Genomic DNA, 277930 nt, shown 5'->3' on the forward strand with positions numbered 1-277930 from the left:
AAAAAAAAAATTTTTTTTTAAGTTCGGTAAATGTTTGTTACTGAAGTATGTCCTGTCCCTGACATTGTCTGAAAACAGGAGACCTTACTGGGGACCCTTTTCTTCACTTCTTTTCTTGTCTAAACCTCCTTGCAGTGTTCCTGCAACAGAACCCAGCACTGGACCTGCCTCCTCGTTCAGAGGGCTGATGCTGACCTTGTCTTCCATCTGAGGCGTTAGCGATGGGGGGCGGGAACAGAAGCTGGGTCAGGTGTCTGGGACGCACAGCCGCCTCAGCTGGGCCTGGAAGATGTTGCTCAATCTGTCTGCTTTAGGCAGCTCTGGACACATCCTGTCACCGGCTCACTCCTGTCCGCCTACTCTGGGACTCTCACCCTGGGTGGCCTGAGTGGTCCTCCTTACAGCCTCACCGGCTCAGACTCCAGCCTGGGGGAGCCCATTCACTCGGCCTTCTTCCAGCACCCAAATGGAGGGTTTGTCTCACCTTTTGTGAGGGGGTCAAGGATCGGCCAGGACCCCTTGGGAGTGGGGCATGAGCTTGAAGAGACAGTCTTGGGAGTCAGGGGTCAGTGCGTCTCCCTCACCCCTCACCTACCCCGAGTCAGCACATACAGTCCCCACAGGGAGGAAAGAGGAGGTTCCGTGGGCAGAAGTCATCTGGAAAGTTCTCATCAGGGGACAGGTCAGAGCATGCTGGGGGGAGGGTAGGGTGGGCTTAGTGGGAATGGAGGCAAAAAGCGAATTCAAGCGGAAGTCAAGGGTCTGCTGGGGTCAACTTGATAAGTCAAAATCTCCTTCCAGAAACTTCTATGATGTCGTCTCACTCAGGTTCTGACTCAGAGCAAGGACACTGGAGGCATCTTTTCCTCTAGCTCAAGAAAGCCTGTGCCGGCTTGCAAAGCCGGATTGCTTTCCGTGAATGTTCTCGTTGTCTCTAGCTGCCTGGCTCCTGGGGACAGGTCTGTTCCCCTCCCATCCTTGCTGGTCACACTGCAGTGCACCGTCTGGTCCACAGTCCCAGCCTACTGACCCGTTGATACCCCAACAGCCAACTGAGCCCAGACACCCCCCGCTTGGAAAAGCCCCACCTGGTCCTGGCACCTCACCATCCGTGTCTTCCATTCAAGGCCCTTGCCCACAGAGAGTAACGGGAAATCCAAACATCTTGGGGGTGGTGCTCAGTGCCTGGTCCCCAGCTCCGTCCTTGGTACCCCATCACTGTGGGGGCCACAAGTCAGAAATGACACTAAGTCCCCAGCAATGGAACCCCTTCCTTGGGAACAGACTCTGTCTTGGTCTTGGAGTATAAATAGTGACCACTCTCTGTTATCATATCCCTGGTGGCATAGTGGTTAAAGTGCTCAGCAGCTAACCAAAACTTCGGCGGTTCAAACCTACCAGCCGCTCCTTGGGAGAAAGACCTGGCAATCAGCCTCCATAAAGATTACAGCCTTGGAAACCGTAAGGTGCAGTTCTACTCTGTCCTATAAGGTCACTATGAGTTGGAATTGACTCAACGGCAGTGGGTTTAGTTTTGGTTTTAATCTATTATCAGCCACCATCCCTGTGATGGGATCAGGAGGGACAGGGAGCCCTCGTCCCTGAAGTCAGCGACTGGACCATGTTTTCCTCTATTTGTGGCTCAAGTTCACCCAGAGGTGCCTCGGAAGAAAGGCCTGCCAATCTACTTCCAAAAAATGAGCCATCGAAAGCCCCGTGGTTCAGCGTCGTGCTCCGACACGCACGGGGTCGCCACGCGTTGGACGCGGCTCCCTGGGAACTGGTTTTGGAGGGCAGAGGTGGGATTCGGGGGGAGACCAGGGTTTGATTCCTGGCCAGTGCACTGATGCTGAACGGGTTTCTGGGGAGCTTCCAGACTCAGACAGACCAGGAAGAAAGGCCTGGTGGTCCAGTTCCAAAAAATCAGCCCCCGAAAACCCTGTGGATCTGCAGCCACTCTCGGGCACGGTACAGGACCGTGGCGCCCTTCCTTCTGTCGTGCGTGGGTTGCCAGAGTCGGGGGTGACCCAGTGGTCTCTAACGATGGCAACAACAACCCTCTATTCAGCAGATTTAGTGTCTGTGCAGAGGATGAGGGCTGGGATAGACGGATGTGGCTTTGACCCAGAAATCCCACATCTAACAATTTCTCCGGCAGACAGACCGTCCCACATGCTGGCGGAAACATGTCTGAAAATGTTTGCTACGGCATTGTCAGTAACCGTGAAAAAATGGAAAGAGCCCAGACGCCCATCAATGCGGGGCAGTTCAGTCAACTGTGGCGCAAGGAAAAACCTCCAAACATGTTGCTAAATGTAAAAAGCAAGGTATAAGCAGCACTTAGAGGGTGATTTTGTTTATGAAACATAAAACCAAACATACACACAGATTTGGACAGGCATGTCCTTGTCTGAAACACAGGCCATCACCTGGAAGGACAGCTACCGAGTGTGAACAGAGGTTGCCCCCAGGGAGGAGAAGGGAGGCAGGCGCTGTATGTTGGCTGTCTTTCCACGCACGTTTTCACAAGGAGAACGCGTGTGTACATCCCTTGTGCAATGGACAGATATGTCAAAACAGGAGAGAGGGGACCCCATGTGCAGCAAGAAGGCCCCCAACCCAGCTGTCAGTCACCTAGTGCTGCTGTAACAGGAATACCACGAGCAGGTGGCTTTAAGGGACAAGTTGACAGCTGTTGAATTGTTGGTGTATTATTATTTAAACCTCCGTAGATGTGTGTGGAAAGCGTGGTGCTGTAGTGGTTAAGTGCTACTACTGCTAACCTAAAGGTTGGCAGTTCAAATCCGCCAGGCGCTCCTTGGAAACTCCATGGGGCAGTTCTACTCTGTCCTATAGTGTCGCTATGAGTCGGAATCGACTCGATGGCAACGGGTTTGGTTTTTGGTTTTTGGATGTGTATGTCTTTATACTTACATTGTAGAGTAACTCCGAAAGGTGGTTCCTTTACCAGCACCTCAGTCATCTAGGGCTGCTGTAACAGAAATAATACAAGTGGATGGGTTTAACAAACAGAAATTTATTCTCTCTCGGTGTGCAAGTCTGAATTCAGGGCAGCAGCTCTAGGGGAAGTTTCTCTGTGTCAGCTCTCGGGGAAGGTCCTTGTCTCTTTGCAGCTTCCGTTTCTCGGTTTCCGGACGGTCTTCATGTGGCATGTGTCTTCCCCTCGTCGCTGCTTACTTCTCTGTGCCTACCAAAAACCCAGTGCCGTAGAGTCGATTCCACCGTATAGAGACCCTATAGGGTCTGAGCCTAGTAAGCTCTTTTACAGCTCAGAGGTGATTGGCTGACAACACACCCTACACTGATTCAGCTCATTAACATAACGGAGAAATTCCTGTTCCCAAATGGGATAACATCCACAGGTATAGGGATTAGCATTTACTACACGTATTTTCTGGCCGACAGTTCCATCCATGACACCGAGCCTGCAGAACCCAACCAAAGCCGTGCCGTCTCTCCAGCGCGGACACCGTCACGAAAGCGGTAGCACCCTTGCGGCTTTTCTTTTCTTTCGAAGCTCTTACAATTTTGCGTCTGCAGCACCAGGGCTATGTGTTTGTGGAGCAGCAAGCTTGGCAGGTCAGACAGAGCACAGGAAGAGCCCTCAGGAGGGGCAAGCAGAGAGACTTCCCTTTGTGACAACCCACAGGGACCTGAAAGCAGACATCGGGGCTTTGCAAACACCTGCTCCCCGGCCAGGCACCGCCAGGAGCAAAACACAACCACAGGGCCCCCAGCCCACACCCTGCAGGAGGTAAGAAGGAAGTAAGGACCCACCTATTCTGAAGTCTCCTCCCAAATCCACTCAGGCCCCTTCTCGGAGGTCACAAGAATTGCCCTTGAGCCCTTGGGAGAGAAGAGTCCGAATCACTATGGCAACCCTGACCTCGGGGCTATGGGCGGAGCACAGTGGGAGGCTGGGGTGTGGGCACCAGGACAAGTTGAGGCCAGGACTCAGCCCCACGGCCTCGTAGGTTTGTGGATGTGAGCGAGTTGAGGAGACTCTGTGAGCCTCGTTTCCTCGTCAGCAAGGGTGGTGGTGGCTGCTCTGCGGGTTTTCCTGGATGTCAGTGGGGGGTAGGGGGGAGCTCCCCATCAAAGATGAAGACAATCAACTAGGGCTTGGCTGTCCCCTTATTGTAGTTGTTAGGTGCCATCACATTGGCTCCAACTCGTGGTGACCCCACGCACAACAGAACCAAATGTCGCCTGGTCCTGAGCCACTTTCATGGTCGCGGCTTCGTCGCAGCTGCTGTGTATCCTGAGTGCCTTCCAACCTGGGGGCTTGTCTTCCCGCACTACATCAGACAGTGTTCTGTTGTGATCCACAGGGTTTTCATTGGCAGTAGATCGCCAGGCCTTTCTTCCTGGTCTGTCTTAGTCTGGAAGCACCACTGAGGCCTGTCCACCATGGGTGACCCTGCTGGTATTTGAAATACTGGTGACATAGCTTCCAGGGCCACAGCAGCAGGAAACCCCCACAGTACAATGCACTGACAAACAGGGTGTGATCTTCTTCTGGAGACCCAGTTAAGAAGGTGGTAAACAGGGTTCTCAAACAAAGCAAGCATATACCCACGAGGAGAAGGGTGGAAGGACCCAAATCTGGGGGATGCCGAATGCTGGTGGGGAGACAGCTGTGGGTGAAGTCACATAAGGAGCCCCAGCCCAGCTGCTGCACAGGAAGGAGGCCATCCACTCAGCCAACCTGGGGCACCCTGACCCCGAAATGTGGCCGAGCCCTGCAGAGGCAGTGTGATGTGGCCCCGGAAGCATGGGGATGGACCAGCGGCCTTCTTCCACCCTTCCCAAAGACCCACATTTGCAGTGCAGGGGGAAGACGACCTTGCACCTGAAATCCTGTACCAAGCCAGGCTGCCACCCTGGTGCGAGGACGCCCAGCCACGGCGGCCGCCTACTTGGGAGCCTGCTGCGGGAGGTCCTCGAACACTGCCTTCATCTCTCGAAGCAGCTACATCTTATTGCTCTTAAAACATCTCTCAGCAGCAGATCAGTCCCTCTCTGGTTCCATTAGCCAGTCATCCGGGCATGCCTCCCTCCAGCCTGGCCCAAACCCAGCGATCACAGAGCAGCTGAGAGGCTGCAGCCCACCTGCCACCCTCTCTACATCCTGGCAGCGTCCTGACCCCTGACAATTTGTCATGAGGCCGAAGGAGCAGCCAAGCAGTCTGCTGGGGGGCACAGGTTTCGAGTATGGGATGGCCAACCGTGGCTTCCACGATGGGCACGTGGACACTGAGCTCTGCCTTCGTCATTTGTTTGGCTCCCTGCAGCCTGCTGCTCCCCCTCGGCCAGCCATCCCATACTCAAAACCTGGGGACAGAATCCACATGGCTGTGGACTGTTCTCTGTGCCCAGGCACCCAGGGTCGCAGACACAAGGGAGCGGACTCATCACCCCCATGTACACCCCTAGCTGCCCCCCATTTCCTTCCCACCGTGGGCCCTGCAGAGCCCGTGGGTGCTGGCCCCCTGCGTTCAGTGCCTCCCTCACTGCCTGGGGCACAGCATCCTCAGCCAAGTACGGCCTCTGAGAGCTAAGGAGACATCTCCCAGGTCGGCCTGGGGACAAATGTGTCCTGAGGATGGTGTCTGTGAATATGAGTGATGACCACCCTGGGGGCCGGTGTCTCGTGACCAGGTTCTCCCCCGACCCGGCTGCCTGGCCCCCTTGTTCTCTGGCAGTGTGCTCAGCGGCCCTGCCCCCCTCGCTCAAAAAAACGACACCAATCCTGGCAGCTACAACTGAGCACCAGGCACTTTCCAAACACAGGGCAGCATCCGCACTAACGGGTAGGTATCTCAGAAGAAAGCCTGGCAACCAATTCCAATAAGGTCAGTCATTGGAAACTCTGTGGAGCACAGTTCTACCCTGATACACATGGGTCACCATAAGTCGGAATCTACTTGACCGAAGCTGAATTTTTGGTAGTAAATGTAGATGTAACAAAACATTTGCCATTTGAAATTCTTCACGTGTACAATTCAGCGACATTGTGTTCATATTATGCAACCACTGGCCTTATCCATTCCCATATTTTTCCATCACCTCCTTTCTTAGTCACCTAGTGCTGCTATAACAGAAATAACACAAGTGGATGGCTTTAACAAAGAGAAGTTTATTGTCTCACAATTTAGGAGGCTAGAAGTCAGAATTCAGGGTGCCAGCTCCAGGGGAAGGCTTTCTCTCTCTGTCAGCTCTGGAGGAAGGTCCTTCTCATCAATCTTCCCCTGGACTAGGTGCTTCTCCTTGCAGAAACCCTGGGTCCAAAGAACACTCTCCGCTCCCAGTGCCTCTTTCTTGGTGGTAATAGTTCCCCTGTCTCTCTGCTCACTTCTTTGTATCTCAGAAGAGATTGACTCAAGACACAATCCAATCTTGTAGATTGAGTCCTGCCTTATTCCCATAACTGCCACCTATCCCACCTCATTAACATCATAGAGGTAGGATTTACAACACATGGGAAAATCACATCAGATGACAAAATGGTGGACAATCGCACAGTACTAGGAATTGTGGCCTAGTCAAATTGATACACGTACTTTGGGGGGATGCAATTCAGTCCATGACATCCCATGCAATTAGTTCCCCTTTCCTCCCTCCTGCCCACCCCTGGCAACCACTCATAACCTAAGGTCTGTATCCACTTGCCTATTCTGATACTTCGTGTAAGCGGAGACATGACTTCACAAACAAACAAGTGTCAGCGAGGACGTGGAGAAACTGAAACCCTTGTGTGTTGCTGGTGGGAGTGTAACAAGGGGCAGCCTCTGTGGAAATCAGCCTGGTGGCTCCTCAAAAAGTTCAACATACAATTATCATCCAATTCAGCAATTCCACTCCTAGGTATCTACCCAAAGGAAGTAAAACAGGGACTCAAATGGACACGTGAACACCAGTGTTCACTGCAGCACTATCCTCAATAAACAAAAAGGGGAAACGTCCCAAGTGTCCATCAACAAATAAATGGATAAACATATGTGGTCTAGCCATACAGTGGAGTATTACTCAACCATAAGGGACAAGAAGTCCTGACGCAGGCTGCCACGCTGTGGATGGACCTTGGAAACACGATGCTGAGTGAAATGTCAGTCACAAAAGGACACATATTATATGGCCCCACATCTATGTCACGATTTTCAAGCCAATTGCTGAGGGCTTCCGTGACGGCTGACAAGTGTCTCCCTGTGATCACCTTTGCTCAAGTCTAGAGCGTGTAATCGAATGCTGGCGTGGAAGGCAGGCCCCAGAGCGCCTCTCAGTCGGCCGGACCCTGCCACCGCTTCTCATGGGGTCCCAGGTGGTCTGCAGCAAGGCTTTCTGTGGTTGGGTTTTCAGGAGACAAGGCTCCTCAAATGACGCCGGCAGAATGCAGCAGCGGATGGGCCCCACATGTCAGAGCAGAGCTGGGTTCTGTAGGGTTTTTGATGGCTGGCTTTTCAGAAGTAGATCACCGAGCTGTCATGGATTGAATAGTGTCCCCAAAAACCATGTGCTGGAATCCTAACATGTGCCTATAATCCTGGTTGGGAATAGGGTTTTCTTTGTTATGTTAATGAGACAGTATCAGTGCAGGGTTGTTTTAAGCCAGTCCTTTTCCAGATGTAAGAAAAGCCAATTAGGCTCAGGGAAGCAAAGGCAAACTGGGAAGACAGAGGCCACTCGTGGTAGACACCACATGGAGATCTCCAGGGACTGCCAAAGAAGCTGAGACAAGGACTTTCCCCCATGGCCAGCAGGGACAGCCTTCCCCTAAAGCCAAAACCAAAACCAAACCCAGTGCCATCGAGTTGATTCAGACTCATAGCGACACCATAGGACAGAGTAGAACTGCCCCATAGAGTTTCCAAGGAGTGCCTGGAGGATTCGAACTGCCGAGCCTTTGGTTAGCAGCCGTAGCGCTTAACCACTACCCAACCAGGGATTTCCCCCCAGAGCCAGAGCCCTGAATTCAGACTTCTATCCTCCTAAACTGTGAGAAAATAAATGTCTGTTCCTTAAAGCCACTCGCCTGTGATATTTCCGCTATAGCACCACTAGATAACTAAGATGCAGGCCTTTCTTCAGAGGCACCTCGGGGTGAGTTCAAACCTCCAACCTTTCGGTTGGCAGCCGAGCACTTAACCGTTTGCACCACGAGGGACTCCTTCAGCTGCATTGGAGCAGGGACACCAGCAGGAGAGCATCCCTGATGAGGGACCTGGACTTTGGGAGCTGCCAGGCTGGAGTCCTTATTGTGCGATGTCTCTTTTAAGACACTCTGCTTTGGGTTCATAAGGTAAAAGCAAAGATCTGGGTGTAAATTAAACATGTTTAAAGCCAGCAGAGTGACTGGGTATAGGGAGGGGGTAGAGAGAAGGCTGTTATTAGCAATACGATTAGCCAGGATCCTGGTGGAAGAAAAGTAAATCACTGATTGGCTTCCTCAGAGCTTCTACTGCTCAGTCCTCCTGCTCCGGGAGTTCCCGCCAGTATGAGGGCACAAACGCAGGGGCAACCGAGCTGGCAGGCATTTTCTATTTTTTCACTTAAAAGTAATGGCTATTGCCATTTTCTCTCTTGAAAGACCATTTTCTTTACAAAAAAATTAGAAAATAGAGATAACACAAAAGAACATTATTTGTGCTCTAGGGGGACCACGTGTCCAGAGAACCCTTGTCGACATCTCAACCGGATCTCGGAAAGAAAAGGCAGCCAAGTGCTCCACTCGACTCGAGGGGCCTCCCCGACCATGCTTGGCTGTCACTGGGGAAGGAGCTAGAAAGTCTTCTGAAGTGGAGCCCTTTCTGTGTGAATTATGAAATAACCACTGTTTGCAAAGTTCTCTGCAGAGCTGACATTAAAATAAGCAATTCTAAAGTAATTTAAGGAGCTCTGGTGGCACAATGTTTGGGTGCTGGCTACTAACCGAAAGACTCGTGGTTGGAACCCACCCAGCAGCTCTGAGGAAGAAAGGCCTGGCAATCTGCTCCCATAAAGATTATAACCTAGGAAACCCTGTGGGGCAGCTCTACTCTGTCACATGGGGTCGCTATGAATTGAAGTCGACTCTGGCTCCCAACAAGAAGTACATTTATTACTTTCCTCATTCTGACAGTTTCTTGCTATTTGCAGACAGCATCTTCCCCGTTCTGTCTTTAGGAGAGTGTTGATGTGTTTCTCAGGGTGTCTGCAGAGGAGGGTGCAGGCAGCCAGAGCCTCCTCCCAGGCTCGGGAGCATCCAGTCCCAGGTCACAGGCACCCCCAGTCAGCTCAGTGAGGTCCAGGTCCCCCGCCGTCACTCGACAGCATCCAGTCCCAGGTCACAGGCACCCCCAGTCAGCTCAGTGAGGTCCAGGTCCCCCGCCGTCACTCGACAGCATCCAGTCCCAGGTCACAGGCACCCCCAGTCAGCTCAGTGAGGTCCAGGTCCCCCGCCGTCACTCGACATTGCTTGTCCTGGGTGACCTGTGCCCCCTCCCAGGACGTGCCGTGAGCTTGCTGATTCTCTACCTGATGATGTAGTAAGGACCCTCAGATAAAACGCAGGCTGCGGGTGTGGTAGCAAAGGTGGGAACCGGACAGAAGGCAGGCCGGTGGCTTTTTCCTCTAGCTAGTCGCGTTTGCCGGATCGCTGTTTTGGGAGAACTGGTACGGCGATGTTAGCTTAGTAGTGCAGGAGAAGACTGTGGCTCCCTTCTCCCTCCTCGGGGATCCCTCAGCATCTGGGACAACTAAGCCAAGTGCTTCCAGCCATCAAAAAATCTTGCAATACCAAAGTACAGTGTTTCCGAATTCCCTTTTTCTCTTAATACCCTTACACGCAAAACAGAAGAGGAGAAAATTCACTGTCTTCCTAAAATCCCAGCTGTCACTATCTCCAACACTTTGTCTTGGGAGACTTGAGAAGTGGTGGATAAACCAGTAGAGAAGCAGACCTCCTGGGCCCATGGCTGCACTGGCTAACCCCAGTCAGGGCCTCCAGGAGCCCACGCCCAGCCAGAGGGGTAGTGGCCCAGCACTAGCGGTGGGGGTGCCGCCCAGAGCATGGCAGGATGAACAGGGCTTTGTGTGCACAGGGTGGGGACCAGGACTGCCCGCGGCTGCGGAAAGGCCGGCACTCACGGACCCACCCCTCTCCTCATCTCAAAGGTGAAGGCAGCCGTTCAGAGCAGCCAGAACTGGGATAGAGGAGCCCTCCCTCCCCCTACAGGGCTAGCGTGGGGCCACAGTGGGCTGCATCTGCCCCTTCCTTGAGTGGGTCCTCCCAGCAACAGTGAGAGGAGGCAGAGCAAGGCAGGGGCCTGAGTCAGGGAGCCCATATCCACCCCACTGCTCTTGCCTAAGGCTGGTCAGGTCATCCAGAGGGGAGAGAACAGGTCTCAGGGAGAGGGGCCCTCTGCCATCAGAGCAGGGAGCCTGTACTCATTCCTAAAAGCAAAATGCCACAAAATGGGGCCTTCAAACAAAAGAAATAGTTTGTCCTGCAGTCCAGGAGGCCAGGAGTCTGAAATCAAGGTGTCAGCAGGGCCGTGTTCCCTCCAACAGCTCTAGGGGATAGAGGTATAGCAAAGAGGGGCAGAGGGGGGCCTTTCCCCTCAGGCAGAAGCCCAAGAGGGCACCAGATGAGGCAGGGAGTGGCACTCTGAGGTGCCACAAATATGAAAGTCCCCTGACTGAGGCAGCCGGACAAGAAGTGGGGAAGGTGTTTCTATGAACATCTATTCATCTTGAAATTGGAAGGGAGGGTGCAACTTAGAGATTGCCCCTGGGGGCAAAGACTCGGGGAGGGTCCTTCCTTACTATTCCAGCTTTTGGTGCTCACAGGCAACCCTTGGCATCCCTTGGCTCGTGGCTTCTTCCCTCCAATCCCCACCTCCACCTTCACATAGGGTATCCCCTTAGTCTCTGTGTCTGTTCTCCCCTTTTCTAGGACACCACTAAGGTAGGATCAGCACCCACCCTGCTCCAGGATGACCTCATGTTAACTGATAACGTCGCCAAAACCCTATTTCTAAACAAGGCCCGTTCACATGTGCCACAGTCAGGACTTCAACGTATCTTTTTGGGGAACACAATTCAATCCACAGCAATGGCCAAACCCAAAGGGCCAGGTCCGCACCCTGTGCCTCCACCCAGCCTTCCACAAGCAAGGGCTCAGCAGGGCAGGGCACTTCAGGGACCACAGAGCGAGGGTTCTCCTCTGCTATCAGACAGAAAGTGGCCCTGGAGGGGCTGCGGCACCAGACAAAACAAGCACGGGACCGTTCCCACAGCACGCTGGGATGAGATGACATGCCTTCTGGTGAACAGAGTCGCACATATGTGTGCTGGATGGCAGGGACCCTCCGTGTCATCCCCAACTGGATGTCCGACGTTGCCTGTGCCCCTGGGCTGACAGCAGCTCTGAATCATTCCTGCAAGAACCCTGGGGTCTGCAGCTGCCTCGGAGCAGCTGGTGACAGCTCGTCTTAGTTCCTGCAGCCACTTTGGCCAAATGCATCAGCGTAGCACTGGGTGGCTCGAAGTGTGGCTTGCAGGGGCGTCCGCACACGCCTGGCTTGTCATCGCCAACCACCGTTTCCAAGACATTCCTGCGGAGCTCACCTCGTTGCCTCCCAGGTGCAGACGGTTCGCATCTTGTTAGAATGCTCTCCTGGCTTCCATTTCTGTCTGCTGGAGGCTGAGATGAAGACAGGCGGCGTCTGTTCTCTGTCAGCTGCTGTCTCTTTGCCAAAATATGTGCCTCCCTGTGAACACACCTCCCCTCCAGATGGGCATCGCAGCTCCTCCTTTGGGGGCTGGACACAGCAGACCGACCACTGTGTGTGCCGGGGAGGGAGGCACAGGAGCCAGCTGCCCACGGGACAGAGCCACTCTCGCCAGGGGGCTGCCAGGATCAAAGGTGCAGGTGCCCTCCCTGAGGTCTGAGGGGTGAGTCCCAGCTCGGGAAGCCCCCAAGGAGAGGAGGTGTGTGCCTCTGAAGCGCTGAGATGAGAAGGCACCGAGAGGATCCGCACCAGGACACGATCTAAGGCGGCTCCCTGTCTCCAGGCAACGTGGGCTCCGTGACGGCAAACTAGGGGAGATCTGTGTCACTGATGGAAGTCTGGGTTAGCAGGGCTTTGGGGGGTTAGCGGGGCTTTGGGGGGTTAGCAAGGAGGCACTCCCAGCTCTTGAGCACAGTCTGCTTTACTTCCTGGTCCCCCTCCTTTGAAAGTCTTTGTAGGTCCCTGGGTGGCACAGATAGTTTGAGCTGGACCACCAAGCTAAAGTTGGCAGTTCAAACCCACCCAACAGCTCCACGAAAGAATGGCCTGGTGATCTGCTACCGTAAAGATTACGGCCAGGAAAACCCTGTGGGGCAGATCTACTGTGACACACACAGTGTCTTCACGGGGCAGAATCAGCTCAACAGCAATGTTTTTTTTGTCTGTTTGTTTTATGTAAGTTTGTAAGAAGGGTGTGCAGACTCCGCTGGTGTCCAGCTATCTCCGGAGGACCCCACAGCACCACTGAGAAGTGATTGGGGTGGGGGACTCTTTTGGGTCCACACACAGAGCAGCCACCAGTAGTGGGATTCATTGTTTTGTAAAGTAGTGAGTCAGCTGACAATGGAGGCATGCAAGCCCAGGCTGGATGGTCACATGGATCACATAGCAGGAGCAGTCAGGCCAGAGCTCCACAGCCCATCAGCTTTGAATGATGCACCGGCCCTGCCTCTGGCTTTTAGCTGCTGGCTGTATTCCCCTTTCTAAGGGAACAGCGCCGTGGCTAAGGCAGCGTCTGTCTGCATCTTCCTTCAGGGTCCATGCCATCATCCTGCTTAATATTGCCCCACCAGGCCACAGCCACCCAGACGTCCTAATTCAGTGTGATTTCAGTTAAGAATCTCCATTTCTTATCTGACTTTCGGAAATAACCTCGAGAGCTATATGTGTGTCCTTCCAAACAAATGCACACCCTGGCTTTATGACAACTTGGTCAACTTGTGGCCATTTTCTTCTGTTCTCTCCACACCAGATAGGACTTTTGAAAACTCTGATCAAGCAGAAAGGATGGAGCATTCAAGCCCTCACCTTCATAACTGTGCACCACAGGGGCTGAGAGCACAGCTCATGGGACTCTGCACCCCAGGCGCCCACCTGGGAGAGGAAGAGGAGGCTGAGGTCTGGGAGGACCCAGTGGTTTGACCTGCCCCGTGTGAAGCTTCACTAGGACCAGCCTCCAGCTCTTAGCCCAGCATGCGCTGAACTCAAGGTGTTTGCCCTGGGGACCCAGCAGAGTGCTGATCAGGTGGACAGTGCTGACTGGATGGACAGACAGGGATGAGTTTGAGGGTCCAAATGGGCACTCTCACAGGAGGGAGAACCAAGCCACCACTCCTGGGAGACACTCACACCCTGGGCCCCTGCAGGCCTGATAAACCTGTGTTCAGGCCACCCAGAGCTAAGGCAGGACAGTGGTGGCTCCACAGACCTGGCTTCATGACCCCATCAGCCAAGAGGCCTGGAGAAGCACTGAATGGCTCCCAACCTCAGTTTCCCCAGCTGAACAGTGAGTTCCCCTTAGGATGTTATGAGCCAACATGTGAAGGACTAGGAGCCAGGCCTAGGGCATGGAGGGCGGGTAGGACAAGTGGCCACTGGCCAGGAACTGTGAATGTGGAAGCCCCAGCCTCTCCCTCACCAGTGGGTGCTGATCTTCACCTGTACCTCTCTCCTGGGTTAGACCCCTTCTCCTGGAGGGTCCTAGTCCTGGAGCCAGCCCGGCCTCGGCCTGCTCAATGGCACCTCAGCCTTAACTTGGCCCATCCCGGAACACAGGCAGACCCCCAAGGTGAAAAGGGAAGGGAGTCCTCTCTGAATAACTCATTACTCAGGGACAAGCAGCATTATCCCTGGGGCCCTGTCCACAGAGAGGTAGCCTCATTGTCCCCACCCCCTTGCAGCTCCTGCTCACAAAGTTTCCAGAGCTGACTGTGGTCATTTCTATCCCAGAGGAAAATGCTGCACTTCCACTGAGGCTCGACTGAGCCAAGCTCCCTCCAGCTCCCAGCCACCAACCCTGGCTCTGCCATGGCCGGGGGTCTGCCTCAGCTGTGCTCTGGATGGGCCAGTACAGATGCTTGCATTCCCTAGAAAACAGGGGCTCCCAGGGCAGGCCTTGAGCACCCCATCTCCCCTAGGGGCCTGGCAGGGCCTTGGCAGGTGCCCGTGGTCCCTGGGGTCTTCTTGTGGCTACCATGGACACCCTTGGGTCATCTCGCCCTGCAGCCAATCAGAAACCGCCTCTGGAGGCTTTCAGGAATGGATGGGGGGCGGTCAGCATGGCTCCTTTGAGACACTGGGACAGAGGTGTGAGAGGGGCTGTAACTCAGCACCCCCACACCCCAGGCTGCACCAGCTGAGTACAACACTGCCATTGTCCATGCCACCACGCTGGATCCAAAACAGGTGTTTGAACTGGGAGTCTGGAACTTTCCACGCTGACTCAGAGGTCAAAGGTGAGAAGATCTAGAAGGACTAAGAAGAATTCATCAGTTGGTTTGGGGTTAAGGTAGAGGAGAGACTCAAAAAAAAGTCCATGAACCTACTTTTGAGTCCAACAAAACGTAACAGAAACTTCCAGATGTTTCCCGTGCCACAGTTGCAGACTTACTTGGGAGTGGACAGATAGAGAGCTCTGGTGGGCCATTTCTGGCCCCAGGGGGCCAGCCCATGGAGGCAGCCTCTGCCCAGGTCACCACACCCACCTGCCTGCCCAGCGCAAGGCTCCAGGATCTCTTCTCTGTGGAAAGGGAGCAGCTACCCCAAGAAAGGGAGGCCTTGCCCAGCACAGAGGACGCACAGCTTGTCCTTCAGGTTCCAGGAGTGGCTTCGACCTGCTGGCACTGCACAGTGACCCTCAACCTCCCAGGACCACATCGAACCTGAAACAGGAGAGGCAAAATGGCATCTAAGCAGCCCTGGGTCCCAATCTTCCTTTCAACAAACCTAAACAGCAAAGGTGTGACTTTGATGACCGAGGTGCGCCTGACCCGAGGTATGGTCTTTTCAATCACCTCATATTAATGCGAAAACTGGACAGCGAAAAAGGAAGACCGAAGAAGAATTGATGCATTTGAATCGTGGTATTGGCAAAGAATATTAAATATGCCATGGACTGCCAAAAAATAAGAAATCAGTCTTAAAAGAAATACAACCAGAACACTCCTTAGAAGGGAGGATGACAAGACTTCAGCTTGCTTACTTTGGACATGTCATCAGGAAAGACCAATCACTGGAGAAGGACATCATTCATGTTTAGTAAAGTGGAGGGTCAGTGGAAATGAGAGACACCCTCAATGAGAAGGACTAACACCATGGTCACAGCAATGGGCTCAAACATACCAATGATCATGAACAAAACATTGTCCAGTCCTAAAGATGGTGCAGGACTGGACACTGTTTGGTTCTGTTGTACAGAAGGTCACCATGAGTCAGAGCTGACTCGATGGTAACTACCATCAACAATTGTGTTCCCATCTAATACGCCGAGAGTTCCCGGGTGCTAACCCCTGGCATCACACCGGGTCACCCTTGTCAGAGGGGAACCCTAGGTGAAACCAAGGGGCCCCAATGGGTGCAGCCTCGTGTGGCTATCTGTTCACCCTGCCTTAATGCTGGGTTGCCATAAAGGCAAGAAGGAAGTCGATGGAGCTGAGAAAACCAGCATAAACCTAAGAAGGTGGCATGTACAGGGCAGAGGTGACCACACCCGAGGGTGAGTGGGAGCAGCGGGCTGGAGGCCACCCACCCAGAGAGAGGAGAGCTGACTACACCTGAGGGAGAAGCGCTTGAGAAAGAGCCGTCCCAAAGGCATAGTGACAGCCAAGGCCCTGGGGACAGGGCTGCCGAAGTGCCAGGTGGGGGTTGGGCAGACGTCCCAGCCAGGGGCCCCCACAACTGCCCCCTGGCGTGTTTCCCTTATACACATCTTATGTGCTAGGCACAGCCCTGCCCTTGAGGGCCCACTGCCAGCCATGTTTGCTGATGCACACCCCCGAGGGAATACAAATCCACAGAGGAAAACTGACATGGAAAGCCTGACAACAAACTGACAGGCTACACTAAAAAGCCCAGAACTGGTGGGCACGGCAGGGCAGGAATTTTAAAGGTGGTGAAACAAATATCGTCACAGAGGCGAGGAAAGACTTCAGAAACTTGAAGCTAGAACAAGAACCAACTAGAAATGCTGGCTCAGAAAAACACAGTCACTGAAACGAGAAACGTGCTGAACAGGTTTATTAACCGGTAGGCACCCCCGGCAGAGTGGGCGAGCGGGTCAGGAAACCCGCACAGGCGTCCAGAAGGGTGGGGACAAGGCGGAAAATATAAGGGAAGTTTAAACAAACAATCAAGAAAAAAAGTTGCCTTCAACATATAGCGACCTTGTGTATGTCAGAGTAGACTGTGCTCCATAGGGTTTTCAGTGGCTAATTTTTCAGAAGTAGATAGCCAGGCCTTTCTTCCAAAGTGCTTCTCTGGTGGACTCGAACTTCCAGCCTTTTGATTAGCAGCTGAGCACTTAACCATTTGCACAGCCCTAGGACTGAAAAATAGAAATGGGGGGTCCACACGAGGGCAGAGGGCAACTAACAGCAACGTGTATAAAACTTAAATCCTAGAGGTAGAGAGAAACAAAAGAATTAAATATTTAAAGGACTAGTTAATGAGAACTTCTTCACCTTAAAGGAAGATAAAAGATCTGAGGTTAAAAAGAAATACAGAGAACCAAACATGCACGCAGGCACGCACACATGCGATAGGGAAATTCAAGAACATAAAAAAAAAGATAAAATGCTCACTGTTCTCAGAAAGAGTTGTTAACCTATAATAGTGCAAGGATCAGATTTTCATATTGCCTGACAAAATTCTGAGTGCCAGAAGAATACAGAGTAATCTTTTCAGAGGACTGAAGGAAATGAAGTTTAAACCTAGAATTTCAAATCCAGCTCAACTAGTATCTAACTAAATGTGGGAGTGAATTTACCATGCCTCACGCTGACCCCATTAACACCTTCTTTGGAAAGGGTGCCAGGAACAAAAGGGAAAATAGATGTGGGTGGGATGGTGGACTCCGTGAGAAAGACATTCCCGTGAGTGAATGCTCAGCAGAGCGCCCTGCTGTCTACACCCCATGACAACAAGGACAGCACACACAAGCTACCTCAGCACGGTGGGGGGGCAGAGAAGAGAGGGTGTGTGAGCTGCCACGAGGCTCATTCCAAGAACGGCTAGAAACCCCTAAGTACAAGGTCAAGACTCCTGCTGGACCTGGGCAGGGCAATAGCAAGCCATACGTTTCTGGAAGGGATGTCTAACCTCTCCAGCCTATTTAAAAATTGAATTAAAGCAACACAAAGCATCTTTTGTTCCCTAACCCAGGCAAAAAGTACGCGGATGGTGGCCACTGTCCTTGAGCTGGTGCTTTTAAAGGGAACTCACTAATTGGTTTGCTTCTATTGGAGAACAGTTTGGCAATGAATTTTAAGTCTCTAAAGTGCACGTACCCTTTTGCCCCATGTCTTACATTTTTATTCACCCTTTAACTTTTTTGAATAGTCTTTATTTTTTAGAGTAGTTTTAGGTTTACAGAAAAAATGTGCAGAAAGTTCGGAGTTCTGGGACACCTCTCTCTCCCTGCAGTTTCTCCCATTGTTAACGTCTTGCATGGGTTTGTTACATTCCTTACAAGCCATCAATGTATTTTGATACGTTGTTATTAACTGAAGTCTGTAATTTACATTGAAGGATCACTCTTAGCCTTGCACAGCCCTGTGAGTTTTGAGGACTGCCTCATGCCACGTGTTCCCCTTTACAGCATCATACGGCATAGTGTCACTGCCCTAAAAATGCCCTGGGCTCCCCTTGTTCATCCATCCCCGACCCCGAGCCCCCGGCAATCCCTGATCTTTTCACTGGTCTCTGTAATTTTTCCTTTCACAGATTCCATTTTCAGAAATTTACTGTAAGTGAATAACCCACAAAGGGGAAGCAGATGCAGTCCAAGTGCACCCCTTAGCCCCTTGTTCACAAGGGTGCACTCTTGGAGGTGGCTTAGCATGGCCTCAGGCACTGGTACTAAGTGAGGATTCGAAGGGGTGGCAACATTGGGATGGGCGAAGCACAGCAGGAAGGACTGGCAGGAGAGACACCGCAATATAACGTCAAGCGAAAAATTCAGACCACAAGACAGCGTGTGCAGCCCGGTTCTATTTTTGTGTGAGCGTATCTGGATGCAGCGAGTAGGGACAGAGCTGGAGGGCACCAAGCCAGAAGCTACAGCAGTGAGGAGATGGATGCCAGAGACAGGGTAATGCTTAGTGTCTGCTTCCTAGAGTCTGTATTTTCTGGATTGCTTAAAATGAGCGAGTATTACTTTTGTAATAGGAAAAAAAAAATAATGCCCACCCTGTGGAAAAAAAGGAAATGAAATAAAAATCGCCTGCATGCTATCCTTGGTGATTTTGCAAAGACGCTAAGGTGATGCACATCCCCCATCCCGCAGGGTGGGTGCTTGAGTGTGCCACAGAGCAGCCCCACGGAGGGCTCCGGCAAGGCTAGCCTGGGCTTTCATCACTTGCGTTGCCAAGTGGGGACACAGAGGCAGAGAACCAGGAGAAGGTGTCCCAACACCACCTAAAGCTAAGGATGAATCTGAATCTCAGCCACAAATGTGCTGACTCCCCAGGTAGGGAACAAAGTCACCCCTCCAGCACCACTGGGTACCTTCAAGGAAGGTCCACCAGCACAAATCCCCTCAGACACCCACGGGGCTTCTGCTGCACCCAGCCATGTCTGGGGACATCCTGGGCAGGGGGGCACAGAAGTAAGGAGGCTAGGTAACCCGAGGAGTCCCTGGATGCTGCAAACACCTAATGCTGCCCCTGCTAACTGAAAGGTTGGAGGTTTGAGTCTACCCAGGGATGCCCAGGAAGAAAGGCCTGGCAATCTACTTCCAAAAAGTCAGCCACTGGAAACACCGTGGACCACCGTTCTACTCTGACACATGTAGGGTCCCTGCGAAGTGGAGTCCACTCAACAGCAACAGGTTAGGCAAGGTGAGGAAAGCCCTGCACCCAGGTCTCACCCTCCGCAGCCTGTCCTCCAACACCCATCCTGACCGCCCTCCTTCATCCAGCCCTCTGCCCACCAGGAGCCGAGACAGCCTCAAGACGCCCAGGGGCAAGGCCACCCTCTGCCCTGAGCTGGGCTGGGTCAGGGCAGAACCTCAGCCCGGAGCCAGGTTCCTCTGGTCTGACCACTGGGAGTGGCATCGTAGACTGTCCCCCAGACCCCACAACACAGAGGAGGGTAGGGGCCCAGAGAGACCAGCAGCAGCAGCTGGCTGGACTTGGTGGACCTGGACCGCCTTCGGGCTCTGCTCCCACCAGCATGAGAGAGCTGCCCTTGAGTAGTGACCTCCACTCTGGGCTTTGGGCACCTGTTCCAGGGCCCTCGGGAGCCGCCTGCGTGCGCTGCCCACGAGTACATGGCACCACCGTGCTGGCATTCGGATTGGGACCGCAGCAGGCAGCAGGACAGTACACATGTGCTGCCCAGCAGCTGAATGGCCGTGCGTAGGGGGAGGCTGTGGGCAGTGAGAAAGAGCGGTATGAATCAGCCGTGTCGGAGAGCGACCTCTCCCAAGATCTAAGGGCCCACACACCCACCCCTCAAGCTCCCAGCCACCCCGACACACAGCTGTGCCACAGCCTCAGCTCACATCAGAAAACAAAAACCGCATCTTAGGGCCAGGCTTGGCTGCTTCTCGTCTGCCTCGTGACCCTGGGGGAAGTGAGGCCAGTCCACCATGGAAGGCAGAGCTGACCACCCTCGGGCAAGACTGGCCACTCCCCCCCAGTAGGGCTGAACCCCCTCAATACCCTCCTTCCCCCTCCCAGCCAACCCCCCAGTCAGTTTCTCCAAGGCCAAGGCCAAGGCGGGAAGGCAGTGGGTGATGGGGCTGAGGTCCCAGAACCAGGAGAACGTCTCACCTGCCACCTGTTCTTCCCCCTCCCTGCCTGCCTATGGAGGGGGCCAGGATGGGACATGGAGCCCCTAGGCGAGGTTCCCAGAATGACAGAGGGCCATACTCTCAACTGGAGGGTCCCATAGTAAGGCAGCTGCCCCAGTAACCTGGGGCCTCCCTCAGGTCCCGGCACCTCCCAGGGTCTCCAAGGAGAGCCATGGGTCTGTCACCTGGGCCTCCGATTGCAACTCCAGGAGAAGGCCTTGGCGGGGTCCCTGTGCCCCCCAGCACCTGGGCTGTGGTCCAGGGGAGCCACGAGGGCCCCATTTCCCTGGGTTTCCAGCTCAGAGAGGAGCTGTGAGATACGGTGACTGACACACTGTTTTTAAATGCAGATTAGGAAACACTGAGCAAGCTGGCAGTGGGGGGCTGCGGGGGTGGGCTGCTACATCACCCAGGCCCCAGTGCAGTCCCACGGGTGGGCACAGGCCCCGTGGGACTGCCAGCAGCTTGCTTCCTGAGCCCTGCTCAGTGTGTGCGTGGGGTGGGGTCCCCCTGCCACTCAGAGGCTGGGAGCCCAGGCCCCACAGAAGCTCACAGAAAAAGCCCTTGCCTCCCTCCTCAGGGACTGTCCCCTTGGGTTCCGGGAGCCCCTCTGTCTCACACCAACCCACCAAGGCCCCAGTTGGGATGGGTGGTGGGCCTGGGCAGGGCAGGGCAGCTTCTGGAGCATGACCACCCCCTCCCACAGGGGCATCGCAGAAAACAGGGTGCTTTCCCCACGTGTGTTTGTGGGGCGAGGAGGCCTGGCCTGGGCTCCTTCACTCATTCGTTCCTGAGCTCCCTCTCTGTCTGGCTCTTACACAGGAGTGGAGATCTTGCAAGGCTGATAGGCCGGGCCCAGCCCCGCCTTTGGGGCAGTCAGTCAGACTGGAAGACAGACAACAGACAGTCCGACAGACACCTAATGACAAGCTGAGGAATGTGCTTTTATAGCAGAGTGTGTGGTCTGTGGAGTACCCTGTAGTATGACCTACTGCCTTCAAGCCAATTCCAACTCACAGTGACCCTACAGGGCAGAGTAGAACTGCCCCACAGGGTTTCCAAGTGTAGTCTTTACAGAAGCCGACTGCCACATCTTTCTCCCGGGGAGCAGCTGGTGGGTTCGAACCACCAACCTTTTGGTTAGCAGCTGAGTGCTTAACCACTGAGCCACCAGGGCTCCTTCCTCTGTAGTTTATAGGGTGTGTGGCTATAGTATAAACAATAGGAGGCTACACACTGCCAGAGAGCTGGGGAGTAGGAGCTGCAAAAGAGGGTGACCAAGGAGGTGGGAGGAGTTGGGGGAGGACTGGGGGCAGCAAAGGACACGGAGAAGGCCAGCTTGGCCAGAGCAGGTGGGTGCTGGTGGTGAGACGCTTGCTGGGTGGGGCCACTCTCAGCCGGAGCAAAGCCTGGAGGGGACTCCACAAGGGGGCTCAGTCAGAGGGCACGCTGGGGAGGGGGTGAGGTAGGGCCCTTCGTCCAGGCAAAGATGGCGGCAGCCTGGGCCAGGCAGGGTGCTGGGGGGAGAGAAGGGTCAGCTTGGAGAGGCGGACGTGTGCAGTGGCAGCAGACCGCACGCTGGGACCAGCTTCACCCCGATACCTGGAAGGTCCGTTGTGCAGTAGGGGTGCAGGGTGTGGGAATGGGGGGAGGGCAGTACCACCCTCAGCTAAGGCAGCGTGAGGCCAGGGGGCTGGGGAGATGGGTGTCTTTGCTCTGTCTCCCTGTTTCTCTGTGTCTCTTCTCTTTTTCAAGGACATCCCTCAGACTGGATCAGGACAAACCCTACACCGGTGTAACCTCATGGCAGCTGATCACTTCTGCAAAGACCCTGTTTCCAAACAAGGTCGTGCTCACAGGTACAGCAGACAGGACTTCAGCGTACCTTTTAGCGGGGGACACAATTTCTTCCACAATAGGCTCTTACCCTCCACCACCACGGAGGTTTTCTGGACCCTAAGCAGGCCTGAAACAGCAGGTCTCTTCCCAGAAGCCAGTCAGTTAGAGCAGGGACTTGGGTCATGAGCTCAGATTTCCACTGGGACTCACGGAGCTATCAGGCTTGCTGGAGATCAAGGTCTGCTGAGTCAGGGGCTTGAGGAGAGCCAAGGCAGAGCCCCCTGCAACCCCCACCCCTTCCCTGACCTCAGATCCAGGCCCGGTGACCATCATGCCACATTCAGTGAAGCACTGGACTCACAGAGTTGGGGGATAGTGGGGGTAGTAGGCCTTGGCGGTCAGTGGCTCGTCCAGCCCCTCTCTGAGGCCAGCTGGAGTGGGGACCTGGCCAAGGTCACCCCTCAAGGCGCCAAGCCTCAGAGGACACATTCTCAGCATGGGCACACCAGCAGTGTGACGCTGCTCTCGGGCTGTGCTTTCTGTGTAACCTTGAGTCTTAAAAGTAATTGAAAATTGATTTTCTTTTACTTTGTGGTCTTAGATTTAAAAGGGTCTGACTGACTTTCTGGTTATAGCTAGGGATCTCCCCACCGCCAATCTCCGCAGGGCGGGGCTGCGCCTTGAACCACCCCTAAGCCCTGGCGCGCAGCTGGACACAGGCGGGTCCTCGTTCTCTTATTCCATTGAATCCCCAAACCTCGTGAGATGCCCGTGACCTCTGGTCATGGGAAATCTCCCCACTGGCTCCCTCCACCTTCTGAAAGGAACCCATCGTTGTTAGCTGGGAACTTGAGGTCCAGATGAGACCAGATTAAATAATCCAGGCAATGTGCCCATCACTCACCGGGCAGAGAGCACGTTCTCAGCACCCGTCTGCTGCCAGCTTCCTTGCTGTTGTAAGTGGTGTGAGGGGCTGGCTCCCAAGTCCTAACCCACCTGTGAGCAAGACCTTGTTTGGGAACAGGGTCTTTGCAGATGTAATCAGTTCACGTGAGGTCATGCTGGAGTAAAACAAAAAACAAGCAACCCAAACCCATTGCCTTCAAGTCGATTCCAACACACAGCAACCCTATAGGAGAAAGCAGAACTGCCCCATAGAGTTTCCAAGGAGCAGCTGGCAGATTTGAAATGCCAACCTTTTGGTTAGCAGCCTAGCTTTTAACCACTTCACCACCAGGGTTCCAGTTATGCCCAGTTTTTCTGAAGACTCTCCTGGTGCCTCAAGGCAGGACACTCATGGTCCCCTTTCCAGGCTTGGCTGATCAGGCCCTCTCCCCCAGACCACCCCCTCTCTGTCATCCACGGCCTGGCTGGGACACAGTCAAGTGCAGGAGGGGATCACGGTACGTGCTGCTGGCAGAGGAATCCTCAAGGTCCCCTCTGAGGGGGATTCACCCCGTTTGCAAAGGAGACCAGGTATGTGCAGCTGGTAGGTGGGGTGGGAGCCTGTCCTGCCGCCTGCTTGCAGAGGCCTGGCTCAGAACCTCAGCTGGACCCTAGCCTCTGCCCATAGCTGTCCAGGCTGCTCCAGCCCTGACCATCCACGGCACCCAGGACCTCTGTGGGTGGGTGCCCTCCCTGGCGTACCTGTGCTCACTGGGGCAGGGCAGGGCCAGGGTGCTGCTGGTCCATGGAGACAGGGACCCTGGACCAGCCCGTGCCAGCCCCTTGGCGCACAGAGCCCAGCGAGAGCCTGCCAGAGCTGGCTGTACTCAGAAACAGCAGCAGGCGCTCCGGGCGGCTCCCAGCCATCAGGCTGGCCACAGGGAACTGGAAAGGACATGCTCTCTCGAGGCTCTTGCCAGACCACAAGACCACGAGGGTAACGCTGGAGCTGAGCCCCACCCACAGGGAGCCAGGAAGGGGGAAGAGGGGTCCTCACTCCGCACACCACCTGCACCCCTCATTTCAGGTGGTGGGGGAACATCCTTCACCTCAAAAGGCTGCCAGAAGCCACTGGCCCTGCCTGGCCCTCGTCCACATCCTCCCAGGAGCTGGATAGGGCCTGTTTGGGAGGACAGAGAGCCAGAGGGGGGCCCTCCAGCACAGTCTTTGCCCCATGGCCTTCGTCCCCACCCGAACCTGAGCTGGGTGCCCCTGCCCCCCTGTGGGGGCTACACGCCTCTCCCCACCCCAACCAGGGGTCAGGAGTCCCCCAGACTCTAGAGGGAAGCCTCAAGTGGCTGCCCCTCTTCCGTGTGGCACACACCATCCCCCCACAGCAGCACACACAGATGTCTGGGTGGGGCCCAGAGGCCTCGGGACAGAGCAGCCTGCCACAGAGCCCCTTCAGGAGAGGCGGCGTCATTGGGCTGTGCTGTGGAATCTGGAGTGCGACCACAGCCCCCCGAAGGTTGCAGGGCTGCGGGCGGCCTGGCCTGAGCAGAGGAGTTTCTTGGCCACCCTCTGTCTCCCGGCTGCCCTCATCTCCACCCTGTGGCTTGGAAAGGCTAGGTGACGGCTCCACTTCAGGGCGGCCCTGGGAAGGCTACCCCCCAATGCTGAGTCTGGGAGGTTGCTGGGGTGGGGAGGGGGCCCTTCCGGAGCACTACCCAGACCTGGGAGGTCTGTGGCCCCACCCCCACTCTGGCCTGCACTACTTCTTGGCCAGCGATTGGGGAGCAGGGCTGAGCTATGCAGAAGCAGACCCACTTTTGGCCTCCAAAGGCTGGTTCAAGCCTAAGGACCCTCCCTCCTATCACCAGGACACCGTCCTCTGCAGGACCACACTGGAGGATGCCTCCTGCCACACAACCAGGTGGCCCACACCCACCCTGAAAGAGGGGCCCCACCTGCAGACGGCTGCCCCCCACCAGGGGTCTGAGCTCACTCCCCCAGGGGCCTGGAGCTCACTCCACCTGGGGCCTGGAGCTCACCCCCACCCTGAGCTGACCACCCTGGCTGAACCCTGGACCTCCCTCCCCCACCACCCCTAGGGAGGTGCCAAGCAGAGGCCTTGGCAGGCAGATCCCCCAGCACCCCCCACCCGAACGCAGGTGGGTGCACACCACCCACTGGAACACGTGCTGGCAGGCAGAGCTGCTGAGCAGAATACAGGCCCCAGAAACCCCACGCTGCAAAGAAGGCCGACCAGGCCTGCCGACCAGGCCTGCCGTCCCCACTCACCCTCAGCCTGGCTTACAAAGAAGACCCAGGCCCCTGTGAAACCCCAGGCTCCTTCACCTTCACCCCAGGAAAGGAAGGGGAGGGGCACCATGGGGCCGGGGAAGCTTGGCTTCAGACGGTGAGTGAGGCCTCCCTGCCAGGGTTGAAGGATGCCAGAGAGGACCCAGTCCCAAGGGGCCGTTCACCTGGAAAGATGGGCCCCCGGGGGGTTAGGGTACCCAATGGTCAGGACAATGCTGTGGCAGACATAGAGGCCACCCCAGGCTCCTCCCGACTCCGGCCCCCTTGGCACCAGGCCGCTTATCCTGGCTGGGCCAGCTGTTTTGGTGGGGCGGGGGAGAGGCCTGGTGGAGGAGGTCCAGGGGGAGTAGATTTAGGACAAGAAGGGCCTTGTCCACACTCCTGACCAGACCTCCAAGGGAGGGAGTGCAGGGCAGGCTCCGAGCTCCAGGCTCCCAAAATAGCCCTGGTCACAGGCAGGCGGCAGGACCGGCAGCTGACTTCAGGCCACAGGCATCCCAGGGCCCAGCTGTCTGCGGGCACCTGCTCCTCCCTCCTTCTCCCCTCCCCTCGTCCTCTCCCCTTCTCCCCTCCCCTCCTCCTCTCCCCCTCCTTCCCTTTCCTCTCCTTCCCTTTCCTCTCCTCCCCTTCCTCCTTTCCCTCTATCCCCTTTCCCTTCCCCCCTCCTCCCCCCTCCTCCACCCTTCCTCTCTCTATTCCCTCTCCTTCCTTCTCTTCAGAAAAGAGGAAGACCCTCAAGAAGGTGGACTTACACGGTAGCTGCAAAAATGAGCTCAAGCGTAACAAGGATTGTGAGGATGGCGCAGGACCAGGCAGTGTTTCGTTCTGTTGTGCAGAGGGTCACTATGAGTCGGAACCGACTTGAAGGCACCTAACAACACCTCCTTCCCTTCCTCCCTCTCCCCTCCTTCCCCTCCTCCTCCCGTTCCTTGCCCCCTCCTCTCCCTCCCCTTCCCCCCTTCCCTTCCTCCTACTCCTCCTCCCTCCTCCTTTCACCTCCCTCACCTCCTTTCTCTCCTCCCCCTCCCCCCTCCTGAGCTGACCACCCCTCTCCGTCCTCCTCCTTCTCCTCTGAGCCAGATCCAGGCCTTCTGTGGAACAGCCCAGAACCCAGTACCCCCTGAGGTCCAGGAAGGGCCCAAGGGGTTCCCCCCTGCCAGCCCTAGGCCTCTTGTCTGAAGGGAAACCCAGGCCAGCACTGGTGGAGGGGACAGGTGAGGGGGTCACCTCCTTGAGGAACAGGAGGTGGGCCCGCTGAGACCTGCTCCAGGAGAACCAGGTGAGACTGCGGTGGTGTGACCCCCACGGCCGGAGCCTTGGAGAACCACCTCATTACTGAACCTCGAGCCGCTGGATGACAGCGTACCCAGGAGGGTCCTGACCACTGGAGAAGAGCAATGAGCATCCAGCCTTCACGGCACCCCAGCCAGGGGTGGATTATCCAATAGGCAAGGTAGGCAGGTGCTTACCAGATCCTCTGTAGTGAGCAATTCCACATTTTTTCACCACATCAAAGATTCTGCTTCTAGGTATGGCTGGCATCTGTCTCCCTCCCAACCCCACAGCACCTTCCTACAGAATCAAAGCCTCTTTTCAAATGTACAGTCCCTGACAGGGATGGGTGACCCTGCCAGCAAGGTAAGCACAGGCTGCCTTGTGCTTACTTCCTAATCAGTAATGCACCATTTCATGTTTTTCCCCGCATCACAGATGTGAAATGGTTCACTACAGATTACAAAGTAAACACAAGTCAGCCTGTGCTTACCCTGTTTATTGGGTCTTCCACCCCTGCCCCCAACTACAGGGGAGGTTTCCCCAAAAAAGGCCTCAGAGCCCTGGCTGCCTGCCCACCTCGCGCCCAGGGGAGCTGGAAGGCAGGAGTGCCGGGTACACCCTGCACGTCCCAAGCACTGTCTTCCCCTTTTGGGCTCTCTGGACACACCCCAGAGGAGCAGGTGAGGGAGTTCTGAAGGAGCAGATGAGGGGCTCTGGGGCTTGCAGCTTCCTCCGGGGTGTACTTTAGCAGTGCTCTTACTGGAAGGCTTGGAGTGGGTACTGACAATCCGTATCACCCAGGGGTCAGCCTGCAGCCCCAGGCCAGGCTTCCCAAGGATGAAGGCCAGGGTATAGGACCAGGTTCAGGGATACAGCCACAAACAGTAGAGATGCCACACTGCCCCCAGGGGTCTGCAGCCAGTCAGGCAGACAAACAACAACCTCTACAGGTTGGCTAATGTGAGTGGGGGTGTGGTGGCAAGAAGGCTAGTGCAGACCAGGGGTGCCTCCCCTGGGGGACGTATGAGCAGAGACCAGGGAGGTGACGGAGCCGCCACAGGGCCAGAGGAGGTGATCCAGAGGATGGGGGAGCTGGGCAAAGGCCCGGGCACAGCAGCTTGCTGGGATGCTCAGGGACAGCAAGGAGGCGGGCGTGGCTGCAGCTGAGGGGCCAGGCCTGTGCTGGCTGCAAGGTGGGGGACCAGCGGGGAGCCGACGCCCTATCTGTAGAGGTGGCAGGGGAAGCAAGCCAGTCTGCTGTAAGGGACTTCACTGGTGGTGAGGGCCTGGGGATGGCGGGCAGAGAGACCAGTGAGGGCCAACTTGCAGCAGTCTGGTGACCATGATGGGACCTGACATGGTGGGTGGGGAGGTGCAGGAGGTGGAGGCCATGTTCAAGAAATGTGTTGATAATAAAACTGGAGGACGCACTGAAGGGCCGAAAGTGGGGGGCAGGGCAGGGCTGAAAGTGCTGTTTCTGAGAGGCAAGGAGGGGAAGGGCCAGGCATCTGACATGGCATTGCATCCCCACAATGACCACTGGGACAGCTCAACACCATCGTGGGGAGCGAGCTGAAGGGCACCCCACTGGCCTGTCTGCACTCGGTTTTTGGGCAAGCCTACCCACCACCTCTCTCTGTCTTCAGCATGTGGTCTCTGCAGAAGCATCCGGAGCCCAGCGCAGCAGCTGCCATCACCGGGAGGAAGGGGTCCCTCTTTTCTGCCTTCCACCTGCACTTGGACACTGGCCCAGGGCAAGCATGAGGCCAGGGTGCAGCAGAGGGATTCCTGGTCAGTCCAGGCACAGGACTTCGAGAGGCCCAGGGGACAGTCCCAGGAGACAGGCCCAGGGTCCCAGCACCTGGCGAACCCCAGGGTGTCCTCCTGACTGCTGCATAGGGGCTGGGGAGGGTCTGGGACCAGCAGGGACACAAAGCTGCTCTGTGCTCTGAGGCCTGGGGGAAGGGGACAGTGGGATAGAGGCCTTTGAAGTCCTGGGCCAGGCCACCCAGAGGCTTGAGAGAGACAGATATGGGGGTTAGGGGGAGCCTCACGAAGCTTCTGGGAGGGGCAGTGGGGAAATGAGGGGTGGGAAGCAGGGCAGTTAGGGTAGGGGAAGTGGTGGAGAAGGGACTGAGGATCTGTGAAGCCTCTGGATTTACTCTCATCCGGAGCCTGGCCCCACCTCTGAGGCCCCAGGGCCTTCCTCCAGGAAGCCCCCAGGACTGCCTGGCCAGGCCACGTCTCTGGTACCTGGTGTCTACCCTCTCGGGAGTGGACAGGTCCCACTCAGGGCTCCGGCCTGGGTTCGCGCGGGATCAGGACCAAGGCCAGGCCTCCAAGCTTCAAACACAGTGACAATTGTATATGCCGGAGTCTGCCCCTGGTCAAGTATGCGACTCTGAACCCCAAAGCTCTTCAGCTTCGGGTGATGACAGCAAGGCCATTGCTCACACGCCTCATAGGTGATGGTGTGGTCTCATGAGGGAGCGGCCCCCAAGCCCAGGAACCCCACCCTGGCTGCCTGTGCAAGGACAGCAACCAAGGCCTGCAAGACCCTCACGTAGAAGCCCCTTCCCTGCTCAAGGGGGAGGGGAAGAGAAGGAGATGGGGCCAGAGGTCCAGGGCTGGCCCAGGGAGACTCAGATTCCTGAGAAGTGACACTTTGCTGTGGTTTCTCCATCTCAGACTGTCATTTGGGGAAGACGGCACAGTCGGGGAGGCTTCTCAGCCAAGACAAAACTGTTCACCAGGCACATCTACCCTCGGGCATGCATGCAACCCTGGGCCAGCACGCGCAGGGTCACAGCAGAGGAAACGCTCAGGCTCTGGACACCCAGTACCAAGGAGGCCACACCAGGCCCCAGACAGGCGTCCAGGCTCATGCAGGGCTCAGTGGACTGAGGGGCTGAGGCCTTGCCCCCAGTACCGTGGGGTCTGAACTCCTCACTGAGTCCCAGCAACCCCCACAGTATGCCCAAGAGCCACCAACCAACTTCCTAGACCTGATCCCACCTCCATCCCACCAAGCAAAGCTCTAGACAGCTTCCGTGGATCTCCAGGGTCAACTAAGGTCAGTATATGACAGTATTTAAGAGTATAAAAATATAAAACCAGGTGTTGCAAGTTAAATACAAACAACCACCCGCAGCTAATGGAGCTCACATTAACAATGTCAGCCCACAGGGCCAGTGACACTGTCCTGCTAAAGCTCGTTCTCACTGGTCATCAGGCCTGGGTCTCCCAGGTCCCACATGCCTATGCACTTGGCTGCTGCATGATAACTCAGTTTTCCCAAAGCTCGTCTTGACTCAAGCTGCTGTACAGCCCTCCTCTAGGAAAGGAAGCTGTCTGCACCCACCTGAAAATCTGAGGCGAGATGTCTGAGAATGAAGAACACCAAGGTCACACGATAACTATGAGCCCAAGAGACAGAAAGGGAATGTCTGCCCCTGCGAGCAGTCAACCAGCTATGCCAAAAAAAAAAAAAAAAAAAACCCTGTTACGAATTGAATTGTGTCCTCCAAAATGTGTGTCAACTTGGCCATGATTCCTAGTATTGTGTGATTTCCACCGTTTTATCATCTGATGTGATTTTCCTACATGTTGTAAATCCTGCCCTCTATGATGCTAATGAGGCAGGACTCAATCTACAGGATTAGGTTGTATCTTTTTTTCTTTTTTTAATAATTTTTATTGCGCTTTAAGTGAAAGTTTACAAGTCAAGTCCGTCTGTCACATATAAGCTTATATACACCTTACTCCATACTCCCACTTACTCTCCCCCTAATCAGTCAGCCCGCTCCCTCCTTCCGGTCTCTCCTTTCCTGATGATTTTGCCAGTTTCTAACCCTCTCTACCCTCCCATCTCCTCTCCAGACAGGAGATGCCCACACAGTCTCAAGTGTCCACCTGATACAGGTAGCTCACTCTTCATCAACATCTCTCTCCAACCCATTGTCCAGTCCCTTCCATGTCTGATGAGTTGTCTTCAGGAATGGTTCCTGTCCTGGGCCAACAGAAGATTTGGGGACCATGACCCACCAGGATTCCTCTAGTCTCAGTCAGACCATTAAGTCTGGTCTTTTTATGAGAATTTGGGGTCTGCATCCCACTGATCTCCTGCTCCCTCAGGGGTTCTCTGTTGTGCTCCCTGTCAGGGCAGTCATCGGTTGTGGCCGGGCACCATCTAGTTCTTCTGGTCTCTGGATGATGTAAGTCTCTGGTTCCTGTGGCCCTTTCTGTCTCTTGGGCTCATAGTTATCGTGTGACCTTGGTGTTCTTCATTCTCTTTTGGTGCAGGTGGGTTGAGACAAATTGATGCATTTTAGATGGCCGCTTGTTAGCATTTAAGACCCCAGACGCCACATTTCAAAGTGGGATGCAGAATGTTTTCACAATAGAATTATTTTGCCAATTGACTTAGAAGTCCCCTTAAGCCATAGTCCCCAAACCCCGGCCCTTGCTCTGCTGACCTTTGAAGCATTCAGTTTATCCCAGAAACTTCTTTGCTTTTGGTCCAGTCCAGTTGAGCTGACCTTCCATGTATTGAGTATTGTCCTTCTCTTCACCTAAAGTAGTTCTAATCTACTAACTAATCAGTAAATAACCCTCTCCCACCCTCCTTCACTTCCCCCCTTATAACCACAAAAGTATGTGTTCTTCTCAGTTTATACTATTTCTCAAGATCTTATAATAGTGGTCTTATACAATATTTGTCCTTTTGCATCTGACTAATTTTGCTCAGCATAATGTCTTCCAGGTTCCTCCATGTTATGAAATGTTTCACAGATTCGTCACTGTTCTTTATCGATGCGTAGTATTCCATTGTGTGACTATACCACAATTTATTTACCCATTCATCCGTAGATGGACACCTTGGTTGCTTCCAGCTTTTTGCTATTGTAAACAGAGCTGCAATAAACATGGGTATGCATGTATCTGTTTGTGTGAAGGCTCTTGTTTCTCTAGGGTATATTCCGAGGAGTGGGATTTCTGGGCTGTATGGTAGTTCTATTTCTAACTTATTAAGAAAACGCCAGATAGATTTCCAAAGTGGTTGTACCATTTTACATTTCCACCAGCAGTGTATAAGAGTTCCAATCTCTCCACAGCCTCTCCAACATTTACTATTTTGTGTTTTTTGGATTAATGCCAGCCTTGTTGGAGTGAGATGGAATCTCATCGTACTTTTAATTTGCATTTCTCTAATGGCTAATGATCAAGAGCATTTTCTCATGTATCTGTTAGCTGCCTGAATATCTTCTTTAGTGAAGCGCGTGTTCAGATCCTTTGCCCACTTCTTGATTCGGTTGTTTGTCTTTTTGTGGTTGAGTTTTAACAGAATCATATGGATTTTAGAGATCAGGCGCTGGTCGGAGATGTCATAGCTGAAAATTCTTTCCCAGTCTGTAGGTGGTCTTTTTACTCTTTTGGTGAAGTCTTTAGATGAGCATAGGTGTTTGATTTTTAGGAGCTCCTAGTTATCTGGTTTCTCTTTGTCATTTTTGGTAATGTTTTGTATTCTATTTATGCCTGTATTAGGGCTCCTAATGTTGTCCCTATTTTTTCTTCCATGGTCTTTATCGTTTTAGCCTTTATGTTTAGGTCTTTGATCTACTTGGAGTTAGTTTTTGTCCATGGTATGAGGTATGGGTCCTGTTTCATTTTTTTTGCAAATGGATATCCAGTTATGCCAGCACCATTTGTTAAAAAGACTGTCTTTTCCCCAATTAACTGACACTGGGCCTTTGTCAAATATCAGCTGCTCATATATGGATGGATTTATATCTGGGTTCTCAATTCTGTTCCATTGGTCTATGTGCCTGTTGTTGTACCAGTACCAGGCTATTTTGGCTACTGTGGCTGTATAATATATTCTAAAATCAGGTAGAGTGAGGCCTCCCACTTTCTTCTTTTTAAGTAATGCTTTACTTATCCAGGGCTTCTTTCCCTTCCATATGAAGTTGATGATTTGTTTCTCCATCACATTAAAAAATGCCATTGGAATTTGGATCAGAAGTGCATTGTATGTATGGGTGGCTTTTGGTAGAATAGACATTTTTACTATGTTAAGTCTTCCTATCCATGAGCAAGGTATGTTTTTCCACTTATGTAGGTCCTTTTTAGTTTCTTGCACTAGTACTTTTCTTTGTATAGGTCTTTTACATCTTTGGTAAGATTTATTCCTAAGTATTTTATCTTCTTGGGGGCTACTGTGAATGGTATTGATTTGGTGATTTCCTCTTTGAAGTTCTTTTTGTTGGTGTAGAGGAATCCAAGTGATTTTTGTATGTCTATCTTATAACCTGAAACTCTGCCAAACTCTTCTATTAGTTTCAGTAGTTTTCTGGAGGATTCCTTAGGGTTTTCTGTGTATAAGATCATGTCATCTGCAAATAGAGATAATTTTACTTCTTCCTTGCCAATCCGGATGCCCTTTATTTCTTTGTCTAGCCTAATTGCTCTGGCTAGGACCTCTAGCACAATGTTGAATAAGAGCGGTGATAAAGGGCATCCTTGTCTGGTTCCCGTTCTCAAGGGAAATGCTTTCAGGCTCTCTCCATTAAGAGTGATGTTGGCTGTTGGTTTTGTATAGAAGCCCTTTATTATGTTGAGGAATTTTCCTTCAATTCCTATTTTGCTGAGAGTTTTTATCATGAATGGGTGTTGGACTTTGTCAAATGCCTTTTCTGCATCAATTGATAAGATCATGTGGTTTTTGTCTTTCGTTTTATTTATATGGTGGATTACATTAATGGTTTTTCTAATATTAAACCAGCCTTGCATACCTGGTATAAATCCCACTTGGTCATGGTGGATTATTTTTTTGATATGTTGTTGAATTCTATTGGCTAGAATTGTGTTGAGGATTTTTGCATCTATGTTCATGAGGGATATAGGTCTGTAATTTTCTTTTTTTTGTGGTGTCTTTACCTGGTTTTGGTATCAGGTATAAGGTGGCTTCATAGAATGAGTTAGGTAGTATTCCGTCATTTCTATGCTTTGAAATACCTTTAGTAGTAGTGGTGTTAACTCTTCTCTGAAAGTTTGGTAGAACTCTGCAGTGAAGCCGTCCGGGCCAGGGCTTTTTTTTTGTTGGGAGTTTTTTGATTACCGTTTCAATCTCTTTTTTTGTTATGGGTCTATTTAGTTGTTCTACTTCTGATTGTGTTAGTTTAGGTAGGTAGTGTTTTTCTAGGAATTCATCCATTTCTTCCAGATTTTCAAATTTGTTAGAGTACAATTTTTTGTAATAATCTGATATGACTCTTTTAATTTCATTTGGGTCTGTTGTGATATGGCCCATCTTGTTTCTTATTTGGGTTATTTGTTTCCTTTCCTGTATTTCTTTAGTCAGTCTGGCCAACGGTTTATCAATTTTGTTAATTTTTTCAAAGAACCAGCTTTTGGCTTTGTTAATTCTTTCAATTGTTTTTCTGTTCTCTAATTCATTTAGTTCAGCTCTAATTTTTATTATTTGTTTTCTTCTGGTGCCTGATGGATTCTTTTGCTGCTCGCTTTCTATTTGTTCAAGTTGTAGGGAGAGTTCTCTGATTTTGAGTCTTTCTTCTTTATGTATGTGTGCATTTATCGATATAAATTGACCTCTGAGCACTGCTTTTGCTGTGTCCCAGAGGTTTTGATAGGAAGTGTTTTCATTCTCGTTGCATTCTATGAATTTCTTTATTCCCTCCTTAATGTCTTCTATAACCCAGTCTTTTTTGAGTAGGGTATTGTTCATTTTCCAAGTATTTGATTTCTTTTCCCTGATTTTTCTGTTATTGATTTCCACTTTTATGGCCTTGTGGTCTGAGAAGATGCTTTGTAATATTTCAATGTTTTGGATTCTGCAAAGGTTTGTTCTATGACCTAGTATGTGGTCTATTCTGGAGAATGTTCCATGTGCGCTAGAAAAAAAAGTGTACTTTGCAGCTGTTGGGTGGAGGGTTCTGTATAAGTCTATGAGGGCAAGTTGGTTGATTGTAGCAATTAGGTCTTCCATGTCTCTATTGAGCTTCTTACTGGAAGTCCTATCCTTCTCCGAAAGTGGTGTGTTGAAGTCTCCTACTATAATTGCGGAGGTGTCTATCTCACTTTTCAGTTCTGTTAAAGTTTGTTTTATGTATCTTGCAGCCCTGTCATTGGGTGCATAAATATTTAATATGGTTGTATCTTCCCGGTCTATTGTCCCTTTAATCATTATGTAGTGTCCTTCTTTATCTTTTGTGGTGGATTTAACTTTAAAGTCTATTTTGTCAGAAACTGATATTGCTACTCCTGCTCTTTTTTGCTTATTTTTTGCTTGATATATTTTTTTCCATCCTTTGAGTTTTAGTTTATTTGTGTCTCTAAGTCTAAGGTGTGTCTCTTGTAGGCAGCATATAGATGGATCGTGTTTCTTTACCCAGTCTGAGACTCTCTGTCTCTTTATTGGTACATTTAGTCCATTTACATTCAGCGTAATTATAGATAAGTATTTTTTTCATGTGTTTAGTGCTGTCATTTTGATGCCTTTTTGTGTGTGTTGTTGACAATTTCATTTTTCCACTTACTTTTTTGTGCTGAGACATTTTTCTTTGTAAATTATGTGTTCTCCATTTTCATAGTAGTTGACTTTATGTTTGCTGAGTCTTTATGTTTTTCTTGGTTTTTATTTTGAGTAGGTTGTGTCTTGAGTGAATCTCTTCTGAAATATAAAAGAGAGAAGTGAGCAGAGAGAGGAGAGGGACCTCCTACGACCAGGAAAGAAGCACTGGGAGCAGAGCATGTCCCTTGGTCCTGGAGTCCCTGTGCTGAGAAACTCCTAAACCAGGAGAAGATTGATGGCAAGGACCTTCCCCCAGAGCCAACAGAGAGAGAAAGACTTCCCCTGGATCTGGTGCCCTGAATTTGGACTTCTAGCCTCCTAAACTATAAGACAATAAACTTCTCTTTGTTAAAGCCATCCACTTGTGGTATTTCTGTTATAGCCACACTAGATAACTAAGACACTCCCCCTTTGCCATCGAGTTGATTCCAACTCATGGCCACCCCATGCGTTATAGAATAGGACCACCCCATAGGTTTTCTTGGCTGTAATCTTAACAGAAGCAGATCGCCAGGCCTTCCTTCTGCAGTCTGGGTGAATTCAAACACCAACCCTTAGGTTAGTATTCAAGCACTGTAAAAATGGCAGTTTGGGCATCCAATGTCCTCTAACTTCACAAGGGGAAGGAAGTAGAAACGAGATCAGCATTGGCCCAAAGCTGATTCCTATGATGTGGAGTTCAGACATACCTCCTGTCTCCAACCTTCCTACCAATTCTGACACCTGCCATCCCTCCCACGGCACTTCTCTGCAACAGCCACACAGAGCCCACAGATCATACTCACAGTTATGGGGTTTATTAGGGAAGCAACAGGGTACAACTTGGGATCAGAATCAGAAAGTGTGTATGCAAATACCCCTTCTTTAGTGCAGGTCAGCTCTCTCAGCTCCTCTCGGTCATGCAGGCTTCCACTCCACCCTCTCAGGACAGGCTCCTTTCAGTCCACCCTCGGCCCCACTCAGGCCTGGCCTCTGCGGTGCTTGGACAAGTGTTACAAAGCTCTACCTGTAAGTGCCTGGAGGTACCCAACTCTGTCAGCAAGCCTCCTGCTTGAAGGCACTCAGCTCTTTCGCTCCATGGGTCAGTAAGCCAACTCTAACTGCCTCACTTCATGGGCTGAGAAGCCCACTGTGCCATCTCACACCAGTCTCCCGGTTCTGCTGCTGCCATTCTTCTGCTTTGCTAGCTGCCTCTTCTCACCATCTTGGACTTCCTCTGATGTTACAGCTCTGTCTTCCCAGGTCTAGGAGGTTCTCTGCCCGGGGACCCAAGATCCAAAGGATGTACTCTGCTCCTGGCTTTTCTTTCTTGATGGTAGTGAGGTCCCCTCTTCCCACCTCTGGGATGGCTCATTTTAAGCTTAGCTGGATGGCAAAACTGACCAGTCCCCTCGTTAGAGTTTCATACACCTTATGTGCATGGTCCTATCCTCACAAAGTTTCCATTTGCATTGTTAGCAAGCTGTCCAAGCCCCTTAGTGGGCCACAAGCATCTTGTTTACACCATCTCACTCAATCATTGCAAGAGAGTTACAAGATCAGGCATGATTAGAAAGGCCATGTTAAGTAATTCACAGCACCACAAGCGCAAACAGTTTGCGCCATCCAGGGACTTTTACACGCCCCCAGAACGGCTAACATGAAAAGGGCTGACAGCATTGAGGAGTCTCTTGGGTGAACAGCAGTGGAAACTCTCGTATGCCTGTGGTGAGAGGGTCTCCATGAGTTGGAATCGACAAGAGCAACAGCTTTGAAAACCGCTGGCACGTATAAGTGTCGGATACAAACTGATTTAAAAAACTAGTGTCTTCTACCAAGTATCTTGTGGAAGATGGCACGACACTTTCTCCCGAAGCTGAACCTGCACACATCCGGGGACCCAGCAATTCCTTTCCAAGAAGCGTTTACAAATGTTCATCCGAGACTCGTGCGCGAACACAGGGCGGCATTGTTCGTAACAGCCCCAAACTCTAGAAACCACTGTCCATCAACAGTGGTATCGAATGGCAATACTTCCAGACCATTATACATCTACACAGTCGACTACAGGAATGAACAGAGAGTGGAATACTACCCATAATAACCCAGATGAATTGCACAAATAGAATCAAATAAAAGAAACCAGACACAAAAGAGTACGCACTGCACGATTTCATTTATACAGGGTTCACAGCCAGACTAAACCCATCAGTGGTAACGCAAGTCAGAACAGTATCCTTTGAAGGGGCCGTGGCCGGGAGGGAGGCTCACGGGTGATGGTGACATTCTGTAGTGTCTTCCATCTGGATGGTGGTTTTGTGGGTGTGTTCACTTTGTAAAATGCATCAAGCTGTCCATCTACAACTTCTGAGCTGCCTACATGTGTTTTAGATCAGATTTCAGTGAAAAGTTACTAAAAAAAGGCATCCCATGCAGTCAGGTGTTGATCCGTGTGCCGCAGTCTCCACTGTGGACGTCGACAGGTGAGCGCTGAAATGATCTGTGGTCCATGCCTACCGCACGGAGCCCGCGTGTCTGTGAGCTGCTTGTATCTGATTCCAGTATTTACCCACGACCCTCCCCAGTTCCTTAGAGAATTCGAGTGCCTGGCAGATTTTTAGCATGCTGTTCCTGGCTTTTAAAATGCACAGTTTACTTCCACGCTAAAGCTAGATCTCAACAGTAAACATGCTCCTCGCTGCTCCACAAGTGGGTGCACAGGAAGACGGACCACCTCACATTATCAATGGGTTTTGTACAACCAGCTTTCTCCAGCACCAGCCCTGAGGTGTGAGCCCATAACGCAGCTCACGCTTCAGCTCAGGAAAGGACGAGCTGGGAAGACCTGACCAGAGGGAGAGGTGGCGCCCAGCGGAGCAGCCTTCTGTCCTGAAGGGGGCCAGGTGCTCCCAGGCAGCCAGATTGCTCCTGGCCTAATCTCTGGTCTTCGTCTCCTCAGGCACCATAACAGCACCACAGGCTGGGGGGCTTTCAAGAACAGAAAGGTATTGTCGCACAGGTCTGGAGGCCAGAAGTCCAATTTTAGGGCATCGGCCACATTGATTCTTTCTGAGACTCTAAGAATCTGTTTCAGGCCTCTCTCCCAGCTGATGAATTTGTTGCTGTTGTTGCTAGGTGCCTGTCAAGTCGGTTCTGACTCATAGCAACCCTTGTACAACAGAGCAAAATACTGCCCAGTTCTGCGCCATCCTCACAAGCATTGTTACGCTTGAGCCCATTGTTCCAGCCACTGTGTCAATCCATCTGGTTGAGGGTCTTCCTCTTTTTCACTGACTCTCCACTTTACCAAGCATGATGTCCTTCTCCAGGAACTGGTCCCTCCCGATAGCACGTTCAGAGTATGTGAGACGAAGTCTCGCCATCCTCGCCTCTAAGAAGCATTCTGGTTGTACTTCTTCTAAGACAGATTTGTTCATTCTTTTGGCAGTCCATGGTATTCTCAATGTCTTTCACCAACACCACAATTCAAAGGCATCAATTCTTCGGTCTTCCTTATTCATCATCGAGCTTTCTCATGCGTACAAGGCAACTGAAAACATGATGGCTTGGGTCAGGCGCACCTTAGTCTTCAAGGTGACATCTTTGCTTTTTAACACTTTAAAGAGGTCTTTTGCAGCAGATTTGCCCCATGCATTGTGTCATTTGATTTCTTGGCTGCTGCTTCCATGGTCATTGATTGTGGATCCAAGTAAAATGAAATTCCTGACAACTTCAATCTTTCCTCTGTTTATCATGATGTTATATACAGCTTGCCAATTTCCACGGTGTAGATACACCCTGCCCGATTTCAAGCCACTCATGTAAGGTCACCAAGTATGGTGTTGGGGATCGGTGCTCTCAAGCAAACCTGGCTCTACCCCCCCAAAAACCCCACTGCCATCAAGTCGACTCTGACTCATGTTGACCCTATTGGACAGAGTAGAACCGACCCGCAGGGTTTCCAAAGAGAGCCTGGTAGATTCAAACTGCCCTACTTTTGGTTAGCAGCCATGGCTCTTAACCACTACGCCACCAGGGTTTCCAAGCTGGCTCCAGCGCCCCTGAAATCGTGTGCAGATTTTGAGGTGTGTCCCATGCTGGTCTGGACCACCTGGCTGCCCACGTCAGGAGTCCGGTGTCCCATGCACAGCAGTAGCTGCTGGGTCACCTGAGCCACATCTCCATACTTGGGTCTGAAGGCATCTCTGTGTCAAATCTCTCAGCTGCACAGCCCTGTCATCCTCCTCGCACTGCCTCTCACCCCCATGCGTGCTTCCCCGAACATGGGCTTCTCCGTTTGTATAAAATGTCCTGTTTTAGGAGGAGGTTGAGGCTGACCTGGGCTGGGCTGGGGCTGGGGCTGGGGCTGGGGCTGGGGCTGGGGCCGGGTGGGCTGAGCTGGGCTGGGCTGGGCTGGGGCTGGGGCTGGGGCTGGGGCTGGGGCTGGGGCTGGGGCTGGTGCTGGGCTGGGCTGGGGCTGGGGCTGGGGCTGGGGCTAGGGCTGGGGTGGGCTGAGCTGGGCTGGGCTGGGGCTGGGGCTGGGGCTGGGGCTGGGGCTGGGGCTGGGGCTGGGGCTGGGGCTGGGGCTGGGCTGGGCTGGGCTGGGGCTGGGGCTGGGGCTGGGCTGGGCTGGGGCTGGGGCTGGGGCTGGGGTGGGCTGAGCTGGGCGGGGCTGGGGCTGGGGTGGGCTGAGCTGGGCTGGGCTGGGGCTGGGGCTGGGGCTGGGGCTGGGGTGGGCTGAGCTGGGCTGGGCTGGGGCTGGGGCTGGGGCTGGGGGTGGGCTGGGGCTGGGGCTGGGGCTGGGGCTGGGGCTGGGCTGGGGCTGGGGCTGGGGTGGGCTGAGCTGGGCTGGGCTGGGGCTGGAGCTGGGGCTGGGGCTGGGGCTGGGGCTGGGCCTGGGGCTGGGCCTGGGCTGGGCTGGGGCTGGGGCTGAGCTGGGCTGGGGCTGGGCTGGGGCTGGCCTGTGGCTGGGGCTGGGGCTGAGCTGGGGCTGGGGCTGGGGCTGGGGCTGGGGCTGGGCTGGGCTGGGCTGGGCTGGGCTGGGGCTGGACTGGGCTGGGGCTGGGGCTGGAGCTAGGCTCAGCTGGCCATTTTCCTAATAGCTTCAGCCTCCTCTGATAATTGCATTGGTTACATAGTGTCTTGGGCCGGGTTCTCTAGATAAGCAAAACCAGTAAAGCATATAAATATGTATATATAGAGAGAGATTGATATCAAGCAAATGCTTACTCAGTTATAGCAGCTGGAATGTCCCAAGTCCCTGAGTCAGGACAGTGGCTTCTCCTGATTCACCTAGCCTCAGAGGCTGGGGAACCCAAGATTGGCAGGTCACGGAGCAGGGCTCTTGCTCACAGGCTGGAAGATCAATGAATCCCAAGATTGGCAGGCAAAACCACAGGTAAGCTGCTAGCTCAAGTCCCACCAAACGGACGTGAGACAAACAGGAGCCAGTACAAACAAAAAGCCCCCGAGCCTTGCCAGAATGTCCGCCTATATTTGATGCAGGCCACACACCCAAGGAAATACCCTTTCAACTGACTGGCTACTCACAGCAGATCCCATCACAGGGGTGATCACATATCAGATCTCAATAGGGAAGTGATCACAACATTATACAATTGCCAAAACACTGATGAGAATCATGGCCCAGCCAAGCTGACACGCAATCTTAACCATCACACATAGCAACATTTCTCTGGCTCTGTGGATTGGCTCAACAGCTCTGCTGGCCTCTCCTGGGCTCACCATGCAGTGCTCAGCCAGCAGTCAGCCAGGCTGGGCCTCTCTCCACGTGGTCTTTCACCCGGGATTCTGCACAGAGGGCTGAGAGCAGCATTTCCTCCAGGCCAGTTCTGGGACTGGTGCAGCGTCAGCTCCCCACATGCTATTGGTCAAAGCAAGTATGAGGCCAGCCCAGGGGGAGGAGAAATAGTTCCCACCCTCTGGGAGAATTGCTGGGGCACCTTTGAAAATGCTCAACTGCTTTATTTCATCATACTCCATGAAAGAAGCCAGACCCAAAGGCCACGTGCCCTACGGTCGCATTTGTATAAAACGTCCTGAACAGAACATGTCTACAGAGTCAGAAAGTAGACTAGTGGTTGCTTAGGGATTGGGTGGGGAGGCAGGAGGGCGAGAGCCACGGGGTACAGGGTTTCCTCTTGGGGTGATGAAAATGTCCTAAAATTGATTGTGGTGGTGGTTGCACTGCTCTGCATGTACTAAGACACTGAGTTTATGTTTTAAATGGATGAATTCTATGGTATGTGAATTGTATCTCAATAAAGCTGTTATTCAAAAAAAAAAAAAAGTCCCCTGACACAGCAGGCACCGTCCCTGCCGGACCTAGAATCCATCATTCTCCAAAGAACCCTGGCTGCTCTGGGTGGGGAGCGGGGCTGTGCAGAGTCCACGGCATGGGTGCCGGTGCCCCACAGCGGCTTGCTGTTCTATCAGGGCTCTCCAAAGCAACAGGACCAGCGGGAGATGGATATTAGATGATACAGATATAGATAGACGTAAAAAGCAAAAGAGACGGATAGATTTACGGGGCTGGCAAGTCCAAAGAATCCCTGGTGTTGCAGCGGTTAAAGCACTCAGCTGCTAACTGAAATGTTGGCGGTTTGAACCCACCAGCTGCTCTGCAGGAGAAAGATGGTACAGTCTGCTTCTGTAAAGATTTGCAGCCTTTGTCTTGGGTATCTACAAAAAAAAATCTAGTGCTACTATAACAGAAATACCACAAGTGGATGGCTTTAACAAAGAGAAATTTATTCTCTCACAGTCCAGTAGGCTACAAGTCCAAACTCAGGATGCTGGCTCCAGGGGAAGACTTTTTCTCTCTGTCGGCTCTGGAGGAAGGTCTTTCTCGTCAATCTTCCCCTGGACTAGGAGCATCTCTGCACAGGAACCCCAGGTCTAAGCACTCTGCTCCCGGTGCTTCTTTCTTGGTGGTATGAGGTCCCCAACTCTCTGCTGGCTTCCCTTTTCTTTTACCTCTTGAGAGATAAAAAGGTGATGCAGGCCACGCCCCAGGGAAACTCCCTTTACATTGGATCAGGAAAGTGACCTGGGTAAGGGTGTTTTAATCCTACCCTAATCCCCTTTAACATGAAATTACAATCACAAAAGGGAGGACAACCACACAGTACTGAGGATCATGGCCCAGCCAAACTGATACACACTTTTCTGGGGGGATGTGATTCAATCCTTGACAGCCTTGCAAGCCCTATGGGGCAGTTCTGCCTCTCCTATAGGACCATTGCGAATTGGAATTGACTTGACGGCAATGGATTTGGTTTGGTTTTTGGCAAATCCAAAATCCATAAGTCAGGCAACAGGTTGGAAATGCCAGCAGTCTGTACCCAAAATCTGGAGGCCCACTGGAGACTCCAGCAGGATATCTATGTTACAACCTTCAGGGAGAATCCTTCTCCCTTCCAGAAACCTCAGTTTTTGCTCTTAATTGCTTCCACTGATTGGATCAGGACCACCCACGTTATCAAGGATAATCTGTTTTACTTCAAGTCAACTGCTTACCAATGTCAATCACGGCTACCAAACAGCTTCACAGCTGCATCTGGACCAGTGCTGGACCACACGCCGGACCCTGTAGCCCAGCCCTGCTGACACATCAGATTCGACCTCACAGTTGCCAGGGCTCCTGGGCCTTTCCAGAGGACTGAGCCAGGAAGTGCATGGGTTTGAAAAAGAAAATAAATGAGTCTATCCTGATATCCGCAACTCAAAGTTGGTATTACAGAATTCCTACGTTACTTCTTCTAGACTTGAATCTCTTGTCTTTCACGCTAATAATCCTATTCGACAACATAAATACAAACGGGTACACACCTATGGGAGTTTAGATAATAATATACCACCCACAACACTTGGACGGCTGTAAGGCTGCTTACCCTCAGAAAATCCGATAATTTTGAACCACAGACAAATGTAACCTTAGCATTCCAACCAGAATATTCAAACTCCAGCATGTCTGAAAATCATGGGATAATGAAGCCTCAGTATTCTCAACTCCTGCATTTTGAGATATTGATGAGTCATGGGACTTTAAAAGAGCTGAGTCATGTGATCTCAGCCGGCTAAATCATAAATCTGACTATTCTTGCGTCATCCCAGCTTCACCTGCTGAGCCATGAGGACTCCAATCCCAGAATCCCGGAAATGGAGTCTTCTGACAGAGGAGACTCTTCCAGGGCCCTCAGAGCCTGACGCAACCCTCTCACTCTGGCTGGTTTGGCAGTGTCACTGCCCACCAGCACCCAGCCAGGCTGCTCTCCAGCCATGGGCCCAGGGCGCCATGTCCACTCTGAACACAGGGAAGCCTTTCTGGGGCGCAGTGCCCGGGGGGATGAGGCCATTCCATCCAGGGGAGAATGCAGAGGGTGAGTTCTGGAAGGCCAGGGGCAGTACCCTCCCTAGCACGCCTTCTACCTCTCTCTGGGGGGTCCTGGCCGCTCTTGGAGGACCTCACCTGCCAGCCCCCTCACCAGCACACAGGTGGGGTCCTCCAAAGGAGAGAAGCCACGTCCAAGGCACTCAGACCCGCAACCGAGTCTCAGAGTCAGAGCAGGCCCTGGTGCACAGGGCAGTGTCATGGATTGAGTTGTGTTTCCTAGAATATGTGTCAGCTTGGCTAGGCCATAGTTCCCATTACGGTGTGGTTGTTTGTCCTCCATTTTGTGATCTGATGTAATTATCCTATGTGTTGTAAATCCTACCTCTATGATGTTAATGGAGCCCTGGTGACCCAGTGGTTAAGAGCTCAGCTGCTGAACAAAAGTTCAGTAGTTCTAATCCACCAGCTACTCCTTAGAAACCCTATGGGGCAGTTCTACTCTGTCCTATAGGGTCGCTATGAGACGGAATCGACTCGATTTTTATGTTAATGAGTCAGGATTGGAGGCAGTTATGTTCATGAGCCAGGACACAGTCTACAGGGTTAGGTTGTATTTTGAGCCTATCCCTTTTGAGATATAAGAGAGAGAAGTGAGCAGAGAGGAGAGGGACCTCATACCACCAAGAAAAAAGAGCCAGGAGCAGAGAGTGTCTTTTGGACCTGGGGTGCCTACTCTGAGAAGCTCCTCAAGCAGGGAAGACTGATGACAAGGACCTTCCCCCAGAAATGACAGAGACAGAAAGCCTTCCCCTGGAGCTGGCGGCCTGAATTCTGACTTCTAGCCTGCTAGACTGTGAGAGAAGAAATCTATTTGTTAAAACCACCCACTTGTGATATTTCTGTTATAACAGCACTAGATAACTAAGAGAGATGGCGTTTAACAAAACGCGGGGCCTGGCCTCCCCAACATATGCACAGGGAAACTGAGGCTCACGGAAGCGGAGGTGGGACTCACCCAGATCACCTGGCAGAGGTGGTCGGGTTACAATTTGGAAGCAAGTATCCTGCCGCCCCACCTGAGTGAGGTGGCCGGTAGGGCAGCCTTAAGTGCTCACCAGGTGGCGGCAGCAAAAGGGTGTGGGTAGAAGATAGGAGACTCAAAAGCCAGACCCCTGGGGGGCTGGCATGGGCCAAGAAAGGCTTGGATTGGGGACAACATGAAGACAGGTTGTGCCCACCCAGGTTACCAAGGGTCGGGCAGCTCTGGACTCTGGAGGGTGACCCAGGTGCAGGACATGCCAGATGGGCATTTTGGGGGGCCTCCCTGACTGCAGAGTCCCTGGGTGGTACAACAAGTTAACACCTTCAGCTGCTAACTGAAAGTTTGGAGGTTCGAGTCCACCAGAAACATCTCAGAAGAAAGGCCTGGCAATCTACTTCTTAAAAATCAGTCACTGAAAACCCAACGGAGCACAGCTCTGCTATAACACACGCTGGGTCCCCAGGAGTCAGAGTCGGCTCCACGGGAACTGGTTCTCTCTGGCTGCAGCATGGGGAGGACTGGAGGCAGGGCCCATCAGGAGGCTGAGCGCTGATCAGACTGAGAGGGGCGAGGGGTAAACTGAGGCAGGAATTGGGCTGGACATGAGGAAAGCCGCAAAAGCAGGACCTGGCTGTCTTGGTGGCTGGTGGAGCTTGAGGGCTGTTAAGGGGCTCCTATGTTCCTCTTCTGGTGGCTGGCCTGAGCAGCAGGGGTGGGGGCCACAGGAGGAAGATGTCATCTGGGTTCCTGAGATGTTGGCTTCAGGCCCCGAGGGGCGTCCAGGAGAAATCCTGGAGATGTGTGGGCAGGAGGGGTGGTGTGGGGTCCTTGGCACTTGGCTGTCCTGAGGGATGTGGGGGGGGGGGGGTGCTGCCCAGGAGAGGGAGCCCTGAGGGACCAGGAGCCACCAGGCCCAGGCCTGCCTTGTGCCTGCGGTGGGCAGAGGGGCTGCAGGGACCTTGGCAGGGTGGACAGGGACTAGGTTCTAGAGGAGAGAGCCGGGAGGCTGGAGAAACGTCATTCACCAGGAAGGTAAAACGAGTCTGTCTCTGAAGGCCCAGGACAAGCTGAGCCCGAGCTAGTGGGGGACCTTCCGGAGGTTTCTGTCTGACTGCCGCCGTCCACCAGAGCTCCCAGGGCGTGTTCAGTTCTTTGCTCATGGCCTTCATCTGATCCGAAGCCACATGGCTGGGTCGGACACAGATGAATACCCCCCAGGCAATGTCTACAAAATTAGAAACAGCCACATAAAAAGCCAAAAACCTAAGATGTTTGGTCACACTGACTCTATTCTTAAAGACTGGAGCCTGATGTCTCGTAGACAGAACGTATTTTATCCTGATGTTTGGTCTTGAAGAGCTTAACAGATTTCCTCCTAAAATCACAGTGCCTAATACACCCCAATACCAGAGAGTCAGCCATGGTGGACAGGCTCCAGCACAGCTTCCAGTCTCACACAGGAGGAAGTAAGGCCTGGCAATCCACTGGCCAATGAAAACCCTACGGGTCACAGAATATTTTCCAAGACAATATTCTGACTTTGGGCGCGTCATCAGGAGGACAGATTGCTGGAGAAGGGCATCGTGTTTGGTAAAGAGGAGGGCCAGCGCAGGCAAGAGAGACCCTTGGTGAGATGGATTGACCCAGTGGCCACAACAATGGACCCATGCTTACCAACTTACCAATCATCGTGAAGACGGGGCAGGAGGGCAGCTCTGCAAGGGGTTCAAGGTGTAGGGAGGGCTGCGAGGGAGGGACGCTGGGCGGTGGCATTTCCTGCTCACTTCAAAGGGCGGAAAACAAAGGCTGGGCTGTCAGGGGCGGAGTGAGGACCCACTCCTGGATCCCAGGCTGAGCTGCTCAACAGACAGGCAGGACTAGGCCCGTCCCAGGCCCTAGACAGCGGCCTCGTGGGGACTGGTAGTGGTCCCCAGCAAGGCGCAGAGCAGCTTGTGGGTTGGGGAGCGAAAGGGAGGAGCCAGGTATCTGTCCCAGTGACTAGTGAAGCCTGGGACCCTACCTGGGACCCTACCCACTGTCCACACCCTTCTCCCCTCCTCCAGCCTCAGTTTCCCAGTCTGAGCATCAAGGGCAGCGGGACAGGGGTCCTTGAGACTAGAGAAGTGTCTGGATCGGGGAGAAGAAGCCTGAAGCGCTGGGACAGTGTCCAGGCCCGTCCCTGCAGCTGCTGCACCTGCCCCCACCCACCCACAGGGCCCACGGCCCACAGGCAGGGCGTCGGAGCCTGCCCAGACAGGGCCCGGCCCACAGGACAGGGACTAGACATCAAAGAGGCCACTGCCGCCCGGGGGCCCTGCCCTCGCTCCATGAGGCAGGCTGCAGCTGGTCCCCAACCACACACAGCCCAGTCCACTTGGCCCAGAGGCGACAGGCCCCAGCAAGGGGCTCTGTCCTAGGGGGACGCTGCCAGCTTCAGGGAGGGGGCACATGTGCCAGCATGAGTTGCACAAGGATCACAGTCACACGCCTGCAGGGGTGCCAGGGAGGGGCAGTGTGTCACACGTGCACCGGCTGTGGGAGACGGACGTGGCCCCCGGCCCTGACCGAGAGCCAGCACACACCCAAGCTCACGTGGAACAAACATAGGCCTGCAGACTGCACTCAGCCCACTGGTGTTCCGGGGGTCTCTGAGACTCCTGTGGGGGAGCCCTGTTCCTTGTGGAAAGGGCCTGAGGCTGGCTGGGGTCACCGCAGTCAGACAAGGGTGAGCCTCTGGCCTTCTTACTCCCCACAACAAGGCAGTTACCCAACCCGTCCGTGGTGGGCAGGCCTGACACAACACCTGCCTTCTGGCCAGGGGCTCCCCTAGGGGAGGAAAGTGGAGGGGATGAGGGCAGGGACACTGGAGGGGGAGGGCGATGCTGGGCAGTAGTACTGCCTCAGCACCTTGGTTGCCAGACCCAGAACCCCACGGGGACGTAGTGGGCACTTGATGACAAGGAGGCTGAGACCAGGACTCTGAACAGTGTTACAGGTCTTTGACTCTGCAATTCCACCCCAGGGGACCCCCAGGACGTCAGCACAGTGTCCCCTACAACACAGGGCAAGGGTGCCCTCAGCAGACCTATTTGTAATGCCCTGTGTTTGGCAGAAGAGTGGCCCCCAAAGAGGTCCACGTCGTCCTCCCTGGAAACTGTGAGCAATAGCTTACGTGGCAAAGGGTCTCCTCAGATGTGGTTACGTGAGGATGTTGATTCGGGAGATTGTCCTGGATTACCTGTAGACCCAGCGCCATCACAGGGCCCTTGTAAGGGAGGCAGGGGGTCAGAGAGAAGACACCTTGCCTGCAGAGGCAGAGGTCTGAGAGCCGAAAGCACTCGCCACAGGCCCAGGAGTGTGGGGTCACCAGAAGCTGGACGAGGCAGGAAGGCCTTCTCCCCTGACCCCCAGGAAAAGCCAGTCCACTGGCACTGTGATGGTGAGCCTGACCCAGGCCAGATTTGTGGCCCCCAGGATTGTGAGAGAGTACATGTGTGCTGTTTGAAGCCAGTAATTTGGTGATACGGTCTTATAGCGGCCACGGGGACTTATACGGCAGCCTCCATGGGAAGGAGGAGGAAGGCAGAGGGGCTGCCATCCTCTGAGGAGCCGCTCAGCATCCACTGAACGGGGGGTCTCAGGCATGGTGCCCAGCCGCCTGCTTCTGCTGAAATAAAGCAGTAATCAATTCCTGCGCCTCCCTGCCGGGTCAGGGGCAGGAGAGACTCCTTCTTTTTGGCCTCTGACCTGGGCCAAGTTTGAGAAGCTACAAAATGCAGGCATCACAGCACTGAAAGCCTACCCCTGCACCAGCGTTGACTCAAGGTGACCTTCTGTGCAACAGAACAAAACGGCACCCAGTCCTGCACCATCTTCGTGATCGCCGGCGTGTTCAAGTCCATGGTTTCTGCCGCTGCGTCAATCTGTCTCACTGGGGATTTCCCTCGTTTTCGCCGACCCTCTGCTTTGCCAACCGTGACGTCCTTTTTTAACAACTGGTCTTTCCTGATGACGTCCCTACACCATTAACCTGTTGCTGTTGAGTCAATTCCAACTCACAGCAACCCTATAGGGCGTAGTAGGAATACCTCATGGGGTTTCCTAGGCTATAATCTTTACGGGAGCAGGTCACCAGGTCTTTCTCCCTAGGAGCGGCTGCTGGGTTCCAAACACCGACCTTTTGGCCAGCAGCCAAGCACTTAACCATTTCGCCACCGTTAACGGGGTTTAAATTTGGGGGACAAGGACGGGTGGGGGAGAATTACGAGACTTACTTTCTCCATATTGTTTGACTTTTCAACAAATTATTAGAGAAAGCAATATAAGATTTGTTTGAAAAAATACTTTGAGTCCATTTCCCTTAAAGTTGCGATTTGAGTACCACTTGATTCATTTTAAACAAAAGTGAGCATGCGTCGTGCACGTTAAAATGATGACCAACAGGTGCTGAGGGTGTGTTTACCCTTTTTCTTTTTTTGCCATTTGTAATGGCTTGATTGATACATAATTTACGTACCATAAAGAGAACCCATTTAAAGTGTACAATTCAATGGTTTTTAGCATGTTTACAGAGTTGTGCAACTGTCCTCATAATCTAATTTTAGCACATTTTCATCACCCCGTAAAGAAACTCCATGCAAATGACCAGTCACTCCCGTCATTCCCCAGCCCACCCCAGCCCTAGGCAACCACTAACTTACTTTCTGTCTCTAGATTTGCCCGTTCTGGGCATTTCATATAAAGGGAATCGCACAAGATGTGGCCTTTGGTGTCTTCCTTCTTCGACTAAGCGTTGTGTTTTCAAGGTCCATCCATGACACGGCCTGTGCCAGACCTTCGTTCCTCTTTACGGTCAAGTAACACCCCAATGTACCAATTACCTCCTTTGGTTTATGCAGTAACTGGTGGAGACGGTGAGTTTACATCGACTGGGCTGAGCTACGACACTCAGCTGCCCGGCCAGCGCTCGACGAGATGTTGCTGTGAAGGTATATAAGTGTCATTAGCATCACCTTGGTTGGGCCTTGGAAACCCTGGTGGTGCAGTGGTTAAGGGTTGGCTGCTAACCAAAAGGTTGGCAGTTCAAATCCAGCAGGCGCTCCTTGGAAACTCTATCGGGCAGTTCTATTCTGTCTTATAGGGTCTCTATGAGTCAGAATCTATTCTGCGGCAATGGGTTTTTTTGTTTGTTTGTTTTAGCTGGGCCTTAAGGAAGATTACCCTCCATAGGGTGGGCCTTGTCCAATCAGTCGAAGGCCTTAAGAGCAAACACTGGGGCTTCCCAAAGGAGAGGAGTTCTGCCTCAAGGCTGACACAGACATCCCGCCAGTTTCCATCTGGCCCAGCCCGCAGATTTCACACACAGACTGCTGGAGCTGTCTGATCTCTGGGTTTTGGATTTGTCAGCCCCCCACAGCTCCGTGGGCCAATTCTTTAAAATCAATAGAGACAGAGAGGCAACACGCAGTGGGAGGTCCCTGCACTTTCCCTCCCATCCCTGCTGCGCCCTGGTTGTCAGATGGGGGAGCAGGTGGGAAGGGGCCAGGCCAGGCCTGTGGGCTAAGGGAGGGTCTGGAACAGCTGCACCTACCCTGGAGCATGCTGTCAGCTGGGGCTGGAGCCCAGGAATCCAGGCCGAGCCAGGGGCTGGGCAATTTATAAAGGACTTCAGAAAAATATGCCCCGGCCCAAGAGGCCCCATGCAGGAATGCCGGGTCTACTTCCCAGGAGCCCCAGATGCATCACGGCAAGCGGGCTCCCCATCCATCCGGGGGAGGCTCACCATCCATCTAGGGAGGCGCCTGCAGCTGCTCCCTGGGGGTGGAGGCAAGCTAGGCCCAGATAGGCCTCCCCAGGAACAGGAGCAGCTCCTCCGTAGTCAGGAGGGACACCTTGGCTGGTCAAGGATCCTTCTACTATGGCTGCTACTGGACCTTCTCCCAGCCCAGGGCTGTTTGTGGTGCCACCAGGACCAGTGCTGGACTGGACACCAGGATCCCTCTCCTGGCCAAGGTCAACTCTGGCCTGCACCTTGGCCCACCAGCAGCACCTACAAGGTCCCATGACTGCACTGTCACTGTGGTCCCTGGTTCTAGGCCCAGCCGCAGATGGCTTAGTGCCCAGGTCCTGATGGAGAGTCTGGCCTATTCCCTGATCCTGGTCCCTCCCGTTACCCAGGAATGGCCCTCACTCCCCCCATGACCCTCACTCCCTCGCCACGGCCCTCATTCCCCTCATGGCCCTCACTCCCCCCATGGCCCTTACTCTCCCCGCAACGGCCCTCATTCTCCTCATGGCCCTCACTCCCCCCATGGCTCTTACTCCCCCTCATGGCCCTCACTCCCTGCCATGGCCCTCACTCTCCCCTCCATGGCCCTCAGTCCCCCCATGGCCCTCACTCCCCCCCATGGCCTTCACTCTCCCCATGGCCTTCATTCTCTCCCCATGGCCCTCATTCCCCTCATGGCCCTCACTTGCCCCCATGGCCCTCGCTCTTCCCATGACCCTCACTCTCCCCATGGCCCTCACTCCCCCCGCATGGTCCTCGCTCCCTCCCCCCACGGCCCTTACTAACCCCCAGGGCCCCCACATCCCCTCCATGGCCCTCACTCCCCCCATGTGGTCCTCACTTCTCTCTCCTGAGCATGGGGAGGCTCTCCCATGGCCCCTCCAGAAGGTAGGCCCATTGCCTCTCCACCCTCATGTTTCCAAGGACCACAGACCATCCTGAAAGCCCAACTTCCCTGCCCTATGTACACGAGGCCCAAGGCCTGGCAGCCCTGCTCAAGTGACCCCAGCATGCTCCCGAGGCTTGGCAGGCTCCTCCCACACAGCACCAGGTCCAGAGGTGGGTCGAGGTCAGGGAGTTTTGCCCACTGCCCACTGGGGCACTGAGAGGGGCCAGAGCATGGGGGGCACCAGGCAGAGATCGGCCGTTACAGGAGACGAGCACCCCCCCTCTGCTCCCAAGAGCCTCAGTTTGGTCTATTCTGTAGACTGGAGACTGGCTCTTATAAGTTTTGTTTTTTTTTTTAATTAAGCGCTCACTGCTGTGTGAGAATTTCACAGTCAAGGTGCCTGATTCATATTAGATGACCAGCCTATGTCTGAGCCTCAACTCCATCTTAAACCCCAGTGCCGTCAGTCGGCTCCAACTCATAGAGACCCTATAGGACAGAGTAGAACTGCTCTGTAGGGTTTCCAAGGAGAAACTGGTGGATTTCAACTGCTGGGTTTTTGGTTAGCAGCCAATCTTTAACCATTGTGCCACTCTATCTTCAAAAAAAAAAACAACCCATTGCTGTCTAGACAATTCCAACTCATAGTGACCCTAAGGGACAGAGTAGAACTGCCCCATATGGCTTCCAAGGAGCGCCTAGCAAATTCGAACTGCTGACCTTTCAGTTAGCAGCTGCTTAACCACTACACCACCAGAGTTTCCAAAAGCTGTGTCTTAGCTTCTCCTTATTCCCACTGCAACTGTCAAACCCTTAGAGGGACTTAAGTACATAACAAAGGAAATGTTTTTCTCTGTGGTTAAACCAAAGATATGCAAAGAATGTTCCTAAGGGAAGGTCTTGACACAAGACCTGTATCAGAAATACCTTTGGCAGGCCTCGGGAAATGTTTTAAGATGATAACCTTATGGCCTCCTGCCCCGGCCCCCTGAGAACACCCTTTTATTCGTGTATTTAAACTAATCAATCCAAATAGCCCTCCCTCACATTCCCAGCCAGTGACTATACAGGGTCCGCTTCAAGTTGTTCCGCCTCTTGCTTACGTAATCTTGCGATTTCCAATCAGAATACCGTATTTTAGGTCGTAAACACGTGTCTGTGACCCCACCACTGTGGAGCTTTCGTTTCACTTTATGAGACCAGATGTGTCCCTGTTTTGAACTGTCTTGAGCCTTCAATAAATCTCTTTGCCTTTATTTTTATGCGTTCTTACATGATGACCTGCTAACACTAACATTTGAAAAGCACAGAACCACACTTCACCAATGTCCGAAAGGCAGAGCAGAGGCCAGGAGCTGGTAAAGGTCTGATCCCAGGGACCTGGCTTCCCTTCTCGCCACATGGTCTCCAAGGGTCCCGAGGTCGTGGCAGCCACTCCACCTCTCCCTGACCCCACCTGTCACGTGGGGACAATGCTGGCCTGGGCTGTGGGGAGGCAGACGTGAGGACCACCCTGCACAGAGGACCAGGCAGGGAGCTCCCGGCAGCCCAGCTTCCTCCCACCAGATTGGTTCCTGGCAGAGGAGTCCCACCTCTGTCATCTTGTAGGTGGGTCCATGGAGCCTCACTCCCTGCTTCTTCTCCTCCCTTCTCAAGGTCTGGAGGGGTCAGAGAGCTGTGGCCTCTCAGCAACCCAGGTGGTTTCCCTGAGGCTGCATAGCTCACGTGCAGCATCCATCCAGACTCTCAGGAGCAGTGTCTGCTGTGGTCCCCCCTGCAGGCCTTTGGGGACGGGGCCTTGTCCTTGGGGATGCAGAGCTGGGTCCTCCATGCTGCCCTGGGGGCAAGCCGACCAGCTGCGCCCAAGACACCCAGGCCCTTTGAGCCCAGCACCAGTAATTTCGGGTCAGCTCTCCCATGACCTCTTTGCTTCCTGACTCCCTCACCCAGGACCCTGGGGGGTTCAGAGAGTACCTGAGGATGAAAAGTGAGAAATAGGCCTGTTACCAGTGGTCAGGGTGGTGGACACCCCTGCCCCTATGCCTCCGGCAGGCTCCTCTCTGCCCCCACCCCAGGATAGTCCCGGGGGACCATCAGGAGGCTTGCCCTCAGATGTCCCCTCTAACTCCCACCTGAACGTGTCCATGGGTAGACAGGGTGGGGGGGATGTGGGCTGCTGACCCCTGGGGCTGGGGTTCCTTAGCCATGAACTGGGGTGGCAGAGGTCAGGGGGTCCTATCTGGCTGCCTCCCAAGGCTGTAGCTGAGGCCCCTGGGGAGCTGGTTCCAGGCTCTGCCCCCTCCTCAGGCCCCCACAGGGCTGTGTCTGCCAGCCTTGCCTCTTCAGCTAAATCAAAGGCCTTTTAGATTTTAGGCAAAAAATCTCGTGATTTTTTTTTTTTCCAAATAGTTTGGGCTTGGCGAATCCCAAGTCACACTTTGCCAAGCCCTCCTTCCTCCTATAATTTAAAGGCGAAAAAAAACAAAAGACGAAACCACCGTGCATTTCGAGTGAAAGTAAATCTGTAGGCCACCAATTCTGCCACCGTCATCAAAGTTCACGGTGGGGGACCCCCGCCGCCCGCCCGCCCCCGCCTCCCAGAACTTTTTTTGGAGGTTTATTTTATTTTCAGTCTGTAAGGGAGGGGAGACCCTGCATGGAGCTGGGACACCCCCAGCCCACCTCTGTTACAGGTGAGGCTGCGAGGGCCTCCTGGTCCGCTGAGGCCGCCTGCCCCACTCCCTCGCTGTGCAAACCGGGCCTTCACATCATCCAGCAAACACCAGGCTGAGGAGGCCGCGAAGGGTTTGCACAGGTCTCTCAGGGCACAGAGGGCAGGGACCTCCTTGTTATGTATTGAATTGTATCCCCCCCAAAATACCTGCTGAATTCTGGCCCTGGTACCTGTGGCTGTGGCCCTCTTTGGAAATAAGGTTTTTCTTTTATGTTAATGAGGTCTTACTGAAGCAGTGCGGGTCCTAACCCTAATCCCTTCCGCTTAGAACAAGAGCAGAACAGGCAGAGCAGGGCACATGGGATCAATGCAGGCAGAGGGCTGGCAGGAGCCCTGGGGAACTCCTGGCCTACCAACAAGGAAAGCTGCAGACTCCCAGCCCCAGAACTGTAAGGACATAAACTTCTGTTCTTTAAAGCCACCACTGTGATGTTTGTGCAGGAGATAGCTGGTGGCCAGGAGCACAGAGATGGCCTTGGGGACATGGCTGACGCTTGACCTGGGTTTTTGCCTTGTGGGGAGAGTCCCCAGGAGAGCTGGAGGGTCAGTGAACGGGGGTGAAAGGAAGGCCCCCAGGAAGCAGGCCCGGCACGGTGGGGCTCCGAGGGAAGGAACCTCTGCTGTTCCTCTGGGCAGGTGGGCAGGCGGGAGCCTCCGGCGACCTGCCTGCCGTCTGTCCCCCAGCACGTGCTGAGTGGGTTCCGCTCGGGTCTGTGTGCTGAACATTAGTGGTTGTCCACGGCCTCAGAGGAGGACCTGCCTGCCTGTGCAGGGCCCCACGCCGCCTGCAAATGGGCGCCACACCCTGGGGGCCAAGAAGCCACAGCTGAGAGTGATCACAGGCCTTCAACCCCGTTCCCGGGGCTGCAGCCAAGCGCCAGCAATTTCGAGCAGCGGTTTCTTCAAAGATGAAGGGGAAGGGGCGGGCTTCTCACACCCCCACGTGTCCTACTCTGTGGAGTGCCCAAAAGCACAGCCATGGTTCACGGGGAGTGGGGGGCGAGGCTGGGTCTGCTGCGTACCCGGCCCATGAGACCCCCAGCCCCCAGTCTCATACCCCCTACACCCCCAGACCTCGGGCTGCACCCCCTCTGGCCCCCCAAAGTGCAATCCTCCAAATGATCGGCTGTAAAAGCATTGTGGGAAGAGGGGCTACAGACCCCGGATTGCAGCTGGGAGGGAGGTGAGTGGGGTGGGGGAAATGAACCCCACAGGCAGCCCTCTACATGTCCGCTCATCCAAGAGATGCCCCTTTCCAAGGAGTCAGGACATGGAGTGCCACCCAGAGTGCCTCACCCACCACCAGGTGACCCTGGGAAGCCACAGCATCAGAATCCTAAGGCGGGATGGCCCGGTCTGTGGGACTGGACAAGGCCAACACAAGGAGACCAATCAGGCTGTGGGAATGCTGAGGATGGGCAGGCAGGAGGGCACCAGGCTGAAGGCGCACAGGCCAGCAGAGGCCGGCTGGGCAGACCACGCCCCACAGGTGCCCTCAGGACAGGAAGTCCAGGAGAGCTGTCGGCCCACCCCCGTGGGACAGAGAGCAAGGGAATGGACGGTGTGTCTCAGCTAGTGCTGCTGTAACAGAAATACCACAAGTGGATGGCTTTAACAAAGAGAAATTTTATCTCTCACAGTGTGGGAAGCTAGAAGTCCAAATTCAGGGTACCAGTTCCAGGAGAAGGCCTTCCCTCTCTGTCAGCTCTGGGGGAAGGTCCTTGTCATCAATCTTCCCCAGTCAAGTTGTTTCTCAGCACAGGGATCCTGGGTCCAAGGGACACGCCATTATCCTGGCTCTTGTTTCTTGGTGGCATGAGGTCCCCATTGTGGCAGCCACTGTGTCAATCCATCTCGTCGAGGGTCTTCCTCTTTTTCGCTGACCCTCTACTTTACCAAGCATGATGTCCTTCTCCAGGGACTGGTCCCTCCTGATAACATGCCCAAAGTATGTGAGACGAAGTCTTAACCCCTGCTTCCAAGGAGCACTCTGGCCATATTTCTTCCAAGACAGACTCTTTCATTCTTTTGGCAGTCCATGGTATATTCAATATTCTTCCCCAACACTGTAATTCAAAGGCATCAATTCTTCTGTGGTCTTCCTTATTCATTGTCCAGCTTTCACATGCATATGATGTGATTGAAAATACCACGGCTTCGGTCAGGTGAACCTTAGTCCTCAAGGTGACATCTTTGCTTAACACTTTAAAGAGGTCTTTTGTGGAGCTCTGGTGGCACAGTGGTTAATCATTAGGCTGCTAACCAAAAGGTCAGCAGTTCAAATCCACCAAATGCTCCTTGAAACCCTATGGGACAGAGTAGAGGTGCTCACCTACCCTCCAGGCCCCACCACTGCCACTGCCCCCAGGGACGTGGACATCTGCCCTGAGCCGAGGGGGCGGTCGGGGTATAAGGAGTCTGACATGCATGTCAGGTAAGCTGCAGAGGAACCTGGCAGGAGAGGCAGGTGGGGCTGACACAGAGAGCACTCCAGCCCAGGACCACCAGCTCCCCACGGGAAGGGGAAGCAGTAGCCAGGCTCTGTGGGCTCCAGGGGGCAAAGGGAGGCAAGCAGGGCCAGGAGACCAGCCCAGGCTCTCCACAAAGGAGACATTTCTAATCATGGGGGTGAGGCCCTCAGGGAAGGCGGGTGTGCACACAGGGCTGGAGGCCCCAGGGACTGACGTGTGGAGGACACTGACCCCAGGCTGTCTGTGAAGGGGAGCCCTAGAGAGGTGGAGTGAGTAGGTGGGTATTTCCAGCACGGTGGTAGGCTGTTGGGGTGGCGTTGTGTAATGGGGCATCTTTCCTGGTTGCCATCTCTGGCCTCTCATGAGCTGAGTGTCCGGGACCATAACCGTTACAGAAAAGCCTCCTGGCAAAACCGCCAACCGGCAGCCAAGGGCACGTGCCCCTCCCCTCTCAACAGCCATGCACCCTTCACAGAGACTGCTGGGTCCATCCTCAGGGTGCTGGCTCCGCTCTCCATTACCAGCTCCCCCTGGGGTCCTCTCCAGCCTGGGGTCCTCCTGGCTCCGCCTTCTATGTCAGGGCTCACCAGGCTCCAGGTGGGCCCCTTGCCCCTCAGCCTCACTGGGAGGCAAAGGCCACTCCTGACACTGGTCACACTCTGCCTGCAGGCTTCTGCTCAGGATCCTCCTTCTGCGGGCACAATCTCCTCCCGTCCCCCACCCCCATCACCTTAGCATCTCATCCTCCGCATCTCGGCCCCCCTGGCAGAGGCGCCCCCCCCGCCTCAGCTCTCTGAAGGTCACCCACAACAGCATGGGGAGGGCTACGAGTGCCTCTTCCTTCTGGGTGCACAGCTGGACACATCTCTCTGGAAACTCCCCGTGGCCTTTCCCCTAAGCCCCAGCCACTAGGCTGCAAGCAGACATGACGTGAGCCCCTCCCTGGCTTATCCCAACGGCCCACACCCACGCCTCTCTTCTCGTTTCCCGCCTGCTGGCAGATTGTGGAGGAAGCTGAGGCAGGAGGAGGACAGAGTCACCAACGGAAGTGACTACCACCACTGAGGAGCACTCCTGTTGGCCCTCACACCACTCGCCGTGGCCTCCCACCCTAACACCAGCACCGGTCCTATTGGGTGGTAATCATCCACCCACTTGTCTGACTCCCCCGCTTCTTTAGTTATCTAGTGCTTCTATAACAGAAATACCACAAGTGGATGGCTTTAACAAAGAGAAATTTATTCTCTCACAGTCTAGGAGGCTACAAGTTCAAATTCAGAGCATAACTCCAGGGGAAGTTTTTCTCTTCTCTGTCAGCCCTGGAGGAAATCCTTGTCATCAATCTTCCCTGGTCGAGGAGTTTCTCAGCACAGGAACGTGGGGTCCAAAGGACACGCTATTCTCCTGGCTCTTGTTTCTTGGTGGTATGAGGTCCCCTTGTCTCTTTGCCCTCTTCTCTTTTATATCTCAAAAGAGATTGACTTAAAATACAATGTAATCCTGTAGATTGAGTGGTACCTCATTAAAATAACTGCCACTAATTCCACCTCATTAACATCTTAGAGGTAGGATTTACAGCACAGAGGAAACTCATGTCAGATGACAAAATGGTGGATAATCACAATCCTGGAAACCATGGCCTATCTGATTTGACACATATTTTGGGGGGATGCAATTCAGTCCATGACACCTGCTATCCTAAAACCCCTAGGGCAGACGCCTGGTCACCTCCACATTCCTGGTGCCTGCCACGTAAGGAGTAGGTGCTCATTGGGTATTTATGACATAGATGATTAGGCACATTTTTGTGGCTGGCTGGAGATGTCCTGTTCCTCACCTTTATCAATGGAAATCCAGGCTGCCCCAGGTCAGACACCCACTCAGCAGCTGAGAGACCAGGTCCCGCTCCCCATTTGCTCCCAGGCTCAGATAAAGGCAAATAAAAGCAAAAGTAACTTTGCAATGTGAAGTTTCAAGGTGGAACATTTGGAAGAAATCACCAGGACAGAGTCAAAGGCCAGGTAATTGTCCTACCTCCTCAAATGGGTCCACACCCTACCTACACAGTAGCTCTTAGCCTTACTGTCCATTTGGTGGTTTTTTTTTTTTGAGTGGATCAGCCACCTAAGTTACATGTTTTTATAAGATCTTCCTCAAAATTCTCCTTCCCCAGCGTCCTGTTAATTTATCTCTTCTTGGAATGGTGGGTCATCTCCGTTCACACAGAACAAGGGTCTACTGCATGGTTTAAAGTCAGAAAAGGTGTGTGTCAGGGTTGTATTCTTTCACCATACCTATTCAATCTGTATGCTGAGCAAATAATCCGAGAAGTTGGACTATATGAAGAAGAATGGGGCATCAGGATTGGACGGAGACTCATTAACAATCTGCCTAATACAGATGACACAACCTTGCTTGCTGAAAGTGAAGAGGACTTGAAACACTTACTGATGAAGACCAAAGACTACAGCCTTCAGTATAGATTACACCTCAACATAAAGAAAACAAAAATCCTCACAACTGGACTAATAAGCAACATCACGATAAACGGAGAAAAGTTTGAGGTTGTCAAGGATGTCATTTTACTTGGATCCACAATCAACACCCATGGAAGCAGCAGCCAAGAAATCAAAAGACGCATTGCACTGGGCAAATCAGCTGCAAAAGACCTCTTTCAAGTGTTGAAAAGCAAAGATGTCACCTTGAGGACTAAAGTGCGCCTGACCTAAGCCATGGTGTTTTCAATCACCTCATATGCATGCGAAAGCTGGACAATGAATAAAGAAGACTGAAGAACTGATGCCTTTGAATTGTGGTGTTGGCAAAGAATATTGAATATACCACGGACTGCCAAAAGGATGAACAAATCTGTCTTGGAAGAAGTACAACCAGAATGCTCCTTGGAAGCAAAAATGGCAAGACTACGTCTCACATATTTTGGACATGTTGTCAGGAGGAATCAGTGCCTGCAGAAGGACATCATGCTTGGTAAAGTAGAAGGTCAGCAAAAAAGAGGAAGACCTTCAACCAGATGGATTGACACAGTGGCTGCAATAATGGGCTCAAGCATAACGACGATTGTGACGATGGTGCAGGACCAGGCAGTGTTTCACTCTATGGTACATAGAGTCACTGTGAGTCGGAACTGACTCGACGGCACCTAACAACAGCAATAACACATACATATGTATGTATGTATATGTACATATTTATATATTTGTGTGCATATATGTATATGAGATATATATTTATAGTCATAGAGACTCCTAGTGACTGTAGGACAGAGTGGAACTGCCCCATAGGGTTTTCAAGGTTGTCATTTTTATGGGCGCAGGCTGCCACATGTTTCTCCTGTGGAGTGGCTGGTGGGCTCAAACTGCCGAACTTTTGGTTAGCAGCTGAGTGCTTTAACTACTGCACCACAAGGGCTCCTCAATATAAGGTCGTTATGATTTGGAATCGACTCAACAATAGGTTTGGTTTCAGTATATATATATATATATATATATATATATATATATATATATATATATATATATACACACATAGTTGTTGTTGTTGTTGTGGTTCTGTTAATTCAGCTCCAAATCATAGCAACCCTGTGCACAACAGAACAAAACACTGCCCGGTCCTGTGCCATCCTCACAATTGCTGCTACATTTGAGCCCATCGTTGTAGCCACTGTGTCAATACATGTTGTTGACGGTTTTCCTCTTTTGCTGACCCTCTACTTTACCAAGCATGATATCCTTCTCCAGGGACTGATCCCTCCTGACAACATGTCCAAAGTATGTGAGACATAGTCTCACCATCCTTGCTTTTAAGGAGCATTCCGGTTGTACTTCTTCCAAGACAGATTTGTTCATTCTTTTGGTAGCCCATGGTATATTCAATATTCGTTGCCAAGACCACAATTCAAAGGCGTCAATTCTTCTTCAGTGTTCCTTATTCATTGTCCAGCTTTCACATGCATATAAGGTAATCAAAAATACCATGGCTTAGGTCAGGTGCACCTTAGTCCTCAAGGTGACATCTTTGCTTTTCAACACTTGAAAGAGGTCTTTTGCAGCAGATTTGCCCAATGCAATGCGTCTTTTGATTTCTTGACTGCTGCTTCCATGGGTATTGATTGTGGATCCAAGTAAAATGAAATCCTTGACAACTTCAATCTTTTCTCCGTTTTTCATGATGTTGCTCATTGGTCCACTTGTGAGGGTTTTTGTTTTCTTTATGTTGAGGTGTAATCCATACTGAAGGCTGTGGTCTTTGACCTTCATTAGTAAGTGCTTCAAGTCCTCTTCACTTTCAGCAAGCAAGGTTGTGTCATCTGCATAATGCAGGTTGTTAATGAGTCTTCCTCCAATCCTGGTGCCCCATTCTTCTTCATATAGTCCAGCTTCTTGAATTATTTGTTCAGCACACAGATTGAATAGGTGTGGTGAAAGGATACAACCCGGACGCACACCTTTTCTGACTTTAAACCATGCAGTATCCCCTTGTTCTGTTCACATGACTGCTTCTTGATCCATGTATTGATTCCTTATGAGTACAATTAAGTGTTCTGGAATTCCCATTCTCTGCAACGTTATCCATAATTTGTTACCATCTGCACAGTCGAACTTCTTAACATAGTCAATAAACACAGGTAAGTATCTTTGGTATTCTCTGCTTTCAGCAGGACCCATCTGACATCAATGATATCCCTCATTCCACGTCCTCTTCCAAACCTGGCCTGAATTTTGGGCAGTTCCCTGTTGATATACTGCTGCAGCCGCTTTTGAACGATCTTCAGCAAAATTTCACTTGCACATGATATTAATGATATTGTTTGATAATTTCTGCATTCAGTTGGATCACTTTTCTTGGGAAGGGCATAAATATGGATCTCTTCCAGTTGGTGGGCCAGGTAGCTGTCTTTCAAATTTCTTGGCATAGACTAGTGAGCACATCCAGCGCTGCATTCGTTTGTTGAAACATCTCAGTTGCTATTCCATCAATTCCCGTAGGCTTGTTTTTCACCAATGCCTTCAGTGCAGCTTGGACTTCTTCCTTCAGGACCATGGGTTCCTGATCATACATTACCTCCTAAAATGGTTGAAGGTCAATCAATTCTTTCTGGTATAGTGACTCTGTGTATTCCTTCCATCTTCTTTTGATGCTTCCTGTGCTGTTTAATATTTTCCCCGTAGAATCCTTCAGTATTGCAACTCAAGGCTTGAATTTTTTCTTCAGTTCTTTCAGCTTGAGAAACGACGAGTATGTTCTTCCCTTTTGGTTTTCTACCTCCAGGTCTTTGCACATGTCATCATAATACTTTACTTTGTCTTCTGGAGCCACCCTTTGAAGTCTTCCGTTCATCTCTTTTACTTCATCATTTTTTTCCTTTTGCTTTAGCTACTCAATGTTCAAGAGCAAGTCGCAGAGTCTTTTCTGACATTCACTTAGGTCTTTTCTTTCTTTCCTGTCTTTTTAATGACCTTTTGCTTTCTTCATGTGTGATGTCCTTGATGCCATTCTACAACTCGTCTGGTCTCTGGTCACTAGTGTTCAACGTATCAAATCTATTCTTGAGAAGGTCATTAAATTCAGATGGGTTATCCTCAAGATCATACTTTGTCTCTCTATGACTTGCTCCAATTTTCTTCAATTTCAAGTTGAACTTGCATATGAGTAATTGATGGTCTGACCCGCAGTCAGCCCCTGGCCTTGTTCTGACTGATGATTTTGAGCTTTTCCATTGTCTCTTCCCACAGATGTAGTTGATTTGATTCCTGTGTATTCCATCTGATGAGGTCCACATGTATAGTCACCATTTATGTTGGTGAAAAAAGTATTTGCAATGAAGAAGTCTTTGGTCTTGCGAAATTCAATTATGTGATCTCTGGCATTGTTTCTATCACCAAGGCTATATTTTCCAACTACTGCTCCTTCTTCTTTGTTTCCAACTTCTGTATCCCAATCACCGGTAATTATCAGTGCATCTGATTGCATGTTCGATCAATTTCAGACTGCAGAAGTTGGTAAAAATCTTCCGTTTCTTCATTTTTGGCCTTAGTGGTTGGTGCGTAACTTTGACTAATAGTGGTATTAACTGGTTTTCCTTGTAGGCATATGAATATTATCTTATCACTGATGGCGTTATACTTCAGGATAGATCTTGAAATGTTCTTTTTTACGATGAATGCAACATCATTCTTCTTCAAGTTGTCATTCCTGGCATAGTAGACCATATGATTTTCTGATTCAAAATGGCCAATGGCAGTCCATTTCAGCTCACCAAAGCCTAGCGTATCAATGTTTATGCTTCCATTTCATTTTTGACAATTTCTCATTTTCCTAGATTCATACTTCATACATTCCACATTCCAATTATTAATGGATACTTGCAGCCATTTCTTCTCATTCTGAGTCGTGCCACATCAGCAAATGGAGGTATTGAAAGCTTGACTCCATCCACACCATTTAGGTAGACTCCACTTTGAGGAGGCAGCTCTTCCCCAGTGGTCTTTTATGTGCCTTCCAACCTGAGGGGCTCATTTTCCGGCACCATATCAGACAATGTTCTGCTGCTATTCATAAGGTTTTCACCATATGTGTGTGTGTGTGTGTATATATATATATATACCAAACTCATTGCCATTGAGTCGATTCCAACTCACAGTGACACCACAGGACAGAGTAGAACTGCCCCATTGGGTTTCCAAGGAGCAGCTGGTGGACTGGAACTGCCGACCTTTTGGTTCCCAGCCAAGCTCTTAACCACTGTGCCACCAGGGCACTCTCTCTCTCTCTCTTTCTCTCTCTCTCTCTCTCTATATATATAAAATATATAAACCTAAAATTTCAAAGGCCTAGGTGATAAAAATTGTACAACTTTGCTGAAAAGCAATGGAAGAGCTGAACAAAGGGAGAGATTTGAAATACCCAGAATTCCTGGATCTGAAAACTCCATTCTGAGAAAACAGCATTCTCCCAGGACTAAGCTATAAATCCAGGGCAATGCTCATCCATTATTTACAGGACCTGTCAGGTTGCAACCAAGGTTCACAGGGAGGAGAACATTTGAATGAATAGCCAAGAAATGTTGAAAAACCAGGGATTAGTATGTCCTGTTTTTTTTTGTAAGACTCCAGTATCTGAGGCAGTGTAGTGCTGGCCCAGGAAGGACGAGGGTCCAGAAGTCGACCCTGCTGGTCAGGAGGTGCATTTACTGGCATTTGACATAAGTGGAGAGAGGGAGAGAAGATATTTGCAACATAGACTCCAGAAAAAGTGTCTGATCTTTGATCCATAAACAGCTCCTCAAAAATCAATACAAAAAAGACCAATAGAGAAGAAGAAAAATGCAACGGACTTGATAAATAGATCATAGAGAAACCTAACGTTGCTGGTGCATACAGGAAAAGATGCTCAACTTCTCTATCACTGGAGAATGGACGGGAACCAGCCTCTGGCCTCGTGTGAGCTTCCAGAGCTGCTGTAACAAAGGACCACTAACCAGGCGAGCTGTAGAGACAGAGGCTTGTTCTCTCACAGTTCGGAGTCTGGGAGTCAGGATTCAGGGTGTCAACAGGGCCATGCTCTCTTCCTCTGCTCTAGGGGGAGATCCTTCCTTGTCTCTAGGCTTCTGGTGGCCCCAAGGGTCCTCGGCTTGTGGCGGCAGCACCACTGCCTCTCTGCACCCTGCCCCCCACCTCACGTGCTGGCTGGGAAGTGCTCCTCACCAGGTGGAGAAAGACGGTCATGGGAATGCAGGCAGGGCCCAGGGCAGAATCCCTCCAATCCAGGTGCCAGGCATGCAGACTGGAACAGCTCTCAGAGGGGCCGTCTGCCAAAGCCCCTCCCCCAGGGCACAGCCTCACCCTGCCGGTGTGGGTGGCAAAGGGGCTCTGAGAGCCCACTCCTTGCTGGCCCTGGATAAGAAGGCATGCTGAAGCTCCAGATGATCAAAGGGCCATGGGCAGAGCCAGGCAGGCTGCCAGAGAGGTTTGCCTTGAACTTGATGGCCTGAGGCAGGGGGCTTGCAGGGAGGTGGGAGGGTGGGGACAAGGTGGGACCACCCTGTGGGTTTTCTTGCTCCTGTAAACTCCATGCTCTGTGTCGCACCTCCTTCTGCCCCTGCCCTGAGGGACAGCCCAGATTTAGAGATGAGGGGCAGTCTGCTTCTCAGACTTGGATCCTCGGGAACTGGCGTCCCATCCCAGTGTAGTCCCTGGAGGGGGATCTTGGGCTGAGGGTCCCCTGAGAGTGGGGGACCTGCCACCTGGAATGAGGGACCCCCAGATGTGCTTTCGTGAGGTGTCACGTCGAGAGGCAGGCACTTGGAGTACATGGGTGGGACCCACAAAGCAAAGCCGACGCTGGCCCAGGCCCCTCCTCCACCGGGCACTCTGAGCGACTCTGAGACCTCAGACTTCTGACCTCCTGGGACCCTGACTACCACTTATAGAAACACCTCTGGCTCTGTCCATGGAGATGGCCACCCTGCCCAGCCACTGAGGGTGGCCTGCCCCTCCTGGGATCATATTTCCCTCCATCAGTCACACCCTGTGGCACGTGCTTCCTCCCTCGGCTATTGCCCAAGGAGCCCCCGCCCCAGTGCAGAGGCTGCCGGACCTTGTGTCCTCTGCTGCCCCCAGGGCCCCATACCACCTCCCAGCCCCCTACCCACCTAGGTTCTGGACCACTGCTGTGTGTCTGCACCAGCCACCCATGCACCTACCTGCCCCAGGCAGGCCCTTGTCACCAGCAGGGCACAGGCGAGCACACTACTGTGCGTGGAGGAGCCTTTACCTGCCCAGGCTGCTCGGAAGCTTGCTTTCAGAGGGACCGAACGCCCAGCATCAAGCTGAACAGTTGGTCAGTCCTGTGAACCTGTCAGCCCCCAGCAGCTCGGGGAAGGTAGGCCAGCTCTGAAGAAGCTGCCCAAAGAAAAGCTGATTCCCCTGACATCGTGGACCATCCCCTGGGTCTTTGGAGCAGAGTCGGGACCAGCACCCCCAGGCCGCCCCAGAGGCAGGGAGCACAAGGGGCCCTGCGCCAGCCGCATGTGCCTCGGGGAGCCAGGGTCACTCCTCCAGGAGACACCCACACCCCTTCAGTGGGCTAGGGCAGCCTCTGTCCTGGCCCCTTCCAGCCAGCCCCCTTCTGCCTGGTGCCTGATGGGTGTCAGGCTGGCCACACGCCCCTCACCCAGGACAGGCCCAGAGTTTGACTTCTTAAGTATCTGCTCACTCGCTGACTCATCCCTTCATTCCAAGATCACACATTTAGGCCCTGGGTATCTGCATAGGCGAGGACACAGAAACGGGTGTGGGGGGTGGGCTTGGTGGCTGGGCAGGTGGTCTGTAGCATGTCCCATCCTCAGATCCACCACTGTGCTGTGGGCCAACCCCAGGGGCTCCTGCTGGCCATGACCACCTTGACTCCCTGTCTGGCCTGCGCCTGGCTACCTAAGACTGGATATGGAGTCCTGCCTGCTGGTGGGGGGCTCAGGGGCAACATGTGGAGGGGGCGGGTGAGGTGCTGGGCCCTTTTTTCACATCACAGCTGACAATGCCAGGCTCTGAGGAGCAGCACCCAGCAGGCTCTACCCCCCACCCCCAGCTGCTACCCCAGCCCCAGCTCTCCAAGCTGCAGGCTACATGGGCCACACCGCACCCTGCCCTGGGCAGTCCAAGACTAGACCTGGTGTCAGGCTGCAACGGTGAATAGGGTGGGCCCAGCAGAGGCTGGGGGGCCCCAGATCTGTGTCTTGGGAACAGTGAGGTCCCGGGGTCTGCACTCAGGTGGTGCTGTGGCTCAGCTTTTCCCCACATATGATCAGGGTACATCACCTCTCCCAGGAGCTGTAACCTATAAACCATCCTCCCGGGGGCAGGGAAGGTATGCTCTGCGGGTGCGGGGAAATGGGAGAGAAGGTAGGGAAGAACTCGGGGGGGGGGGGGGGATGTCGACTACTCCCACAGTGGGTGAAAGTTTTCTCCCTGCCCCAACCAGCCCTGTCACCTGCACCCCTCAACTGAGCTCCCCTGAGCCCCTAGCAGCCACTGAGCCGACGACTCCTCTACTGTGCCCAAGAGGCCAGCCACCCCACACCTCACCACGAGGCCTTTCTGGAGTCAGGAGACTTCCCAGCTGGCTCCCTCGCTGCCCCTCGGTCTCAAGCCCTGACTGGTTCCTCCCTGGTAGAACCAAGACCCCCTGCCTCTGAGGGTGACCACAGGAGCTGGGTCCCATGCTCAGTCACAGTGGCACCAGCAGCTCCACATGTGGCCTGGGCCAGACACAAACCGAGAGGCAGTGATGGTTCAGTGGTAGAATTCTCGCCTCTCACGCAGGAGACCTGTGTTCAACTCCCCGGTGAGTTGGTTATCTGGTGCTGCTATAACATAAACACCACAAGTGGACAGCTTTAATAAACAGAAGTGCGTTCTCTCACAGCCTGGAAGACTAGCATTCCAAGTTCAGGATGCCAGCTCTAGGTGAAGGCTTTCTCTCTCTCTCGGTTGTGGGGGAAGGTCCTTGTCATCAATCTTCCCCGGTCAACGAGCTTCTCAGTACAGGGACCCCAGGTCCAAAGGACATGCTATTCTCCTGGCTCTTGTTTCTTGGTGGAATGAGGTCCCCACATCTCTCTGCTCGCTCTTCTCTTTTATATCTCAAAAGGTGTTGGCTTAAGATACGACCTGATCTTGTAGATTGCATCCTGCCTCCTTAATGTAACTGCCGCTAATCCCACCTCGTAAACATCACAGAGGCAAGATTTACCATACACAGGAAAATCACATCGGATAACAAAATGGTGGACAACCACACGGACTAGCCAAGTCGACACACATATTTTTGGGGGACACAATTCAATCCATAACACCTGCCAATACAGCTCATACGCAGCCATCACGTCTGCCCGTTGCTATGATGCTGAACAGATTTCAGTGGGGTTTCTAAAATAAGATGGGCTAGGAAGAAAAGTCTGGTGATCTGCTTCTGAAAATCAATCAACGAAAGCCTCACAGATCACAACAGCCTGATCTACAACCGGTCGATCACGTGAATGGTGCAGGACCAGGCAGTATTTCGATCAGTTCTGCAAGGGGTCTTCAGGAGTCAACTCAACGGTAGCTCACAACAATGATGACAACACGTACTAAGCGCTGTTTTTAGCTCCTCTTGGTAGATTCTCAAGGGAAGTAGGAGCAGGCAGGGAGGGAGGGAAACCGAGCCTCAGTCTTTGCCCACGGTTATACCTCCGCTGGTGAGTGGTGGTGCAGGATTGGAACTCAGGGCCTGGGCCTCCCTTTATTTGGGGCAGGGTCGGTAAGCGAGACTTCCCAGCGCTTGGAGACAGTGCCTTCACTATCTGTTTAAGTTCTTTGTTCAAGTCAGACGTTCCCTGTTCAAGTCAGGCATCTGTCACTTCCAGTCACAGGCCAGACCAAGGCCAACTGGAAGAAAAGCAGCACCCGAGGTGGAGGTGCAGACACACCCTGGCCTCCCCCAGGGAAGCCTGCAGCCATCCTGAGCCCCAGGCACCTGCTCCTCTCTCAGCCCATCCAACCCAACCCCCCCTTCCACCGCCTCATCCAGGCTGAGGCTGAGCTCCTAGAGGCCACCCACCACGAAGGTGACCAGAAAAGGGATGCACAGCGAAAGGCTGTCAGACCTTGGGCAGAGGGCACCGTGGGTGCAAAAGGCGTGGCTGTAGGCTGCACCCTGGGGTGCTGCACCCTGGGGTGCTGCGCTGTCCACATGTGCCGTCCGTGCTTTGGCTTGCAGCTGTCCTGGGCGAGGGCTGCTCCCAACTCACCAGCCCCACTTGGCTCACAGCAGTGAGCGCTCAGAGCTAGGTGGGACCAAGGGCTCTCTCTGGGGAAGGGCTTGCCTGGGGGTCTTGGAACCCCTGAGCCGGGAGGGCATGTAGAGACTTCTTTGGGGGAGCTCCATCCTCCACGTGGGAGGCTCTGGCCCTCACATCCCAGACCCTGCCGTGGGGCCCCTCACACAACAGTTCTGGACACCTTGCCGTTGCTGCTGCCCCTGGGATGGGCTGGACGTCTGCAGACTCTCACAGCAGGGCTGGACGGAGGGGACGCACAGCAACAGTGACGGTGACGAGAACGAAAGCAGAAGCAGCAGACTGCCCACCTCCAGCCAGGCTTAACCGAGTCCAGGCTCCTGGGAGCATGCCCTGCTCACCACACAGACAGGGGTGAGAGCCCCAGCCAGTGCCCCCAACCCTAGCGGTGGCCTCAGCAGATCTTCAAGGAGGACACGGGGTGAGCAGATGCAAGGGGGTGTCCAGGAGGCTGAGATGGCACCAGGCCGGGCATGAAGGAGCAGGCCCTCATGCACAGCAAGGGGTGAGTCACACAGCAGGGGAGCCAGGGGAGGCTCACCCATTGGATCGGCTCCCCAGTCTCCTCCATGAATGATTCACACCGCTCTGTGAGGGGAGCAGCCACTCCGGAGGCAGGGCAAGAGACCCCAGGGAGCAGCGGGAGTCCCAGGAGGCAGCAAGGGATACCCAGTGGGCAGCAGGAGACTCAGGCCCCTCTGTGGCTGCTGCATCGATGGCTGAGCCCAGGGCAGAGGGGACGAGCCACCCTCCAGCTCACAGCCGTGCACAGCAACAGACAAGAGGCACGGGGATGGGCAAGGGATGCTGGCACCACCCTGGAGGGCCTGTCCTACAGCTCTCACCCTCCACTGCCAGGTGAGACAAACCAGCTGCTGTTGAGGACTCTGACTCAGGGCAACCCATGTAGCAGAATAGAACCGTGCTCCATGGGGTTTCCAACGGTTGATTCTTCATTAGATCACCAGGCCTTTCTACCGAGGCTCCAATCTCTTGGGTTAGCAGTTGAGTGTGTCAGTCATTTGTGTCACCTAGAGGCTCCCAGATGAGACCAAATAAAAAAATCCAAACCCGCTGCTGTGAAGTCGATTCTGACTCATAGGACCCTATAGGACAGAGTAGAGCTACCCCACAGAGTTTCCAAGGAGTGGCTGGTGGATTCGAACTGCTGACCTTTTGGTTGGCAGCAGAGCACTTAACCACTGCACCACGAGGGCTCCCAGATGAGACCATGGCCTGTAAATTGCACTCCACATGGTGGGTGTCTGTCTTTCGGTCCTCTGCCAGGATGCGGACTTACTCGCTTCTTCCCCATTTCCACCCTCAAGCATCTGGGGCCCGAAGGTGCACGGCCTGGCCCAAGCTCTGGTGGTCTTTGGGGCTCCGCCCACCCGGGAGGGGAGGGGGTAAGGGCAGGAGGTGGGGTGTAGGCTCCGGGGCAAAGGCGCTGAGTCTCGCCCCTTCCACAGCCCACAGCCCCGCCCCACTCCCTTCGCCCACGTGCACCAGCAGCTTCGCTCAGCCCCTCTCCTGCGTTCTCACCAATGCCACGGTGCCTGCACTGCCAGCTTGCCTTCGGGCCGGTTCCTGCCTCCTCCCGAGGTCGCCTGCCACCGCCCCGCACCCGAGCCAACACACGTTTCTGCACGCCACTTTTGTTTCTGGAGTATCCGGTGGAAGGGACCAAACCCCCGCCGGCGATTTCCAACAATGAAGAGTCGTTGTTGCCTCCACAGCGCTGGGGGGTGGGGGCTAGGCCTTTGGCCAGGTCCCCCTGTGCACCCCCACTCTCCTGCACAGAAGCAATAGGTGGGACCTGGAGCCCCGAGGGCGCCCGGACAGGGCGTGGACGCGGAGGGGTGTTACAGGGGTGCCGGAGGCGTGGACGGCGGGAGGACCGGCCGCTGCGGGGCGCGGGCGAGGCCAGCTGCCACAGTGCGGTTGGCGGCAGGAGTAGGCAAGGGAGAGGGAAAGATGCCGATTTAGGCTGGGGGCGGGGAAGCCCCCGATTGGTGGCCGGAAGGCGTGATGTCACGTCCGGCGGGGGAAGCCCTGCCTCAGCACCCCTTGCCACCACCCCCGCAGGTGGCGCCCCGCCCTGGGCGTGGGGGGCGCGCCCTGGGGACCCCGGCTGATCTGGGCCCACGAGCCGCCGGCCTCCCGCCCCGCCCAAGAAAGCTGCCGGGTCGCGGGCCGGAGAGAGTCCCGGCTCGGCGCGAGGGGAGGTGCGCCCCGCGCCCCAAGACCGCGCCCGCCGCCCCGCCCGCCCCGCCCCTCCCAGCGCCGAGGGGCCGGGCCGCCGGGGGAGGGCCGACCGGGACCGCGCGCCGCGCTCTGGGCGCCGGACCAACGCCGGACCTCGCGCCCCGCGCCGCCGCCGGCTTTGTTGTCGCCGCAGCTTCGACGCGCGGGCCGCGCTAGCCGGGACCTTGGCGCTGCCCTTCGCGGGAGCCGAGAGAGGCGCGGGGCGCCGGACCGCCATGGAGCGCTCGGCCCGCGGCTGGTGGCTGCTGTGCGCGGCCGCCGCGCTCGTCGCCTGCGCCCGCGGGGACCCAGCCAGCAAGAGCCGGAGCTGCAGCGAAGTCCGCCAGATCTACGGCGCCAAGGGCTTTAGCCTGAGCGACGTGCCGCAGGCGGAGATCTCGGGTGAGTGCGGCGCCGGGCCCGGCCGCCCTGCGCCTCCGTGCGTCCCCCGCTCTGCCCGAAGCGTCCACTCGCCCCGGCCTGGAGTCCCGCCTCCCGCCCCGGGCTCCGGGGACCCTGCGCCTCCGCTCGCTGGCACCCATGGGTCGTCTCCTCGGCTCCGCGTGTTCGGCCCAGCTCCTTCCCCCACGGGGCGTCACCGCTCGGGGCGCTCCTCCGGGCCACTGCTTGGCCCTTGCGCCGCGTCGGGCGTTAAGTCCGAGCCCCACTGCGCCGGCCGCCCACGCCGTGGGCTGATCTGAGTGCGGGGCTGCGGAGCGCTGCTGACGGTGGCCGCGGGCCGGGGACTCATAAGGGGCTGGGGGGCCTCTCTGGGAGGCGCCTCTGGTTGCGCCCCGGGGATTCCCGCCGGGTCCCCACCGAAAGCAGACTCAGTGGGTTTTATAAGAGGACCACCCCATGCCTGGCGGAAGTGCAGACCCCAGGGAGGTAGGAGCGAGCTGTGCATTTCGTAGGGAGAAGCGAGACCTCCACCACTGTGAGCGGGATTCCTCTGGGTACTTGTGCCCGCGCGCCCCCCGCCTGCGCACCGGCCCTCCGCCCGCCCTGCACTCTGGCCACCAGGCGAGGGGAGTCCAGCTGCAGGTGGTGGGCGCCCTGGATCCGCCCAGGCCGTGTCATTTCTTTGTAAGAGCGCGCAGCGGCCCTCCCGGCAGTGGCCTCGGCCCTGTGGCCTCGGCCCTGCGGCCTCCGCAGTGCTATCCATATCTTCCTCACAAGCCCCTGAGGAGCTTTGGGGCAGAAGTGTGTGTGAGAGGGAACGGTGGGGTGCCCCAGTAACCCGTATCTTTGGTATCCCAGACCGCAAGCCTCACCCTCAAACTGCGAACGTGTTGGAAGAGGGCAGGTCTGTGCAGGGTGCCTGGACCACAGTGGGCCAGAGCAGATAGACTAGAGGTTTGCTGGGGGTTTCCCCCAAACTGGGGCGGGCAGGTGAAGGGTCCACTGACGTGGTGCCAAGGGAATTGTGACTAAGAAAAGTGCATCGGTGTGGGGTAGGGCCTTGGCCCTGCCTTGCCAGGGGCAGGTGGTGGAGCTTGGCTCTGGACTCCTGCCCCTGGACTCTGCCCCTGAAGTGACAGAACCCACAGACAGCTGCCCTGGGAGAGTCCCTGAGCCCCCGTCCCAGCCTGAGGTTCCAGGCCGGTGACAATGTGACCTGTTGGGGAGTGTAGTCTTGTCAGTCTCCTTGGGGCCCCTCATATGCCGAGGCTGGGCCCACGGAGGCCACTTAGAGGTGTGAGCCCAGCTCTAGAATGGGGATCCAGGGACCCCATCACAGCCTCCTCAGGGAAGGCCTTCCTGTGTCCTGCCCTTGCTGATGTACTGTGCCCAGGTCTGTTGGGGCTGCCCTGCCACACTGAGGTGAACTAGGGGCTGGAGGCCTGGGGCTAGCACAGGCCTTGCAAACATCCTGTCCTGGTTCTGCAGCACCCGCGCCCCACCTCTGCCCCCTCCCACTCACACAGAGAGGCTTTGACCTGCATGGCTGCCATTTAGTGTGTGCCCCTTTCAGGACACCAGGGTATCAGGGTGTCCTCCCGGGAGCCTTTCCATCCCACCCCCAGCACTTTTCCCACCAGCCCTTGGCACCACTTCACTCTCTGCCCTTGCACCCCCAGCAACCCTCCCACCCCTCTGCCCTTGCACCCCTGGTACACATCAGGCACCCCTCCTACTTCTCTGTCCTTGCACCCCGATACACCCACGGCACCCCTCCCACTTCTCTGTCCTTGCACCCCAATATACCCACGGCACCCCTCCCACCTCTCTCTCCTTGCACCCCGATACACCCACGGCACCCCTCCCACCTCTTTGCCCTTGCACCCCCAGTTCACCCACAGCACCTCTCCCACCCCTCTGTCCTTGCACCCCCGATTCACCCTCAGCCTGGCCTGCAACCACAGGTATCTGTACCCCGTTAGACAAGGGTTTTGGGCAACTAATTTTTTTTTACCCAGGATGAGGAGAGTCGGCTGGGCAGGTGGTCAGGGAGCAGGGGAAGGCAGAGTACATTGGCACCTGAGTGAGTGACGGGGAGCGTGGCCATAGCACTTGTCCCCACAGTGCCCTGGGCACGGCCCGCTGCAGCCAGGGCAGGCACCGCCCTCCCCAGGACTTCAAGGCCATGACTGCTGTCTGAGCAGGGTCATTGCCATCCCTGCCCTGCCCCGACAGCGCCTCTGCCCAAGTGCCCAGGGACTTTCAGGGTGCTCCTCCAGCCCCCCATTGCTGTACCCCACCATGTCCCCAGAACTTAAGAGCACCGTACAGGGCTCAGGATGCTGAGGAGGGTGCCGTGTGGGGCAAGGCAAGCAGGGTTACCTCCTTCTGGGATGGCAACGGTCATAGGGTGCCCAGCCCAGGTCCCCTCCCACTTGGCACTGCTTGGCTGGCCTCCGCGTTCGGTGCGCCCTCTGGTGGCATTGCGGCTCACGTCAGCTGGGAGTGCCTGATCCTTTCCCAGCCCATCCAGCTCAACCCCTGGACTGGACCAGGCAGAGATTCCGCTGGGGCTCCGTGGGGCCCAGGACTCCTGGTGCTCGGAGGCAGGGAGGGCGGCCTCGAGTGCAGAGCCTTTGCCCATAAAAGAGGTGCAGACACACTGGACCGCCATTCGAATCTTCATCTAGTGGTCTGGACAGCCCAGCCAGGTGGCAACGACAATTGCTGTCCCATTTTACATATGGGGAAGCAGGCCTGGGGAGGCCACCCCGCCCCGTGCAGGCCACTGCACAGAGGGACGCCACACGGGGGGAGGGGGCATTGCTCTGGCAGAGGGGCGCTTTGCAGAAGTAAGGCTCTGGATAGAATCACAGGCTGCACCTGGGCAGGGCTGGTCAGACGGCGGCTCACACCGAGTCCTGCACACCTGCAGCGGGTTTTCACCTCTGCTGGAAACGTGGCTTCTGGCACAGGTGTTTTCTGAGCACCTGCAGCATGGCCTCCTGGCAGCCTGCTGTGCCTTCCCAACACACTGGGGCTTCGCATTTTTCCGTTTGCTCATTCCCTGAGTCCCAGGCACAGGGACAGCGTCTGTCTGTTTGCTCGTCCTTGGGACCCGGGCGCAGGGACAGCATCTGTTTGCTCATCTCTGGGTCCTGGGAGCAGAGATAGTATCTGCCCAGTGCTCTGTGATGTCGCAGAGTCCGCCCAGCTGTGGTACAAGCAGGCCCTCAGTAACCACGTGAGGCGCACGTCCTGCCAGTCTGCTGCAGCCGTCCTGGGCGGTGTGTGAGGCTCAGGCGGGTCTCTAGGGGAGACAGGCCTGGGGCAAGGAGGAGGGTTTGGAGCACCAGCCCTCAGGGCTGGAGGTCAGAGGGAGGCGTGCGACTGTCGGTACGAGCAGAGCTGACACCCCTGCCCCAGTGTCCCGTGGTGCCAGTGGCCATGGAGCTGGAAAGAGGCCCCACCTGTTGGTGGTGGACAACTGTTCTCAGGCAGGGTCCTCCCGAGTCCTGTAAAGGAGCATCTTGGCTGGGCCGAGAGCACTGCAGCATCTTCCCCTCAGCCGTGGTCAGCTCCCAGGCCAGAAGGTTATGTTGACCCTCCGGCTCACAGGGTCCAGCCCCTCGGGTGGGCCCCGTGGCTCTGCATGGGTCCCCAGTGTGGCCCAGGCCCTCCAGCCATGCAGCCTCCCTGTCCCCACACTGTACGAGGAGGCAGTGGTTTCGTCGTCCCCAGTGCAAGGGCCAGTTTAGTCCTGTAGGTGGGGGCACAGGAGGGGGACCCAGGGGAGCCACCTGTGTGATGCAGTGTCCTGGGCCCCTTGCTGGAGTGCGATCTGCCATGGTGGACAGGACATCTCTTCCAAGCAGCGGGGTCCTCCCTGGGCTGGGGCCAAGTGCCTTGACACCCCACTCCACTGCTGCATGCTTCTGTTTTCCACGCGTGACCTGGGAGGGTGACGTGCCAGCACAGGCCCTGCAGGCAGAGAGCCTGGGACTCAGTCTCTCCTCCCCCGCCGCCCCGCAAAGCCGTAATTGAGAGCCTTCCTCATAGTGAACCAATACCCATTACCGTCTATCAATGGCACTGGGTAAGGGGCTCTTGGTAGACCCATTTTGCAGATGAGTAAACCCTGGGCAGTAGAATCTGGAAGTCTGTCTGTTTGAAGCCTGTGGTGCTCACTGGTGCCCAGTAAGGCTGGGCCAGGCTGATCTGTTCCAGCCAAGTGTTCTGGAAGCCTTGTGCCATTTCCAGCTCTCTCGGGAGTCCCTGGCTATGGAGAGCTACTCCCAAGCACGCAGGAAGTGAATCAGGTGGCTGGGTGTGCCCCTGCCCTTCCCCACCCTGAGGGCCCTGGGTAAGGCCCCCATGGTGGGAGGCTGGCACACACACTGGGCCAAGTCTCCCAGACACTGCTGCCAGGCCGAGGTAGGAGACAAGGCGGATGGCCTGTGTAAATTACCGCCCACCGTGTCCTGGCTGGGAACCATGACACTCATGAGGTGTTAGCAGTGGGATGGCCCAGGTGGGGCCAGGCTGGAGAGTGCTTTGTCCAGGGTCACAGGGAGTCTGTACGGCGGACCCTTCTCCCCAGACTGGCCCCTGGAGTGTTTCAAATCGAGACTCAGGGCCTGTGTTGGGGTGTGGACAAGGGCCAGGCCTCCGTGGGGCCCTCCCAGTGCTAACCCACATCTGGTCAGCACAGCACTGTGGGGTGCATGGGGTCCATGGGGGCGAGGAAACAGTCCAGAGGGTGAGGGGCTCTGGGCTGACTGCCTGTCCCGGCCCTACTCGAGCCCGCGGTAGCCTTTCCTGCCAGCGTTTGTCTGGGAACGGGCCTGGGCAGGTGCTATGGGTGCTGGGAGGCCCGAGGGGGTGCAGCGAGGGAGGAGTTGGGGCCTCGGGGAGACACAGCCCTGCTGTGCCACAGCTCTCCTCTTGCAGCTCCACCCACATTCAGGCTAAAAGCACAGATTGAAGTTGGGCCCGAGCACCTGGCCGCCAGGTGTGGTGGGAGGGCTGGCTCTCCCCCGAGGCATGGCCCGTGTACCAGGAGAAGCACCTAGCTGACTTGTCATCCCCCAGGGTGTGGGGACCAGGTCCAATCTCCAGCCTCCTCAGGACTGGGCCGTCAGTGGGTGCCGGGGAAGCTCCAGGTGTGCAGGACACACACCTGTCCTTCCGGATTGGGCTCCAGGGGCTGGGGTCCTGCGTGGGTTTAGGAGCCTCTACACCATTGGTCCCCTCTGTCCCCTTCTCTGCCGATGGTCTCAGCTCCATCTCCCACTGGCCCTGGCTGGCTGCCTTCGAGCACACACCCCCTCCCTCCAGCACCAACTGCCCGGCTTTCTCAGGGCCTTTCACTGGATAGAGGTGGGCAGTGAGGGGGGCAGCCCCAAGACCCTGGACATGGCTCCAGGCTGGGAGCGCCATGACTCGTGGGTAGGTCTGAGGGACCTCCCAGCAGGGGACGCAGTGTGGAGGGAAGGGTGCCAGACCCTTCAGGTGACTTTCAGTACAGTGACGCTGAGGGGCTCGAATGGGGTGGGGTCTGGGGAGCAGTGGAGGCGGTTCAGGGTTGCTGCCAGCAGCGGTTTCCTGGCACCGTGCCCTGTCGAGGAGCTTGCTGCTCATTTCAACGCTCCCTGAGTCCCGAGGCTTGGCGGGGTGTCAGGGCAGCCCCGGAGGCTCCACTATGCCTGCTCTCGCTGCATGCTGGCCTCGGTCCCTGGGGCCCCAGGCTCTGCCCTCCAAACCACAGTGTCTGCATCCCAGAGAAGGGAGCTGGCTCGGCGCTGGCAGGGGCAGCTTGAGGACTGGCCCTGGGGATGAGGCTGGGACTGCCCGTATGTGCCATGGTGAGGACCACGCAGCAGGCCACTGGCCCCAAGATAGGCATGCCAGTATGCTGTGGGGAGGAGGGTCTGCAGTGGGGGGCCCAGGACACTGCAGGTGGACAGGGTGGGAACAACCCTGGGCCTGGGGCAGAGAAGAGGAAGTGATTAGGGCCAGCTGGTAGGGGGGACCCTACAGGCAGCCCTGCTCTGGGCCCTGCACCTCGCCCTCCTTCACACCTGCCCCGATGCCCCAGGAACTGAGCTTGGCCTCGTCAACTGCCCCCAGCATGCAGTGGCCCAGTGCCCAGAGGTCCCTCTGAACTCCCAAAACGGGTAGGACCAGGGCCCTAAGGGTAGCCTGGGCACCAATTGGTCCAACTGCTTAGTTTACACAGGGGGGAAATGGAGTCCCAGAGAGGGTATTAGAGAGAGCCAAGGCTGGGGGCCTTCTCCTGGCATGGCTCTGTCCCCATCACCTCGCTGCCCTGGCCAGGCACTGCCACCCACCTGCTGAGTGCGTCTAGCTCTCTGTGGCCCAAGTGAGCCACGTTTCGGATGTAGACATTGGTATGGCTCCATCTGCTAAGGAGGAGGGCGGGACCATTGGAGCCAGCACACTTGGGGCCTTGGTGGAGTATCCCTGTGGACTTGACCCCATAGACACCGGGACACATGGCCCAGAGTGCAGGAGTGAGGTTGGGCCTGAGGACAGAGAGCTGGAGACGAGGCCAGGGATACTGACCTCCCATAGGTGCTAAGAGGAGAGAGAGATGGCTGAGGAGGCCCAGGGGGCCCAGGAAAAGGGGGTGGGGGTGTCAGCACAGCACAGCACAGCCCTCTGCTCAGCCCAGCATCAGGGCCACATGGGGACATGGGCTGGGAGAACAAGGGTCAGACCCAGCCCAGCCTCCACCCAGGCCCAGCCACTCAGCCACACCCAGGGCTTCACAAGGTTGGAGCAGGTTCTGCTGGTGGCACCAGACACTTGTGCCTGCTGCCCTGTCTCCTCGTGAGGGACAAGGGAGAGCTGGCCAGGCCAGGTGACACAAGACCTTCATCCTTCTTTCCGTCCATCCATCCATGCATCTACCCATTCGTCATTCATCTCTCGTCCATCCTTTTGTCCATCTGTCCATCCTTTAGTCCATCCATCTCCCATCCATTCATCCACCAGCCATCCGCCCATCCATTTATCCATGCATCCTCCCTTCCACCTTTCCATCATCCATCCATTCATCTACCCATCCATCGTTCATCTGTCGTCTGTCCACCAATCCATTCGTCTATCCATCTGTCTGTCCATCTAGCCATCCTTCTGTCCATCCATCTGTCATCAGTCCATCCATCCATTCATCTGTCCATTCATCCATTCCTTCCATCCACCCATCTGTCCATCTATCTGTCATCAGTCCATCCATCCAGTCATCCATCTATTCATCCTTACTTCCATCCGTCCATCTATCCATCCATCTGTCTATCCATCCACCCTTTTTTCCTTCCAGCCATTCATCTGTCCATCCATCCATATGTCTATCCATCCATCATCCATCCACCCACTCACTATGTGCTCTTCCTGCTTCTGGTTTCTGGGTACAAGGATGAAAAGCTGCAGCCCCGTTCCCCACGAGTTCACCGTCAAGGGAGAAATTTAGCTGGGGCCGCCCTGCCCTCTCAAATCCAGCCACCTGGGGCTGGGCAGGCAACATCTGTACCCAGGGCCTCGCCACTCCACCTGGTCAGCTCCAGGACAATGAGCATGGGCTGTGCTTTGTCCATAGCCTCCGAGGACCAGTACTACGTGGCTTCCTTCTCGGTGAGCTGCTGAGGTCCAGGACAGGTGTCCCTGTGGTCATCCCAGCCCCCCGACGGGGGTGTTTCATGGGCTCACCCCCAGCACCAGCACCAGCGGGCAGATTGGCAGCCTGTGCGCATAGTTGAAAGATGTCTGCAGACACCAAGGACAGCAGCCTGAGCGCGTGGAGGAGCTGAGGCTGGTGGGGGTTGTTGAATAGCCAGTGACTGACCATATGGGGGGTCAAAAGGCATGCTTGGTGTCAGGGGCCACTGTGGCCAAACATGCCATCCCCGGGGGTGAGCCGTGTGCGACATATGAATGTGTCCTCAACGGCAGCCCCCACTCAGGAGCACATCCCCCACCTGTGACCATTTGCAGACCCTGGGGACAAAGCTGACGCCACCTGCTGCCAATGTTGGCTCAGGTGTTCAGTCTCTGTTGTCATGGAGCTCGGGACACACCGGACCAACAGACTCTTTTAAAGGGATGAGGCTCTCAAGGGACTCAGCCCCCCTTCCTGATCCCACCCCCTAGCCTGGAGAACTGCCCATGGGACACTTGGTGGCAGCTGCATGTCCTGCCTGCCTGCCAGTGGACTGGTTCATTTCATTCCTAGGACAGGCACCCTGAGATCCAGAGGTGGACAAGACACTGTGGTGGCCTCAAGAAGCCTCCCCATCCTGTGGTGGGGGGCTAGGGACAATGGGAGGGGGTCACAGGTCAGACTCACACTGCTTGCCGAAATCCCCTCCCTGGGGGGTAAGGTGGCTGCTCTCAACCAGGAGCAATTGCCCCCAGGGGCACTTTTGAATGTCACATGACTGGGGGGCTCCTAGAGTTTGGTGAGTACAAGACCCTCCTGAAGAGCAAGGGGGCCCCCAGAGACACCAGCAGCACCCCCACGAGAAACACTTGAACTGAGGTTCCAGGCAGAACTGCACCAGGGCTGAGGGCACCCCTCTGGTTTGGGGGCCGGGAAAGGACTGATTGTAGAAGGACAGGTGGGCTGGGGGTAAACACAGGTGTGAGGTTGTTCAAGCCTGGGAGTTCTTGCTCGGGGTCCACGGAAAAGGCCCAGGGCTAGAACTTGGGCAGTTGATGCGCTTAAATGAGGAGGAAACAACACCCCATCCTGCTGCCCTCCAGCTGGAGTTTGGCGGTTCCCGTTACTGGAAGCAAGGCTGCAGCGTGTTAGAGTTCCCGCCACGTGGTCACCAACAGCAGTCACTGACGTTGCCTCATTCCGTGCAAACGGAACAGGGGGCACGCGTATCGTTTACATTCACCAAACCTGGGAGTTCCAGCCGATGCCAGACCTGCTGCCAGGCCTTGTAAAGTGATACGTTTGTAAGAAGCACGCCGGAGTCGGTTCATGGCTTTGTAACCCTCTGCGTGATCTTGCGCTTAAAACCAACGTTAGCCCAATCGGGGTCTGTGGTCAGGACCTCCTGCTCTGGCAAAGAGGTGGTAGACCTGGTGTATCCCACCCAGGAGTCCCCTCTGTGGCCTGAGGGCCTGGGCAGGGGAAGCCAGGAGGATCTCCACAAACCTCGGGCTGAGCTAGGAGCCTGGCCACCCACATACAGGTAAAAATGGGGGGGACATTGAAAGATGTAACCAGCTAACTGCCATGGAGTCACCTCTGACGCATGGCGACTCAGTGTGTGCCAGTAAAACTGCACTCCATAAGGTTTCCGGTAGCTGATTTTTCAAAAGTAGATTGCCAGGCCTTTCTTCCGAGGCTGGTTTTGACTAGCAGCCCGGTGTGGGAACCGTTCGCACCCACCTAGTCATTCCACAGGTGTCCACCATGCCTGCCAGGCACTGGGCCTAGGTGCTGAAACAGCAGCGGACAGAACCAAAAACCAGCTGCCACCCAGTCCATGGCGACCCCACGTGCCCCAGAGCAGAAGTGCATGCCATAGAGTTTCCAATGGCAGGTTTTTTTTAAGTGGATCAGTAGGCCTTTCTCCCAAGGTGTCTCTGGGGGAACTTGAACCTCCAACTTCTTCAGGACTCCTAGTGAGCAGATCACTGCCCCTGAACAGCGTGCCTCAGGGATCACAAAGGATGGATGCAGTCAGCGCAGAGGCTGGTGTCAGGGCTCACATCGGCTTTGACGTGGCTTGGCTACAGTGATCAAGTGTTAGTTTTGTGATTTAAAAATAGAGACAAATAGGATGCGTGAGTGTAAACATACTGATGTCATCTATAGTCGTGCCGTACGAGTAATGCCAGACACCTGGCCGTAAAGACCCTCACCTGGGGATCGAGACCAGAGCCCCGGCGGCTCTGCCCACTGTTGGGCCACATCTTGCTTCTTCTTGGTGCCACCAAGTTTGCACGGCGTTCCTCCACTCCCAGCCCCCGTGTGTCCTCACAGACTCTTGTCTCAGGCTGGCCCTCTCCTGACCCGAGGAGCCAGGCGCCGCTGTCTAAGAGACTTTGGGGGTTTGCCCCCTGAGGCCAAGGGGTCCTGGAACGTCGGGGATGGCTTATGAGAGGAGGCACATGGGAAGGGCAGGGTGGGTAGGTTCCCACATCTGCACGTGGCACCGGAGAAGGGGGAAGAGCAGGTGGGCCGGTCTCTGGAGAGATGGAGAGGCCAGGAGGAAGCCCTGACTGGGAGCACTGCTCTCGTCCGCCAAAGGGTGGACACAACCCCGTGTCCATCACAGGTGATGGGGAAACACATTGTGGCCCTCCCACACCGTGGAGTATTGCCCAGTGTGGAGAAGAACAAAGCCCTGATAACATGGTACAACACACGAAGTCAGTGTTTCACAAAAGCACAAACATCACGTGACCCCACTTCTGTGGAGAGTCTAGAACGGGCAAGTGCCAAGACAGAAGCAGATTAGTGGTGACTGGGGGCGGAGCGCTGAGAAGACCACTGAGTCTGTATGAGGACCAGGCTCCAGCTCCCTGGCCGTGGGGTGGATTGGGGTGGGGGGGACATGACCTCTGGGCCAGGGTTTCTCCATCCGTGAGGGGGATGAAGAGAACATCCATGAGGTGTGATGGCCAGCTTGGCGTCTGTGAGGCCCCCGGCCCGGGCCTGGCCCCCAGGGCTGCTCAGTAGGGAGGGACTCGCCCTGATGTGACATGGGGGTGGAGCTGGGCTGGCTCACCCTGACACAGGGAAGCAGGGGTGGGGGCCGTCCACGGGGCATCGAACTGCATCCTGGTTGGGCCAGGGGCCAGTGAGGCTGCAGAGCGGGCTCGAGCTCAGAGCAGAGGGCATCTGGTAGGACCCCAAAGCAGGGACAGGCATGACCTGCAGTCGACCTTGTGCGAGGGTGGGTGCCTTAGAGCGCTGCACCCCTGTTTCTCCTTGGAACAGAGGTTGTGTGGCAGGCACTGTCCCGGTCACCAGGGTGCAGCCAGGGCCCTGCCCTCGGAAGCTTCCGTCTGGTGGGGCTGGTCAGCAGTCAGGGCAAGATGCCAGGAATTGAGGGTGCGGCTCAGGAGGGGTCAGTGAGGCCACTCCAGGGAGGGAAAGTTGGGCAGAGGCTGCACGAAGTGAGTGGGGGGGGGGGTTGCTGTCACAGTGACCACTGGGCCCTGAGGGCACATCCTGCCAGGGCCAAAGGGTGAGGCCACACCTTGGCCAAGGGCACATCTTCTTGGAGACAGTGGCCATTTCAGCACCGGTCATCTTAGGGGAGAAGGGGGTCCTCAGGAAACCCTGCCCTGTGGACCTGGCCAAACCACCAGGCCCAGTCCCACGGCCCGCTGGCTGGCCGTGTGGCCCCGGGCCTCTGGTGCCTGTTCCTGAGGAGAGAGCAGTAAGGCCTGCCTCACAGTGGTTCACAGGCAACTGGGATGCTCAGCACAGCGTTATGGTGAGGGTGGGGCAGTCCCTTGGGGAGGGGGCCCTGCCCTTCCTCAAGTCTGGTCTCCAGAAGGTTGTCAGTGGGCGAGGGTGCCCCCTTATGGAAGGAAGGCAAGCTTGCAATGTCCAGGCTGAGGACCCCCCAGGGCCAGGTTTAGGGAGATCCAGGCTGTAGGGGGAGCCTGAGTACCACCCCTCCGCTGTCACAAAGTGAGGTATGGGTGTGCCCTGGTTGTGGGAAGTCAGGGGTATTATAGGAGGGGCCAGGTACCCTGAGCCCCAAGGCCACCCTGGAAGGTACAACAAGGGAGCACCCCCAGGGCACTCGGACAGGGCCACACTGTGCAGGCCAGGGCCAGGATATGGGGACAGGGCCACGCTGTGCAGGCCAGGGCCAGGACGTGAGGATGGGGCCACCCTGTGCCGGCCAGGGCCAGGATGCGGGGACCAGGCCGCACTGTGTGGGCCAGGGCCAGGGCGCGGGGACGGGGCCACGCTTTGCAGGCCAGGGTGGGCTCTCCCAGCCAGCCTGAGAGCGGGCAGCTGACCTGTATGACAGGGCCGACGGTGGAGTCCCTGGGTACTGCAGGCCTCGCAGAGGTGGGTGAAGACAGAGACCAGTGCCTGTGAGGGTCCTGCTCCTGGTCAGCCTGCACTGGGCCATATCTGGGCAGCCCGAGTTGGAAGGGGCCTCTCCTTATCCAGGTCGTCTGGGGCCTGCCACTGTCCCCCTGGCCCCTCCAGGGACAGCTGACCCATTGCATTGCTGCCAGCCCCAGGGACCTGGCTGTGTCTGCCTGTTGGCCCCACCCCAGCCTCTGCCCAGAGCAGCCATGTTGGGCCTAGGGCCAAGCTATCTCCCAGCCCAGTCTGTACTGGGCAGAGCTGAGCCGTGGCCTGGTGTCTGGTGAGCGGACTTCCTGGCTCCTTGGAGACCCAGCTTGCACATCTGGGGCACTGGGTGAACATCATCAGGGAACAGGATGGTCCTCACATTCCCACCTGCTCCAGGCCCTATATTTGAGGAGCAGGCAGGCAGGCAAACCATGAGGCCACCTGCTGACTCACAGAGGCTGGGAGCCCTCTGTGCCCGGTGGGGCCTTTGGGGGCCCTTGCAGGTGGCGGGTTTGTGCTACTGGCAGGAGGGGGGATGGGGCAGGGGTCCCCCACCTGGCGCTGGTTGTGGCTTGCTGGCCCCTCAGGTGTCAACAGAAACAGTGCCAGCCAGCTGGGGTTGGTCTGTCCCTCCTTTTCCAGGCTAGGCCTCACCTTTGTACCTAGGTCCCCTGTGCTTGCTGGCAGGGCCCCAGATGCCCCCCGCACTGGCCAAGCCTGGCCTCTCATCTCCTGTTTAGTGAAGGCAGCCTCTTGGGCCACTAGAATTGAAGCATTTGGCAGCAGGCCTGAGACATCAGCAAGTCAATGAACCTCTCTGAGCCTCAGTCTTCCCAAATGGGGATGATTGTATCTACTTAGTAATTGAGACTGCACTTGTAAATTGCAATCCATGGAGGGGGTCCACTGCTTCTCCCAGGATGCTGACACCCCGTTTCTCCTCCTGCTGCTGGTCTGGGCAGGGTTGAGGCTCCCAAGCCAGGGAGCCACAGAGAGGAATGTGTGTGTGTATGTGTGTGTGTGTACGCATGAGGAGGCCTCTCGCGCCTCAGTCAGGCCTCTCCCTGACCCCACACAGGGATGCCAGATTCGGCAATAAAAATACAGGACACCAGGTTAAATGGGAATTCAAGACACACAACGACATAATTTTTTAGCATGAGATGTCCCAGGTATTTTAATTTCAGATAACAACAAATAACTTTTAGCATAAGTATGCCCCAAATATTGAGTACACGTGCATCCCAAGTCATTTTCCAGGAGAGAATAAATTCTGAAATTCAGACGTTCTGGGTGTCCTGTTCTGGACCTGGCAGCCCGTGGGGTGCCCCAGGGGTGTCCTGTTCTGGACCTGGCAGCCCGCGGGGTGCCCCAGGGGTGCCCTGTTCTGGACCTGGCAGCCTGTGGGATGCCCCAGGGGTGCCCTGTTCTGGACCTGGCAGCCTGCGGGGTGCCCCAGGCTGGGCTCAGGCTCTCGGCTCACCCACACCTGCTGCTTTGGGTGGAGAGGCGCTGCCTGGCAGCTGAGCCGAGTCAGCAAGGCCCCAGAGAGACCTTTGCCAGGTGGGCAGGTAGTGCCTGCAGCCCGAGTGGTGAGCGTGCCCACTCCTGCCCCAGCCTCTGCCCTCCTGCTGAGGGGTTCCCTGGGGAGCAGAGTCAGGGCGGCCGTGTGGTGAGAGAGGCAGGGGAGGGAGGTTGTGGTCCGTGTGGCTGCAGCTGGCTTGGCCTGTGTCCCTTGCCGCCACACCTGGCACAGTGGCCTCCGGCACAGGTCCCCTTAGTGCCCTGTCAGCAAGCAGCTGTGGTGCCTGTGATTTAGGGCATGTAGGGGACTTGGCCCCTGGATCAGCACCGAGCAAGCGCTCAATCGTATCAGGAGTGGGGACCTTGTGGGCATGATGCCCCCCAAGCCCACCCGTCTCCTTGTCCTGCACACTACTGGCTTCCCAGGGGAGCCAAGGCCCTGGCTCCTCTCGCCAGCTGTGATGGCGTTGGGTCTTGTTTCCTTGAATTCTGAGGCCAGACAGCGCCTCTCCTGTGGCTCTGTACCTGTGGATTTATTCAGCACAAGGCCTGGCCTGGGGGCTGGGCAGACAGGTGAAAGGAGGGCTTGGAGACCACCAGGTAGGAGGAGGGAGGACAGTAAACAGGAGCTTGGGGAAGTCCCCCGAGAGGTCAGCCACTGGGCAGGTGCTGTGGCCTGGACTGGTTCCTGGATGGGGGCTGGGAAAGGCAGGGGCTGGGTGCCAGGCAGCCTAGACACAGGGTCACAGGAGCCGCAGACCCAAACCCAGGGCCCCTCCCAACTGCACTTTGTTTCACAGTACGGTAGGGGCTGGAACCCTAAGGTAGGCTGACAGCTTGGGTGGAGGGGCAGCCAGAAGGAGCCGGGCCCTCTGACCAGCGCGCTGAGCAGCACACATCCATCAGGCCCCTCTGCCAAGCCGCACCCCCAAACCCGATACTAGTGGCCAGGATGGCCTGCCCAAGGGGCCCCTGAAGCAGGGACCAGGCTGCAGAGAGCAGCTGTTGATTGGCTTCTGCATGTCACCTTGTAAGCCCTATCCCCTTTAGGTTTTTTGTTAAAGAGCCCCGTTCAGCAGGGCTGGGTGTTGCTGCGGCCGAAAGGGCATGGGGGACACAGGACCACAGCACTGTCTTGGCCCATTGAGGGGAGTCTGGAGCCACCCTGTGCAGAGGGTGTGGTGCAGGGCCTCCACAGCAGGGATCTAGGGTTACCGTGCTGGCCAAGGGAAGGGGGTGCAGCAACAGCACCGACTGGATTGGCCTCTCCCGCCAGGACCAGGTGTGCTGGATGTGTGGCCAGGTAGGGGTTGGTATTTCAGAGGAAGCCCGTCAGGATGTGGGAGCGGGTGGTTTTGGGGATAGAGGCCTCGTCACTGGAGGTGAGAAAGCCAAGACACTGGGGGACTGGAGGGGCAGGGAGAGGACGTGTAGCAACAGTGGCACGGAGGGGGCTGGTGGCCTTTGTATACCTGGACAGCAGTGGACAGCTGGTCCTCAGCAGGAGGGGGGACTACCAGGTGGCCCCTAAAAACCTGAACTCCCCCCCCCCACACACAGACCCCAGCCTTGGCACCACCCTGGCTCCCCTAAGGACCTCTCCTGGTTAGAGCAAGGCACCCTGTGCGCCCCTGCGCCCCGACCTGTACTGCGGGAAAAACGTCGGGCGCCCGGCAGCGGGGAGGGAGGGTTATGTGCGCCATGGCCCAGGGGCTCCTGCGGGGGCTGCGTACAGGTCGTGTGGCAGGGACCGGGCGCGCGCCGGGCGCAGCCTGCGGTTTCCAGGGGGACGGCGGGGGCGCGAGCGCAGGGCGGGCTGTGGGAGGCGCGAGTGCGCGCGGAGAGCCACCGCCCCTCGGCCGTGCGCGCCAGTGAGGCTGCGGCGCTGCCCCGGGCCGCGACGGCCACAGAGTTCTCCACGCGCAGACCTGACCGCAGTCGCCCGCGTCGCTCGTCCTCCCGCCAACCTGCCCGCGCCGTCCTGCCCCCACCACCCCGCTCCTCTCCCGCCAGCCCGCCCCGCTCCTCCGCCTCGCCTTGGCCGAACCCCTGCAGCCCCACGCACATGCACCGGAGTTGGGCGCTGCCGGGAGCACCGCCGCTGCCGCAGCTGGGGACGCCGTCGCTGGAGCCGCCGCTGCGTAGGGGTTTCCAGGCCACGGCCGGGTGGCGCCTGCGGAGATAGGACCCGGGCTGGGTGATCGTGCCCCACTGTCATCTGCATGTCCCTTGTCGCCACCGCACGCCGTCCCTGGGCGCACCACCCATCGTCACCGGCCCTCATCGCTCGGGCCTCTGTACCCGCGTCCCCATGGCTTCAGTCCCATGTTCGGCTCCATCCCTGCCCCATCTTCATCTCCCCACGACCTCGAGCCGTCAGTCCTCCCATCCTCCTCATCAGTACCCCACTTTCATCCAGGCCCATCTCCATCGTCAACCTGTCTTCGCCACCCTTCCCTTCCCTTCCCCCACCTTCCCCGCCCCACTCGCCTGCCGCAGCCCCCTTCCTGCGGCAAGCCCCCCTTCTTCCAGCCATCAGTCCTATCCCCCTCGCCCCCGCCACCCCCTCCCCACGCCCGCCGCACCCACTGCGGCAGCCCCTTGCCCGCCAATCGCGTCGCCGTCTCCCCTCCCCCCTCGCTTGCCGCAGCCCCCCGCGGCGCGGCCCCCTCCCCTCGCGGCCGCGCCCACTGCACCAGCGCCAGGGCGCTGCACCGCCGAGGCTGCCCGCTCCGCCGCCGGCACCTGGCACTCCAGGTCCCCCAGCCTCCCCGCAGCAGTGGGCGCGGTAACGTTCGGGCAGCCACCGAGCCCTTTGTTCCGCAGATGCCACCCGCGGCCCTGGTCATTTCGCGCTTGTCGCCCGCGTGGACACCATCGGGTGGCGAGAGCCCTGCGCTGGCCTGGGGGGCGGACCTGCCTCGCCCGCCGACCGCGAGGGTGTTTTCGGGGTCGCAGTGCGTAACAGAGGCTCTGCGGCAGCGGAGGGGCTCTTTGGCGACGCTGCCATTTGGCTGAAATGGTAGAGGGTGTCGTTGGTGAGGTTGTGGTGAGGGGCAGGGAAGCCTTGGGGAGGGAGCACAGCCGGGACGGGTTACCCTTGGTGTTTGTGGTGTTAGTACAGAGCTAGAGAGGGTGGCAGAAATGTGCACCTTGGAGGTGGGGCTGGGACTGCCCTCTGGACGGGCAGTGGGGACTCAGGTGTCCGCCCTGTGACAGGGACTCGCCAGGGGTGTGGCCTTCTTGGGGTCAGAGGAGAGATTAGAAAGTCTGGAGTTCAGACAGGGGTGGTGCCCAGGGAATCTCCGGCCATTTGTCCACCCTACCCCTCCCCACCACCCCCTGCCCGCCCCCAAGCAGGCTGATGGGAATTCTGGAATGGTCTCCAGCCCTCTGAGTCCAGGTTCCGGCATGCGGAGGGGATGGTGTCTGGGAGAAGGGTTGGTGGCAGGAAAGCCTCCTGTCCCCACCCTCCCCCCAGCCAGCCAGTAGAGGGGAGGGGTGGGGAAGTGCAGGTCCTGTCCTAATTTTCCAAACCTGGGCCTCTCTCTGCTGCCTTTGCTCTGGAAGGCCCTGTGCCTGACCTGTCCGTACAGCTGCAGCCAACACAGCCCAGGCAGGCGGCTCAGGCAGAGGGTCTGGACTGAATTAAGGGGACTTGGGGAGTGGCTGGGCGGTGAGTGGTGGGCGCCTGGGAGGTGGCTTCACAGGCAGGTTGGGTGTGTATGAGCAGAAGTCTGGAGGAATGGGGCTTGGTGTGGTACCACTGTCCCTCCGCAGTCTTCTTGGGTGGGCTCGGAGCCTCAGGTCAGTGTCACCTCGGGGCCGTGCCTGGACAAACGGGTCTGTGTCCACATCTCAGGTGGTGTCTGCTATTGGAGTGGGGTCTGGACTGCAGTGTTGGGTGACTGCTGATGACAGAGTGGGGACACTGAGAAGGTACCCCACTAGGAGCCTGCTCACCTTCTAAAGCGGGGTGGGGCGGGGGGAGGACTTGTTGCCACAGCTGTTGGTGGGTGGTGGGAGGGAGTGAGTCAGAATCCTTTAAGACATAGAATGGTAGAAGGCTTAGTGAGGAAAGGGGGTTCTGGGGTGACTCTGGGGGTCTGAATACTGAACACAAGGGGTGAAGAGCCGAGAGGGCAGGTGGGCTTAGAGAGGCAGCCTGCAGGCCACCCCAACCCAGGGCACAGCCAAAGGGCGTCCAGGAGTCTGGGGCCTGGGAGTATAGAGGGCTTGGAATTTGGGGGCACAGGACAGCCGTGCTCCAAAAGAAACCCCAAGAGCCTCAGGGGAGGACAGTGTCTCCAAGGCTAAGGAAGGGTACAGCCACCTCAGCCGATGCAGCAGAGGGAGGTATCCAGGAAGGAGGAGGGAACTGGACTTAGCTGCTGGCAGTCCTAGGGACCAGGCCAGAGCAGCTCAGGGAGAGGTCATTGGGAACAGGGGGCACCAATACAGAAGGGCAGGAGGGAGGGAGGGGCTGCTGTGAACATGTCCCTTAGAGATGAACATGCACCGGTGTGGGGGGAGGACCCCTGGCAGCTCTGGGGTGGAGGGGACAATGGGAGCCTCATTTCTCTAGGTGCTGTCTTGAGAGAAGGGGTGGGGGTTTGGGGAGTGGGAGATTTGAACTGGCAGAGAGTAGAGTCCATCGGAGACGTCAGAAACTTCTCCAGCCACAAGACAGAGCTCTCCAGCCCGTCTTGCACACTTCCAGTGTCAGGAAGCTCATTCCCTCCGAGTAGACCTCCTGGCACTGCTTGGCTCTGATGAGGAGGGGCGGCTGGCCATTCTGGATGCCTGGCGTGTGACCTGCAGGATGGACGTGTCCCACGGTCCCGAGGGCTCAGCAGCCAGAAGCCTCTGTGCCTTCGACCCACCCCCACTGCTAGTGACCCTATATCTGACCTGCCACGGCCTTGGGGCCACCCCTCGGCCCAGCCTGCCCGGGGCCCCAGGCCGGCGCCCAGGCTCTGGCTCCGTGTCTTCACTCCCGTGACTGTCCGAGGAGGGAGGGAGGGACGGGGGCTGTGCTGGGGCGGCCGGAACAGCACAGGTCACCGGGCCGGCTGGGCGAGGTGGCCAGGCAGCAGGGTGGCTCACAGGGTGGGGCCTGCTCATACCTGGGAGTGGGTGGGTGGGCTGGCAGTGTCAGAAGCTGGGGGGGGGGTCCCTGTGGGTGTGACTGTCCCCTCCAGTGTCTTGGCTTTTGCCCATACCTCCTCTCTCACCCCTAGGCCTTTCTCCTGCCTGCATGGATGGGAGGGTATTTGGTTCCCCAGGGAACCCCAGGAGGGCTCAGGAGGGAGTGCAGGGGTGCAGAGAGCCTTGGTGGGCCTAATCCATCTGCACCCCTCCCGGCTCTCGATTCTGGGCCAGCCCAAGGACATGGTGTCTGCCCAGGCAGCCAGCCAGTGCCACCTGCCCACCACCTCTGAGTCAGCAAACCTCAGCCTGGGCTACCACACAGCTGGAGCCCCAAGACCCAGCACCCCCACCCCCAGCCCAAGATGTCACCTGGAGTGCTAGCTGGCTCCTTCACTCCTCTTGAGGCAGGCCTGTAAGCTCAGCCCTCTACCCCTCTACCCCCTCAGCCCCCACCCCACAAGCTTGGCCGAGCCCCACTGCCAGGTTCCAGGCCCATCTGTGCACCTGACCCGCCCCTCCCCCCCCCCCCCCCCCCGCCATTCCTGACAGCTCTTCTGGCTAAGAGGCCCATAGGCCCATACGCCCACCTGCTCTCTCTCTATTGCTGGACAGCCCCCTGGTGAGAGGCGCCTCCCACCCCACCCCAGGTGCCTCATTGCTCTTCCTGCGCTTTCTCACTGTAGCATGCTGACTCTCCCACCCCCAAAGACCTCATCCTGCCTGTTGCCCCAAGGCTTTCATAGGCCAGGTACCCAGGTGGGGGCCTCTGGCAAGCATGGGTGGAGTGAGTTCCAGTCCCTCCGCCTTGATGTTCAGAGCCCGCTGACACCCCCAGGGTGCCGTTGTGGGGATGCTGATCCAAAGACATCTGCCCAATCCTGCCCTGGGTCTGGGGGCTCAGGGCCCCACGACAGTCAATAAACGCTGCTGAGTGAAGGACGGTCCCTGTGGAATGTTCCCTGTCACGCCGCCCTGCCTGCAGGCAAGAAGAAAGATAGGGAGGGCCCTTCTCGCTTTGATGGACAGCTGTCAGAGCTGGGGTGGGCTCCCACCCCGGTGCCCCCTGAGAGCCACGTCTCCCTTGAAAGGACCTGACCTGCTCCTCCATGGTCAGGTCCCAGGGCCCTGATGCCTCCACCAGCAGGCCTCTGGGTCCACCCTTCCTGCCCCAGGTCAGCCCTGTCCCAGGCCGGGGGCAACAGCAGCCCCTCGGATGGACGTCCCCAGGATCAGGGTCTGTAGCTGCCAACATGCAAGGGACCAGGACTCTGGGGGTGTGAGAGCGGGACCTGCCCTGGGTAGGGGGATTGGTGATGGCCATCAAGCACCTCTCCCTTCCCCCATTGCTTCTCCTGCCCTCAGCTGGTAGCCCCCTTCCTGCTGACCTTCCCTACCCTCTTTGGGACGGCCTTTACCCAGGACACCACTCTTCCTGGCCTTGGGCCACAGTCCCAGGCCTTTGGTCCACAGCTGCCTAGCAGATGCAGACCTTCAGATAAGCCCCAGGACCATACTCTGGTCAGGGTCATGTCTGCCTCCGGTCTACCCCTGGTCCCTCGGCCTAGACACACATGTGGCCCACCCCCTCCTCCCTCGGCCTCCTCCACCTTGAGGACCCCCACGCTGGGGGTGTGGGCGTTTCCCCTCCGGGTGCTATAATGATGGACCTGCAGGTGGTATGGGGGGCTGGGGACCGACAACCTCGTTGCCCCCTCAGCCCTGACACCTGGGGGCTTCCTGCTAGCTTCTCCTGCAGAGAAGTGTTTCTGGAATCCACACTGATCCCTCCGTGGACCCCAGCCCTTCATAGCCTTGGTCCCAAGCCAGGCCCTCCCCACCTCTCCATGGCCCCCAGCTCAGGCTTGGAGGCAGGAGGTGTGGCCTGTGAGGAAGGACCCTGAGGGCCATGGGAGGACAGCCTTGGCCATGGGGCTGGACAGACCCACGGGGAGCATGGGGGAGGGCAGGGGGTGGGACCCTGAATCAGGTACCTCTCTGCACCTCAATTTCCTGGTCTACAACATAATACTGCTTTTTGGGAAATGGGATTAAAACCAAAACTCAAACTAGTTGCTGCAGTAATCTCCAACTCATGGCACCTTCAGGTGTGTCCGAGTAGAGCTGTGTTCCCTGGGCTTTCAAGGCTGTGTCCTTTGGAAACATTGCCAGGCCTCTCTTCTGAGGTGCCTCCAGCTGGGTTGGAACTGCCGACATTTTGGCTGGTAGTCGATCGCTTAACTATTTGCCCGTTTGTGACACCCTGGGACTCCTTGAAAGTGGTATCAGTACATGTTAAATGGGGGGCGTGCCCTGCCGTACCCCTCCCACGGCCAGGTCCATGGACAGCCTTCTTGGTCCTCCATAGAGCAGCCCTGGGCTTCTCTGTAGGACTGGTGCACTGTCAGGGCTCATCCTCATTCCCTGTGTGGGACATGCCGTGTGTGACATCACCGTGAAGCTGCTGCAGGAGATGTGACATCAGCCACCTGATGACACGGTGGCTTCGGGTAGAAAGGAAGGGACTCCAGCAGAAGGATGGGGCACGCCTGTGTCCCAGGGCACCCAGAAGAAAGCACAGGGCATCCTGCTGGAGGGCAAGGCATTGGCCCACTGCCTATCCAGGATGCACCTGTCCACCCAGTCTTGTGGTGGGCCCTGTCCTGACCCACAGGCCATGCCCAAGGGACGGCTCCCTCCAGCCAGCCCAGAAATGTGCTCCCAGGTCCTTCCGTCACTTTCCGTCATGGACACCCCAGCTTCGGGCTGAGTCTGACCTGGGCCTGCTGTGCTCACAGTGGGTGCTGTGAGGCGGCCCCCAGGGCTGAGGAGAGGCCCTGGGCTGCCCTGCCCCTCAGGGATTCTCCCCTTCCCACTCAGGCCTCAGGGGTGGGTCTGAGTGAGGGTGCGCTGTCAGCCTGGGGCTTTGGCCATTGAGACCTTACACTAGCAGGACCGGGGGCCAGCCTTCTGCCTCAGTGCGCATGGGCTCCAGGCTGCTCTGGGCCATGGTGGCACCCTCCTCAGGTGTGTGGGGGCAGCAGGGAGCGGGCACTGGGCTCAGCCCTCTGCTGTGCAGGAGCCCCCTGCCTTAAGCCCCCAGCGTCACGTTCTGGGCTGCAGTGAGGCCCACCCTCATCTGCACCGTCACCTCGGGCCCCTCCAGTCAGCAGCTGCCTGAACTGTGCCCCATCCTGTCCAGGGTCAGCATCCACTCCCCAGGCAAGCCCGCTGGGGCCCTGAGGCCCTTCTCCCAGCTCTCCCTGCCCCATCCATGCCCACCTCCTTACACTGCCCCTCCCCCTACAGGTGAACACCTGAGGATTTGCCCCCAGGGCTACACCTGCTGCACCAGCGAGATGGAGGAGAACCTGGCCAACCGCAGCCGTGCTGAGCTGGAGACCGGGCTTCAGGACAGCAGCCGCGCCCTGCAGGCCATGCTCACTACGCAGCTGCGTGGCTTCGATGGTGAGCCAGGGGGTCCCACAGCACAGGGACCCTGGAGAAGGGTGCAGTGGGGTTGGGTGGCACAGGGCCTCACCCAGGGAGGTTGGAGTCAGAGGCTTGGGATTCAGGAGAGAAGGGTGGGCAGGTAGGGCTGGGGGCTGGGTTGAAGGCACCCCTGAGATCTGGGAGTACAGTCAGAAGAGGAGCCTGAACAGGAGATACGTGAGTCCTGGAGTCACCTGCAGAGCTCTGTGTCCACTCATGGGGGTGTGCACGCCCCAGCACGTTTGGGGAGAGTGGGCCTGCCCCTCCCGCCAGCCCCTCAGAGGGACCTCTGCCCTCAGGTGGCTCCTCTGTCATGGCGAAGCCCCCAAGCACCTGCCATGCCACACACCTGGTGCCAGGTGTCCTGGCTCATTCAGCCTCAAATTTTTGAGACATGCTCAGGAGGCCAGGCATCCAGGAGCAGCAAGGCTCCCTCCCCAGGATGGGGTCTAGAGCCCAGGAGCTCAGGAGAAGGCTGACCAGGGTCTGGGGGCCAGGCTTCACAGCAGAGCTTGGGTACCCAGTGTGGCCGACAGGAGTTGGCACCCAGGGTAATCAGCCCCAGGTTGTGTGGCAGCTGCAGTGTCCAGGGTCCGTGCTGGGCACTGACGGAGTGTGACCACAGCCTCAGGACCGCAGGGCCCAGCCTTCCTGGCCCCTCGCTGTGCCAGGCGGCGCGTGCCGGCCCTGAACAAGGGTGCTGGATGACAGTGATAACTGCAGGGGATGCCACGGAGGGGTCGTGCGGGGCCAAGGAGGAAGCCCAGGAAGGGGCCTCTGTGCTAAGCTCAGGCTTGAGGGTCGGTGAGAGGAAGGAGCCCTGGGCTGAAGTGTGGCTCATGCCTGTGGAGGGTGGAGGGACCAGCGGCCATGAGCCTGAGCAGGGAGAGAAAGGAGGTACCCAGAGCGGTGGGCTGCTCTGGTGTGGCCTCAGATCCTTTCCTTGAGTCAAAGGCCACATCAGCAGGTGAGTGTGGGGAGGTGGGCTGGAGCAGGCAGGTTCAAGGGGCAGAAGAGAGGCAGGTGGCAGCAGGTGTGGCCCAGCCAGGTGTGCACATGGCTCTGCTTTGGGGAGAGGGACAGGTTGGAGAGATACCTAGACTGGGTGGGGTGGGGCACCCCACCACATGGGTCATCAGATTCGTGTGGTCACAGCAAGCCCGTACTCAGCCACTTCTTTCTTCTTTGAGGAAAAGGAACACAGCTCAGTGTGTCCCTTTTTGGGCCGGAGCCCTGGTCAGCCAGAGGGAAGTGCCAAGAGCCAGGGGGCAGGGTGGCCCACTCACCGAGCCACTCAGTCTGCTCTGCCCACATCCTAGCCTGGCCCTGCCTCTCGTCCCTTCTCTGGCCGTGGTAGTGTTCTCAGTGGCACCGCTGCCCCCAGAGTCCCCACACTTGTCACCTCCTGGTGCCAGGACAGGGTGCCTACCTGACCTCCTGCCCACAGCAGCAGGACCCCTCCCTGAGACCCCCAGGGAGACACGGGCCCCCTCCTAGAGGGACAGGCAGCTGGACTGGGGAGCCACCCAGGTCACCACATGGCTGCTGGGCCCTGGGCTTTAATTGGCCAGGTCCTACAGCCCCTCACCTAGCTAGTGCCAGGCTTCTGTGATGATGACACTCAGAGCAAGACCTCCCTCGGCACCCGGGTGATTGTGGTGGCTGCAGGCAGTCCTCCCCAGGACCTACCCTCCTGCCCAGCAGGCCCTCAGGCTGCCTGTGAACATCTCAGCTGGCTCTGAGGGGCAGCCCAGGACCCAGGCCATCCTTAGGGGCCAGGAGGTCCATCGTCCAACTACCTGCAGCCTGCAGAGCCGCAGCTGTGCCCAGGGCTGGACCTGAGAGGCTGTGCACCCCCAGACCAGGGCACAGGCAGCAGCATGAGCTGCTGGACAGCTGGCTGCAACCACAGGGGGTCTGAGGTCACAGTGCAGAGAGGGCTTCCAGATCAGCTTTGAGTTACGCAAACGTATGGTTTATAAAAAACCCTTGCCGTCGAACCAATTCCAACTCGTGGTGACTCCGTGTGTCAGAGTAGTAACTCTCCTCGGTAAGACTTTCAGTGGCTGATTTTTCAGAAATAGATCTCCAGGCCTCTCTTTCAAGGTGCCTCTGGGCAGACTCGAATCCCAGCCTTTCAGTTAGCAGCCGAGTGCAGTCACTGTATGCAGCACCCTTGGACTCCTAAGGACACAGCAGGGGGCTGGGGATTTTCGGCAGTGGCCTCTCCTGGCGGAGCCCCTGAGTTTCAGCCCCCCGCCCCCAGCACCTCACACCCCCTCCCTGTGCCGCAGACCACTTCCAGCGCCTGCTGAACGGCTCCGAGCGGGTGCTGCAGGACACCTTTCCCAGCGTCTTTGGGGACCTGTACACACATAACGCCAAGGCCTTCCGCGACCTGTACGCCGAGCTTCGCCTCTACTACCGCGGCGCCAACCTGCACCTGGAGGAAACGCTGGCCGAGTTCTGGGCCCGCCTGCTCGAACGCCTCTTCAGGCAGCTTCACCCGCAGCTGTTGCTGCCGGATGACTACCTGGACTGCCTGGGCAAGCAGGCTGAGGCCCTGCGGCCCTTCGGGGAGGTCCCTCGTGAGCTACGCCTGCGGGCCACCCGCGCCTTCGTGGCAGCTCGGGCCTTTGTTCAGGGCCTGGGCGTGGCCACCGATGTGGTCCGGAAGGTGGCCCAGGTGCGCACTGCTGCCAGGGTCTCTCAGGAGGCCCTGGAGTCCCCGTGCTCTGCCCTGTGCCCTGAACTATGGCCCAGCTCCTGACCCTCGGCCCCCAGCTTTGGTTCGGGACCAGCCTGCTGACAGCATGTCCAGATGTGTGCCCTCCTGGGGCAGGGATGGCTCCAGGCCAACCCCCACTGCCCAGACCCGTCTTCCAGCTGCGTCCTGGGCTGGGAGGGAAGGGGCTGGCAGGCCTGGGGCTGGGGGGTGAGGATGGACAAGAGACGGGCCAAGCAGGCCTTTCCAGACCCGCCCGGTGTTTTTAGGAAGTCACCCCCACCTTCGAGCCTCAGTTTCTCCATCTTCATGGCAAGGTGGTCATGCTTCCCAATCACCGTGACCTCGGTGATTATTGGGACTAGTGTCCCTGGGACCGGGCTGAGTCGGGCAGAGCTAAGGTCACCTCCTGACCCCTACCCGGGCCCTCCCCAACCTGGGGCAGTTGGGCCCACAGCACACACGGGATTTCCACTGCAAGGAGTCAGGCTGCCTTCACCCACAGGTCCCCCTGGGCCCAGAGTGCTCGAGGGCTGTCATGAAGCTGGTCTACTGTGCCCACTGCCTGGGGGTGCCCGGCGCCCGGCCCTGCCCCGACTACTGCCGCAACGTGCTGAAAGGCTGCCTCGCCAACCAGGCCGACCTGGACGCCGAGTGGAGGAACCTCCTGGGTGAGCCATCCCAGGCACCCTCACCCCACACTCCAGGCCCTGTCGTCGGGGGATGGGACTGGGGTGGGGATCGTGGGGAGACACAGGTCCAGTCTGCACAGCCTCAGTGGGGTAGAACATGGAGCTGCACTGGGGCAGGGGCCTGGGAGGGCCAGAGCACTGAGTGAGCACACCGACACATGACACACACGGACCAGCATGTGTGCATGCCAGCGTGAGTTGACATGCACGGCTCTGACACAGTGTCTCAGCACACTTAACATGCTAACACGTGAGGTGACGTACTGTGTTCACACAGTGGGCCAACATGTATACATGCCAATGCACAGGAGAACTAACGTGCACATGCTGACATGCATGCACACGAACACGTGTGTGAGCTAAGGTGTACATGCTGCTTTGAGGTGAGTCAGCACACGTACGTGCCAGCAGACACAGAAGCTAATGTGGACATGTACTGACACGTCGTCAGCAAATGTGTGCATGTGTTTTCAGAAGTAAGCCAACGTGATAAAAGGATGGGTCAGCCTGAGTACACTCCCAGCTCTCCTGGCTAGCCCGGGCCTGTGCCCTGTGCTGTGGAGCGTGTGTTACCAGTGTGCACACATGGTGACATGTGCACGCGTGTGCTTACCCTCATGTCAGATTCCATGGTGCTCATCACTGACAAGTTCTGGGGCCCGTCAGGCGCGGAGAGCGTCATCAGCAGCGTGCACATATGGCTGGCGGAGGCCATCAACACCCTCCAGGACAACAAGGACACGCTCACAGCCAAGGTGCAGCAGGAGGGGTGGAGGGAAGGGGGGTGTCCCAGATGTGGCCCCTTCCGGGCCCAAGGCAGCCTCCTGGGCCCCTGTGGTGTTTCCCCAGGTCATCCAGGGCTGCGGAAACCCCAAGGTCAACTCCCAGAGCACCGGGCCCGAGGAGAAGCGACGCCGGGGCCAGCTGGAGCCACAGGAGAAGCCCCCCACAGGCACATTGGAGAAGCTGGTGAGTGGGCTCTCCATCCCAGGGGCCCCAGTCCGAGGCCTTGGCTGGGGGTGGCAGGCAGGCTGGCAGGCTGGGCCAGGACTATCCAGCAGCTGCCTGCTGCTCTCAGGTCTCCGAGGCCAAGGCCCAGCTCCGCGACATCCAGGATTTCTGGATCAGCCTCCCGGGGACGCTGTGCAGTGAGAGGGTGGCCATGAGCACTGCCAGCGATGACCGCTGCTGGAACGGGATGACCAAGGGCCGGTGAGCTCCCCGCCCTGCTGCACGGTGCCCGCCCCCCTCTCTGGGGACTCGGGGCAGTCCCTGCATGCCGAAGGCCCCGGGTATATGTGTGAGTCGTGTGATGAGGCTGAGAGAGAGGGACAGCTCTCCCGGCACTGCATGGGGCCGCCACCTACAGGAGATGGGGCCAGTGCTGGGGGCCACCTCCCCAAAGGGGGATCAGTGCTAGAGGCTGGTCCTCCCCGAGGTGGGGGGAGTACTGAGGTGCCATCTATCCAAGGGGGGCAGTGCAAGGGGTGCCGCCTCCCCAAGATGGAGTCGGTGTGGGGCGCCTCCTCCCCGAAGTCAGTGCAGTGCCGAGGTGCCACTGGGGGGTTGTGGTAGAGGCAGGGTCCTTGTCTTGGTGACAGGGCTTCTGCCCGTCTGGGCCCAGGTACCTCCCGGAGGTGATGGGCGATGGCCTGGCCAACCAGATCAACAACCCCGAGGTGGAGGTGGACATCACCAAGCCGGACATGACCATCCGGCAGCAAATAATGCAACTGAAAGTCATGACCAACCGGCTGCGCAGCGCCTACAACGGCAAGGACGTGGACTTCCAGGACACCAGTGAGCAGGGGCCCTTCGCGGGGCGGGGCGGCCAGCGCGCACGGGGCGGGGGTGGGGTGAGAAGCTAGATGGCGGGGGCGGGGCCGCGGCGGAGGTGGGGGCGCGGGGTGGGGCGGGGCCGGTCAGGCCCCAGGGAGGCGGGGCCCTCTAGGGGGAGGGACGCCGCGGCTCCCCGCCCGAGACCAGGACGTGGACGCCAGATCCCCGCGTCTCCGCGCAAGGTTGTGTGTCCGGCCTGGGCTCCAGGTGGGGACGACAGCGGCGGACCCGAGAGCGGGGTCTGCTGGCCAGCCTCGGCGTCCGGGGGGGATGGCAGGGTGGAGCCGGCTCGGGCTGGGGCGTCGAGGACACGGGCCCGCCCGGCATGGCCTGAGCCTGCGCCTCCCCAGGTGACGACGGTAGCGGCTCCGGCAGCGGTGGCGGCTGCCCTGACGACGCCTGCGGGCGGAGGGTCAGCAAGAAGATCTCCAGCTCACGGACGACCGCGACTCACGCCCTCCCCGGCCTGTCCGAGCGGGAGGGACCGTCCTCAGCCGCCGGCTGCCCCCGGCCCCATGCGCCCTTCCTGCTTCTGCTCCTCCTCACCTTGGTCCTCGCAGCCGCCAGGCCCTGGTGGCGGTAATGCCCCCGATCGCAGGGACTGTGGCCAAGGACTGACTTTGCCAAAACGGGAAACAGACACTATTTAATTACCCTGGTGGAGGGGGGGCGGGGCGACCCGGAGGGGCGGCTCTGCGTCTGCGCTGAGGGAAGGGTACATGGGGGTGTGACCCCCAGGCCTGGCCTCACCACCCTGCCATTTCATTTACTACGAGGCCCTCAGGTGAGCAGGGAGCAGGTGCCCCCAAAAGCCATGTATTTCAGGAACCTCAGGGGCACGGTGGCTGCCTGCGGTCTGCACGTGCCCACCCATCACCCTGGCAGACACATCACCTGCCCTCCAGCATCTCTCCAGAGAAGATGCTATCAGCAATCCCCTCCGAGAGGACCTGTGCCTTCCTCTCCCTTCCTCCTGCTGCTGGGAGCTGCCTCAGAGCCCACCCTCGACCTCCCCAGGAACCCCACAAGGTGGGGGACTCGGTCTTCCAGGGCCTAAGCGGGCCTTGAGATTGTGCATGACACCTTGAAGCTCAGTGGGGACTCCACCGTAGCACCAGCCTCGGTTGGAACCCCCCCAGGGAGGGTCGTCCCGTGAGTCTGCAGACCTGGTTCTCGGCCAAGACCTGGTGTGAGTGAGACCTCCATGCAGATACAGCTTCAGCTGTCAGCAGGCCACAGCCAGGCCCAGCCAGCCACGTCCCGGCCCAGCCAGCCAGGTCTGGGCTCAGCCAGCCATGTCCAGGCTCAGGCTTCTGTGGGTGTTTCTTGCGGAGTGCTCTTCCTGCACAGAGCTTCTTGCAGCTGTGTACCACCCCTCTCACCCGCAAGTGCATGGAGGCAGACCTTGCCAGGGTCCACGGCTGGGCTGAGACAGCCTGACCACTGTCCTGCCCACCCCCCATTCTCACCCAGGGCCAGCTCCAGCAGTGCAGGCCAGGGCTAAAGGTGACCTGAGCTGTGAGCTGGCCACAGGGACACTGGGTGGCTGGGTGGAGCTGCAGCTCAGCAGGCACTGCAGGCCAGAGGGACCTGCGCCTGGGTCCCTTCCCTGACCTCAGCCAGCTGTAGGCAGCAGGGGGTTGAGCAGAGTGTGGACAGTTAAGGGCTTTTACAGATGTGCATCCATTTACAGACCCTCTCGGCCGCCTCAGACCCCAGAGCTGCTGTCTCAGCTCCCCCCAAAGAGCTTTTTGGGGAGTGGGCCGATCTTTGGCCCTGGTGTCCTTCCCTGCCCCGGGATGTGCAGGGACCCCAGGCTCACTCACTGTCCCAGTCCCCTCCCCAGCTTGTGCAGGCCCTCCCTCCTCCTAGGCCCTAGTTGCTGGCAGGCTCTGGGAAGTGGGGCGGCCCCCTGCTGGGAAGGGCCCCAGGCAAGGGGAAGGAGGCTCTCAAGGGGTCCTAACCAGCACGAGGCCCCAGAAGGCCACTTAGCACTGCTTTGCTTCTCCCCTCTGGTTTGGAGGTCAAGGTCTCCAGTCTGTCGTCAGGTTTCCTGGGCGGGACCAAGTGTTCTCTGGAATTGGGCCCAGTCCCCACAGGGGAGCCCACCCAGTAACTGTGGCTAGTTCAGTGGTGGGTGCTGGGCCTGGGTCCTCCTTCCTCCAGGCTGTGGGGGCAGTGGTGGCTGTGTGCCAGGAAGGGCAGCACTTGTTTCTCCATGTGGCCGGCAGATGGGGCCAGAGCGCACCAGGTATCTGTGCATCAGGCCAGCTCTGACTTGGCCGCTGACCGTGGGGTGGTCTGGCCTGCATGTCCTGTCTGTCCTGAGGTACCCGTCCCCCATGCTGTTTGTCAGCAGGTGAGGTGTGTACTTATATGAATAAAAGACTGGAGACTTGCACCCGAGCCAGGCCCCGTGTCACAGATGTGCTCACAAACAGCCCCGCCTGCCCTTGTAACCCCAGGATGGGGGGGAGCGTGTGAGCGCGTGTGAACACATGGGTGGCTGACTGTTCACTGGGAAACCAGAGGCTTGGGCACCGGTTGCGCCTGGAGGTATGGCCCAGGACCTCTGTGTTTGGGATGCACCCCTTGTGGGTACATCATTCTATCGGTATCTGCATCCCATCCGGATTCGGGCTCTGGCCTTGACGAGCAGCCCACATGGGTGCATGCCAGAAGAAGGGAGAAGCCAGGGCAGGAGAGATCCCAGACGCCCCTGCATGCAGGGCCCACACAGTCCCTGCAGGCCCTATGTTTAGCCAGCCACTCTCCCCCAGGACAGACCTGAGCAGAGATGGCCCGGGAGTCCGGGTGCAGGGACCAGTGCTGTCCTGAGGCCTCAAGGATGACCTGATGGCCCTGTCCAGCCCCAGTGTCAGCAGAGCCCCACCGTGCATGCCACTGCTCACCATAGTGGGGACCTCAGAAGTCTCATCCGGCCACTCGGCCTCCCCAAGCAGAGAGGACTCGCATCAGGTGGCTGGCCGGCTGCAGCCCCATGCCTCACCCCGCGGGGTGCCTACAGTCCCACCCATCTGCATCCTTTGGGGTCCCACACAGGAGCAGGGTCCTCACTCCAGGCATGTGCTGAATGTGGGAGGGCCACTTTATTTGGGATTCGAGGCCCACAGTGGTCTGCCTGGCAAGGATTTTAACAGCATTTCTATTCCCCAGAAACCCCAGTTGCATTCTACACCCGAGCTGTGGACGCCCCTCCCGGGGCCCACCCCAACACAGGAGTGGGCACTGTACCCTAGAGGGTACAGCTGCACAGAGAGGGGCTCCTCAGGGGGCTGTAGCCTGAGCAGGGACCCTGACTCCAGATGGGGCTTCCCAGGACACCTGCTGCGTCCCCACCCATTCAGCCCCCCAGAGTCCTGGGGCCCCGTGCCTCCACTGGGAGATGAGGCGGGGTGCAGGACCCCTCCACTGGCAGGTCCTGTGGTGCCTCTCAGCCTGGATGAGGGTCATGTCAGTGGCAGGAGATGTGGATCACAGAGCTGCAGCCGAGGGCCCAGGCTCACCCCTGGCTGCAGGTAGCATGTCCTCAGGCACAGCCCAGGGCCCAGGTTCACTCCTGGCTGCAGGTGGGATGTCCTCCGGCACAGCCCAGGGCCCAGGCTCACTCCTGGCTGCAGGTGGCATGTTCTCAGTCACAGCCCAGGGCCTAGGCTCACTCCTGGCTGCAGGTAGCATGTCGTCAGGCACGGCCCAGGGCCCAGGCTCACCCCTGGCTGCAGGTAGCATGTTCTCAGTCACAGCCCAGGGCCCAGGCTCACTCCTGGATCCAGGTGGGATGTCCTCCGGCATAGCCCAGGGCCCAGGCTCACTCCTGGCTGTAGGTGGAGTATTGGGTTCTCTGGAATGGTGAGGGGTGCAGGTTCAGGGGCTGCCAGCTTTCCTTCGAGAGTCTTCTCACTGTCGGGAGGGAGGGCACAGGTGAGGCTGGCACCCAGCACAGGACTGGCTCCACGGAAAGAGGCACCCCCTAGGGGACCACCTTGGAGCTCCCTAGCCCAGCCCGCCCTGCCATCACAGCTCTCAGCCTCCTCAGCTCCTCCAAGAACAGACAGGAGAGCCGAGAGGCCAGCCCTCCCACGCCTGCTGCCAGCGTTCCCAGCCCAGTGGCCATGGGTGGTCTCCAGTCCAGCTCCCAGCAACACTGCACATTGTATGGGGATCCTTGGCAGGCCAGCTGTGGGCACCTGCAGCATGCCAGGTATGGGTGGCTTAGGCTCACAGAACGGGACCTTGGCACCCTGGTAATGGGTGGCCACACGTACACACGCTTGTGCACATACACTCATCTGCATTTTCACACTCACTCTCACACTCACCCCCATGGACACACTCATGCAGACACAGACACGCATGCACGCTCATGCGCATGTGTACACATGCACACACATGCATATTCACACAGGCATCTACACACACACGCACTCATCCCCACAGACACACACACACATGCTGTCTCTGCCCCACTCAGCCACGCCAGGCACTCCTTTGACTGGAGATGGTGCCCTCTGTCTAGGAACCAAGTTTGCTATCAAAATACTACCTCAAGTTCAGAATGGAAAACTGGCCCCAACACACCCCGATCCCCCTCCTTCAGCCCTAAATCCCCCCTGGGGTGCTGGAAACAGGTAGAGGCCCCATCTCAGGGCCATCAAAAAGTGGGGCAGGATTGTGGGGCGGAGGTAACAGCTGAGAGAAAAGTTCCTGGGGACACATGGATGGGACCCCGAGGCCAGCAGCCCCATGACAAAGGAGCCTGGGTAGTCACTGCCCCAGCAGCCCGCCCCTGTGCAGCAGGAACCTCTTAAGGACAGGACCCCCATACCCCACAGGCAGAAGGTCTCTCACCCTGCAAAGTGAAGCATAACCCTAAACGCTTCCCTCCTTCCTTCACTGGGCCAAAATTTCTAGCAGAGCCCATTTATCTTCCCCACCTGGGAGAGCACAGAGGTGAGCCAACAAAGGTGTCATGGGAGATCTCAACACACAGGATTTGACAGGAGGAGCGTCAAGGTGGGGGTCAGACCAAGCGCCCTGACGTGGGAGTTAGGAGGGACTGGAGGAAAATGCCTTTAGAAAATCTCCCACAGATGCTGAAATGGCCTTTTCCCTACAAACATATTGAACTGCTTAACAAAACCCAGCAAATACTCAAAGTCAGTGTGCACCTGAGCTCGGGAAGAGCAAACCCCCTGTGCTAAAAAGAAAAAGGGAGCTGGGACCCTGAGGTTGCAGCGAGCCCCCCGCCACCCCAAGACTGAGGTGCAATGGGGGGTGCAGACCCAGTGGAATGGGGGGAAGGGGCTTGGGGTAATGGGTGCACAGAGGTCAGGCAGGGGGCTGGGAGAGGGGCTTGGGGTAATGGGTGCACAGAGGTCAGGCAGGGGCCTGGGGGAAACACTACCGGTGACCTGGAAGACCCCCTCCAAGGGCAAGAGGGCCCTGTCCACTGGCCTGCAGAGAGGCCTGCAGAGCTGCCTGCCCAGGGCTTTGAGTGGAAAAAAGGTCTCCATGAAGACTCAAAGTCCCCAGACTGAGCCACACGAGGGTCTGGCATGTGCAACAGGAATCCTCGATGGTACCACTGGTCCCTGTACACTCAGTCCTCGGCTGGTGACAACGGGCATGAGCAGACACACAAGTATCCAGAGGCTTCACCCCTTGAGACAGCGCGGGGGTCCCAGGGAGATGATCTCCAAGGAAAACCTTACAATGTGCCCACAAAGCCCACCACCCAGAGGCAGCCCCGGAACTTCAGGCAACAGGTGGGCTAGAAGAATGGAAATGAGATGAGTATGTTTTAAATTATCAAAGAGAAACAAACCCCCCCCAGACAAAAAAAGGAATTGGAGCCATAAGGTTAGAAGAAGCCTATTTTTAAAAAGAAGACAAAAAATAAGGAGATTTGAAAAAGCATCAAGAAGCGCTGGTGCCCCCCCTCCCCACCACAGGAGGTGGCGGGGAGGATCTCACTGCAGGCGAGCAGGCTATGAAGGGGCACAGGCCCTGGACTCCCAGGAGGCGGAAGCTGACATAAAACACTTAGGGATTGAATTTTCCTCCCCAAAAAAGTGACCTTGTTTGGAAATCAGGTCTTCAAAGGTGTTACCAGTTAACATGAGGTTGTACTGGAGCAGGTGGGTCCTGACCTCGTCTGAGCTGTGTCTTATGAAAGAGCAGGGTTAGAGGACAGACAGCCTCCTGGCAAGGGAGGCACCGAGAGCCAAGGATCGCCCGGAGCACCAGGAGCTGGGAGAGAGGCCTGGAACGGATTCTCCCTCAGAAGGAATCCAGTGGCCGACGCCCTGATTTGGACTTCTGGCCTCCAGAACTGAGACAATAAATTTCTGTTCTGATAAGCCACTTGCTTATTGGTATTTTGTTACAGGCAGCCATGGAAGACCAATACGGACACACACACACACCCCATAGAAAAGAAAGTGCTGCAAGCCCCCCTCCCTGCTGCAGGTTGACGGCCTGAACACAGCCCCCAGGTGACAAGGCCACACGCTGACTGAGCCCCTCTAGATGACACCCTGGAAAAGGCAGACGTACAGACCAGAGCAGATCAGTGATGCAACGGCTAGGGGAAGAGGCTATGAAATAAATGGCCCCAGACCGTTGGCTACCCAGGTGGAAAAGATAAAACAAATACTGTAACTGGAATAAGGACCAGAGTGTGGAAAGCAACACTTCAAAACTTGGAGAGGACCACGGAGGCTGACAGGTAGGGCCTCAGGGCTTCACATCCGGAGAAGATGGAACCACGGAGGCTGAGAGCTAGGGCCTCAGGGCTGCACATCCGGAGAAGATGGAACCACGGAGGCTGAGAGCTAGGGCCTCAGGGCTGCACATTCGGAGAAGATGGAACCACGGAGGCTGAGAGCTAGGGCCTCAGGGCTGCACATCCGGAGAAGATGGAACCACGGAGGCTGAGAGGTAGGGCCTCAGGGCTGCACGTCCGGAGAAGATGGAACCACGGAGGCTGAGAGGTAGGGCCTCAGGGCTGCACGTCCGGAGAAGATGGAACCACGGAGGCTGAGAGCTAGGGCCTCAGGGCTGCACGTCCGGAGAAGATGGAACCACGGAGGCTGAGAGCTAGGGCCTCAGGGCTGCACGTCCGGAGAAGATGGAACCACGGAGGCTGAGAGCTAGGGCCTCAGGGCTGCACGTCCGGAGAAGATGGAACCACGGAGGCTGAGAGCTAGGGCCTCAGGGCTGCACATTAGGAGAAGATGGAACCACGGAGGTTGAGAGCTAGGGCCTCAGGGCTGCACATCCGGAGAAGATGGAACCACGGAGGCTGAGAGCTAGGGCCTCAGGGCTGCACATTAGGAGAAGATGGAACCACGGAGGCTGAGAGCTAGGGCCTCAGGGCTGCACATCCGGAGAAGATGGATAGGAGGGGCGTCAACATGAAAAGTTGCAAGAAGGAGACCAGACACATGAAATGCAGGCCACAGAGCATAAAGGACTCCCGGATAGATGGCTAAGGAGTCCTGGTGGTGCAATGGTTAAGTGCTTGACTGCTAACTAAAAGGTTAGCAGTTTGAACCACTTAGCAGCTCTGCTGAAGAAAGACCTGGCAATCTGCTCCTGTAACGGTTAAACCAAAACCAAACCCATTGCCATTGGGTCAATTCCGACTCATGGTGACCCTACAGGACAGAGTAGAACTGTCCCATAGAGTTCCAAGGAGCGCCTGGTGGTTTTGAACTGCTGACCTTTTGGCTAGCAGCTGTAGCTCTTAACCACTACGCCACCAGCGGTTCCCCGTAAAGCCTAGAAAACCCTGTGGGGGGGGTGCTACTCTGTTACATCAGTATCGACTCAATGGAACCTTACAACAACAACGGACGGACGGACGGACGGATGGAGACATTTGCCATTGAGTCAGCTCCAACTCATGGTGACCCCATACAGAATAGAATGAAACACTGCCTGGTCCTGCTTCATCCCATTTCATCCTCCCAATCACCAGCGTGTTCAAGTTCATCTTTGCGGCTACAGTGCCAATCCACCTCACTGAGGGTCTCCCTCGCCCTTAGTACTACACCAAACATCTAGCGACTGATCCCTCCTGATGACATGTCGAAGCCCTGCTAGTGCAGTGCACTTAAGAGCTCACGTGGCAACCAAAAGATCAGCAGTTCAAATCCACCAGCCACTCCTTGAAAACCCTACAGGGCAGTTCTACTCTGTCCTGTATGGTTGCTATGAGTCAAAATCTACTCAATGGCAACAGGTTGTTGTTGTTGGGTTGATGGCATGTCCAAACAAGGGACTTCAACAATGTTCTGTTTCGATCCATAAGGTTTTCATAGGCTAATTTTTGGAAGTAGGTCCTCAGGCCTTTCTAGTCTGTCTTAGTCTGGAAGCTCCATTGAAACCTATCCACCATGGGTGACCCTGCTGGTATTTGAAATACCGGTGGCAAACCTTCCAGCATTACAGCAACACGCAAGCCACCACAGCACGACAAACTGACAAAAGGGTGGTGTAAAGGACTTTTGTTGTTGTTGTCAAGTACCATCGAGTCGGTTCCAACTCATAGAGACCCTAGGTACAACAGAACGAAACACTGCCTGGTCCTACTCCATCCTCGGAATCACTGCCATGTTTAAGCCCATTGTTGCACCCACTGTGTCAATCCATCTTGTTGAGGGTCTTCATCTTTTTCACTGACCCTCTACCAAGCATGATATCCTTCTCCAGGGACTAGCCCTCCCTGATAACATGTCCAAAGTACGTGAGACGAATTCTTGCCATCCTTGCTTCCAAGGAGCATTCTGGCTGTACTTCTTCCAAGACAGACTTGTGCATTCTTCTGGCAGTCCACGGCAAAGTCAATATTCTTTGCCAACACCATAATTCAAAGGCATCAACTCTTCCTCACTCTTCCTTATTCACTGTCCAGCTTTGGCATGCATATGAGGTGATTGAAAACACCATGGCTTGGGGGGGGGGTCAGGCTCACCCTAGTCCTCAGAGTGAGGACTTGCTTTTCAACACTTTAAAGGGGCCGTTTGTCACAGATTTGCCCAACGCAATACGTCATCTGACTTCTTGACTGCTGCTTCCGTGGGCGTCGATTGTGGATCCAGGTAAAATGAAATCCTTGACGACTTTGATCTTTTTTCCATTTATCATGATGTTGCTCATTGGTCCAGTTGTGAGGATTTTTGTTTTCTTTATATTGAGGTGCAATCCCTACTGAAGGCTGTGGTCTTTGGTCTTCATCAGTAAATGCTTCAAGTCCTCTTTCAGCAAGCAAGGTTGTGTCATCTGCATAACACAGGTTGTTAATGAGCCTTCCACCAATCCTGATGCCACGTTCTTCTTCATATAGTCCAGCTTCTCAGATTGTTCGCTTAGCATACAGATTGAATTGAGTATGGTGAAAGGATACGACCCTGACACACACCTTTCCTGATTTTAAACCACACAGTATCCCCTTGTTGTGTCCGAACAACTGCCTCTTCATCTATGCACAGGTTCCTCATGAGCACAACTAAGTGTTCTGGAATTTCCACTCGTCGCAATATTATCCACAATTTGTTATGATGCACACAGTCAAATGCCTTTGCATAGTTAATAAAACACAGTCACTAAAGCATCTTCTGGCGTTCTCTGCTTTCAGCCGAGATCAGTCTGACATCAGCAGTGATATCCCTGGTTCCACATAATCTTCTGAATTCGGTTTGAATTTCTGGAAGTTCCCTGTCAATGTTCTGCTGCAACTGCTTTTGAAGGATCTTCAGCAAAATTTTACTTGGGTGTGATATTAATATTATTCAATAATTTCCGCATTCTGTTGGATCACCTTTCTTGGGAAGAGGCATAAATACGGATCTCTTCAGTTGGTCGGCCAGGTAGCTGTCTTCCAAATTTCTTGACATAGACGAGTGAGCACTTCCAGTGCTTCGTCCATTTGTTGAAACATCTCAATTGGTATTCTGTTAATTCCTGGGGCCTTGTTTTTTGCCAGTCCCTTCTGTGCAGCTTGGATTTGTCACACGTCTGTCAGTGTGCCGTACTGTGGTGACTTGCGTGTTGCTGTGGTGCTGGAAGCTATGCCACCAGTCTTTTAAATGCCAGCAGGTTCACCTGTGGTGGACAGGTTTCAGCAGAGCTGCCAGACTAAGAAAGGACTTCTACTATCAGTAAAAAAACAGGCAATAGAAAAACGGGCAAGGATTCAACGCGCACACATATGGGTCATTCACAGAAGTGGACACCAAACAGCAATAAACAGATATGTGAAAAAAATGCTCAGCTTTGTCATCAAGAAACTTTCCAAAGGATCGTACAGTGTGAGGCTCTGACTCTGAAAACCTTAAAAGGGAAAACAGTTGTGTGTATCACAGGGAGACCTAAATGAGAGCAAAATCACAGAGCGGGGTAAGACTTGTGCCTTCTGCTCAAGACGTCTGAGCAGTCCAGCAGGTGGGGCCCTCAGTCCATGAGGTGGCAGCTTAGGGGCTCCTTTTACTATTTTGATCTTTTATTAAAATGTACAATATTACACCCAAGTTGGGTCCAGGTTTTGTAGGGCCTTGACGCTTACATGGGGCTGGGAGGGAGAGGGCGGTCTCTTCCAGAAAGGAGCACAGATTCCCGCCAACATCAAGAAGGGCAGCCCTGTGCTCTGAGTGTCCACTCTGCCTCATCGGAATCGATGGTAGCATGGGAAATACTTCATTTCCTCTGCTTGAAGAAGACAGCCAAGAGGGGGCTGGGGAGGTCAGGCAAGAGGGTGGGGAGAAGGTGGTAGGGAGGGAGGCACAAGGCGGCCCCTCAGGCTCTGAAGGTGGCCAGGGAGAAAGCTGAACCTACCTTATTGGCATCTTTCACCCGTCCCCACCATGGACACACCCACCATCTGCTACCCTCTCAAGAGAGCACAGGCACCCCCCACTTCGGGGCGGAACCGTGAGGCCCTCATGTTCCAGGCCCTTTCTCTCCCTCACCAACATTCCAGGCCGGAATGACCACCTGTCCCACTTCACCCCTAGCTCCTTCTCCCCTGCCTGTGTCCCCGTGGACTCTGGCCCTCTTCCACTCCCAGCTTCCCCAGCCTCCAGAGGGTTACCTGGCTGCTCCCCCGAGAAAGTCCAGGTACCGAGGGGAGTAGAGGGGCCGGGGGAGGGGTGGTGGCACCCTCCCCATCTCCATGCCAACTTGTTCCACTCCCTCCCTGTCCACCCCAGCGCTGCACCCTGCCACCTCTCTGTCCCCTGAGGATTTGAGCCCCTTTTTTTTTTTTTTCACAGGCCACAAGTCTGAGAGGGGCCCATCGACCCTTGGTACCCTGCAGCCCCACATCATGGCCCACATTACAGCCCTGCCTGGACCCACCTCCCACCAGCCCCTTCCCCGTCACCTCCCTCCTCCCCAGCCCCTCCAGGCCTCACTGCTCCTCTTAAGGGAAACTGACTCCACGCTGCCTGTCTGCCCCACGGCGCAGGGCCCCTTCTCCAAAGCTGAGGGCCTCAGGAACAGGTGCTGGATCCAGTCAAAGAGGACCCTGCGGGCCACCAAGGGGCAGAGAAGACAAGAGCGAGGGCTGCAGGGACATGGGGAGTGAGGCACATTCATGAACCCAAGGGGCCGGCTAGACTGAGACCCACCCTCAGCAAACGAACACTTGAACACCTGACTGAGCTGTACCCCCCCCAGCTAAACCCAGCCCTCAACAGACTCTGAGATTACACACACACACACACACACACCTGCCTGTGGCCTTGGGCCCTAGGTGCTGTAGGCAAGCACCCCTCACTTCTCGCTGCCTAGCCCACCTTCCTTCCTCCTCAAGTGCCCTCCTCTCACTCTCTGCAGGTGATTTTGTCTATTTCCCTGAGAAAACTGATGCCAGAATTCTTGCCCCCAGGTGTGCCCAGGTGCGTCCAGGTGCACCCAGCTGATGTTCCCTCCCTGGCAGGTGGATCCGACTCCATTCACATCTCAGAGATTCTCAGCTCGAAGCAGGACTAGCACACAGCCCTTCTGTCACCCCGCCCTTCCCTGTGCCTCCAGAGTTCCTCAGTGGAGGGTTGACAAGGCCATCTCTGGCCATTGCTCCACCCAGGGACACCTTCCACCCAGGCCCAGGGACCTCCACACAGCAAAGCCCAGAAGCTGGTCATCAAGTCCCCTGACCCCCGCGTCACACGTGGTGCTTCTCTCCAAGCATCGTCACGAGGGTTTCCAGAACAACCTGTCCGTCCCCAGGTCTGCCGCCTCCCCAGGCCACTCGCAGTTACTACTGAGCCATGTCCTCCAGCAGCTCAGTCCTCATGCCACCCCACATCAGGGGCCAGAAGCCGCAGCTCTGCCCCGCTCCTCCTCCCTGTCTTTCTAGCCCCTCAAGCCCCTTCATCTCACACCTGCCATCTGGTGGGGAGCCTGCTGGCTCTGCTTCAAGGATGCCCTGGACCCCTCTCCTACCTCCCTGGGCCTCCCCTGGATCCCCACCTGGACCCCCGCCCAGACTGCTGCCTGGGCTGCTGCACCCCTTGCTAGTCACTGTTGTCCTGACCATCCCCACTTTGCCCTCACTCCCCCAGGATTCTCAGTATCCCCACCAGAATGAGCTTGTTCAAGGGCGAACACTCTACCCTCAGTGCCAGACCTCCAGCCCTTCCGCCTGAGGGCCCTCAAGGCCCCACAATGTCACCAGCCCCTCCCCCGTCACCTCTGACCTGGCCCCCCACTGCTCTGCCCAGCTGCCCTGGCCCCAGCGGCCCCCAGCACATAGGTCCTGCACTGCCCCTACCCCAGAGCTACTGGGGGCTCAGCTCAGGCCTCTCCAACCTCAAGTCTCAGGGAGGGCCCCCATTCACAAGTGGGTGTGGAGCCCACGCATGATGGCCCGAGGCAGCTTTATACACTGGAAGGGCCCACCCAGAAGGGGAGGGAGCCAGCCTGGGTGCTGTCTCCTGGGGGTGGGGCCTCCCTGGGGGCTGCAGGGACCCCACCCGCACCAGGGCATCTGCACCAGGACCACATCTGGGTGGGGGCCAGGCCAGGCACAAGGCAGGCGGGGGAGCCTACTTCCAGACAGGTATGGTGGGGCCAGGGTGGCCACACCCAGAGGACAGCGGTGGGCACTTTGGGGCCTGGTGTGGGGTCTGCAAAGTGCCCTGGTAAGGCAACTCTGGGGCAGGGGCCACACTGAGACCACCAGACCCATCCTGACCCGGGTCGCACAGGCCCATGTGTGAGGTGATGTCTGCGAGGGCCCTGTGGAAAGGGCCCAGGGGCTGAGTCCCCAGACGTGGGACATCTTGGGGCCTCGTGTCAGCTGTCAGGTCATGATTCTCGGGGGAAAGGAGCACTCCCCCTACTGCCAGGTGCCTCAGACCACCAGTGGGCTGGCCGCTGCATCCTCACATCCTCTGTGTCCCCCCTGCAGTCCCCTCCTCTGCTCCCTCTGCTCCTCCTCCCCCTGCCTGCCCCTCCCTCTTCCTCAGCTCCATTTCAGGGGTGGCGTGTTGTCTCCTTCGCTCCCCACTCATCTCCTTAGCCTCTGTCAGACTGGCTGTCCCTCCTCATCGCTGGCCAGGGCAGGGTAACAGCAACCTGGGCACGTGGGGAACTACCAGCACCACTCACAAGCCACAGGATGCCCCCCAGAGCCACACCCCAAAGCTCCCTCCCTCTGTCCCCTTCCTGGCACCTAGGTTGACAGTAAATGGTCAAGAACAACAGCTCATGTGCACCCTTGCTTAGGCTCACGTCTTTCTGGGACAACTAGGAAGTCCTTGGTCTGGGGCCGTCCCTGCGCACCCCACCTCACAGCGCCTGGTGTTCAGCCTTGGAGGGGTGGGGGTACTGGCGCCCTCCATCACCATGACCCAAGACACCCTTCTTAAGCCCGGGTCCCCACGGCCACAGCAAGGTCCTGGTCCAGCTGCCTGGCCCCTGACATTGACTCCGACTGGCCCAACCGGAGCCCTACCTGGACTGCACAGTCGGGGGCTGAGAGCTGAGAGGAGCTGCTGTCCCCTCACCAGCCAGAGGTGCCCACCTAGAGAAGGGGTGGACACCAGGTATGGGTCAGGCACTATGTGGCTGAGGAGGGCACTGAGGCCAACTTCGGGTCCCAGGACCCAGGGATCTGTGAGCCCTGACCTTCAGGCACAGGTGGCTGCCCCTCTGAGCTCAGAAGGGGGAAGGGGGGACTATTTGTGCTTTCAGCAAACCCGTTGTGATTTGGGTGGGTACGTAAGCTCAGACCCCTCCTGCCCCAGCTCTAGGACCTGCTGAGCAGCCAATGTGAGGCTCAGGGCAGCCGGGCTGCAAGCTGGTCTGAGCAAAGGCTCACACCCACCCTCCCCCACCCCCCCCCACCCCCCCATCTGTGTGTGACCCCAGGCAAAGACCTGCCCTCTCTGAGCCTGTTTCCTCCTCTGAGAAGTGGGACTTAATGCCCTGGCTGCTTCCTGAGACCCCGTGCCCCTGGCTGCCTCCTGAGACCCCGTCCCCCCAGCCACTTCCTGAGACCTCGTGGCCCCGATCACCTCCTGAGGGAGCAGGAATGGGGACTTGGCATGCCTCCGTTGGGGTGGCTGGTGCACTGCCCACCTTACCCACCCAGAGAGGTGGCCACCACAGAGGCCCTGGGCTGCCAGACACCTTCCCGGGGACAAGAAGGGCTGAGGGACTGGCTTCCTTCTCTCCACCCATCCTCAAAAAGAGTAGACACCCATGGACCACCAGAAACTTCCCTGGCTGAGTCTTTGCCCAGGGCCGGGTGCAGGGGCCCTCAAGGTGGGCATCTGGGGGGTGCTGACCCTAGAACAAGATGTCTAGAAGTGCCATCTAGCAAGAAGGGTTCGCGATCTGGGCTACAGGTACAGTTGGCCAGGAGTGGCGCGGGCAAGGCAGGTAATCAATGCCCTCTGCTGTAGCTCACCTAGATGGCGCCTGGGGAGAGGGAAGCGTGGAGGGCACCACAGGGGCAGAAATGGCTCAAGCCACACTGACCTACGGCCCCCACAGCCCACCAACCCAGCTCAGAGGGTTGCTGCCGGGGAGGCCTCGAGGTCAATCACTGGACACGCACATGGACGCTCTTCCCAGGGACACCAGGTTGGGGGCACATGGTCTCCGGGTCCCTCACACTGGCCCCGCACAGTCCCCGCCCCAAGCACAGCACGCACACAGAGTGACCAGCACAGCGTTCGCAGGCCGCTCATTCCAGAGCTCCATGTTCAAGAGGGCCGGGAGTAATCTGATCCAACCATCCTGTGAGAGCTGGGTAGACTGGGCCGATCCGCTTGGAGCAGCTGGACTTTACGCGTACAGGTCCTCGGGCACTGAAAGAGCAGAAGAAGGAGGCAGGGGGTCTCAGGGGTCTCAACACACAGTCACTCTAGAACTTTCCCCGGGGAGCCGGCCCTCTTTGGAAGCCCCAAGGACAGATGCCCCAGGGAGGACGTCGCTGGCTCTGCAGAGTTCCGCCTCCAGCTCCCTCAGCTACAATGAGGCATAGGTGTTCAGCGGTAGAATCCCTGCCTTCCACGTAGGAGACCCAGGTTCGACCCCCGGCCAGTGCGGCTCATACACAGCCACCGCCCGCCTGTCGGTGGAGGCTTTCGTGTTGTTATGATGCTGAACAGGTTTCAGCAGAGCGTCCAGACTAAGACAGACTAGGAAGAAAGGCCTGGTGATTGACTTCTGAAAATCAGCCAATGGAAATCCTGTGGGTCACGCAGTCTGACCCGAAACTGATCATGGCGATGGTGCAGGACCGAGCAGCGTTTTGTACCATTGTGCAGAGTCGCCGTGAGTCGGGGCCAAGTGACGGCAGCTAACAACAGTGATAACCTTAACTGTAACAGCACAGTCTATGTAACTGAAGGGACACCTGAAGGCCCCATGCGGTTTCTGAGAGTCTGGGGGCCTGTCTGCTCCCGTGGGGCGGCAGCCTCCACTCTGATGTCTCAGTTGACGGCATCATGGAAGGGAGGGTCCAGGGAGACAGCCACAGCCTGGAGGACCTCCCAGAGGCCTGGGTTCACCTATACCTGGAGGTGTGTCACATGGACGGTGCCTAGCACAAAGCCAGGTACCGGGTGGGTGCTCAGTGGGGTGCTTGGCCTCTGTGTTCCCTCTTCCTTCCTCCCCACAGACACTGTGGCAACCGCAAGAGGGGTGGTAAGCCGCACCGGGTTCTGGTATATTCTGAAGAGACAGGGAAGTCCCCTGAGGAACGGGGTGGGCCGGCTGTGAGCGAAAGCTAGCAAGGTGGGCAGGATGATGGCATGGCTGTGACCAGAGACTGTGGCGAGGCAGCTGTGTGGAGCCCCTGCCAGGTGCTTAGAAATCCATCAAGTTGCAGCCATCAAGTTAGAAAGACAAACTGAAGGGACAGAGTAAAGTCCAGAGGAAGTTAAGGAACTAAGTGTCAAAAAATTAAACCACAGAACGACTAGATAAAAACCTGAGCGAATTTAACTTTTGAACAGAGAAGGATATTTCTGACCATGATACCAAAAGCAGAAATCATAAACGAAAAGATAAACAGGTGAATTTTGAACGTGTCCATGCATCAAAAAAGGTGAGCAAAACGGGAGAACTTCAGAAAGGAAAAATGTGTGACATGTCCTTATGTAATGAGCTTCTACAAATCAGCAAGCAGAGTGAAAGTAACAGACATCTACAGGCTACACCCCAAAGAATTATGAACACCATAAACATATAAACATATTTTTACCCTCACCAAAGGCATGCAAATCAAGCCAAGACGGCACACTCTTGCATTAGCCATCGCCCCGTTAATACCGGTGCCGAGAAGTGGATGCTCTGCCTACACAGCTGGCAAATTGATTCTCTTTAGAGGGCAACTTGGCATAGCTCCCAAGCCTCAGAATCCCCATGTGTTTTGACCATTCGAAGTCTCTGATGGCACAAAGGAGCCCTGGTGGCGCAGTGGCCAAGTGCTCGGCTGCTAACAGAAAGATCGGTGGTTCGAACCCACCAGCCGCTGCAAGGGAGAAAGATGCTGCAGTCTGCTTCTGTAAAGATTACAGCCTTGGGAACCCTATGGGGCAGGTCTACTCTGTCCATAGGGCCGCTATTACTGATAATCGACTCAACGGCACACAACAACAACATATACATAAAAACCAAAAAACCAAACCCACTGCCGTCGAGTCGACTCTGACTCGTAGCGACCCTATAGGACGGAGTAGAACTGCCCCATGCGGTTTTCGAGGCTGCTGTCTTCACGGAAGCAGATCGCCAGGTCTTACCCCCCTTGGAGCCGCTGGTGGGTTCAAACCGCCAACATTTTGGTTAGCACCAGAGTGCTTAACCACTGCACCACCAGGGCACTTGACCACTGGAACACTTTATATACATATATACACATACGTACATTACACACATTCTCTATATCTTATACAATTAACAAGCGTAGCTTTTAAACTAAGAAACGCCCACTGGGCACTCTTTCCTCTCTGGCAGGCATGGCGGATGCTATGGCTGTCTTGGGTCCCACACTCACCCCTGCTGCCACTGTCCCTCTCCAGGAACTGACCCCTACAGGCCCCCCACATCTGTCGAGGGCCCTCCTACCACACGCTTACAGGAGTGTCCCGCATGGTCCCCGTGACCCGCCCACCCCAGAGCCCCATCTTCCACAGGAGACCCAGGATATCAGGTAGAGTGACCGCTGACCCTGGGGCCTGCTGTGACCTGCAAAAAGCCACCCTCCCCTCTGCCATCTCTACGAAAGCAGATTTGAATCTGCCACTCACGACCCCTGACAGCCACCAGGACCCACTGCAGCTGCCCTTCCTCCCTGGACTCTGGTCTTATCACTGTCCCGGCCTCCAGTCTCTCTGTGATTTCCACAGGCTCCATCACCCCAGGGACACACCCGGCGTGGGGGGACCCTCAGGGATGCACGTGGGAGAGGCAAGCAAGGGAATCAACCTCTTGAATGCAGCCTGAGGACCTGGGGGAGGAACGTCAACAGGCCCCAGCTGCTCTTGGGAGCAGGGGACAGAGGGATGGGGAGGCTGGGTGACCCTGGGCAGGTCCCAACAGTCCCCAGAGGTGCAGGGGCAAGTGTCCTCGAGTCCTGGCCTTTGTGCACCCAGCACCTCCTCCTGACGAGTAGTCACACAGTGTGGAGTGGGGATGCCTTCAAGGTCAGGCTCCAGGGCAGAGGTACCCACAGGCTCGGACACGGAGCCCAGAGCCTTTGGAAGCTCCTGGAGGGTGCCAGGTCTTGTGTGCCGGGCAGAGAGTGTTTAGACACAGCCTCGGTGCAGCTGCTGAGCAGACAGAAGGGGCATCTGCTCTGTGAGCCCAGCAGAGGAAAGGCCCCATCAGGCAGGAGACAGGCAGGCTGGAGGCCAGGGCCCCAGGACTCTGTTCTACCCAGTGGACACAGCTGTGTGGCACGCCAGATGAGGAACAGCCAGGGAGAGGAAGTGCAGGCCTGGAAGGTCGGCCAGCACAGACTCCAGGGTGGACAGAGGTGTGACCCCAGAGAGGACCAGCCGGCTAGCCCATTAGGAGCTTGGACCCTGGAGCCCTAAGTCCCCTCCAGCCTGGCTTGCTCCACAGTCCGTGCTTCTGCTCTCCATTCTGTTGAATGAGGTGAGGGGTGTCTATCTCCTGGGCCAGGTATGTCCTGTGAATGCTCAAACGGGGCTAGCTGTGTAGCAAGTGCTAAGTGTTAGCTGTAATTAATTGTTCAATGGTTTGGGCCCTGGAGCCACCATTCAGAAGCAGGGTTCTGTGGTCTGGGGTTGTAAGCGTCCAGCACAGAGGACCCTCCCAGTGTGCAGCAGAGAATCCACCCAGGTGTGGAGGAGAGACCCCCCTAGGTCCAGCAGAGAGCCCCCAGGTGTCCAGCAGAGACCCCCCAGGTGTCCAGCAGAGAGCTCCCCGGGTGTACATCAGAGTGCCCCCAGGTGTGGAGCAGAGAGCCCCAGGTATCTGGCAGAGAGCCCCCAGGTGTCCAGCAGAGAGCCCCCAGATGTGCAGCAGAGAGCCCCCTGGTACCACGTCCCACGTCTGTGGGGACCAGGGCGCCCTCTCCCAGGGGACAGTGGCCAGGCTGGCTCGGCGCCCTCGCTCCCTCCCGCAGGCCTGAGTCGGAAGGGATCCTGGTCGCCCTCAGGGACACATACTCATGGTCAGGGCGGCACCACAGTCCCGCTTGTGAAACTCGTTCCAGGCTCTGGTCTTGCAGAACTTGCTGCAGGTCAGGATGCCGTAACAGCGGGTGCAGGGTGAGAGGCGCACCCCGATGGAGCGGCCGCACTGGTGGCAGAACTTGAAGAAAGGGATCCTGCCGGCAGAGCGTGCGGTCAGCCGGTGCCCCACGCCTCTGCCCGTCCCATGCCTCATAATCCGTGCCAACCCCAGGATCCCACGCAGGGGCACATCCACCAGGCAGGACGGTGGTACCAGCCTCCAGCCAGCCCCTGGCCCAGGCCGTTGCCGGGTGTTCATATAAGGGGTGCTTGCTGGACAGGCACGGGAGACCTGAAGGTGCCTGCCCCACGGACGCTGAGAACAGAGCTAGAAGAACAGTTAACACACACAGAGCCCAGCAGCCAAGCCATTCTGGGGACCGCCATGCTGCCACAATCACGGGAGTTGGGACAATTTTTAAAGTAACAAGTGACAAGGTCTGTGATGTAATGTTGAGAGAGAAAAGCAAGTTATGACTAAGTATAGAATAATACGAATTCTGCAAGTGTGTGTGTATCTGTGTGTGTACTCCCAGCTGCTGCTGAGTCGATTCTGATTCATGGCACCCCCGTGTGTGTGAGAGCAGAACTGTGCCCCAAAGGGCTTTCAACGGTTGATTTTTCAGAAAGTAGATTGCCAGGTTCTTCTCTTGAGGGGCCTCTGTGTGATCTCAAAACCCCAACCTGTGGTTAGCAGCTGAGTGCTTAGCCATCTGCACTGCCCAGGGACTCCTGTGTATGTACACACACACAAATACATAAACACTCATACATATGGGCACATGTACACACACATATACATAAACGCGCACACAGGCACATGTACACACACACATACATAAACACACAGGCACATGTACACACACATACATAAACACACAGGCACATGTACACACACATATACATAAACACAGGCACAGGTACACACATACATAAACACACAGGCACATGTACACACATACATAAACACACAGGCACATGTACACACATACATAAACACGCAGGCACATGTACACACATACGTAAACACACAGAAACATGTACACACACATACGTAAACACAAGGCACATGTACACGCACATACGTAAACACATAGGCACATGTACACGCACATACATAAACACACAAGCACATGTACACACACATACATAAACACACAGGCACATGTACACACACATACATAAACACACAGGCACATGTACACACACATACATAAACACAGGCACAGGTACACACATACATAAACACACAGGCACATGTACACACATACATAAACACGCAGGCACATGTACACACATACGTAAACACACAGAAACATGTACACACACATACGTAAACACAAGGCACATGTACACGCACATACGTAAACACACAAGCACATGTACACGCACATACATAAACACACAGGCACATGCACACACATATACATAAACACACACACAGGCACATGTACACATATACGTAAACACACAGGCACATGTACACACACATACATAAACAAGCATACATATAAGCACATGTACACACGCTTATCACACACATGTTCCACATGTGCCCATCTGCACAGGGACGGGCTGGAGGGAAACACCACTGTGTCAACAGTCTATCAATGGAAGGGAGAAGTCCAGTAACTCCTCTTGTTTATTCCTCCTACATCCTCCAGGCTTGCACAGTGAAGAACGTTTATGACAAACAGCGTAACTGCCACCACCACCCACACACAGCAATTTCAGGCACAGCCAGTCTTCATTATTCGCGGATTCCATATTTGGGAATTCGCCTACTTGCTAAAACATGTTTGTAACCCACACATTAAGGCTTTATGCTGTCGTGGTCATTCGTGGGCATGCTTCCAAAAATAAAACCCAAACCCATTACCTTCAAGTGTTCTGACTTAGAGTGACCCTGTAGGTCAGAGTAGAACTGCCCTATAGGGTTTCCAGGCAGTGATCTTTATGGAAGCAGACGGACAGGTCTTTTCTCCCATGGAGCCACTGGCGGGTTCTAACCACCAGCCTTCCAGTTATCAGCCAAGCACTTTAACCCCTGTGCCACCGGGGTTCCTTGTGGAGCTCCTTAAGAGCAGCAAAACGTTGAGTCGCCCAACACATGTTCTCAGCTGAGGTCCAACAAGGCAAAGGTCTACCTTCTGCTTCCAGTTGTCACGTTGTAGACACGGGTCCTCTCTGCGGTGTGCTTAGTGCCCCATTTTCCATGTTTCTGTGCTACGTGTAAGTAAGGTGCTGTTAAGTGGTCCCAAGCATAGTGTGGAAGTGCTGTCCGTGTCCCTAAGGGCAAGAAGGCTGTGCTGTGCTTCAAGCAGAAAATACGTGTGTTCAATAAGCTTCATGCAGGCACCAGTTACAGTGCTCTTGGCTGTGAGTTCAATACTAATGAGTCAACGATATATATTCACTGCTGATGCTATGTGCTGTCGGGTCAGTTCTGATTCATAGCAACCCTATGTACAATAGAACAAAACACTGCCTAGTCCTGCTCCATCCTCACAATCATTGCTATGCTCAACCCCGTTGTTATAGCCAGTGTGTCAATCCATCTTGTGGAAGGTCTTCCTCTTTTTCACTGATCTAATTTACCAAGCATGATGTTCTTCTCCAGGGGCTGGTCCCCCTAATATCCAGGGGCTGGTCCCCCTAATAACATATCCAAAGTATGTAAGACGAAGTTTTGCCATCCTTGCTTCTAAGGATCATTCTAGGTGTACTTCTTCCAAGACAGATGTGTTTGTTCTTCTGGCAGTCCATGGTATATTCAATATTCTTCACCAACACCATAATTCAAAGGCATCAATTCTTCCTCAGTCTTCCTTATTCATGGTTCAGCTTTCACATGCATATGACCTTAGTCCTTAAAGTGACAGCTTTGCTCTTTAACACTTTAAAGAGATCTCTTGCGGCCAATTTGCCAAGTGCAGTGTGTCTGTGTCTTTTGATTTCTAGACTGCTGCTTCCATGGGTGCTGATCGTGGAGCCAAGTAAAATGAATCCTTGACAATTTCAATATTTTTTCCATTTATCAAAATGTTACTTATTGGTCCAGTTGTGAGGATTTTTGTTTTCTTTATGTTGAGGTGTAATCCATACTGAAGGCTGTAGTCTTTGATCTTCACCAGGAAGTGCTTCAAGTCCTCTTCACCTTCAGCAAGCAAGGTTGTCGTCTGCTGCGTATTGCAGGTTGTTAATAAGTGCAGTGTAATGAATTCCTTCTGTGTGGCCTTTTCTCTCCTTGGTCTTGTAACTCCCACCCAGGTGACTGGGCGGGACTGTGCAAACAGGGTAATTGTAGCCCGCCAAGGGGATTGGTCAGTTTTGCCACCCTGCTGGGCTTGAAATGAGCCACCCCAAAAGTGGAAAAGAGAAGATACCACACCGCCACCACCAAAGAACAGCCAGGAGCCACCACGTCTTTTGGACCCCAGATCCTCGCGCTGAAAAACTCATGGAACCAGGAGACCAAGAGAGAAGGAGAGCTGTAGCACTGAAGACAGTGAGAAGCGGTGGCAGAGACCCAGCAGCAGGAGACAGCATGATAGGCTTCCTGGCCCACGGAGAGAGAAAATTGAGTGCCCTTGGGCAGGGAGAGGCACGTCTGGGAGCACAGCTGGGAAGAGGCTGTCCTGATGGGAGAACTGTATCCTGAGCGTTCCTGAACCTGAACTGTAACCGTTACTTCCCTAATAAACCCCATAATCGTGAGTGTGGTCTGTGAGTTCTGTGTGGCCACTGCAGTGAATTATCGAACCCAGCAGAGGAGAGAGTGACGTGGGAGGAACCGTTGGTGTTAGAATTGGTAAAGATGGCCCAGAGAGGAGGCCTATTTGACCTCACTTCACAGGAAACAGCCATGGGCTCTTGATATTGATTTCCCCTTCACCCTTATAAAGTTAGAGGAGGTTAGACAGCACCCCGCTCGGTTTTTACAATGAGTCTTCCTCCAATTCTGATTCCCCATTCTTCTTCATATAGTCCAGCTTCTCAGATTATTTGCTCAGCATACAGATTGAATAGGTCTGGTGAAAGGATGCAACCCTGACACACACCTTTCCTGCTTTAAACCACACAGTATCCCCTTGTTCTGTTCAAACGACTGCCTTTTGGTCTATGTATAGGTTCCGCATGAGCACAATTAAGTGTTCTGGAATTTCCATTGTTCGAAAGGTTATCCATAATTTGTTATGATCCACACAGTTGAATGCCTTTGTATAGTCAATAAAACCCAGGTAAACATCTTTCTGGTATTCTCTGCTTTCAGCCAGGATCCATCTGACATCAGTAATGATATTCCTGGTTCCATGTCCTCTTCTAAATCCGGCTTGAATTTCTGGCGGTTCCTTGTCAATATACTGCTGCAGCCGTTTTTGAATGCACTTCAGCAGAATTTTGCTTGCGTGTGATATTAATGATATTGTTCTATAATTTCCAAATTCGGTTCGATCACCTTTCTTGGGAATAGGCATAAATATGGGTCTCTGCCAGTCAGCTGGCCAGGTAGCTGTCTTCTAAATTTCTTGGCATAGAAGAGTGAGCACTTCCAGAGCTACATCCGTTTGTTAAAATATCTCAATTGGTTATTTCGCCAATTCCTGGAGCTTTGTTTTTTGCCAATGTTTTCAGTACAGCTTAGACTTCTTCCTTCAGTACCTTTGGCTCCTGATCATATGCCACCTCCTGAAATGGTTGAACACTGACCAATTCTTTTTGATACAGTGATTCTGTGTATTCCTTCCATCTTCTTTTGATGCTTCCTGCCTCGTTTAATATTTTCCCCATACAATCCTTCAATATTGCAACTTGAGGCTTGAATTTTTTCTTCAGTTCTTTCAGCTTGAGAAATACTGTGTGTTCTTCCCTTTTGGTTTTCCATCTCCAGCTCTTTCCACTTGTCATTATAATACTCTGTCTTTTCGAGCCACCCTTTAAAATCTTTTGTTCAGCTCTTTTACTTCATCATTTCTCCCATTCACTTTAGCTACTCTATGTTCAAGAGCAATATTCCATAAGGTGTCTTTAAACAGAAACACGCATAAAACAAGGTTATTATTGACTGGTTGATGAAAATGTTGTGACCACAGGCTTACAGGAACCTAACCCTGTATTTCCCCCAGGAGCAATGGTTCAGTATCCGCTAATTCAGTGTTTGCAGCAACTTTATAGAACACAACTACCATGAATACTGAGGACGTTTCAGAAATACGCTTTCAATTAAACAGTCCATTCTCCTAGGGAGAATGCAGGTTTGGGTTCCTTCCAGCCTCTGGTCATGACGTTTTTGTGAAGCAATCAATACACCAACTAGGGGAGCCTAAGAGTGGGGAGGGGGGGCTGTGCCCCCAGGGATGCCCTGCACTCAGGTCCCTTGATGGCCCACCTAACCACTGAGGCCCTCACCAGGTCACAGAACTGAAGGGAGAATCTAGAATACAGAGACCAAGGCTAGGGAAAGGAGCCCTGGTGGCGCAGCACTTCAGCACCCGGCTGCTAACAAAAAGATGGATGGCTCAAACCCATCCAGCGGCTCCACAGGATAGAGACCGGGCGGTCTGCTCCCCAAGAAACCCGACGGAGCAGTTTCTGTCACACGGGGCCGCTGTGAGTCAGAATCGACTCGATGGCACCCAACAATGACAAGGCTAGGTAGCTGATGCCTTGAGCTTCCCCGGCCCCACAGCCCTCTCCATGCTTCTTAGAAAGTGAGATGGGAGACACAGTGCAGAGTTAGAAGGCACGGCTGAGACAGTGCTCTCAGGGGAGCCCGAGGCCTCGGGGCTGTGGCCCTGACGGGGGCAGACACCTGGGGCTGCTGAGAAGACCGAGACCCCGTAGCAGACGTAATTGAGACCCCCAAGCCTGTTGGGAAACGCCTTCCCGTCACAGAAGCACTCCTCTGATTATTATTATTTTCTCTTCTCTGCTTGTAATTGGGCATTTTATATAACTCTATTTTCTCTCCTCTCTTAGCATATCAATTATAAAAAAAAACACTTCTTGCAAAATTTTTTTTTCTTACTCTTTGCCCTTCTTGTTGTTACCTGCCGTTGAGTTGATTCCAACTCATGGCCAACCCGTGTGTTACAGAGCAGAACTGCCCCACAGGGTTTTCTTGGCTGGAATCTTAACGTAAGCACTTCACCAGGCTTCTCTTCCTGCTGGGTGGGTTCGAACCACCAACTTTTGGGTTAGCAGCAGAGTGCAAACCATTTGTGCTACCCAGGGACCTGTGGTATACATTTACAACCAACCTAAGTTGTCTGTGGCTCGGACACTCCAGCCTTGGGCCCCAGTGCAGCGTGACCTGTGGGAGGCCACCTGTCTGGCTCGGGTGGGCAGGGGCTGTCTTGGGAGGGTGGAGGCCCCAGCTGGGCCCAGCTGCACCTTCCAGACCCCAGGCCCAGGTTCTGAGCACCAATGGCCCACTTACAGCTCTGACTCGTCCGTGTCCAGACACCTGGCAGGCGCAGAGCACTTCTTCTTCAGCCTGTGATTGGGGGCCAGCTCCACTGCAGAGAGGGTGGGGTAGTTAGGGCTGGGAGCAGGGCTCACTACAGCACCGCTTCCTGTGCCCCGAGTTACACTGTGGAGCCACTGAGATGCTGCCCAGACTGGCAGCCCACAGCTGCCCACCCAGTTCAGCAGGAGAGGCAGACGTGGGGACCCCCAGCCTCTGACCGCCCAGCAAACAACTGCCCGCAGCAGGCCCAGAGGAGGCCAAGTGGGTCTCATCCTGGAGAGGGGAGGAGTCCACAGCCTCAGGGAACAGGGGCTGCTGAGCCGCCATGGGTAGGTCAGCACTGGTGCCCCCATGGTGTCGTGTCCCTCCCCAGCGCAGCACAGACATGGTGCCCCTCGGTAGTGCTCTGTGGCGGCTGGGGCCTGTCCCCAGCTGGGGTCCCCGCACCACCATCTCCAGCAGCGCCTCCTCAGCAGGCAGGAGTGAAGGAGCTAGGGGACCGGCCAGCAGGTGGCTGGGCAGCAGCAGGAGAGGGCTTCTTATGCCCACAGCCCCACAGCATCCAGATTTCAGGGAGCAGCGAGCACCCTTAGGGGCTCTTCCACAAGGTGGAGACCCCATTCTATGTCACAGGGCAGAGCAGGTGACGCCGGTTGGCTCAGAGGGGCTGATGGATGTAAACGGGATCTGAATGGCACTGGCGCCTCATGGAGCCCCAGGGACCTGCCTGCCCACCCACACTGGTGCCCACCTACCTCTCTTGCTCAGATACAGCAGCTTCTGGTTCCACTGGCTCTCCTTGGCGAAGACAGCACGGCGCAGCTGGAAGCCCATGTATTCCAGGACCCTCTTCCGGGCCAGGAGTGTCTCCCGCTCGGACGGCATCAGTGCGTGGAAGGGGCAGTGAGCAATCTTCCGGTCCTGCAGCACCCGGGGGGTCGGCAAGGGCCCAGCCCACCCTGCCCTGGAGGGCAGACTCCCACTCCCAGCCCATCCTGCAAGTTCCCCGTGGGGTCAGTGCCAGGGCTGCCCCAGAAAGGCACAGCCTGGATGCACCCCATGGGGTCAGTTCTAGCACTGCCCCAGGAGGGCAGACACCCACTCTAAGCCCAGCAATAGTCAGGTGTCCAGGATCCCAGTCTCAGTTCGGCCACTTGGTAGGACACCAGGTGAGTTAGCAGGCGGCCTGCCCCTCCTACACTCACATGACAAAGACCACACTGAGCTCACGGTATGTGCCACAGGGGTGCTGGCCTCCATACTGGGGGGAACCTCTGGCCCAGTCTTGCCCAGGAAACACTGAAGGCCTTGGCTAGGGCGGCTGTGCCCACGTTGCAGCCCCCCACCAGCGCAGGCTGGGCAGCGAAAGTCCAAGCTTCACCTGGAAGAACTTGAAGTACCCGTAGTCAACAGCAGTGCCCACGGCCACCTTGTCCCCCTGTATGAGCGTCACAGGGTTCAGGATGTCAGCCCCGTAATTGATGAGCCGGTCAATCTGTGGGAACAAAACTCTGCCATTGGTCCTTGCAGGAACCAGGACACCAAAGAGGGTGCCAGGCCAGATGGGGCACCAAGAGGACACAGGCACCAGGAGTAGGAAGGCGCCAGGAGACACAGGGCCCCCACCCGGAAGAGGGTGCACACCAGGGCACCCGGGACATCCCCAGCTGCACCTGCCCCTGGACCCAAGGGCAGCACGATTCTCCATACCCTGCCCACACACTCACGGGCTGGCCGAGGGCAGACAGGACCCTGCTCACCTGTGCCACCCCAGGTGTGCAAGGGAGTCGACCAGACAGGAGAGTAGAAGCCCTGGCTTTAGGGACAAGGTGTTAGGGCTGGGCCATGCTAATGACCGTTCCAGTGACACCCACCCCAGGAGGTCTGGACTCTGCCTTGCCCAGCACCATGCAGCTCCCCCTCGGAGCCTTGACCACTGGCTGCGTTTGGTTACAGGCCTGCTGTAAGTGACACGAGGGCAAACACCAGGCCTGCCCTGTTCGCTGTCACAGCCCTGACACCCCACGAGGGTACGGCAGAGGCCTCCCACTCCTCAGATCCCCCAGAGGCCAGCAGCTGCTCCTTTGTACTTGGACCCCATACTGCTCTGTCTTCTCTCTCTGGACCAAAGTCCAAGGAGAACCCTTTATGGATAGAATGTGAACCCCACTGACATCATGTTGAAGTCCTAACCCTGTACCTGTAACTATGACCCTATTTGGAAATAGAAGTTTTCTTTGTTTTGTTAATGAGGCCATACTGGAGTATGCAGGTCCTACTCCAGATGCCTGGTCTCCAGACACCTCCCTCCTGCCCTGGCTGTTGCTGTCCTTGGCGACCACATCACCCACGGTGAGAACAGAAGCCACACGCCCTGCTGTTCGTGGGCTACACCATCGCACACACCTGTTGGCATTGAGTCAATTCTGACTCTTAGTGACCCTATAGGACAGAGCAGAACTGCCCCATAGGGTTTCTAAGGAATGGCTGGTGGATTCGAACTGCTGACCTCTTGGTTAGCAGCTGAGCTCTTAACCACTGCACCACTGGACACCATCGTAGAACCAGCAAATATAACCAAAGACGTGCCCCAGGAAACCCTTGCCCCTAGAAGCTCCCACTGTGCAACAACAGAGAGAGCTTCCTTACCAGGACTGCAGCCACTCAGCAACCCACTCCCCAAACCCCTCGCCTCCCCATGCCCACCCACCCAAAACTGCAATGTCATAAAGTCTGCCCAGTGCCAACCAGTCCACCCTCTGCTCACAACACCCACCTTAAAACCCCCAGCCAGGCCCTGAAACCCCTCAGAGGTCCCTCAAAGTGGCTCTCTCTGCCCAGAAAGTCTAGTGGACTCAGCTGTGCTCACTCCACAGGCTTCTGTTGGTGTCACAGCTGACAGTTGCCATCAGCAGCCCCCATCCCTCAACTCCACACCTCTGCAGTGACCCGCTCCTCCATGCCACTTTTGCCCTGATGCCATGGGCACACTCTAGACATCCCCATTGTCCAGAGGGCTCAGCCTCTAAGATCCTAAATTCTGCTGTGAGGACTCTGACCCCACCTACTACCACTCACAGATGATTGCAACCTTCCATGCTAGAGGAAGGGGTAGCCTGGGGTGACTGGTCCCCAAATGTGGCTTTGAAGAACTCTTGAGGGACCAGTGGGAAAGTACTATTGGTCCTTCTGTGAGACATTCTCTGCCCTGGATTCTAAGTGGGGCCACCCAACCAGCCCTGGTGGAGCCCCTACACTTCCTGAGTTTTACCTCCAGGAGCCTCATCAGATTCTCATGGTGAAGCTCGGAGAAAAATCCCCTCCTGCTTCTGGGGGACAGTAAAAAGAACCATTTTGAAATAGTTCTCCTTAACAATGGCCTGCCTTCAGGGGAAACTGCTTTACAAGATCCTAATCAAGGTGGGTTTTATCAGAGCCTAGAGAGGTCTGGTGATCTGCTTTCAAAAATCAGCCAGTGAAAACTCTATGGATGACAACAGTTCGATCTGTAACCAAATCATGGGTATGGTGCAGTACTGGAAAGCGTTTTCTTCCATCGTGGCAGGGTTGCCACATGTTGGAGGCTGACTTGATGGCAGCAAAGAACAGCAACCACCATAAAACAAAAAAACCCCAAACCCATTGCCACTGAGTCGATTCAGACTCATAGCGACCCTACATGGAGGAAGGGTAATACCCAATGCCAACCCCCTATAGCTTTCTATGGGGGAAGGGGAATACCCAATGCTAGTTGACAAAAAATCTGAGAAGCACCTGTGAAGGTCACAACCCAGGGGCACAGGCTTGTGAAAAGACTGAGACCTAATCACAAAGTTAGAGAATGTCCCCCTACACACACATTACCACCACATCAACAACAACAGGGCTTTATGGGCGATCACAACTAAAAGAACCTCAGTTCCTCTTACCAAATGCATGATGTCTAGCTCTCAACAAAAAATGACAAGGCACATTAAGAAAGCAAAAAAATACAATCTGAGGAGACAGGGCAAACATCAGAACCAGACACATACCACAGAGATTTTGGAATTATCAGACCGGAAATTTAAAAAACAAAGAAAAGCCATGGGTTCATATTGATATTCAGAAGAAGGAAGATGGCAGAGAGAAACAAAAACAAAACTTGCTGGGCGTACACCAAAAACCATGCCCACTGCCATCAAGTTGGTTCCAACTCACAGCCACCCTACAGGACAGAGCAGAACTGCACCACAGGGTGTCCAAGGCTGTAAATCTTTACAGGAGCAAACTGCCACACCTTTCTCCTGCGGAGCAGCTGGTGGGTTCGAACCACCGATCTTTCGGTAGCAGCCGAGCTCCTAACCACTGCACCATCAGGGCTTCTTGTTGGACAAATAACAAAAATTAAAGGGAAAGGATCATGCATTGATCCATCCAATCCGAACTGTATTTCGGAGTAAGCAAAGATCCTAGGGGAGGAGGCAAGGTTCCGTACAGAATTTCCTATCCCTCTCCCTCCTCTCCCTTCCCCTCATGCTTACAGTGAGGAGGCAGCCAAAGCACGTACCAAGATAGAGTGAGAGGGGCAAGAAGCCCACGGGGCGTGATCAGCTCAGTGGTGCCACAAGGCCAGTACAGAACAGGGGCCATGAGGCACACAGAGGGACTGCGCCACAGGTGTGGACAGCGGCTGCCAGGGGCTGGGGGCCACAGACAACAGCTCAGAGGGAGGGAGGCCCTGACTGAAGTTGAGCTGCAGAGGGAGAGTGCCCAGAGTCTGGGGGATGGGAGGGTAGGGGGTGGATGAGCAAGGAGGGAAGAGATGCTCAGAAGGCCCAGCTGAGATGTGTCTACAAAGCAGGGCTCCGGTTCAACCAACAAGTCTGCCTGGATAAGCAGCTCCTGGGATGCTGAGTGCTGCTGCCCGTGAGCAGGAGACCCACCACCTCTTCCTCCCCAGCTGGCCCTTTGACCAGGCCCCTAACCAAAGCCTACCCCCACACAGAGAAACGCACCTTTTGTGCGCCAGGCCAAAGTGATGGCACATATATTCCTTGGAGGCTATTTCCTCTGAGACAGAAAAGCTTCAGGGAATTTTGGCTGAGTTGTGTAGCGACTTCACATTTTTTAAGGCCCATGAAATAACAAAGGCAAAACATAGCTGTCCTTTGCCAACACACAGTAAGATGAAAGAACAACCTCTCTCCCTACCAGAAGTGGGCACCAGATCAAGGGCTTACCCAGGACCCCACTCACCAGGGTCAACTTGTCCGTGCTCCCCCATGCCCCAGACTCCCCTGGACCCCACTCGCAAGGACCAACTTGTCTGTGCTCTCCCATGCCCCAGACTTCCCTGGACCCCACTCACCAGGACAAGCTTGTTGTCCATGCTCCCCCCAGGCTCCCCTGGACCCTGCTCACCAGCGCCAGCTTGTTGTCCACGCTCCCCCTGCCCAGACTCCCCTGGACCCCAATCACCAGGGCCAGTGTGTTATCCATGCTCCCCCGCCCAGACTCCCCTGGACCCCACTCACCAGGGCCAGTGTGTTGTCTGTGCTCGCCCCGCCCAGACTCACCTGGACCCTGCTCACGAGGGCCACCTTGTTGTCCATGCTCCCCACCCAAATCCCCCTGGACTGCACTCACCAGGGACAGCTTGTTGTCTGTGCTCCGCTGGTGCTCATAAGTCAGGTCACAGGCCATACACAAGGCATTGCCCAAGCCTTTGGTCAGGGGCAGATTTGGGTCAGCTCCATGGGACAGAAGCTCCCTCACAATCTGGACAGACAGATAGGCTTGTTGGCAACCACTGGGTCACCTTCCTTACATGGAGAAAGTCTCCAGAGCCAGGCCATGCTGGTACTGACCACAGTGGTGGCCCCTAGCCTGGGTGCCTCGCTGAGGCACCACCTGGGCACTGTCATGGCCTCGTTGTCTGGTCCCGCAATGCCCCATAGGTCCCACTGCCACCCCATCTCACAGAGGGGCACACTGAATTGGTTCCTCTGGGAGGGGCTGAGGTTATGACCCAAGCCCCACTCTTCCCAGCCCAGCTCTCACCCACTTTCCTTTCTGTGCACTTTGCCCTCCCTAAAGAGCTCCATCCAAGCTGGAGTGGCCTCTTCACGCCCCTTACACCTCGCCATGTTCATGCCAACAGCAAATCCCAACAACAGATGTGGGGGGGGGCAGGCATTACAGACAGGAAAACCACAAGGTGCAGGGGTCAGAGGGTGCAGAAATGCTTACCATGTCATTACCACTGACAATGGACAAGGAGAGTGGAGAGTGGCCACTCCACAGGGTGTTGGGATTCGCTTTGTGGGAGAGGAGGAGTCGGACTATGTCCCTGGCACACTGGGTAGGGAGAAAGGGAAAGGTACAGCAGGTTAGAGGGGCACCCCCACTCCCAAGGAGCACCTGACTGTCATCATGCACTTACAATCACAGAATCTATTCAGTCAACAATTGTTACTCTTTCCATACCAACCCTGTCCTGGCATGCAGAAGTTATTCTAAATATTGGGTGGGTGAGTGGGTGGATGGGTGGGTGGGTGGGGGATGGATGAGTGGATGTGTGGATGTGTGGGGGGATGGACTGTAGGTAGATGCAATCTCACACTGAGAAGATGAAGTGTTTTCCAAACACGCATCATTTCCAGAAGAAAAATGGGAAGGACAATTGATGCACAAACTGATTTAAGGGGATAGTCAGGAGGCACGACTGTAGCAGCAGTTGTGACTGGAGGAACATCCACCTTCACCAAGGCTCAGCGATCACAGAGGACGACCAGAGTATAAGAGAACACTAACCTGGGATGGACCCGCCCTGCCCTCCACTGAAGGAGCATTGTCTGGACAGGAAGGACAGCCCCATCCTGCCCTCTTCACCTCCTGCCCTCCTGCCCTTCACCCCAGGTGGGAGGGCCCGAGGCACTGACACTACAAGCTTCCCTCCTACCCTCTTGCCCATCCCCTCCCCATCTTCACCCTGAATCCCCCGCCCCAGTTGTGCTTCTTGAGCAAACAGGGCCCTGAGCGCACCTTGCTGTTGTCCCGTCCCCACCCCCCACGCATCACCTTGTTGTCATCCTCACGCTCGCAGGCCACATGCAGGGCTGTCCGGCCACCCTCAGGGGCCGGTGCGCGGTGGGTGTAGTAGATGCTGGGCGGGCCGGGCTCATTGTTGAGCTTCAGGCTTGAGGACGACAGCGCGTCCATCTGTGTGCACACAGAGGGGTCAGGGGCTCGTCCCCCAACCCACCCCTACACGACCTTCAGGGTTCCCCCCCCACCACCAGTGCAGCATCTGTGGACCAAGAGTTGTCCCCACACCACAGATCTCAGGAGATTCCTGTAGCTCCCAAGGGCTAAGACCTGGGACTTGTGTGCAGTGTCCCTCGTGTCCCACATCCACAGGGGCCAGCATCCTCTGCCCTCCCCCACTTGTGTGCACAGAAGTGCCCAGGAGTCCCTGCCCATGCGGGGCTGCCTAGGGCTCTGTGGGGACACAACAGCAAGATGACAGAGCCACTGCCCTGAGGACCTTGTCCCTCGTGGAGGAAATAAGAGGCAGCCCCGTGACCTTGCTGGGGTCTGTGGGAGCTGTGGCCAATGCACTCTGTCAGGGGCGGGGGGCAGTCATGGCAGAGGTGGCTTTGGAGCAGACCTGGGGTCAAGGATACCAGGTCCCACATTCCCTGGCTATCTCGCCTCCAAGACCACCATGTCCCACCTCTGCCCAAGGACATGCCCCACAGGACTCTGTGGCCCCACCCCCTGGAGGCCCCACCCAGGACTCTGCTCCATTCCTGCTGGGCCCCCTCCTCCCTGTCACCTGGCACAGCAGGGGTCCTAGCCACCCACCTCTGGGTCTCCAGAGCCCTGGGCCACGGCTGCTGCACTGTCCCTGGGAACGCAGAGCTGTGGATGGGGGGCCACGCCCAGTGAGGACAGGACTCTCTCTGAGGGGGCCGTGAGGGTCTCTCCTGCCAAGGTCTCCAGCTTCCCCAAGGCCAGCAGCCACCACAGGCCAACGGTGGGACTATGTCTGGCACCAGCCCCTTCCGGCGTTCCTGGAGCTCAGAGCCCATTAGGGACATGGCACCGAGGTCCGGAGCAACACCCAGGTCACTCTAAGCAGGGTAGGCCCAGCCTCTCAGACGGCAGCAGGTTAGAGTCCCGAGGGGACAGGCTGGCCAAGGCTGCACAGAGTGGAAGGGTCAGGGCGAGGTGCAGGGCTGGGTCGGGCGGGGAAGCCAGCCCAGGTGCTGCCACTCGCAGCTCTGTAGCCCTGGTGACCCATGTAGGCAAGATGCCCCTCGACAAGGACGGACATTCAAGGAGGGGCCCCATTATCCCCACAAGGACCCCCCTGGACTCCCATCCGGGCTCCTCAGACCCCGACACTTTGCTGAACTTCCTGAAAAACAGGTTCTTCACTCGCTCATTTTAATCCATTATTTCTACCTCGAGGCACGAGAACAAGTTGCCTGCTAAGCCTCCCTAGTCCTGGGCTTGCTGTGCTCAGCTCCTGTGGCATTTACCGTGCACGGCCCGAGGCCCACACGGCCAGTCACAGACCAGGATGGGGGCCAGACCAGGAGCAACCCCAGCTGGCTGCAGTAAACTGACAGTGACCTTGCCACAATGGACAGTCGCTGTTGCTGGTGGCCATGGAGTCAATTCTGACTCACGGCACCCCACATGTACAGAGTAGAACTGCTCCTTAGGGTTTTCAAGGCTGTGACTTTTTGGAAGCAGATTGCCAGGACTTTCTTTCACGGCACCCCTGGGTACGCTCGAATCCTCAACTTTTAGACTAGTAGTCAATCACTTACCCACCTGCACCACCCAGGGACAGATGAATCCCAAAAGAGGATTCCTGGGGCCTCCAGCAAACACTCCAACTGCCTTGAGGCCCCAGAGGACGCACCTTGCGTGGCCGGTACTCCTCGTCCTGGTCGGCCGCCTGGGCGTCCACATCGGTGATGGCGTGGAGCAGCAGCTCTGTGATCCGGACGCCCTCCTCCCCGGGGAGCGCAGCAGCAATGTGGAGGGGGGTCAGTGACCGCAGCTGCAGGGGAGACACCGGAGGGAGTGAGGCCTGGTGCTGGAGAGACGCCCTGTTACGGAGGGAACTGTGTCCCCCAAAACAAGGGAGGTCCCGCCTCCTGCACCTTCAGATGGGCCCTGCTTGGAAACGGTTTACTTTTGTTAATGAGGTCACATCGAGTAGGGTGGGTCCCAAACCTAATCCCTTCTATGTGGTATCTCATAAAGGGGAGGACAGACATGGGGAGACAGACCATTTACAAGCCCCGGAGCAGCAAGGGTTGCCAGGGGCTACTCGAAGCTGAAACAGAAAAGGAAGGACCTCCCCCTAGAGCCGCCACCCTGAATTCAGCCATCCAGCGCCTGAATTATGAGCACTTAACGTTTCTGTGTCTTAAAGCCACCCACGTGGGGCATTTTTCTTACCCAGCACTAGGAGACTATGACACCCTTCAGGCACACATTTCCATAACATGGCTGAACACCCACCATGCGAGATGGGGGACTGGGGGTGAGCCAGGCAGGCGAGGCCCCTCTCAGGGTCCCCAGATGCAGGGCGTCCTGACCTGGGGCAAGAGGACGGCCACTGCTCCCCGTGGCTATTGGAGTGCCAGAGGGCACCTTCTCAGTCCGGGACCCTCAGAACCCAAGATTTGTGTGCCAAATGGAGGCAAGCACAGGCAGTGACTTCAAGAGCGAGTGAGGGGACCCCCTCAGAGAAACCACATGTACCAAGTCCAGTCTCAGGGATCCATCGTCTGCCAGTACACAGGCACAGTGCTAATCCCGGGCCAACAGGCTGTGTCCGAGCCGCCGTCCCTGTGTCCGAGCTGCCGTCCCTGGGTCCGAGCCGCCGTCCCTGTGTCCGAGCCGCCGTCCCTGTGTCTGAGCTGTCGTCCCTCAGCCCTCATCCCTGTGTCTCAGCCCTCGTCCTTGTGTCTGAGCCCTCGTCCTTGTGTCTGAGCCATCATCCCTGTGTCTGAGCCCTCGTCCTTGTGTCTGAGCCATCGTCCCTGTGTCTGAGCCACTGTCCCTGTATCCTCCAAGAAGACCCCCTTCCTGTGCCCTGCCCAGCCCTCACTGTGTCCACCTGTAGGGACTGCCTGGGTGTGGCCACTGGCAGCCCCGGTGACCCACATAGGAAAGACTCCCCTCCACAAGGACTGGCATTCAGGAAGAGACCCTTTTATCCCCACGAAGACCCCTCTGGAGTCCCATCTGAGATCTTTAGACCCTGATGCTGAGCTAAACTGCCTGAAAAACAGGTTCTTAACTCACTTACTTAAATCTTTAATTTCTGCCTCTTGACATTACAGCCCACAGGAGAAAGACGTGGCAGTCTGCTCCCATAAAGATTACAGCTCTGGAAACCCTATAGGGAGTTCTATTCTGTCCTATAGTGTCGTTATGAGTCCAAATTGACTCGACACCAGTGGATTTTGTGGGACATCAGAACGAGCCCGCCTACCAAGCATTTTCATGGAGACTGGCTGTTCCCCCAGCCCCGGCCCCAGATGGTCCCTTCTCTACCCTCCCACTGAGCGAGGCCTGTGAGGCCGTCCCTGTGGGCGGTGCTCAGTCAGCTCTAGTCACACAGAATAAACGGAGGGACCAGCCCTGGGGGGCACAGACAGCCAGAGTGGGAGCCAGCCTTCCACCTGCCCCTCCCAGCTGAGACAGCAAGAGGCTCTCGGGGAAGCAGCCCCAGGGGGGTCCTCTGATGTAGGAGCCAGGGGGGGCATGACCCCATACAGAGCCACGACAGGGGAACCAGCCACAGTGACTGAGTGGGGGCGCTCCCTGCCATGTTTCCATTTCTAAACCATGTGGATTACTCACTCAGCCATTTTAATAGGGCAGAACTTCTGTTTGGAAGTTGCTGTTGTTAGGAGCTGTCGAGCAACAGAAAGAAACACTGCCCGGTCTTGAGCCATCCTTACAATCGTTGTTATGCTTGAGCTCGTTGTTGCAGCCACTGCGTCAATCCACCTCGTTGAGGGTCTTCCTCTTTTCCGCTGACCCTGTACTCTGCCAAGCATGATGTCTTTCTCCAGGGACTCATTCCTCCTGAAAACATGTCCAAAGTATGTAAGACGCAGTCTCGCCATCCTTGCCTCTAAGGAGCATTCTGCCCACACTTCTTCCAAGACAGATTTGTTCATTCTTTTGAAAGTCCACGGTATATTCAATATTCTTCGCCAACACCACAATTTAAAGGCATCAATTCTTCTTCAGTCTTCCTTACTTGTTGTCCAGCTTTCACATGCATATGATGGGACTGAAAATACCATCGTTTGGGTCAGGCGCACCTTAGTCTTCAGGGTGACGTCTTTGCTTTTCAACACTTTAAAGAAGTCCTTTGTAGCCAATTTGCCCAATGCAATGCGCCTTTTGATTTCTTGACTGCTGCTTCCATGGCTGTTGATTGTGGATCCAAGTAAAATGAAATCCTTGACAACTTCAACCTTTTCTCCGTTTATCATGATGTTGCTTATTGGTCCAGTTGTGAGGATTTTTGTTATCTTTATGTTGAGGTGCAATCCATACTGAAAGCTGTGGTCTTTGGTCTTCATTAGTAAGTGCTTCAAGTCCTCTTCACCTTCAGCAACCAAGGCTGTGTCATCTGCATATTGCAGGTTGTTAATGAGTCTTCCTCCACTCCTAATCCCCTGTTCTTCTTCATATAGTCCAGTTTCTTGGACTATTTAATTTAATAACAATCCAAGATGCTGTTTGGAAGAAGATTTTGTAAATAACATACTCCTGGCCATGATGAATGAATGAATGAAGTCTTCAAGAACCCACTGCTGTCACATCAATTCCAACTCATAGAGACCCTGTAGGACAGGGCAGACCTACCCCGTAGGGTTTCCATGGCTGTCAATCTTTACGGGAGCAGACTGTCACATCTTTCTCCCACAGATTGGCTGGTGGGTTCTAACCACCGACCTTTTGGTTAGCAGCCAAGCTATTTACCAAGGTTAAAGGTTGCAACCTTAATCAGTTTCCAAGATGGAGTCCAATCATTAAACCTGAAAAGCTATTATGAAATTATCCTGGCGCATAGATCAGTAATCCTGGCTTTCAGCATAACCTTTGGGAAAAGCTTCATTTCCAGGCTAACAGACGGGGCTGAGAGCCGAGCTGCAGCCTGCCCTTCAGGCACTAGAGGGCGCCACCGAGCAATGACGCGTCAGTAACAACCACTGAGGCACAAACCTGTCAGCTGTTAAATCAACAACAACAAAAAGCCAAAACCATCGCCCCGAGCGGACTCCGACTCAGGCGACCCCGTGTGTTCCGGAGCAGAACTGCTCCACAGCACTTTCTTGGCCGTAATCTTTATGGAAGCAGGTTGCCAGGCCTTTCTTCCACAGTGCAGTTGAACAGGTTTGAGCCACCAACCATTTGATTAGCAGCTGATCTCAAACAGAACCAAACTGTCAGCCATTAAAAAAAAAAAAACATTGCCATCGAGTCGATTTTGACTTATTAAAATAAATAAATAAATAAATAAAAGAGTTGCCGTGGAGTCGACTCTGACTCTTGGTGACCCCACGTGCGTCAGAGTAGAGCTGTGCTCCATAGTGTTTTCAGTCCCTGATTTTTCAGAAGTAGATAGCCAGGCCTTTCTTCCGAGGTGCCCCTGGTGAACTCGAACTTACAGCCTTCTGGTCAGCAGTCGAGCGTTTAACTGTCTGCACCACCCAGGGGCTCTATTAGAACATCAGCGTCTTCGCAGTAAAGAGCTTCAACAGCTGATTGAATACGTCTATGTAACCAGAGCAGAGAAACAGAGCACCCCAAGTCAATTTCAGAACACAGAGACTGGACTGTCCACCCACAGCGGGTCTGAACTGGGGTCCCCAGCGGTGCCCCTGATGCTGGGCTCTGTCACCCATCTGGGGCTTTACTGCCACTCGTGGTATTATAAGCACCCATTTTCCGAGTGTGGACTGATGGGTAGTTTCAGTCTCGATTTTCAGTTAGAGAAATACCTGCACGGCCCTTCAAAACAGTCAGAGAAATACAGCTAGGGTGGACAAACAGATAAAGCCCAGCATACTCTGCGATGTGAAAGCCTTCATGCTTTCTCAGGTACACCTGCCTGTGCCTCCCCTGGTCTACCTGCGGGGGGAGCTGGACGTCAGTCCGCGCCCCGTTCTCCAGCAGCAGCTTGACGCCGTCCACGTCTGCGGCCTTCACGGCGAAGAACAGGACCTGCATGGGCACGCGGCACAGGTTGGGGTCAGCGCCTCGGCGCAGCAGCAGCTGGATGGTCTGCCACCTCTTTCTGTGTCTGAAAGATCACAGGTTGCAGGGGAGCACAGAAGGCTTCAGCACCGGCTGCCTGGACAGCACCCCAGGACAGGACAGTCCACACCCTTTTCTGAAAACGCCCAGGGCCCTGCCTTTCCAAGGACAGTGGTCCTGCCCAAACCAAGCCTGCCCAAGCCAACCGCCACTGTCAAATCCAGCTCCGGCCTTCCTGGGCTGGGGGCCTGGGTGGATCTGCTATCCTCACTGAGGTCACCTGTGAAAAGTGGCAGGGACCACCCACCCACCGGGATGCTGTGAGATAATTACATACCACACACACACCTGCAAATACACACATACACCCAGCACACATGCATACATGCACACGTGCACACACGCATGCACACATGCAGGGACACGTCACACAGACATGCACATGTGCACACACAGGGACACGCATGTGCACGTACATGTGTGCATGAACACACCAGCAACACGTGCATGCCTTGCACATGCATGCACACATACCGAGACACACATGTGCACATGTGTGTACATGTATGCACACACATACATGCACGTGTACATGCACATGGACACACACCAGCACCCCTCTTACTCTGCCCAGGGAAGCACATGGTGGGGCAGAGTGGAGGCCCAGCCGGCCCCAGTGAGGAAGCTGTGCCAAGACACGGGTCTGAGGTACAGGAGGGTGGGTAGGGACGATGCCCCCCGCGTGGGCTGAGAAGGGAAGGAAGGAGGGGAGTGTGCTGTGGGTAAGGGGCTGAGGAGACAGGAGGGTCTGGCTAGCCTTGCTGACCACACAGCCAGCATGGCAGGGGGACAGGAGGCAAAGGGGGTGAAGAGGAAGGGGCACCGGAGAGATGCATCCGTCTAGAGCAGTGGTTCTCACACTGGCCTCAGGACCCCTTTATACGCTGAAGAAATCTTGGGGACCCCAGAGATCTCTTGTGCGTGTGGTTTCTCTCAATGTTTACAGATTAAAACTGAGACATTAAAAAATGTTTTCTAATTCCCATAAAAAGTGACAACAGTAAACTCATCGCACGTTAACACAAATTACACGTTTCTGGGAAAATAACTATATTTCCCAAAACAAAATCAATTGGTGGGAAGAGGAGCATTGGTCCGTATTTTTATAAAACTCTTTACTGTCTGGCTTCACAGTAAATCTATTTCTTTTATAATTGTGGGTATTCTCCTTTGTTGTTGTTAGAGACCATCAAGTCAGCCCCCAATTCAGTGACTCCATGCACCACGGAACAAGACGCTGCCCGGTCCCACGCCATCCCCATGACCAGCTTCGAATCAGGCTGTTGTGATCCCTAGAGTTTGTGCTGGCTGGTTTTCAGAAGTAGATCTCCAGGCCTTTCTTCCTAGTCTGTCTTAGTCTGCAAGATCAGCTAGGAGCAGTTCACTTAGTCGCAACATAGATCTTGAGACCCGTATCAGTGAACCATTTGGACTTGGCCACGTTAAAACCACCGGACTACCCTGCGCTGTAACAGGATCTTTGCCTACCCGTGACTGCATAACGTCAGGCCTTGGTCACTTGTAAAAAACTAGTTCACTGAGGCGTACGGATCTTCTCAACGTTGACACACGTCATTAGACAAGATCAGAAAATCGCATTTGCAAATAACATCGCCCATCTCGGGGGAAGAAGCCTTTCAGTCACAGGATCCAGGGTCTCTGTGGTGGATGCAAGTTTTCCCAAACATGCACATGAAAGCTCGTGTTCATCACTGGTAGCCAGCACTGCCGGAAGCTGTCCTTAAGGAGACAGGCTGTGTTCACGTTCAGGTTCAGGAAAACATCTGCCAAACACCCAAGGATGAATCACCACGGTTAGCCAGTGGGCCATTCGTTCAAGAAAACAATGGTGCCGTGGGGGCGTGGCCAGTTCAGTCTGCACCTGCAGCAATGGGAGATGGGCTTTGCCTGCAAAAACCACCACCCGGGTCTGCAGCAGACAAACTCCGTGCGTCCTCCCCGTTTGGTCAGCTCTGGGCTCAAGACTTAGTGGAATTCATTAGTAACAGCTTTTGCTTCCCTGAGTGCATGGCGTTTTCCTGCTGCTCGTGCGTGGGGGTGAGGCTGACCCTGGCTGCCCGGGGCCGTGCCCAACTTCTGCATGGCACTGCCGTCCTGCTCACTGCTGCTTTCATACCATCAGTGCAAAGGTGAGCACAGTGAAGAAGGTGAGGGATGTCTTCAGGTGACTACGAGAATAGTTGGGACCTCACAGACCCCCCAAAATGGTCTCGGGGATCCCCAGGGGTACATGAGCTACGTCTGAGAACCACTGGTCCAGCCAAGGGGTGGCAGGTGTGTGGGGGTGGGGAGGTGGGTGTGAGCACCGGCGTGATGCCCAGCACACACCTGCGTGTCTCTCAGGACATGTTTCCTGGGCTCCCCATGCCTGTCATTACAGATACCACCCAGGGGACGACCACCTGAGGCCCCATAAAGATCCCCCATGGCCCGTGCCCAGATGTCCAGTGGACTCTGCTGGCTTTACAGAGTGTGGGTACTGATCCGGCAGACGCTCAAGCAATCAGGCACTTTTCTAGAAACACCTTGACCGTGGCCCACCCTGATGCGGTGCTCTGCCCTGCCCACTTGGTGACTCACTCGATCATGGACAGCGCCATTTTCCTCATGGTCCCCTTCTCGGAGCCGCCGGCGCCCAAGGTCCCCTTCTCGGAGCCGCCGGCACCCAAGCATGGGGCCTTGAGCAAGGTGTAGGCTTGGGCGCTCCGCTCCAGGATGTTGAGTGAGAGCTGGATGGAGAAGCTGTGGACACAGAGGTTGGAGTCGAAGGAGGTGTTGCTGCCCTGCATGCCCTTGTCCTCAGTCCCCAGTGCATCGTCCGGGCCTTTCAGCAGCTGAGAACGGCTGCTCTGGCCCTGTGCAGGGCCCAGCCTCTGGGACACGCTCCTCACATCGGCAGACTCCCGGGACAGCTGGAGGAGTTTCTGAGGGGCAACGTCGTCCTCACTGCCCGGCACCACCGGCTTCAGGTCCTGGTAGCTCTGGCTCAGGAGGGCCTGCTCACGGTAGTAGAGAGACTCCACAGCGTCCTCAGCTGGCAGGAAGGAGATGCTTGGCAGAACTGGAGCTTTTGCCGCCACGCCCTTTGGAAGGTAAAAAACATACATACACCCATAGATATACCCATACATATACACATACATGTACATGGAGCCCTGGTGGGGCAGTGGTTAAGAGCTCAGCTGCTAACGAAAAGGTCAGCAGTTTAAATCCACCAGCCACCCCTTGGAAACCCTAGGAGGCGGTTCTACTCTGTCCTATAGGGTCACTATGAGTCAGAATCGACTCAGAGGCAAAGGGTTTGGTTTGTATAGAGAGAGACAGAGAAAGCCCTGGTGGGGCAGTGGTTAGGTGCTTGGCTACTAACCAAAACGACAGTGGTTCGAACCCACCAGCTCAGCTGCTAACCGCAAGGATGGTGGTTTGAACTCCACAGGAGAAAGACCTGGCCATCTGCTCCTTTGAAAATTACAGCCTTGGAAACCATGTGGGACAGTTGTACCCTGTCCTATAGGGTTGCTATGAGTCGATAATTGACTCCACAGTAATGGGTTTATATATATATATATGTATACGTATATATACATGTATGTGTACACAAATATGGAAACGCTGGAGGCCTAGTAGTTAAGTGCTACGGGTGCTAACCAAAGGGTCGGCAGTTTGAATCCGCCAGGTGCTCCTTGGAAACTCTATAGGACAGCTCTACTCTGTCCTATAGGGTCGTTATGAGTCGGAATTGACTCGACGGCAGTGGGTTTGGTTTTTGGTTTGGGTACACAAATACGTACATACATATGTACATACACACATACGTACATACATACGTACGTACATACATACATATAATTGCTTCTCCAGACGTTGGGTATTGTGAATCCTGGCTCCATGCTTGTAGATGTAATCCCATTTGGGAATAGGGTTTTGTTCATTAATGAATCCATATCAGTGTAGGGTGTATCTTAAACCAATCGCTTTCGACACATAAGCGAGCAGATTAGGCACAAAAGCAAATGAGCAGGACAAACAGGGACGACAGATGCCACGAGGAGCTCCCCAAGGAACTGAGGACCAGAAGCTGAAAGAGACAAGGACCTTCCCCCAGGTCAACAGAGAGAACCTTCCCCTAGAGCCAACACCCTGAATTCAGACTTCTAGCCTCTGTGAGAAAGTAAATTCCTGTTTGTTAAAGCCACCCACTTGCAGTATTTCTGTTACAGCAGCATTAACAAACTAAGGTATGATATACCAAAAAAAAAAAACCAAACTTGTTGCCGTTGAGTTGATTCCAACTCATAGCAACCCTATAGGACAGAGTAGAACTGCCCCATAGGGTTTCCAGGGAGTGGTTAGCAGCCAAACTCTTAACCATTGTGACAGCAGGACGCCAAGATATGTATGCACATACATTTATACACATAAATATATGTTTGTTTATTTACATCATTAGACAGGTCCCTGGGCAGTGCAAACGATTCGCACTCAGCTGCTAACCCAAAGGCTGACAGTTCAAATCCACCCAGTGGTGCCGCAGAAGAAAGGCCTGGGGACCTACTTCTGAAAATCCAGCCACTGGAAGCCCAATGGAGCACAGCTCTCCTCTGAAACACGTGGGTTCACCATGAGTCAAGGTCAGCTCGACGACAATGGGTCTATTATCGTCGAATAGATAGAAAGAAGCAATGAAACCGATAGTCCTGTTAGACAACTCAGCACCTTCCACAAAAAAAGCAGAAAGGATGCTTACGGAGTCATCGCGTAGAAACCCGAGCCTGGCTGGGTCACGCCTCTGGGTGGCGCTGTCCCACACGGCAGCCATGGGCCACAGGTGGCCACTGAGCTTTTGAGAGGAGGTTCATCAAGAATCGGGGCATACCGTGCGTGTGGAATACACAACAGCTTTCAAAGACACCCAAAAAGAGAAGGGAGCAGGTCTCCTTCACATTTTCGTACTGACCCTGCACCGGAAGGAAAGTGCTTTGGATCCACCACAACGGCTATTCACCCACCACTGATGGAAAGACACCTCACGACACCCAGCTCTCTGCGAGGGGCCCACCTCCCTCGGCCTCAGTGTGGCCAACATGTGGGGTCTAGGGTCCGCTTGGTAGGCAGTGGAAACACCCACGCTCAGGTGCTGCTCAGAGGCCATCCCACCGCTGTCCCCACCTGGAGAACAGGCCTAGTGAGGACAGGAATCTACCCCACGCTGGGAGGGCTGGCCCTTGGCTAACAGTGAGGCCCCAGGAGGGGCCACTCACCAGGGCTGCAATTCATCCCGAGCCCACACAGGAATGGGGTGGATGTAAAGAGTGCAGCCACCATAAACAGGCTGGTGGTCCCTCCAGAGGTTAAACGTGGGGTTACCAGATGACCCAGCAGCCCCACTCCTGGATATACACCCAAAAGAACTGGAAACAGGTGTTCGAACAACCACTCATACACACATGTTCACAGAAACAGGTGTTCAAACACTTGTACACACATGTTCACGGAAACAGGTGTTCCAACACTCATACATGCATATTCACAGAAACAGGCATCCCAACATTCATGCACACATGTTCACAGACACAGGTGTTCAACTCTTGTACACACATGTTCATGAAAACAGGTGTTCAAACACACATACACAGAAGCAGGTGTTCAAACATTCACACACGTTTACAAGAACAGGTGTTCAAACACTTGCACACGCATGGTTACGGAAACAGGTGTTCAAATACTTGTACACGCATGTTCACAAGACCAGGTGTTCAAACACTGGAAATATGTGTTCATGGAAACAGGTGTTCAGACAAACACTAGTACACACATGTTCACAGAAACAGGTGTTCAAACACTCATACACACATTTACAAGAGCAGGTGTTCAAATAAACACTTGTACACGCATATTCATGGAAACAGGTGTTCAAATACACACGAATGTTCACAAGAACAGGTGTTCAAACAAATACTCGTACGTGCATGCTCACAGCAGCACTCATTGCTCCACTGAAAGGTGGACCTCATGGTCAAATCGATCATGTGCACACTGTCATGGACTGAACTGTGTCCATAGGAAAGCTTTGTGAAGGCCCTAACCCCTGTTTGGAAATAGGGGTTTTCTTCTGTTATGCAAATGAAGTTATACCCAAGTAGGGTGGGTCCTAAACCTAATCTCTTCTGAGTGGTGTCTTATAAAAGAGCAGAACAGACACAGACACACAGAGGAAGACATATGCCAGGCGAGGACCCTCTATAAGCAGCCAAGAAATGCCAAGGAGCCACGTGAATCAGAGACTACATCAGCCTGAGACCAGAAGAACTAGATGGTGCCCAGCTACAACCGATGACTGTCCTGACAGAGAACACAACAGAGAACCCCTGAGGGAGCAGGAGAGCAGTGGGATGCAGACCTCAAATTCTCATAAAAAGGCCAGAGTTAATGGTCTGACTGAGGCTGGGGGTCACGGTCCCCAGACCTTCTGTTAATCCAAGACAGGAACCATTCCCAAAGACAACTCTTCAGACAAGGATTGGACTGGACTATGGGATAGAAAATGATACTGGTGAGGAGTGAGTTTCTTAGCTCAGGTAGATATGTGAGACTACACGGGCAGCTCCTGTCTGGAGGGGAGATGAGAAGGCAGAGGGGACAGAAGCTAGGTGAATGGACACGAAAATAGAGGGTGGAGAGAAGGAGTGTGTTGTCTCATTAGGGGGAGAGCAACTAGGATATATACCAAGCTGTATGTAAATTTTTGTGTAAGAGACTGACTTGATTTGTAAACTTTCACTTAAAGCACAATAAAAATTTTTTAAAAAGAAAGAAAGAAATACCAAGGACCGCCCAGGTCTACAGACACAGAGAAAGACCAGGCTCTTCCCCCAGAGCCACAGAGAGAGAGCCTCACCCTGCATTCAGACACATAGTCCCCCTAACTGTGAGACAATAAATCCTGGTTCTTTAAAGCCACCCATTTGTGTTAATTTTTGCCACGGCAGCTACTGGCAGCTTCCCTCCGTCCCACTGCACCCCCTTTCCCAAGGATGATGGGGGGTGGATCTCAGGGCCTGCAGCAGTGTGCGTGTGTGTGTGTAGATGACACATATCCCCGGCATCCTGCCCGACACCCTAGTGAGTGTGCAGGCTCTGTCCTTCCTCAGTCTGTCCCCACTGGACCTGACGCTGACTCCACCCCATGGACCCTGCACCCAGGACAAGGGAGCTGGCTGGGGGCCGAGTGGTATGGGTGGAGAGTAAGCAGAGGGAAGGAGGGACAGACCGATGGAGGGACGGACCGACGGAGGGACGGGACGCCAGTGAAAGAAGGGCTCCGGGGGCTGACCTGGGGCGCTGGCACGGTCCTCTCCGCGATGTTGGGCTTGAAGGACTCAGCAGGGTAGTATAGGAGGAAGCACATGCTGAGCGGCGTGAGGCCCTCGTCTGAGCGTTTGTTCACGTCAGCCCCGCTGTCCAGCAGGAGGTTGATGATCTGCCTGTGGCAGTGGACCTGGGACACATGGCAGACGCGGCTCAGCAAGAGACAAGGGAGAGGCAGGCTCACCCACCCTGAGTGAGATGGGGGGAGGGGGACAGACCTGCCCTGAGTGAGATGGGGGGAGGGTAGATCCATCCTGAATGAGTGAGACCCCTGGTGGGAGGGCTGAGACAGGGACTTGGAGGGCGCTCCTCCCTCTGCTGTCATTGGTACGGACCCCCGCCCCGAGCTAATGTGTGAGACCACTGGATGGCAAGTGTTAGGAGTTGAATTGTGTCCCCCAAAAGATGTGCTGAAGTTCCAACCCCAGCACCTGTGAACACGGCCTTGCTTGGAAATAGGGTCTTTGAAGGTGTCATCAGTTAGGTCAACATGAAGGCATACTAGCGTGGGATGGGCCCTAATCCTATATAAATGGTGTCCCAAAAAAGAGAAGAGACACAGACAGAGAAAGGACGCCAATTGAAGACACGTCTACAAGCCAACAGAAGCCTAGGGTCACCAGAAGCTGGGAGAAAGCCCTAAAACATTCTTCCTCAGAGCTTCAGAAGGAGCCAGCCCTGTGGACACCTTGATCACAGACTCTGCATCTCCAGTACTGTTCTCTGAAGCCACCGGCCTCATGGTGTTTTGTTGGGGCAGCCATGGGACACTGACACCAAGCAGTCACACTCAGGTTGGGGGGACAAGGCCATGTTCTTGGTCGGAGGGTGAGAAGAACCAGTGCACCTCCACCCTTCTTTCTCATGCGAGCTCACACACCTGGGCAGGTGGGTTTCTTGCTGGGGAGGCCTGGGATCCCTAAACAGACAGAGGGAGCAGACACGGAGCACCAGACGTGTTCCTCTGCTATGATGGTGCAGAGTGGGAGAGCAAGTACCCCCCACATGCGAGAGCGTGGTCTCCCCTGGGACCCTCATGGGTCAGCACTCTGGGTGGGATGAGCCTGTGGTCCCACAAAGCACCGACAGGAGGTGGGGGCTTACAGCAGCCGCAGCAAGTGCGGTGTAACCCTTGGCGTCAGCCACGTCGGCACAGACCAGGTTGTCCCGCAGGATTTTGTAGATCCAGTCATGGTCCCCGTCCTCGGCCTTCAGGATCATCTCCTTGGCCAGCCGCTCCCTAGGCCCACAGCGCGCGAAGCCTCTGCGGTCACCCTGCACAATGGCGGCCATGTTCCAGCTGGTGTAGGCCTTCTTGTTCCTGCAATGCAGTGGGCCTCAGTGATGGCAGGCCAGCCCCAGACACCTGTAGGGATGGCCACCTCCCTCACTTTCCCCTTCTCGCTCCTCACGCCCTCCACCCTCTACCCTGCCAGGCCATCCCTCAGGCACCCTGGGCCTCGGTGGCTGCACTGGCCACCAGCCCTGGTCAGCGTGGATGCAGAGTGGTCATCAGGCTGAGCATCCATGTGCCCTGGGCAGGTCTGTTGGCAGAGAGAAGGATCATCTGGGTTTGTTGAGAAAGGGGCTCTCACCGCAGGGCCCTTGGTGGAGAGGAGGCTGGGCACTCATGTGGGGCACAAAGCTTGGCGCCCAGCTCCCACAACACTCCGCCTGCTACTCCATCGATTTCCTACTAGAACACTCAAGTCCCACAGTGCATTCACCGCACAGTCCTGATGTATGCACGCAACTTGTTCTCAGTGATTAGGGGTGGATGGATGATGGGTGGATAAATAGGTGGGTGGATGGGTAGATGGATGGATAGATGAGTGGATAAATGGGTGGATGGATGATGGATGGATAAATAGGTAGATGGATGGATAGATGAGTGGATAAATGGGTGGATGGATGATGGATGGATGGGTGGATGAATGGTAGATGGTTGCATGGATGGATGGGCGGGCAGATGGTAAATGGGTGAGTGGGTGGTGAATGGATGGATGGATGGGTGGGTGAGTGGGTAGACGGATGATTGGATGAATGGGTGGGTGGGTGACTGATAAAGGGTGGGTGAGTGGATGATGGATAGATGGAGGAGTGGCCACTTGTGCTCATAAAATACACATTTACACATTCTAAACAATTTAGGGCTATCTGAAGACAAAATGTAGAAAGAGAATTAAAATATTCCTAAATATTTTAATTAAAAAAATTAAAGTTTTCTCCTTAAGTGGATGTTAACTTTCCTGGGTTTGTGGGGAAGTAGGTGATGTTATTTGTAAACCAACAGAAGCAGCACCACTCTTCACGGCCTTCCTTGGAGAAGTGAGGAAAGCCAGCCAGCCCCCAGGCCCACTCCCTGCTCTCCTGTCCTTGGCCCTCTGCCCAGATCCCGTATTAAAACATCACAGTAATAACAGCCCCCTTCATTTAACATCCACCAAAACATTTCATCATAGATCACCCTGCAGGGGTGGGGGAGGAGGCACTACAGAAGAAACAACATCTACGGAAGAAACAACACAGAGTCACACAGCGGGATTTGGACTCAGCTCCATCAACTCCAGGACATCTCCTAAGCCCTGTTTGCTTTCACTAGCCTGGCACCACCCGCACCCAGCAACCTCCTGGCCACTCCTTCCCCCCGAGAGCAGGTGGTGGGCTCTCGGGACCCCTGCTTCCCTGCGTATCCACAGATGGCCCCACAGCCTTGCCTGGCTTAGATCCCCCCAGCCTCCCGCACTCAAGGAGTGTCCCCGGCTCCTGGGCTCTGGTGAGGGCTTTCCTCGCCCTTCATTGTTAGACTGTGTTGTAGTTGTTGTTAGCTGCTGTTTAGTCAGCTCTGACTCCTGGTGACTACACGCACAATGGAACAAAACGCTGCCTGGTCCTGGGCCGTCTCCGTGATCGGTTACCAATCAGAGCCTTGAGATCCACAGGGTTTTCACTGGCTGATGTTTGGAAGTAGATCGTCAGGCCTTTCTTACTAGCCCATCTTAGTCTGGAAGCTCTACTGAACCCCATCCAGCATCACACCAACGGAAGCCTCCAATGACAGGTGGGTGATGGCTGCGAGTAAGGTGCATCGACCAGGAATTGAACCTGGGTCTCCCATGGGGAAAGCAAGAATCTTACCACTGAACCACCACTGCCTCATATCAGGGGAGGACATTTATGTTGGCCTGACAAGTAACCTTGATCAGTTCTTGGGCACCGAATGGCAGCTGGCACTGACGATTTCAGGAGCACAGTCCTTATGTGCACAACTGGCCAGTGGGGAGAGAGGTGAGGATGGGCAAGGAGGAGCAGCCAGCTGATTACCTGAACTTGTACGTCTGCCTCTGGATCCTGACCATCAAAGGGGTCTCATTGGTGATAAACCAGGGCTCTCCGTCCTCCACGAAGGGCGGGATATCGTCCATGAAGAGCCGGGCATCCAAGTCCTTGCGGAAGGAGTAGGTCATGGGCAGGTGGCTGTTGTCAGTGGAGTAGACGTGCATGTCGGGGGGCAGCGTGAGGTCGTCATTCAGAAGGAACCGCTTATACTCGTAGAAGAAGGGGTCCTGGCCCTCATCCAGGCCCCACTCCATCTTCTCATCGTCTGAGAGACTGAGCTTGGCTGGGGTGTGCGTGAGGAAGTGGGCCAACTTGGGGTAGCTGAGCAGGGAGAAGCTGCCAGGCGTCTCCGAGCACAGCTTAATGAGGTGCTCATGGAACCACAGTCCCACGTCCTGGCTGCCGTCGGGGTAAGTCTCCACGCCTGGCCCGAACCGCCTGTCCGCCTTGTACAGCCCCTGCGGGAGCAAGTCCAACAGGGTGGAGACAGCCTAGCTTTACGCATAATAACTACAGACCTGAAATAACTTTACTGGTAATCAATTTTTAAAATTGTGTTCTGTATTAATGGTTACCAGAGGTGGGGGGGGGGGAAGGGGACGTTTTTGCTTTGGTGGGAGGCTCAGTGAGTTTATCTTAATAGTGGTCTTTGTCATCTAGTGCTGCTATAACAGAAATACCACAGGTGGATGGCTTCAACAAAGAGAAATGTATTCTTCACAGTAAGATAGGTTAAAAGTCCAAACTCAGGGTGTCAGCTTCCGGGGAAGTCTTTCTCTCTCTGTTGGCCTTCTCATCTATTTTCCCCCAGACTAGGAGCTTCTCTGCACAGGGACCCTGGGTCCAAAGGCCGCACTCTGCTCCTGGTGCTTCCTTCTTGGTGGTTTGAGGTCCTCCACTCTCTGCTTGCTTCTGTTTCCTTTTACCTCTTGTAAGATAAAAGGTGGTGCAGGCCATGCCCAGGGAAGCTCCCTTTACACTGGATCAGTGATGTGACCTTAGTAAGGGTGTTACAATCCCACCCTAATCCTCTTTAACATAAAATACAATCACAAAATAGACGGCAACCACACAATACTGGGAATCATGGCCCAGCCAAACTGATACAGGCATTTTCAGGGACATGATTCACTCCAGGACAAGAGCGGTGGGGTGTTTGGAGGAGAATAGCGAAAAGGCTGCACCACGTGAAGAATGTAATCAGTGTCACTGAATTGTAAATATAGAAATTGTTATATGGGCACACGTTTTCATGCGTATTTTTCACCACAACAAACCAAAACGAAGCCAAACCCATTACCGTCGAGTCGATTATGACTCATAGCGACCCTATAGAACAGAGGAGGACTGCCGCATAAGGTTTCCAAGGAGCAGCTGGTGAATTCGAACTGCCGACTTTTTGGTTACCAGCCGAGCTCTTAACCACTGTGCCACCACAGAAAAAATAAAAATAAAAAATTTTGTTATATCCATACAATGGAATAATACTCTTTTAAAAAATAAGTGAACTATTTAAATATGTAGTACCTAAAAATTTCCATTCTGATTAAAAAAAAAAAAAAATCAGAATGGAAACCCTGGTGGCAAGTGGTTAAGTGCTACGGCTGCTAACCAAGACGTTGGCAGTTCAAATCCGCCAGGCGCTCCTTGGAAACTCTATGGGGCAGTTCTACTCTGTCCTATAGGGTCGCTATGAGTCGGAATCGACTCAACGGCAGTGGGTTTTTTGGGGTTTGAAAATCAGAAGAAGAAAGTACATGCAGCGGCATCACTAGGGGGTGTGGCCCACCTGGGTGACACTGTCAGGGGGGTGACCCCAAAATGGCCATCTCTAAAAATATCCAGGTAGTTAGTTATAACAACAAAAACAATTTTGTAAGCCCAACTTACATGTATCAATATACCTGCAAGGCTAAAACTCTTTGCTAATTTACTTTTTGAACCTGCTAATTTTTTTCATGCCCTCTGGTCAGAGCTGTGGTCATTACCCAATTACAACGATGCTCCTGTCACCTGGTTTTCTCTGCACGTGCTACAAGCTGCCAGTGTTTTTACCGTGCTGATTTTGTCAAGTTTTCCAGTGTTTGAGCTACAATATTGTGGGAATTAGTACTTGTGAAACTATATCAATAACTTTTTTGAGAATGAAGTGGTAATCAAAGGAAAAGGAGTGATATACTGGAATTATGATTTATGACCTTAATGCAAAAAACACTACTAAGGATTCTGTGTGGTCTGGAAGGGAAGAAGGTCCATGGGGGGGTGACACCATGAGTTACCACACTGGGGGACACCAACCCTGGTGACCCCACTGAATATAGGTCTAAGAAATGGATTCATTCATTCAACAAAAATTTATTAAGACCTAGTGTGTGCCGCCTCCACCTGTCTGTCGGTTTGTCCTACTGTGGGGGCTTGTGTGTTGCTGTGATGCTGGAAGCTATGCCACCAGTATTCAGGTACCAGCAGGGTCGCCCATAGAGGAGAGGTTTCAGCTGAGCTTCCAGACTCAGACAGGCTAGGAAGAAGGACCTGGCAGTCTACTTCTGAAAAGCATTAGCCAGTGAAAACCTTATGAATAGCAGCGGAACATTGTCTGATACAGTGCTGGAAGATGAGCCCCCCAGGTTGGAAGACACTCAAAAGACAACTGGGGAAGAGCTGCCTCCTCAAAGTGGAGTTGACCCTAATTACGTGGATGGAGTAAAGCTTTCAGGACCTTCATTTGCTGATGTGGCATGACTCAAAATGAGAAGAAACAGCTGTAAACATTTGTTAATAATCAGAACCTGGAATGTATGAAGTGTGAATCTAGGAAAAGTGGAAATCGTCAAAAATGAAATGGAACACATAAACATCAATATCCTAGGCATCGGTGAACTGAAATGTACTAGTATTGGCCATTTTGAATGAGACAATCATATAGTCTACTATGCTGGGAATGACAACTTGAAGAGGAATGGTGTTGCATTCATCATCAAAAAGAACATTTCAAGATCTATCCTGAAGTACAACACTGTCAGTGATAGGAAAATATCCATATACCTACAAGGAAGACCAGTTAATACAACTATTATTCAAATTTACGCACCAAACACCAAGGCCAAAGTTGAAGACACTGAAAGCTTTTATCAGCTGCTGCAGTCTGAAGTTGATCGAACATGCAATCAAGATGCGCCGATAATTACTGGGGATTGGAATGCAAAAGTTGGAAACAAAGAAGAAGGATCAATAGTTGGAAAATATCACCTTGGTGATAGAAACAATGCTGGAGATTGAATGATAGAATTTTGCAAGACTAACGACTTCTTCATTGCAAATACCTTCTTTCACCAACATAAACAGCAACTAAACACATGGACCTCACCAGATGGTACACACAGGAATCAAATTGACTACATCTGTGGAAAGAGACAATGGAAAAGCTCAACATCATCAGTCAGAACAAGGCTAGGGGCTTACTGTGGAACGGACCATCAATTGTTCATATGCAAGTTCAAGCTGAAACTGAAGAAAATCAGAGCAAGGCCACGAGAGCCAAAATATGCCCTTGAGTATATCCCATTTGAATTTAGAGACCATCTGAAGAATAGATTTGATGCACTGAACACTAGTGACTGAAGACCAGACAAGTTGTGGAATGACATCAAGGACATCATACATGAAGAAAGCAAGAGGTCACTGAAAAGACAGGAAAGAAAGAAAAGACCAAGATGGATGTCAGAGGAGACTCTGAAACTTGCTCTCAAACATTGAGCAGCTAAAGCGAAAGGAAGAATTGATGAAATAAAAGCACTGAACAGAAGATTTCAAAGGGTGGCTTGAGAAGACAAAGGGAAGTATTATAATGACGTATGCAAAGAGTTGGAGATGGAAAACCAAAAGGGAAGAACATGTTCGGCGTTTCTCAAGCTGAAAGAACTGAAGCAAAAATTCAAGCCTCGAGTTGCAATAGTCAAGGATTCCACAGGGAAAATATTAAATGACGCAGGAAGCATTAAAAGAAGATGGAAGGAATACACAGAGTCATTACACCAAAAAGAATTAGTCGATGTTCAACCATTTCAAGAGGTGGCATATGATCAGGAACCAATGGTACTGAAGGAAGAAGTCCAAGCTGCACTGAAGACATTGGCAAAAAAACAAGGCTCCAGGAATTGATGGAATATCAATTGAGATGTTTCAACAAACAGATGCAGTGCTGGCGATGCTCACTCGTCTATGCCAAGAAATATGGAAGACAGCTTCCTGGCCAACTGACTGGAAGAGATCCATATTTATGCCTATTCCCAAGAAAAGTGATCCACCGAATGTGGAAATTAGAGAACAATACCATTAATATCACACACAAGCAATATTTTGCTAAAGATCATTCAAAAGCAGCTGCGGCAGTATATGGACAGGGAACTGCCAGAAATTCAGGGCAGTTTCAGAAGAGGATGTGGAACCAGGGATATCATTGCTGATGTCAGATGGATCCTGGCTGAAAGCAGAGAATACCAGAAGGACGTTTACTTGTGTTTTATTGACTATACGAAGGCATTCAACTGTGTGGATCATAACAAACTATGGATAACATTGTGAAGAATGGAAATTCCAGAACACTTAATTGTGCTCATGAGGAACCTTTACATAGATCAAGAGGGAGTTATTCGGACAGAACAAGGGGATACTGATTGGTTTAAAGGCAGGAAAGGTGTACATCAGGGTTGTGTCCTTTCACCATACCTATTCAATCTGTATGCTGAGCAAATAATACAAGAAGCTGGACTCCATGAAGACGAAAGGGGCATCAGGATTGGAAGAAGGCTCATTAACAACCTGTGTTATGTAGATGACACAGCCTTGCTTGCTGAAAGTGAAGAGGACTTGAAGCACTTACTGATGAAGACCAAAGACCACAGCCTTCAGTATGGATTACACCTCAACATAAAGAAAACAAAAATCCTCACAACTGGGCCAATAAGCTACATCATGATAAACAGAGAAAAGATTGAAGTTGTCAAGGGTTTCATTACTTGGATCCACAATCAACAGCCATGGAAGCAGCAGTCAAGAAATCAAAAGACACATTGCATTGGGTAAATCTGCTGCTTTAAAGTGTTGAAGAGCAAAGATGTCAACTTGAAGACTAAGGTGCGCCTGACCCAAGCCATGGTATTTTCAATTGCATTATATGCATGTGAAAGGTGGACAATAAATAAGGAAGACAGAAAAAGAATTGACACCTTTGAATTGTGGTGTTGGCGAAGAATATTGAATATACCATGGACTGCCAAAAGAACGAACACATCTGTCTTAGAAGTACAACCAGAATGCTCCTTAGAAGCAAGGATGGGGAGGCTGCGTCTTATATACTTTGGACATACTGTCAGGAGGGACGAGCCCCTGGAGAAGGACATCATGCTTGGCAGAGTACAGGGTCAGCAGAAAAGAGCAAGACCCTGAATGAGGTGGGCTGACACAGTGGTTGCAAAAATGAGCTCAAGCATAACAACGATTGTAAGGATGGCGCAGGACCGGGCAGTGTTTCATTCTGTTGTGCAGAGGGTCGCTATGAGTGGGAACCGACTCGACGGCACCTAACAACAACATTATGTGCTGCATGGTGGGACGAAGACAGGACAGCCCCTGCCTCCTGGGGACAGGAAAGCAAATGCATAAACAGCTAAGGTATCAGGTAGAGGACAGCGTGTTGCAGGGGGTGGGGAATGGCGTGAGGAGATGGGGCTCCAAAGCCTCTCTGAGAAGGTGACGATGGGACTGAGGGTCTCAAGGTGGAAGCCTGTCGGGGACTTTGTGTGCAAGCACATTTCAGGGAAGCTCCTGCAACTCTGATGTCACAGGCCCAGCCCAGGTGCCTGCAACAAGTGGGCGGCAATGTAGGAGGCGGCAGTGGAAGGAGAGGGTCAGACAGGTCCCGGCAAACGGGAGCCCAGGAGAAAGACGAGGAGGAGGAGGAAGGGGAAGAAGTAGAGAATGAGGGGGACAAGGAGAGGGAGGAGGGGGAGGAGGAGGAAGCAGAAGAGAAGGAGTGGAATCTTTAGATGATATCTTTAGTGAGCTCGAGAAAACTAACTGGCAACCCAGAAGTCTACATCCTGTAAAAATACCCGTCAAGAGTGAAGGTGAAATACACAAATTTTTTCATAAGCAAAAGTTGACAGGGTATGTCATCTGGGATGCTCCCCCCAGGGACTCCAAAGGTATCTGTATCTGCAAAACCGGAGCGTTGTCCAGGAAAAGGGCAAGTTTTGAAACAATATTTGTAGAATGAGATGGTTTATATATTAAAAAATAAATATTTACAGTGAGTGTTTTAAATTTGAAGGACATACAACAATCTTTTTCTCTACTCTGGGGGGGAGAGTAACAAGGCAGCTTTCCCTGTTTATTTATACCCTGATTATTGACATAAGATTACTATACCAATGATTGATTATTGATTGCTTTTATAATCAGGAAAAGTACGACAGCACTCTCTAGTTAAACAAGCGCCTGTGTCCACTGCCCAGACACCCCAGTGGACCTGCCCCCTCACCTGAAAGATCCTCGACTTCAGGTACATGGTTCCATAGCCTTCTCGGTGGCTGAGGGAGAACATGCCAGTGAAGCTGGAGCCATCAGGCCAAGTGTAGGTGCCTAAGCCGTGGCGGTGATCACGGTAGAAATGCCCGCGGTACGTCTGCAAAGAGGGGCAATTGGCAAGGCTCTGTGTCTGAGAAGCCACTCCTCTCAGTCACCTTACTGGATGTCCTGTGAGCCGAGGCATCTGATTGGCAAGGAATGGTGACCCCTTGGGGCTGTCTTCAAGTTCAGGTGGCCAACGTGATGCTAGGGTTGGTCACTCACAGCACCTGGAGTAGGTGCCCAGCAGACAGCTCCCAGAGAACCAGGGACTCCCCCAAAAACACCCCAAACCAAACCCGCTACTGTCGAGTCAATTCCAACTGATAACGACCCTACAGGACATAGTAGAACTGCCCTACAGGGTTTCCGGGACTATATTCTTTACAGAAGCAGACTGCCACATCTTTCTCCTGTGGAGTGGCTGGTGGATTCAAACCACAAACCTATCAGTTAGCAGCTGAGCACTTAACCATGTGCCACCAAGCCTCCCTCATACCACGGACAGGACCCATGAATTTTTTCTGGGGGATTTCTCAAGTAGGAATAACATTAGCCTCGTTAGCTTCCTGCTGTCCATGGATCCTAATGTTCACATCGCATCCATCTTAGAAGGACAGAGACCTACCGCTGAGCTTGGCCGTGCCCTGGGGGAGGAGGGAGGAGGCAGGTAGTGGTTACCTCGCCCGTGGGCCAGGAGAATTCACCAAACCCGAGCTTCATTTGCAGCCCAAACTCGCCCTGGTAGGTGCAGCCGTCCCGCCACTCCTGTGTGCCCTGGACAAGCTGGATGTAGGCCTCCTTCAGGCTCTGCTCCCTCGGGGCTCCCTCAGACTCCTCGTCTTCCATCTCCAGGGCAGATGCCAGGTCCCTGGGAAGAGGCAGGAAGAGGAGGGAAGATGACGAAGGCCAAAGTGTTTCAAGAGTGACTACGCCTAGCCCCCCCCCCCCCCCCCGCCACACACACTCTCGTTTCTTCCTCACACCACCCGGGAGGCAAGTGCTGCTGTTATCAGCATTCTGCAGAAAGGGAAACTGAGGCACAGAGGGTGCGGGGACTTGCCTGGGGTCACTCAGAGAGTGGTCAGAACAGTAAGAGTGTAAACCTGCATCTGTCTGGCTGACAAGGTAAGTGGCTGCTGGTCCGTGGAGGCAGAACTCCTCCAGCCCAGGGCAGGCTGGCTCCACTGCCTGGGGCCCCGTGACCAGTTGCCACCTAGGCCAGACTGCACGCCTCCCCACCCCCTCTGGGCAGGGCCTTCTGTCCTGTGAGCAGGCGCAGCACCACCCAGAGTAGGCAGGAGCAGACACTCAGGGACACAGGTGGGCTGAGAAAGGTCTGAGTAAGGAAGGGGACCTTCCAGGCCAAGGTGGGCCTGTGAGCAGCTTAAGGGGCAACAAGCAGACCAGCAAGCTGGACAGACGGACAGAAGGATGCAGGGATGGGAGGCTGCACAGCGGCCGGCGAGAGGACGACAGCGGATTTGCCTCTTTTCTGCTCTGGGTATGAGAAGTACTGCTCCTGCACCTTTTGGGGAAGAAGGCAGAGCTCCCCTGGTCTTCTAAGTCCTCAGCAGCACTGGACTCACTGCCCGTCCCTGCCAGGCGCTCTTTGGGGCCGTGAGCCTTCGATGCTTCAGGGCCAAAGGCCAAGGCCGAGCCTGCACCTTCCATGCCGCTCTTCTTCGAACCTGTAAGCAAAGCCGAGGAAGGGCTTCTGACTGCCATCAGCAGCACGTGGGCGCCTGGGGACGGGCCCCTGCCCCATGAGGCCAGGAAACGGAGCTCCCTCCCCTGAACTGAGCCCCGGGTCCGTTCTCAAAATTCTGTCCGGGCCTGTGGAATCCCCAGGGTAAACCTTCGCCACTGCCCGAAGGTGACCCTGTCCCCTCTGTGAGAACACCCTACGAAGCCCTCCGTTTAGGGCCAGGTGGCCAAGGTCCTGGTCAAAGGGGCTCCACGGACAGCGGGGTCGCCATTCCCCCGCAGGCTTCAGGAACCAGGAGCGAGAACGGAGGGGACAGCGGGCGCACCGTCCCCCTGCCCACCCGCAGGGTGGGCTCCCAAATTCTCTCCCTGATCCCACTCTCCTCGGGGGGACAGCGGGCCAGGCTCGGAGACCCCGGACCCGCTGACCGGCCGGCTCACCGCGTCGCACCGCCCCTGCCGCGGAGAATCCACCACCGCACCCCGCTCAGAGAGTTCGCACAGAGCGCACAGGGACCCCAAGGCCGCAGCAGGCAGCGCAGAACCGCGCTCGCCGCAGCGCCCAGACGGCGTCCGGTTTCCCTGGAGACGTCCCACGTGCACGGCCGCCCCGGCCTCCGCCAATCGCCGCCAGGGCCGCTCCCCAGGCCCCGCCCCCTGCTCCCGCCCCGGCCCGGCCCCTCCCAAGGCCCCGCCCCGGCCCCGCCCCCGGCCCCGCCCCTCCCCGCTCCCGGCCCCGCCCCAGGTCCCGCCCCTCCCAGGTCCCGCTCCCGCCCCACTCCCAGACCCGCCCCGGCCCGGCCCCGCCCCAGGCCCGACCCCCTCGGCCCCGCCCCGGCCCGCCCCAGGCCCCGCCCCATCCCCCAGGCCCCGCCCCCAGGGAATCCTGCGGGGCGTCCTCGCGGCGGCACCGCCCCTCTGTGACCTCACACGCCCTGCGCTGGCTGAGCCCCTCCCGGCGCTCCGCCGACCCCCACACCTGAAACGGTGAGGACGGCGCTCAGACCCCAACGCCGACCTCGGCGTCCTGCAGCTGTCAAAGCTCAACGCACCCGTAGAGAGAGTGTGTGTGGGTGCTGGCGTGTGACACCTGGGGAAACGGAGGCACAAAGGGTTAATCAACTTGCCCGTGGTCGCGCGCTACTATGTGGGGGAGTCCAGACTTGACCGCGCTCAAAAAACCAAACCCACTGCGGTCGAGTCGATTCCAACTCATAGGGACCCTATAGGACACAGTAGGACTGCCCTGTCGAGTTTCCAAGGAGCACCTTGCGGATTCGAACTGCAGACCTTTTGGGTAGCAGCCCTAGCACTTAACCACTACACCACCAGGGTTTCCTGACTGCACTCTGCGGACTCTAAAGCTGACTTTTGTCAGTTCCGTGAATGTTGGTGGAAGGCAGGGGAGGGGGACTCACGGTCTTGGGGGGAAACAGGCAGGTAACGACAAGGTGGAGGAGGGCGAGGGGGTCTTCTGGAAGGAAGAGGGATTAGCTGTCTGGACAGAGAGGTAACAGGTTAGACTAGGGAGGGAGGATTCCTGAGCGGGGTTTCAGAGTATGCGTAGGAGCCCTCTGAGCAGTAGAGGGGAGTAGATTCAGGGCACTGGACTAGGATGTGCCATGCTCAGACCCACCCCATCCCACCCCCCGCAGCTGGATTGCCAGGGACTAAGGTGGTGGTGTTGGGATTCTAGGGGCAACTCCTCCTCGCCGCCCCACAGTCTCAGTCCTCATTTGGCTCCCCCTTCCCCGTTGGTCCCCTCTCAGCCCCTCAGTACCGCCTTGCTCCCTTGAGGCCCCCTGTCTTGACCCTCCGTCTTTCCTCCTCAGGTCTCCTCTCTGCACCTGTTCCCTCCAAGGGCAGGTGGGGAGCTGAACAGAGGCAAACTGAGCCATCTAAAATCACATTAGGGAGAGAGGAAGAAAAACAGCCAACAAAAACTCCCAAATACCCTGCAAACCTGTTAAACCATGCCACCTGTGGGCTGAATTGTATCCCCCCAAAAGATATGTTCAAGTCCTAACCCTGTGAATGTGACCTTATTTGGAAACAGGGTCTTTGCAGGTGTTCTCAAGTTAGGGTGGGTCCTTCTAAGAAGATGTGGAGACAGACAGACACAAAGAGAGGGAAGGCGGCCCTGTGAAGATGTAGGCAGAGACTGGAGTGATGCAGCTACAAGCCAAGGGTTTCTGGCAACCACCAGAAGCTGGAACAGGTGAGGAAGGATTCTCCCCCAGAGCCTTCAGAGAGAGCAGGTTCCTGCCAACACCTTGACTTCAGACTTCTGGCCTCCAGAACTGTGGGAGTGTACTTATACATTTTTAATTACTATTTTCTAAATTAGCAACTTGAAGAACGCACAAGAACTACAGCCAGGGTGCTCCTTAGGAGTGAAAATAGTGAGACTCCGTCTTAGGTACCTTTAGACGTTATCAGGCAGGACAAGTCCCTGGAGAAGGGCATCATGTTTGGTAGAGGGTCTGGTGGGTGGGTAACTCCGTTTGTTTGTTTTGGAATGTCTGCATTAAATGGCTTTAGAATCACATGGAGGGCTTGGTGAAGCAGATTCTTGAGCCCTGCCCCCAGAGTTTCTGATCTTTGGGTCTGGAGTGGGCCCAAGAATTTGCAATTCTGTCAAGTTCCCAGATGCTGCCGCTGCTTGCTGGATTATGGACCACACTCTGAGAACCAGCGAGCGACTGTGCTGTGTGCAGTGGAAACAGAGAGATGACGGTGGAGGGGCAGGGCAGGGAGCCCTGAATGCCAGGCCAAAGACGGAGCAGCAAGATGGCTCCAACCAGGAGCAGGACGGTTTAGCTGAGTGGTTTCCACACTGTTTGCCTGGGACCCACAGTAAGATACCACTTTATGCTGTGACTGACCCAGTACAAATAAACCTAGAAATTTTTCATTAAAAGCTGCCCTCCACTACATACATGCACCCTAATATTTTCATGTAGTCTCCCTGGCAGGGCAGTGGTTAAGCACTCAGCTGCTAACAAAACATCGGCAATTCAAATCCACTGGTCGCTCCTTGGAAATCCTATGGGGCAATTTTCTCTGTCCTATAGGGTCACTACAAAAATATATATATTTTTATAGGGTCACTATGAATCGGAATTGACTCGACAGCAATGGGTTTGGTTTTTTGGTTTATTTTGTTCTCTACCATTTTGCTAAAAAATAAAATGCTAGTCGTGACCCCCAAAACTGATTTCACAGCCACTAACAGGTCACAAATTGTTAATGAGTCAGGATGGACATTCAGAACAGCTCATTACAGAGTGTGTATTCCCACTACTGCGTGGAAGCCTGGTGGGAAGGCCCCTGGGGCAGTGCCAAGCCCAGAAAGGAGAGGGTGGCTCAAACGAAGTGTAGCAATGGAGGCGGAAAGATGGATTTAAGAGATGCAATGATTTGGTTACCGGTTTATTAACTTGGGGGGCTAAGGACCATGAGGGATCAAGAAAGAGCTGTTGGAACAGAAAGCCCGCTTCAGGCACATGCCGACAACAAAGGGCCATCTGCTGGCCCGTGAAGCACGAAGCCGGCCAGTCCAGGGGGAGGAGGGACTTGAGGTTTGGTGTGATTCAGTGCTCCATGATGTCACACAGGGATCAGCCTCTCCCACTGCCTCTACCCTAACCCCAAGGCTGGCTTCCTCTGGGACCATGGGAGAGAAGGAGTCTTCCAAGCTCCTTCCAAGCAACCTCTTATGGGTTCCCATTGGATCCCAACCAATTCCTGAAGGAAGCCTAGAAGCGGCTTCATGGATTGGCTGGAGGCAGCTAGTGCCCACCCTGGAGCTGGGAGCCAGCGAGTCTCTTCCTAATTGGATAGCTCCCATGAATCCAAGGGAAAAGGGAAATTCCATCCCTTCCACATCCCAGGAAAGTTGAGGCCCTTTACAAGGCAGAGGAAGAAGGAAATGGATGCTGGGAAGACCTCCACGTGGGTGCTGTCTGGACCTTCAGATGGATGTTCGAGTCTTTCCGTCAAGAGAGCCCCAGGTTGTGGTAAAGATGTGAGTTACCAGCTTGGTGGGTGCTGAAACTGAGAAGCAATCACCAGCCAGAGGTTGTTCAGAGGGCACCCTGCTGAAGGCAGGTATATTTTATCAGATTTATCTAGTAGTAGGTTGGGGTGGGAGCCCTGATGGTGTGGTGGTTCAGAGTCGTACTGACCACAACTGGACTAAACCAAAAGCAAAGAAGTTTCCTGAATACAATGGAATGCTTCGAAGGCCAGAGTAGCAGGGATGAGGGCCTGGGGACTATGGTTACAGGGGACATCTAGGTCAACTGGTATAACAAAATCTATTAAGAAAACATTCTGCATCCCACTTTGATGAGTGGCATCTGGGGTCTTAAGTGCTAGCAAGTGGTCATCTAAGATGCATCAATTGGTCTCAACCCACCCAGAGCAAAGGAGAATGAAGAACACCAAAGACACAAGGTAATTTTGAGCCCAAGAGACAGAAAGGGCCACATAAATCAGAGACTACATCAGCCTGAGACCAGAAGAACTAGATGGTGCCGGGCTACAACCAATGACTGCCCTGACAGTGAACATAACAGAGAACCCCTGAGGGAGCAGGAGAGCAGTGGGATGCAGACCACAAATTCTCGTAAAAAACCAGACCTAATGGCCTGAGACTAGAAAGACCCCAGAGGTCATGGCTCCAGGATCTTCTGTTAGCCCAAGACTGGAACTATTCCCAAAGCCAACTCTTCAGACAGGGATTGGACTGGACAATGGGATAGAAAACGATACTGGCAAAGAGTGAGCTTCTTAGCTTAAGTAGACACATGAGACTATGTGGGCAGCTCCTCTCTGGAGGCAAGATGAGAAGGCAGAAGGGGACAGGAGCTGGCTGAATGGGCATGGGGAATACAGGGTGGAGAGGAGGAATGTGCTGTCTCATCGGGGGAGAGCAACTAGGAGTACACAAAAAGGTGTATAAATTTTTGTATGAGAGACTGACTTGATTTGTAAACTTTCACATAAAGCACCAAACCAAAAAAACCCAAACCCACTGCTGTCAAGTCAATTCCGACTCATAGCGACCCTATTGGACAGGGTAGAACTGCCCTATTGAGTTTCCAAGGAGCACCTGGAGGATTTAAACCACCAACCTTTTGGTTAGCAGCCATAGCTCTTAACCACTATGCCACCAGAGTCTCCACATAAACACACACACACACACACAGAGTGGTGCTGACCAAAAGGTCAGCAATTTGAATCCACGAGCTGGGCCTTGGAAACCCTACCGGGCAGTACTACCCTGTTCTATAGCGTTGCTTTGAGTCGAAATCAGCTCCATGACAATTTTTTTTTTTAAGGTTGCATTGGGTATTGGGGGGTAATTTCAGCTAGAGATGGATTACAAACTCTTAAGTAAGGATGGAAATGAGTCAAAGGTGTGTGCGTGTGTTTTTAACCAATGTTAGAAACTGGAGCTTCAATAACAATGTCTGCAGCACGGCAGCTGGGCTGCACCAGTTCCTCTTCACTGGAACCATTCCAATAGATTAGTCTTCTTAAATGGCAACTTCGTGGGCCTTAGATGATATTAAATAAATTCAGAGTTTACAGTGCCAACCCAGTAATTAAAAAATAAATACTGGTCTCTGGACAAATGATGGAAAGTTACCGGGAAACAGTTGTTTTATATGAACTTTATTTTACAATAAAAAGGAGAATAAAATGAAGAAATTACAAAGGTCAATTTATTACGAAGCAGATAACAGAAGAGAATATACAGTTGTATTAAGAGGCACCTCAGCCAGCAATGCAGCTACCGGGATCATGAACAGAGGTATTCGGGCCACCCTAAGAGAAGTGCTGATCGTCGTTGTTCGCTGTCTCCTCAGCCGACTCATGGCGACCCCACGCGCAACCAAGGAAGCACTGACTCCTGGTCCTGTGCCATCCCCCCGATCGAATGCAGAGCAGACCCTTGTGACCCACAGGGTTTCCACTGGCCCACGCGGACCACCGGGCTTTTCTTCGTACTCCACCTTAGTTCAGCGTTGCAGCAACACACAAACCTCCGCTGCCAGACGGTTGGCGGCTGTGCACGAAGTGCACTGGCTGGGAATTGAACCCCGGTCTCCTGGATGGGAGCTGAGAACGCTACCCCTGAACCCCCACTGCCTCCCCGACATGCTCATTAGGAACATAACCAGCGGCCTTCTTTATCACGGCGACTAGGGACGAGCCCAGCTGCAGCCAGGTGGCCCTTACGAAGCGACAGGGAGGAGGCCGGTCAGTGTCTGGACTCATATCTGTGACGCAGCCTGCCCTGCACCAGGTGCGGCAGCTCAGGGACACGTGGGCAGCCAGCCACCGGGTCCTGCCCCTCGCACCTGCTCCCGGGCTCCGCCCACCCCGCAGCGGCCAATCCAATACTGGCGGCCTCAGCCCAGCCAATGGCCGCCCTCCGGCCTGCAGCCAATCGGAGAAGGGGCGGCTGCCCTGCACCCGACCTGGCAAATGGGGAGGCAGCCAGGGGCTCTGTGGGCGGGCCCTGTTGGTACACAAACCGCCACGCGGGCGGGAGGGGCGGCGGGGCGGGGGAGGAGGCAGGTGGCCCGGGAGCCCCGCGCCCGCTGGCGCTTGGCCGCAGCGACTGGCCGGCTCCGGGGTCCAGCGACCGGGGCCGAGCCGCGAGCGGGGCTCCCGCGAGGGGCCCCGAGCCTGCAGCTCAGGCCTCTAGGACCCGGAGGCGCCGGCGCGCCCGCCCGCCTTCAAACAGGCCCCACGGCGCCCGAGCCCAGTCCGTCATGGAGCCGGGCCTCGCGCCCGGGAGCCGGCCGCCGCCGTTCGCGCGCGTCGCCCCCGCGCTCTTCCTCGGGAGCGCGCGCACCGCCGGCGCGTCGGAGCTGCTGGCGCGCGCGGGCGTCACGCTGTGCGTCAACGTCTCCCGCCAGCAACCCGGCCCGCGCGCGCCCGGCGTGGCCGCGCTGCGCGTGCCCGTGCTGGACGACCCGGCCGAGGACCTGCTGGCGCATCTGGAGCCCACCTGCGCCGCCATGGAGGCCGCGGTGCGCGCTGGCGGTGCCTGCCTCGTCTACTGCAAGAACGGCCGCAGCCGCTCGGCCGCCGTCTGCACCGCCTACCTCATGCGGCACCGCGGCCTCAGCCTGGCGCAGGCCTTCGAGGTGGGTGGGCCCAGGCGCGGGGCGGGCCTTCCGGGAGGGCGGGCCTTCCGGGGGTGGGCCTTCTGGGAGGGCGGGCCTTCCGGGAAGGACGGGCCCAGTTACGAGAGCGGGCCTCCCGGCGGGGCAGGCTCAGTGACGGGGATGGGCTTTCCGTGAAGGGCGGGCCCCATCGCGGGACTGAAGGGAGTGTAGGGCCTGATCTTAGGGGCGGACCTTTGCAATGGGGAGGACTTGGGGACCGGAAGATGGACTTCCGGGTACGGCGGCGCTTTAGGCTGGAGGCGGGCCTTCCGGTCAGGACGCGACCCAGTCATTGGGTGGTCTCCGGGCGGGGCGGGTCCTAGTCTTAGGGGGCGGGCCTTTCCCGCCTGGCGTCTCTGGTCCAGGGCTGTCCTGAGGCTTCTTTCCTCACCGCGTCCCATGGTCCCGTGCAGTGTGTGCTTTGAATAGCATCCGTGTGCCGTACTGCTAAGTTTATCCTTCAGCCATGTCCCCAGAGCCCCACGCTTGCAGAGCTGCCTACTCTCCGTTTGCATGCCTAACAGGCACCTGGCAAGAAACGTTTTACTTCTCCCCCAAATCTGCCAGTCCTCCCCCACCTCTCCGCTTGACTCGGTCATTTTTTACTTTCTTCTCCCCCAAATCCCACCTCTTCTCCGCAAAGCTGGTCAGCTCTGCCTTCAACATGTAAGCAGAATCTAAGTCTCTCCGACCCGCCCCTCACTGCTGTGCCCAGCCTGCCTTTGCCCCAGGCCAGATTTTTGAGCTCCTGTTGGCGCCTCTGCTTTTGTCCTTGCCCCTACAGCAGCCAGGGATGTCCTTTTAAACGCAAGTACTAGCCCTGGTGGCGCAGTGGTTAAAGCACTTGGCGCAGTGGTTCGAACACACTAGCCACGCCGTGGGAGAAAAATGTGGCAGTTTCCGTAAAGGTTACAGCCTTGGAAGCCTTATGGCTCAGTTCTACTTGGTCCTGTAGGGTCGCTATTAGTTGGAATCGACTTGACAGCAATGCGTTTGTCTTAGTTTTATACTAGCAAGATACTCCACTGCTCTATCCCTGTGGGGGCTGTGTGTCTCTGAAGAGCCACGGTCCTCACCGTGGCCTCCTGGCTCTCTGAGATCTGGCCTTGTCACCTCTCCAGGCTCACCTGCTGAAAGGCTGCACTGTGTTCACTCACGTCACTCTTGCCAAACCAGCCTTGGGCCTTTGCGCTGGCTGTTCGCTATGCCTGGAGCACTCTTCCCCCTGGATTCTCCTTGGCTTCCTCATTTGGTTCTTCCAGCCCTGACCGAGTGGGCTTCTCAGGGGTGTTCTTTCTGGCCTCACTCTATAACGTAGCAGTTGCTTCAGCCCACCAGGCTCTAGCTTGTCTCTGAAATGTTATATAGTCACTGGCTCATTCTGGTTCCCACACTGGAGTGTGTTTTCCATGAGAACAGGAATGGTGTTGTATTGTTCAGTGCTGTGTCCCCAGCGCCTAGGCACATACACCGAAACCAAACCAAACCCCCTTCTGTTGAGTCAATTCCAACTCAGAGTGACCGTACAGGACAGAGGAGAACTGCCCCGTAGGGTTTCCAAACCTGTAATCTTTAAGGAAGCAGCCTGTCACATCTTTCTGCCATGGAGCGGTTGGTGGGTTTGAACCACTAACCTTTCAGTTAGCAGCCAAGCACTTTAACCACTGGACCACCAGGGCTCCTTGGCACCTAGCAGGGATCAGTAAATATTTTATTGTCAAGTGAAATATATAATTAACTAATTACAATCTATATCAAGACCCCACGTCCTTTTTGAAGTGCCCGCAGTGAGTTGATGCTCAGTAGATGTTAAAGGCTGGGTTTATTAACGAGTCCATCAAACAAAGGCATTAGGGGGCTCGTCATTTCAGCTGGTCCGGTGAGAACCAATTCATCCTTCCATTTTCCTAACGCCTAAAGAAAAGCCAGAGCGGGCGTCTGCTGGGGTTTCCCAAAGCCGCACGTGGCACATCTTCTAGGGCTGCCCATTTAAAAAATATATATATATATATATATTTTTACATGACATTAAATAATGTAAAAGTGTTTTATTCAACCAGGCATAAATGCAGACTCAAATGCAGAAGTGGAATGACTTTTTAAGATAAGCCCCAAAAGACGTCTCTCCTGTAGCTGCAACTTCAGACACTAGCAGCCTCGATCGCCCTCCGCCGCCAGCAGAGGTGACTGGAGGGACAGTGTCAGCAGCTCTGGCAGGACCGCTGACTTGTCTCTTGTTTGCAGGCAGTGAAGCAAGCCCGCCCTGTGGCTGAGCCCAACCCAGGCTTCTGGTCTCAGCTCCAACAGTATGAAGACCAGCTCCGGTCCCAGCCCAGCCCACCCCAGGCACCTCCAGGGACAGCTCTTTCCAACGAGGACCGCCCCGTGGGGTGCACAGAGAGCCTCTAGAGTATGTTTCAGCCTTTGGGGATGATGCCCTTGGGGCACCCTGTGTCCTCAAAGCGGGGACACTTGGGGTTTCTATGTCAGCTTTGCAGCCCTGCAGCTCCAGGTGTGAGGGGACATTTGGACACTGGTCAGAGGGTAGCCCTTCCTCCCTTTCTCCCTGTCAGAACAGTTCCTTCCTCCCATCCCGGACCAGTCTTCATTTCCCCTTTAAGCTTTGTCTTCCTGAAATGTAGCTCAGGAGGGTCTTCGGATGGTGGTGCAGGGGGGTAGCCACTGAGAAGGGGGCTGGGAAGCCCACTGCTGCCCAAGACAGACTCTTTCCCTCTGATCAACCTCGATTTACTAGACAGTTTTTTTTGGTCAGGAAAATCAAAACCACTTTAAGAATTTTAGGTAGAAAGAAATTTAACTCAGGGAAATTGAGGCTGGGGGAGCCAGGGCCAGGAGAGCCACTGTTAGCCCTTGGGAGATCTGGAAGGACCTGAGAGACCTGCCACCCTGAATGTAGCCACCTTCAGCACTGGCGGAGGCAGCTCTCCAGAGGACCCCAGAGGTGGTGGCAGAGTTTTGAGCGTGCCAGCTGCTCCAGCAATCGTGGCCTCTCTTTCCTCCCACCTCCCAAATCTCACACTTATCCCATCGCAGAACCTAGCACAGGGTCCGACAACAAGGTGACAGGGACATGCGGCTCCCAGCAGCTACAGGATGCAGGTGAGGGCAGAAGGGTGGGCCGCCCTCTGGCTGCTCAGTGGGCAAGCCCTCCTTCTGCCTTATTTGCCCTCCCACTGTCCACAACAGCAGCCGCGTGCTCCGGCCTAGCGCCACGTCACCTCCTCCAAACCGGATGGTGCAAGGATGTCCCAGTCCCGTAGGAGTGGGGGACCCCTCCCGTTGCCACTTTCATCAGAGTATCTCGTTCAGACATGGCATCACCCGGACACCCAAGGACCTGAAGACTGTCTTAGAAACCAGCCATCACCCACACACTTAAGACAGTGGGGAGAGAGAAGAGCAAAGAATGTACTGTATGTGAATCGTAAATAACATTTTGTGGTTGCTAGGTGCTGCTGAGTCAGTTCCGACTCCTAGCGACCTTATGCACAACAGAGCGAAACCCTGCCCGGCCCTGCGCCGCCCTCACAGTCCTTGTTATGCTTGAGCCCTGTTGTTGCAGCCACCCCGTCAGTCCATCTCGTTGACAGTCTACCTCTTTCTTCATGATCTGTGGATAATATGGTCACTGACTGATATATTCAAATGTATACAAACAAGGCAATGAATAGCATACCGAGGTTGGTGTCATTTCCTTTCAGCCTTCGGGGACAGCTTATTCTGCATTCCCTCCACCTCAGCTAGGGCCTCAGTTGCCTGGGGGTCTTTTTCTGGTGGGGGACCCACACCTTCTTTCCAGAAGGGCCCATGCCCTGAGTGGTCCACCTGCACTGGGTGCTGTAGTCCCCGTTACCTCTGACCACAGAGCCTGGGCGTGTCGGTAGGCAGCCAGGCAATGTCCTGGGTGCTAGGTGTGCTTCTCCTGGCCCTACTGCCCCCTGAAAGCCAGGGCCAGTCACCCACTCAGCTTGTTGTGGCCCTGACTCATGGCCCCCCCATGCACAACGCCGTGATCCACAGGGTTTTCACTGGGTGATTTTCAGAAGTCAATGACCAGGCCTTTCTTCCTAGTCCATCTTCACTAGAAACTCCACCGAAACCTGTTCAACATGACAGCAACATGCACGCCTCCACTGAAGGATGGTGCTGGGCACCCAGCAGAGCAGCCCGTTGTCTGCCTGACAGATGGCTCTGTGCCCTGAGGAGCCCAGTGTGGCTAAGCAGGGTGTGCCCCAGGCAGCAGCATCCTTCCTCTGACCCAGCGGAGCCCAGATTAGGAGTCCATTAGGCAGCAAGAAGACAGGACCCTGCAGGCGGCCTCCCGCCAGCAGGACCCCCTTTGTCAAGATCTGAAGGCAGAAGGAGGGGTCCACGCTGGGCTGACAGAGGTTGGCAGTGATGTCTGGGCGTCCACCGTGTTCAGAGCCAGTGACACGTGGATGGCTGGCCATCCTCAAGGGCATCTGTCGACCTGGTCCATCTCGGTGGGATTTACTCAGGAAAAGGTGGGGTGTGCACATGCCCGGCTCCCCGGGATGCTCAGACTCGCGGTTCCTCGTACCCCGTGTGGTGGGGTGGGGTGACAGGAGGGCTTGACCCTCCGCCTCCCGCCCCCACCCACCTTGAGGCCCCCCCAGCAGCACCCCAGGTCCCAGGGTGTAATGCCGCCTCTTGCCGCCAGGGGGCGTCTCAGGCTAGGAGCGGGCGTGGGGCGTCTGAAGGCCTGTCCCCGGGGGCGGTTGAGGGGAGCGTGAAGACAACCACACGCCCTCCCCCTCTGTGGATCTGCAGGTCACAGAAAACTGGCTTCACAGCTCTCCCCCTCCTGAGTCAGGGCACAGGAGTGACCTCCCACTTGGGGTGACTCTGTGAGTCCCCCTGGTGAGTTTGCCTTGGGATTCCCAAGACAGCATGTCCCCTGAGGACCCTGTGGGTGGACACGTGATCAGCCCCCTCCCCAGCCCCTGGGCGGGCATGACCACCTGCCTCACACCCCCATCCCCACAGGCATGGTCACGTGTCCCAGCGCCTCCTCCCCCACAGGCATGGTCCTGTGTCCACTCCCCGCCCCACACCCGCAGGATCACGCGCCCCCCCTCCAGCAGCCCCGTGTGACAGATGAGGACACTGAGACCGGCGAGCATGCACGTGCCGCTCCGAGACCACGCGGGGTCCAGTGTAGTGTTGATTGCGGCCGTGGCTTGGCCACACCACGCTGAAAAGAGGTGTAGGGGGTTCTTGGGAGGTCTCCCCGGCCAAAAGGCCCCTCTCTCCAAGAATCCAAATTCTTATGTGATGATGCCTCTTGCTCCAGGCTTCCCGATCCCACCCCAGCAGCCCATCCTGGTCTGCAGCCGCCCTCTCCCTGGCCAGGCCCCCGGGTGGCTCCGCTTTGGGCAGCCACCACCTCCTTCTAGAGGCCATCAGAGAACAGGCCCCAGAAGAGTAGATGGGCCCAGCGGAGTGAGGGAGGCAGGCCAGGGCCCATTGGCTCCAAACTGGCCTCCAAAGCAGTCCGACCTCCAGGGCGAGGCACTACAGGCCAACAGAACTTCCTGCGCCGATGGCCAAGTTCAATATCTGTGCTCTCCGCTGCAGCCACCAGCCCCACGGGCCACTGAGACCTTGAAATGTGGCCACTCCAACTGGGGAGCTGCGCTTGTAATTTAACTCGCTTAAATCTGAGTAGTTGCAGGTGGCTGGTGGCGCTCGTAGTGGGGAGCACAGCCCAAGGTCCTGAGCTCTGCCTCGCTCCAGGCGCCCACAACACAGCCACTGGGCTCGTGGGTGGGCGTGGGTGAGGGGGCACCATGTCCGGGCCTGAGTGCCTGACCTAAGCTCCCCGGGTCTACAGACCGCGCCGGGAGGCAGCCCACCCTGAGAGGCAGCAGCAGCAGCAGCAGCGTCCGGAGTGAGCCACCACGGCGCCGTCGGGGGTCTTGGGGCGCGCCGGTGCCGGGGCGGCAGGACGCGCGGCGCGCGGGGCGGGGAGGCCGCGGAGCCGTCCCCGCGCGCCCACGGCCCAGCACAGCGCCCCCGGCGGCGGCGGCGGAGCGGAGCCCAGGCGGGGCGGCGCACGGCGCGGGGCGGCGGGCGGCTCCCGGCGCGACTTCCTGTTGTGCCCGCGCCCCGCCGCCGTCGCCGCCGCCGCCGCCGCCGCCGCCGCCGCCGCCGCCGCCGCCGCCGCCGCCCGGCCCCTCGCCGCCGCCCGGCCCGCGCCGCCCATGGATGTCACCTAGCGCGCGGCATGGCGGCGCAGTGCTGCTGCCGCAAGGCGCCCGGGGCCGAGGCTGCGCCCGCCCGCCCACCGCCGGAGCCGCCGCCCGCCCTGGACGTGGCCTCGGCCTCCAGCGCGCAGCTCTTCCACCTTCTCCACCTGCAGTTGGGCCTGGAGCTGCGGCCCGAGGCGCGCGAGCTGGCGGGCTGCCTGGTGCTGGAGCTGTGCGCGCGGCGGCCCGCGCCCCGCGCGCTCGTGCTCGACGCGCACCCGGCCCTGCGCCTGCACTCGGCCGCCTTCCGCCGCGCCCCCACCACTGCCGCCGCCGCCCCGGACCCGCCCTGCGCCTTCGCCTTCGCCGCGCCGGGGCCCGGGCCCCCGCCGCCTCCGCTGCCCGCCTTCCCCGAGGCGCCCGGCGCCGAGCCCGCCTGCTCCCCGCTGGCCTTCCGGGTGGACCCGTTCACCGACTATGGCTCCTCGCTCACTGTTACGCTGCCGCCCGAGCTGCCGGCGCACCAGCCCTTCCAGGTCATCCTGCGATACACCTCCACCGACGCCCCCGCCGTGAGTCCGCAGGGGACCCCGGGCGTTCGTGAGGACCCTGAGCCCTGGCAGTGTTTGGGGGGCCGGGCACCTGCAGAAAGGGGCGGGCCTCCCGGCTGGCTCGCCCTCATCTGGCCCAGGCTTCGGCTCTGCCTTCCTGTCCCAGAGTCCTGCCCGAGTGCCTTCCGTGAGGCTTGGCTGATGTCTGGGGAGCTCTTGGACTCTGGGTCGGTGGGCAGGAGGGACAGGGAACAGCATGTCACCCGGGAGGGCCCTCCCTGTTGAGGAGACACCTGCTGAACCTCCCCCTTTACCAGTGTCTGGCAGTGAGGGCAGCAGGGGTAGGAATGGCTGGGCCTGCGGTGGCAGGAAGGCAGCCAGGTCTGTTCTCCTGTGTTGGAGATGGGTATGATACTTGGCTTTGGACTCCCCTGGTAGGGGCTGGGGGTGCTGAGGCCAGCGGCCCCCACAGACATACATGCTGGCTTGCAGGGCTGTGGGGATGGGTGCCCCCTCCCTAGAAACCTTGCCAGAGGCAAAATGGCCAGGTCGGTGCTGTGGCTGCTGGGTACCCCCATGGTGAAGCTCGCAGGCAGTCAGGATGAAGCAGGGCCTTGCTCAGTCCCACAGTGTGTGGGTTCACCCTGCGTCCAATGCGGGCTGCACACGTGACCCCCCACCCCCCACATGCATGAAGCTCTGGGAGGCCCAGGAGGTTGCAGCGGTCACTACTGATGGCACCAATGGACGGCGTGACAGACCGGGGCATAGAGGTGTCGGGCCAGGGCCCACAAAGGACCCAGGTGAGAGGCCAGGTGCAGGCTGTACAGGTGCTTTCTTTGCGGCAGCCTCCTCGCCACTCTGATGCTCGGGGTGCTGGCAGACAACAGGTATGCCCCCAGCACCGGCAGCGTGACAGGTGAGAAGGGACCTGTGGACTTGGAGCCCTTGAGCTAGCCCACTCACAACCACAGCTGGCATGTGGTAGGAGCAGGCCCTCAGCAGGCTGCAGGCACAGGCCCACATTATTGGAAGTGGTGTGGTATGTAAACATGGCGTGGCGGGGCCGTCTGACTTCCTCTAACTCCACAAGGGGGAAGGAGAATCACCATCAGCGACCCAAAGCTGATTCCTATAAGGCGGAGGTCAGACATACCCCGTCTGTCCAACCTGTTTACCAGTTCTGACGCCAGCCATCCCTCTCACGGCACTCTCTACTTCTCTGCTGGCTTTGGTAACTCATTGCAGTGGCCCCGCAGCACTCACAGACCGTACTCACAGTTGTTGGTTGTCTTAGGGAAGTAACAGATTACAACTCAGGTTTAGGAATGCTCGGGATACAGTTCTTTGATCAGGACAGCCTCTTCCAAGCCATGTTTACAGGCAGGTCTCTTTCTGGCCCTCGGCCCCTTGGCCCCTTGGCCCCTTGGCACAGTGTCTGTCCTGCTCAGGCAAGTGTTACAAAGCTCTTTAGTTCTGCCTCAAAGTGCCTGGAGACGTCCCACTCCACCAGGAGCCCTTGGCCCGAAGGCACTCAGTTCTCTCGCTCCCTGGGTTGGCACATCCACTGTAGCCACCTTGCACTGGTCTCCTGGTTCTGCTGCTGCCGTTCCTCTGCCACTCTTGCTGCAGCTTTTCATGGTCTGCAGTGTTACAGCTCTCTCGCTGTCTCCTGGGTCTAGAAGGTTCTCAGCGCAGGGATCCCAGGTCCAAAGGATGCGCTCCACTCCCATCTGTTCTTTTTTAGTGGTGGAGAGGTTCTCCTCCTCCCCTTTCCATGTCTGGGATGGCTTATTTTAAGCTTAGTGGGATGGCAGTCCAACCAATCCTCTCATTAGAGTTCCCTACACCTCATTTGCGTGGTCCTACCCCCACGAGGGTGCCATGCACCTTTTTTGCATTGTTAACAAACCGTCTTTTTAGTGGGTCATGAGTGCTTTATTTGCGTATTCCCACTTAGTCGTCTGGTGGGAGTTACAAGAGCGTGGTGAGAAAGGCAATATAAACACGATTTCTTGCACCTCACGGAGCCTCACCCGTGGCCACGGGGCATGCCCACCAGCCTCTGGCCCTTTGGCGTTGCTGTATGTGGGCCACACCGTTGCCAGGCCCTGCAGGGTCAGGAGCGTCCTGCTGCCTGGCCCGTGGGCTCCCCCTGCAGCGGGAGTTTTCCAGCCATGCCTGAATGGGTAAGGGTCCCAGCCCTCTGTGTTAACTCCTCTGGAGGGTCATGGAGTTGACTTTAGGCCCTGGTGGCAGGCAGAGCAGTGCAGGGAGACCACTGCAGTAGGCACACCTCCGTTCCTCTAAACCTGCCACCTGAGTTAGACCCCAGGTGTCCCCAATGCCCCTGACACCCTGTATCCCCTTCAGAATCCCTACAGGTCCTGCCCAGCAACGGGCCCCTCCTGCTGCCTCCAGGGCATCCCGCCTCCCAGCGTTCCCCTTCCACCTTAGCTCTTCCTGGAGCCCTGCAGTGCCCAATCACTTCCCAGGCCTGGTGTTCCCTGCAGCCTCTGGCCCACCTTTTCTCCTGGTTTTCCTTCCCCCCTACCACAGGCGCTCAGGGCACATAGACAGTCACTTCAGGCTGGAGAGTGTAGCAGGGGTGTGAGGGGATGAAGGTGGAGGCGAGGGGGCGTGGGGAGCCTCTATGGGCAGGGCACGCACCAGACCTGAGTACTCAGCAGCCTGATGGTCGTCCGTGGGGGGCAGGAGCAGGGCCCTGGTGTCTGCAGAGTCACCTGGAGGGGAGGGGGGAAGGGTGCGGGTTTGGTTCGGAGGCCCTACCGGAGTTTGGATTTTCCTCAGGGTGACAGATCAGGCCCTGAGGCCCTGCGAGAGGCAGCTTTGCCATGGCCTTATCCTTGCACCCTCAGCTCCACCAGGCAGCACCAGCCTCCCGGTGTTTCTCACCCCAGCCTCCTCGAACCACCCACCTTCTCGCTGTCCTGACTGGCGTCCACTTGTTTCTCTGCCTGTGGACTCCCTGTCGCCTTGGGGTGCTTCCTCCCCTCTTTCTGGCCTGCTGGGGGATGAAAGCCCCCAGGGGCAGATCTTGTGGGACAGGCTGTGCTCTCAGGGGTGGCTGTCTGCTGATGCCCACCCACCCACAGATCTGGTGGCTGGAGCCGGAGCTGACCTACGGCCATGAGAAGCCCTTCGTGTTCACCCAGGGCCACTCCGTGTGCAACCGTTCCTTCTTCCCCTGCTTTGACACACCAGCTGTCAAGTGCACCTACTCGGCCGTCGTCAAGGTGAGCCCCCAGGTGGCTCAGCCCCCAGGCCAGACAGCCATGCCTGCGCCTCCTCCTCATTGTTACCTGTTACCTGCTTGGGTCTGCGGCTGGCATCTGCCACCAGGTGCGCCCTCTTCACTACGGGGGGAGGGACGCTCTGTAGGAGCTGGGGGAGTGTGGGGCTCCACACAGACAGGCCTGACAAGGGATGGGGTCCCTGGACCCAGGGTAAGGCCCCCGATGAGGACATAGAGATCCCTGACACGGGGGAGCTCTCAGATGAGGGAGGTGGGTCGCCTAGTGGGGACCATGGGTCACCCGACCCGCAATGGCTGAACCCCCTGACTGGAAGCAGGAGGTTCCAAACTGGAAGCTTGGGGTCCCCTGACCTGGGGTGCGGGGGCCCTGATGGGTGAGTCGCCTGCTTCTCAGTCTGGGGTCCCACAGGCTCCCTCAGGGGTGCAGGTGCTGATGAGCGCCACCCAGAGCACGTATGTGGAGGAGGAGGGTGTGTACCGCTTCCACATGGAGCACCCCGTGCCTGCCTACCTCGTGGCCCTTGTGGCCGGAGACCTCCAGCCCGCGGATATCGGACCCAGGTAGGGCCTCTGCTCTGCCTCCCGCCACGCTGCTGTTCTGTGGGGCTCAGGCCTGGCCTCAGAGAGCCCCACTGCGGGCCCAGTCTGTGGCCTACGTCTTCTGCTGTGCTGCCAAGGACCCCCACCCAGACTGGGATGCTCACGGCCTGCGCCCCACTGCAGGAACAGCCCTCCACCTGCCTCACTGCCATGGCCAGGGTCACCCCTGCCAGACCCTCTGCTTACCCCATGGCCCTCAGACACCAGCAGCAGCCTTGCTGCCTGCTGGCCCATCCCCCTGCTGAGACCACGGCCAAGACCACTGGTCCTATGCCACATCTACTCGGGCTCCTACAGATCAGAGACGACAGGGGTGGGGGCTCTCCTCAAGGTGCCACGCGGTCCCTGCGGGGTGGGAGCGGCATGGCTGAGGGCAGGCAGCAGGTGGGGCAAAGGCAGGGGAGCAGCAGGGGGCTTTCCAGGACGCCAGGGGTCCTGGCTCACCCTCTGCACACTGCAGGAGCCGTGTGTGGGCCGAGCCGTGCCTGCTGTCCACGGCCACCAGCAAGCTGTCAGGCGTGGTGGAACAGTGGCTGAGTGCGGCTGAGAGGCTGTACGGGCCTTACATGTGGGGCAGGTATGTCCTGGGCTGGGGGTCCGTACACGTGGGCAGGTCTGTTCTGGGATGGGGGTCTGGTCTGCACATGTAGGCAGTTATGTCCTGGGCTGGGGGCCCATACGTGTAGGCAGATGTGTCCTGGGGCTGGGGGTCCGTACATTTGGGCAGGCGTGTCCTGGGGCTGGGGGTCCGTACACATGGGCAGGTGCGTCCTGGGGTGGGGGGTCCGTACACGTGGGCAGGTGCGTCCTGGGGCGGGGGGGTCCGTACACGTGGGCAGCTATGTCCTGGGGCGGGGGGGTCCGTACACGTGGGCAGCTATGTCCTGGGACAGGGGGTCCGTACACGTGGGCAGTTATGTCCTGGGGCGGGGGGTCCGTACATGTGGGCAGGTGTGTCCTGGGGTCGGGGGGGGTCTGTACATGTGGGCAAGTGGGTCCTACGGTCGGGGGGGTCTGGTCTGCACATGTGGGCAGGTGTGTCCTAGGGTGGGGGGGTCTGGTCTGTACACGTGGGCAGGCGCGTCCTGGAATGGGGGTCCGTACACATGGGCAGTTATGTCCTGGGGTAGGAGTCTGTACGTGTGGGCAGTTATGTCCTGGGGCAGGGGGTCTGTACATGTGGGCATGTGTGTCCTGGGGTGGGGGGGTCTGGTCTGCACATGTGGGCAGGTATGTCCTGGGTGTGTCTGGAGCGCTGGTTGCCTGGGAGAGTGTACTCCTATGGGATCCCTTGAGTTACCCATGCCCACCCTACCTTTTTGGGGTACAGGGTGGCATGGATGTTCCAGGCCAGGCCCCTCAGCTGCTCACCTGCCTGGCAGGTACGATATCGTCTTCCTTCCGCCCTCCTTTCCCATCGTGGCCATGGAGAACCCCTGCCTCACCTTCATCATCTCCTCTATCCTGGAGAGCGACGAGTTCTTGATCATTGACGTCATCCACGAGGTGGCGCACAGCTGGTTTGGCAATGCCGTCACCAATGCAACCTGGGAGGAGATGTGGCTAAGTGAAGGCTTGGCCACCTACGCGCAGCGGCGCATCACCACCGAGACCTATGGTACTGTCCTTGGGGCAGGGGGAGGGGCCCAAGCCAGGGGCCAAGAGCCCAGCCGCCTCAGGTGCCTACCCTGGCCATGCGGTCACAGCCACTGCCTGTGGCTTGCCCGGCTCAGCGCAGGCTGCTATCCCAGGCCCTGTCAAGGGTGCTTAGCTCCCCCTGCCTCCCTGTGCCTGCCCAGGTGCAGCCTTCACCTGTCTGGAGACGGCCTTCCGCCTGGATGCCCTGCACCGGCAGATGAAGCTGCTGGGAGAGGACAGCCCGGTCAGCAAGCTGCAGGCCAAGCTGGAGCCAGGTAACTGCCTCCTGGATGACACCCACCTAGTTGGGTCCCTGGAAAGGCCGCCTGGCCACCCACCCACCCCTGCCCCAGGAAGGCCCCCCAGATCCCCAGGCCTGCAGCCACCCCTCGTGGGCACAGAGCACCAGGCTGTCAGTAAGTATTTAGGTGTGTGAGGACACTGGTGGTTCTTGGCCCTTCCTGCTCTGTGGCCCAGACCACTGTCCCTTCCCCGTACCAGGAGACACAAGAGGGTCCCAGGTGCGGCCCAAGAGCCAAGGTCTCTTTTCTATTAGGAGTGAACCCCAGCCACCTGATGAATCTGTTTACCTACGAGAAGGGCTACTGCTTCGTGTACTACCTATCCCAGCTCTGCGGAGACCCCCAGCGCTTTGACGACTTTCTCCGCGTGAGCAGCCCCCTTCTCACTACAGACCCTGCTGCCTCTTGCCCCAAGTCCCTCCCTGGTTCACGGGCTCCTGCTGGCTTGGGGACTGGGATGGTGGTACAGGAAGTCCTTCTCTCCTGGCAGTAGGGGGATGGAGGACAGGGATGGCGTGGTGGGGGTCTTGGTGCCCACTGGGACCTGGCCTGCCTTTGCTCAGGACAGTGCCTGGATGCCACCTCCCTCACTTTCCCCTTCCTGTCTCTCAGCAGGCCCCATGTGGCAGCAGTGGCCCTGGGCCATGCAACCCCCTGGGCCCAGCCCCCTGGGTGCAGGCAGGCAGCTCTGGTGGGTGGGTGTGCACCCAGCCCCTCCAGGCCCGCTGAGGCCCTGCCTCTCTTTTGCAGGCCTATGTGGAGAAGTACAAGTTCACCAGCGTGGTGGCCCAGGACCTGCTGGACTCCTTCCTCAGCTTCTTCCCAGAGCTGAAGGAGCAGAGCGTGGACTGCCGGGCAGGTAAGGCGGCCAGCTGCAGGCTCATGGTGGGGGAGGGGGTGGGGGGGGTGGCCGCCCGGCACAAGATATCAGCCCCTGACCTTTGCTTAGTCAGCCCTCACTGGGCGCCATGGGGACAGAGAGGGGTTGCTCTTCCAAGCTTGACAGGGAGGCTTCCCAGAGGAGGTGACACTCGGCAAGCTGGCTGAGTCCAGTGGTCTCAGAAAGAAGGCCAAGGAAACAGGGCGTGCAGAGGGCTTGCTGTGAAATGCCCATGACAGTGTCATGGGGGTCTGAGGGCTTGGGGACCAGAGAAGGGACCGGAGGGTAGTGGGTGTGGTGGAGATCTGGGCATGGCGACGCTGTGTTCTGGATGGTGGGTGAGTGGATCAAGGTTGTTTTGGGGCTGGGGGATATTTGAGATCTGCCCCACAGGTGCCCGCTCTGGGGCTATATGGCAGGAATGTCATTTTTGGAGCTTGTTGCCCCCAATCCCCTGACTCATGGGGTACAGGGCACCTGGCCTGAGGTGGGTTAAAGTGTCCACTGTCTTAGACCCAGGAGGGGCGTGGGATGGTCACCGAGCCTTCCCTCCCATACTCCTTTACAGAATCTTCTCCAGTGGCTTTCGCTGGCAGAAGCCAGGGCTGGTCTCTGGGAGCTGTGTTCGGGGACAGCAGGGGCTTTCAGGTCTGGGGAGGCCCACCTGCCCAGGGACAGCCCTCAGGGTCTGGGTCTCCTGGGCAGGCCTCCCAGCCCAGCATGGACCCCAGGATTGCCTCCCCCACCCACACAGGGCTGGAATTCGAGCGCTGGCTCAACGCCACGGGCCCTCCGCTGGCGGAGCCGGACCTGTCTCAGGGATCCAGCCTGACTCGGCCAGTGGAGACCCTCTTCCAGCTGTGGACGGCAGAGCCCCTGGACCAGGTGGCCGCCTCGGCCAGCACCATCGACATCTCCAAGTGGAGGACCTTCCAGACAGCGCTCTTCCTGGACCGGCTGCTGGACGGGTCCCCGCTGCCCCAGGGTGGGTCCCCGCTGCCCCGAGTGGGTCCTTCTGCCCCGAATGGGTCCCTGCTACCCCAGGGTGTGTCCCTTTGTCCCCAGTGGGTCCCTCCACCCTGGTTGGGTCCCTACTTCCCCAGGGTGGGTCCCACCTGCAGGGGAGAGGCAGGGAGGGATGGTTGGCTGGGGAGGAGCAGCGCCTGGATGGTCCTGACGTGTCCTTCCCACAGAGGTGGTGACAAGCCTGTCCAAGTGCTACTCGTCCTTGTTGGACTCGATGAACGCCGAAATCCGCATCCGCTGGCTACAGCTGGTGGTCCGCAACGACTACTACCCTGACCTGCACAGGGTGCGGCGCTTCCTTGAGAGCCAGGTGCGTCACCTGTACTGCCGCCTGGGGGCAGGGCCCCTGCCTGCCCCCACTTCTGCTGTCCCTCCCACTACCTGCCACCTGCCCCCCTACTACCTACCTTTGCCGTCCCTCCCACCGCCCGCACTTTCCCCCCACCATTTCTCGCACCACCTGCCCCAGCCTCTGCCAGCCCTCCTGCCGCTCTCCCCCTACCATCCCGATCACCACCTGTCCTCCCCACCATCCCCCCAACCTCGGTCTCTGCCATCCCATCCCAGCCCCGGAGTCTGATCCACGGGCTGGGGGCCCAGAGTATTCCAGAGAACAGGGTAGGAAGAAGTGGGGTCTGGACTGGGTGTGGGGAAACAAGCCAGGTAAGAATGGCATGGGTTCAGGGTGTCACCCTGCCAGTCTTGGATAGGCTGTGGTGGGGAGGGGACAGGCTGGGAGCAGGAGTCAGGGTCTAGGCTAGGCCCACCTTGGGTCCTAGGCCTGCAGGGGTGGGCATCCTGGTCTGGGCACTAAGGGGCATCCCAGCTCCTCAGACAGAGGCCTGGAAGCACCCAGGCCTGCCGCTGCACACCCTCAGTCCTGGGCAGCGCCTCTCCAGCGTAGAAGTTCTGTGGAGTGGGGTGGGGGCTGACAGTGGTTGTATAGGGTGGGGTGGGCTGACAGTGGTTCTGGACACTTGGTTGCAGCAGGGGTGGGGGCAGGGAGACTGAGTGCCAGCCTGCTGCGGTCTGTAGATGTCACGGATGTACACCATCCCGCTGTACGAGGACCTCTGCACCGGCGCCCTCAAGCCCTTCGCCCTGGAGGTCTTCTACCAGACACAGGGCCAGCTGCACCCCAACCTGCGCAGAACCATCCAGCAGATCCTGTCCCAGGGCCTGGGCCCGGGCGTGGAGCTGGCTGCAGAGCCCAGCACCGAGCGGGACACAGGCGCTGATACGCCGGCCCTGCTGCTCAGTGACGAGGCCCCCGGCAGTGCCATCTCTCTCAGGGACGTCAACGTGTCTGCCTAGCCCTGTGCAGGCTGCCCACAACTTCCCAGACATCACGATTGTGCCTTCTGCGGCGCGGGCCCTTGGGCTCTTCTAGGCCAGCAGGGAGCCAGGCAAACGCGAGGCTTCCTCTCTGGCTGGCCGGCTCTCCTGCACTGCAGGCTTGAGCGGCAGCTCCCGGTGCACCCATGCCCTCCTGTCCCCACACTGAGGCCGCGCCCAGCCTGGACTCCAGCAGGAGGGGCGGGCGTCCACACCAGGCTCTGCAGGGTGAGGGCCTCGCGGCCTCAAGCCACCGCCACACTGTGCCTTAAGTCTGCAGGCTGCACGGGCTGCGCTTCCCACAGAGCCTCTTCGGCAGGGCCCGCCTGGCAGAGGCCGGGGATGTATATGTGCCTTCTGTCCCTGTGCAGCATGGGGACAGGGGACACCAGGGAGAGGCCACATGTCCCTGGGGAGGGGCCCAGGGCCGAGGAAAGCCTTAGCCCCTCAGGGAACCAGGGTCCCGGCCCCGGGGAGCATGGGGCTGCCTGGGTGGGTGGGACGGGAGGGGCGCAGGGGCAAAGCAATACCACAGGGAAGGGGTAGGTGGCACCGGTGCTCTCCTTAGGCCACCATGCTGCAGTGTGCTGCAGTGTCACCCAGATGGGGTGTCCAGGGACCGCTGGGATGAGCACCTCCACTGGGCCCCGCACTGTGCCTGCGGAGTCACTAGGACGGTCCCATTAAACCTCCACTCTGCAAACCTGACCTCCCTGCCCCTGCGTGTCCTGACTTACGTCCTCTGCATCCACACAGGACCCTGGGGGTGGGGCTGGCGGGTAGGGGACTTGGGATGACAGGTGGTCACAGCCAGGGTGGGGGACATGTTTGTGGAGGCCCTCTGATGCACAGGGCCCTGGTGACGGCAGGGAAATATTGAATGGGGCTGAACATCTTCCCTGCAGTGCAGCTGCTCCAGGGCCTCTGAGAACAGTCCCTGTGCTGTCCCAGCAGCCCGTGGGTGTATGAAGACCAGCAGCAGGCCTTTGTTGTCCCCCACCACAGGGCTTCTCAGGGCCCTCCCCCAGCTCCTAGCAGACTTCTTGGGGCCGGGCCTGGCCTCCCCTGGATTTTTACCCAGGTCAGACCAGATGGGGCTGCTTGTTACTTTCTTGTTCTGTGACTTTGGCCAAATCCTGGTCTCAGTGATGGCCTGCGGGGCCTGTCCTGAACGTGTGCTTTGCATCCCCTTCTGAGAGCGACGACCCGACTCTCACCCTGGGCACCCCGGCCAGGACCAGGCCAGTTTTCTGTGGTCACTGCTGTACTGTCACTCAGTTTGGCTTTCCCACCTGGTGGAGAAAGACAGACCCTCAGCCTCCGTGGGTTGAATGAGGAGAAAACGAGGCCCCAGGCTCTGGGCAGCCCCTGGACAGCTGGCCCCAGTCCCCAACCAGGCCCAAGGGGCTCCCCTGGGATAGGAGTGGATGCAAGCACCCCAGCTCTGAGATGGAGTCCCGCTGGTGGCACTGGCAGGGCATTCCCACACCCGAGGGGTCCTCCTTGCAAGTGTCCAACAGCAGGGCTATTTGCTGTAAACCATAACTGACACTCTCCGTTTAGAAAGAATAGAATAAACAGGAATCACAGAGCCAGTTTTATTTGTAGGTCAGGTTGGAGGATGTGGCTTAGACTCAAGCCAGCGTGGCCTTCCTGCCAATCTGTCAAGAGTGGCAAGATGGACCCTCCCTGTCACCAACAGAGCAGGTGTCCCAGAGGCCTGCCCTGGAACCCATCTGAGGTTGGGAGGGGGCCAGAGACAAAGACCAGGGCTGCCCTCACAGGGCCCACAGCCTGCTGGGAGGGACAGACTTGAAGGCCCATGGGGGTGCTGAGCTTTACTGAGGTAAGTCCTTGCATCCCAGAGAAGAGGTGTCCAGCTATGCGGCCCTCCCCTTTTCTGGAATCCCATCAAGGAGATGAGTGGCCCTGGGCTCCCAAACCAGGAGGCTGGGGCTGGTCGGGTCACGGCAGCAGTGTCATGCCATTCACAGATGCCACCCGTCTGGGCCCTGCCTCTCAGAGGGAGGAGCTGCAGGTGCCACTCCGAGCAAGCAGAGGTCAGGGTAGGACCTCCAGGTCCAGCGTCTTTCAGCAGGAGGGATTTTAGCACTTGGTGGCAGAAGAAGGGCTTTGATCCGACCTTCCTTTCTCAAGGCTGGGTAAAAGTACCCTGGGGATGCAAACATCTCAGAAGGCCCCAAGAGTTGGTGGAGAACTACCCCTCCCTCCCTCCCAGGCCATCTGTGCATGCTCCTGCCACAAGGGAGCAGGCTTGGAGAGGCCAGCGGAGAGTTAAGTCGCTGGCTGGCTGGCTGCCTTCCTTCCAGCGGGGACGGGGAAAGACAGGATCCCGCAGTAAGGGGGAATCCTTGCTACGTCCTGCAATCACTGTCCGCGCCACCCCGCAGCACTGAGCGGCCACGAGCTGCACCCGCACGCTCAGCCACCAGGGACACAGGCAGGGCCACCTGGGAACGGGGTGCTCAGCAGGGTGCTCCCTCCCGCCTCGCCCCTGCGCTCGTTGAGGATCCGGCGCACCCAGTCCCAAGTGGCCGGGCGACCAGTACCCCGCGCCACCTCCCGGCTGCCGTACCGCTCCCCGTCCCCGGCGCCACCTCCCGGCTGCCGTACCGCTCCCCGTCCCCGGCACTACCTCCCGGCTGCCGTACCGCTCCCCGGCACCACCTCCCAGGCCACCTCCCGGCTGCCGTACCGCTCCCCGTCCCCGGCACCACCTCCACCTCCCGGCGGCCGTACCGCTCCCCAAGTCCCCAGCACACAACCACGGCAGCGACGGCCACGGAGCTGCCCTTCCCGGCTCGCTCCGCCCAACAGCCGGAACCCGCGTCGCTCAGGCCGCCGGGAGCGGGTCCGCACGCGCACCCGGGCGCCGGAAGGAGAGACGCATGCTGGGAGGCCGCGCTGCATGCTGGGTCTGTAGTCCGCGGCCCGGCCTCGGCCGCCTCTGAGATCCTTGCAGTTCCAAGAGCCCACCAGTCCCAGCGTCCCGACGACCGGCTCGAGTCGCGTCATCCCCAGGACAAGGTGCCCGACTGTTTTCTAGGTGGGAGCCTTACTCGGGGCCGTTCCTTCTCCCGCCAGACCCCGGAAGGAGAAACAACGGGGCGATGGCGCCGCCTCGCGAGAGCGAGCTCAAGAGCCCCGCCCCCCGGGCCGGACCACCGCGCGGGGCGGGGTTAGCGGGCCCGAGTGCGATTGGGCTGACGTGTCATGTGACGCGGAGCGGCACCTGTGGTTGGCTGCAGCCACCGCCGTTACCCGGGCGACGGAGCGGCGGGCTCCCGCGGCGAGTGGCGGCCCCGAGGTGCCTCCAAGCGGAAGGGCGCGGCGGGGGGGCGGGGCAGGGGGCGCGGCGGGGCCCGGCGGGGCTCCGTCCGGGGCGGCGACCCCCGAGTCGCGGGCCTGGGGCGCCCGCTTGGCTGCGGTCGGCGGGCGCGGGTGCAGATGGGAGCCCGGGGCGCCGGAGATGCGGGCGGACGGGCGGGGACGCCGGCGCCCGAGCTCTTCCGGGACGCCGCCTTCCCGGCCTCGGACGCCTCTCTGTTCTTCGACTTCTCCACGCCGCTGGCCCAATTCCGGGAGGACTTCACGTGGCGGCGGCCCCAGGTGGGCGCGGCGGGCGCGGGCCGTCGTGTTGTCAGGGGCGGTGAGGTCGGTTCCGACTCGTAGGGGGCCCTTGGGGAAGGGACCGTCGCCCTGCCTGTGCCCCCCGACACCCGGCCCGGGCCCCCCGACACCCGGCCCGGGCCCCCCGACACCCGGCCCGGGTTCCCCGTGGCGGTCATGCCGCGCCGTTGCTGCAGCCGCTGTGTCGTCGGTCCGCGTGGGTGAGGGTCTGCCTCTCTCCCGCTGAGTCCTTCTGTGCCAAGCGTGACGTTTTCCTGCAGGGACTGATCCCTCCTGATGACCTGTCCGAGGTGTGCGGGACACAGGCTCGCCATCCTCGCTTATCAGGAGGGCCCGGCGGCACTTCTCACGGGACAGACCTGGTCCTCTCTTTCATCAGTCGGTGGTGTGTTCCCCACTCTTCACCAGCACCACAACTCGAAGGCGTCAGTTTTGGTTCCATCTTCTTTATTCGTTGTGCGGCTTTTGCGTGTGCATAAGGCGATTGGAAACACCATGGCTTGAACCGGTGCATTTTAATCCTTGAAATGACAGCCTTGCTCTTAGACGCTTTAAAGAGGCCTCTTGCAGCAGATTTGCCCAATGCAACGTGTTTTTGGATTTCTTGACTGCTGCTTCCGTGGGTTGATTGGATCCAAGTAAAACGAAATCCTTGACAACCTCAGTCTTTTCTGTTTGTCATGGTGTTATTTGTTGGTCCGGTGGTGAGGATTGTCGTTTTCTTTATGTTGAAGTGTAATCCGTACTGAGGGCTTGATCTTCATCTGTAAGTACTGGAAGCGTGTCTCTCTGGCTCCGTCTGGCTCCGCCGTCGCGGGGCACGGAGTGGGCAATCAGCAGGTCTGGGCCACAGCAGCCACTCCGAACTCCACAGACGCAGGACTGGCTGCCTGTATCTGCAGATGTGGTTCCTGGGACCCTCTGCCCCGCCTTTGTAGCTCCTTCTCAAGCCCATTCAGGACGTGCCTGACCCCAGCCTAACCTTTAAGGACAAGAGATGAGGTCACGGCCCCCGCCTTTGGGAACTCTTGTTTAGAAGGGAGGAGTCCCTGGGTGGTGCAAACAGTTAAGCACTCGACTGCTAGCCAGAAGATTGGCAGTTGGGGTCCACCCAGAGGTGCCTCGGAAGAAGAGCCTGGTGACCTGCCCCTGAAAGGTCACAGACTTGAAAACTCTATGAAACAGCTCTACCCTGCACACATGGGGTCACCATGAGTTGGGGTTCACTCCATGGCAACAAACAACAACAGTTTAGAAGGAGAGTCAAGGTGCAGCGAGAGGCCCTTTCACGGAGCCACAGACTGAGCCGCGCGTCCTTGCTCTGCCGTGGAGAGCAGCCAGCCAGGCTGGGCCCCTGAGTCGGCTGACCATCTCGGCCGCAGACAGGCCGTTCTGTTTCTAGTGTTCGCTTTGCCAGAGGGGCAGTGGGGTCCGCTCAGGCTTTTCTCCAAGGGCCAGACTGAGCCTAGGAAGCAAGGCTGTGGTGGGTCCTGTTTTGGACTTCGTGCAGGGACATTCTTGTAGACATTTAAGATGGCTACTTAAAGGAATATCGTGTTCTAGGGTTATATTGACACTTTCAGCAACAGTTTACCTGCTGTGTAAGGTCGCCCAGGAGCACCCTTGCCGCCCTGAGTGGCAGCAGTCTCAATGGAGACATCGGATGGTCACAGCCTTTGATGGGAGCCAGGTCTCCTTGGCTGTGGTGACTGAGATGGCTCTGAGGGCAGCCTGGTTTCCTTGGCAATGGTGAGAGGGCCTGTTTGGCATGAGAGGTGGTCGAGAGGAGGCAAAGGCCAGAGCTTGAAGAGCCTTATGGGATTTGGAGTTTATTTTATTAAGAAATGTTTTTAGGCACAATGGGGGGCCGTTAGAGGGTCCTCAGGGGACTTTGAGTACAAATGGTTCAAGTTCCTGAGGTGCCTTGGAAGAAAGGCCTGGCAGTCTGCTTCTGAAAAGTCAGCCAGTGAACACCCTAAGGAGCACAGTTCTATTCTGACACATACAGGGTCACCACGAGTCAGACTGATTGGATAGCCACTGATTAGTACGGAGTGGTTTAATGGAATTTGTCTAAAGAGGCTCACTCTAGCTATTGGCTGGAAACTGAGGCATCAGGCAGGAACGGAAGCAGCCATTGCAGTGTCCTGGAGAAGCACGGAGGTGGCCCACATTGTGTGACAACAGGCAGGATCAGGCTTTGGCGTAGCCGGATGTGAGAAATACTGACGGGTCTTAGTGACCCTTTGTAAGTAGAAGGCGAGGAGAAAGGAATCAAGTTTGATTTCTGGATTCCCGTCCTGAGCAGGTGGATGTGCTGTGCCGGGGGTCACCGCTGTGGAAACAAGGGTTTGCTCTTACCTGCTCAGGTGAGCAATGGGTTAGGGTTGGAGCTTAGGAAAGTGAGGATGAGAGACGCTCACCTGGGACTCCGTGTACATGGGTGGCAGCACCTCGGGGGAGGTCACAGCAGAGGAGGGGACAGGCTGGGGCTGACCCTGACAGGTGACCACGAGAGGCAGCAGGCGGGAGGGCACCGGATCACGTGGGGTCAGGATGCCCAGGAAATTCCAGGGTGTTGGGGAAAAGGAGGACACAGATGTCCAGCAACCTGGAGGTGATGTTGATGAAAGCGGTCGGGGGCATGACTGGCCTGGAAGTTGGAGGAGCCTGTGAGAGCGAATGGGGGGCAGCAGGGGGAAGCAGGGACAACGGCCCTTTCAAGAGGATCATCAGGGGTGGGAAGCTGAGAAATGGGGTGTCTTAGAGGGGAACTGGACGTCGCAGGATATTGTCTTAAAGATGGAGATTCTTATCTTGTCTGCATGCTGCTGGGGTTTTGCCGAAGGAGGGTGGACTGAGTGAGATGGGGGGTCGTGGGAGGGAGCCAGGCTGGGGGGCAGGAGGGCAGGGCCAGCAGCTTCTGAGGAAGCTTGAGGCGAGGCCATCAGTGCGGGGGAGGGCAGGCACAGCAGGCTGGGGTCTGGGAGACAGCCTTCTGGAAAAACAGCAGATTTCCTGCAGTGCTGAGGACCCTTGGGGATTTGCTATCGAGATTTTAAAGTGAAACTGTTTTCTAGGCTTATCTTTAGCTGTTTGAGGAGGTGGATAGCAAGACTCACCTAGAGTTGGGGTTTTAGCCAACTGAAGAAGGTGGAGGGAGACCGGGACCCCAGAACCCAAGCTAGGTGGGGGTCTGAAGTCAAGAGGGGCTCAAGGGCAATGGCTGCAGGAAGCCTGCCCCTTCCCCTGGCCTGGCCCTCAAGGCAGCAAAGCTTATCAGAAATGCTCCCCCAGCTGCCCTGTCACGTAGGTCTCGGGTCCCTGGTGTGGAAGCTGTGCCCAAGGCCCCATCTAACTCTGGCCAATCTTTTCTTTCAGGAGATCTGTGCTGCGCCCCGGCTGTTCCCAGACAGCCCCCGGGAGGGGCAGGTGAGGCAGGGACTGCTGGGTGACTGCTGGTTCCTGTGCGCCTGTGCGGCCCTGCAGAAGAGCCCACGCCTCCTGCAGCAGGTGCGGGCCTCCTTGCAGGCCTGTGAGGGGCTCCTCGTGTCCGCCCTCCAGGAAAAGTGCTTCCACAGCTGGTTTCTGGCTGTCTGGGGACTTTGGCTGTGGCTGACAGGAGTTAGTTGACAGTCTGAGCATCCCCTGTCACGTCACGGAGGGCCCCGAGGCAGACTTCAGGCTCTCCCTCCCTGCAGAAGTGGGTGTCCCCACCCTGGCTTGGGAGAGTCTGTGGGAGCTTCCTGCTTGCTCCGCCATCCTCTGAGCCCTGAGTTCTTCATGTGGTCAGCACCAGCGAATTTGACTAAGAACACAAACACACCAGTCTAGAGTAGGAGGGCCAGCTGGGGACCCTTGTGTGGAGTAAAACCGAGCCCATTGCCATTGAGTTGGTTCCAGCTCCTAGCGACCCTTTAGGACAGAGTAGAACTACCGCATAGGGTTTCCAAGGGTGTAATCTTTACGGAAGCAGATTGCTAGATCTTTCTCCCATGGGACAGCTGGTGGGTTCACACTGCAGACCTTTCAGTTGGGAGTCGAGCTCTTTAACCACTGCGCCACCAGGGTTTCAGCTAGTCGAGATTTACAGGCTTTGAGTATAAATTGACAAAGGATTGTTAAAGCAAGCTGTTTGTGATGCCCTACAGATGCTCCAGGCACAGAGGCCTTTCTCATGCTTCTCCCAGCAGAGTTTGTTGCCTTAGCTTGGACCGTGGCCATGTGGTGTGGACAAATGACACCACTGGCCGGTGGCCTCATTCAGAGCACCACGGTGAGCCCATCACCATGCTGGTTCTTGGCTCACAGCCCTGTGAGCTAGGGACCACTGACCTCTTTTTACAATGAGGGAGCTAAAACCACATTTCTGGGTAGTAGGCGGCTATGAGTTGGAATAGACTCGATGGCACTGGGGTTGGGGCAGATCAGGAGCACTAGGCCAGAATCCCAATCCCAGTGAGGAGGTCTGTCAGCATGGGGTCACTCCTGCCAGCACAAGTCGCCATTGATTTGGGCTTGGTGCAAGGCAGGAGGGTATAGTGGTCGGCTTGTGGCCTTAGGAGCCTCTTGCCTGGCTCAGTACCGCCCACGGTCGTTTGTTAGGTGTCTGCTAACTCCTCACGGTTACTCAGTTTCCCCTGAGCAGTGGCCTCCACAGCAGGGTGCGTTGCAGTTGAAGGGCTCAGAGGCACCACCGGTTTCTCATGGCTCCCTGTGCTCTGTGTGCACTAGGTCATTCCCCCGGGACAGCCCAGCTGGCCGGACCCGGCGTACCGGGGCTGCTTCACCTGCTGTATCTGGCAGTTTGGACACTGGGTGGAGGTGACCGTGGATGACCGCCTGCCTTGTCTCGCGGGGAGGCTGTGCTTCTCCCGCTGCCACAGCGAGGACGTGTTCTGGCTGCCCCTGCTGGAGAAGGTCTACGCCAAGTATGGGGCGGGGCTGGGGGCGGGGTGAGGGTGGGGCTGGGGTGGGGGCTGGAGAAGGTCTAAGCCAAGTACAGGGCGGGGCCAGGGCTGGAGGTTAGCGAAGGAAGGGGGTGGCATTGGAGGCTGGAGACCTCTACCCTACGTACAAGGTGGGGGCCGAGGGCAGGGCAGGATTGGGGCTGGGGAAGGTCTGCTCTAAGTATGTGAGGGACGGCTGCGGAGCATCTCCACTCCCTCAATGTAGGCCCATTCAGTCTGAGGGCCTGAGAGCCCGTCCTGGGCTGGGGGGACGGGAGACAGAAAAAAGAAGACGTGTAATTTCTTCCTTTGGATTTCCATAAGCCCCAGCAAGGAACATGTTTGCCTGTATTTGTTTGGAACATGAGGACAGGCCTCTCGCACAGGTGAGGAGGGACGCGGGCCCCGGGCCTGTGGAATGGTCCCTCCATCCCGCCGGCTGCTTTCCAGGACTTGGGGTTTGCTCTCAGGGTCTCCCCGTGCTCTTGCTAAGAAGCAGGAGGACTGTGAGCAGGGACATGGGGACTTTGAACACTGCGCACTCTGCCTTCAAAGGCGAAATGAGGCGGCGAGGGGAAGGCAGACCAGGTGTTAGGGTTGGAGGAGCGGTCAGACTGGGAGACGAGGGCCTGGCGTCCAAGCTCACCCATTGGTTGTGCCCCAGGGTCCATGGGTCCTACGAGCACCTGTGGGCAGGGCAGGTGGCAGATGCCCTAGTGGACCTGACTGGCGGCCTGGCAGAAAGGTGGAACCTGAAGGACTTAGCAAGGGCCAGTGACTCCCAGGACAGGCCCGGCAGCTGGGGACACAGGAACTTGCGGCAGCTGCTCCACCTGAAGGACCAGTGCCTGCTGAGCTGCTCGGTGCTCAGCCCCAGAGCAGGTGAGGGGCTAGTGGGGGCTGCAGTGTGGTGCCTGCTGGGGCTGTTGGGTGCTCAGCCCCGGAGCAGGTGAAGGGCTGGCGGGGGCTGCAGTGTGGTGCCCGCAGAGCTGCTTGGTGCTCAGCCCCAGAGCAGGTGAGGGGCTGGTGGGGGCTGCAGTGTAGTGCCTGCCGAGCTGCTCGGTGCTCAGCCCCAGAGCAGGTGAGGGGCTGGTGGGGGCTGCAGTGTAGTGCCTGCCGAGCTGCTCGGTGCTCAGCCCCAGAGCAGGTGAGGGGCTAGTGGGGGCTGCAGTGTGGTGCCTGCTGGGGCTGTTGGGTGCTCAGCCCCAGACCAGGTGAGGGGCTGGTGGGGACTGCAGTGTGGTGCCCGCCAAGCTGCTCGGTGCTCAGCCCCGGAGCAGGTGAAGGGCTGGCGGGGGCTGCAGTGTGGTGCCCGCTGAGCTGCTTGGTGCTCAGCCCCAGAGGAGGTGAGGGGCTGGTGGGGGCTGTGGTGTAGTACATAAGCTCAGCTCCCTCTCAGGGCCCTAGATCACATGCTGGTGGTCTATTGTGGCCCCGTTGGGACTGTGTGGGAAGAGGGAACTGTGTTCTACGCAAATGTGCCCCCCCAGCCAGCACTGACTTTCAGGATGAGGTGAGGACTGTACTGGTGACTGTCGCCTGAATGGTCTGGGAAGGAGTTGCCCAGAGTGTCTGGCAGCCTGGCACAGTCGCACTCACGTTGTCATTTTAGGGATATGTGTGCTCATCAAGGAGACCTGGTGACACAGCTGTTAAGCATTTGGCTGCTAACCAAAAGGTTGGCAGTTGGAAACCACCAGCCACTCCTTGGAAATCCTCTAGGGTCGTTCTACTCTGTTGTGCAGAGTTGCTATGAGTCTGAATCAGCTTGAGAGCAATATGTTAAGCCTATTAAAGAAGATACGTTGAAATAGAAATGAAAAAAGTCAAATATAGTTTTATTTGTCTTTTTAGTACGCTTTTTCGTGTTTTTTCATAAACATGAATAGTTTATGTTATTTTTGTCGTGTGCTGTTAATCTTTCCCTGAACACTGGATACTTAAGGTCTTCACGGTTTTGTGAGGTTATAAATGACATGGCAGGGGGCATGTTTGCGTCATGCTTTTTCCAGTTAGGACTACCTTAATAATGGGAAAAACTGACCCACGTTACCAACCACACACCGCCTCATGTGTCTGAGGGTTGCCGTGGGTCTGGCTCTGGATTCCCTGCAGGCAGACCCTGGACAGCGTTCAAGAGCACATTTGGGAGATGGGGGGCAGCAGGAGTCGGGTAGCCAGCCTCAGAGTCCTCCCTTTCCCAGAGCGAGGGGCCAGCCTGCATGTCACTGTCTCTGGAGGGGCTGGTGGGGGCCCCTCCGAGTGAGGCAGGCTTTGGAAAAGGCCGTCGGGCAAAGCGGCTGTGCCAGAGGTCAGCTGGAGCTGGACGTGGGCAGCAGCGTCATCCTAAGTAAAGCACTGAAGGACCCCCAGGATGCCTCCCTTCCCTGCAGGCTGCATTCTTTCCTCCAGACAGGTGCTCTGCCTTCGTCTGCCTCCCCCAAAGCTCTGGAGAAGTGGGGCGTCCTCGGCTGGATTCTGGTCGCACCTCCCTGAGTACCCCCGCCGGCTCTGTGCCCCAAAGCTCTGGAGAAGTGGGGTGTCCTCGGCTGGACTCTGGTCACAGCTCCCTGAGTGCCCCCGCCGGCTCTGTGCCCCAAAGCTCTGGACAAGTGGGGCGTCCTCGGCTGGACTCCGGTCGCAGCTCCCTGAGTACCCCCGCCGGCTCTGTGCCCCAAAGCTCTGGACAAGTGGGGTGTCCTCAGCTGGACTCTGATCGCAGCTCCCTGAGTACCCCCACCAGCTCTGCCCAGAGGCATGTCCTCTGTGTCGGCAGATCCAGGCCAGTCAGGGACAGTGATGACAGCAGGTTGTCCTTGGTGCAGACCAGGAGGGTGAGGCCCAGGGTGGGTAGGCCCCACCTCACACCACAGCCCTGAGTGATGGCCCAGGCAGGTCCATACCCTCCAGGGACTATGTCCTTGCTGAGGACACTCCTGCACTTGGTCCTACAGCGGCTGGGAACAAGCCAGGGGGCCTGCACAGCACAGTCGGGGGGATGGCAGCAGGTGGAGACCCGCACATCCTGCTCAGTCTGGGGTCTTCTGGGGCCCTTCCCACGGTGACCCTGCTGTTCCTCACACAGGAGCCCGGGAGCTGGGGGAGTTCCACGCCTTCATCGTCTCAGACCTCCAGGAGCTCAGGGGGTGTGCTGGCGAGGATGTCCTGCTGCTCCGTGTCCACAATCCCTGGGGCCGGCCGTGCTGGCGGGGCCGCTGGGGAGAGGGGTGCGTGCAGGAAGGCCAGGCGGTGCCCGGCTGTGAGGGATGGGCTGGGCAGTACCCAGAGTGAGGGAGGAGCTAGGCACGAGTGAGGGAGGGGCCGGGCGGTGCCCAGAGTGCAGGAGAGGTCAGGTACCACCCAGCAGTGAGGGAGGGGACGGGAACCACCCAGCAGTGAGGGAGGGGCAGGCACCACCCAGCGGTGAGGGAGGGGCCGAGCAGCCTGGATCTGGCACTGGCGGGCCTGTGGGGACACGCACCCTGTGCCGCCTCCTTGGCTGTCTTGCTTGCCCTGCACTGTCTGTACCCCAGGACTGGTTGGCTGAGACAGGGCTCTTCCTAGGGGTGAAGGGTGGAGCCGGGTCGAGGCAGCGGCGGCCGAGGCGCTCTTATCGCAGCTGCAGGAAGGGGAGTTCTGGGTGGAGGAGGAGGAGTTTGTCCGTGAGTTTGACGAGCTGACTGTCGGCTTCCCGCTCTCGGAGGACGGCCATCTGCAGAGCCTCCACTCAGGTGACTCAGGACCCTTCCCATGAGCCCAGAGGCTGACCGCTCTGAGGCCCCATCCCCAGCCTAACAGGAGCTGTGTTCATACCAGGAAAGGCGCTGGGCCATACCGAGGCGCTGTCCGGGGCCTGGGTCAGAGGGCAGTCGGCCGGAGGGTGCCGGAACAACAGCAGCTTCCCCACCAACCCCAAGTTCTGGCTGAGGGTCTGGGAGCCAAGCGAGGTGTGCCTGGCCGTCCTGCAGAGGCCCAGGGGGCGTGCGGCGGTCCGGGCGGGGGACCACCGTGCTGCTCAGGGCCCAGCCAGCCTCCCGGGCAAGGGTCTCCAGGCTGTGGGCCTGCACATGTGGAAGGTAACTCCTGGCCAGCCTCCCTGCCCAGCGGGTGTCAGGGCCCAGCAGGGGTCGGGGCTGGGGATGGAGTGCGGACAGGGCTACGATGGGGGGCCACCTGTCTGGGTGCGTGCTTTCTTCCTGAGCACAAGAGTTTGTCGGTTGGTGCCTGCAACAGCCACTGGCCAGCAGGTTGATGAGAGCCTAGCCTCGTGGGGCCCTTGCTGGCCATGAGAGGAGGGAGGGCTGGGCTCCGCCCTTCTACGACAGACCGTGACCCTGGCATGCGTGTGAGCAGGCCCCCCGCCCCGGCTGAATCTCCCATTTTGTGCCCCCCAGGTCGAGAAGCGGCGGGTCAGCCTGCCCCGCGTCCTGTCTGCGCCCCCTGCAGCTGGCACCCCATGCCACGCGTATGACCGGGAGGTCCATCTCCGCTGTGAGCTCTCCCCAGGCTACTACCTGGCTGTGCCCAGCACCTTCCTGCAGGACATGCCGGGCCACTTCCTGCTCCGGGTCTTCTCTTCTGGGAAGGTCTCCCTCAGGTGGGCGCCTCTTGGGGTCCCTGGGCTGTGTGCTCAGCCTGCCTTTGCTCGTGCCCATTCTGAAGGCAGGCCACCTGCACAGCCCTCAGCTTGGCCCTGTCACCCTCCCCGTAGTGCCATCAAGCTGGCTTCCAGGAGCCCGGCCCCCGGAGGCGCACTCCCTGCGGGGGAGTGGGAGACAGTGCTGCTGCAGGGCTGCTGGCGGGCCGGACAGACAGCGGGCGGCAGCAGGAACTTCGCCTCCTACCCCAGCAACCCCTGCCTCCCCTTCTCCGTGCCCACGGGTGGGGGCACCCGCTGCGTCCGCATCACGCTGCGCCAGCACTGCCAGGATGGCACCTGTCACCCCATCGGCTTCCACGTCTTCCAGGCAAGACCTCTGCTTCCTGGCTGCTGGCCTGGTCTGGGTAGCAGCTGAGGCCGTCTCAGGGCCACATTGTCCAGGCAGGGCTGCTGGCCTGGTCTGGGTAGTGGCTGAGGCTGTCTCAGGGCCACATCATCCGGGCAGACGTGGGGTCATGCAGAGGCTGGACTCAGTGGTGTGGGCATGTCGCCTAGGCTGGCAGCAGGTCATACACATGAGAAAAGCCATTTTTTTTAAGGCCCCAGTTTGGGCATCCTGGTGGCATAGTGTTTAAGAGGTACGGCTGCTAGCTAAGAGATCAGCAATTCGAATCCACCAGGTGCTCCTTGGAAACCGTTTAGGGCAGTTCTACTCTGTCCTGTAGGGTCGCCAAAAGAATCGACTTGACAGCAGCAACTTGAAGTCCCCATTTCATTGGGGTTTTTGGGGTCGGCTCAGGTACTCCTTGTGCGCACCCCTGTCAATACGACTGTCTATAGTCATTTTTGCTCTCACAGAGCCATATCAGCTGGGACTCAGACCCCACCCCTGACCCTGAAGGACAGATGGTTCTCTGTGAGAGCAAAAAGCCTGCGCCCTTTGGCGGGCAGGCTGTGCAGTCTCAGAGTGACAGGACTCACTGAGCTTGCGCCCTAGGCCTGTCCCAACAGGGCCCTGCCAGGCGGGTGGCTTAGAGAGGTGGTGGGGGCACAGAGTTTGGTGAGTCCCCAGAGCCCTGGAGGGGCTATGATGCTGGGGAAGGCGGAGCGTTATACCCCCCAGGGTCATGGAGCACCTGTCAGCCCTGGGTTGTGTGCCTCCCCACCTCTGAGCCCCTCCCTGTGCCAGGTTCCAGGGGGCGGTGAGAGCCAGGACGAGCCCTCCCCGCTGTGCCAGGAGCCACTGTCCAGCTGTGTGCCTCACCGCCACGCCCTGGAGGTGAGCCAGCTGTGCCGTCTGCCTGCGGGCACCTACAGGGTTGTGCCCTCTACCTACCTGCCTGACACAGAGGCGGCCTTCACTGTCACCATAGCGACCAGGATAGACAGGTGGGCCCTGGTGTGGGAGACGGGGCCACCTGCATCTCAGAAAGTCCCCAGCCCGCCCTTCTGGCAGAGCGGCTCCCTGGGCCCGGGCTGATGGGACTCTCTCACAGGCGGTCCCTCCAGAGTCAGGAGAGCCTGGGCCAGTTCCTTCAGGAGGTATGTATGGGCCTGGGTTCGGGAAACTGGCCACCCTGCCTGGCCGTGTGGGGCCTCACCATCTCCTCCCACAGGCCTCCTTCACGGCTGTGATGAAGACCTAATGAGGTGACCGTGTGTCTGCTCGAGTGACTGGGCTGCTACCCACCCTCTGCTAGGCCCAGAACGCCTGTGCACAGTGCCCCCGCCTCGGCACTGCGGGGCCTGTGCCTGACGGTGTGAAGGATGTGCCACCCTGGAGAGCGGTGACGGGCCCCAGGGCCTGGGGAAAGGGAACTTCCACAGCTGCCCAGAAGGCCCTGGGGCTCAGCAGGGCCTGGGGGAGAGGCAAGAGCCTCAGCGCAGAGCCCCCGAGCCCAGACAGGAGCTTCATTGTAACCCCCTGACCGTCTCGTTGACTGGAGAAAGGCCTTACGCCAGACAAGAGCATTTTGAAACAAACCTTGTCTTAATGTTTAAACCAAAACCTGTTGCCATTGAGTCGATTTCGACTCATAACGATCCTATAGGACAGAGTAGAACTGTCCCATAGGGAATCCAAGGTGGATTCAAACTGCCGACCTTTTGGTTAGCAACCGGGCTTTTAACCATTGCGCCACCAGGGGAAGCATTTTTAAGAGGTAATTTTGTAAATAAACAAGTAGACACTGGGCAGTTCACAGGTTGCTCTTGTCTCAGAACAGCTCCAGGGTTGTCAGCTGTCTGTAAGCCAGCTGTGGAGGGACAGCCGGTGGGGATGCTGTCTCAGTGGGAGGTGAGCACAGCTGGGGTAGGCGGATTGGGGAGGAGGGAGTGGAGGTACAGAGGGTCGGAAGCGGACGTGCACCTGCTCTTGAGGGGTGGGGGCCACAGCAGCTGGTGTCCAGGGCGCGTTCGGGGTAGAGGCCTCCTCCAGCTGACCTGGAGTGAGAGGCGAGGGCCAGGACGAGGGGGCGACTGCTCCAGGACAAAGGAGGACAGCCTTGGGTAGGGAGCTGGCAGCTGCGGAGGGGAGAGGCAGAGTCTGCCTAGACTTGGGCTCACGGGCCAGATTCCCTGGAATGTGGAATGGGGTGGGGGTGGGGGTGGGTCAGGAGCCTTCCTTCCTTCCCAGGAGTCCCTGCCTCATCTTCTGAGAGCAGGCATCTGAGGTTCCCCAGGGGCATGAGGGGACAGTGAGGCCAGAAGATCCAAGGGTGCCCTCTGGTCACTGGTGGGGGGTCATTGAGAGTCCCACTTCAATGTTGCCCCTTACTCCCCAGGCTCTTCAGGGGTGGGCTGGGTGGAGGGTCTGCACGGCCTTAGACCTGTACATCTGCTGACCCCTGGTTGCCATGTGGCTCCTGACATCGGTGTCCCCATTGGCCTGTGACCACTGCCCCCACCCGCCTGATTCCTGACCCAGCCTGCCCCCCCCAGCCCACGTGTGCCCCCCGCTGGGCAGGGCGCTGGGTGTCTCTATCAGGGTCCCCCCCCAGTTCATCATTAGTCCCACCAGCTGACCTGGAGGAGGCCCTTCCTGTGGACAGACTCCTGCCCACTCTCCCTGGCCCCTGGCTTCCACTGACTTGGGCAGGGTGGCCATGCCTGCCCATTGGAGCCAGGGCCTCAGGGCACTTGGAAGCAGGCCAGAGCCCTCAGCCAGTCCATGCCCCCGGGAGCAGGGGAGTCCTGCGTGGGGCCTGTGGCCATGTCTGCCAAGGGGCCAACACCTGGGAAGGCAGCAGCTTCAGGACACAGTGCGGGGCAGCCTGCTGCAGAGCTGGGCAAACACCCCAGCAGTGTGCAGTCATGGTTAGAGACAGAGGAGGGGGGTCCTGAGGGCCCTGTGCTGTCTACAGCGGGGAGTGGGCCACATCCATACACTTTCAGGCTCAGAAACATCCCAGGAGTCTGGGAGTGAAGTCTTCAGGGGCCCTGCCCAGCATCCCCCTCCCCATCCAGGTCCCAGCTCTCAGCCCAGCAGGCCAGCACTGGCCACGGTTCAGATGCTGGGGCTGAGGCTCTGGCGTGGTCTTTGCTTTCTCCACCCTGCAGCCCAAGTGCCCCCACCAAGATTCAGCCCCCCATCTCTGACTGCCCCGCCCCTCCACACAGGGTGACTGGGGGCCCCTTCAGATGGGCCGAGGAAGTAAAATGAAGAGAAGAGAGCTTCCTTGTAAGCAGTGCAGGCCTCCCCTACTGTTCTCGCTGACCACAGAGCACTGGATGCCCCTTTGGAGTTCCTCTTGTCTGTGCATCTCAAACCCCACCCTGGGGACCCCTGCATCCATTGGGTCCACAGAGCACCCACCCCCACCTGGGGAATGGGCCAGCTGTCTCCCCTGCCCCAGCCATGGCCCTCCTGGCCAGCCAGCCGGGCGGTCATAGATCCAGCTCTAAAACAGCCCTGATGCTCTTTGGCCCCAGCAGATTCTGAAGAGCTCCCCCACCATCCCTGCAGATGGATGCATATTAGGGTGGGGGAGCAGGTGGGATCACCCAGGGAGAAGTATGAGGGCCTTAGGCCTTGGCCAGGGCTGGGTACTCAGAGCAGATGTGGCCTGTCCCAGTCCCACATGGGACTGAGGCAGCTGCCCAGAGGGGTCACAGTGACAGATGGAGGAGGGAGGGCGGAGGCTGTGCTGACCACCCCACCTGCCCTTCCCTGGGTGGCTCCAGTGGGCACTTGCTATCCATGCTTCGGCCACGCGGGGTGTCCGTCTGCGCTATACCTATGGTCACCGTGTGGGTGCTCAGGCTGAAAGCCTGGTGAGGGCCGCAGCCTCGGCCTGACCCCTTTGTGGGTGCACTAGGGCGTACCTGGAGGGCTGCAGGGAGGGGAGGGGGTGGGCAGGCCTGGGGCACGAGCAGTCTGTGCCGTGGGGCCTCTGCACTGACCTGAGGAGCTCTCTCTCCAGGTCTGCTTGTGGGCAGGGAGGCCAGGGGAAGGCCATGGAAATGGGCTTCCTCCACTGCCCGCCCCAACCACCAGCTGCCAGGCCACCAGGGAGCCTCCAGAGGGTGCCCTCGAGCTGCGGGCCGGCTCGTCCTGGGCCTCCTCGGGCCCTCCATTCTCTGTACATCAGTCAGTCCATCAATCGATCAATCAGTCTGGCTTTCCCCCACCCCTGGTATTGCTGGCAGGGTGAAAGCAGGAAAGCCCAGCCCACATGTGGACCTGCACAGGCTGTGAGGGTGAGGACCACCACCCTGCCCTCAGGTGGCCTGAGACTCAGGCAGATCCAGCCTGGCAGGTCTAGGTGTATGCTGTAGACACCACTTCTGGCCTCTCCCAACAGACTTTGCCCCACACCGGCCTGTTTAGGTTTTCTGACCTGTCACTTCCTGCTCCAGGAATGACGGGTGTGTGCCTCCTGGTTGGGAACACTTTCCTGGTCCCCAGTTCTCTTCTCACTGCCCTCATCCCTTCCTCCTCCAGGCCTTGGGGTACAGACGCTGGGGTAAGTATCCCGACCCGTGTGCCCTGAAAGCAGGTGTCAGGGAGGGGGCCTGGCCAGGGAGGGGGCCTGGCTGGGCAGGACTTCCTGGGGCAGGAGGCTGGACAGAGTAGAGTGGGTAAGAGGCGGCCAGCCAGGTAGGGTCACGCTGCTCTGTCAGGGGCTAGCCCTGTGTCCCCTGTGGGTTCCTGGGGCATTGTGTGTGTTGGGGAGGTGTGACGATGGCACCTGTGGCAGCACATGTGTGTGCTTCTGTGTTCCAGTTGCCGTGGACTCCTTCATCCTCCAAGCCCCACTGAGAAGACCAACCAGGATCCACAGATCACTTCCCGCCACCCCAAGCCCCACCGTCCTACCATTCTGAAGACATTCAAAAGCGTATGTGGGGTGGCAGTCCCAGTGCCAGGTGCTGGGGATGCGGCTGAGACACCCAGCGCCCCTGTGCTTGTGGCACGCACCGTCTGTTAGGGAGGACCACCCAAACACAGGTACTTTGGAGAATTTTGACCTGAGGGGACAGCTCTGCATATGGTGGTAGTGGTGGGGGTGTTCCTTGACCAGGCTAGGATCAACCAGGTGCGGAGGAGGGGCTGGGAGGGTGTTCCTGGGCACCCCTCACCCTCAGGAGCGGGAAGAAGCTCTGTGTCTGCACTGTGGGGGAGGGGTCAGAGCACGTGGCCAGGGCTGAGGCTGGAGAGGCAGACAGGGACCTTGAGGGCCGTGCAAGGAGTTTGCATCTTACCTCTTGGGGAGCGGGAGCCACGGCATGATTTGAAGTTGGGCCTGACATGTATTTTTGAAATCTCTCTGGCTGAAGTATTGAAGATGAATTGGGGGTAGGGGACGAACAAGAAGGCCGTTGCAGACACCCAGGGGAGAGATGGTGTGTTCTGTCCCAGGCAGGAGGGAGTGGAGGCCAAGAGAGGAAGTCAGTGTTGACCTGTGCTTGGGAGGCAAACCCAGCAGAACTTGATGAGTGATGCTTGGTTGGATTGATCATATAGCAGATAGTAGGAGAACTGACTCTTCCAGTCCATGGACGTGGTATACCTTTCCACCGATTTACGTCTTCTTTAGCTTCTGTCAGCAATAATCCGTAGTTTTGAGTATACATGTTTGCAATTATTCCTAAATACTCTATTTTTTTATGCTGTTATAAATGGCATTGTATTTTTAGTTTCATTTTCTAATTGTTTGTTGCTAATATATACAATTTTTTTGCATATTAACCTTATGTCTTATCATCTTGCCAAATTCACTTATTAGTTTGTAGTTTTTTTTTTTTTTTTTTAATCCCATAGGATTTTCTACACATAGACAATTATGTCAACAATGGAGAGATTTACTTCTTCATTTCCTATCTGAATGCATGTTTTCTTCTTCTTGCCTTATTTTCAGTGGCTAGGAGCTCCAATACCATTTTGAAAGTGGACATCCTTTCCTTGTTGCTTAGCATTTGGGGAACATGTTGGGTCTTTCACCATTAAGTCTCCTTCTATTCCTAGCTTGCTGATAGTTTCTTGTCGTAAATGGGTATTGAGTTTTGTCAAATGATTTTTCTGCATCTGTTAATAGGATTATGTAAATATTCTCCTTTTTTCTATTCAATGAATTACATTGATTGAATGTTAAAATAAACCTTACGTTCCTGGGGCAAGTCCTACTTGTATGCAGTCTGTTGTTTGTTTTATATATTGCTGAATTTGATTTGCTAATATTTTACTAAGGATTTTGTGTCTATGTTCATGCCAGATATTGGTCGGTAGTTTTCTTTTCTTGTAACATCTTTTTCCGGTTTTGGAATGAGGGGTTGAGCTTGCCTCTTAAAATAAGTTGAGAAGTGTTCCTCTTTCTTTGTTTTCTGGAAGTGTTTAAGATTGATAGTATTTTTTCCTTTAATGTTTGATAGAATTCACCTGTACCATCATCTGGAAAAAGGGTTTTCGTGGTGAAAAGGTTTTAAATTATTAATTCAACAACTTTAATAAACACAAGGGTATTCAAATTTGCTATTTCTTTTTGTTGTGACTTTCAAGAAATTTGTCCATTTCATCTACATTGACAGATGGATTTGCATATGGTTATTGATAATGTTTCCTTGTTCTTCTAATGTCTGTAGGGTCTGAAGTGATGTCTCCTCTTTTATTCCTTGTATTAGTAATTTGTGTGTGTTTTCCCCTTGATCAGTCTAGCTAGGAGTTGATCGATTTTATTGATGTTTTCAGAGAACCAACTTTCATTTTGTAGATTTTCTATTGTTTGTTTTTTCTATTATATTATGTTTCCACTCTTTCTTATTTTCTTTCTTCTACTTACTTGGGTTTAATTTTTTCCCTAGATTCCTAAGATGGAATCTCAGATCAATGATTTTAGACCTTCTTCTTTTCTAATGTAAGTACTTAAAGCTACGCACCTTCCACTAAGCACTGCATTAGCTTTATCTCACAAATATTGATAAGTTTTGTTCTCATTATTGTTCTTTTCTAAATATTTTATAATTTTCCTTTGATTACTTATTTGTCCACTGAGTTATTTTTATGTGTGTTCTTGTTCTTTAATTCACAAATATTTGGAACATGGGCATTCTTTAGATATCGTGTCTCTTTCGATACTGATTTCTAGTTTAGTTCTGCTGTGTTTCGACAACAAGCTCTGTGTGATTTAAATCCGTTTAATTTGTTAGCACTGATTTCACGGCCCATTTTGGGGAACGTTCGTATGTACAGTTGCAAAGAATGCGCATTCCGATGTTGTTGAGCGGGACGTTCTGTAAATACCAGTTTGGACAAGTTGGCTGATGCTGTTCAAGTCTGCCGTGTAGCATTGATAATGTTTGGTTTATTTGTTCTGTTACTGAGAGAGGCATGTTGAAATATGCCATTATGATTGTGCTTTTGTCTATTTATCCTTCCAGTTCTATCAGTTTTGCTTCATTTATTTTGAATCTCTGTAACTAGTTGCAAACACGTTTAGAGCTGCTATCTATTTTTGATGTCGTGATTCTTTAATCATTATGAAATGTTTCTATTTATCTCTTAAAATATTTCTTATCCTGAAGTTTACTTTAATAATAATATACATATTCAGCTTTCTTCTGATTAGTGGTTTCAATTTCTGTTTTCGTTCTTTTACTTTTGTCTTATCTTTATAGCTAAAGTGTGTACATTTAGACAGCATATTGTTGCTTCTTGCATTTATAATGCAACTTGAAAATCTTTGCCTTTTAATTGGGGTGCTTAAACCACTTACCTTTAATGTAATTATTGATATGGTTGGTGTCTTAGTCATCTAGTGCTGCTATAACAGAAATACCACAAGCGGATGGTTTTAACAAAGAGAAATTTATTTTCTCACACTCTAGTAGGCTAGAAGTCCAAATTCAGGGCGTCAGCTCCAGGGGAAGGCTTTCTTTCTCTGTCAGCTCTGGACGAAGGACCTTATTGTCAATCTTCCCCTGGACTAGGAGCTTCTCTGCACAGGAAACTTGGGTCCAAAGGATGCGCTCTGCTCCCGGTTCTTCTTGGTGGTATGAGGCCCCCACTCTCTGCTTGCTTCCTTTTCCTTTTATCTCTTCTAAGATAAAAGATGGTGCAGGCCAGGCTCCAGGGGAACTCCCTTTACATTGGATCAGGGATGTGACCTTAGTAAGGGCATTACAATCTCACCCTAATCCTCTTTAACATAAAATTACAATCACAAAATGGAGAACAACCACACAATACTGAGAATCATGGTCCAACCAAGTTGACATGTATTTTGGGGGAATACAATTCAGCCTCTAACAGTTGGGTTTAAGTCTCCCATCTTGCTATTTGCTTTCTATTCTATTTGTCTCTTCTTTTCTTTATCCACTCCCCCCATCTTTCCCTATCTTCTTTTGGATTGAGTTTCTGTTTTGTTTTTAGTACTCCTTTTATCTCCTCTGTTGGCTTATGTGTTACATCTTCTTGTCTTTTCTGTGGTTGATACGGGGTTTACAATATGCACATATAACTTCCCCATGTGTCTGTCAGTTTGTCATACTGTGGTGGCTTATGTCTTGCTGTGATGCTGGAAGCTATGCCAACCAGTATTTCAAATACTGGTACAGTCACCCATGATGGACAGGTTTCAGTGGCGCTTCCAGACTAAGGCAGACTAGGAAGAAGGACGTGGCAGTTTACTTCTGAAAAAATCAGACAGTGAAAACCTTATGAATATCAGCAGAACACTGTCTGGTATAGTGCCGGAGAATGAGTGCCTCAGGTTGGAAGGCACTCAAAATACGACTGGGGAAGAGCTGCCTCCTTAGAGTCGACCTTAATGACATGCATGGAGTCAAGCTTTTGGGACCTTCATTTGCTGAGGTGGCACAACTCAAAATGAGAAGAAACAGCTGCAAAACGTCCATTAATAATCAGAACTTAGAATGTACAAAGTATGAATCTAGGAAAATTGGAGGTAGTCAAAAATGAAGTGGAGCATATAAAGATCAGTATCCTAGGCATTAGTGTGCTGAAGGGGACTGGTGTTGGCCATTTTGAATCAGAAAATCGTGTGGTCTACTATGCTAGGAATGACAGATTGAAGAGGAATGGAACCACATCCATCATCAAAAAGAACGTTTCAAGATCTACCCTGAAGTACAACGTTGTCAGTGACAGGATAATATCTATACCCCTACAAAGAAGACCAGTTAACACGACCATTATTCGAATTTATGCACCAACCGCTTGATGAGGAAATTGAAGATTTTTACCAACTTCTGTGGTCTAAAATTGATGAAACGTACCGTGAAGATGCACTCATAAATACTGGTGATTGAGATGCAAAAGTTGGAAACAAAGAAGGGTCAGTAGTTGGAAAATATGGCCTTGGTGGTAGAAATGACACCAGAGATCGCATGATAGAATTTTGCAAGACCAAAGACTTCTTCACTGCAAATATTCTTTTTCAGCAACATAAATCGCAATTATACACGTGGATGTAGCCAGACAGAATACACAGGAATCAAATTGAATACATCTGTGGAGAGCTCAGTATCTTCAGTCAGAACTAGGCCAGGGGCCGACTATGGAACAAATCATCACTTGGTCATATGCAAGTTCAGGTTGAAACTGAAGAAAATTAGAGCAAGTCCAGAGGAGCCAAAATATGGCCTTGAGTATATCCCATCTGAATTTACAGACCATCTCAAGGATAGATTTGATGCATTGAACACTCACAGCCGAAGACCAGACGAGTTGTATAATGACATCAAGAACGTCATACATGAAGAAAGCAAGAAGTTATTAAAAAGGCAGGAAAGAAAGAAAAGACCAAAGTGGATGTCAGAAGAGACTCTGAAACTTGCTCTTGAACACCAAGTAGCTAAAGTGAAAAGAAGAAATAATGAAGTAGAAGAGCCAAACAGAAGATCTCAAAGGGGCAGCACAAGAAGAGTAAGTAAAATGTTACACTGAAATGTGGAAAAACCTGGAGTTAGAAAACCAAAAGGGAAGAACATGCTTGTCATTTCTCAAACGGAAAGAACTGAAGAAAAAATTCAAGCCTTGGGTTGCACTATTGAAGGATTCTAAGGGGAGAGTATTGAACGATGAAGGAAGCATCAAAAGAAGATGGAAGGAATACACAGAGTCACTGTACCAAAAAGAATTGGGCAGTGTTCAACCTTTTCAGGAGGTAGCATATGATCAAGAACCAATGGTACTGAAGGAAGAGGTCCAAACTGCACTGAAGGCATTGGCAAAAAACAAGGCTCCAGAAATTGACAGAATACCAATTAAGATGTTTCAACCAAGAGATGCAGCACTGGAAGTGCTCTTTCGTCTATGCCAAGAAATTTGGAAGACAGCTACCTGGTCAGCCAGCTGGAAGAGATCCATATCTGTACCCGTTGCAAAAAAAGGTGATCTAACTGAATATGGAAATTTCGAACACTGTCATTAATATCGCACACAAGTAAAATTTTGCTGAAGATCATTCAAAAGCGGTTGCAGCAGTACATCAATAGGGAACTGCCAGAAGTTCAAGGCAGATTCAGAAGAGGACATGGAATGAGGGATATCATTGCTGATGTCAGATGATCTTGGCTGAAAGCAGAGAATACAGAAGGTTTACCTGTGTTTTATTGACTATTGACTGTGTGGATCATAACAAATTATGTATAACATTGAGAAGAATGGGAATTCCAAAACACTTTGCTGTGCTCTTGAGGAACCTGTATATAGACCAGGAGAGAGTCATTCAAACAGAACAAGGGGATACTGCCTGGTTTAAAGTCAGGAAAGGTGTGCGTCAGGGTTGTATCCTTTCACCACACTTACTCAATGTGTATGCTGAGCAAATGATCCAAGAAGCTGGACTACATGAAGAAGAACGGGGCATAGGATTGGAGGAAGACTCATTAACAACCTGCGCTATGCAGATGACACAACCTTGCTTGCTGAAAGTGAAGAGGACTTGAAGCACTTACTGATGAAGATCAAAGACCACAGTCTTCACTATGGATTGCACCTGAACATATAGAAAACAAAAATCCTCACAACTGGACCAATAAGCAACATCATGATAAATGGAGACAATATTGAAGTTGTCAAGGACTTCATTCTACTTGGATCCACAATCAATACCCATAGAAACAGCAGATGATGTATTGCATTTGGCAAATCTTTGACAAAAAAAAGGAAAAAAAAAAAACTCTTTAAGATGTTGAAAAGCAAAGATGTCACTTTGAGGACTAAGGTGCGCCTGACCCAAGCCATGATATTTTCAATCACCTCATAGGCATGCGAAAGCTGGACTATGAATAAGGAAGACCAAAGAAGAACTGATGTGCTTGAATTATGATGTTGGTGAAGAATACTGAATATACCATGGACTGCCAGAAGAACGAACAAGTCCGTCTTTGGAAGAAGTACAGCTAGAGTGCTCCTTGGAAACGAGAATGGCGAGACTTCGTCTCACGTACCTTGGAGATGTTATCAGGAGAGACCAGTCCCTGGAGAAGGACATCAGGCTAGCTAAAGTAGAGGGTCATCAAAAAGCTGGAAGACCCTCAATGAGACGGACTGACACAGTGGCTACAACAATGGGCTTAAGCATAGCAAAGATTGTGAGGGTGATGTAAGACCTGGTAGTGATTCGTTCTGTCATGCATAGGGTTGCTATGAGTCTGAACCGACTTGATGGTATCAATGTATCAACGTATATAACTTATTGATGGATTGATTGGCTGGCAAGGGAGAGAGGAAGAATCAAGAAGAATAGCCACATGTCTGGCCCGGGCAACAAGATGGGATCATTCTTTGAGATGGGAACTTTGAAGGAAGGTTAGGGGGTGTGGTGGGGGGAGGGCAAGGGTAATGAAGGAGCTTGATGATGAGGTCAGCTTTGGACAAGTTGCATTTAAAGTGTTTGTAAGGTATCTAAGAGAAGATGCCTGGTAGGCAGTTGCATATATGACTGAGGGTGGAGCTGGCAATTGAAGATCATTGGCATAAGGATGATGGCGAGTCAATGGGAATGGGTGAGCCTGCTTATTGGGAGTGTTGATGGGAGAAGGAAGGGTACAAGACTGAGCCTGATGAAACCCAACATTTTAGGGACCCAAATGAAGGACATTAGGGATGTATGAGGAGAGACCAGAGAGGGAGGAGCAAAACAAGGTGAGCATGCTGTGGCGGAGGCCCAGGGAAGGGGTGGGTTAGTGGTTGCCTCTGGGATGCCGGTACGGGAGGGTTTCAGAATTTGGGCAGGGTGCACAGGGCCTTTGATCATGTTTTATTCCTTAACCTGCGTGGTGAGCTCCTGGGTATTCATTTACAGATACAGGTATTCCCCAACTTACGACCATCCTTTTTTTTTTTTTGTACCTCTCGTTGTTAGTAACGTGTACTTCGTACGGTATTGCATGATTTGCTGATGTTATCATTCGAATGCCAACCCCCAAAGACAAGTAAAGATTGGATTTATAAAGAAACTGATCATAAAAGGCAATAATAATGAAAACCAAAAAAAAAAAAGAGGTGTCTGACTTACGTTAGAACCAACTTATGATGGAGTTGTCAGAACAGAACCCTGTCATAAGCTGGGGACTACCTGTATTCAACATTTTATTAAAAGAAAAAGGAAAGAAAGGACTAGGGACTGGTTAGCTTTTCCAAATGCTGCTGGGAGGTTTAGTGACATGGGGGTCGAAGTGAGAGATGTTTGATGGACTGACCATGGTGGGATCCACATGGCAGTGCATTGAGCCCTCGGGATGTCAGAAAATGGATACTGTGAGTGAGGGCAACTCCTCCAAGAGAGTTTGTGAGGTCTGAGTTATCACACACACAGTCCCCTAGCAGGGCTTGGCAGCCAGCTGGGGCCAGGGAAGAGGCAGGTGTCAGCCAAATCGAAGCTCTAGGTTTTCCAGATGAGGAAGTGGCAGGGGAGGCCAGAAAGTTGGCAGGATCAGTGCCCATGCTGCCAAGGCAGCCAGCAGGGCTTTCCCGGGCGACGGTTTTCACAAGTCCTGTTCTGGGAGCTGTGCTCTTTCAGCTACCTGTCACAGCAGGGCAAGTTTCCCAGTCGCTGCCTTCTCCCAGAGCTCTTATCTAAACCATGCCCCTGGCTGATAGAACAGTTGTTTTCCATAACCTCATTCAGTGTGACTTTCTGAAATTACCACCCCAGTCCCCAAGGGTACTGCATAGACTGTCACCATACTCTAGAACGGAAGGAAATGGCCTGACCCATCAGTTCAGTGTTTGGCACAAAGGGGTTGCACAGCAACTATGTGTTTGAGGAAATGAAACAGTGACAAGTGGATGGATGGGTGGGTGGGTGGGTGGATGGATGGATGGATGGGTGAGTGGGTGGGTGAATGACTCCAGTAGTCAGGGGGCCTGCCTGGGAATGGATCTGCAGGATGGGTGGTTTTGGGAAAATGAGAGCAGGGATCGGGTGTTCCTGGGCATAGGGTGAGATGTGCTAGTAGAGTCCCCGGCTTGTTGGGTCTACGAATACCCTGAATTATTATGTAGTGGTATGTGAGTGGGAGTGGGTGTGGGTGTGCACACACTTACATATGTGGATGTTTGTGCATGTACACAGATGATTCTTGAAAAAGGATCTTGGAGTGTCTTCAGATTTTGAAACCGAGCCAGGACCCAGTAAAAGATCATAAATCCTCCTTCATTCCTTCTCATGTTGACCTTGACCTGGACCCTAACCCTAACCCTAACCCTAACCCTAACCCTAACCCTAACCCTAACCCTAACCCTAACCTTAACCCTAACTCTAACCCTAACCACCCTAACCCTAACCACCCTAACCCTGTGGAAAAGACCAAAACAGGTGTCAGAAGAGACTCTGACTTGCTCTTGAATGTCCAATAGCTAAAGCAAACAGAATAAATGACAAAGTGAAAAAGCAGAACTGAAGATTTCAAAGGGCGGCTCCAGAAGACAAAGTAAAGTATTATAATGACACGTGCAAAGACTCGGAGTTAGAAAACCAAAAGGGAAGAACATGCTCAGCATTTCTCAAGCTGAAAAAACTGAAGAAAAAATTCAAGCCTCAAGTTTCAATATTAAAGGATTCCATGGGGAAAATATTAAACAACACAGGAGCATCAGAAGAAGATGGAAGGAATATACAGAGTCACTGTACCAAAAAAGAATTGGTCAGTGTTCAACCATTTCAGGAGGTAGCATATGGTCAGGAAACGATGGTACTGAAGGAAGAGGTCCAAGCTGCACTGAAGGCATTGGTGAAAAACAAGGCTGTAGGGATTGACAGAATATCAACTGAGATGTTTCAACAAACGAATGCAGCGTTGGAAGTGCTCACTCGTCTCTGCCAAGAAATTTGAAAGAGAGCTACCTGGCCAACCGATTGGAAGAAATTCATATTTATGCCTATTCCCAAGAAAGGTGATCCAGCCAAATATGGAAATTATGGAGCAAGATCATTAATATCACATGCAAGTAAATTTTTTTCTGAAGATCATTCAAAAGTGGCTGCAGTGGTACATCGATTGGGAACTCCCAGAAATTCAAGTCAGATTCAGAAGAGGACTTAGAACGAGGGTTATCGTTGTTGATATCAGATGGATCTTGGCTGAAAGCAGAGAATATCAGAAAGATGTTTACCTGTGTTTTATTGACTATGCAAAGACGTTCGACTGTGTGGATCATAACAAATTATGGATAACGTTTTGAAGAATAAGAATTCCACAACGCTTAACTGTACTCGTGAGGAAACCGTACATAGATCAAGATGCAGTCGTTCGAACAAAACAAGAGGATAGTGAGTGGTTTAAAGTCAGGAAATGTGTGCATCAGGGTTGTATCCTTTCACCAAACTTATTCAGTCTGTATGCTGAGCAAATAATCTGAGAAGCTGGACTATATGAAGAAGAACAGAGCATCAGGATTGGAGGAAGACTCATTAACAACCTGCGTTATGCAGATGACACAACCTTGCTTGCTGAAAGTGAAGAGGACTTGAAGCATAAAGAAAACAAAAATCCTCACAACTGGACCAATGAGCAACATCATGGTAAACGGAGAAAAGACTGAAGTTGTCAAGGATTTCATTTTACTTGGACCCACAGTCAACATGCATGGAAGCAGCAGTGAAGATATCAAACGACGTGTTGCATTGGACAAATCGGCTGCAAAGGACCTCTTCAAAGTGTTGAGAAGCAAAGACGTCACCCTGAAGACTAAGGTGCACCTTTGAATTGTGGTGTTGATGAAGAATATTGAATATACCATGGACTGCCAAAAGAATGAACAAACCTGTCTTAGAAGAAGTACAACCAGAATTCTCTTTGGAAGCAAAGATGGCAAGATTATGGCTCACGTACTTTGGACATGTTATCAGGAGAGATCAGTCCCTGGAGAAGAACTTAATCCTTGGTAAAGTAGAGGGTCAGCAAAAAAGAGGAAGACCTTCAATGAGATGGATTGACACAGTGGTTGCAACAATGAGCTCAAGCATAACAATGATTGTGAGCATGGCGCAGGACTGGGTAGTGTTTCGTTGTGTTGTACCAAGGGTCACTATCCTCAGAACCAACTCCACGGCACCTAAGAACAACAACAACCAGACCTAACTATAACCCTAACCATAAGTCTTGCCCTAACCTTAATCTAGTCCTAACTCTCATCCTAATTCTGGGATGGCCTGGTTTCCTCCTTTTCCATGCCCCATTGTGCACCTCCCTCTCCCCAGGTCCAGTCACTCACACGTCTGTCTGCCCCTCCTCCTCATTTCCCATGGCCCTTCTAGCGTCCACAGCTCCTCAGTGTCTAAGGCCTGGCCTCAAGGTTCTGGCCTGCTCCTTTCTCTGCCCTTGGTCCCAGCTGAGTCATCCTAAACCTTGTGCCTGGAGTCCCAGCTCTGAATCCATGGTCGTGTAAGAGCCTGGGCTGGACATTCCAATCCTCTCTGCTGATTTCTGGGAGACTTGGGCCAGTCAGTGCCCCCTCCCCGGGCCTTGGTTTCCCCCTGTGCAGCGTGGGGTAGGACTGGGCCCAGTTCTGAAGACTTCTGGCTCTCCAGGCTGAGTGAGACAGAGGACCATGAGCCCAGGGATTCCTGTTCGTTCCCAGGTGAATGGGCTCATCTTCCAGATGTTGGGCGGTTCTTGGCCAGTGCTAGTTCTCCTGAGAGGCCCTGTGGGCCTACTGGGACTCTCTGGCTGTCTGGAGGACCAGACAAGAGCGCTCTGGGTGCAGCACCTCTGTCTGCTTGGCTCAGGCTCACATGGTAGCCTCTCCACCCAAAGGCCTCTCCCATAGCTGTTGCTTGGCAGAAGTGTGTGTGTATCTGTGTATGTCTGTGTGTGTGCATGTAGATGTACATGTATGTGCATTGTGTGTGTGTGCATGTGTGCACATGTGTACGTGTGCACGGTGTGTATGTGTGCATGTGTGTATATATGCATGCATTTGTTTTTGTCATGTCTGTGCACCTGTGTGTGCATGTGTTCACAGGCATGTGAGCATGTGTATGTGTACATGTGTGCATGTGTATATGTACATATGCATGGCGGCATGCATCTATGTGTGTGTATAAGGGGGCTGTATTGAACCATCCACGCTAGACCAGTCAAGCCCACGTGCAGTCGTCGGGCAGGCCGCCTGGCCCCCATCCCATGCCAGGAGTCCTCTGCCAGGGGAATGTTAGCTGTGGTTTCCCTCCTCCATCTGACCCTCCTCCTGCCTTCTGACTCTCAGGGACTCCTCGGCATTTCAGGTCTACTGAGAAAACGCCAGCTTCTTCTGCACTACTGCAGAGCTAAAAGAACAAGCCCCAAACACGCAGATTTTCCACACTTTGTAGGCGTCTGTAGTGGGATGGGAGGAGATGGCCATCTTTGATTTTATTATTTTAGAATGGACGTTTTCAAACAGATACATGACCAGACAGAATGGTACAATGAACCCCGTCACCCAGCTCCAGCTGTTATCAAATCCTGACCACTGTTGTCTACCTGCCCTCTACCTTCTATCCCAGAAGACTGAAAAGTGCCAGACGGCATATCATTTTGTCTGCAGAAATTTCTGCATAAAAGATCAGGACTTTTAAAAACACATGAGCACAGTACTATTACCACACTTAACCAAAAAAATGAGCACTGCTCTGATTTCATCAAACGTGCAGCCAGTCTCCACAGATCCCCTCTGTGGAGCAGACGGAAGATGCCTTGTTCCATCAGGGCCACTGGTAGACCTTGGCAGTTCCTAGGCCGTTGCCCACTCTACAGTTCTGTGGTCTAGTTCTCCTCATCCTGCGTGTCTGTCTTTGGAATAAAGTCCTAGAAGTGGGATTACTGGATCCGAGGGTAAATGGATCTCTGATCGTGCTAGGTGTTGCCAAGTCCCCTCCCTGGGCTTTGTGCCGTTTTGTATGCCCATGAGCAATACTCAGGTGCCTTCTGCCCCGTGGATTGTTGGAAGACTCTTGGGTGTTGGCTGATCTCATGGGGGAGAAATAGCAATGCCGTACCCTCTTCACATATATACCTGTTATATGTATGAGCCGAGCATCTTTTGACGCCTGTAATGAGCCGTTCACATCTCCTCTTCTGAGAACTGGCTGCCCATCTGCTATCACTTGGCACCTTGCCCAGCCTCCAGAGGAAGTGTCTCAGAAGGCCGGTGGTGGTTCCTCAGAGGGGTGAGAGGGTGGACATGAGAACTCTCCAGCACGGTGTCTCTCAGAGGGGCCTGAGGCCCACCTGCCTCAGCATATCTGGGGCACTGGTTTGATGTGTCACTTCCTGGGCCCACCCCAGACAGGCTGACTCAAACTAGTCAGAGCTGGAAACCCACCGCCCTGGGGGACCAGTTACCTGTTCCCATTGAGTCGGCTCTGATCCACGGCGGCTCCACGTGTGTCGGAGTAGAACTGAGCTCCACAGGGTTTTCAATGGCGGCGTTCTGAGGTAGATCCCCAGGTCTGTCTTCCGAGTACCACTGGGGACTCAAACCTCCAACCTTTTGGTTAGCAGCCAAGTGCAGTAACTGTTTATACCACCTCTCTTAGTCATCTAGTGCTGCTATAACAGAAAAACCGCACGTGGATGTCTTTAACAAACAGAAATTTATTCTTGCACAGTCTAGAAAGCTAGAAGTCCGAATTCAGGGCTCAGGCCCCAGGGGTAGGTTTCTCTTTGTGTTAGCTCTGGGGGAACCTCCTTTTCATTAATTTTCCCCGGTCAAGATGCTTCTCAGCACAGGGACCCCGGGTTCAAAGGATGCACTATGCTCCCGGTGCTACGTTCTTGGTGGTACCAGACCCCCATGTCTCTCTGCTCCTCTCTTACTATATCTGAAGAGACTGGCTTAAGACACTACCTCATCTTGTAGATTGAGCCCTGCTTCACTAACATAACTGCCACTAATCCCATCTCATTAACATCATGCAGATAGGATTTACAACATACAGGAAAATCACAGCAGATCACAAAATGGTAGACAGTCACACAATACTGGGAATTGATACACATATTTTTGGATGACACAATTCAATCCATGACACCACCTAACCAAGAGGTTGGTGGTCTGAGTCCCCCCAGAGGCGCCTTGGAACAAAGTCCTGGTGATCTACATCTGGAAAACCAGCCATTAAAAACCCCATGGAGCACAGTTCTGCTCTGGCACACGTGGGGTCCCCCTGGGGGTGGGGAGAGTCCCCCACAGAGAGAGATGTCTCTTTCAGTGGGAGACCTGTCCTCTCCTGCCCCAAATCCAGCTGCTGGGTGTTGACCATTTAACGAAGGCAGGGATGGGATGAGCACCAAGCAGAGTCAGCTCTTGGGCTGCTGTCTCTTTCCACCAGATTTCTTCTGCTTGAGGTCACCACCAGAGAGCAGGACCTTGAGAGTTCTGTTAGGCAATCTCATGCCCCGGCAGTGGGGAGCCCCGGTGGGTTCTCGAGCAGGGGAGTGACCACCTGGAAGAAGGGCACTCTGGACAGGAGGGCAGGGTGAGGGGGACTTAGTGCAGAGGGGCTCCCGGGCAGGGGCCCACCTTTGCAGTGAGAGGGTGGCTTTGTGGGGAAGGGCAGCTCTGGTGGCAGCGAGGTGGGGAAGCTGGCAGTTGGAGGGCTGTGGAGGAAGGCAGCCTCCTCAGGAGCGAGGCCTGGCATGGGGCCAGCAGCTAGCTTCCAGTCAGAGAAAGCCTTTTGGAGAAAGGGGAAGGAGGCCGGGTAGGCAGAGGAGCAGTTAGGGACAGTGAGAAACCCTCAGAGGGGCAGGAACCTGTGGCTGGAGCCGTACCCTGAGGCCCACCCCACTGCCAGGAAGGGGTCCCAGAGGGGCTTCTGGAAGCAGCTGCAGCAGAGGTGAGAGAGGCACATTGCCTAGGGAAGGCTGCCCTGGAGAAGGGGATCAGGAGCTTCCAGAGTGAGTGGCCATCCCAGGGTGGACGAGGGGCTCAGGGTGTGGTTGGGGTGGGCCTGGGAGGGGCAGGGCAGGTGCCATCCACATGGGCATGCTGGCTTAGGTGAGGTGGCCTTGCTCACAGGTGGGGAGACCAGAGCCTGAATGTGTCTGCCTGTCTGTGTGGCGGGGGGTGGGGGGGCAGCCCTCATCCACACCTCAGGCCACCATGCCCTGACTGGCCTCTCTCCGCCCATGTGACAGGGTTTCTGATTCCATATCCCAGGATGCCACAGGTGGGAGGGGCGTTGAAGCCATCGACCCTTCAGCATCCCCTCAGGACCCTCTCGGGACTCCTTGAAGTCCCCCAGAACCTCCTCTGGACCCATCAGGACCCCTCAGAACCTCTCAGGACTAACTCAGCAGCCCCTCAAGACCCCTTCAAGGTCCCCTGAACCCTTAGGACCCATCAGGAGCCCTCAGGGTCCTCTCACAACCCCCTCAATACACCCTCAAGGTCCCCTCATGATGCTCTCAGGACCCCCTCACAACTTCCTCAAGATCCCCACAGGACCCCCTCAGGACCAACTCAGGACTCATCAGAACCCTCTCAGAAACCCCTCAAGACCCCCTCATAGCTCTTTTAGGACCTTCTCAGGATCCCCTCACAACTCCCTCAGGACCTTCTCAGGACCCCCTCAGCAACCACTTAGCACTCCCTGAAAGCTCCCCCAGCATCCCCTCAGGACTCCCTCAGGACCCCCTCAGCACCCTCAAGAACCCTGTTGGGGACCCAGTATGCTCTGGCCCCCAGTGGAGGCGTCTTCCCCCTGCCAACCATCCCTCTTGTCTGGCCACAGCTCCTTCCAGGGCTGGGACTGGACAGAGGCGTGAACAGGACTATGGAGACTTTCTGTGAGGTCTCAGCTTGGCCAGATGCTCTGTTAGGTGCTGCTGGGCTCCAGGGAGGCCAGGCCATGTGGGAGGTGCTTCCCAGGTTGTCAGCTCTGCTCTGAGGGTGTTGGCAAATGGAGGAGTGGGGCTGAGGGGCTGGGCACTGGCCCCACCATTTCAGGGCTCCCCAGCGCTATGTTCCGGATACGTTGCCACAGCCTATCGGGCCCTCAGTGTGCGCTGACCAGTCACAGATGGTGTGAGGGTCCCAGAGCCTGAGAAGGGTCCAGGGCACTGGCCACCTGACCAGAGGATGGCAGGACTCCAGTGCCCCAGACACAGTGCCAAGGTCCTGGGAAGGGGGCAGGGGAGTGACCACAGGGCTGTGAGTCCTCTGGTCCATTAAGCTCTGGGACAAGCCCAGCATGGGGTGGAGGCCAGAAACCAAGGACAGACAGGCACGGTGGCCTCCATGTCCTCCCTGATATTCCAAGCCGGGCTCCTTTCTTCTGCCCTTTGTTGTATTTCATTGAATCGATCATTTTAAATGGGAAATGTCAGCGCATGTGTGTGATTCAGTAGGTACCAAAAGGTGGACCGTGAAACCATGCCTCCCGGTCCCGTCCCTCTTCTGGGGTGGCCCCTGCCCCATCTCCACTCTTGTCCTCATCTGCACCCCTCTTGATTGGCCAGCTTTGCTGAATGAAGGCATGAATGACTGAATAGGTGAGTGAATAGTGTAGGGTCTCAGAGATCACTCGGAGGGAACAGGCAAAAAGGAGCCCCACAGTTGGACAAGGGGTCTCAGCTGAGACAGAGGTGGTAACTGTCAGGGCTGGTGGACGGGAAGGCTTCCAGAAGGGGGACTAAGGTGGTTCTGAAGGACTGTGTGGGGCAGGGGTGTGGTGAGCGGGGGAGTCGAGGATAGGTCGTGGCCAGGAGGCAGACAAGCCCACAGACCAGGGCAGGGCCCTCTCACCAGGGGACTCTGCTCCCCTCCCGCTCCCCACCACCCCAACCCAGACCTTTCTGTTCCTCGAGGTGGCCGATGGCTGCTGCCCTGCCCTGCCCTGTCCCCTGCATCCCACACTCTGATGGAGGAAGTCCTTGGCCTTCCCTGCTGCCCCAAAGCACTTCTGTTGCCCAGTCCCCTCATGCTGCCACTGGGTGCCTGGGGCCCCCCAGGTGAGGGCTCAGGTTTCAGGGAAAGCCCCTGCTCTGGTGCCAGCAAGCAGGCTGGAGCGGGGCTGAGGGAGGGACACCCCAGCTGCACGAGGCCAATCTGTGCCTGCAGGAATCCTGGCCAAAGGAGCCAGCCTTGCCTCTGAGTCCCATAGGCAGCCACGAGCCACCTCATCTGCCCCGTAACTGACCTGGCTTTGCCTCTGTGACCTCTTCCACAGCCCCCGCTCATTTCTTTATTTCATTAAACTTTTTTTTTACTTGTGTTAAACCTCACATGAAGTAAGATGCACCACTAGTGGTGTTCAGTGGATTCACAGTGCTGGGCCACCACCAGCGCTATCTAATTCCAGAATCTTTACCACCCCAAAAGAAAACTCATACTGAGCCTTCTCTCCCCGCTTCTCCTCCCTAAGCCTCTGAACAAACCAAACGATTTGCCGTCGTTGAGTTGACTCCGGCTCCTGGCGACCCCACGTGTGTCAGAGCAGCACTGTGCTCCATAGACCGGTTGCTGTCGAGTCGATTCCAACTCAAATCGAACCTCTAGGACAGAGTAGAACTGCCCATACCGTTCCCAAGCAATGGCTGGTGAATTCAAACTGCTGACCTTTTGGTTAGCAGCCAAGTTCTTAACCACTGGGCCACCAGGGCTCCGTGTTCCATAGGGTTTTCAATTTCTGGTTCTTCAGAAGCAGATCACCAGGTCTTTCTTCTGAGGTGCCGCTGGGCGAATTTGAACCTGCAACCTTTTGGTTAGCAGCTGAGCACTTAAGCGTTTGGCCCCCGGCCCTAACAACTTCGAATCTGCCTCTGTCTCTGGGTTTGCCTGTTGGGGACATTCCTTGTAAGTGGGATCGTACAATATTTGTCCTTTTACGTCTGGCATTTTTCATGAGCATCACGCCTTCCAGATTTTTCCACGTCATAGCGTGCCAGGACTTTATTCCCTGTTACAGCCAAATAGCCTTCCACCGTGTGGATGGACTGCGTTCACTGAAGGACACTGGAGCTATTTCCCCGTCTCGGCCGTTGTGAATTATAAGCTCTTTATTATGGAAGCTTTCAAATACATAGGAAAGTAGTGAGCCTTGTGTCCCCCAGCTCCACAAGGGCCCACTCCGGCCACCCAGTTTCACCTAAACCCCCTCTGCCCCCTGGAGTCCCAGAAGGGCTGCCATCTAGCCACCAGCCCTTCAGTGAGCAGCATTTCTGGAGACCCAGGCTTTGTGAAAACAGGGTCACAGTTCGCTTATCGCGCCAGGAAATCATGATGAATCGTCTCACATCGGCCCCCTTCCTGCTCAGTCTTCCTGCCGCAGCAGCCTCTCCTGGGGGCTGGTGTATCTGGACCCCAAGAGGTCCATGGAGTGCATGGTGGGCGCGCTCCTAGTCCCTTAAGTGGGTCCCTTGTGATGCGTTTGGGGAGGAAGCAGGGTGGCCGTGTGACCTCTCCTGCAGAGGGGTCTGTACTCACCCAGCTCCGAGGCAGGACCTGGGGTGCCTTCAACAGCCCCTTAACCCAGGATGGGCCTGAGTGAGACAAAGGTGGGGGCTGGAGGAGGAAGGAAAGCTGGGGAGGGGGCGTGGACCAGGCAAGGGGAGGGGCACCTTCGAGGCTGTCCAGGAGGGGAGGCCTGGAAAATAACCCCAGCTGCACGCTGGCACCTGGGTGGGAGGAGGGCAGGGGGCAGGGGGCAGCGGGCAGGAAGGGTTCTGAAGGGCAGAGTGCGCCCCCAGAGGCTGGTGGAGGCAAGTCAGGAAACGGGGAGCAGGGGCGTGAGCTCAGAGGCTCCCTCTTTCTCCGTCTTCCCCCGTTCCCGTGGGGACAGGCCAGGTGTCTACACGAAGGGAAGCCTCCTGTGTGCAGGGCCAGAGAAGCAGGCCTGCAGTGGGGGATTCCGGGGAGGCGGAACCTGGGATGAGGCTGGGGCAGGGGTAGGCGTGGGTGGGGTTGGAGGCTGTTTGTATCTGATGAGGCCCTTTTTCCTGTCAAGTGGGAGGGGACCTGCCTGCCATTGTGGGTCACCCAGAGGCAGTGGGTGGAGAGTGGGGCCAGACCCCAGCCCGTGTCCCCCATATCCCACGCCCTGCTGGCTGCAGCACCCAGACAGGACAGGACGGTGACGGCAGGGGCAGGGCACCAGTCCACCCTGGGCCGAGTGGGAACAGACGGAGGAGTGTTTCCCAGGACTGGTTTCTTCCCAGAGGAGAACAGAAAGTGCTGAGGCAACAGAAGTGACCTGAGAGGCGGGCGGTGGGTTTCCGGACCCTCCTCACAACCTCTTTTCTCAGCGGGCAGCCTTCCCAGGCTGAGCCCTGGGGCCCAGGACCCTGTCTGTCCACGGGTGTGGATGCGGATACGCTGGCCAGGGCCACCGGCTCCTGGGGCCTCTGGGACCAGGGTGAGGGAGGGAGGCCGAACCTGGGGCACAGACTGTAGGGGGCGCCGAAATCCCCAGTCAGCAAGAGAAACAATACTTTAATGCAGTATGTTGGTGAATCCAAATCGATGCAAAAAAACCGGGATGAAAACAAAAGGTGGGCATTTCCAGTAAGTCAGGAGCCGCATCCCTGATCTTTCCCTTTGCCTCAGGCCCTAATACAGGCTTGGGGGTGGTGCGTGGAAGCGCCTTTCCCCACTGCCTGTCATCACTCCGCCCGCTAGTGGTACAGTCAACTCACTGGGCTGCAAACCGAAGGATTGGTGGTTCAACTCCACCCAGAGGTGCCTCGGAGAATGGCCTGGCAATCTGCTTCCGAAAAAGCAGCAGTTAAGTGTATGGAGCTCAGCCCTGCTCTGACGCCCATGGGGTCTCCATGAGTCAGGGTAGAACCATGGCAGCTGGTTTTGTGTGTGTGTGTGTGTGTGTGTGTGTGTGTGTGTGTGCGCGCGCGTATGTGGGGGTGTGGGTGTGTGTGGTGTGAGTGTGGGTGTGTGTGTGGGTGTGTACGTGTGTGTGGTGTGTGTGTACGGGTGTATGTGTGTGGGGGGTGTATGTGTGGGTGTGTACGGATATGGGGGTGTGTATGGGTGTGTGGGTGCGCGCGTGCCTCATGTTGTTCACAAGCCTCTCTCAGGCACCTATGTGTTCACCAGGTGGTTGAATGTGTGTGCACAGGCCCCTCTCTATACCTCCCAGTCCTGCTGTCTGTGGTGCCCACGCACGGGGTGGAAGGGTGGGTGCGGGCGCAGTGGGGGTGAGGTCAGGCGGGATGCAGGTGTCAGCCCCAGAGGAGAGCCCAGGGGGTCCACTGTGGTCTCTTAGTATCACCTGCCCATGGCCGAGGGCTGGACGCCTCCATGGACTGCTGCCTGCACACCTGTGGACAGGACACTCTGTGCTCCGTCCACAGAACAGCCCTGAGCCCCCAGCTCCCACCTGGCCTTTGCTGTCTGTCCCCTCCAGCCCCTCTCGAGTGCTCCTGGTGGGTGGGGTGTGAGCCCTGTGGAAGGTGAACTGTGGGTTTCTGACCCAGCCCTACCCCAAGCTCACCTAGATGGGGTGCGCGGCCTCAGTGCCTGTCCATCTCACAGGTGCTCTCAACGCTCCAGCCGGAGGCATGGCCACACGAGGCACCCTGAGCCCTCATCAGGTGGGCTCTTTTGGCCAGCAGGTATGAAGCAGAGGTGCAGCAGTCCACAGCAGGTGGGATCCGAGGCACCCAGGTGTCCACACTTCCCAGAGGTGGAGCGTTAACAGCTTTGAGGTTGCCCATTGGTGAGAACCTGGTCATGGGCGGGACCTGAAGCCCGCCTGGAGCCACCCGCATCTGAACCTCTCTGGGTCACAATGGCCCTACAGGAAGACCCGGGCCCAACCCAAAGAAACACCTGCCACCTGAAGGGAGCGGGGGCCAGAGCCCCGTGCCACTCAGGGCTCTTCCCCAGAGGCATAGGGAGGGGGGCAGAGGGGGGAACTTGCCCCCAGGTGCAAGTTCAAGGGGGTTCCAGATGAGGCTTGGAATGACATCCCAAGGCACCACAAATGTGAGAGACACCTGACTAAGGCAGCCGGACAAGAAGGGGCGAAGGCGTTTCTGTTGACATGTCGCTGCTATCAAAGTCTATTCATTTGAAGTTGGGGGACCGCAAACTTAGAGATTGCCCTGGGCGCTTGTTACCCTCGATACCCCACTGCCACTCACAAGCTGGCTGCTAGTGCGAGCTGGGCACTGCTGTGTACAAGGACCCCTGTGTCCCTTGGCGGGTGTCTGCTGTGAATGCCCCCTCAGAGGGCGGCAGACCAGGCAGCCAACACACCTTCATCCAGGCTCCCACGGTGGCCTACCCTTGCATGTGTGCTCTGTGCCCAGCTGGATGTGGTGCAGGGCCACAGACAGAAACCATACCCGACACCGGGCCTGCTTTCATATGTGAGAAGTTGTGTGAAAGATCACAGGGCAGGTGAGGGGCTGCAGGGCGGGGAAAAGGTGTGAGGGTGGCTGGGAAGCCCCTATCAGAACCGAGAGAAGGACAGAGAGGTGGTGGGTCTGGAGCCCTTTCTTCTTGGGCCTGTGGTCTCCCTGGAGGGTCCCATGCTGGGCTGGGCAGGTGGCTGCCAGGGCTGGAGCACACTGTGGGAGAGGCTTGGGCAGGGGGCTCTGGAGGATCTGTCCCTGAGTGGGCTGGGGGCAGCAGTCCTGGCTGGCAGCAACCTTCCCTACCAGAAGGTGGAGGAAATGCTGGCCGGCAAGGCCTTTGGCTGACAGACGGCTCAGATCCCAGAGGCCAGAGCCTGGGGGTAGATGGGGACGGAACACCCAAGTCTCAAGCGCCCTGGACACACAGGAGAAACCCCTCCTCATTAAGCCTTGCACCCCTGCAGAGCTCCATGCTGGGCCCCAAGAGAGATGAGAGGGACCTGAGTGCCCACCTTGGGGCTGGGCCTTGGGTGGGGACCAGTGGACGACAGGGGCCAAGGCCTGGCCAGTGGTGACCTCAGTGTCCTGGTCTTCGGTCAGGAGGCCACAATACTGGCCTCGCCCTGCCCAAACCATTTGGCCTAGGCCAGCCCCTCCCCTCTGTCTTAGTTATCTAGTGCTGCTATAACAGAAATACCACAAAAGTGGATGGTTTTAACAAAGAGAGATTTATTTCTTCACAGTAAAGTAGGCTAAAAGTCCAAATTCAGGGTGTCAGCTCCAGGGGAAGGCTCTCTCTGTCTGCCTTCTCATCAATCTTCCCCCAGACTAGGAGCTTCTCTGCGCAGGGACCCCGGGTCTAAAGGACACACTGTGTTCCTGGTGCTGCTTTCTTGGTGGTATGAGGTCCCCCGTCTCTCTGCTCCCTTCTCTCTTTTATATATCAAGAGATTGCCTCAAAACACAATCCAATCTTGTAGATTGAGTCCTGCCTCACTAACACAACTGCCATCCATCTTCCCTCATTAGCATGATAGAGGTAGGATTTACAACAAACAGGAAAATCACACAATACCAGGAATCATGGCCCAGCCTAACTGATACACACATTCTAGGGGTGGGGGCCTGCAGGACACACAATTCAATCCCTGACACCCTCTCTGGCCTCAGCTTCCACCTCTTTAAAATGGAGAGGGGTAGGGTTGAAGTTATCCCAAGCCTCTTCCAGTCTTTAAAGAGACAGATGCAGTGTGCAGGGATCAAGGCGGGGGTGTAGGAGGACGGGGCCGCAGGGAGGGTGACCTCCTCCGCGTACTCCGCAGCGGTGCCCACTAAAGGCTGGGGGTGGAGGAGGCCTCCAGGAGACTGCCTGGAGGAGGGGGCAGCTGGTGTGGAGAGGGCAGAGCAGCAAGGCTAAAGCAGAGGGCATTCCCGGTGGCTCCGCAGAGGTCCTGCCAGGCGGCCCAGCTGAGCGTGAGTCTGGGTACAGGGCGCCTGTGCTGTCAGGGTCACCCGGCCGGCGTGGGAGCACATGCAGCCCTCACGTGCTCCCAGGGTGGCCCGACCGTTTGTGTGTATGTATGTGGCAGGCCCTTTGCTAGCTGCCAGGGTGGCCCATGTGAGTAAGCATGTGCATCGGGCCCCTTGAGTGCTCCCATGGTGGCCCGCGTGTGTGTGTTTCTGTGTGTGTGTCTCTGTGTGTGTGTGTGTGTATGTGGAGGGGCCCCTTGCATTCTCCCATGGTGGCTAATGGGTGTGTGTGTGTGTCTATGTGTGTATATGTGTGTGCGGCAGGCCCTGGGTACACGTGTGGCTCTCCCTGGCATGACAGTGTGAACACGCTCCTATGGGGTCTGAGCACAGCGTTGGGAGGCCAGATCCCGGGAATGGACTGTTTGTGTTTTACGGCCCACGTGCATCTTCCTGAGATGACGGTGCAGAAACCAGTGGACTGGGGAGGAGGAAGCCTCACACCACAGCTGGAGACCAGCTGGCTTTGCTCTTGCAAGCTGTTTTCTAGAGCCTATGCTCTCTGCTTAGCAAAGATGCTGGTTTTTTAGACCCATGGGTGCAGGTACCCGGCACCCCCACTCCCCCCAGAAATTCCCCGGGCAGCCCCAGTCTGGGCCAGTGCTCAGGCAGGCGGGGAGCCCCGTCACCCACGTTCTCACTAACGTCATTTGTTCGTGCAGCCTTAAGAAGGAGTTTGCGGTGCAGGGCCTCCAGAGGACAGCTTCCTTGGCCCCTAGGCGGTACCTGCAGGGCACTGCAGGAGGAGTCCACGGCTCAGCCCAGGGGACTCCAGGAGCAGCGACACCCAGGCTGCACTGCAGGTCGGTGCCACCACTGGGCAAAGGGGCCGTGAGGAGGGGGGCTCTGAGGGGGGCTGAGTAGGGGAGGCTTTGAGGGGGTCTCAGAGTGGGAGTATGTGATGGGGTCTCCAAGTGGGGCGGAGGCTGTGAGGGATCTCAGAGTGCGGAGGGCTGTGTGAGGAATTTCAGAGTGGGGCAGCCATGATGGGGTCTCAGAGTGGGATGGGGGGCTGTGGTGGGGTCTCAGATTGGGATGGGGAGCTGTAAGGTGGTCTCAGAGTAGAATTGGGGCTGTGATGGGGTCTCGGAGTAGGATGGGGGGCTGTGAGGGGTCTCGGAGTAGGATGGGGGGCTGTGAGGGGTCTCAGAGTGGGGGAGGCCATGATGGGGCCTCAGAGTGGGATGGGGGGCTGTGAGGGTTTCTTAGAGTGGGATGGGGGCTATGAGAGGGTCTCAGAGTGGAATTGGGGCTGTGAGGGGGTCTCAGAGTGGAATTGGGGCAGTGACAGGATCTCAGAGTGAGGTGAGGGCCGTGATGGGGACTCAGAGTGGAACTGAGGCTGTGAGAGGGTCTCAGAGTGGGGGATGTGAGGGGGTCTCAGAGTGGGATGGAGGGCTGTGAGGGGGTCTCAGAGTGGAATTGGGGCTGTAATGGGGTCTCAGAGTAGGGTAGGGGCTGTGATGGGGACTCAGAGTGGAATTGGGGCTGTGAGGGGGTCTCAGAGTGGGGTGGGGGCTGTGATGGGGGCTCAGAGCCTTGGAGGAAGCATCTTGATGGAGGAGCCCCTGAGTAGGTGACAGTCTGGATGGGGGGCTCCTTCATGAGAATGGGGGTGTCAAGCATGGGCAGCAGGTGGGGGTAACTTGGGGAGTCCCCTCGGGTACTGGGCCCCACCTCCTCCAAGACTGTGAAACGTAATTGTGATGTGACTCCACTGGGATGGGAGAGCATGGCCGAGGCCTCCTCCATCAAGGCGGGGACTCTTCTGTGAACCTTCTGTTGGGCTTACACGCAAATCCCTGTCCTGGAGGGGGCACTGTGGGTGGAGGCCTTGCGGTCTTCAGCAACTCTGGGCCCCCAGGCTTTAGCTAGTGGGTGGTCCTCAGGCCAAATTCAGGGGTCTGGGGGCCAGCAAGCCCTCAGACAGCAGAGGGGCAGGGAGGGGGTCCATGCATGTGGCGGAAGCCACCCTGACCATAGGTGTCTCCCCTAAAGGCTCTTTTAATGCGGGAGGCATTCGCCCTTTTTCACGTGAACGTCTATTATTGTGAGTGAGCCGAGCATCTGTTGACGCCTGTAATGAGCCGTTCACATCTCCTCTTCTGAGAACTGGCTGCCCATCTGCTATCGCTTGGCACCTTGCCCAGCCTCCAGAGGAAGTGTCTCAGAAGGCCGGTAGTGGTTCCTCAGAGGGGTGAGAGGGTGGACATGAGAACTCTCCAGCACGGTGTCTCTCAGAGGGGCCTGAGGCCCACCTGCCTCAGCATATCTGGGGCACTGGTTTGATGTGTCACTTCCTGGGCCCACCCCAGACAGGCTGACTGAAACTAGTCAGAGCTGGAAACCCACCGCCCTGGGGGACCAGTTACCTGTTCCCATTGAGTCGGCTCTGATCCACGGCGGCTCCACGTGTGTCGGAGTAGAACTGAGCTCCACAGGGTTTTCAATGGCGGCGTTCTGAGGTAGATCCCCAGGTCTGTCTTCCGAGTACCACTGGGGACTCAAACCTCCAACCTTTTGGTTAGCAGCCAAGTGCAGTAACTGTTTATACCACCTCTCTTAGTCATCTAGTGCTGCTATAACAGAAAAACCGCACGTGGATGTCTTTAACAAACAGAAATTTATTCTTGCACAGTCTAGAAAGCTAGAAGTCCGAATTCAGGGCTCAGGCCCCAGGGGTAGGTTTCTCTTTGTGTTAGCTCTGGGGGAACCTCCTTTTCATTAATTTTCCCCGGTCAAGATGCTTCTCAGCACAGGGACCCCGGGTTCAAAGGATGCACTATGCTCCCGGTGCTACGTTCTTGGTGGTACCAGACCCCCATGTCTCTCTGCTCCTCTCTTACTATATCTGAAGAGACTGGCTTAAGACACTACCTCATCTTGTAGATTGAGCCCTGCTTCACTAACATAACTGCCACTAATCCCATCTCATTAACATCATGCAGATAGGATTTACAACATACAGGAAAATCACAGCAGATCACAAAATGGTAGACAGTCACACAATACTGGGAATTGATACACATATTTTTGGATGACACAATTCAATCCATGACACCACCTAACCAAGAGGTTGGTGGTCTGAGTCCCCCCAGAGGCGCCTTGGAACAAAGTCCTGGTGATCTACATCTGGAAAACCAGCCATTAAAAACCCCATGGAGCACAGTTCTGCTCTGGCACACGTGGGGTCCCCCTGGGGGTGGGGAGAGTCCCCCACAGAGAGAGATGTCTCTTTCAGTGGGAGACCTGTCCTCTCCTGCCCCAAATCCAGCTGCTGGGTGTTGACCATTTAACGAAGGCAGGGATGGGATGAGCACCAAGCAGAGTCAGCTCTTGGGCTGCTGTCTCTTTCCACCAGATTTCTTCTGCTTGAGGTCACCACCAGAGAGCAGGACCTTGAGAGTTCTGTTAGGCAATCTCATGCCCCGGCAGTGGGGAGCCCCGGTGGGTTCTCGAGCAGGGGAGTGACCACCTGGAAGAAGGGCACTCTGGACAGGAGGGCAGGGTGAGGGGGACTTAGTGCAGAGGGGCTCCCGGGCAGGGGCCCACCTTTGCAGTGAGAGGGTGGCTTTGTGGGGAAGGGCAGCTCTGGTGGCAGCGAGGTGGGGAAGCTGGCAGTTGGAGGGCTGTGGAGGAAGGCAGCCTCCTCAGGAGCGAGGCCTGGCATGGGGCCAGCAGCTAGCTTCCAGTCAGAGAAAGCCTTTTGGAGAAAGGGGAAGGAGGCCGGGTAGGCAGAGGAGCAGTTAGGGACAGTGAGAAACCCTCAGAGGGGCAGGAACCTGTGGCTGGAGCCGTACCCTGAGGCCCACCCCACTGCCAGGAAGGGGTCCCAGAGGGGCTTCTGGAAGCAGCTGCAGCAGAGGTGAGAGAGGCACATTGCCTAGGGAAGGCTGCCCTGGAGAAGGGGATCAGGAGCTTCCAGAGTGAGTGGCCATCCCAGGGTGGACGAGGGGCTCAGGGTGTGGTTGGGGTGGGCCTGGGAGGGGCAGGGCAGGTGCCATCCACATGGGCATGCTGGCTTAGGTGAGGTGGCCTTGCTCACAGGTGGGGAGACCAGAGCCTGAATGTGTCTGCCTGTCTGTGTGGCGGGGGGTGGGGGGGCAGCCCTCATCCACACCTCAGGCCACCATGCCCTGACTGGCCTCTCTCCGCCCATGTGACAGGGTTTCTGATTCCATATCCCAGGATGCCACAGGTGGGAGGGGCGTTGAAGCCATCGACCCTTCAGCATCCCCTCAGGACCCTCTCGGGACTCCTTGAAGTCCCCCAGAACCTCCTCTGGACCCATCAGGACCCCTCAGAACCTCTCAGGACTAACTCAGCAGCCCCTCAAGACCCCTTCAAGGTCCCCTGAACCCTTAGGACCCATCAGGAGCCCTCAGGGTCCTCTCACAACCCCCTCAATACACCCTCAAGGTCCCCTCATGATGCTCTCAGGACCCCCTCACAACTTCCTCAAGATCCCCACAGGACCCCCTCAGGACCAACTCAGGACTCATCAGAACCCTCTCAGAAACCCCTCAAGACCCCCTCATAGCTCTTTTAGGACCTTCTCAGGATCCCCTCACAACTCCCTCAGGACCTTCTCAGGACCCCCTCAGCAACCACTTAGCACTCCCTGAAAGCTCCCCCAGCATCCCCTCAGGACTCCCTCAGGACCCCCTCAGCACCCTCAAGAACCCTGTTGGGGACCCAGTATGCTCTGGCCCCCAGTGGAGGCGTCTTCCCCCTGCCAACCATCCCTCTTGTCTGGCCACAGCTCCTTCCAGGGCTGGGACTGGACAGAGGCGTGAACAGGACTATGGAGACTTTCTGTGAGGTCTCAGCTTGGCCAGATGCTCTGTTAGGTGCTGCTGGGCTCCAGGGAGGCCAGGCCATGTGGGAGGTGCTTCCCAGGTTGTCAGCTCTGCTCTGAGGGTGTTGGCAAATGGAGGAGTGGGGCTGAGGGGCTGGGCACTGGCCCCACCATTTCAGGGCTCCCCAGCGCTATGTTCCGGATACGTTGCCACAGCCTATCGGGCCCTCAGTGTGCGCTGACCAGTCACAGATGGTGTGAGGGTCCCAGAGCCTGAGAAGGGTCCAGGGCACTGGCCACCTGACCAGAGGATGGCAGGACTCCAGTGCCCCAGACACAGTGCCAAGGTCCTGGGAAGGGGGCAGGGGAGTGACCACAGGGCTGTGAGTCCTCTGGTCCATTAAGCTCTGGGACAAGCCCAGCATGGGGTGGAGGCCAGAAACCAAGGACAGACAGGCACGGTGGCCTCCATGTCCTCCCTGATATTCCAAGCCGGGCTCCTTTCTTCTGCCCTTTGTTGTATTTCATTGAATCGATCATTTTAAATGGGAAATGTCAGCGCATGTGTGTGATTCAGTAGGTACCAAAAGGTGGACCGTGAAACCATGCCTCCCGGTCCCGTCCCTCTTCTGGGGTGGCCCCTGCCCCATCTCCACTCTTGTCCTCATCTGCACCCCTCTTGATTGGCCAGCTTTGCTGAATGAAGGCATGAATGACTGAATAGGTGAGTGAATAGTGTAGGGTCTCAGAGATCACTCGGAGGGAACAGGCAAAAAGGAGCCCCACAGTTGGACAAGGGGTCTCAGCTGAGACAGAGGTGGTAACTGTCAGGGCTGGAGGACGGGAAGGCTTCCAGAAGGGGGACTAAGGTGGTTCTGAAGGACTGTGTGGGGCAGGGGTGTGGTGAGCGGGGGAGTCGAGGATAGGTCGTGGCCAGGAGGCAGACAAGCCCACAGACCAGGGCAGGGCCCTCTCACCAGGGGACTCTGCTCCCCTCCCGCTCCCCACCACCCCAACCCAGACCTTTCTGTTCCTCGAGGTGGCCGATGGCTGCTGCCCTGCCCTGCCCTGTCCCCTGCATCCCACACTCTGATGGAGGAAGTCCTTGGCCTTCCCTGCTGCCCCAAAGCACTTCTGTTGCCCAGTCCCCTCATGCTGCCACTGGGTGCCTGGGGCCCCCCAGGTGAGGGCTCAGGTTTCAGGGAAAGCCCCTGCTCTGGTGCCAGCAAGCAGGCTGGAGCGGGGCTGAGGGAGGGACACCCCAGCTGCACGAGGCCAATCTGTGCCTGCAGGAATCCTGGCCAAAGGAGCCAGCCTTGCCTCTGAGTCCCATAGGCAGCCACGAGCCACCTCATCTGCCCCGTAACTGACCTGGCTTTGCCTCTGTGACCTCTTCCACAGCCCCCGCTCATTTCTTTATTTCATTAAACTTTTTTTTTTACTTGTGTTAAACCTCACATGAAGTAAGATGCACCACTAGTGGTGTTCAGTGGATTCACAGTGCTGGGCCACCACCAGCGCTATCTAATTCCAGAATCTTTACCACCCCAAAAGAAAACTCATACTGAGCCTTCTCTCCCCGCTTCTCCTCCCTAAGCCTCTGAACAAACCAAACGATTTGCCGTCGTTGAGTTGACTCCGGCTCCTGGCGACCCCACGTGTGTCAGAGCAGCACTGTGCTCCATAGACCGGTTGCTGTCGAGTCGATTCCAACTCAAATCGAACCTCTAGGACAGAGTAGAACTGCCCATACCGTTCCCAAGCAATGGCTGGTGAATTCAAACTGCTGACCTTTTGGTTAGCAGCCAAGTTCTTAACCACTGGGCCACCAGGGCTCCGTGTTCCATAGGGTTTTCAATTTCTGGTTCTTCAGAAGCAGATCACCAGGTCTTTCTTCTGAGGTGCCGCTGGGCGAATTTGAACCTGCAACCTTTTGGTTAGCAGCTGAGCACTTAAGCGTTTGGCCCCCGGCCCTAACAACTTCGAATCTGCCTCTGTCTCTGGGTTTGCCTGTTGGGGACATTCCTTGTAAGTGGGATCGTACAATATTTGTCCTTTTACGTCTGGCATTTTTCATGAGCATCACGCCTTCCAGATTTTTCCACGTCATAGCGTGCCAGGACTTTATTCCCTGTTACAGCCAAATAGCCTTCCACCGTGTGGATGGACTGCGTTCACTGAAGGACACTGGAGCTATTTCCCCGTCTCGGCCGTTGTGAATTATAAGCTCTTTATTATGGAAGCTTTCAAATACATAGGAAAGTAGTGAGCCTTGTGTCCCCCAGCTCCACAAGGGCCCACTCCGGCCACCCAGTTTCACCTAAACCCCCTCTGCCCCCTGGAGTCCCAGAAGGGCTGCCATCTAGCCACCAGCCCTTCAGTGAGCAGCATTTCTGGAGACCCAGGCTTTGTGAAAACAGGGTCACAGTTCGCTTATCGCGCCAGGAAATCATGATGAATCGTCTCACATCGGCCCCCTTCCTGCTCAGTCTTCCTGCCGCAGCAGCCTCTCCTGGGGGCTGGTGTATCTGGACCCCAAGAGGTCCATGGAGTGCATGGTGGGCGCGCTCCTAGTCCCTTAAGTGGGTCCCTTGTGATGCGTTTGGGGAGGAAGCAGGGTGGCCGTGTGACCTCTCCTGCAGAGGGGTCTGTACTCACCCAGCTCCGAGGCAGGACCTGGGGTGCCTTCAACAGCCCCTTAACCCAGGATGGGCCTGAGTGAGACAAAGGTGGGGGCTGGAGGAGGAAGGAAAGCTGGGGAGGGGGCGTGGACCAGGCAAGGGGAGGGGCACCTTCGAGGCTGTCCAGGAGGGGAGGCCTGGAAAATAACCCCAGCTGCACGCTGGCACCTGGGTGGGAGGAGGGCAGGGGGCAGGGGGCAGCGGGCAGGAAGGGTTCTGAAGGGCAGAGTGCGCCCCCAGAGGCTGGTGGAGGCAAGTCAGGAAACGGGGAGCAGGGGCGTGAGCTCAGAGGCTCCCTCTTTCTCCGTCTTCCCCCGTTCCCGTGGGGACAGGCCAGGTGTCTACACGAAGGGAAGCCTCCTGTGTGCAGGGCCAGAGAAGCAGGCCTGCAGTGGGGGATTCCGGGGAGGCGGAACCTGGGATGAGGCTGGGGCAGGGGTAGGCGTGGGTGGGGTTGGAGGCTGTTTGTATCTGATGAGGCCCTTTTTCCTGTCAAGTGGGAGGGGACCTGCCTGCCATTGTGGGTCACCCAGAGGCAGTGGGTGGAGAGTGGGGCCAGACCCCAGCCCGTGTCCCCCATATCCCACGCCCTGCTGGCTGCAGCACCCAGACAGGACAGGACGGTGACGGCAGGGGCAGGGCACCAGTCCACCCTGGGCCGAGTGGGAACAGACGGAGGAGTGTTTCCCAGGACTGGTTTCTTCCCAGAGGAGAACAGAAAGTGCTGAGGCAACAGAAGTGACCTGAGAGGCGGGCGGTGGGTTTCCGGACCCTCCTCACAACCTCTTTTCTCAGCGGGCAGCCTTCCCAGGCTGAGCCCTGGGGCCCAGGACCCTGTCTGTCCACGGGTGTGGATGCGGATACGCTGGCCAGGGCCACCGGCTCCTGGGGCCTCTGGGACCAGGGTGAGGGAGGGAGGCCGAACCTGGGGCACAGACTGTAGGGGGCGCCGAAATCCCCAGTCAGCAAGAGAAACAATACTTTAATGCAGTATGTTGGTGAATCCAAATCGATGCAAAAAAACCGGGATGAAAACAAAAGGTGGGCATTTCCAGTAAGTCAGGAGCCGCATCCCTGATCTTTCCCTTTGCCTCAGGCCCTAATACAGGCTTGGGGGTGGTGCATGGAAGCGCCTTTCCCCACTGCCTGTCATCACTCCGCCCGCTAGTGGTACAGTCAACTCACTGGGCAGTGAGGGGGTCTCAGAGTGAAGGGAGGCCTGTGCGGGGGTCTCTGAGCGGAGTGGGGGCTCTGAGGGGGTCTCAGAGTGAGGGGAGGGCTATGAGGGGTATCAGAGTAACATGGGGGCTGTGATGTGGTGTCAGAGTGGGGGGATGTGAGGGGATCTCAGAGTGGGATGAGGACTGTGAGGGGGTCTCATAGCAAGGTGGGGCTGTGAGGAGGTCTGTGTTAGTCATCTGGTGCCGCTATAACAGAAATACCACAAGTGGATGGCTTTAGCAAAGAGAAGTTTATTCTGTCACAGTCCTGTAGGCTTGAAGTCTGAATTCAGGGTGCCGGCTCCAGGGGCAGACTCCTCTTGCTGTCAGCTGTGGGGGAAGGTCCTTGTCATCAGTCTTCCCTTGGTCTGGGAGCATCTCAGCCCAGGAGCCTCAGGTCCAAAGGACGCTCTCTGCTCCCAGCACTGCCTTCGTGGTGGTAGGAGGTCCCTATGTCTCTGTGCTCAGTTCTCTCTTTTATATCTCAGAAGAGATTGGGTTAAGACACTAATCTTGTAGACCTCATCAGTATAATTGCTGCTAATCCACCTTATTACATCACAGCAGTAGGATTTACAACATGTAGGGAAATCACATAAGGAGATAAAATGGCAGACAGAGAATCATACGAGGGAACCAGGACCTCACCAAGGCGGCAGGTATTCTGGGGACACAATTCAATCCATGACAAGGTCTCAGGGTAGTGGGCTATGATGTGGTCTCGGATTGGGTGGAGGGTTGTATGAGGGGGTCTCAGAATGGGGGGGTGGCTGTGAGGGGGTCTCAGTGGGGTGAGGGCTACAATGAGTCTCAGAGTGGAACTGGGGCTGAGGGGGCCTCAGAGAGGGGTTCTCAGAGTGAAACTGGGGCTGTGAGAGGGTCTCTGAGTGAAATTGGGGCTATGAGGGGGTCTTAGAGTGGAGTGGGGGCTGTGATGGGGGGCTTAGAGCCTTGAAAGAACCGTCTTGATGGAGGAGCCCCTGGGTGGGTAACAGTCTGGATGGGGGGATCCTTCATGAGAATGGGGGTGTCAAGCATGGGCAGCAGGTAGAGGTAACTCAGGGCGTCTTCTCAGGAACTGGGCCCCACCTCCTCCAAGACTGTGAAATGTAATTGTGGTGTGACACCACTGGGACGGGAGAGCATGGCCGAAGCTACCCCCATCGAGGCGGGCACTGTTCTGTGAACCTTCTGTTGGAGAGGGGTGCTGTGGGTAGAGGCCTTGCAGTCTTCAGCAACTCCGGGTTCCCAGGCCTCAGCCAGTGGGTGGTCCTGAGGTCAGACTCAGAGATCTGGGGGTTGACAAGCTCTCTGATGACGGAGGGACAGGGAGGGGGGGCCGTGAGCACGGTGGGGGCCCCCTGACCCCGTGTGTCCCCTGACGGCTCTTTGGGGAAGTAGACGTTTGCGGACACATCTCACTGCAGCATCAGAAGGTGCTCTCGTGGATGTGTGGAAGTACACTTATTTCGGAATTAGAGGAGGAAGCGGGGGGCCAGCCGTCTGCCCACAACAGCCGCCTGGCCCCAGCAGCAGATGCAGAGCTGAGGGCACTAGTCCCCCAACCCTGGGCCCTGGAGCCTGGAGTTTTCCAACTGCCGTGGGTGTCCTGGGACTCAGGTCCCTGCAGTGGGGGTGGGGGCAAGGAGGGCACATGCTGGCTGCAGTGGTTCTCGGGGGCCCCCACACCATCAGGGCTGGGCCCTGGGGTTTTGCACCCCAAAGGGCAGCAAAGGGGCCCCACAGCAGAGCATCCCCAAACTCTCACGTGTGCCTTAAGACTCTTGAGAAGTTTTGCTTTCTTCTCCAGTATTCACTGTTTGCTTTATTATACGTAGCACATTTAAAAAAGAATGCCAGTTATATTTTGTATTTTGCCCCCATGAGATGCTTGGGGTGTGTGGCCATGATCCAGCCCTTCTGCAACCACTGGGGGCCATGGGCATCAGAGCATCAGGGGTGGAGGCCAGGTCAGGGAGTCCAACGCCCTCACCTCCCTGCTCAGCAGCGCCCCCACAAGGCCCTGCCCCCCTCCCAGGTTATCAGGGCTGAGAGCAGTGCAGGCCAGCCCTGGGCCCCACTTAGGTGGGGGACGACGGGGTGCTCCATGTTGCTGGTGGCAGGGAGACCCCCTCTTCTGCACAGCCCTGCTTGCGTCGTGCAAGTCTGCTGGTCTAGGTGCTGCCTGGCTCGGCCAGGCCCCTGGCACTGCTGGCTCCCCTCTAGTGGTTCTTCCTGTCAGTGGGTTCTGTACCGGCTCCGGGGGCTCTGGGCTTGTGTGAGGACATGCAGAGACCGCGGTGGCATTGCACTGGAGCGGGGGGCGGGGCAGGCAGGGCAGACTGGCCAGGGCCTCCAGATCGGTGGGTTCCAGCAGGTTCGGGGGAGGCCTGCAGTCAGTGGGCCTGGGACCCAGAGCTGTAAAACTCGTGGCGTGGTGGAACCTCTGCCCTCCTCTAACTTCATGAGAGTGGGGGGAGCAGGGGGTGAGGGGAATCACCACGAGCAGAAGCCTAAATCTGATTCCTGTGAGGCGGAGGTCAGACACACCTCCTCTCCCCAACTTTTTTACCGATTCTGGCACCAGCCATCCCTCTCAGGGAACTCTCTACTTCTCTGCAGGGTTCAGTAATTTGTTGTAGTGGCCACGCAGCACTCACAGACCATAGATTTATAATAGAGTTTATTAGGGAAGTAATAGGTTACAATTCAGGTTAAGGAGCACTCAGGATACAGTTCTTCCATCAGGACAGCCTCTTCTCAGCTGTGCCCCCAGGCAGGCCTCTCTCTGGCCGTCCGCCCCTTAGCCCCTTGGCTTGGCCTCTGCTCTGCTCAGGCAAGTGTTACAAAGCTTTTTAGCTCTGCCGCAAAGTGCCCGGAGACACCCCACTCTGCCAGGAGCCCTTGGCTCAAAGGCGCTCAGCTCTCTCACTCCCCGGGTGGGCACACCCACTGTAGCTGCCTTGCACTGGTCTCCTGGTTCTGCTGCTGCTGTTTCTCTGCCACTCTTGCTGCCACTTCCCACAGTATGCAGTGTTACAGCTCTCTTGCTGTCTTCTGGGTCTAGAAGGTTCTCAGCGCAGGGATCCCAGGTCCAAAGGATGCGCTCCACTCCCATCTGTTCTTTTTTGGTGGTAGGGAGGTCCCACCCTACTCCATCCACCTCTGGGATGGCTCGTTTTAAGCCTAGCGGGATGGTAAACTGACCAATCCCTTCATTAGGGTTCCATGTACCTTCTTTGCATGGCCCCACCCCCCACAAGAGTGCCATGCACCTTATTTGCATTATTAGCAGACTGTCCAATCCCTTTGGTGGGCCACAAGCGCCTCATTTGCATATTCCCACCTAGTCATTTGGTGGGAGTTCCAAGACCATGGCAAGAAAGGCCATATAAAAGTAATCTGTCGCCCTGCAAGAGCCACTGTGGACTGAGCACTCCCTACCCCCTACTCCACACCAAACAGGTCCTGGCCAGTGCCTACCGGGACAGGGGCCACTACCCCATCCCTCCCGACCCCTCTATTCAGCCCCTACCTCCCATACCTCACCCTCTGGCCAGAGGAAAAAACTCCCCCAACTGAGACCAGAGTACTGGTGTCCTGGGGGGCAGTGTGCAGGGACAGGGGCCACGCTGGCTCCCTGTCCACCCTCAGTGATGCTGTGTGTATGACCAGCTTCCTCCCACAATGGAGACACTGAGGTTTGCCGGCTGGTAGGGGATGGAGCAGGGTGAATGCTGAGGCCGAATCCTGGATGTCCCACCAACCAACCCCCCAGGGCCTTGGCTGTCATGCCCACTAGGCTGAGCAGAGGGCATACAGGGGGCTGGCAGGGTCAGCAGAGGGTATGCTCCTGACCTTGGGGCAGGGCCAGTGCAGCTCCAGAGCCAGGACAGCTCTGAGGGGCTGACAGCCCTCACGGCTCCAAGCCAGCCCAAGGGGCCGTCCTCAGGGCTCTGACCACAGCCAGCTCTGTCCTGTCCTAAGCCCAAGGAGTGGGCTCCCTGCCCTGATTCCAGGATGTGGGACATGGGTCGGGGCCTCAGGACAGAGCAACGGCTGCTGGAAGGGAGAAGAAAGGGGGAGGGGGGCAGGAAGGGGAAGGCCAGAGTTTCAGAGACCTCTAAGGAGTTGTCCCAGCCTCACCCCTGCTGTCCTGGACCTCTACTGTGGGAATGGTGGATGGAGAGATGGGGCCTCCCCACCAGGGATGCATGGGTGGGTCAATGCAGAGCCCCTGCAGCCAGGGACGGGGTGGTCAGGGGGAAGCTGGGGACCTGGACTCTGTCCTGGGCCACTGCTGAGAGCTGGGTGCGGTGGCTGCCTTCGGGCTCCCCATCCAGAGAGCTGCTAGTGCCCCTGGGAGTTTTAGAGACAGGACAGTATGCTGGGCTGGGACAGGAGGTGGGCAGCAGCAGCTACGGCAGTAGTGACAGCTCAGTGGTGGCAGCTCTTAGTGGCAGCTCTTCTTTTCTGCCCGACAGCAAGCAGGTCCACTCTGGGCCCACCCCCGTGTGGCCTTGGGTGCCTGGCGTGTCCAAGCGCCTGTTCCCCCACTGGTCCAGCAAGCAGAGGCTGGGCCCGAGCGTGTTTTCTGTGGGAAGGGAGGTTCTGGGCTGTGACAATGGGGTGGGGACGCCTGCCAGCTGACCCCTCCTCCTCCCCGCAGCCCAGAGCCATGAACGAATCCTGCAACAACAGCCAGCAGTCCTCGCCGCCCTGGGTCGCCCACCTGTCCTCGGCCTACGCGGCTTTGCTGCTGCTGCTGGGCCTGCTGCTCAACGGCCTGGCGCTCTGGGTGCTGTGCTGCCGCTTGCCGCGGTGGACGGAGACACGAGTCTACATGGTCAACCTGGCGGCTGCCGACCTGTGCCTGCTGTGTGCCCTGCCCTTTATGCTGCTCAACCTGCGGTACCGGGAGTCTGACACGCTGTTCTGCCAGCTCTCCCAGGGCATCTACCTGGTCAACAGGTACATGAGTGTCAGCCTGATCATGGCCATCGCCGTGGACCGCTACCTGGCTGTGCGGCACCCCCTGCGCGCCCGAGGGCTGCGCTCGCCAAGCCGGGCTGCGGCTGTGTGCGCACTGCTCTGGGTGCTGGTGGGAAGCTCCCTGGCGGCCCGCTGGACCCTGAGTGTGCAAGAGGGTGGCTTCTGCTTCTCCACCAACACCCGGCACCACATTGACAGTGTGGTCTTCTCACTGCTGGGGTTCTACCTGCCACTGATCGTGCTGGTTTTCTGCTCCCTGCAGGTGGTGGCCGGCCTGGCCCAGAGGCCACTAGCCGACTCGGCCCAGGCGGAGGCCACCCGGAAGGCCGCTCGCATGGTCTGGGCGAACCTGGCAGTGTTTGTGGTCTGCTTCTTGCCGCTGCACGTAGTGCTGACGGTGTACTACGCCATAGGCCCGCACAGCTGTGCCTGGCGCCAAGTGTTTATGTACTCTCTCTACTTCACCTCCAGGCTCTCGGATGCCAACTGCTGCCTGGATGCCATCTGCTACTACTACATGGCCAAAGAGTTCCAGGAGGCCCGCTCTTTGGCCCTTGGGGCCAAGGCCCACAGGAGCCAAGAGTCTGTGGGTGTGGTCCTCACCTAGGGGGTTACCGCAGGCCGGGACTCTGGGAGATGCTGCTGGGGGAACCTGTGGCCAGCTGCTGGGGGGCCCAGAATCTCTGGGGCGCCCAGGTGGCAGCAGCCCGATCCTTGGGATGAGAGAGGGATGGGGATGAGGGCAAGACGACTGAAGCCTGAACCGGCCAACCCCAGGGCCTTGGAGGTGCACACCTGGACACCCTGGCTGGGAACACCTGGACACCCCACCTGGATACACCTGGACACCCTGGCTGGGTACACCTGGAGTGGGTGGGAGTTGGTGGTTGGCTTACTGCCAGCACCCCACTGGGGGTGCAGATTGAAGCTCTGCACAAAAAGTGCTGAGACGAGGCTTCCCGAGGGGGAAGGGAGGAAGCCAGTGGCTGGGAGGAACAAAGGCTGTGTCCCCAGAGGCCTCAAGGGCTCTCATTTTGGGACCTCACTGTGCCCTTACACCTGCTCCCACCCCTGGCCCATCCCCCACACATGGGGAGGGCTGGGGGTCTACAGCTCCCAAAGGACACACAGCCTGCCCCTCCCCATGTAGGGCTGTGCAGGTGCTTTGGTGGGTCGGGGGGCAAGGGGATCATGCAGGGCAGCAGCAGCATGAGCCCCAGCCCCTGCGGTCCCACCCTCACCCAGGCTACCTGCCCTTTCATAGCAGCACCCCAGATCTTTCCAGGGCTGGAAGACCAATCAGGGACCAAGTCAGGAAACTATAGCCAATGTCCAGGGCTGGAATCCCTGCCTGGCGTGGCTCCTGTCCTAGGGCCCGGCCCACATCCTCCGCTCCCCACCACTAACCCCCTACTCTCTCCCACCCACCACCCTGCAGCAACCTAGGGGGCCTTGGCATACCCGCCTGAGACTGCTGTCCAGCCCCCTTGTGGCTTGGGAGGCCCTGAACAGCTGTGGTGTCCAGCCCTCCACCCATCTATGAGTTCATCAGCTATCCTAGAGCACACCGCCTGGCTTGGGGATCAGGACTGGTGCACCCTGCCCACCAGGGCACCCAGCCTCCAACCCCAACCCTGCCTCAGGCCACCAAGTCTTTTGTTATCCTACCCAGAGACCCTGAGCAGCACAGGGCTGGCGGGGCCACACTCTCGTCCTATGGAAGAGCTGAGCACCCAAAGTGTATGGGGCAGTGTCTGGGGGAGCCCAGCAAATGCAGGTGTGAGCAGCCAGCGGGGCACAGCGGCCCCCTCCATCTGGCCACACATCCCCATTCCAGCGCCCCGGCACTTCTGCAGCCCAGGCTGAAGCTGAGCTACCTGCACAAGGGGGAGCCATCTGCCGTTTCTGGGGAGCATTCAGGGCTCGTGGCTGCAAAGGACAGACCTCGTACAGGGCGGCCCCTGGCATGGCCTAGAAACGAGCCTCTCTCACCAGAAGGTCAGGGTTGGTGTGGAATTTTAACCAGGTGCAGTGGCATTGATTCTGACTCCTGGTGCCCCCTGTGTGTCAGAGTACAACTGTGCTCCACAGGGTTTTTAGCAGCTGATTTTTAAGAAGCAGATTGCTGGGCCTTTCTTCCAAGGCACCCCTGGGTGATCTCAAACCTCCAACCTTTGGGTTAGCAGCCACGTGCATAAACCATTTGCGCCACCCAGGGACTCCCAGTGTAGAATTTAGGTGGCACGTGATTTTTAGACACAACGTAGAAGGTCATTGCTTTAGGCTCCAGCATTGCTGTTGGGAAGTCCCTTGTCCTTTTGATTCCTAACTTTGTACTTTATCTGTTTGTTTTTTTGTGCTCTGGATCCTTTTAGGATATTTTCTTTAGAGCACTAAAGTTTCACAGTGAGGTACCTCGGTATGGGTTTTTACTCAGCTATGGTATTGGAGGCCTGGTGGCTCAGTAGTTAAAGTGTTCCCCGCTAACTAAAAGGTCAGCCGTTTGAACCCATCAGCTGCTCCTCGGGAGAAAGGTATGGCAGTCTGCTCCCCTAAAGATTTACAGCCTTGGAAACCCTCTGGGGCAGTTCTCCTCTGTCCTATAGGGTCACTATGGGTCGGAATCCATCCGACAGCAGTGGGTTCGGTTTTTTTGGTTACGGTACTGGGAACATGGTGGCTTCTTTCCGTCGAAGGACTGGGGTCCTTCAGTTCTAAAGAATGGACTGGTTTCCACCTTCAGGAATCTCCTGCCCCCCTTCACCAAGAGATGACTCCTGTGGGTCAGAGGTTGGAGCTCTTGGACTGACTTCTCTCTTTCTTAGTTTTTATATCCTGCTATCCCTCTAAATTATTTCAGATTTTTTTTGAGGTGAAATTCACGTAACAAAAAACTGGCCATTTTAGAGCGTACAGTTCACTGGCATTTAGTCCATTGGCAACCACCACCTCTCGGAGTTCTAAAAGGGTTCCCTCACCCCCAGATAAAACCCACCAAGCAGTCACGTCCGCTCACCCCCCAGCCCCTGGCAACCACCAGGCTGCGCTCTGTCTCTATGGACTTAACCTGTTGTACACATTTCATACGAGTGGCATCATACAACATGTAGCCTCTTGCAGTGGCGTCACTAGGGTTGGTGTCACCGAGTCTGGTAACTCAGAGTGTCACCCCCCATGGGCCTGCTCTCGGTCCAGGCTGCACAGGATCCTTCGTGATGTTTTTTGTCCTGTTACTCCTAAGTCATAATTCCTGTGTAGCACTCCTTCTTTTCCTTTAATGACTACTTCAGTCTCAAAAACATTATCTGATATAGGTTCACAAATGCTCATCACCACAGTGTTATAACTGAAACAACAGAAAATTTGACAAAATCAGTGGCTGTAACGACACGGGCAGCAACAAATATAAGGGCGTGCGATTTTACTGGGAGCAGATGAGACTACGCCGTGGAAAGCATCACGGTGTCTGGGTAACGACCGCAGCTCTGGCCGCGGGGCATTGGCAGGGTCCACAAGGAAATCAGCAGAGCGTTTTAGCCTGGTAGGTATATTGATATTCCTAAGCTGAGCTTACAAAAATACTTTGATTGTTATAACTACCAGGATATTTTCATAAAAAGTAATAAATTTCTGCGGAAACCCTGCACAGCAGTTGTATAGACAGTCGTCTTGGTGTCACCCCCTCCACTCCGCACGCCCCGGTGACGTCACTGGCCTTGTGTCTGACTGATCTCACTTAGGGGAACGTTTCCAAGCTTCATCCAGTCTGCGGCATGACTCAGAACTTCGTCCTCTTTACGGCTGAATAACAATATCCCATAATATCCCATTGTGTGTCATATTTATTCATTCGTCTGTTGATGGACGCTTGGGTTTTTCTGCCTTTTGGTGTGAACAGTGCTGCAGTAAATATTGGTGCACAAGTATCTGTTTGCATCCCTGCTTCCAAGTCATTTGGGTGTATACATAGGAGTGGGGTTGCTGGGTCATTTGGTAAAAAGAGGAAGACCCTCGGTGAGATGGACTGACACAGTGGCTGCAACAGTGGGCTCAAGCATAACGATCGTGAGGATGGCGCGGGACCAGACGGTGTTTTGTTCTGTTGTGCACAGAGTCGCTATGAGTCGGAACCGATTCAACGGCACCTAACAACGACAACGTGGTGATTCTATCTTAACTTCATGAGGAGCCGCCAAACCATTTTCCATAGTGGCTGTGCCATCTTACACCGCCACCAGCAATGTCAGAGGGTTCCAGTTTCTCCACTTTCTTGGCAACACTTGTTACTTTCTGGCCTTGGATAGTGGCCATCCTAGTGGGGGTGAAGTGGTGTCTCGTTGTGGTTTTGATCTGCATTTCCCTAATGACTAGTGGTGTGAAGCACCTTTTCACGTGCTTCTTGTCCATTTCTATTTCTTCTTGGGGGAAATATCTTTTCAAGCCCTTTGCCCATTTTTAAATTGGGTTGTTTATATTTTTATTGTTGAGTTTTGAGTTCTTTATGTGTTCTGAATACTAGACCCTTACCAGATATGATTTGTAAATACATTCTCCCAATCGGTAGACTGTCTTTTTACCTTCTTGATAACGTAACTCTGATGCACATTTTTAATTTTGGTGAAAGTCAGTGTTTTTTTCTTTTGTTGCTTGTGTGTTTGGTTTCCTACCTAAGACTCCACAGTCAGATCCAAATTCCTTTGAATTTTTAGTCTACCCGCTAGGGAATCTCCTCTATTTTATAGCCATTTTACAGAGTTTTTATGTCAATTATTACTCAGGAGCCCCTCCTTGGCTTTTGAGCATTACCTTTACAAATAGCATCCTGTTCTCACTCCAGGGACACATCATCTCCTCCTGCGTCTCTGAGGACCCCACTTGGGGTTTCCTTCTGTTTTCAGCCCTCTCCTGCTTCCTCTGTTGTCTCCATTTCTTCTTTTTCCCGTTGTTCTGACCCCCTTCTCCCTGTGGAAGGCCCTTCCCAGCATTTGCAATCTTTGGCAGTCTGTGTGGGGAGAGCCTGAGGCTGTGATGGGCGAGGTGAGAGCTGTGGTTGGCTGGGGCCGTGGCCCATTGCTCGGGATCTCAGACCCGTGGGCCTTTTCTCCCTGCAGTTCAAGTGGTGTGGGGGGAAGGGGCAGCTCAAGGAAGGGGTCTGCAGTGCAGATGAGCAGGCAGACTGTCCCTCAATCTCCTGTTTTCGGTGCAGACCCTGACACCACCTTCCTTTGTGCCTGGTGTCCCCACAGTCTGAAGGCTATCAGGTGGCCCTTTTCTGGGAATATATCCCCAGTCTTCTGTGCGAAAGGATGTACCTAAGAGGGATCCGTGCAAGAAAAAGGCACTTTTCTGTGTATCTCACACAGAGTAAACCAAAAAAACAAAACCCAGTGCTGTCGAGTTGATTCCGACTCATAGCGACCCTATAGGACAGAGTAGAACTGCCCCATAGAGTTTCCAAGGAGCACCTGGTGGACTTGAACTGCCGACCCTTTGGTTAGCAGCTGTAGTACTTAACCACTACGCCACCAGAGTTTCCTCACGTAGAGTAGAAGGCAAGAAATTTGGTGACTGAGAAACTACTGGAAGGTTTGGGTAAGAGGAGGTCCTGGGGCTGCTTGCTGCCCAGCCTCCAAGTCAGGGCAACGTAACTGCACGCCAGGAGCCAGGACCCTGCAAGGCACCAATGCCAGGGCGGCCCCACCGCTTTGGAAGGGAGGAGGTGGTGCAGTGCTGAGTCCAGCCAAAGGTGAGCACTTCCAGAAACTTCTGCCAGCATCAGGCTGCCGTTTCCCCAGAGTGACCATCTGGACCATGGCACACAAACCGTGGGTCAGCCTCCCCTGCCTGGCCCCAGAGGAAGACAGGCCTAATCTAAACTTCATCCAGTGCCCTGACAGCAGGAAGGTCTAGGAAATGTTGTTCTCAGGCTTCCAGCCCCTGCTGTACAGGGAGAACATGGAAGAGGCTGCAGATGTCCACTGTTCATCGCACAGGGGCCTGGGAGCTGGGTGTGAGCACGTCTTATGATGAGAGGGCTAGGGCCCTGTGTCCAGAGCCCCGTCACGGGACACCACACCAGGTTCCTCACCGTAGCCCTGAGGGCACCATTCAGCCTCCCCCACCCATTGCCCGGCAACCTCAGCTGCTTGCTGTGGGTGCTGTGGGTGCTCTGAGGGCAGCGAGGACAAGCCGTGGTGCCCTCATGCTCCCTGTCCTCCTCGGTGGTTCTCAGAGGACAGGGGAAGAGCTGCTCTCCCTTGGCCTCCTTTCTATGCGAGGCAGCCTGGCTGGCTCTCCAGGTCAGTCCTGCTGTGGCTGTGGGTGCCCCCAGCTGGAGAACACCCTCAGAGGGGCCTCAGGCTCAGCTCTGTGCACCCAAGCCCCCTCATGCCTGCTGTCCCACTGCCTACTCTGGGTGTGGGGTGCCACTTCTGCCAGGATGTGGCCGAACGGCACGCCCTGTTTGGTTGGCGGTGAGACTTCCACCATCACCTCAGGCTAGATGCCTCCCCGCTACCCTAGGTCCCATAAGCCATCTCTGAGATGGAGCTTTGCACTCAGAGGCTCATGGGGTGTACTCTTGGGGTACCCCACACAGGTGCAGATGAAGCAGTATGGCAGAGGGAGCATTCGCACTGCAACTGGGGGGCTCTGGTGCGGAGTGAGCCTTCCACACAGGCAGGGGCTACGCCCCTGCACACCCCTGCCCCCCATGGAACAGTCACTGGAGGTGGCTGCCTTGGATTAGCTGCAGAAACTTGTGGGAGGCAATTCCCAGAGAGGCAGGGGTGGGAGCTGGGGGTGGGAGGGTGGGGGACTGGGGGGCTGGAGGGTAGGAGGCTGGAGGTGAGTTTCTTGGTGTTGCAGGGGTCTTGGGCAGCACACCACAGTGTTCATTGCATCCCTTGCCCCATCAGGTCCAGGTGCCTGGATGCTGAGCTTGTTCAGGCCTCCTCAGACAGTGGCCCAGTGCAGATCTAGCTCACCGCCCAGGCTCTGGGTCCCCGTGGGGCAGGCTGTAGGTTCAAGAGCTGTGGATTCTCCTGCCTGGGCTCACACCAGCTGCCCAGTTCACTCAGCTCGTGCTAACCCTGGACCACAGGGGCTTCCTGTGTGTGGATCTGTCAGCCCTTTGCCCAGGATAGAAGCGTGCAGGGGGGCGGGGGGGAGCACAGCCCACCCTGGAGGGAACATGCACCCCACCCTCCCCTACTGCAAGGCTGTGAACCTCAGGTTGGAAGTGCCAGCTGTCCCCATCTGCCCTGAGCTCTGGGCTGCAGTGGTGCAGGGCTGTGGTCAAGAAGAGGGTGGGAGGTTGTCATGCATGGCAGGGGAGGCGAACCTGGGTGGCATGCAGATGGTAGGGGACAGGGCTGCCCAGATTTCCAGGGACTGCCCCACCCTCAGAGTCTGGGTGGGAGCAGCCTTCTAGACTCCACCCACTGGCCAAGAGTACAGAGGTAGGAACCACAGCCCACGGTTGGCACAGCTGAGCAGCCAAGGGAGCAGCCTAGCTGTGCAGCTGAGCCAGAGCAGCAGGTCGGTCCCAGGCCCAGGTCCTGGGTCCAAGTAAGTGAGTCCGCCCCAAAGGTCCCCCACCCCAAGGGCCCTATCCTGCCCTCACCTGCTGGCAGCTGCAGGGCACCAAGAAGGGTTGAGGGTTGGTGGGGGGGGGGGCATTGTGAGGTAAGGAGGCTGGGGGGTGGGCTTCCTCTGGCCACATTCATCCCGGTCCAGGCCTTGCCTGAGTGTGGGCACCTGGCCTCAGCCCTCAGCCAAGCATGGATGAGAATGAGGGACAAGCAGCTTCCTCTGAGGGAGGTAGAAGGGAGCCCCACTATTGTCAGGGCTTCCAGGACTGCTGCAGACAGAAGCAGTCTGGAATCACGGAAAGGTGGTGATAGAGGATGAGAATGCATGGTGCGGGGGGTGGGGAAGCAAGAGGGAAGGGAGGGTTCTGAGAGATGGGGGTGGGGAAAGGAGAAAGGCAGGGAGAAAGAAAGGGGTGTAAAGCAGAGAGGAGGGAGACAGGGAGAAATGCGGAGGGGGAGATGAGACAAGGGTACAGGAGGAGATGGGGATACAGGGGTGAGAACGGGGAGGGGGAGAAGGATGGGGAGAAGGGAAAAGATGGGAGGAGATGGGGAGGTGAGGGGGGAGACAGGGGATGGGGGGATGGGGAGGCAACCCTTTTACAAGAAAATAAGGGGTGAGCAGGGAGAGAGCTAGAGACAAGAAGAGAGGTAGAGACCAGCCCCAAGAGCCAAGAGGTCACAGACCCCTCTGTCCTGGCAGGATGGCACTGCTCGAAGACCTGGCCAGGGGCTAGGGTCCCTCTTCTTATTGGGGCAGGGGAGCTCCATCTCCTGCTTCCTGGAGGGACTCAGTGAAATGGCCTGGAGTCACAGAGCCCTGGGCTGGGGCAGGAAGGAGAGAGACAGGCTGCAGGTGAAGCCCACCAGCCTTGGCCGCTAAGCACACTCCCCCGCCCCCGCTCCTATCCCCTGCAGTCTTTACATGATCAGGAGGGGCAGGTGGACTGTGGTCCCTGGGCTGGCATCCTGCTCTCCCACCACCTCCTGTTCCTCCCCAGGCGGGGGCCATGGCCTCTGGCACAGTGGCCCCCAGCAACGCCTCCAGCAGCTGCAGAATGGACAGGAGTGCTCTGTCGCAGGTGGCCACCAGTGTCTCCATCTGCCTCATCCTGGGCCTGGGAGCTCTGCTCAATGGCCTGGCACTCTGGGTCTTTGGCTGCCGCCTGCGCAGGCGGACCGAGACGTGTGTCTACATGGTCAACCTGGTGGCGGCCGACTGCCTCCTGCTGCTGAGCCTGCCCGGGGTCCTGTTCACGCTGGACCCGGTGGGCGGCGCGCGAGGACACCCGGTGCCATGTGCTGCAGAGCTTCTACTACGTCAACACCTACATGAGCACCAGCCTCATCGTCGCCATCGCCGCGGACCGCTATGCCGCCCTGCGCTTCCCCTTGTGCGCCCGGGCCTGGCACTGCCCCCGGCAGGCGGCCATCACCTGTGTGGCCCTCTGGCTGCTGGTCATGGGGGCTGTGGCTCTATCGGCAACCTGGCTGCGCAGCGGGGAGAACTTCTGCTTCGGGGGGGCCAGACACGCGACCCCCGGAGCCTGGTCTTCTCGCTGTTCCTCTTCTTCCTCCCGCTGCTTGTCCTGAGCTTCTGCTCCGTCCAGGTGCTCCAGCACCTGCTCCGCAAGTGGACGCGCACTCAGCCCCAGGCTGCTGCCACCATCCGCAAAGCCATCTGCGTGGTGGCTGCCAATCTGGCCACCTTTGTGCTCTGCTTTCTACCGCTGCACGTGGCCTTGCTGGCCAAGCTGGTGGCCCAGTGGGTGGACACAACCTGTCACACAATGCAGATGGTGACCACCTGGGTGAAGGTGGCATCCCGGATCGCCAATGCCAACTGCCACCTGGACGCTGTTGGGTACTACTTTGTGGCCAGTGAGTTCCAGGAAGAGGTGGGGGCTGTCCTCACCCTGCCCTGGCCTTTCCAGGGATGGAGCTGTGGCAGCTCCCAGGGGCAGCCGGCTGAGGAGAGCCAGGCAGGAAGGGGCTCACCCCAGCCCCTGGAGGAGACTATCCTGTGCACTCCAGGCCTCCCTTGAGGCTTCCTTCCTTCCTTCCTTTCTCCTCACCCAGCAAAGGCTGAGCACAGGGCAGGTTTGTGCTTTTGCAGGTGGCTGCTGGGTCCTGGAGATGGGCCGCCTCTCTCAAAGCAGAACATAACCAAACAGTAAAGGATTGCCACCACTGGGAACTCTTTCTCCATGGTCTCTTCTCTGCTGCCATTTCCCTTTGTTGGTGCCCAAGCCCCCAGTCCTCAAGCTCAGGGGCCACCCCCCCATAATGCATCCCCCACCTATTATGATGCTCAGAAAGGGAAAGAGACCACAGTGCCACCCCCTTGGCAAGTACTGGGGCGGGGCATTAAACACCTCATTTTATCCTGTCACCTACAGAATAGGATTAGAAACTGTGATGGTTAAGGTTGTGTGTCAACTTGGCTGGGCCAGATTCTCAGTGGTTTGGCGGTTATGTAATGATGCAGTCATCCTCCATGATACGATCTGATGTGATCAGCCAATCAGTTGAAAGGGAAGCTTCCTCAGGGGCGTGGCCTGCATTCAATAGCTATATGGACATCTGGCAGAAGCCATTTGCTTGCTCTGGGTCCTGCATCCAGCTCACCACCACCTGACCTCCAGTTCTTGGGCCTAGAGCCAGTGGCTTGCATATTACCTGCTGATCTTGGGATTTGACAGCCCTGCAGCCTGTGAACCGTCAGCCAGCCACCTTACCTGCCGATGCTGGGTTCGTCAGCCCCTGAAGCTACGTGAGTCAGGAGAAGCCTCCAGCCTGATGCCTGACCCATGGACTTGGGACTTGCGAGCCTCTACATTCACGCGAGCCATTCGCTTGAGATAAGTCTCTCTCGCAGCACTGGTTTTGCTTCTCTAGAGAACCCAGTCTAAGGCAGAAACCAGTAACTACTGGCAGTTTCAGGGCCTCTGCTCAGGCCTCTGGCGTGCTGGGTGGTGCAAATGGATAAGTGTTCAGCTGCAGACCAAAAGGTTGGAGGTTCAAGTTCACCCAGAGGTGCCTTGGAAGAAGGGCCTGGCGATCTACTTCAGAAAAATCAGCCCTTGGTATCAAACGCTGCCGGGTTCCAGGCACTGGCCTAGGCTCTGGGGACACAGCAGTGAACAAGACAAAATCTGTGCATCAGTGTAAATAGGAGCTTACTGTGGAAAACAATAATAATATAATTTGTGGGATTTTTAACAGTAGAAATAAAAACATGACCACAAGACGTGATTAATCTGAGGCAGGAAAGCCAAAAACCAAAAACAGTGCCCGTCAAGCTGCTTCTGACTAGAAGGAGTTAAAATGCTCCCAAGTTCTTGCAATATCCTGAGGAAGCGTAAGTATGTGAAAGAAATTCAGACTTTGATAAGTAGGCATGTTGTAATTACTAGGATAATGCCTGAAACAATTGAAGGAGAGTGTACAACTTATAAACCTTTACAGAGAAAAAAATAGAATGACTCAATGGCAACAGATAATCCTAGAGAGGGCAAAAAGGAGAGAAAAGGAAATGAAAAAACAGTAGAACAGATAGCATATTTTCAAATCTTATGTAGTAGTAATTACATTAAATGTAACTGGGCTAAATATTCCAGCTAAAAGACAAAGACTGTCAGATTATTAAAAAAAGAAAAGAAAACCATAGACTGCTACAAGAGAAGATGTAAAGATAGGGTTACAAAATGGTCAGCAGTAAAAGAATAAAAAATATCTGCCATGACACACTACCCCAAGAAACTGGAGAACTTGTGTCAAGCAAAGTGGCCTTTAAGGGAAAGCATACGAGAGAGAAAGCTGTTCATATTTACAAAAGGCTCACTTCCAAGGATATATAACAGTATTAAATTCACACACCCCAAATAACAAGGCTCAAAATATATAAATCCAATAAAGTAAAATAACTAGAAGAAGAAAGAGATAAATCCATAATTGTGGGGGAAATATTTTAATATCATTTTCTAAGAAAATCATAGAACAAGCAGGAAAACCTAGAAAGGACATAAATTTGAACAATAAGAGTAATAAAAATATGCTGCACATATAGTACCCAGTACCCACCAGCTGCGTAATTCGTGTTATTTTTCAAGCACAGAAAAAAATGCACAGAAATAGAGCACATGCTGTTTCACAAAGCAAATCTCCATAAATTTCAAAGGATTGAAATCAGAGCATATTTGCTTAACACAATGCAACTGTGAAAGGTATCAGTAAAAAAATATAGCTAGAATATCTCATATGTTTGGAAATTAAGAAATTCGCTTCCAAAGAATCCAGAAGTTAAAACGAGAAGCTATAACGGAAATTATACAATATTTTGAATGGAGTGATGAAGTCAGTATCAAAAAGTGCAGGGTTTGGCTAAAGCAATATATAAGAGGGGAGCTATGGCCTCAAGGTCTTATTTAGTAGAGAAAAAAAAAAAGGCTGATAATTATTGGAGTATCCGTATCATAACAAAAAAAGAATAGCAAAATACAGTAAAAAAAAAAAAAAAAGTAGAAGAAGTGAATCCTGCTGCCCATTTGTGGCTATTATCCTGTTGCCAAAAATTCAAGCTGGTTTCAGAAGAGGACGTGGAACCAGGGATATCATTGCTGATGTCAGATGGATCCTGGCTGAAAGCAGAGAATACCAGAAAGACGTTTGCTGGTGTTTTATTGACTATGCAAAGTCATCTGACTGTGTGGATCATAACAAATTATGGATAACATTGTGAAGAATGGGAATCCCAGAACACTTAACTGTGCTCATGAGGAACCTGTACATAGATCAAGAGGCAGTTGTTCAGACAGAACAAGGGGATATTGATTGGTTAAAAGTCAGGAAAGGTGTGAGTCAGGGTTGTATACATTCACCATACCTATTTAATCTGTATGCTGAACAAATAATCTGAGAAGCTGGACTATATGAAGAAGAATGGGGCATCAGGATTGGACGGAGACTCATTAACAACCTGTATTATGCATATAACACAACCTTGCTTGCTGAAAGTGAAGAGGACTTGAAGCACTTACTAATGAAGATCAAAGACCATATCCTTCAGTATGGATTGCACCTCAACATAAAGAAAACAAAAATCTCACAACTGGACCAATAAGCAACATCACAATAAATGGAGAAAAGAACTGAAGTTGTCAAGGGTTTCATTTTACTTGGATCCACAATCAACACTCATGGAAGCAGCAGTCAAGAAATCAAAAGATGATCAGATTGGGCCAATCTACTGCAGAAGACCTCTTTAAAGTGCCCCTAGAGCCCTCCCAGGGAGGGCGTGTGGGCCTGTCTTTGTCTGTCCCTGTGTGTCTGTGTGTCCCTGTATGGGTGGGGTCTGCATTGGTCTGGGTTGAGCCTCTGTGCCCTGGCTACCTGTGTCAGCCCACCCCTGGGTATGGGCCCATCATGTGTGCCAGGGTGATGCAAGTGGCAGGGGGAACAGTGCCCACAGGTCTGGAGATGGAGCTGGAGGTAGATGCAGAGAAGCCCCTCCTCACTGCTGAGACCCCAGTTGTGCTCCCAGGAATCCATCTTGTCAGGAAGCCTCCTGTGCTTGGCGCCTCCCCTCCCCACCATTTGCTCTCACCCACGGGTGGGAGCTACAGGACATGAGCCTGCCTTCATTTAGCCCCTGTCTTTCTCAGAGCACCCCAGAATCACCCCCATACCACTCCTCACGGGGTTCCCTCCCCTTGTCTTCCCCATGTGCCTGCAATCCTGGTTCCAAGGCAGGACTCTTCACAGGCTCTGCCCTTGGTAGAACCAAAGACAACACAGCATCTTCCTCTTCTGCAGCCTCCCAGATACACAGACACATGCATGCACACACCATGGCAGGAGGTGGGAGGGGCAGGACTAGGGGAAGAGCCAGGACTAGGGGAAGAGCCAGCACTGGAGGCTGGTTCCACCTGGTGGCCTGAGTGTGGAGCAGGCTGGGTCCACCTTGTGCTCTGAGCAGCTGATGAGCAGAATGGGAACTGAGGACAGGCTGTCTCGCATGTTCTCGCAGGCTCTGCGGGCACCTGGCCGAGGACAGCAGAGGTTATGAGAACAAGGCAGAGTCCAGGACCACTGTGTCCTCATGTGTCTGGGTGTGGGTGTTTCACTGATGTACTCCCTGTGGGTCCACAGGCTACCCCGTGTTCCTCAAAGCACCCCTACCCCACCACAGCCCAGGACCTCCCGCTGGGAGCTAGCCCGACCTTGTGAAGGTTTGCTGTGTCCTACACCGTCTTCACAACCGCTGTGTGCTTGAGTCCACTGTGTATGAGTGCCTTCCAGCCTAGAGGTTCATCTTCCAGAACTTAGTGGACGATGTTCTGTGGATTCATAGGGCTTTCACTGACTGGTTTTCAGAAATAGATTTCTGGGCCTTTTTTTCCTAGTCTGTCTCAGTCTGGAAGCTCTGCTGAAACCTGTCCACCATGAGTAGCCCTGCTAGTGTGTGAGATACCAGTGGTATTGCTTCCAGCATCACAGCAACACGCAAGCACCACAGTACCACAGACTGACGGACGGGGGTGGAGAGGGAGTTCCAGGGGCTTCTTAGAGGATCTGGACCTGTCTGTGTTTGGTGACAGGGCAGGTTGGAGGCGGCGATGCTCTGGATGCGGCTTGGCAGAAAGTGGGGCAGTCGGCTGGAGGCACCTACTCATCCTTATCTGGAAAATGGGTGGAGCGAAGCAGGCCCAGCGTTGCCCCCAGAGCAGCTTGGGGTAAGATTGGTCGGGAGGGGTGACGTGGGAGCATAGTTGCCGACAGAGGTCTTTGTTGTTACCTCCACTCAGGCGTGGTTACGATGGAGTCTACTTTTTCCCTTGTTTCATCACAGGCATGAGGGACACTTGGTGAAACGGTTTACAGCTGGTGGGGAGGAGTGGAGACACCTGCGGGAGGCACCCCTGTAGCCCAGGGCAGGTGAGCACGGTATGGATCGCACATCCCAGAGGGGCAGCTGGGAATGCCGTCTGTGGTTGGACTAGAGTGAGTTCCCCTGTTCCTTCCATTGCATGCTGAGCTGCTGAACCATTCACCCAGACACCTGCAAGACACGAAATGACAGTCAGTCCTGTGTCAGGCCTTGGAGTCAGAGGTCCGATCAGGGGTCTGCAACATTTTTCTACAAAGACCCGGAACTTAAACATTTTCAGCTCTGTGGGCTGTATGGTCCCTTTGCAACTAGTCAACTCCACCACTGCATCGTGAAAGCTGCCACAGACGGCGTGTGAACAAATGGGCAGTGGAGCTGTGTCCTAATAAAACTTTATTTACAAAAACTGGTGGTGGCTGCATTTGGCCGTGGTTTTCTGGCTCCTGGTCCACATGTCCACACCAGCTGCTTCTGCCCTGGAGACTCAGGTGCCTTTTTTTTCTTTTCTTTTTTGTCTGTTCATGGACTGTTCCAATTGGCTCCGGTGCTTATGAAAGTGTAGCAAGGATTTTTTGCTGTGGCGATACTCCCCGCTGGCTAGCTAAGAGGACAGCAGCAGCTATGTGCTGTCCACCGCAGCTCCGGCCAGGGAGTCTGGTCTGGTGTGTTGGGGTCCAGAGCAGATGTAGCAGCCTCTTAGGCAGCAGCACTCCCTCCCCCCGCCCCAGGGGCACCACCTCCATCTCTCTCAAGGACACCCCTGCGTGGAGGATGTGACCCTGTCTCAGTCACCCCTCCACTCACCCTGCTGTGAGCTCCGCAGCCAGGATACCTCCAAATGCCATCCCTGGTGCCTTCCCAAGGATTTACTAGAGCTATTTTTTTTTTTTTTTATTGTGTTCACGTGGAGCCGAGTCCAACTTCTGCAAGGTGGAAGGCTCGAGTGAAAAAACGAGGGAGATTTAAGTAGCCAGAACGACGTGATGAAGCATTAATCGCGATCAGCAGGTTCCAGGTACAATCCAAGGCAAGCTCGTAACAGAGCCAGGCGGAGAAGGGAACAGCAAGTGACAGACAGACAGTAACCAGTGTCCTGGTGGAAGCCACCCAGAGGGGACCTGTAGGTGGGTCACTGGGATAGACTGGGGCTGGAGCAGGGTCTTCGGCCTCTGTGCTTGGGGAGTTCTGGGCCCACATGTGTGAGTGACTCCACCAGGGCTTTGGAGCTCGCCTCCTTGCTGGGGGCGACCAAAGCAAGAGAGTTCAGCTTCAAGTCTAGCATGACACAGAGGATAGGGAACCTTGAGCTGTGCTCTCTCACGATCTCATTTATGGTTTTTAAAAGGCTGGTCTGGCTGTGCTGCCCTAAAGGTGAGGCAGGGCAGAAGGTAGCAGGACACATGCCAAATGGAACAAGAAGCAGAGGGACTCGGGCAGGACTCTGCCACAGGCGCTGCTGGACTTTACACGGGTGTGGGTCCAGCACCCACGAGCCAGCCTGTTGTGGCTGGTGCATGCTCGCAACACAGGAAAGGAGACACAGATGCAGAGACAGGTGCAGGTGTGAGAGAGGACAGTGGTGGTAAGGGTGCGAGGGAGCCGAGAGGCCCCAGACAGCCCCTGACCCCCATCAGACTCTGCTTCCTCCACAGGGGCTGGCGAGGCCCGCGTCCCCCTCACTCTCCTGAGCCTCTTTGAGAGCTTACTTGCTCTCAAACCCAGCGACCCCCGGCTCACTCTGCACTCATGCAAGCAGCTCGGCCCTGTGGCGGCGCTGGGCCCCTGGACTCTCACACCTACTGCCACTGCTGCCTCTGCAGGAGGACAGAAGTCAGCCTGCAGTGGCTCTCTGGGCCCAGAGGCGCTGACATCACCACGTGCTGGGGCACAGAACTCCGGGGCGCCTTCTGGGAGTGGAAATCCTGCTGGAATTTCCTTCTGAGCTTCTGGTGTGAGGCCACAGAGAAGGGGTGGCCACTAGGAGGGCCGTCCGCTGCACGCCAGAACAGGTCTGGTTCCGATCAGATGCAAAGTGTCCCTTTTCATGAGCAGTGCCTCGGGGACCCCCTCCAGGAGGGCTGTGTGTCTCCTTGTGAGCAGGGCGTTGGGGCCCCCTCCAGGAGGTCCGGGTGAAGGCTCACAGGCAGGGCAGCCATATCTTCCAATGCAGAGATCTGCTGCCTGTCCTAGGACCCCTGAGGCGGGTCCTGCGTGCTGCCTGGTGCCCTGGGCCACGTCCCGTAACTGATGAGCTGACCTCACCACCTTAGGCGGCAGTGCTAAGTATCCCTGAATTACAGATGGAGGAAGCCCACATCCCACCTCATTCAGAGGCAACGATGCTGGTAGGATTGTCCAGGTCTCTGGGAGGGCACCCTCCATTCCCCCAGGTGGTGTGGGCTTTTGTCTCTGCTGGGGACGCCCTGACCTGCTCAGACAGAGCTTGATGGAGTCAGGGGGAGCTGGACCTCACAGGCTGTTTAAGTCTTGTGGTCCCCTGCCACAAAGAGAGGAAGCTGAGCCCAACAGAAGTGGTCTTTCCTGGTGCCCCTGCCCGGAAGGAAGACAGAGTTCTAAACCGCCCACGTCATCAGCTCCAACTGTCACTGGCAGTGGCTGGGATGGGGGTGTCTCCTAGGGAGGGGGCGGTGGTGACAGCTTGGCCTCTGAGGTCCTTTCAGACCCCAAGACCAGACTTGGGAAGAGGAGTGTGTGAAGGACACAGAATCACAGAGGAAGAGGCTCAGGAGTCAGGGGCCCTGAAAAGCCTTTGTCACTGTCACAATTGTGCCCTGGGCAGGACTGGCTTTGACTTGTGAGCTGTGTTCAGGGCCTACCTGGGGCTCCTTCTGGCTTAAGTCAGGTTGTTTCCCCCACAGGATGCCCCAGGGAGACTAGAGACTGTAAAACAAGCTACAGACTGGGAGAAAATACTAGCAAATCATATATCTAACAACTTGTATACAAAATACACAAAAAATTCTTCAAACCCAGCAATAAGGAAGCAATTCAATTATGCAGTGGGCAAAAGACCCAAATAGACACCTCCCAACGAAGACGTGCAGAGGGCAAAAACGCAGAGGAGAAGGTGCTCAGCTTGTCACTGTCGTTGTTCGCAGTGGAGTCCATTCTGACAGAACAGAACTGCCCCACAGGGTTTCCAAGGCTGTAAATCTTTACAGGAGCTGACTGCCACGTCTTTCTCCCCCTGAGCAGGTAGCTGGTGGGTTCCAACCTTGGGCCTTTCAGCTAGTAGCCGAGCGCTTAACCACTGTGCCACCAGGGCCCCTTACACATCTACTAAAATGGCTAAACTCCAAAACCCGGACAGCACCAAATGCTGGAGACACATGGAGCTACAGACGTCTCACCCGAGGCTGATGGGAATGCACGGGGTGCAGCCACTGAGGAAGACAGCCCCCCAGTTTCCTAAACAAGGAAATCTCTTACCCTGAAATCCAGCATCAGACTCACAGTTTTTATCCAGCGGATTTGAAAACTCCCCAGGGCCAGGGAGTGGGGGATGGAGCTGGGGGGGGCGGCAAAGAAGCTTGGGGTTGGGGTGGGAGGGGCTGTGGGTGTAGAGCAGGGCTGGGGGCTGTGGAGGGGTCAGAGGGTTTGGGTTTGGGAGTCAGGAGAGGGAAGTGAGGGTGAAGGGTCAGGGTGGGAAGCGTGTAGGGGGCAGAGTGGCCAGGTTTGGGGGTCTGGGGGGTTGAGGGGTGGATTGGAGGACTAGGGGTGCTGGGATCAGGGTCGGGGGAGGTAGCTGCCAGGGCTGGCAGGGGAGGGGGTAGGTCTTCAGGGAAACAGGAGACCGTGGGAGGTCTACTCTGGCCCATAGAGGCAGGGGGCAGAGAGGACGGAACTCTGTGCGATGAGGGGAGCCTGAGGTGGAATGCTTCTAGGAAAGAGTTCTGAAATCTCTGCACCCTCCTAGTCCCCTCAGCCTGGCTCAGGGCCAGGGGTGGGGCGCGCCGGGGGTGGGGGGCGCACAGTGGGGGGAGTCAGCAGACAAAGCAGTTGGCGGGAACAGCCAGTTGAACAAATCTGGGCCTGCTGCGAAGGAGAGCAGCAATGGCGTGCCCAGGTGAGTGGGGGCCATCCCTCTCCCCACGCACCCCCAGTGACTTCACCCTCCCTCCCATCCCTGAGCCCCCAGCTTGGCCCCTGACTGCTGAGGGACGTGAGGCATGGCACCGCCTCTCAGTGCCCCCCTCCTGTTAGGAGATGGCAGAGAAGTTTCCAGCGCTGTGCCTGGGAGCCTCAGGAGAGCCCATGTTCCTCCCCAGTTCTGTGAACTCTGCCCTGGGCCCTGCGGCCAGGCTTTGGGTCACCCCTCCCCAGCAGGGCCTCCTATCCTGCAGCCCACCACGGGGGGCCCAGGAGGAGCAGGAGGACTCCTGCCATGGTCTTCCATTCAACCCTGCGGCTCTCTGAGGCCTCAGTGTCTCCAGCACTTTCTCATTGCTCTGGTCTCCCAACACAGTTGCCAGAAGAAGAAACTGAGTCTGGAGGACTGGTCAGTGTCCTCAGGAGGAGGCAGAGCCCACGGTCTCAGAGTGACCATTATCACGAAAGCCTCACCTGAGCAGGCAGGTCTCTCCCGGGATGGAGAGCCTAAAGAAGTCCACACCGCAACATTTGCCCAGGTCAGCCAAGCGCTATTTTCCACTTCAAAGCTCAGGCTGGAGATTTCAGGAGGTGGGGAGCCTGTGGGTGGGCATTTTATCTGCCCCCCGACCCCTACCCCACAGCACTGTGTTAGCTCTCCTGGAGGTCAGCCGGGTCTTGAAGGCACTTGCCCTGTAAATCTCTTTCCCCATCCGTGGTTCTACCATTCAGGATTCGCTCCTTTGACTAGATTACGGATCTCCAAGAGCCCTGGAAAAGATTACACTTTAAGGCGCTGACGCTGGGCAGGTGTGGGCCCCACTGGGGAGGGACAGCCTGCCCAGGTGAGGCTGATACCAAGCTGGGGCCCAGGCTGGGGAGGGACACATCATCAGACTTGGGCTCTGACTTAACATGGGGCTGGACAGGAAGGGACAAAACTGCGGTGGGGGGGCGGCCAATTAGGAGGGTACAGTACAGTGGGGGTGGGGAGGCCTGGGATAGGGACTTGGGAGCAGGATGGTGAGAAGGGACGGGGTGTGGGAGTAGGCAGTGACCTGGAGGATGGAGAGGTGTAATTCTAGGAATGAGAGACTTGGGGTCATGAGGGAGCCAGAGTGCCATCAGGCATCTGGCCTGGGTGCCAGGATGGGGTCCCCTTAGCCGGGCATTAGAGACTTGGGCTGGTGGGGGGCACATGGGGGTCCTGGGCTCAGTTGGGGGATGCAGTGTTGGGCCCTGAAACGACAGCCATGGCATGTTAAGGGGGTAGCTGAACATGGGTTCTGGGGCACCGGAGGAATACTAGAGGAACTACGGTGGCTGGCGGAGGTGGGAGCGGGGTGGGGTGAGCCCCCTTGGTCAGTGAGCAGAGAAAGACAGGCAGGGGCACGGGTGCTGCCCAGGCAGGGTGGAGAGGGGGAGTCTGAGCAGTGAGGAGGTGCAACCAGAGGTGGCAGGGGCAGGAATGAGAGGGGCCGGGCAGGGTGGAGTCAACGAGAGGGCCTGCGTAGGGCATGGTCAGCAGGGCCTGACTGAGGGCCAGAAGTGGGGTGCACCCATTGCAGCTTCCCAGAGGGTCAGTGGGTGCCTGAGTGGGGCAGTTTCAGGCCCCGTTTCCCAGAGTCCCCAAGTTCCCCTTAGTTATTCCTGCACATGGCCTCCTTCCCTCTTGGGACCCCACGGGAGGCCATGCCCTCCAGCCTACCCAGAACACCCCACCCAGAGCCTGTCAAGGCAAACACAGGACCCAGGCTCATGGCAGTGGTGGGGTGGGTGGGGGTCCTCACTCCCATGGCCACCTGCCTTACCTGGCCAAACCTGCCTTCAGCCTTAACAGGGAGGACAGATGGGGCTGCTGGGAGCTGCTCCCACCCCACTCGGTGCAGGTTCAGGATCCCCCTCCTGTGGGCAGGCCCAGGACTCCCCCTCCTGGGTGTAGGCCCAAGGCCACCCCCCGATCCCAGCTACATGGTCTCCAGAACTTCTCCCCAGGGTCTTGCTTCAAGAATCCCAGCTCCCCAGCTAAGACCAGCAGCTGTTTTAGGTGGTCTAAGAGGGGCAGCTGACTGGGTTGGTTTGGACTCTGGGAGCAGGCCAGGTTCCCGGGCTTCCACCTCGGCCCCTCCTGGCCCTTGAGTCCAGGGAAAACACAGCTGTGTTGTTGATCTGCGTGGATGGAGATGACCCCACACTGTGGCTCCATGGAGACAGACCAGGTCCTTCTGAGCTGCCAGCCAGAGCATGAGGGTGTGTGTGTGCCTGTCGTGGGGGATGTCCTCTCCACGGGGCAGAAGGAGGGCCACCAAGGTCTGGAGGAGGGTGACAGAGAAATGGGAGGGGTGGAGGGTGGGTAGGGGTAGAGGGCTGTCCTCTTCAAGGGGTAGAAGGAGGGCCACCCAGGTGTGAGGAGGGCATGTCCTCTCCAAGGGGCAGATGGACAGCTGCCTGGGTGGCAGCTCAGCCAGCACAGGGCTGGAGGGCAGGGGGTGCTGCCTGGGAGCCCAGCCCCTTTCACTGTCTCCACCCCAGTGGGTGGGAGATAGAGGTCCCTGATCTGGGCCTGGCGGCTGAGGGTCTCAGCTCTGGGTGGAAAGATTTGAGGTCTCAGGCACTCTCTCTCCCCTGAAGGGTGTGGCTGGGGCCCCAGCACCCCCTGAGCTGAGTGTGGCTTCTGCCCTCCATGGTCAGCACCCTCTTTGCCACCCTCCAGCTGGTTGGGAACAGCCTCCCCTGGAGGTAGGAGCCCCTTCTGATGCACTTGTTGCCAGGCAGCCCTGGGAGGAAGGCCTGCGGAGGTCAGTCCCAGGAAGGGACTGGTCAGAAACCACCATGTCTGATGCCCGTCCTCTTCACAGAGACCCCAGCTTCTTGGACCAGAGGCTTGGCCCTGGGGAGGCTAGCCTCCTTCTCCTTTGTGTCTCACTTGGGGCATTCCCAGGTCTCAGGAATTCCTCAAGGGCTCCCCGTCCTCAGGGGAGTTGATGGCTCACCAACACCCCCGGCCCAGGCCTGAGCTGGGCGAGAGAACTGAGGGACAGACACAGCCGGACACTGCCCTTGGGTGCACACACGGTCAGGCTGCGGGCTGGGGGTGCTGTCAGGGCACCAGGCACAAGGGGCAGGCATGGGCACCCAGGGAGGCTTGAGGCTGGAGTAAGGCTTGTCGACTTCAACGCCCGTTTTTACTTAACACTAAGGTGAGCACCTGCATTGAGAGTTTTTATTTCCTTTTTCCGCGTTCTGCACAGCTTTGCACCTCTGTAAACTTAATTAGGTCAATAACCACACTCAGAGTTTGTTCCTTTTACACTGGACGCACACTCCGGGGCCCTGGGAGTAACATCTGTCCTGTAGCCTCCTCACCTGGCTGTGCCTCAATCCCGGACTCGCGCTTTTTCTTCCAGTTTCTTGAAAACATTGCTCCACTGCTGCCTTGGGTCACCATGGCGTCTGAACCACTTGCTTTTCTCTTCATGAGACCCGGTCTTTAGCCCAGAGGCCCAAAGCAGTCTGTCATCTGTGTCTTACCAGTTTCACTGTTGCTGTGGTGGTGGTGCTTAGACCCCACCCATGAGTGGCTTCAAACCGCCAACCCTAAAGTGGAACACAAACCGTTTGCACCTCCCAGGCTCCTCAGCAGTTTCCCTGGGACAGTTTACCTCTCTCTGTCTCTCTGGGTGTGTCTACCTGGACTTGGGGCTCAGAAGCGGTGGGACAGGCCCCAGCGCAGACACTTCTCAAGTCCGAGCAGGGCCAGCGTGGTGGGCAGGGGAGGCGGCAGTGGCAGCCCAGGGCCATGGGAGGGACCTGAGGGAGGACACCAGAACTAGATTCCCGGACTAACTGCGCCCCCCGCCCCCCCACTAAGGACCAATAGGACAGGTGCTGCCTCATACCCCCTGCAGACACATAGCCCTCCACAGCCCCCTTGGATGCCGGGCCACCCCCCCTGCCCAGATGGTCATGGTCCTACAGGGGGGCCGACTTCTGAGTAGCCCTAGTTTCCTGAGGCTTCAGGAGCTGGTGTGCGGCTGCCCACCTAGGGGAAGGGAAGGAAAGGAAGCCCCTGGTGTTGAGCCCACCTCCGCCTGATCCCAGGTGCAGTGGGTCATGCCCAGGGAAACCTTCCATTTCACCTTCCTTTGCCACCCGGTGCCTCCTCGGGTCAGCCTTCTCTCCTACAAGGCCACGTCACCCTTTGCCACTTCCTGGACCACACTAGCACTTTCTTCAGCCCACTACAGCCTCACAGCCACTATGGCCAGAATCTCATGGCCTTTGACCTGGGCTTCGAGCACCACACACGGCCCATGTGCCGGCTCGTGGCCCAGATGGTGCAAGCCACGGCCACAAGCTTCAACCTGGTCCTTGGTGCTGCTAAGAAACCTACTGTGCTGAGAGCTGGACAATATGGTGGCCTTCTCTGCCAGCCAGTGTGCAGTCTACACCCAAGAGCCTCTGGCCCCTGGCTCCCAGAGCAGGGCCTGTGCCTGGAACAGGCTGGACTAGGCACTCTACCAGCACTTCAGCTGCACCTTGTTGATATGGCTGGGTGCTCTGGGAGTGGCGGGAAGCGGTGCTGTGGTGGAGAGGGAGCAGCGGGCTCACACCTGCTTCCCGCAACCAGGGGGCTCCATGTTGGGAGCTGGGTCTGACCCACAGCTGGCACTCCTGGACCACGGCCTGGCACCCATCCTGGGCTATGAGCTGAAGCCTAGCCTGGACCTGGCCATGGAGTTTACCTGTTGTGGCCTGGCCACCCATAAGCTGCAATTCGGCCAGCCCCTCTACCTGCACCAGTTCCGAGAAATCCCTGTGGTTCTCCAGGACTTGGGAGATGACCCCGCAAGAACAAAGCCCCCGCAGGGGGCAAATGCATAGTCCTCAGGGTCTAACGCAAGATGGAAACACCTTGTTCAAAAAAGCAGGAAAAGGCGCCACTCAAGATACTAGAACAGGAAGCTTTGTCCTTTGAAGATATTTTACGGCTAAGAAAACATACTGGGATGATGAAGATAGAAAAATAACAACACAAACTTAGAAATCACAAAAAAAGATACCATGTCAGGTGTGATAATTTCACAGAATACAATTAACAATAATACTTTGTTAATGATATAACTTGACAAATCAATTTTTGGGCTGCCTTTTCTGCAAAATCATTTACTAGACGTTCAAAATGTATACTTTCAGCAATTAACTTTTGAACCAATGTAATTGAAAGCAATATTGGCTGCTGTTGGCAAATGCGAGATTACAAATAACTTTAAACAACTTTTTTAGCTTTGAGAAGGATCTTTCTGTTGACGCAAGCACGGCTGGAGCTGTTGAGAGTATTTCATAGGCTGTGACGGTGTTCGTATACGTTTCTGATAAATTATTTCAAAGCTTAAGTTTTGGTACAATAGAGCTGGTTATTCTTTTGAAACGATTTTTCTGAAAAGATTGAACTCTTGATATCGATCAGTTTTGTGTTGTTGTTGCTAGGTGCCACTGAGTGGGCTCTGACTCATACTGGCCCTGTGTACGACAAAAACACTGCCTTGTCCTGCATCGCAAGCGTTGTCATGCTTGAGCCCATTGTTGCAGCCTCTGAGTCAGTCCATCTTGTTGAGGGCCTTCCACTTTTTCACTGACCGTGTACTTTACCGAGCATGATGTCCTTCTCCAAGGACTGAGCACGCCGGGTAACATGTCTAAAGTATGTGAGACGTAGTCTTGCCACCCTTGCTTCTAAGGGGCGTTCTGGCTCTACTTCTTCCAAAACAGACAATGTCCCGCAGCTATTCAGTTCTGTGTACGTCTGAGTTTAGTTTTAAGTGTAAATTTAATTAAACGTAAATGTAAACTTTAATGTTTCCTCTGACATCCGTTGTACATAGGGTTGCTATGATTCGAAACTGACTCGACGGCACCTAACAATACCAACATCTCCTGTAACTTGTGGAGGTCAGCCATACGAGAAGCTGAAAGAGCCTTCACGACTTGTACATAAGCCAAAACATCTCTTCATACACTTTATTGCGGTATCTTCAACAAGGAAAAATTATTTTTAAATTTGTCTTCCACATTAATAATTGGCTCATTCAAAGCTTCATATTAAAATTGTTTTCCTTTTCTTTGAATGTGACGATTTTGAAATTTAATTTCTGTGGCAAACCTTGTGGATATTTGCTTTGCAGTTTTGCAGCAGTTTTCAAAAGTAGAGATTCTGAACTCTTCGAATTATCCTAGTAACTTCCTGAAATGCTTCAATGCAACATCCATGTGTTTGCTTCTGTTTGGTCGTCACTCACTGATGAAAGTTACTGTCTGAACCTATAAGCTCCTGTCCTGGTGCTCAGACTGGGGGGCTCCTATCTGTGCAGCTGCTGCAGGGATAGGCCATGGGGCTGGATGGGCCAGCTGGCCTCCCACCCTGAGTGCTGACGCTGCCACTGCCCCTGTAACCAAACTAGGGTTCTTGTCCTGTCCTATTAGCTGATCAAAATAAGACAGATGCCACACCACCGGTTGCAAGGGAAAAGCAGAAAGTGGCAATTTGTTGTTTGCACAAACAAGGTGGGGCCTAGCAGCCAAAAGACCATGCATTCCCCGCTCCAGGGGAGCCTGGAGCTTTTATGCCCTCCAGCCCCCAAGGGGCAGGGACTGGTGCCCAAAACCTGACACCCCAGTCCCTCCCATGTCCATATTTGGAGATCCAGGTGCTGAGTCATGTTGCAAAGGAAGAGATATTTCGCTCTGAAAATGGGCTCAGGTGCAGCTGTGTGCCGGAGAACATCTTTCTCTCTGGCAAAGTTCAGGTCTGGGGTCCAGTTCGGGGCCACAGCTCTTCAGGTCCCACACATGCGTCAAGATCCTGGTTTGTGCATGCGTGGGATTCCGGAGCCAAATGCAAATTGTGGCTAGGGCGGCAGCGTAGTTGGGCCAAGCTGCAGTTAGAAACAGTGGCTTGGCAGGCTATGAAGGAGGGGAAACTGCAGTGGACCAGGGAAGCCTCAGCGGTGGCTTCACCCCCTTTGCCACTGCCAGTCTGGGCTCTTGATCCCAGTGTCCTACTGTGTGACTAGGGTCACTGCCCATGAAGCCAGCCTTGCCCCTCCTGAAGCATGGACAAGGGCAGACCCCATAAGCCCTGCCCAGCCCTCCCCCACTCCTCCAGCTCCGAAGTCCTATAGGCCACCAGGGCAGCCTGAGCAGTGGCCCTGACCCGCACCTCGGGGTCACCCAGCTCATTGGGCTCAGGCTCAGCTGCTCATCCGGTCCTTTTCCTGGCCCAGCCCAGCGCCTGTCACTCCTCCAGGCCTGTCCTCACACCCCACCCCCACCGTGCGGCTCTTCGCTCTAACACCCTTCCTGGTCCCTCCTTCCCTCTGCCCTCATGAATCTATTCATCCAGCCTTACAACCTTCCACATCCAGTCCCATTTGCCTCCTTGCAGAGTTCATGCCCACACATCCCTCAAAGGCCACCTCCCCCAGGAAGCCCTCCTGGATGCCCAGGCCAGAACAGTGTCCCCCACAGCCCTCATGGCTCCCGGCTGTGGTCCACGCTCCCTCAGTCCCAGGAACCATCCAAGGACAACAGCTGTTCACGGTGCTCCTGTGCCATCCTGGGTCTGCAGAGGGAGGGAAGGAGGTGGCTGCTGGGCTCTGCTGTGCCCCCCGAGCCACGTGGAGGGGGTGCTGAGGACCTGAATGAGCGAGTGACCACAAAGAAAGAGCAGGGGCTGCAGAGCCAAGCACCCCTCCCCTCCCGAGGAGGGGGCTTGGCAAGTGTGGCCCTTGGCATCCCAACCCCTCGCCCCAGGGGAGGTTTAGCCCCCGGGGTGGTCAGGCCAAGGAAAAGGGGAGACCAGGGCTCCAGACAAGGCAGCTCCATGCCAGGCTGATGGAGGCTTCTGGGGGTGGGGGCAGCTACAGGGTTGGGAACAGGAGCTCTTCTCTCTCCCACCAGGGAAGCCGGTGCACGAAGATGTGCCCTGGGCCGGTGCATCCAGGGAGAAGCCCACCAGGGCCTCTCCTCAGCTTTCTCCCCCTCCACCCTATCCCTCGGGGCATCCGGGCCCAGGCGCTGCTCTCAGCCGAGGACTGGGGTGAGGGCCTTGGCGTCAGCCAACCTGCTTCAGGAGACACCAGCTCAGGCGCCTGGGTCCTCTTGGGATGAAGGATTCCAGGTCAGCCTGGTCTCAGGGGAGATGGCTGGGAGACCCGGGTGTGAAGTCAAGCCCCAGCTTTGAGGGAGGTTTACCTGGCTTGCTGGGCCACCTGGGCCCTCTGGAGGGTCAGTGCTGGGGATGGCAGGATTTGGGCCCTGTGCTGCCGTGCCCCCTCACACACACCGACACCACCAGTTCCCCAGTGAGACCTCCTGGGCTGTGGGCACTGAAGCGGGTCCTGTGTCTGCTGTGGCCCTGACCAGGGCAGCCAGGTGCTGCCACAGAACCTTCTAGTGCCAGGTGGACTCACCTTGGTCCTTTTCCTCTTTCCTACCATAAGCAAAAAAATCAAACTCTTTGCCAGACGAGTCGATTCTGGCTCATAACAACCTTCTAGGACCGAGCAGAATCGCCCCATAGGGTTTCTGAAGGAAGAAGCCCAAGCTGCACTGAAGGCATTGGTGAAAAACAAGGCTCCAGGAATTGACAGAATACCAACTGGGATGTTTCAACAAATAGATGCAGCGCTGGAAGTATTCACTCGTCTATGCCAAGAAACTTGGAAGACAGCTACCTGGCCAACCGACTTGAAGAATTTCATATTTATGCCTATTCCCAAGAAAGGTGATCCAACCGAATGCGGAAAGTATCAAACCAGATCATTAACATCACACACAAGTAAAATTTTGCTGAAGACCGTTCAAAAGTGGCTACAGCAGTATATCAACCGTAAACTTCCAGAAATTCAGGTAGGATTCAGAAGAGGATGTGGAACCAGGGATATCATTGCTGATGTCAGATGGATCCTGGCTGAAAGCAGAGAATACCAGAAGGATGTTTACCTGTGTTTTATTGACTATGCAAAGGCATTCAACTGCGTGGATCATAACAAATTATGGATAACACTGTGAAGAATGGGAATTCCAGAACACTTAATTGTGCTCATGAGGAACCTTTACATAGATCAAGAGGCAGTCGTTTGAAGAGAAGGAGAGGATACTGTGTGGTTTAAAGTCAGGAAGGGTGTGTGTCAGGGTTGTCTTCTTTCACCATACCTATTCAATCTGTATGCTGAGCAAATAATCTGAGAAGCTGGACTATATGAAGAAGAACGGGGCATCAGGATTGGAGGAAGGCTCATTAACAACCTGCGTTATGCAGATGATACAACCTTCGTTGCTGAAAGTGAAGAGGACTTGAAGCACTTACTAATGAAGATCAAAGACCATATCCTTCAGTATGGACTACACCTCAACATAAAGAAAACAAAAATCTTCACAATTGGACCAATGAGCAACATCATGATAAGCGGAGAAAAGATTGAAGTTGTCAAGGATTTCATTTTACTTGGATCCACAGTCAACACCCATGGGAGCAGCAGTTGAGAAATCAAAAAATGCATTGCATTGGGCAAATCTGCTGCAAAAAAATGAATGAAATGAATAAGGAAGACCAAAGAAGAATTGACACCTTTGAATCGTGGTGTTGGAGAAGAATATTGAATATACCATGGACTGCCAGAAGAACAAACACGTCTGTCTTGGAGGAAGTACAACCGGAATGCTCCTCAGGAGCAAGGATGGTGAGACTACATCTCACATACTTTGGACGTGTTACCAGGAGGGACCAGTTCCTGGAGAAGGACATCATTCTTGGTAAAGTAGAGGGTCAGCGAAAAAGAAGAAGACCCTCAACGAGATGGATTGACACAGGGGCTGCAACGATGGGCTCAAGCACAACAATGATGGTGAGGTTGGCGCAGGACTAGGCAGTGTTTCATTCTGTTGTACACAGGGTAGCTATGAGTCGAAACTGACTGGATGGCACCTAACGACGGCAAAATAGGGTTTCCAAGGAGCAGCTTGTGGATTTGAACTTCGGACGCTTTGGTTAGCAACTGAGCTCTTAACCACTGTGCCACCAGGGCTCCATTCCTCCTAGGTTATATGTTTTATTCTTATTCTCTAAATAAGAGGCCAGAACGAGTCCTGTGGGAAGGAGGAGGGCCCCACCTTGCCTGCCCTTCCCTTGCCCTTATAGAGGCTTCTATGAGGCCCAGGGAGACGGGTGGGTCTTGAAAATGGCTTATTGACAAGTGGTTTATTGACAAAGGGTGTTTGGGGAGAGGGGTCAGTGCCCCCTTGGCTCCAGGGTCTCAGGGCCCCAGGTAATGCCCACGTGGTGCCCACAGGCCAGGGGTCAGTTGGGACATAGTGCCTGGCCTGTCCTGCTCTGCCCAGGGTCCCCGCCGCTCCTTCCTTTTGCAGGGGTCTGGAGGTACCCAGGCCCTGGGGCTGGCTTCCCTCTGGGGGTCCGATACTTGCTCTTCTGGCTGTAGAGCAGGTTCCTCTGGAAAAGCCGGGGGAGGTTGCCCTGATACAGCAGGACAGCCAGGATCATCCCTGCGAGAGACGGGGTCCCTGAGCTGGCACCGCCGCCCCCACCTAAGCTCTGTCGCCATGAACACAGCCCTCCCGGGTCAGTGGGGCCGCAGACCTGGGCACGGCCTGCCTGACCCTGTCTGGGTATCCCAGCCACGCCTCCCAGGATCTCATCTCAGTGCCAGGGGACTCGCCAGGGGTGGGGGGGACAACCAGGGGGACCCCTGCCTGCTCCTCACCTGCCCTGGGGAGGGGTTCCGGGCCCCTGTGCAGACGGTCTGCCCATTCCCGGAGTTAGGGTGGACCTCTCCCAGGCCGCCCCCAGAGGCTGAGGTACCAGCCCAGGGTAGGGGGCTGTGTGCGGGCTGTAGGGGCAGAGGAGAAGGGTGGGTGGGGGCTGGACCTGCTGACCCTCCCCCCCAGGTTGTACCCAGAACTGCAGGAGGCGAGGCCCTGACAGCAGCCTGGTCCTGGGGGCAGCGGGGGACTTGCAGGTGGGCAGGAGAGCCCCTGTTCTCCAGGTTTGGTGGGATCTTTGAGGACCTAATGTGGGATGGGGCCGTGATGGAGGGAATGATCTCTGGTTTAGGAAGCACCAGGGAGTAGCCGTGCTGTCCTCATGGCAATGAACCGGCTTGTTTGGGCAGGGATGGGGGAGGGTGGGCTGAGACTGCATGACGTCTGAGTGGACCCAGGAGCTCTTGCTGGGACCCACCCTGACCCCTCTAGGCCCCCAAGTGGGGACCATCCAGAGGAGTTCTGTGGAGGAACCCCAGAACCTCGCTGTGTTACCTGTCAGAGGACCCAGCCAGTACACCTGGGCATACTCCAGCAAGGTGTGCCCCGAGCAGTGGAAGGTGACTGCAGAGGCCAGCGCAGGGTTGAAGAAGGCACACGTTAAGGGCCCAGCTGCAGGGGGAGGCAGGACAGGCCCCATGCAGCACCGCCTTTCAAAACCAGAAACCCGCCCTGCATGCTGCTACGTGGGCCTGGGCTCAGCTCTTGGCCCAGGGCCTGGTCGGCCACCTCCATCCCTGCCTCACTGATGGAGACGTGAAGCCAAGGCAGGTCAGCCAAGGCCAAAGGTCGCAGGGTCTGGGAGCAGCAGGGACAGCATCTCACCAAAGACGCCCGACGCCCATCTTGACCTCTCACCTCCAGGCTGGACTCAGCCCCTACTCAGCCCCTTCTTTTCTCCCAGGCCCCCCCCAGGTGGGAGCCTAGGCAGTCTGGCCATGCCCCTGCAAGCTTTGGCCCACCCTGCCTCAGTTTCCGCATCTGCACAGGGCTCCAGAGACACTCCCTGTGGCCTCTGTGGTCCAGCTGGTCACCACTGTGGCTCACTCAGGGGGCTATGGGGCTGGTTTTCTCTCCCTATTGGCTGAGCCCCTGGCCCACCCCAGAATGAAAGAAGCTTCTAGAAGTCCCGAGCCTCCTTAGCTCCCTTCTTGCTGTATCTCAGCATCTGGGCACATGTGAAGGCTGTACCCCAATGTCTGGCACACATGAGCGCTGTACCCCAGTGTCTGAGCACACGTGAACGCTCCATAATTAGTCCACATCCTCCTAGGAGGTCTGTCCCCAGGGCGCTGGCCAGTGAAGGCTCCACGTCTCTCCCTCCGCAGGGAGACCCTCCTGGTGACACTGTTCTGCCGCCCCATCTGGGAGCAGGAGGAGGCGGGGTACCCAGACCCCAGCAGTCCCCGAAGAAGACACCTGGCACCCACCTGGCCACCTGCCCAGGTAAGAGGTCTCCTTGGAAGGATGGGAGCAGCTCAGAGCTGTGAGGGCACAGCCGGGAAGGATGGTCTGGGCAGGGGCCTTGGCCTCCCTCTATGCTGAGTCCTGCCTGCTGACCCCATCCCACCCACCAGGGTCCCAGTGGTGACCACCCAACCCTCTGGCCAGGAGCGCCCTCCCTGGGTGTCCAAGGGGTGTGCAAGGGAGCCCTGTGGTTTAGAGGGGCAGCTCACCTGTGTAGGCCAGGATAGTGACCAGCAGAGCCACGGCTGGGACCCTGAGGGCAGGAGGGCTGTGCCGGAAGCGGAGCAGGGTCAGGTGGAAGAGGAAGGCACAGACGCCCTCCACCAGGGTGCCGTGGGGCACGGACGTGCGAAGGGCTGAGCTGCATTCTGTGGCCAGAAGGTTCTGAAAGACATGCAGGAAGCTGAGCTCCCAGGACCAGCAGAGCTGGACCAGGGCCCGAGCGGCCACCATGCCCAGTGCCTGGGCGGCCAGCTTCAGCAGCGTGCCAGGCATGGACGCCTCGCCCAGGAGGAACTCCTGCAGGGCCCCAGTGGGATTGGCCGAGGCCCCGTCCAGAGATGCCCCGTGCCCCAGGAAAAGCAGGAGAACTGGTGTCAGCAAGAGGTCAGACCCCAGGCCCGCAGTCCACGGCCCTAGCTCCACCAGCACCCTCAGCTCTAGGCAGCAGGCCCCAAGCTGCACTGCACCCACTGCTTCTCGGGCGAAGCTGACGTAGGTGCCTGCTGGGAGCAGGACCCTGCATGCCCCCCTGGCCGCCTCACAGAGGGCGAAGGTGCCAAAGAAGAAGGCCAGGGACGCATTCAGTGTGGCCATCTGGCCAGAGGAGCTGTGCTGGGCAGGAACCCAGGGCTGCGGCCAGCCTGACGGCTCCCAACAGCCCTGATGTCAGAGCACCCGTGGGAGCATCCACCTGGGCTGTGGCACCTGGGAAGCGACAGGTGGACCCTCACCTGTGGCCACGCAGAGGTCCCGCCCTCCAGGACGTGGTGTGCTCCTGGGTTGGAGACAAGTCACCCTCTTCAAAGCGCTCCCTGAGGCCCATGACTCACAGGCAGCTGGCTGGGCTCCTAGCTCCCGGGCCTCAGCTAGCATCCCTGCACCTGAGCTGTGTCCCCCCAGGGCGGGGGGAGTGGCCACTCCACCAGTTGCTCCAGCCCCTCCAGATGCCAGACCTGCAGAGAGAACCCCAAACAGAAGTGTGTTTCTACGATGGCCATGAATCGTCCTGAGCACAGAGAAGCAGGAAGGGCACGTGCTCCCTCCAGACCCAGGATAAGGTGCACATGGAAGAGAGGACAGTAACCATCAGGAGTGACCATTCCCTGTGGCGGCCCCGCTCTGCCCCCACACCGGCCCCTTCCTGAGGACGAACAGCTGGCTGGGTGCTCCAGCTTCCCAAGAGATGGTTTGCGTCAGACTTTACCCAAAGCCGGCCCATCTGGCTGCAAGGACAGTGCCCCGTTCTGGGGTCATGGTCTCAGAGGCAGCGGCCATCAGCACCCCACAGTGACCCATGACCTCAAGGAGATTGCATGGGGCCAGGGCAGCAGCCATGGGGGTGGTCCTGCTTCCTGGCACCAACAGGTAGGACCCCCAAGGGGCACAGGTGACGCCCCCATCCTGGCTCCCCCACCCAGCTTGCAGCTCCACCAACACAGCCCCTGTCACTTCCCCCTCCACCCCCTCCCTGCCCCCTGCCCCTCAGGAGAAGGCAGGACCACCCTTCAAAGTTCCCTCCCTCCATGCCTCCCTCCTTCCTGGTAGGCAGTTCTCAGACATGGAAAAAATCTGACATTGAAGCTAGTTCAGATCACTTCAAGGGGGTGTCAGGGACCCGGCCCTAGGTGGGAAAGGGGCTGATCCAACAGTCACCGGGCCAACCTCGGGGCTGCCGGGTCCTGGCACCTGAGGGGCAATAGCACCAGTCCTGCCTCTCCCCTGTGTCATCAGCCTCTGGACATGCAGCATCTCCAGTCCCTCTCCCTAGACACCTCATCATGTTGGGGCACTTTTCACATGGACTTGGAGCCAGTGGAGGCGGAGTCCTCCCACCAGAACCGATTCTGGCAGGTTCCAGCAGGCAGGAGGCCTCAATCCTTCCCTCCCCCACGGCCTGCCTCCCCACCAGGTGGTTTGCTTCTATCTCTCTACCCAAAGTGGACCCCACTGGCCTCCCCTGTGAAAACAAGGAGACTGAGGCCCAGGGAGGGAGGAGGGAGGGGCTGGCGAGTGCAGGAACCTGCAGCTCAGAAAAGGAGCTGACTTGTCTTCGGTCCTCCCAGCACACAAGGGGAGGGGGTGGAGGAGAGGAAGGAGGGGAGCCCCTAGTCCATAACCCCAGCAGGAAACCCACCTTGAGGAGTCTTGCAGGACCCCCACCCAATGCCCCTGCTTTGGGCCTCACGCTGGGAGGCCGAGAGCCTATCCAGCCCCCATCCAGTGTGGGGTCTGCTCAGTCCTTTCCTCCACGAGGCCCCCTGCCCCTCAAGGAGAGGAAGAATGCTCTGAACGCATAGAGGCCAGCAGGCTGGGCAGGGAGCAGCCGGGTTCGTCAGGGGACCCTGCAGACAATGAGTTCAGGCAGATGCCTCCAATGCAGACCCAGCACCTCCTGTGTGACACCCTCCCCAGCTATGAGAACCTGGTCTGGGACCTTGATGCATCTGCTGTCACGAATCAGGGTCCACGTGGAGGGGTACACGCAGAGGGGTCCACGTGGAGGGTGCAAGTGGAGGGTCCATGTGGAGGGTGCAAGTGGAGGGTCCAGGTGGAGGGCTTTCAGAACTGATGGCCTGGGCCACTGTGAACTCCACACCAGACAGACTTCAATAACTGTTCACTACATTTTTTTTTTAAATAAATTGAAATGTGCCAATAAATGTAAATTTCCTTGCCTTTTGACAAACGCATAAGCCTATGTTACCCACCCCGTTATCAACAAATAGAACATTTTTGCAAGGAAGAATGAAGGAAACTAAAGATACAAGGAAAAGATTAGCCCAAACGGACCACATCTACTGTGGCCTCCACCAGACTGAGTCCAGTACAATGAGATGGTGTCCGGTTACTACCACTGACTGCTCTGACAGGGATCACAATAGAGGGTCCCAGGCAGAGCTGGAGAAAAATGTAGAACAAAATTCTAACTCAAAAAGAAAGACCAGACTTGCTGGCCTGCCAGAGGCTGGAGAAACCCTGAGAGTATGGGCCCTGGACACCCTTTTAGCTCAGTAACAAAGTCACTCCTGAGGATCCCCCTTCAGCCAAAGATGGACAGGCCCATAAAACAAAACGAGACTAAAGGGGCACACCAGCCCAGGGGCAAGGACTAGAAGGCAGGAGGGAACAGGAAAGTTGGTAATAGGAAACCCAAGGTTGAGAAGGGAGAGTGTTGACATGCCGTGGGGCTTTGCCTATGAACACTGCCCCGCATCTGAATCCCCTGGCCCCAGAGGACCCTCTACCCTGACTTTTCTTTTTAGTATTTCTGACTAGGTAAACACTTTAGTCTGTCATGTTAAGCAGAATGGGGCTTTCTTCCTTCCTGAAGAGTTGAACCTAAAGGTAACCAGGTAGAAGAAGGGAGTCGCACCTAAGCAGGTGGATGGTGGCGGAGGAGCCCAGTGCAAACAGGTGAGGAGGGGTCCACACAGGGGGCTGCGGCTGGGGCTGGGGCAGGGCAAGGTTGGGCACTGGGTACAGACGGCAAGTTTGCTCATTATGTAAACACCCAGGTACAGGGGCTCCTTCCTGGTGCCTGACTGCCTCTTTCCTAGGAAATGTGTGCCCAGACGCTTGTAGGAGCTTCGCAGGTCTCAGCAAACAACATCGGCAACAAAAACTCTAAAGACAAAGCAATGTCTACCACTAGCGAACGGATCGATGAGTCTCGGTGTATTTACATGGTGGAATTCGACACAGCGGTGAAACCGTAGCTTTACACGTTAAACTCGGTGAGTCCAAGAAACACGAAACAATGTGCCTCTATAGGACGAAGGGGACTGTTATGGATTGAATTGTGTTCCCCCAAAACGTGTGTCAACTTGGCTAGGCCATGATTCCCAGTATTGTGTGGTTGTCCTCCATTTTGTGATCTGATGTGATTATCCTATGTGTTGTAAATGCTCTATGATGTTAATGAGGCGGGACTCAGTCTACAGGGTTCGGTTGTATCTTGAGTCAATCTCTTTTGTGATATAAAAGAGAGAAGTGAGCAGAGAGGAGAAAGCCCTCATTACCACCAAGCAAGAAGAACCAGGAGCAGAGAGCATCCTTTGGTCCCTGTGCTGAGAAGCTCATAGACCAGGGAAGATGGATGACAAGGGTCTTCCTCCAACACTGACAGAGAGAGAAAGCCTTCCCTTGGAGCTGGCACCCTGAATTCTGACTTCTAGCCTCCTAAGCTGTGAGAGAATAATTTTCTCTTTGTTAAAGCTATCCACTCGTGGTATTTCTGTTATAGCAGCACTAGATGACTAAGACAGGGGCCCTGAAGTACAACGAACGGAGAATAGACTTTTCAGTAAACCGCGCTGTGTCAACTGGGTATTCGTATGGAAAAAAATGAATCTCCATCCCGCCTCACATCATACATAAAACCCCAACTTCAGAGAGATTAGAAATGTGCAAGATATATAGAAGAAGAAGAAGAAATAAACTCACTGCCGCCTAAGCTTCTCGTCTAACCTTTCGAGCGGTGCCCTAAGTTTCCTGGTACTTCTTCCACTGGAGTGTCTTGGAAGCGAGACTTTTAAATCTACTCCCACTGTGAGCAGACTTCCCTGTACCCACACACTCATGGGGACAGCTCCACCTCTGTCTCACTGACCCCTGACCCTTCTGGCGGCCGTGGTCCCAGCACCTGTCCTGCACCTCTGCCCAGGCTTCTCCTCCAAGGTCTTCCTCCTGGGGTCGGCTCCACTGTGCACCCGGGGCTGTCCCAGTCCCTGCCCAGACCCACGTCTGCTGGAGTTCAACATCCCTTCTTCCCTCTGGCCTGCAAGGGCCAGGGTCTCTAGCTCCAGCGGATGTCCAAGCCTGCTGGCCTGCCCAGGACCACTCTGGGACCTCAAGAGAACTTTCGTCGGGAAGTCGCCGCATTTGCCCGGGAGGTGGCGCTGTGGAGACAGGCAGGAGGAGCTGGGGAGGGGGGTGTTTGGCCTCTGTCATCCTCAAAACACCTACCCACAGGGAGAGGGAGAGCAGGACTCAAAAATCGATCTTTTCCATGACTTAAAGCCTCCTCTTAATACTTTGGTATATAACGCATGCTGACAGTTTTAAATAAAACTGCCACGCCACTCTTTTAGGTGGACCGAAACCCAAGCCAAACCAGTTGCCATCGAGTCCACCCCAACTCGTGTCGATCTTGTATGTGGCAGACTAGAATTGTGCTCCGTAGAGTTTTCATTGGCTAATTTTTCTGAAGTAGACTGCCAGGCCTTTCTTCCAAGGTGTGTCTAGGTGGGCTTGAACCTCCAACCTTGCAGTTAGCAGTTGATCATTTGCACCACCCAGAGACTCCCTGGATGAAAGATTGGTAGTTGGGAAATATGGCCTTAGTGATAGAAATGATGCCAGAGATCGCATGATAGAATTTTGCAAGACCAATGACTTCTTCATTGCAAATACCTTTTTTCACCAACATAAACGGCAACTATATGGACCTCACCAGATGGAACACACAGGAATCAAATTGACTACATCTGTGGAAAGAGACCACAGAAAAGCTCAATATCATCAGAACAAGGCCAGGGGCCAACCATGGAACAGACCATCAATGGCTTGTATGCAAGTTCAAGTTGAAGCTGAAGAAAATTAGAACAAGTCCACAAGAGCCAAAGTACAACCTTGAGTATATCCCACTTGAATTTAGAGACCATCTTAAGAATAGATTTGACGCATTGAACACTAATGGCCAAAGACCAGACGAGCTGTGGAATGACAGCAAGGACATCATCCATGAAGAAAGCAAGAGGTCATTGAAAAGACAGGAAAGAAAGAAAAGACCAAGATGGAGGTCAGAGGAGACTCTGACACTTGTTCTCAAACACTGAACAGCTAAAGCAAAAGGAAGAAATGATGAAGTAAAAGAACTGAAGATTTCTAAGGGGAGCTCAAGAAGACAAAGTATTATAATGACATGTGCAAAGACCTAGAGGTAGAAAACCAAAAGGGAAAACCACACTTGGCATTTCTCAAGTTGAAAGAACCCAAGAAAAACTTTAAGCCTTGGGTTGCAATATTGAAGGATTCTACGGAGAAAATATTGAATGATACAGGAAGCATCAAAAGAAGATGGCAGGAATACACAGAGCCATTATATCAAAAAGAACTAGTCGATGTTCAACCATTTCAAGAGGTGGCATATGATCAGGAACCAATGGTACTGAAGGAAGAAGTCCAAGCTGCTCTGAGGGCATTGGCGAAAAACAAGGCTCCAGGAATTGATGGAATATCAATCGAGATGTTTCAACAAACAGATGCAGCGCTGGAGGTGCTCACTCGTCTATGCCAAGAAATATGGAAGACAGCTTCCTGGCCAACCGACTGAAAGCGATCCATATTTATGCCTATTCCCAAGAAAGGTGATCCAACCGAATGCAGAAATTATCAAACAATATCATTAATATCACATGCATGTAAAATTTTGCTGAAGATCATTCAAAAGCAGCTGTAGCAGTGTATCGACAGGGAGCTGCCAGAGGTTCAAGCTGGATTCAGAAGAGGAACCAGGGATATCATTGCTGATGTCAGGTGAATCCTGTCTGAAAGCAGAGAATACCAGAAGGATGTTCACCTCTGTTTTAGTGACTGTGCAAAAGCATTCGACTGTGTGGATCATAACAAGTTGTGGATAACATTGCGAAGAATGGGAATTCCAGAACATTTAATTGTGTTCACGAGGAACTTGTACACAGATCAAGAGGCAGTCACTGTTCAAAGAGAACAAGGGGATACAGCATGGTTTAAAGTCAGGGAAGATGTGCGTCAGGGTTGTCTTCTTTCACCATACCTATTTAATCTGTCTGCTGAACAAATAATCCGAGAAGCTGGACTATATGAAGAAGAACGGGGCATCAGGATTGGAGGAAGACTCATTAACAACCTGCGTTATGCAGATGATACAACCTTGCTTGCTGAAGGTGAAGAGGACTTGAAGCACTTACTGATGAAGATCAAAGACCACAGTCTTCAGTATGGATTACACCTCAACATAAAGAAAACAAAAATCCTCACAACTGGACCAGTGAGCACCATCATGATAAACAGAGAAAAGATTGAAGTTGTCAAGGATTTCATTTTACCAGGATCCACAATCAACGCCCATGGAAGCAGCAGTCAAAAAATCGAAAGACACGTTGCATGGGGCAAATCAGCTGCAAAAAAAAAAAAAAAAAAAAGTCCTCTAAAATATTGAAAAACAAACATGTCACCTTGAAGACTAAGGTGCACTTGACCCATGCCACGGTGTTTTCAGTTGCACGTGAAAACTGGAGGATGAAGAAGGAAGACTGAAGAAGAACTGACGCCCTTGAATCGTGGTGTTGGAGAAGAATATTGAATATACCATGGACTGTGAAAACAATGAACACATCTGTCTTGGAAAAAGTACAACCAGAATGCTCCTTAGAAGCAAGGATGGCGAGACTACGTCTCACAATATTTTGGACCTGTTACCAGGAGGGATCAGACCCTGGAGAAGGACATCATGCTTGGTAAAGTAGAGGGACAGTGAAAAAGAGGAAGACCGCTGACAAGATGGACTGACACAGTGGCTGCCACAATGGGCTGAAGTGTAACAACGATTGTGAGGATGGTGCAGGACCAGGCAGTGTTTTGTTCTGTTGTGCACAGGGTCGCTGTGAGTCGGAACGGACTCGACAGTACCTAACAACAACAGAGACTCCTTTTGGTATACCAAGGCAATTAAATGGCATAGCTCTTTGATAACCACCCTCATCAGTCTGTAAAAACAAAACAGTAAAAGAACAATATCTTGCTTAATTGTTCAAAATTTTACTTTGTTCCCTTTCTGTTTGTGATTCATATTTCTTCTATTCTACTTTCCCCGAAGAATTTTATAATTTTGTCCTAATGTAATATATCATTGCTCTTAAAAGATGTTTGATCGCTCCATAATTCTCTAATATACATATTGATATTTAAACCAAAACAAACAAAAAACCAAACTTGATGCTGTGGAGTCAATTCCGACTCATAGCGACCCTGCAGGGCAGGGTGGAAGTGCCCCCCAAGGAGCACCTGGTGGATTTGAGCTGCTGAGCTGTTATTCTGGTTAGCAGCCAGAGCACTTAACCACTACACCACCAGGGTTTTATGTATACACATATACACATTTTAAAGTTTTTTCTTGTGGTCACAGGACTCCATGTGTTGAAAATTCTCTTCCAGATGGAATTATCATTTTCTTTAACAATACTAGAAATTAGGATAATTATTAGACGCACAAAGGAGAGTGCCGTTGGAAGAGCTCTTCCTAATGGAAATAATGGGGCTACAGGTCGCATCCACTCATCTGTCTGCAGTTACTGCAAAAAGGAAGCCCCATGCTGCACCCTATTTCTGTCTTTTAATTTCTATTTTTCATTCTATGGCCACAGACGCTGAGAAGCCTTGTTCACATAAGTAAGTGGGGGGGGGGTGGGGGGAGGTGGAAGGAGTCTGGTCAATTTCAGGATTAGATGCCAACAGTCACCCGTGACCTGGCACCCAGCCTTACTTCTGATGGTCATTGATGACTTCTCTTGTCTCTGCTGGGAGCCTGGCTTGACAAAGGGCTAGGCTGAGCAGGTTCTCCAGGGGGAAGAGGGACAGGCCCCTGTGAGGGATGGGGGAGGAGAGCCGCTGGCCCTTCTCAGGTGGGCCAGTGGGGAAGGCAGTCCTGGGGCTGCAGGTGGACGTGGACTCCCCCCGTTCTGTGCCCCCACCCCCCAGGCATTGGTGCCCCAGCCCGCCTCCTCCACCCGCAAGCTCCGTTGGCCAGCTCTGTCCCACCCGGGCTCCAGCACCCAGGCCCTCAGCCCTGTATTTGTGGCTGTCCCCTGGCAGGCCACCCCTGCCCACAGGTTTTTAATATCCCACCCATCTCTAGAACCCCTGGTCGCTGTGTGGTTTTGTGGTGTGGGAGGGGTGGAAATCCACCCATTAGCCCTCAGGCAGTTCTTCAGACACTAAACAGCCCAGCTGGCCAGGCTCACACACTGGACTGAGGAGATGGTCAACCTGCAGGGAGCTAACTAGGCAGCCCAGGCCTTGGGGCCTCTCGGTCTGACCAGCTCCATCTCAGGGCTTCATGGCGGACTGGCAGGCACCAAGGGAGCATGCTGCTGCCCCAGGTGGGCTGCACCAGCTGGCAAACAATTATGAGGTGCCTGCTGTATGCACCACCCTTTGCATACAAAAGCTGCGCACAACACAGAAGGGGGTGGGCTGCCCCCCCAGGGAGACCTATGGGTAAACTGAGGCATCAGGCCTGGCAAGGCAGCACTGGGCTGGGCGTTCAGGTGTGGCTCTAGGGGACCCTGCTCTTCGCTCTGGGGCAGCAGGAGGGTGGGTGGGTGTGGAAAAGCAGCTGGAGGCCCCCTCTGCTAATCTGACCCCCACCACTATCTGGAGACTTTGGCTTCGTCCTGAGGGTGGTGGGTCCCCTGAGCCTCTTCCTCCAGCCAGGTGAGGGTGGGGAGGCTGGGGGGGGGCGTCTGGCTGTCATGGCCCCTCCCCCGCCGCCCCCAGTCCACTCCCAGACCCCACACCCCAGGGCCAAGGAGAAAGAGACAGCGCCTCGAGGGCCTGCCCCCTCCCCAGCCACACCCTTCCTCAAAGGGAAACCGAAAGCAGGCGGCCACTGCAGGCTGGCTGGCGCCCAAGGTTGAATCCATGGAGAGTCCTGGTGATGGCCTCGAGCGCTCTGTACTCCCAGCCGGGGAGTGGCGGGGGGTCTCATGGGGCCTGCTGGGCGCCTGCTTGCAATGGCTGCTTGACTGGGGCAAACGCCTGAAGCACCCTTTCATCTTTTTGTTTCCCAGCTGGTTCCAGGGAAACGGCGCGCCCGGCACCTGGAAGCGTAAGTGGCCAGGGAGGGCGGGGCAGGCCAGCCAATCCCGCCCGCTCGCCCGCCCACACTATGGGTCCTGGCCGCCTTGCCCGCTCCGGTTCTGAGATGGGGCGAACCTCGAGCTGCCCGTGCATTACCAAGTCGGCCGCGGGGCTGGAGCCAGACCGCCGCAAGTCCCAGAACAAGAAGCCCTTCGCAGCTACGAAGTGGGCCCGGACCTGGCCTCAAGGGACCCCAAGGCTGCGGGGCGCCTCCAAGCCCGGCAGCTCCGGCTCTCTGTGCTCAGCCCCAGGGCATGAGCTCAGGCCGAGGAAGGGAGGTAGAGCTCTGTGCCCCCGGACCCCATCACCTGCCCCGCTGCCTGTGCCCCCAGCCTCCTTCCCCGGGCACTCTGCCTCCATCCCCAGGCTCCCATCACCTGGACATCTGCCCCTGCCCCCATGGCCCTCTGACCACCCCCCTCCCACCAACATCTGGCCTTTGCTCTAGCCCCTGAGTTCATGTCACCTGGTTGGCCCCTGGACCCCACTACCCAACCATCCAGATCCCGACCACATCACCTGACCGTCAGCCCTGTCCCCTGCCATCTGCCCTGTGCCTCAGCTCCTGCCATCTGCCCTGGGCAACCAGCTGATTCCTCTTCTCTGGACTCCCCCTCAGCACCAGTAGGTCTGGTCAACCAGGGTGCTACCTGCTACCTGAACAGTGTCCTGCAGTGCTTCTTCTTCACACCCGAGCTCCGCGAAGCTGTCCTCAGGTGCGACCAGGTGGGGGGCGAGGGCCAAGCCAACCTTGGGCTAGAGGTGCCTGCTGCCCAGCCAGCCCTGTGAGTGACCCTGAATGGTTGTGGGGGCTGCTGCCCAAGGCCAAGCCTCCAGAGAGGACTGGGATGGAGGAGTAACCCCGCTGGCTCCAGCCTCCAGCCCCACCTGCCACATCTGCTTTAGGGGTCTTGGAGCGGGCGGGCAGAGCCCTGGTGATGCAGTGGTTAAGCTCTTGGCTGCTAACTGAAAGGTTGATAGTTTGAACCCACCAGCTGATCCGAGGGAGAAAGATGTGGCAGTTTGCTTCAGTAAAGATTATAACCTTGGAAGCCCTATGGGGCAGTTCTGCTCTGTCCTATAGGGTCACCATAAGCTGGAATCGACTTGATGGCAGTAGGTTTGGTTTGCGGTTTGGTCTTGGGGACCAGGTCAGAAATCTGCTGCTCTTTCTCTACAACTCAGGCCTCTCCAGTCCTGGGAGGGAGCAGTGGTCTGGGGCCAAGCAGAGTTGCTGGGAGTGAGCCTGGGGTCCGGAGAGGGGCTGACCCTGGAGCTGTGAGTGGGATGGTTGTTACGTGTGCCTGGCCCCCAGGCCAGAGGTCTCCAAACCCTCACCTCCCTGGAGGGGCTAGCCTGGAGGAACAGCCCAGACTGCCCCTCCTCCCCCCATCCCCCCAGCTCCTTCCCGGTCTGCTCTGGGGCATGGGGTGGTTGCTGTAATCCCCTGCCCAGCGGCTCCTTCCTGCTCTTCTCTGGGTGGGGCATGGGGGGTGCTGCAGACCCCCTCCGGCCTAGAGGAGGACGGGGCCCTTTGCTGTCTGATTGCCACTGTGTGGCCTGGGCCCTGAGGGTCAGAGGCAGAGGCCGGGCCTTACTTGGTTTGGGGGGCACAGGTCAGCTGGCGGCAGAGCCTGCAGGGGCTCTCAAGCCCCAGCTCTCAGTGGCTTCTCTTTCTCTTTCTGGAACCCTGTAGATGCGAGGACTGTGAGGAGTCCAGTCTGGTCACACAGTTGCGGAGGATCTTTCTGGCCCTGCAGACTGCCCAGGAACCTGTGACCACCACCGCCGTCACCCACTGCCTGGGGCTGAGAAACAGTGAGAGCCCGACTGGGAGGGGGCCGGGACCCCAGTGGTGGGGCTGCTACCCCATGACCCTGGCCCCTGCCCGGCCTACCCTCCTCACCGCTGTGCTCCAGCATTGCCAGTCTTCGGGATCCTCCAGGAGCAGGAGCCCCAGGCCACAGGGCTGAGAGTTCCATCCCCGACCCACCTCGCTGGGGAGGGGAATCCAGGGGAGATGGGTCATCTTTGGCCTCTCTCCCTCTTCCTTTCCCCACCTCCCTGTGTCCCCTTCTCCCTTGCTGGACTGAGGGGCAGGAGCATGGGGTGGTGGGAGACAGGGGCGACAGGGCTTAGAGCTCGGGGGTCTCAGCCAGGACCACATCCCCGCTTCTCTCCCCACGCCCCCTGCACAGTACACAAACAGCGTGATGTCCTGGAGTGCTTCCAGACCCTGCTGGCCAAGATGGCTGCAGAGAGAGCGCAGCTCCTCCAGGTGAGATGCCCCTGGGAGTGGGGGGCCCTGCTGCTCAGCCGCACTCAGCCTCACCATCCCTTCACTCCAGGACCACAAGCACTGAGAGCCCCTTGGTTTTACTCTCTGAGGAAACAGGCCCAGGAAAATGTGTCCCATGGGGGCTGGAGTGCCCAGTGCCCTGGAGGGAAAGGACTCCAAAGAAGGGCCTATGCCTATGGAGGTGGGAGGTGGGTGGAGCGGGTGGCCCTCACCTGTGGGGATAGGCAGGGTAGAGCAGAGTGATCTTACCTGTGGAATGGGGGACAGGGTGGAATGGGGCAGTCCCCACCTGTTGGGGAGAGGCAGGCTGGTCTACCTGTGGTGGGTAGGAGCCTAGAACAGGTAAGATACAGCGTTCCTTGGTCAAAGGGCAAGCATGGAGGGGGGGCATGCAACAGCCATGGGGGACTCTGGGCTAGGTGGGGGTGCCAGGTGAAGTGGGGGAGCTAGGTGCCCCGGGACAGCGTACACAAAAGGAGAGGATGGGAGCCCAGAGGACTGGCCCAGGTTCCTGCCTAGAA

The 277930-nt window shown here is 55.8% G+C and overlaps 9 protein-coding genes across 21 annotated transcripts in view; 7 read left to right on the forward strand and 2 right to left on the reverse strand.

Moving 5' to 3' along the window:
* The first annotated feature begins 70401 nt into the window (after window positions 1–70401).
* GPC1 (glypican 1) lies at window positions 70402–100811 on the forward strand. Its single transcript, XM_049888604.1, has 9 exons — window positions 70402–70755; window positions 92825–92983; window positions 95302–95693; window positions 96238–96403; window positions 97049–97179; window positions 97274–97393; window positions 97503–97636; window positions 98049–98224; window positions 98614–100811. Exons 1-9 carry the CDS (start codon window positions 70590–70592, stop codon window positions 98844–98846), a joined length of 1677 nt encoding a protein of 558 aa, XP_049744561.1. The 5' UTR covers window positions 70402–70589; the 3' UTR covers window positions 98847–100811.
* A 547-nt stretch (window positions 100812–101358) lies between these two features.
* ANKMY1 (ankyrin repeat and MYND domain containing 1) lies at window positions 101359–156933 on the reverse strand. 4 transcript variants are annotated; one of them, XM_049888606.1, is made up of 19 exons: window positions 156824–156933; window positions 156204–156366; window positions 155357–155546; window positions 154590–154733; window positions 148034–148506; window positions 145814–146030; window positions 144675–144839; window positions 139922–140424; window positions 137135–137306; window positions 132888–133028; window positions 131819–131875; window positions 131033–131173; window positions 130202–130309; window positions 129599–129730; window positions 125352–125465; window positions 124726–124891; window positions 123941–124019; window positions 117436–117596; window positions 101359–102184 (listed from the first exon to the last, which is right to left on the reverse strand). In XM_049888606.1, the coding sequence occupies exons 2-19, from the start codon at window positions 156347–156349 to the stop codon at window positions 102093–102095; spliced, it is 3201 nt and encodes a 1066-aa protein (XP_049744563.1). In that variant the 5' UTR covers window positions 156350–156366; window positions 156824–156933; the 3' UTR covers window positions 101359–102092. The 4 variants fall into 4 exon arrangements, with proteins under 4 accessions (XP_049744563.1, XP_049744564.1, XP_049744566.1 ...); XM_049888609.1 differs by lacking the exon at window positions 117436–117596 and adding an exon at window positions 113449–113604 and having other exon boundaries at window positions 102094–102184; XM_049888608.1 differs by lacking the exon at window positions 101359–102184 and adding an exon at window positions 113498–113604.
* Window positions 156934–163056: 6123 nt separating this feature from the next.
* Window positions 163057–169553, forward strand: DUSP28 (dual specificity phosphatase 28). 3 transcript variants are annotated; one of them, XR_007518013.1, is made up of 3 exons: window positions 163057–163548; window positions 165814–168815; window positions 169445–169547. XR_007518013.1 is itself a non-coding variant. In XM_049888611.1 (3 exons), exons 1-2 carry the CDS (start codon window positions 163171–163173, stop codon window positions 165976–165978), a joined length of 543 nt encoding a protein of 180 aa, XP_049744568.1. In that variant the 5' UTR covers window positions 163057–163170; the 3' UTR covers window position 165979; window positions 166777–169553. The 3 variants fall into 3 exon arrangements, 2 of the variants coding, with proteins under 2 accessions (XP_049744568.1, XP_049744567.1); XM_049888611.1 differs by having other exon boundaries at window positions 165814–165979; window positions 166777–169553; XM_049888610.1 differs by having other exon boundaries at window positions 165814–169551.
* A 227-nt stretch (window positions 169554–169780) lies between these two features.
* Window positions 169781–179900, forward strand: RNPEPL1 (arginyl aminopeptidase like 1). Its single transcript, XM_049888612.1, has 11 exons — window positions 169781–170371; window positions 173467–173607; window positions 174037–174188; window positions 174688–174804; window positions 175610–175845; window positions 176027–176140; window positions 176422–176534; window positions 176918–177026; window positions 177802–178032; window positions 178241–178383; window positions 179109–179900. Exons 1-11 carry the CDS (start codon window positions 169838–169840, stop codon window positions 179385–179387), a joined length of 2169 nt encoding a protein of 722 aa, XP_049744569.1. The 5' UTR covers window positions 169781–169837; the 3' UTR covers window positions 179388–179900.
* Window positions 179901–182781: 2881 nt separating this feature from the next.
* Window positions 182782–197895, forward strand: CAPN10 (calpain 10). Of its 4 annotated transcripts, none has more exons than XM_049888615.1 (13): window positions 182782–183038; window positions 186441–186572; window positions 187794–187990; window positions 188673–188890; window positions 191094–191235; window positions 191573–191739; window positions 191825–192084; window positions 192403–192605; window positions 192720–192975; window positions 193798–194150; window positions 194225–194904; window positions 197551–197572; window positions 197833–197895. In XM_049888615.1, the coding sequence occupies exons 1-10, from the start codon at window positions 182877–182879 to the stop codon at window positions 194086–194088; spliced, it is 2028 nt and encodes a 675-aa protein (XP_049744572.1). In that variant the 5' UTR covers window positions 182782–182876; the 3' UTR covers window positions 194089–194150; window positions 194225–194904; window positions 197551–197572; window positions 197833–197895. The 4 variants fall into 4 exon arrangements, with proteins under 4 accessions (XP_049744572.1, XP_049744574.1, XP_049744573.1 ...); XM_049888617.1 differs by lacking the exons at window positions 197551–197572; window positions 197833–197895 and adding an exon at window positions 197411–197460 and having other exon boundaries at window positions 193798–193997; window positions 194105–194150; XM_049888616.1 differs by lacking the exons at window positions 197551–197572; window positions 197833–197895 and adding an exon at window positions 197466–197526.
* Window positions 197896–197998: 103 nt separating this feature from the next.
* Window positions 197999–238526, forward strand: LOC126078279 (G-protein coupled receptor 35-like). Of its 4 annotated transcripts, none has more exons than XM_049888620.1 (2): window positions 197999–198057; window positions 233769–238526. In XM_049888620.1, the coding sequence occupies exon 2, from the start codon at window positions 233778–233780 to the stop codon at window positions 234696–234698; it is 921 nt and encodes a 306-aa protein (XP_049744577.1). In that variant the 5' UTR covers window positions 197999–198057; window positions 233769–233777; the 3' UTR covers window positions 234699–238526. The 4 variants fall into 4 exon arrangements, with proteins under 4 accessions (XP_049744577.1, XP_049744578.1, XP_049744576.1 ...); XM_049888621.1 differs by lacking the exon at window positions 197999–198057 and adding an exon at window positions 206440–212392; XM_049888619.1 differs by lacking the exon at window positions 197999–198057 and adding an exon at window positions 221122–221203.
* A 3067-nt stretch (window positions 238527–241593) lies between these two features.
* LOC126078278 (G-protein coupled receptor 35-like) lies at window positions 241594–243832 on the forward strand. The gene is made up of 2 exons (XM_049888618.1): window positions 241594–241660; window positions 242685–243832. Exon 2 carries the CDS (start codon window positions 242694–242696, stop codon window positions 243726–243728), a length of 1035 nt encoding a protein of 344 aa, XP_049744575.1. The 5' UTR covers window positions 241594–241660; window positions 242685–242693; the 3' UTR covers window positions 243729–243832.
* A 19162-nt stretch (window positions 243833–262994) lies between these two features.
* LOC126078495 (aquaporin-12A-like) lies at window positions 262995–265804 on the reverse strand. 2 transcript variants are annotated; one of them, XM_049889043.1, is made up of 4 exons: window positions 265682–265804; window positions 265198–265645; window positions 264017–264133; window positions 262995–263245 (listed from the first exon to the last, which is right to left on the reverse strand). In XM_049889043.1, the coding sequence occupies exons 1-4, from the start codon at window positions 265802–265804 to the stop codon at window positions 263043–263045; spliced, it is 891 nt and encodes a 296-aa protein (XP_049745000.1). In that variant the 3' UTR covers window positions 262995–263042. The 2 variants fall into 2 exon arrangements, with proteins under 2 accessions (XP_049745000.1, XP_049744999.1); XM_049889042.1 differs by having other exon boundaries at window positions 265198–265804.
* Window positions 265805–274307: 8503 nt separating this feature from the next.
* Window positions 274308–277930, forward strand: part of LOC126078389 (ubiquitin carboxyl-terminal hydrolase 47-like) — a 10932-nt gene continuing 7309 nt past the window's right edge. The window contains exons 1-8 of the mRNA XM_049888872.1: window positions 274308–274350; window positions 274631–274684; window positions 274773–274904; window positions 275041–275388; window positions 275673–275895; window positions 276296–276388; window positions 276807–276928; window positions 277309–277388. Of these exons, the coding sequence (XP_049744829.1) occupies window positions 274308–274350; window positions 274631–274684; window positions 274773–274904; window positions 275041–275388; window positions 275673–275895; window positions 276296–276388; window positions 276807–276928; window positions 277309–277388 (1095 nt within the window). The remainder of the gene's footprint in view (window positions 274351–274630; window positions 274685–274772; window positions 274905–275040; window positions 275389–275672; window positions 275896–276295; window positions 276389–276806; window positions 276929–277308; window positions 277389–277930) is intronic.

This window comes from Elephas maximus, chromosome 6, assembly GCF_024166365.1.
Source record: "Elephas maximus indicus isolate mEleMax1 chromosome 6, mEleMax1 primary haplotype, whole genome shotgun sequence".
In the NCBI taxonomy this organism is placed as follows: Eukaryota; Metazoa; Chordata; class Mammalia; order Proboscidea; family Elephantidae; genus Elephas; species Elephas maximus.

Excerpts from the sequence above, each read along its gene's own strand:
- ANKMY1 (XM_049888606.1), bottom strand. The coding sequence starts at position 156,349 with ATGGAAGGTGCAGGCTCGGCCTTGGCCTTTGGCCCTGAAGCATCGAAG. Across the intron at positions 144,840-145,813 it reads CCGCACTTGCTGCGGCTGCT|GTCCACTGCCACAGGCAGAT; the intron begins GTAAGCCCCCAC and ends CATGTGTCCCAG. Across the intron at positions 137,307-139,921 it reads ATGGCGCTGTCCATGATCGA|ACACAGAAAGAGGTGGCAGA; the intron begins GTGAGTCACCAA and ends GTGATCTTTCAG.
- LOC126078495 (XM_049889042.1), bottom strand. The coding sequence starts at position 265,804 with ATGGCCACACTGAATGCGTCCCTGGCCTTCTTCTTTGGCACCTTCGCC. Across the intron at positions 264,134-265,197 it reads CACTATCCTGGCCTACACAG|CTGGGCCCTTAACGTGTGCC; the intron begins GTGAGCTGCCCC and ends CTCCCCCTGCAG. Across the intron at positions 263,246-264,016 it reads CTGGCTGGGTCCTCTGACAG|GGATGATCCTGGCTGTCCTG; the intron begins GTAACACAGCGA and ends CGTCTCTCGCAG.
- LOC126078278 (XM_049888618.1), top strand. The coding sequence starts at position 242,694 with ATGGCCTCTGGCACAGTGGCCCCCAGCAACGCCTCCAGCAGCTGCAGA.
- CAPN10 (XM_049888615.1), top strand. The coding sequence starts at position 182,877 with ATGGGAGCCCGGGGCGCCGGAGATGCGGGCGGACGGGCGGGGACGCCG. Across the intron at positions 186,573-187,793 it reads GCCCACGCCTCCTGCAGCAG|GTCATTCCCCCGGGACAGCC; the intron begins GTGCGGGCCTCC and ends TGTGTGCACTAG. Across the intron at positions 188,891-191,093 it reads GGTGCTCAGCCCCAGAGCAG|GAGCCCGGGAGCTGGGGGAG; the intron begins GTGAGGGGCTAG and ends TTCCTCACACAG.
- DUSP28 (XM_049888611.1), top strand. The coding sequence starts at position 163,171 with ATGGAGCCGGGCCTCGCGCCCGGGAGCCGGCCGCCGCCGTTCGCGCGC. Across the intron at positions 163,549-165,813 it reads GCCTGGCGCAGGCCTTCGAG|GCAGTGAAGCAAGCCCGCCC; the intron begins GTGGGTGGGCCC and ends TCTTGTTTGCAG.
- LOC126078279 (XM_049888620.1), top strand. The coding sequence starts at position 233,778 with ATGAACGAATCCTGCAACAACAGCCAGCAGTCCTCGCCGCCCTGGGTC.
- RNPEPL1 (XM_049888612.1), top strand. The coding sequence starts at position 169,838 with ATGGCGGCGCAGTGCTGCTGCCGCAAGGCGCCCGGGGCCGAGGCTGCG. Across the intron at positions 174,805-175,609 it reads GGGCCTTACATGTGGGGCAG|GTACGATATCGTCTTCCTTC; the intron begins GTATGTCCTGGG and ends CCTGCCTGGCAG. Across the intron at positions 178,033-178,240 it reads CGGGTCCCCGCTGCCCCAGG|AGGTGGTGACAAGCCTGTCC; the intron begins GTGGGTCCCCGC and ends TCCTTCCCACAG.
- GPC1 (XM_049888604.1), top strand. The coding sequence starts at position 70,590 with ATGGAGCGCTCGGCCCGCGGCTGGTGGCTGCTGTGCGCGGCCGCCGCG. Across the intron at positions 97,180-97,273 it reads AGGACACGCTCACAGCCAAG|GTCATCCAGGGCTGCGGAAA; the intron begins GTGCAGCAGGAG and ends GTGTTTCCCCAG. Across the intron at positions 98,225-98,613 it reads CGTGGACTTCCAGGACACCA|GTGACGACGGTAGCGGCTCC; the intron begins GTGAGCAGGGGC and ends GCGCCTCCCCAG.